At 39.7% G+C, this 233,088-nt stretch overlaps 25 protein-coding genes and 2 long non-coding RNA genes across 55 annotated transcripts in view; 13 read left to right on the top strand and 14 right to left on the bottom strand.

Annotated features, from left to right (window-relative positions):
* Positions 1–2,116: 2,116 nt before the first annotated feature.
* Positions 2,117–18,080, bottom strand: LOC148426560 (DNA repair and recombination protein RAD54B-like). The gene is made up of 16 exons (XM_088411267.1): positions 18,021–18,080; positions 16,569–16,726; positions 16,212–16,392; positions 10,282–10,476; positions 9,920–10,213; positions 9,677–9,839; positions 8,472–8,697; positions 8,141–8,227; positions 7,959–8,079; positions 7,740–7,879; positions 6,620–6,910; positions 6,365–6,528; positions 6,028–6,289; positions 5,886–5,952; positions 4,709–4,906; positions 2,117–3,729 (listed from the first exon to the last, which is right to left on the bottom strand). Exons 2-16 carry the CDS (start codon positions 16,713–16,715, stop codon positions 3,512–3,514), a joined length of 2,754 nt encoding a protein of 917 aa, XP_088267393.1. The 5' UTR covers positions 16,716–16,726; positions 18,021–18,080; the 3' UTR covers positions 2,117–3,511.
* Positions 10,655–15,030, bottom strand: LOC148426562 (fibrinogen silencer-binding protein-like). The gene is made up of 2 exons (XM_088411269.1): positions 13,923–15,030; positions 10,655–12,397 (listed from the first exon to the last, which is right to left on the bottom strand). Exons 1-2 carry the CDS (start codon positions 14,327–14,329, stop codon positions 11,830–11,832), a joined length of 975 nt encoding a protein of 324 aa, XP_088267395.1. The 5' UTR covers positions 14,330–15,030; the 3' UTR covers positions 10,655–11,829.
* Positions 12,021–17,791, top strand: LOC148426561 (uncharacterized). Its single transcript, XR_015865167.1, has 3 exons — positions 12,021–12,438; positions 13,885–13,969; positions 14,203–17,791. It is a non-coding gene; the product is annotated as an uncharacterized LOC148426561 (long non-coding RNA).
* Positions 18,081–19,389: 1,309 nt separating the features above from the next.
* Positions 19,390–23,697, top strand: LOC148426559 (uncharacterized). 2 transcript variants are annotated; one of them, XM_088410781.1, is made up of 8 exons: positions 19,390–19,488; positions 19,581–19,750; positions 19,894–20,100; positions 20,304–20,443; positions 20,698–20,724; positions 21,851–22,013; positions 22,082–22,202; positions 23,146–23,697. In XM_088410781.1, the coding sequence occupies exons 3-8, from the start codon at positions 19,895–19,897 to the stop codon at positions 23,539–23,541; spliced, it is 1,053 nt and encodes a 350-aa protein (XP_088266907.1). In that variant the 5' UTR covers positions 19,390–19,488; positions 19,581–19,750; position 19,894; the 3' UTR covers positions 23,542–23,697. The 2 variants fall into 2 exon arrangements, with proteins under 2 accessions (XP_088266907.1, XP_088266908.1); XM_088410782.1 differs by lacking the exon at positions 20,698–20,724.
* A 761-nt stretch (positions 23,698–24,458) lies between these two features.
* LOC148426558 (protein virilizer homolog) lies at positions 24,459–40,993 on the bottom strand. Of its 2 annotated transcripts, none has more exons than XM_088410779.1 (27): positions 40,898–40,993; positions 40,417–40,529; positions 38,980–39,066; positions 38,345–38,393; positions 38,038–38,200; positions 37,838–37,966; positions 37,422–37,649; positions 35,283–36,016; positions 34,583–34,720; positions 34,112–34,338; positions 33,511–34,038; positions 33,268–33,422; positions 33,088–33,170; positions 32,653–32,746; positions 31,652–32,040; positions 31,422–31,577; positions 29,717–29,952; positions 29,394–29,643; positions 28,738–28,955; positions 28,489–28,621; positions 27,562–27,702; positions 27,322–27,476; positions 27,111–27,207; positions 26,149–26,315; positions 25,716–26,065; positions 24,893–25,039; positions 24,459–24,820 (listed from the first exon to the last, which is right to left on the bottom strand). In XM_088410779.1, exons 1-27 carry the CDS (start codon positions 40,958–40,960, stop codon positions 24,609–24,611), a joined length of 5,442 nt encoding a protein of 1,813 aa, XP_088266905.1. In that variant the 5' UTR covers positions 40,961–40,993; the 3' UTR covers positions 24,459–24,608. The 2 variants fall into 2 exon arrangements, with proteins under 2 accessions (XP_088266905.1, XP_088266906.1); XM_088410780.1 differs by having other exon boundaries at positions 37,446–37,649.
* A 1,134-nt stretch (positions 40,994–42,127) lies between these two features.
* On the top strand, positions 42,128–59,516 carry LOC148426557 (epithelial splicing regulatory protein 1-like). Of its 4 annotated transcripts, none has more exons than XM_088411872.1 (15): positions 42,128–42,438; positions 43,808–43,966; positions 44,043–44,159; positions 45,967–46,075; positions 46,388–46,519; positions 47,178–47,232; positions 47,333–47,440; positions 47,524–47,656; positions 47,747–47,789; positions 48,833–49,152; positions 50,347–50,571; positions 52,180–52,432; positions 54,292–54,472; positions 55,706–55,838; positions 57,194–59,516. In XM_088411872.1, the coding sequence occupies exons 1-15, from the start codon at positions 42,307–42,309 to the stop codon at positions 57,326–57,328; spliced, it is 2,235 nt and encodes a 744-aa protein (XP_088267998.1). In that variant the 5' UTR covers positions 42,128–42,306; the 3' UTR covers positions 57,329–59,516. The 4 variants fall into 4 exon arrangements, with proteins under 4 accessions (XP_088267998.1, XP_088267999.1, XP_088267997.1 ...); XM_088411873.1 differs by having other exon boundaries at positions 47,330–47,440; positions 52,180–52,420; XM_088411871.1 differs by having other exon boundaries at positions 47,330–47,440.
* A 2,629-nt stretch (positions 59,517–62,145) lies between these two features.
* On the bottom strand, positions 62,146–89,840 carry LOC148426555 (band 4.1-like protein 4B). Of its 6 annotated transcripts, none has more exons than XM_088411254.1 (23): positions 89,062–89,840; positions 83,578–83,682; positions 83,463–83,505; positions 81,475–81,553; positions 81,222–81,266; positions 80,389–80,441; positions 78,753–78,873; positions 78,373–78,460; positions 77,301–77,389; positions 75,957–76,268; positions 74,906–75,015; positions 73,290–73,326; positions 71,272–71,293; positions 71,037–71,143; positions 68,639–68,778; positions 66,991–67,103; positions 66,764–66,883; positions 66,611–66,666; positions 65,852–66,004; positions 65,246–65,366; positions 65,011–65,144; positions 64,520–64,624; positions 62,146–64,119 (listed from the first exon to the last, which is right to left on the bottom strand). In XM_088411254.1, the coding sequence occupies exons 1-22, from the start codon at positions 89,314–89,316 to the stop codon at positions 64,561–64,563; spliced, it is 2,367 nt and encodes a 788-aa protein (XP_088267380.1). In that variant the 5' UTR covers positions 89,317–89,840; the 3' UTR covers positions 62,146–64,119; positions 64,520–64,560. The 6 variants fall into 6 exon arrangements, with proteins under 6 accessions (XP_088267380.1, XP_088267381.1, XP_088267382.1 ...); XM_088411255.1 differs by having other exon boundaries at positions 62,146–64,624; positions 75,957–76,126; positions 76,199–76,268; XM_088411256.1 differs by having other exon boundaries at positions 62,146–64,624; positions 75,957–76,093; positions 76,199–76,268.
* On the top strand, positions 86,166–89,657 carry LOC148426556 (uncharacterized). Its single transcript, XR_015865166.1, has 3 exons — positions 86,166–86,279; positions 88,353–88,402; positions 88,998–89,657. It is a non-coding gene; the product is annotated as an uncharacterized LOC148426556 (long non-coding RNA).
* A 1,559-nt stretch (positions 89,841–91,399) lies between the features above and the next one.
* On the bottom strand, positions 91,400–115,577 carry LOC148426554 (tyrosine-protein phosphatase non-receptor type 3-like). 2 transcript variants are annotated; one of them, XM_088411645.1, is made up of 26 exons: positions 115,560–115,577; positions 111,084–111,204; positions 108,668–108,802; positions 108,461–108,503; positions 108,247–108,328; positions 107,472–107,516; positions 107,327–107,379; positions 106,173–106,290; positions 105,992–106,079; positions 105,804–105,892; positions 105,654–105,717; positions 104,034–104,236; positions 103,819–103,944; positions 103,562–103,723; positions 101,957–102,029; positions 101,788–101,865; positions 101,653–101,709; positions 100,024–100,180; positions 99,771–99,946; positions 98,268–98,358; positions 98,068–98,129; positions 97,831–97,977; positions 96,489–96,617; positions 93,505–93,650; positions 93,289–93,424; positions 91,400–91,954 (listed from the first exon to the last, which is right to left on the bottom strand). In XM_088411645.1, exons 2-26 carry the CDS (start codon positions 111,150–111,152, stop codon positions 91,880–91,882), a joined length of 2,604 nt encoding a protein of 867 aa, XP_088267771.1. In that variant the 5' UTR covers positions 111,153–111,204; positions 115,560–115,577; the 3' UTR covers positions 91,400–91,879. The 2 variants fall into 2 exon arrangements, with proteins under 2 accessions (XP_088267771.1, XP_088267770.1); XM_088411644.1 differs by lacking the exon at positions 115,560–115,577 and adding an exon at positions 115,215–115,357.
* A 2,267-nt stretch (positions 115,578–117,844) lies between these two features.
* LOC148426553 (serine/threonine-protein kinase Sgk2-like) lies at positions 117,845–122,480 on the top strand. The gene is made up of 12 exons (XM_088411654.1): positions 117,845–118,496; positions 119,227–119,302; positions 119,379–119,448; positions 119,562–119,587; positions 119,957–120,014; positions 120,097–120,180; positions 120,379–120,510; positions 120,579–120,691; positions 120,908–121,127; positions 121,715–121,870; positions 121,951–122,040; positions 122,107–122,480. Exons 1-12 carry the CDS (start codon positions 118,430–118,432, stop codon positions 122,239–122,241), a joined length of 1,227 nt encoding a protein of 408 aa, XP_088267780.1. The 5' UTR covers positions 117,845–118,429; the 3' UTR covers positions 122,242–122,480.
* Positions 122,481–122,772: 292 nt separating this feature from the next.
* Positions 122,773–127,297, bottom strand: LOC148426552 (putative transmembrane protein 244). The gene is made up of 7 exons (XM_088411655.1): positions 127,182–127,297; positions 126,329–126,565; positions 124,781–124,866; positions 124,332–124,405; positions 124,113–124,238; positions 123,973–124,017; positions 122,773–123,893 (listed from the first exon to the last, which is right to left on the bottom strand). Exons 2-7 carry the CDS (start codon positions 126,359–126,361, stop codon positions 123,799–123,801), a joined length of 459 nt encoding a protein of 152 aa, XP_088267781.1. The 5' UTR covers positions 126,362–126,565; positions 127,182–127,297; the 3' UTR covers positions 122,773–123,798.
* LOC148426551 (lethal(3)malignant brain tumor-like protein 4) lies at positions 127,278–138,055 on the top strand. Of its 5 annotated transcripts, XM_088411650.1 has the most exons (23): positions 127,278–127,295; positions 127,388–127,447; positions 128,819–128,950; positions 129,077–129,272; positions 129,380–129,575; positions 130,107–130,236; positions 130,319–130,370; positions 131,205–131,299; positions 131,576–131,680; positions 131,767–131,902; positions 131,983–132,074; positions 132,157–132,308; positions 133,036–133,139; positions 133,915–134,000; positions 134,343–134,453; positions 134,512–134,626; positions 134,725–134,821; positions 134,911–135,105; positions 135,192–135,290; positions 135,358–135,422; positions 136,695–136,867; positions 136,990–137,052; positions 137,129–138,055. In XM_088411650.1, the coding sequence occupies exons 3-23, from the start codon at positions 128,840–128,842 to the stop codon at positions 137,255–137,257; spliced, it is 2,502 nt and encodes an 833-aa protein (XP_088267776.1). In that variant the 5' UTR covers positions 127,278–127,295; positions 127,388–127,447; positions 128,819–128,839; the 3' UTR covers positions 137,258–138,055. The 5 variants fall into 5 exon arrangements, with proteins under 5 accessions (XP_088267776.1, XP_088267779.1, XP_088267775.1 ...); XM_088411653.1 differs by having other exon boundaries at positions 127,294–127,447; positions 133,036–133,112; XM_088411649.1 differs by having other exon boundaries at positions 127,294–127,447.
* On the bottom strand, positions 132,862–146,704 carry LOC148426550 (uncharacterized). Of its 3 annotated transcripts, XM_088411647.1 has the most exons (16): positions 146,209–146,704; positions 146,069–146,112; positions 145,923–145,990; positions 145,069–145,166; positions 144,149–144,200; positions 143,918–144,068; positions 143,393–143,551; positions 142,623–143,125; positions 141,910–142,323; positions 141,165–141,645; positions 141,041–141,093; positions 140,186–140,329; positions 139,954–140,111; positions 139,785–139,875; positions 138,391–138,492; positions 132,862–133,109 (listed from the first exon to the last, which is right to left on the bottom strand). In XM_088411647.1, exons 1-15 carry the CDS (start codon positions 146,230–146,232, stop codon positions 138,410–138,412), a joined length of 2,523 nt encoding a protein of 840 aa, XP_088267773.1. In that variant the 5' UTR covers positions 146,233–146,704; the 3' UTR covers positions 132,862–133,109; positions 138,391–138,409. The 3 variants fall into 3 exon arrangements, with proteins under 3 accessions (XP_088267773.1, XP_088267772.1, XP_088267774.1); XM_088411646.1 differs by lacking the exon at positions 132,862–133,109 and having other exon boundaries at positions 138,264–138,492; XM_088411648.1 differs by lacking the exons at positions 132,862–133,109; positions 145,923–145,990; positions 146,069–146,112; positions 146,209–146,704 and having other exon boundaries at positions 138,264–138,492; positions 143,918–144,066; positions 145,069–145,159.
* A 2,031-nt stretch (positions 146,705–148,735) lies between these two features.
* Positions 148,736–154,256, top strand: LOC148426549 (uncharacterized). The gene is made up of 2 exons (XM_088410743.1): positions 148,736–149,014; positions 152,084–154,256. The coding sequence occupies exon 2, from the start codon at positions 152,098–152,100 to the stop codon at positions 152,854–152,856; it is 759 nt and encodes a 252-aa protein (XP_088266869.1). The 5' UTR covers positions 148,736–149,014; positions 152,084–152,097; the 3' UTR covers positions 152,857–154,256.
* A 2,662-nt stretch (positions 154,257–156,918) lies between these two features.
* Positions 156,919–163,173, top strand: LOC148426548 (uncharacterized). Its single transcript, XM_088411515.1, has 3 exons — positions 156,919–157,035; positions 158,961–159,128; positions 160,306–163,173. Exons 1-3 carry the CDS (start codon positions 156,981–156,983, stop codon positions 160,536–160,538), a joined length of 456 nt encoding a protein of 151 aa, XP_088267641.1. The 5' UTR covers positions 156,919–156,980; the 3' UTR covers positions 160,539–163,173.
* Positions 160,521–170,974, bottom strand: LOC148426547 (mutS protein homolog 5-like). Of its 7 annotated transcripts, none has more exons than XM_088411513.1 (25): positions 170,842–170,974; positions 170,533–170,638; positions 170,331–170,454; positions 170,040–170,120; positions 169,758–169,811; positions 169,345–169,466; positions 169,128–169,237; positions 169,017–169,052; positions 168,877–168,959; positions 168,739–168,784; positions 167,950–168,088; positions 167,798–167,860; positions 167,591–167,719; positions 167,439–167,511; positions 166,902–167,011; positions 166,683–166,763; positions 165,973–166,060; positions 165,832–165,899; positions 165,587–165,705; positions 165,383–165,509; positions 163,891–164,040; positions 163,622–163,696; positions 162,506–162,652; positions 162,119–162,330; positions 160,521–161,228 (listed from the first exon to the last, which is right to left on the bottom strand). In XM_088411513.1, the coding sequence occupies exons 2-25, from the start codon at positions 170,608–170,610 to the stop codon at positions 161,111–161,113; spliced, it is 2,433 nt and encodes an 810-aa protein (XP_088267639.1). In that variant the 5' UTR covers positions 170,611–170,638; positions 170,842–170,974; the 3' UTR covers positions 160,521–161,110. The 7 variants fall into 7 exon arrangements, with proteins under 7 accessions (XP_088267639.1, XP_088267633.1, XP_088267635.1 ...); XM_088411507.1 differs by having other exon boundaries at positions 166,878–167,011; positions 167,591–167,668; XM_088411509.1 differs by having other exon boundaries at positions 167,591–167,668.
* A 454-nt stretch (positions 170,975–171,428) lies between these two features.
* On the bottom strand, positions 171,429–174,066 carry LOC148426546 (SPRY domain-containing SOCS box protein 2-like). The gene is made up of 3 exons (XM_088409372.1): positions 173,598–174,066; positions 172,285–173,025; positions 171,429–172,201 (listed from the first exon to the last, which is right to left on the bottom strand). Exons 2-3 carry the CDS (start codon positions 173,009–173,011, stop codon positions 172,071–172,073), a joined length of 858 nt encoding a protein of 285 aa, XP_088265498.1. The 5' UTR covers positions 173,012–173,025; positions 173,598–174,066; the 3' UTR covers positions 171,429–172,070.
* A 192-nt stretch (positions 174,067–174,258) lies between these two features.
* Positions 174,259–176,676, bottom strand: LOC148426545 (H-2 class II histocompatibility antigen, A-U alpha chain-like). The gene is made up of 4 exons (XM_088409373.1): positions 176,509–176,676; positions 176,155–176,412; positions 174,846–175,127; positions 174,259–174,775 (listed from the first exon to the last, which is right to left on the bottom strand). The coding sequence occupies exons 1-4, from the start codon at positions 176,564–176,566 to the stop codon at positions 174,645–174,647; spliced, it is 729 nt and encodes a 242-aa protein (XP_088265499.1). The 5' UTR covers positions 176,567–176,676; the 3' UTR covers positions 174,259–174,644.
* Positions 176,677–177,171: 495 nt separating this feature from the next.
* Positions 177,172–180,688, bottom strand: LOC148426544 (rano class II histocompatibility antigen, A beta chain-like). Of its 2 annotated transcripts, XM_088410235.1 has the most exons (6): positions 180,464–180,688; positions 179,907–179,956; positions 179,300–179,563; positions 178,529–178,807; positions 178,065–178,175; positions 177,172–177,321 (listed from the first exon to the last, which is right to left on the bottom strand). In XM_088410235.1, exons 2-6 carry the CDS (start codon positions 179,953–179,955, stop codon positions 177,218–177,220), a joined length of 807 nt encoding a protein of 268 aa, XP_088266361.1. In that variant the 5' UTR covers position 179,956; positions 180,464–180,688; the 3' UTR covers positions 177,172–177,217. The 2 variants fall into 2 exon arrangements, with proteins under 2 accessions (XP_088266361.1, XP_088266360.1); XM_088410234.1 differs by lacking the exon at positions 180,464–180,688 and having other exon boundaries at positions 179,907–180,381.
* A 1,082-nt stretch (positions 180,689–181,770) lies between these two features.
* Positions 181,771–183,814, bottom strand: LOC148426543 (H-2 class II histocompatibility antigen, A-U alpha chain-like). The gene is made up of 4 exons (XM_088410103.1): positions 183,478–183,814; positions 183,118–183,378; positions 182,157–182,438; positions 181,771–182,065 (listed from the first exon to the last, which is right to left on the bottom strand). Exons 1-4 carry the CDS (start codon positions 183,551–183,553, stop codon positions 181,935–181,937), a joined length of 750 nt encoding a protein of 249 aa, XP_088266229.1. The 5' UTR covers positions 183,554–183,814; the 3' UTR covers positions 181,771–181,934.
* A 1,671-nt stretch (positions 183,815–185,485) lies between these two features.
* Positions 185,486–187,688, bottom strand: LOC148426542 (rano class II histocompatibility antigen, A beta chain-like). Its single transcript, XM_088410102.1, has 5 exons — positions 187,368–187,688; positions 186,811–187,065; positions 186,296–186,580; positions 185,724–185,834; positions 185,486–185,617 (listed from the first exon to the last, which is right to left on the bottom strand). The coding sequence occupies exons 1-5, from the start codon at positions 187,411–187,413 to the stop codon at positions 185,538–185,540; spliced, it is 777 nt and encodes a 258-aa protein (XP_088266228.1). The 5' UTR covers positions 187,414–187,688; the 3' UTR covers positions 185,486–185,537.
* Positions 187,689–188,469: 781 nt separating this feature from the next.
* Positions 188,470–208,825, top strand: LOC148426541 (protein FAM171A1-like). The gene is made up of 9 exons (XM_088410101.1): positions 188,470–188,874; positions 193,735–193,962; positions 194,540–194,632; positions 196,874–197,032; positions 198,398–198,571; positions 203,066–203,182; positions 204,789–204,903; positions 205,213–205,330; positions 205,669–208,825. The coding sequence occupies exons 1-9, from the start codon at positions 188,772–188,774 to the stop codon at positions 207,139–207,141; spliced, it is 2,580 nt and encodes an 859-aa protein (XP_088266227.1). The 5' UTR covers positions 188,470–188,771; the 3' UTR covers positions 207,142–208,825.
* Positions 208,826–209,676: 851 nt separating this feature from the next.
* On the top strand, positions 209,677–219,548 carry LOC148426540 (glycylpeptide N-tetradecanoyltransferase 2). Of its 2 annotated transcripts, none has more exons than XM_088411220.1 (12): positions 209,677–209,853; positions 210,243–210,360; positions 212,109–212,250; positions 212,705–212,823; positions 212,905–212,996; positions 213,377–213,493; positions 214,280–214,450; positions 214,577–214,685; positions 214,766–214,936; positions 216,439–216,606; positions 217,157–217,294; positions 217,372–219,548. In XM_088411220.1, the coding sequence occupies exons 1-12, from the start codon at positions 209,741–209,743 to the stop codon at positions 217,390–217,392; spliced, it is 1,479 nt and encodes a 492-aa protein (XP_088267346.1). In that variant the 5' UTR covers positions 209,677–209,740; the 3' UTR covers positions 217,393–219,548. The 2 variants fall into 2 exon arrangements, with proteins under 2 accessions (XP_088267346.1, XP_088267345.1); XM_088411219.1 differs by having other exon boundaries at positions 209,677–209,895.
* Positions 217,841–221,800, bottom strand: LOC148426539 (ribonuclease P protein subunit p38-like). Its single transcript, XM_088411221.1, has 2 exons — positions 221,679–221,800; positions 217,841–221,202 (listed from the first exon to the last, which is right to left on the bottom strand). The coding sequence occupies exon 2, from the start codon at positions 221,192–221,194 to the stop codon at positions 220,364–220,366; it is 831 nt and encodes a 276-aa protein (XP_088267347.1). The 5' UTR covers positions 221,195–221,202; positions 221,679–221,800; the 3' UTR covers positions 217,841–220,363.
* A 420-nt stretch (positions 221,801–222,220) lies between these two features.
* LOC148426538 (acyl-CoA-binding protein-like) lies at positions 222,221–224,055 on the top strand. The gene is made up of 4 exons (XM_088410754.1): positions 222,221–222,389; positions 223,324–223,441; positions 223,544–223,606; positions 223,685–224,055. The coding sequence occupies exons 1-4, from the start codon at positions 222,378–222,380 to the stop codon at positions 223,753–223,755; spliced, it is 264 nt and encodes an 87-aa protein (XP_088266880.1). The 5' UTR covers positions 222,221–222,377; the 3' UTR covers positions 223,756–224,055.
* Positions 224,056–224,670: 615 nt separating this feature from the next.
* Positions 224,671–230,849, top strand: LOC148426537 (peroxisomal carnitine O-octanoyltransferase-like). Of its 2 annotated transcripts, none has more exons than XM_088410752.1 (17): positions 224,671–224,800; positions 225,364–225,497; positions 226,637–226,761; positions 226,846–227,027; positions 227,107–227,231; positions 227,442–227,550; positions 227,632–227,725; positions 227,796–227,921; positions 228,003–228,104; positions 228,174–228,257; positions 228,345–228,452; positions 228,886–229,016; positions 229,482–229,605; positions 229,674–229,752; positions 229,817–229,910; positions 229,993–230,112; positions 230,296–230,849. In XM_088410752.1, exons 2-17 carry the CDS (start codon positions 225,383–225,385, stop codon positions 230,414–230,416), a joined length of 1,839 nt encoding a protein of 612 aa, XP_088266878.1. In that variant the 5' UTR covers positions 224,671–224,800; positions 225,364–225,382; the 3' UTR covers positions 230,417–230,849. The 2 variants fall into 2 exon arrangements, with proteins under 2 accessions (XP_088266878.1, XP_088266879.1); XM_088410753.1 differs by having other exon boundaries at positions 224,692–224,857.
* Positions 230,850–231,694: 845 nt separating this feature from the next.
* The window catches only part of LOC148426536 (uncharacterized), a 5,352-nt gene continuing 3,958 nt past the window's right edge, over positions 231,695–233,088 (top strand). Inside the window, exons 1-3 of one of the 3 annotated variants that reach the window (XM_088410750.1) lie at positions 231,695–231,840; positions 232,078–232,189; positions 232,498–232,613. The gene's annotated coding sequence lies outside the window, so the exon portion shown is untranslated. Of the gene's footprint in view, positions 231,841–232,077; positions 232,190–232,494; positions 232,614–233,088 lie in introns of all 3 variants that reach the window. The other 2 variants (XM_088410749.1, XM_088410751.1) reach the window with 2 other exon arrangements.

Below are 233,088 nucleotides of genomic sequence, written 5' to 3'. Positions count from 1 at the left end.
CACTTTAGTTCTTATGGAGAACTGTTGAAAAAACAAGAAAGAGAATTTTGTTTTTTAAAAAGTTAACTAAAAAACTAAATATTTGAAAAGTAAACCGGATCGGGATGTTGCTGACATTGTTCTGTAAATAAGGCGCATGATTGTTTAAAGGGCAGTCGAAAAAGTCACAAAAGAAAGTTGACAATATGTTCATTGAGCCTAAAAAAGGCATTCTGAATAATATTTAGTTTTGTAGGGTCATGGATTAAGCAGCAAAATCCACCCATCTTCAGCCTTCACAGGGGGCGGCCATTTTGCTGGTGATTGAAAATGGCATCATAGTTGCTTAGAGGCTAGAAAACAACAACCACACAGCTCACCTTTATTGCTGAATTTATTTGTAGGATGTTTGCAAGCTGAAGAGTGAGAAAATGGTTAGTTATGTTCTGTCAACAGCAAAAGCAAAATGACTGCCCACTAAAATAGACAAAAATGAGTGGAATGAAATCATAAACCACCGACACAATATGAATTTGAATTCTGTGTTTCAGCTAGTGGAATGCCTAGACAACACAACAGTAAAGAAAATGTTCTTGAGTTCTCCTTGAAGCCTTCGTAATTGAAGAGGGATGCAAATAAGATATGGGTTATAGTCTGAAGTTTGCAGTAAATATACAAGCCAACACCCTCATTACAATTCAAACATTTCCAGGTTCAAGCATTTAAGCCCAAATTGTTCCTCAACAATCAGATCAGACACAACTATCTTCATTTCACCCTTAGAAAGCTCAACAGCCATTGAAGAAGCTGTAAGTGTTGTCTGTACACCAAAAGGTCATAAATAGGGTGAAGGGCAAAGTCCGGGGTAGATGGGAGGAGCGCCACATAAATACCAGACAGCATGTTTGAGCCATGAAGGCCACTGCACTCCGAAGGCCGTGCGCCCAATTTGTTAGTCGATGAGATGCCCGCAAGCCTTCACGGTGCCATTGAAGCAGCAGGCGACAAAATATTTGGCGACCTGAGCGGTATGTGCAGCCTGGTGCACGTGGCTATAAGCTCATGCGGCTTATATGTCAATGATTCCATAAGAGATCATGAATGGAATATAAGACATACATGCAACCTCGGGGTGGGTTAATACCAGAGGCTTCATTGAGAGCTCCAGGGATCACAGGGAATGAAGATCCAATCTGTCATTTAGTTTCTCATCAAAACAACTGTGGCCTTCCACGCCAGCAGTGGAGTTATTCATTCAAATCTATACAGCAGGTCTTTGAGCTGGCAGGCTTAAAAAGGGGGCGGGGCGGGGGATTGGCAGAGGACGGCTAAGAGCTTTAGAACCAACTCCATCTCGTGCGCTCATCAGACACATGGCCCCCGGGGCATCTTTTGGATCAATCTGATGGGTCACACTTGTTTGTCTGACACGTGTTCAGAGACTACACCGACAAGATGAGCTCAAAAATCAAGCTACCGTCCAAAAAAATCCTCCCTCATGAGGGTAAACTAACCCGATCAGGTGCAACTGGGGGTTTAGTATCTTGCTCAAGGCCGCTGACAAAGGTTGAGGATTGAACACCCAAATTTTGTGACCATGTCGAGGATAGAAGAAGGTGGTGCCCACGGGCATCAGGTAGCACTCAAGGATCGCGAGTAGCCCGCGGGCTTGTTCTGCAAAAAGCTTACGATCGATCTGGTTACGAGTAAATCTGGCTCCTTGTTCTTGAGTTGGAAAACAGCTCCAACATAGCCTCAAGTGAACATTGATTGGCTGCCATTATGTTTGGCATAACCTGATAGGCTCCTGTTGTGGGTGGGAGGGTGGAAGCAAGACGTGAAAATGAAAGGGCATGTGAGAGTTGTCACTAAATGTAACTTTAAAAAGGCCCGAGGGCACCTTTGATAAAGGTATTGTGATATTACATTCTTGTAAAAAGGAGCTTGTGAATGCGAAGTCCCAGAAGCTAACCTATGGTGCAGTCGGTATTTGGGACAAGTCTAAAATACAGCAAAAATAGTTACAACTACATCTGTTAAAATAAATAAATTACTTTTATGTCATTAGATGTCAATCTTTTTATGTGCCACAATAAAACATCTTTTTTTTTTTTAAATTGAGGATTTTTCTCAGAAATGTGTAGGTGACATTAAAAAGAGATTTGATCAGTTAATGACAGATGTTAATCTCTTATTTTTTTATAAAAATAAATCCATTAATTTTTTAATTTTCCTATTCGCTGATGAGAGAATATATTCCATGCCACATGTACACTGCACAATCATGTATGTAGATTGTTCTGCACTCAAAAATGTCATATTTAAACAGAGAAACCATAAACTGTCATACTTTAAATACCTAATATATCAATAAACAAACCCCATATATCCATATAAGGGCCTGTCCTTAAACAAGGGTAAAGTTTGGACTGTACACTAGACACTCACATCTAACCTGATATGAATTAAAATACAAAAATATTTTTTGAAAGTACTTTCATACATTTTTTTTTTTTACTGTATGCAAGAAGGTAAGTGTAAAGACAACTTTTCTTCGTACAAAGTACTACCAAATATTACTTTTACAGGTAAGTATACTAAATCCTTTCAAGACCACAATACATTGCCCTGTGAGAGTTGCAATTCTCAGACTATCATTCTTTTTTGGGTCAAACATAATGAGGACACTTCAAAGCATTCAAGAAAATATGACCATCAACATCTTTTCTAATCAGACTGAAAGGAGTTGAATGAAATAGTCATCACAAGGGGATCAAGCATAATCATTCATAGTGAGTTACCGGCGCTCCTGTTGAGAGAAAATCTGAACATCCCCAAAACCTAGTTACAGTATTACACAATAAAATTGCCTAAAAGAAAATAGTCAAATAAACAGTAATTAGACCTTTTATGGAACGACACAGTTGAATAGAAGCCATACAGAGCGCACGCTTATTACACCCGCGCACACGTAACCCCACGCAGCACCGACAAATAAGGCCCACCTCGCTTAACTGCTGTGACTCACCGAATGGTCATATGGAAGGTCACAGCATGAGAAAGCGTCACCACGGGAAAGCTTATTGTTGGCTGAAAACGGCCAAGTCATGGCTGAAGACTTAGAACGCAGGAGCGTAAACTAGATGACTCCAAATTGAGGCTTTGATTACATTGTCACCACACGGCACCTAAACATGCCTCATCATTTGGATTAACCGCTGCTGTCAATAAAGTATTACCTTAGATGGTCGCAACGGGAACACTACATGAGCAGCATGCTTGAGCCCGCTTGAGCAACGACGGACAAAAAAAATAATGGTTGTCAAATCACTTTCATTCATAACACTTTCCATGTAATGGCCATTTAACTTACAACATTTGAGGGACCTGCGCAATCTGAGATTACAACTTATTCCATCCTGTTTCTTCCTTTCAATTTTATCGACCAAAATTGTGCACTCAAAGATGAATATTTCATACATCTTGTTTGCCTGACAAAAAACAAATGTAAATAACCTCAAGCAGTCTGTGGTTAATGGCCGACGTTAGAGATGGTGGTTTGAAAGGCAAAGGTGATGTGTTCTCGGGCGTGATCCAGGTAAGGGTCAGAGAAGGTGCGGGCGTCTCCGGAAAAATGTCTCCACTGCATGAGCTTGGACATGCTAAGGTTCTTCGGGGCCCAACTGTTGCGCTCACGACCAAGCTGGCACGGCCGAGTTTCGGAAGCTTCATCTCCTTCCTCTTTAATATCTGAGCAAGAAGTTAAAAAAGATGAGAGGGATGCAGCTATTTAATATTTTTCTATTCGGATATCCTCCAGAAAATTTGAATGGAGTACGATAAAAATAAAATATGTATTTTTTGCTGGGTGAAAAAAATAAATAAAACACTGAAGACCAACTCACAAATTTCCACTTAATTATGAATAACCAAGCTTTATAAAGCTTTGGGTCTTTTTTTTTTTTAACTTATAGACTGTGCTTAGTAACACTACTTCCCTCTCCTCCAAATCTCGCCCAGTAAATTTTGGTCTATGAGATCCATTTGTCAGGTAAAACAGAATGAATCAACATTGTTTGAGAAAAGGTAATCAATCAGTAGGAACAGCAATTGTGCCAAGCTATCACCAGTAAAAAGCAGAGTCATTTATGTTTATCACGCCAGCCTATATGGAGTACTTGAGTGCTGCTAGCTAGAGGCTAATTTGTGCTTGAGGCAGCTATGGTAGAGGCCGAGCCACCGGTAAACACTGGAAACAGGTGCCGTATATCAATGTAATTAAGTCGCTTGTTAGTGCCTTGGATTGGCGAATGTTCGTGATTTCATAACAGCAAAATGTTTTTCATATTGGGAGCCAAGAGCATCAATTGCAGTTGAAAAATTAGTCAAGCTGTTATGTCGTTAGCCGTTAGTGTTACTCTTAGTGTTAGGCACAACTTCAAAATAAAAGTTCACCAAGGCAATTGTATCCAGATATTTGGTTTGAGGTTGGTCTTCTCAACACGTTTCCGCCGTAATTTATTGTCATGCAAAGCATTAAAAGTTGTCCCTGCAAATTGCGTGACATAGTTTTGCATTTTCTTTTTGTGCTAATAACGTGGGTATCTGGGACAAGCAAAAATGCCTGAAACATTTCTTTAACTGAGAAACTCAAATTACTCGAGGACCTGTTTTACCACGAGTATATATATATATATTTTTTTTTCATCTGAATAAAAAGAGGCGGTACCGTTGACTGAGCCGTCCATGTCGCAGCTGCAGTTCAACAGGTCATGAGTTAGAGATGGCGTGTCGGTCAGGCTGAAGAGATCTCGTAGCTCGTTGGCGGAGAAGCTGGCGTGCTCTGAGCCTTTGCCGAGGTCCACCACTGTCCCAGAAAGCCCCTGTTTGGACACCTGCCGCTGAAAAATGCGCTCTTCGATTGTGCCTGAGGGAATCACATAGTGCATCTTTCATTGCATTTGTCCTTCTTCGGGTCAAGGATGAAATTGAGCTTCTCACAGCTGACTTTGGATCAAATTACCATGGAGTGAAACTTTTAATGAAAGTTTCCCATTAGTCAAAACATTTATCATAAATATTTTAGAATAATTCTAGTTATTTAGTTCTTGTGCTTTTGTTTTTGTTTCCCTTGTATGTCGTTTCAAGTCACGAGAACCATATGATACTAATACAGTGTGAAGATGGCTGTTTTACATCAATTTTGTATCATACTTGATTTGAAAGAGTGATTTCTGAACCAAAATTTTGTGTCAGGATGTGGGTATAGAATTATCTGCAAGTGGAAATACAGCTAACGAATAAATCATATTACTCATCTTTTTGAAAATTGACGATTTTAACTAACTAAATTGCAAAATTGTTCACAAGTCACAGCATGCTGAGTGGGTGCTTTACAAAACGTGTTTTTTTATTATTTACTAAAAACAAGACTTCACACCAATCTGATCAGCTTGATTGTGATTGGCTACTTTTTTATTTTATGCAACATCTATGATCAACTGTAATGAAGTTCAAGTTCAAATCCACCTCCCTCCGGACTTCCTGTGAGTTTGCATAATCTTCCCATGTCTGCGTGGGTTCTCCCCAGGGACTACGGCTTCCTCCCACATTCCAAAAACATGCATAGCAGGTGAATTGGACACTGTAAATTGTCCTTAAGTGTGATTGGGTGCGTGAATGGTTGTTTGTCCATATGTGCCCTGCAGTTGGCTGGCAACCAGTTCAGGGTGCCCTGCGCCTACTGCCCATAGAAAGCTGGGATAGGCCCCAGCAGGCCTGCCACCCTTGTGAGGATAAGCGGCTATAGAAAATGGATGGATGGATGATTTCTTGGCTATAATTGCTCAGCTCTAAATGCGAATTTCATATACACCCATGTTTACAGGATTACATTAGGATGATACCTGCTGTGAGGAGCCGATAGGTGTGCACAGTCTTTTTCTGTCCGTCTCGCCACACTCGTGCCATAGCCTGAACCAAACATGGAATGTTCACTTCAAATTGCAGGAAACAAATCATTATCCTGGAATGTTTTTGTAGTTTTACCTGAATATCCGTGGCCGGGTTCCAGTCGAGGTCATAGAGTACCAAGTGGGAAGCCCCCACAAGATTTAGCCCAACGCCGCCAGCTTTGGAGCTGAGCAGAAACAGGAAACTGGAAGAGTAAGGGCTGTTAAAGCCGTCAACCAGCCGCTGCCTCTGGTTGGTGGGCGTTTGCCCGTCGAGCCGGCAGAATGTGTAATTCATGAGCACGCAAAGCTTCTGGAGCATGTCCAACGTCTGAGTGTAGTTGGACACAATAACCACCCTGAAGGGAAAACGCATGTACTGTCATACCTGAAATTCAACAGAGACAAATGAAGTGACAATGGCAATGACCTACCTGTCAGATGGACTGAGCTGTCTGATGGTCTTTAGGAGGTCCAACACAACCAAAAGTTTTCCGGAGTCATCCGGGTTAAAACTATCTGAACAGTATGTTTCTGGGAAAAACTGTGAGAGGCCTTCATATAAGGAGCTCTCCTCTGAATCACACTTCATTTTGTCCTAAAAGCATATTGCCACACAGAAATTAGAACTTCCACAAGACCACTAATTTCACCGGATCGAATGTTAAATCCAAGCCGAGCAGTCTGACCATGAAGGTGGCGTGAAGCAGAGCCGGGTGGTTACACAGCTTTTTCAGGGCGGTGATGCAGGCCAGGTGGGTGTGTGTTTGCATGGAGCCCTGGAGGCAGGCTCGGAAGACTCTGTGGCTGAGGAGATGCCTGTAGACCTCTTGCTGCAGCGGGGACGGTCTGCAGAACAAAGTCCAGTCCAGGCGCGGTGGCAGGTAGCAGTTGATGATTTCCTGTGTCCTTCTCAGGATGAACATGCTGGTAAGTCGGGAGAGTTCAGATGCTCGCTCCTCTCCCAAAGATTTTTCTTCCTATGGGCACAATGGCATATCACTTATGTTTCTTGACTTACATGTCTAAGAAGGTTACAGGTCACCAATTGTAGAAATAGAAATTAGACATTTACTACACTGAAAAAAAGTATTTTGGATTTACTGTACATTTAAAAAAAAATATGGACACTGGTTGCATACATTAAAATCATGTTTCAGCAACATGAATATTACACAAAATAAAACTATAGTAATATTGGTGAAATGATTTTAATGTCTGCAATCAATGACCATCTTTTTTTTTTTTAATAACGGAACACTTTTTGTCCCAGTGTACAAACAGAAAAACAGTAAAATATGATATAATTTAGAACCAATACTAAAAAATAAAATGAAAAAATGGAGGGGGTTGGCATCTGCAAATATGCTGATCGCGAAATGCAAATATACATTGGGTATATGCACTGCCATTGTCCAATTTATTGAAATGCACCTGAATGTCAACAGACACCAATTTCAGTTTTTTTTCTTAATTGTGACACTGTATGTCTACTGAATTTGAGAACATACAATAATCATAAAGACGATAAGATAAACAAGTACAGTAATTAAAAATCTAATATTAAAGATTGTTTACTTTGTATTGACATTTCCATAGACTCATAGTTGAACAACATTTTTAAAAATCCAATTGTGTCCAAATCTTATAGTGTTGTAGGACTGCATATTTTTAAAACTATTATTATATTGCTATCATTGCATCTGTGGTATAAAGTTGTCTCACACTGAATTTTGTCTTTCAAATGTGCAACAGGCGTCTAGAGTGATTATGTACTCTATATGAAGATATGAATGAATGGACGGTTACCTCTGAGCAAGAAGGCTGCCTGGATCGAAGGATGGGCTCTTCAAACACTTTCCTGTACGCAGTGGTGGAGCCAAGTATGCCCGGATTAACAAACTCTATGATGGCATAGAATTCCTGCAAGTCATTCTGCACTGGAGTGCCTTCAAAAGATACAGAATAAATTTAGCGAGAGTTTTTCGCTTCCCTGCAGCAGTAAAGAAAATTGCAGCTGAAGCCCACCTGTTAGTATGACTCTGCGAGTGCAGCTCAGGCTGCTGAGGGCGGAGGAAGTTTTGATGCTGCTGTTCTTTAATCTGTGACCCTCGTCGCAAATGATAAGACCAAACTCCAATTTTTGCACCTGAAAAAAAGAGTGTTCAACAAATTCTGCGGGAAAACCTTTAGACCGTAGACGAACAAACCTTTTCGAGGCAACGCAGCAGCATCTCGTAACTGATCACAAGAACGTTGTGCAGAGGAGACAACACAAATTGCTCTATCCTGTGGTCCTTTATATGAAAACAAACAGGACAATAAGTCATTAACAGTCACTGGCCACAATATTAGGTATGCCTGCATAATTTCATCAGATTACAACTTGTAAAAATTTACACATATACTGTAACTACTATAAGAAATAAAAACATCATTAACTCGTTGCATGCACTTTTTGATAGTCAGGTGATTTGCATTGTCATATATGTGCTCTGGCTCAATTAACGTTTGTTTTAACTACAAGGTGTCTGTCCTCACTTGATCCACTGTGAAAACGTTGAGCCTCTCACGGCCCAGCCATTTCTTGAATTCCGCGCCCCAGTTCTGTACCAGGCTACCTGGAGTAACCACCAGCACACGCTTGGCCACCGCTTTGCCTCCGTACGGACCCTGCTTGAGCAAAGTCCAGCAGAGAGCCACACTCTGGAGGGTCTTCCCCAGGCCCATCTCATCAGCCAGGATAGCCCCGTAGCGTCCTGCGACTCTGATGAAACAAACACACCCAGATTATTGATAGGATTCTTCACACAAATAGCTCTTGCTCTTGACACATAATTGGATTTGATTTTCAGACAGACATATTTTAAAGTGTACATACTTTTATATTACGAACAAAAAATAAACCTAATAAAAGAAAAAAAAAAGACGAATTTGAAATATGCATTTGTGGGTTCGGCTATGGTTATTATGATCTAAACCCAGTGAGAATGTAATACAATGACAACAGTTTTGCAAGCGTTGGTTCAAAAAGGAATTGAACCAAGTTTTGGTTATTCATTTAAACGAACTTTATAATGCACAAAACGCCCCTCAAAAGTTGGTTTGTTTTGTTCAGATCTGTCAAAATCAGGGTTGCTATTTTATAAAACATCCAGTCCGACTAGGTTGTTCTGTTCAACACCCCCCCCCAACAGGTTTGTGTTACAGGTCATTCAACTAGGCGTCAACACCCATTTTTTAACAATGTTTTTTTGCAGCCATACTTATCTACACTGTCTAAACAAAATCCTTCTTGTTTTTGTTCATTTTAGGTGGTAGCCATTTTGCCACTTGGTGTTGACTGAAAACGACTTAGAGATTTGCTTAAAGCTGAGGTCACTGTGAATCCTGACTCAGCTTGTGAATGCCACAAGCTTAACCAAATTTAAAAAAAAACAGGTGCGCTGTGACTAGTTTTTAAGTCAACCCTCAGCAACTGTGACATCATTTTCAGTCGACCGCAAGTAGCTAAATGGCTGGCCATGACTAAAGCTGGGTTGATTTTACTGCTTATGTCATATTCAACCAATACAGTATCAATCAGAATAGTGTACTTTGATTGGTGGAGCTGGATAGAACATATTGTTGTAAAGAATTTTTTGGAAGTGATTTCCCCTTTAACAAATAACTAAAAAAAGATATATTGGTCCCTTTTTGATCCATGTTGGGTTAGTTGTGACCCAAGAGTTTTCTGAGCGTAATACCTCATGCCCATGACACATTCATAGAGAAAGAGCAGGCCATCTCTCTGGTGGGGGCGCAGGTGAGTCGTCAGGTACGGGTCAACCACAACGTCAACCACAGGAAGCCCTGACTTATTATGAGACCACTGGTGGCTGGGAGAGGGCCGAGGCATCACCAAAGCCCCTGAGAATAATACAAAGCAAAACGACATTTTTAAAACCCTTGGAACCGCGGATTGAGGACTTCAAATTGAGTGTGCACACCAGCTGCTTGTGGATCATGGCGAGGCCTGCAGATCTGTTCCTCCTTTGATTGTGATCCAAGATGCTCCGCTTTCCCAGACAGCGTAGGTGGGCAGAAAGGTTTCGAAGCAAGACGTTGTGAACAAGTGGGAGCAGTCTTTGGGAGGATGTCTTCTACCTGTGCTTCTTGGAAACAACGTCCCGTCGCAAAAGCTTCTGCAGAAATGACTCCCATTACCTCCACCTCCTTTGCTCCGATCATCAAGGTCTCTCCTTCAGCAAGGGAGGCCAGCACCGACATCTTGTAGCCACTACCTGTTAGGACGGGTGGTGCCATAACATTATTTCCATTTTTTTATACTAAATAACTTTCAGTATCTCACCTTGTCCAATATTCTTGCCCTCCATATCTTTCAGGGTGGCCGTGCGCCCCCGGGTCACAAGCACTGCGTCCCCTTCCCAGCGCTTGTGTTTCTTTTTGCTGGCCTTACACCACATCACGCTGAAGTATCGCGCTGTGTCCTGGCTGCATTCCGGAGTCCGGACTGGATTTGACACGGGACATGTTTGAGCGAGGCCTGTGGAGACAGACGCAACACACAGTAGTAGTACATACAATACTCCATTATGAAGCGGATCCTGGGTGCACACGCAGGCCTCATCAGCAGATGTCACTGTTGCACCAGTCATTTGAAAACTCCATGAAATTTTGAAATCTAAAACTGTTGAAGGTATGATTAAAAAAAAGTCTAAACCTCAATATAATAAATTTCCTTTTAATTAAAAAAAGGACAAAAACTAACACCCCCCACGACAGTCATTTCCCCAAATTACAACATTCCATTTCACTTGTACTAAGTAACAATTAAAATCACAACAAAAATACAAAAGCTGCCTTGTTTTGCTGGCAATCTATTACATTTTCAGGTCATTTTTAGCATCACACTGAACAGGATCTGACACGCCTGTCATCATGGTGACATCATGTGAGACAGTTGACAGAGCAGAAAATTTACCATTATAATTTTTCTTTATGTTTCTGTTACTGCTTTGATTTGTAAACATAAAAAAATAAGTGAAAATATTGATCAATTTTCTAAAGTAAAAGTAGATATATTTCAATGTCTTACTTTGCTTAAATTGTCTGCTTACATTGAGGACTAAAGAAATCCGAGAATATATAGTAGTGAGGGAGAAATGCTATCAAAATGAATAATTTTGTGTCTCTAAACAATGAATCTGTCAAATGAATTAATTTGATTTTTGATTACTTGTCATTTAATTGTTGTACCGCTATATTGTTTTGAAGCTCATTATGAGATGTTTCAGACACTTCAATAATGTAAAATGCTGCTTGTCTAAAAGTATGATCCCCCCCCCAATAATAAATCAATGGACATTGAATAATAGCCAACCAACACTGTTGGCTTTACAACAATAATAACATGAACAGAGACTAACAATAGGAAGAAGCTCAGTGTCTGTTAGAGGCACAATGTTTTGATCTCACAGGTTTTAAACGGATTCTAACCCACCATATGTTAGGAAAGTTTGATTTGAACGCATCACTGTATAATTCAAGACAATATACGACCCCTGAACTTGGGCGTGTGAGCGTTTCGTAATTGGCGTGACATCATAGCAGCGTGACACAGTGTAACCCCGTTGAAAGCAACATTAAGTCGAGGACGTCCAGAATTTTGTGTTTTTTCCCTCTAGATGCAGCATGAGTCTTTTCAGCTCATTCTATTGCCAGTGTAGCAAAAAAAGGAACTCATCCCTGAACTGCAGTCTGTCTATCTCAAACGTTTCAAAGTTGTACTACTGAGTGCTAAAACGTGGAATTTCCCAGGTTTTCAGTATCTTGGGCAAAGTCAATGCAAAAAGATTTCCTTTTCCAACTCGGCTTGGGCCCAGCAAGTTCCTAGATGCTAAAGAGGGATAGGAAGCCCATGTCGAAGTCGTGCCACCTTCAGCTTCTCTACTCTGATCTTGGCCCTCAAAAGTTCCTCCTCCAGTTGCTGTTTCCTCTTAAGCCCCTCCCTCTTCTCCTCGAGGTACATTGCCACCTTCCTGTGATTGGCCAGTACCAAATCGTGCTCCTCTTTAGCCAGGTGCAAAGAGCGGAAGCGCTCGGGCTCGTGAAGAGGGTAGACATTGTTGGGGTAGATGTTGTTGGGGTAAAAGTCATGGTGTAAAGACAACGGTGAGGCAGAGAGGGGGATGTTGACAGACGAAGAGGCGGGAGACAAGGATGCGTCATAAGCCCGAATGTTGCCCGCGTGATGCTCCCCCACCAGCTCCGGGCCCGCCTCCAGCACTGGCTCTGCGTGCGTGGACGGGAGTGGGAGGTCTGGAGGCGGCTTTACATCATCTTCGTCCAGATGGACCACCTCATGGGGAATGGTGGGGACGGCTGCCGTGTAGTCCTGAGGGCCGGCCAGAGACGAGCTGCTGCCAGGAGGCTCAATGGGAGATGGGTGCTTACTGTATAATAATCTGAGGATGGACACAAGAATTGACAACAGTAAGAATATGAGGTACGGGTGGTTCAAAAACACAATTTGAGGAAATTCACACCTTTGTTTCTCAAATATTTGCTAAGAAACTCACTGATCTGCATTTTTCAAACTCATTTACTTATTCTACAGTGGCTAAAAAATTACAAACGTTTTTTTTTTGTTTTTGTTTTTTTTAATTTACGCTGGATCAAGACTTCCAGTACCCTGTGATCACAAGATTAGTTTCAGCAGTTTCCTACTTGTCAGTGGAGACTTTGTTTACTTGTATAATCTTATTAATTGCTGTTTATTTTTTGTCTGATCTCACGTAGAGAATTTTGTTTAGAGCAATACCCGGTGTGAATAGGAATTAGTCTCAAAGAAGTACTTCGAAGTGATGAAACATATCTCAACTGAGAAATGTGCTGTATGTCGGAAAGGAGCTGGGTTTAGCTTGGATATTACTGAGTCTTTGCCCTGTGTGCATGTACATGGCAATTTAAGCACTTTTTTTGTCCAAATCAAATCAGCTATAAGGTCATGTAAGATAAGCCCATAAATCTGTTTCAAGATAATAGTTTCTGCTATATTTACAGTTAAAAACTAGGGGAGCAGAAATCAGTTATTGATATCGAATATCAATTCAATATCAATCATCTAGCATGCACACTTTCATTTTGAATATAACAGTATTACAGTTATATTGTAATTTGAAGAGTATCATTTAATCACGTCTCTTCTAACCGCACATGTTGAAAAATTAAAAAGAAGTATCCTTCTTTGTGATATCGTATCGAAAGTGGAAAAGTTGTATCATGACACACGTATTGAAGACGATTAACATAGGAAATTACAAACCATTTTTAGAGGGACATCAGTTGTGGGTTTTTGCAATTTGTTGTAGGGCTCGGTTGTACCTCAGGGATGGGCAAAGTATGGCCCACTGGCACAATATCGTTCACTCAAGTGTTTAATGAGGCCAACTAGGCTTATTGTGTGTGTGTAATTTTAGGACAAATTTACATGTACTGTTTCATTTGATAATTGGTTAATTCATAATAAAACAATTGACTGGTTGTTACGATTAGGCTTAACTACTATTTTATTCAAAAATACTATTACATGCACAGTTTATTTTACTTCATGGAGGAACAACAACCCATCTTTTGTCCACTCTAAAAATCTAATGTGATCTTGGCAGTGCAAATGTATGCCCACCCCTGCTCCAGCTAGTACATACTAAAGTTTAGAGTGTAACTGCTTCTTAAAGTATACAAATAAAAACTAGTATACAAATAGGTGCAAAAATATTTTTGGCTCTGTTCTCAAGCACGAAATTAAGAAAAATAGTTGTGCTGAGTGATTTTAATTATCACATTCAGTTACAAATCAAATAACTTCTAAAGTTTACTTGTTGTATATACTATAAATTGGGGGGTTTACGGTATTAAACAACTTCTGCTGAATTGTTTATTTTGCCTGTAGAACTTCTATGATGCTGGTTCCGGTGAGTCACCACATACCTGCGCAGAGCCAGGTCCTTTTCGTGGATAGGCACATGTTGAAACAGGTGAGGGATCATCTCCATGACTCTCCTGGTTGGCTCAGAGATGCTTGCTCTGTACTCCGGCTGGGCGTGCCTCCGTTGCATCACTTCCTGTTTGGCCGACTCCTTCAGCCTCTTGTAAAGGGTTCTGAGGCCCTGCGCTGTGCGGTGGGGCCTGTCTCCCCCCAGGGCGTTGTACTGCTCAGCCACAGTGTCCCAGCACTTGTTCTTGTCAACGATGACGGCGTGTTTGTTAGTGTGCTCCTCCAGGATGCGGACGTGAGGCCGGACAAGCTTCAACAGGTCCAGTTTCTCCGAAAGGGTGAAGTTGGAGGACCGGGCTTTCCCCACCATGCTGGAAAGGAACAACGAGCTGGATGCCATCTTAGAGCCCAAGTCTGGCCCTCAGCTGTCACCGCCCCCCACCTGTCTTTTCTCGTCCTGCCGCAAGATTCTTAGTCCACCGAGACATAAAGTTAACTCTTGATTTAACTGCTCCACGTCCCCTTTTCCTCCTCTTCTCATTCCAAATCAAACACTAGCCATGATCTGACACAAGCGTGGAAGCCCAACACTCCTTGGTTTTCTCCCCTCTGCTTCCTTGCACAACAAAAATGAGGCGTCTGTCGTGCACAATAAGAATCAGGCTTAACTAGGCCAGCCTCGCTTAGGCCCCCGCCTACCTCCCAGCGTTTTGCTTGAATTCCTCCCAGCTTAGACTGACGTAGCTAAGCCGCTTAAACTCAGCCCGACCTACTTTCAGCTCGGCCTCTCTAAACCCCAAACCGAGCACAGCGAGGCCACGTAGTCCTCGCACAGAAACAAAAGATGGTGACACACATAAATGGGGGATGGGAAATTCTGTGCATATCAGTTTATTCGGCATAGGGAGACCGTTCTGCTGGAAGGAGTGTGCAGCGCGGGTTTAACTAACTACACGCTGGGGGCAGTTCAGGGTGCAACGCGCATGCGCGAAAATCGTATTGACGCAACACAATAATAAAAGCCGCAACGAGTTATTTATTTACATGGCCGAATTATACCAACGCGCCCCCGGTGTGCTAAATGGAGACGCTGGTTATTCGTGCCAGGCTGGAAGCCCGCTTTTGTATGGCCGTCACGAGCCGAGCACAGAAGTAATTAGCCCCGCGGGTCTTGCTGTGTCGAGCAGCATCGGGTGTCTAAAGAATAATCCACCACTCGTCAACATAATACGAGCGATGCGCGTGGTTTGGATCGACTGTTAACGACCTCAAAGTAAAAATGGCTTCAGCTGTGTCGTTATTGATTTTATTTTAAAACAAACGTTAGTGTTTAGTGTCGTTGGTCTTGGCTGGTTAAACGTGCTCGCATAATTCCACCAGAGGGCGACAGTATGCCTAAAAACAAAGCAGAACCCTGACAGTACAGTACACCCCCCCGCGCCTATTTGCGGTTGCTCTCAACGAGATGTGCATTTTCTACCATTAATGATGGGATCGGCGGTTCTTTTGACTGTAAAAAAAAAATCACTCGCATCAGCTTCGTAAAAAGATTAGTACTGTTCAGTGAATTGTGCAGTGTTTCATTATACAGTTATGTATGTGATGTATACTTACAGTTGTAGGAAAAAAATAAGAGCACCCTCGTTTCCTCAGTTCAGTGTTTGTTTTAAATGCCTAATACAACTAAATATACGTTTGGACCAATAAACCAACCATTCACGCACCCAATCACACCTAAGGACAATTTAGTATGTCCAATACACCTGCCATGCGTATTTTTAGAGTGTGGGAGGAAGCCGGAGCGCCCGGAGAGAATCCACGTGGACTCGGGGAGAGCATGCAAACTCCACACAGGAAGGCCGGAGTCAGTTACATTTGAACTCTGAACCTGAACTGTGAGGCGGACATGCTAACCACTGCTCCACCGAGCCTGCATGAATATATCAATGATTGACTACTACTAGGGCTTACCAGACATTAAAAGAAGAAAAAGAAAACATGTTGGTCACGTTGTTTCCACAGATGTACGTATCCAGCTTAATGCAATGCAAAGACCATTAAGAATCTCAGTGTGATGTAGTGCAGGAGATTCCATTAGTAGAGGACAAAGTATGTTGTAATAGTGATTTTTAAATGAACAGCTATTGTCTATGCCTTGGGTTATTTAACTTTAGTACATTGTTAGAAATGGAAAGGAACATTGAAAATAAGAAAACGAAGTTTTGTTCTTAAAATACTTCTACTAGCTAAAAATCATTTAGTCAAGTCAGTGTTCTCATTACCTGCCCCTTTGTTGTCTTGCGGCGTTGTGAGCTCTTGTGAGGTAGCACCCGATTCGGTCACAGCAACATTTTCCTTGCTTTCAGTTGCACTGAGTACTCGGGCCAGAGCCTTGGACAATGCTGGTGCTGCCTGGACATATGCACTTTTGTTGGGAGGTGGAACTGCCAAACTTTTCTGGGCCTGACAGAAAAGTAGATGTGTGAGTGCAGTCAATTTGAATGGGAGGGAAAAGTAACTGTTTTAGTATGTATGATTTATTGGCATACTGCTCCGCATGAGAAGGTATGCATTTCTTTATAGAATTTGTACAGCAAATGGTGGATGCTATCTAAAGATAACTGCGAAAGACATTTTACCTTATTCAAGGCATAGTCCACACCAAATATAGGGGACTGAATCTTGGGTTCTGCGCCAGTACATGAAGAGGCAAATCCAGGAGGCACAAAACGGGGCTTTTTTGCAGCATTACCCTTGAGCTGGCTGGGAGCTGCTGAGCGCCTCATTTTATCACCACCTATCAGTTAAAAAAAAGGAACAGAAACATGATATATTAACATTGGAATTATGTACACATTGATTACCAAGGAATGTTTTTCGATACAAAGTTTTGTGGTACAGTGATTATCAGATGCCATGAGAAAACTTCCAATTTCACATGATTGGTTTAGAAGTTAACATGATTCATCAGTTATTTTTTATTCATTTATCTTACCATCAACTTAATGACAGGCCCAACCTCACAATAAATAAATCGAGTTGATGTAATCAATACTCAGTACTGTAAATTTTGAAGTTAAATCAAGTCGAATGTATTTATATAGTGTGGCAAGACGAAGAAACCACACGTTGCTGTGCTAGTGTACGTCTTTACTCTTTGCATTCCACCACAAAACTTGTACAACACTGTCCAAATCATCAAAAACAAAGCCAACAGGTTCAAAGCATCAAAGGTTTATTGCAACATGCCTACTGGGTGAGAGACATGGTCCTCGTGCCTGCCAAACAAGCCCTTAAAAGAGCCTCAAAGTGCTTCACAAGTGAAAGAGCCACAAAGAAGATCACAAATCCACAACAGCATCGTCGGAACCAACTCCTAGTAGGCCAAGTGAAAAGCTCAAAACCCCACCACCAAGAAAAACTTTAAGAAAAGGCTGCAGATGGGAGGGGACCCCCTTCCAGGCTCAACGAGCTGCAATAGATGCTGAGTGCTAAGATAAAAACAAAACAAAGTCCATCATGAAGATGAAACGTTCTTCAGAAAAAGGTCCTTGTTACAGCCCTGGTCGTCAGATAGTGAATGGTTTGAGTATACATAGAAATTAGTGTTGTCTTTATGGAAAGCATATTTGCAAGTCATTGGACTGTACAGGCTTTCCCTTCATATTTCAATTGATTTGTTCTAAATTTGAAAAAAAAAATAAAGACTGTCCTTGGCATGTCATTAAAAAGCTTCGAATTGTATTTGCTGATACCCTCAGAAACCCTGCCGAAAGCTTACGTAGTCTCTAAATTACTACACGCTTCATTCCCTCAACACGTTCACGTTTGTTTTATACCCCTTTCTCCCGAGGAACACGGACAGGGTGAATGTCACTTGTTACATTTTCTTTTGTTGGTGTGAAGTTAAGATATTTATTTTGTGAAAATATGCGCCCCGGCTAAAAAAGGAAGGAGACATAATCTTTGCACAACTATTGACATGTTAAAAAATGTCAACACATCTTGTGCCGTCCTTCGCTTGCAACAAAGTACGAGTGGGACAACAATCAACACTATATTAAATTAATGGCGGCGACGACAAAACTTACCGGTATTTGCTACAAGTTTGGGGAACCCACCGTTAATAAAGTGTCAATACTGGATTTCGCTTGTCTTTACGCCACAGTTGTTTTTTTTCCCGCTGATCGGGTTGTGAAATATGATTGGTTGTAATCCAGGAAGCAAGTAAAACTAAGGGATGCGTTAGGTTTGTTTCATCGCCGTGAATTGTGCACCAGTCAGAAATAGACAAAGTAAAAACATTCGAGGCATTTAGTTCTTCCCGTAACCTAAAAACGTTTAGTTTAGTAACGTTTAGCCAGTACCTGTGAAGTGTTGTCCCCCCTATTTTATGTTTACATTCAGTTAGAAGTCGACGAGATAAACGAACAAAAAATGTAAGGGGCGGGGTCTTATGAACTCACGTGATTGACACGGAACTAGAATGAATAACGTAATCGCCGATTTGATAAACAATATAGATTATTAAAACATATGAAATATATGCAAGCTAATTTTAGGAATATTTTTTTAAGGAGAAACGTCCCTCATCAGAAACTGTGATGGTGCGGTAAAGCGAAGAAACAACACGTTGCTGTGCTAGTGTAGAACTTTACACTTCACATGCCATCACAAAACTCATACAACAAGGTCCAAAACAGAAAATATCAAACCAACAGGATCAAAGCACCAAGGTCCATTGCAACATGCCTACTGGGTGAGAGACCAGGTCCTAATGCCCGCCTAATGTTTATAATCCAGGACAGTAGGTAAAACCAAGTGTAGAAAAGGTGCGTTGGTTTTGATGTAACGATGTGATTTGTGAAATTTAGACAGGAATCGCTCATTTCAACAATTTTAGACATTTAGAGATGTTCCAGTACTCTAAATAAACAAATATAATAAATAAATCAAGTGTTGCCAATACCTGTGAAGTGCTGTTTGTCATGGGGTGATTTAAAACCACGTGGTTGATACGGGATTAGCCTGAGAATAATTAATCCACCAATATGAATAAAACTATAGTTTATTAAAATTTATAAACATTTCACATGAAAGCTAATAATGTTAGTATATTTTTTTAAGAGTGAAACAGCACCCACCATAACCTGTTCTGTGATTGTGTTCCTTATGAAATCCTGTCACATGAAAACAGTACAGTACAGTATTTGGAATTTTGAAAGAAACCGGAATACTCGGAGAAAACCCTTCAAGCACAGAGAAAATATGAACGGAAACCAGTTTTGATGTCATACGGTTAAACATTTCAATGATTGTGATATGTATGATAAAATATATTAAAACATAGTAAATGGTTTGGATGACATGCATGTTGATTTTTTACGTCATCTGATGTTGTGCGCTGTCTAATCCAATCAAGAAAAGAGAGAGTTTAATCCAAGTTAATCCCACATCCAGAGATAGAGAGAAGCCTAAAGGGAAAGGCAGTGGTAATCTCTGACTGAAATACTGTTGAACAGCTCATCTTGTAAGGAAGGACATAACTGCAATCGCCATGTGAGTGTCAACTGATATTGTGTCTCACTTGTCTCACTGATGTGCTCCGTTTGACAACTGCCTTCTTGTGTCCTCAACCCTTTTGTTGGCAGGGATACCTCACCATGGAGATGCATCTCCCAGAGGCAGGGGCGGGATTTAGGAGCAAGGGGACCCTCGGCTTGATGGAGCTACAAGTAAACAAGCCAGGAAGACCATAGCTTGAGGATAAATCACCAGTGGAAGTCACCAAATATATCAAAAGAAGAAGTTGGACCATTAGGTGAGTACAAGTTGTAAACAGAAATAACAAGCCAAAATTGGTATAAATTCAGTGTTATTAGGGTGTTGATGCTTGTGATTTATTTTCTTTATTTTAGTTTGCTTTCTTCTCTGCATGTTCTATTCTAACTTTTGCTTTTTCAGGATGGGTTATGACCTGGAGAGATTTGTGGGATATGTCAACGAGGGCCTCCTGTGCTGCGTGTGTCGCGACGTGTTGCGGCGCCCTCTCCAGGCGCCCTGCGAGCATGCCTTCTGCAGCGCCTGCATCAGTAGCTGGCTGCTCCACCACCACACGTGTCCCGAGGACAGGCAGCCGTTGGATGTGGGCAGCCTCAAGCCTCTCTACAGGTTATTTGTGTGATCTGGTTGATTGCCAGGGGCGGGATTAAATGGTGGCCTTTGGTGGTCATGGCCACCCCACTGGTCACACCAACTTCCAGGGGGAAATATGTGATCTTTAAATATCTGCAGTATTCTTCAAGCCCTTGATGCACTGCCACAATTGATTTGTTTTAACTTTATCCTGTTATGTTTTGCACGTGTGTTGGTAGGTACATGCGTAACGATCTGAACCGCCTGCAGATCCGCTGCGTGAATGCGGGGCAGGGTTGTGAGGTGGTGTGCTCTCTGGAGAGTCTTCACACACATGAGGAGGAGTGCGACTTTGCCTTTGTATCCTGCTCTAACTCAGGTATTAAAACTTACTTTTCGCAACAGTAAATCATTCAGTATTAATATAGACTCATGTAAATGGAGATACATGTGTAGCGTAGAGGTAATCTGACACCTATGACAATCGATGCCCGAGTGCAACAGGTGGCTCCATTGTTGCCGTGGTGACCATATGAACTGCATCTCAACTTTCCATCATTCTTTAATGAGGTTTTTATACACAAACCATGCTCTTCTTTTCTCAACATGATGGCAACACCTTGTTGCTGACAGGATGCGACTACATATGTTACTGTTGTGGTAGGTCTGGCGAGCGTGAGTGTGTGCATGCAGAGTGGGATTGTTAGGTGCTGCACTTTTCTACTTTCAGCTGCCTGTGGTCATTGTGTGTTACTTATTTTTTTTCTTGAATTAGCACAATGGAAAGTAAGCAATTATTTTTATGAAACAATTGACATCAAAACTAGAACACAAATACCTTGAAGAGGAAATCGACCCAAGTTTTTCTTTACAATGCCACAAAAAATAAACAATGTCATTAATCTTGTATTTGTGGAGTATGACTCAAGCAGCAAAATCCTGCAGTTTTTGTCCATCTCATGGTGCGACCATTTTGCCGCTGGTTGTCGCCTAAAAATGACTTCGGCGTTGCTTGGTGCTCTGGTAACAACCAATCACATCTCCTATGTTTTGTAACACAGAAAAAATGTGTTAGGTCATGGGACATTCACAAGCTGAGCTGTGATCTAATGGAAACTACCATCAATCCAGTGCAACTTTTAACTTTGATGCCCCCCACCCCCCCAAAAAAACCAAAAAAACTGGTGGATTTCGCTGCATCTTCCACAAACACAGTATTAATCAGAATGCCATGTGAGCTGCAAAGAACATAATTATCTTAAAGATTTTGTTTAGGTTGACTTTCCCTTTTACTAGCGACATTATGCATGGATAAAGTAGCAAGTTTGCTTTATAGTATTTTGTTTAAACGGTGCAAAGGGCCTGCCAGGAGGGGGCCCCGTGAGGGAGATTTCCAAATCCCTATTTGTTATTTGCTATACATTTCATTTGTGACACTGATATGGATTAATATCTGTTGTATCTCAGAGTCCTCTCCTAGCCACCAGACAATAACAGCAAGAAATAAAGCCCTATGTGGGGTGTTTCTGACATCTTGTTTGTGAAGTTTCTACAGAAAAGTTGTTTTGTCAACGATATGGCCTTTTGGGGCTCCCTTCTGCTTGGTGCGTTTACCAACTGCCTGGGATGCCTGCCCTATTGCGACAACTCTTTCTTTAATTTGATTAATTACTCAACAATAGTACACTATCAATTTGACCATTATCATACCAAGCACTAATGTGTTTAAAAAAAAGATAGATCTAGATTTTTTGTATGAAAATAAATACAACTTGTGCATTGGCAGGGTGTCCCGCCCAAGTCGAGAGACGTGGTTTGGAGGCTCACCTGTCCGAGTGCAACTTTTGCAGCCGGGAATGTCCCAACGGCTGCGGCAGCACTCTCCTCTCCACCGAGCAGTCGCAGCACAACTGTGTGGCAGAGCTGCGCTCTGAAGTGGAACTACTGCGGTATGGAACCATGAGTGGCCCATCACCCGTCATCTGTCAGTATTCAAATCTTCATGTGCACTATGAAGGGTTGAGATGCTGTGCAAGGTGGAGGAGGTGAGACGGGAGATGGAATCTCGGTTGGATTCACAGAGGAGACATATGGTGCAGAAGGAGTCGCAACTGAAGAATGAAGTTGAGGAGGTGAAGGTAACAATCACAACTTGAGCTTTAAATCATTCTTCACGAGGCTTTTCCATACTGTGACAATAAGATGCTCTAAAGACATGGTTGAATGTGATTGGTTAATTCTCAAATGTCACATACCGAGATATGAACATTTGCACCCTTGTGCAATCAAATACTGTACAATGTATTTGGTTATTTAAAATGCGTCAAATATTTTATATTTTGAATTGAGCTTTTTAATTCAACAATTAGTGCATTCAGTTAGTTGATTCAATTAGTTCATTCACGCAGACACATTTATGAAATACTGGAGTTGCTTAATTAGATTATAAGAAAAAAACTAAACTGACAATTTTATAGATTGGCATTGTTACAGGGGTTAGGGTTAGTAAAATGTATATGTGTGTGTATGTGTATACATATGTATGTGTATTGAATGTATATATATATATATATATATATATATATATATATATACATATTTTTAAGTTAGTAGAGACAGAAGTGTTTTGAGAGAAAACATTCCATTTTTGCTATATATATGAGACATGAAACTTAACTATTGTAACTCAGCACAATAACTTACTTTCATCAGTAATAGATGTTTCCTTTTTAACTACCTCATATACATACTTTATATCGTGTTCAGTGTCAATTCCCAACTATGGTATCGATATTTACAGATATATTCAAAAATAAAGAGAGATAGTTTCCTGTCTTTCCTACGCAGACCCAATTAATTATATTACATACTAAGCGCAAAAAAAAAGAATGGATAACCAAAAATTGTATACATATTTTTAACATTTCCCCCTTTGTTCAAGCTACCTCATCTACCTATGTGCTTGTCCATTTTTAAAGTCAAACGCGGTCCAATTCTCAACTGGGGTATTGTTATTCACGAGTTTGAATGTTTTAAAAAGAGAGCGAGCAAGAACTTTCCTTTATTGTCTTTCGCGTGCAGGGCCAGTTGTCCCGCGTGATCTGTGATGTGCGCACCCTGCTCGGAGCAGAACGTCTACGGCGACAGGAGTTGGCGGAGATGGAGCTGGAGAAGAAAGAACTGCTGGAGCTTCTCAGGGACTTGCACCCCATCAGGAATCAGCATTCTGTCAACCAAGTGGGCCGTGAGAAGCTTCAGGAAGAGCGGCAAACACCCGAATGGGAACCCACCTCTGAGCAGCTGAGACCCCAATGGAGAGAGGCTTCATTAAATCAATGCAATCTCTCATCTCAGGCTTTAATTGGACCGGGTTATCCTACTTCACCTCAACTGAGCGAAGGCACACGTAAGAGCGGAACCCGGAGTATGACGATGGACTGCATCAAGAAGAAGAGTCGTGAGGTCACGGTTATCTGAGTCGACTATAACAAAGACTAGCCAATCAAGGATAGTTTGTTTTTGTTTTAAATAGGGCCAATTCAACATTGACTATGAGATGTGTATATATGTATACAAATTGCTTTAGTGTGTTTGATTTCAGGTTTGACCTTAAATAAATGGATCAATTTCTAATCCCCCTTCTATTCATCTTATTAAAAGGTAGTAGAACCTGAGTTTTCCTCCAATGTATTAATGAATTGTATGATAGTGATCTCATGAATGGTTGCTCGTCTTTGTGTGCCCTGCAATTGACTTGCAACCAGTTCAGGGTGTCCTACTGCCCGAAGCTTGCGACCCTTGTGAGGATAAGCTGCTCTAGAAAATGGATGGTGGATAATGATCTATCAAAATTAAAAGTCTGTGGTTAACTTTGACTAACGACAGGTGAATCAATTAGCTGCAATAAAAACAGTTTTTTTCTTGGAGAGGATAAAGAACATATGTCTGTCTATTCTTATATTGTCTATCTCCACGTGTTGCTGCATTGTGTTTAAATAAGCATTGTTTAAAACATAAGAACACTGCCACGTTATTTATTAACCCATTTTATGTTTTTTTTTACTAGCATTAATGTAGCAGACTTTAAGGCAATGTTATTTGTTTTAAATAGACAATATGTAATTCAGATTCACAGTCAACTAAATTAGCAGTGACATTAAAAAGCTTGAAACCTCTTTTTTTCAAATGTGTTATCTAAATTGCTAACTGCTTGTTGTGAAGTGAGTGAAGTTCATTGCCACTATACTCGTATGTTGGGTTACTCATACGTCAAGGCCCCAACATATTTAAGAACCTTGATCATGTAACTAGGTCAGAAAAAAATAGAGCAGCACATGAAAGGATAGGCTTTTTTTTCCTTCCATTAAACCAATGAAAGCCATGAAAATAAAAACTCAATTGCTATGAACTTTATTCTCTGGTTACAACTCATAACAAAACAACACAAAGATCTCCAGAGACACCTTCCCATGGAGATGGCGTAAAACAAACTGATTGGTCCGTTTGGAGCCGCGGTAGGCTATCAGTCAATGCCCAAGGTGAATTTACCTGGTGAATGAGCGGACGTGTCGGCCCCTCCCGCCTCCGCTCCCTCCCCCTCCGCTAAACTTGCTCACCTGGGAGCCCCTCCCTCCACCGCCACCTCCACCTCCAACGTTGCCAACTCCACCTCCTCCTCCTCCAGCGCTTAGCCAGGAAAGCCCAGTGCCACCCCGGCCTCGCGGCGCACGATCACGTGGAGCCAGGCGATACGCATCTGGGTTGTCAAGATGGAAGGAAATATTTTGACATGTATGCAACATGTTGGCAGTTTTGTGTAATTTCTTACTTGCAGGAAGTTGTCGTGAGGGCAGAGGTCCTCGCGTGAAGTTACTTTGGCCTCCTCGTGGTTCACTGTAGGTTGCTCTGTGGGTGACGGTGGGAACTTGTGCGCTCCACGATGAGCCTCGGCCTCCCTCTCTACGTGGGTAGTTGCCTGTGGAACCAAAAGGCTTTTATTGCCCCCTGTTGGACAACTTGGAACGCTACTTCATAGAAAGAGACAGCGGGCCATGTGTTTGCGTTACTATTTGTGGAGTGGGTGTCATTTAACGCGCATGCTTAATTTATGTTCCACTATGTATTTTATGACTTTTTTAAACAAATTGACTAGGTTGTGTGTAAAAGAAGTGACATCCTGCCTGGTCAATTTTTCTTGCACAACTTTCTTGCGTTGCTCATCAAATCTTTATGAGTAAAAATTAAGGTTTGCTTTGTTTTGAACGACAGGTCCACAGAATACACTCTGCAAAAGATTTCATACAAGGGATACAATATTATAATATAGATTCATGTGCAGTAAATAATGACAAAGTTGTTATTTGTATACAACTGCTGTAAATGTTTGGATTTTGAAGTATTGGACATTTGGCGGACTATTTTTGACTAATTTATGAAGGGTGACTTAATCGGCCAACCGATTAGCCAGTAGACCCGAGTTGTGACTTTTGGCTTTGTCCCATCTGGCCATGGACTGGTTGATATCTTACTGACAAAGACCCATGTGGCTAGGAATTGCGGTTGCCACTTAAGTCACTGGACTTAATTGTGTCCATTTTTTTGACACATGACATAATTCAAGCGCGTTCAAAAGACAAAGTGGGTATGCTTACCAGATAGTAGTACACTTTTAGGCTGTGGTGGAGTGAAAAAGCGAGTCTGATTGTGGAAGGTGGCCCTGCCTCTGTTGCCAGTAAAAAGTCCTCTGGTGGGCAGCTTGGGAGAGCTTTTCAGAGGCCGCTTAGGGGGCAAAAGTCCAATTGGGGTCGTAATGTCTTTAAATTCAGCTGCCACAAAGTCATCCACGTGCATGCTGGGAGGACGGGAAGTGTTCTGTTTTCGCTGGCGAAAGATGTCGTGGGGTCGGCAGAAGTTTTGTCCTAAGCCCCCTCGACCTCCTCGGCCGCGAGGGGCCGCCATGATGTGTGCTCTCTTGGCAGGTTCCACGTAATCCGATTTACCACTGCAAACACATGGGTGGTCATTCAGTTAATGGCTTAGAAGTATGCGAAACCTGTTCAGCTCTGACATGATAATATTTGCCACCTGGATGTAATGAAGGTCTCGTGCTTGTGCCTCCCCAGTCGGAAGCCTTTTTGAGCCTTGGCGTGACCTGGCGATGAAGGCTCGGACAAAAAGGAGCGTTCCAGCTCTGCCTTCAGGTCCAGTTCTGGACAACATTCCTGAGCCAAACCCACCAGATCCACTTTCACCTAAGACAAGGAAATATTCCAATGTTATTTATTATTAGACCGCGGCATAGTGGTTGGGGATCCCTGATCTAGATCAGTTGTTCTCAAATGGAGACATTTTAAAGGATACGTTAGATTTTAGCAGGGTTTCTGCATGTGTCAGAAAATCTTTTTTTTTCTTTTAAAACTTTGAGCAAATCAACTGGAACATGAACTTATTGTAAAATTGTGTTATGGTCACCCCTTTGCAAAATGTATAGTTTAAGTTTTAAGTGTTGTACAGATGCACACGGTCAATAGTGCAGTCTTTATCAAATAGTGAGGTGGGCCCCTTTTGATGTGCTAGTTTTTTTCTGTTTTAGTCTAACCTGTAACCTTTATGAATGCTATAAAAAGTAATTAACAGTTCAATCAATTAATACTGCTATTTTCTTTTTTTAATGTTAAAAACGGTACAGTTTTAGGTAGACTTCTACAATGCTTATAGATAATAATCTTATACATGGCACGGCGAGTGGGGGGCGTGAAAGGTAGGGCAGGCTTTACAAAATATAATTGAGAAGCTCTGTATAAGTGACACAATTTTCCAGCAGACAAGCCAGATATTAAATAGATAATGCCAGAATATATTTTCTTGAGTTGCTGAGTAAAATGCACCGTGAGATACCACTACAAACATAGTTCCAAAGGTTAACAAATCAGACATAAATGAGACAGCACTCTTTTAAGTCTTTTTTTTGGTGTGGTTAGGAGGTACTTGGCTGAAAAAATATTTCACAGGATGTATATCAGTTCTAGATAACCTGGAGTACTCACCATGTCAAGTTCAGTCTCTATATCATCCGTTTGGAAAGGTGAGAACCAAAGAGCCTTGAGCTGCTCATCAAGTGCTTCAGAAAGAATAAAAACTGTCCTACAAATAATAATAATAAAAAAAGGGGAAACAAAATGAGTTTGGTTAGGTTTAGTTCAATTGGAATGAGTACATGTGCCTTCATCCATTTTTGTGTAGTATCAGCAGCTGTACCTGTGATTAAATTGAGTTGCCAGGGTTTCAGGTGCTGGCAAAGTGGGCTCCATATCAACTGCAGGAGGCTCATCTGCAGCAGCCTCCAGCGTTTGCTTCAGGACCGTCACGCTCTCTAACAGGGTCTCCAGTGAATCATCCTCCTTACAAAGTTTCTGCAAGAAAAATGAAAAACACTTGAATATAAATAAACATTTGTTTTGTAGGAATCCTATATCAAAACCTTAATTATTTTTTTACCTTTATTTGTTTCTCAAAAGTCGAAAGTGGATGCGATTCTGACTGTTCCCACTGCAGGAGGGCCTTCATTTCGGATCCACTCAGCAATCGTGGAGGAACAAAGGCCGACTCCTCGACGGAGGCCTGGCCCTCTTCATTACACTAGAATAATACACAAACAAACAAACTTAAAATGACTCAGCAACAAGTTGTTTGTTTCTGGAAACAATTCAAAGGTAGCTGAAAATATATACACATTACTCACAAACCTTTTGTTGGCAGTGGGAAATGAAATGTACGGCTGTCACTATCGAATCGCATGTCTTTTTTTTTTTTAAATAAGCTATTAACGTTGAACATGAGTTGAAGTGAGTGGATAGAACTACTCATTATTTAATATCTTCTAAAAATATAAATTTTTAGACACTGTGAAATTGTGCCTACGCTTACCGGTTAGCAATCACAATTAGTTTTAGCACGCGCAATTACCATTTAAAGGTCAGCAAACACCATTTACCATTTAGTACACACATATGCATTACAACGTTATATGTATACGTATTACACATGTAATCGAGTCCTTACACCTTAAGTCACTTACGTATAATGCTAAACAATATTCTAGGAGTAAACCTAAGAGTGGGGCTATAAAAATGTCAATAGCTTCCTGTTGTTCTTCTTTCTGAAGTTTTGACTGCTGTCACTCTTTAGTTAATAGGAAATGATCCCAAACGTGTGATAGTCCCTGTTTTTTGGAAGATTTTTTCTCCCCTGCCAACATTGCAAGACTGCGTATATCTGCAAAAATGATCTAGGTAGAAAATGGGCACAAATATGGTTTCGGCGAAGCTTCAAGGCAGATATTTTAGTTAACCTATTTTTAGAATCAATTTAACGTGACTTGGTCGACTTTTTATCTCAGCCCTAATAAAAGTGAACAAAACCTACCGCTGGTTCTGTGTTGACAATCTGTCGGAGGAAGTCCAACAAAGATGAGATCAGGTCCGCAGAGTCTTTGTTGAAGGGAAATACTAATCTCTTCAATAGTGAGAATAAACCTGTACTGTGTTTCTTCAGAGCACTGAAAAAAATGAAACACATTTGACAGAGGTTTTAAAAATGTGGCCATAGTGCTGTAGGAAAAAACAGGTCTAAAAGGTAAGTAAAAGAGGGGGTTAAACCGATGGTGGGCTTTACATTTTGAGATGGTAAAGTCCGTAGTCGTGTTCTGTAAGGAATGTCATAGTCCTGATACAGGTAAGAAGAAGAGGTGCACTGCTGTCCCTATTTGACAAAACTTCCATCAAGGAATTGCAAATAGATGACAGCATCTCTCGGCCTGGGAGTGCATTGGCCAGCTGGTCCACTTCTGACACGCAGTTTTCACCCCCTTGAGAAATCACCAGAGAAATGTCCTGGAAAACATGGCATTAAATCTCAGACTTATTTTTTTCCCTGAAAATATAATATTAAAAAAATGATGATGGAAGGGACCTTGAAGTGCATACCAACTGTACATTCAAAACGTGAATTATTGTCAAACATTCTTTTTTTTTTATGATGCAGTGCATGGAGCCAATGATGAGGGGGAACTTCTGTGGCCATGTCAGGACTGTTTGTAGACTGACAAAAAGTGTTAAACCAAAGATAATTGTTCTTTTAAAAAAAAAAGTTTCATAAATCAAATTGTTTGTATGATCATAAACTTAGCTTCCACTGTATTTTATGAGTTGGTGGTTGACCATAATTCCTTGACACAATTACTACATTCCTAATATATAGAGTTAGGAGGAAAAAAGCGTAAAACCGAAACAAAGTGAGCTTACAAGAAAAACACAGTTGACCTTGCTTACCTGGTCACACAGTGACTGTAATATTGTTCCCATGAGTTCGCTGCATTGCTGCTGCTGTAATGAGTGGTTGGTGGGAGGCACCAGGAGAGGGAGCAGCAAAGGAAAGAGATCTGCCACTTGTTCGTCTCCAGACACTGAGCCAGAGAGTAGGTGTAGCGTGGCACATTTACAAGCTCTCTGTGACGCCAGCGCGTCAGTCAAAGAAAGTAGTCGTAAGACTTGGGCCCAGCACGGACCTTTGCCCTCCACCCTGTGGGAGGTAAATTTTCCCCTCAATCAATAGTCATGAAACGGAACCACAGCACACGGTAGTGTCCACTCACGGCTGTAACTCCTCCAACAGCAACTCCAGTAAGGTCTTCATGATGAGTATTGCGGTAGGAGACGATAGGTCCGCCAGCTGAAGACACACTCTCCTGAGAATGGCCAAAAGCGGAGGGCAGCTGGTGGCACACACACAGCGCAAAGCTTCAGAGAACACTTTCCACTGGGCCCGGACGTGCATGCTCCACAGCTTCCTCGTGTTTAAAGCCACTGCGACGTCTTGTACCGACAGAACCTGCAAAACCAACAACATACACGTCTAAATATCACAATCTGGATCATTATCTGCAGAAATTGGACTCAATATATTATTAATATATTAAAAAAAAAAGAGAAAAAATTAGGACTCAAACTACTACCCCACAATTCTGCGTGCTAAGTAAAATTGTATTTTACCTCTAGGTAGTTTACCTCTAGGTAGTAGTGTTTTATTTCATTTTATGATAAATCAACAGAATAGTTTTTAGTTTTAGCTTTCATCAATTTAATTGTTTTTATTTTGTTAAGGGTGTGTCTAACCTATAGACGGGTATGAAATATAAGAAAATATATTTTGAAATTGACCAGTGACGTGTGTTGACTTTAGAGCAGGGGTGTCAAACTCATTTTTGTCGGGGGCCATTTTGTAGCGAGAACTTCCTTCATTGGGCCGATATGTTGAGGAAACCAAGTCAATTTTAAATGATCTCATAGTATTATTACCGTACACAACAAATTAATGGCTCAGTTGTTTTGAAATCAGAAGTAAAGCATTCTAGTTTGTTCATTTATTGTTTATATTACAGAACAAAACAAAAAATCTCAACTTTATTTTTCATTATACACGACAAGCTAAAGTTTTGGAACTGAGTTTAGCAAGGGTCATGGAAACTTACATGATTTGCTTTCGCGGGCCGCATAAAATGACATGGCGGGCCGGATTTGGCCCCCGGGCCTTGAGTTTGACACCTGTGCTTTAGAGGGTTAATTTACTTATTTAGCAATTTTAAGTGGTAAAAAGGTTACCACCAGCTGTCGACTGTAAATGAATTTACATGAAGCTTGTGCATGTGATGTATTCTTCAGTGAGTGGGAATTGTACACAAAAAAATGTCTCATGAATTATAGACATAATACTTACGGTACATGAACTTTTGAAAAAGGCTCAACAAGTATCCTTTTAATTTTTAACAAATTAAACTTTTAATTTTATTTGACCGATAGTCTACACAAGCAAAAATGGCCTTTATTTGGCACACGTTTTTTTATTTTTAAGTCCTAAACCAGCAAGAATTTTCAGATTTTGAAACATTTAAGGGTTCGTTACAATTAAGCAATGGCTGTTACGGATGCTTTCATCTGTTTTACCTGTTTAGACTGAAAGTGGTCGCTATGCCCAGTAAAAGGTTAATACAATCTACTACTCTATGAATCTTACTTTTTTTATTCTTACATGTATGGCTAGGCTCTGTGGTTTAAAAGTGTGTCATGATATGAGTAATTAATATCAGTATCAATGTAAATTGATTTTTTTTTTTCGTTCATTGTTTTTTCTGAAGATGAATTTCAACTAGGTAAATTTAGGTCATTTTATTTTGAAATAATAATTATAATATTTGACCTTAAATGAAACACAAATGTCAACACAAGAATGAAAAGTCACATAAATTGGTCATTGGTCATGGAAGCGGCTACCATGCCCAGTAAAAGGTTAAGATGAAGTACCTGAGTGCTTTGCATTGGAAGAGGCAGTGGCAGGAGCTCAGACAACAGTGTAAGACCAGAGAAGAGCCCTTCAGGAGCCTTCAGTAACGATACTAAAACTTCTTTTAGCATCAGTGACCATGTGTTACTGGCCAGAGTCTCCTCTGTATGTGTCACCTGTAAAAAAAAATAAATACATGCGTTGACTCACATGCAATAAAGGAGGCAAGACGATCTCAAAGCTCACACACCTCTTCATTGACACCTTGGGTAAAAGTTAGGAGCACATCAACAATAAGCGCCTGCACTCTGCTCTCCTCCCCATCCAGTCGTCCCGATGCAGGGATTGAACAGACTATCATGTGGAGCATAACCAACACATTGGCTACACGAGTGTCTCTGAACTGGAAGGCGCCTCCGCGGAGCAGCTCAGTCAGCATGGTGCGCAGCAGGCGCAGTGTGCTGATGCAAACGTGAAGGATCATGCAGCGCTGCGGCGTGGGGCCCATGTTTCCGTGCAAGCGCCATGGCTGTAGTAGCACGCTGCAGAGCTTCTGAAGGACGCGCACGCATGTGTCTAGACCTTCGCCAGAAAACAGCTGAACACAAGCAAGACTCCATTTCAGATCCCTTTGCTGACCTGGAGAAACATGGGGGACAAGGTGAGAAGTTTATATGGAGCTGCTTTTTGCACCAAAACCTTAGCATTTCTACTTTTAAGTAGCCTGGGCCTTTTATTTAGACTAAGGAAAAGCATAAAAGATGAGATTCAGCGTTTTCAACTGATAGGTCAGGATTCAAAAGCACACTATAGATCATTTTACATTTATTTCGGGGCTTCTCAGTTTTAGCACTCAGTTTAGCGCTCTTTTTGATTGATATTATTTTATAAGGCTTATTTGTTAGGGTTTGATTTATTCATTATTTACTTTAAGTGCAGTATATTAGCTTGTGTCAGAAGTGGTAAACAAGTTAATGACTGTGAAGCTTTGAGGCAGAGATTTTGTTACGATTTTTTTTTAATCTAATTATGTGAGCGATATGAGAGATATTTGATGAATTGGTTCAGCCTACTGGTTATTCCTTTTTGCACATGCAGTTATGCACATTCTAAATCATCCTCAGTGTCTCAATAAGTGATCTGAAAGTTCACAATTTGAGCAAATACGGCACGGGAGCTTTGATAAAAAAAAAAAAAATATATATATATATATATATAAAAGTCCTGTTATATAAGTATTCCATTACTTACCTGCAACAAGTGGCAAGGGGCAGGCAATGTGACAAATCACCCTGAGAGCAGTGACAAGTCCAGTTCCCTCGGGAGTTAACACACTTTCCACATTCTGATGACATCAGAGAGTAGACATAAAAATTATATACTGCACTACTTCCTATAGGCAGCCTCAACTTTAACATGCAAGGGAGTGTATGTGTGAGAAGTCCAGACATGTCAGAGGTATTTTGTATACTAACACAACATACAGTATATTAGATTACTTTTTTTTTTAATTAGGTGAGATCACTTAGATTCACACACCAATAGCACCTAAGGACAATTTAGTATGTCCAATACACCTGTCATGCATGTTTTTGGAGTGTGGAAGGAAACCGGAGTGCGTCCGTCCGTTCATCCGTCAAGCTATTCGTTTTGATCGATTATAGTAATAACAGCAAAATCTTATACCTGTTTGACGTAGTCTAAAAGTGGTGAGATCCCGCCGATCTCGAAGCGCAGTTTTTCCAATGGCTCCAGCCATTTGCTCAACTCTGAAAGGCAATATTCAGCATTATTACTGTGAAGACGCACTACAACTATAGATTTCTCCACATATATTTATATAAAAATGTAAATTGTCATATTCACCCTGTAGCTTGGCGTTGGCGTCATCAGCCTTGGCTATAGACATCAGTGGAGCAGTATACTGTTCCATCATGCGCAGCTCATTAGAGCTTTGTACTACCAATAGGACGAGCATACACGCGTAGTTGTATGTCACTGCTTTGCGTGGCTTGGCATCACTTTAAAAAAAAAAAAAAAAAAGATTTTTATATTCAGACATGACTAAAAAGTTAGGCCAGGAAATGTGGAATAAGAAGAGGATCTCACCCTTGTCCTTCCTTGCTGTAGTGCTGCAAGAGGGTGACCAAACAGGACAAGTTGTTTTCCAAACTCAAAACGTGTGCCACGGCACTGCGACCAGTCACCGTGAATGTCATTAGGTAGAGAGAATGAAGCATGGCCAGGACCTCAGGATTGTCACCTTCATCCAAGCCCACCCCCCCATCTACTCCAGAGGTCACGTGACTCATGAGCTCCGAGACCCCCTGGAGAGCATGCAGGGCCTGAATGAGCCACAGGCCAAAGCCCTCTTCACCAAACACGGGCCCGGTGAGAGCTCCCTCTCCTCCAGTGAAGGCCGACTCCTCCCCGTCGTTCTCGGCAACGGATGCAAGAAGGCGCAGGAGTAAGTTTGTGGGTGCGGGTTGGGCGAGAAGGAAGAGCAGACCCGACTGCGTGAGTGATAGGAAGCGAAGGAGCTCTCTTACGGCTTGGGTGACGCCAAAGTGCCCGGCTGCCGCTGCTGCAGAAAGCGCCACTGATATGCTCTCCAGAAAATGGCATGCATGTAAGTACCTGGAGATGATCATTAAAGTCAACATTTGGTGCACAATTGAATTTTAAAATGCATTTTGAAACCTTGAGTCACCTATAAAGTGTTGGGTATGGACCATCCCTCTCCTGTGGTCCCGTTATTCTCACAGAAGTTGGAAATGCTTTCCCTGGGGGCTGCACCATGCAGTGAGGGGCGGTTTCCAGCAGGTGATACAGTTCCTCCAAAACGCCCACCAACCGATCGAGCTCCGCTTCACTCACAGTGGAGGAACTCAGGGCCGGCTCCTCGTCCATGGGCGTGTCAGTATCCTCCATCTCCTCCTGAAAAGAAAGCGTTTAAATTTTTTGTCACTAAAGTCATAGGGATTGTTCCTAAAATAGTCGTGAAAAATGCGGATGCCATGTCACAAATAGAATATTACAAAAAATTGCCCAGTTATTTGATTCCCATATTTCTAATATACTCTGTTGTTCAACTTTTTATTTCATGGTAACAAAAACAGTGCCAAATCAAATTAATAATTAATCATCAATATTTGCAATATTTGTGTGAGTCAGTGAGTACCTGCTGCGGCTCGCTCCAAGCTGCTGCTGTTCGCTGGAGGTCAAGCAGTACCTCAAACATATGGCTTTTCTGAAGAATGGCATTGCCAGCAGTTATGACCCTCACCGTTTCATCCCGCAGGAACAGTTGCACTAAACGCTGTTGAAGGATAGGACTTTAGAAATTGGGAAACCAAAAACTGAACATTAACATATGCTTTTTTTTTTTTTTTTTTGATTGATTGATTGATTAAAAATCAGGATGATTTGAGTTTTTCTTCTAGAATTTCAACGCCTTCTTACAATATACAAACAGCATGGTTACAAACTGTTTTTAGGAAAACATGGGGCAGTAAAAAGTTGAAATAAAATACCGCCGATATACAGAACCAAACAATGACTCATCCATAAACCAGCCATTCTGAAATGTACTCATGTTTTTTTTGTTTTTGAGTGAGGGAGGAAAAATAAAAATATTTCAAGCCGGCCTAGTTTTTGCTGAAGACAGTCCTTTTTGATCCTGGATTATATCCCTACAAAAAGTGACTGGTCCAAGTTTATTTCATATTAATAGTACATCTTTGGCATGATTATTGATATAAATATTGCGAGATGAGTTTGTTAGTTTGGATCAAACAGGTCTGCTATAAATTAAAAAAAAAAAAAACTATTGCGAAGCCCATGTTCAAAGATCTACTTAAAATGATAACGCTGATGCAAACCTGATAGCCAGTTTTCTCTGCCTCGCCAGCGTCAAGGAAAGCTTCTACCCCTACAGGAGAGCTAATCAGAGCATCAAGTGCCCTGAGAAGACTCAGTTTCAACGTGGAGGAGACATGGTCCCTATGAAGGAGATTCAACAACATGTCCAGAGCCCCATCACGCAGCAGTATCTTCAGGCCCTGTGGACAGTCTGCTAGGTACGACGCTAGCTTGGCACCAGCTTTTAGTTGTCTGAGGTTCAGAGCAATTGGTTGCGTGAGGGCAATGTCAATACTTAAAGCTTGAAGAGTCCACTGAGCTAAAAGATTGACATGCTCTTCCATGGCCACGCGCTCACCCTGTTTAATGAGGCACGCAAAGCCCTTGCCGAGAAGTCCTGACACTTCTTCCAGGGCAGTGACCCAGCGGACATCTCTTTCTTCGCCGATGCTTCCTAGCAGTTCTTTCAGTTGCGCTACAACATCAGTGTCCTCCCCACTAGCTGCTCCCTCAGGACTACTCAAGTCTTTGGGCTCATCTACGCTTGGCTTCTCAGGCTGGGTGTCAAAGATGGACTTGTACGGAGGAGTGAAGTAGACCAATGGTCGGAGTTCGCGTTCATAGGGGTCAAACTGGACCGGTGGAACAGATGCAAGATCCTCAGGCGTGTAGTCCATGTCAAAGGAGGGCAGCTTGAATGTGCCGTTATCCAGGTCATCCTCATCGCTGGATATCTGCTCATAACCGTCATCACCTAAACAAAATACAAGATTCATTTGACAGCTTTATTTACTGCACTGTGAATGAAGGCATTTTAAAATTATGAAATGCAAAAAGAATAACAGAGAGGAAGCCAGTGACTAATGGTATCCTTTTCTTGTTCATTGTATAGGCTGTGTTCAGAATCATTCTCTCAGGACCTTGAAAAGTAAACAAATTTGATGCTATTTTGACCTTGAAGGATTCTTGCACCCAACTATTGAATGCGACTATTATACAACCACAGTCTATATCACCTATTCAACAAAAAGATAATTTTTCCCTCAAATGGCTTCTAACTAGGGATAGACAAGCACCGATATTTGAACAGATATTCGGCATGAGGGCGAATATCTGAACTGTCCCTTTTTAAAAATCTGTTGACCGATAAATCAATGTAAAATTGTGCTAACTACAGATAACTATTTATTTAAGTTTTCAGTTAACTTGATCTGAGATTCTGCTGACCCTGGAAACAATCTTCTTCACCTTTTTGTTTTTGTCTGAAATTTGTTTGAAGACAAATAAAGTGAAATGTTAATATTTCTCTGGTTTCAAAATGTTCTAGAATGTATAAAAATAAAAGAACAACAATATGCAAATCTGAAAAGTTGTTAAACAAACATGTTTAAAGAGATTGAAACATTTTTTCAGTTGGAGATTCTTTTTTCTTTTACATACCAACATTTTGTTTTAATTTTACTGAAAACAAATACAATCACAAAATACCATATCTCGGCCTGCATCATTGCTAATAATAGGTAACAGTCTATCTTTACTTGTAACATATTGAAATGCTTAATATTTCACATTGTTGAATGGATCTTATGTGCAAACTAATATTTAACATCATATTGTTTAAAGCTGAGGGTGTTTTATAAAATGAATCCAAGCAAATCCTACCTCGTTAATCCGTGTTGCGATCTTGTTGACTATTTTAAACTGTATATCGTGAATTTTTATCTTGCTTGGAAAAAATATAATCAAAGGATACCCTCCAAATGTAATTTTATGTATATGTAACCATTATAAAGAAACACAATGCAGTGGGATAGGGAAAGATTCCGAACACAGCCATAGACAGAACTGATGACAGCTTCACTTCTAATCATGCAGGCCCAGTTGAACATGCAGGACACATTGACAGTTTTAGTAGGATCCACTTTTACTTTGTAACATAGTATAGTGGTTGATCATAAGCCTTGTTAGCTGAGAGTGTTGATGGAGGCAGCATGCCACAGCAAATCCCTTTTACTCAATCCCAAATGAACCCAGTTCATGTAACCTTCAAAGGTCCGATGAGCTGGTGAATGGTTGATGCTCTACTTCAAACAGGGTTTCGAGCCTTGCATTCATTTGAGATTGGAGACTGTACATCTCCCACCAAACAACTCCCCTACCTTCCTCCATCTCCTCGTCCTCACCCTCATCGTCCTCTTCTTCCTCATCTTCCGGAACGCTCCCCTCCGTCCGCACGTCTTCTTCCTCCTCCTGCTCTTCCTCTTCGTCCTCCCCCTCCTCTTGTTCGGCGTCGGAATAAGCCTCGTCGGCAGCCAGCGACCTTTCGGGCGACACTGCCTCCAGGTAGTCCTCGCGACCCTCGCGTGACTCATCTTTGGCCAAGCCCACTGTTGACATCACAGTCAAGATGACATTTATCCCCCAAAAAATAAAAAAATAAAGTCTAAATTCTGATAAAATTGCTGATGACCTTTGGAAACACAATAAACTGTGACTATGTGAAGGCATTACAGTCAGGATACCATAAAATACATTATGATTGCTTAAAAAAGTAATGGTACTGTATGCGACTCACTGCTTGCTCCTGGTACTTGGACTTGCTCCTCATCGTCATCATCAGGGGGTGGGGGCCCAGGTGGAGTGCGAGGTCCTCGAGGTGCTGGTCTGGGTGGACTGCCATTGTATTGGTCATCCTTTTCCCAGTCTATATAGTACGACATTAAGCACTGTAAGGCGTAATCTACTGAAATGATATTCACTTGGAATGTAACCCACCTTGTTTAATGAGTCTTTTGGGCCCGCATGGCTGTTGGGGCGGCGGGGGAGGCGGTGGCGGGGGTGAGCCTTGCTCATGTCCATGCGAACGCTCCGCTGTGCCGTACACAGCCAAGGTCAGGCTGGTGTACCAGCCACGCAGCACCAGGCCATCTGTGTTGATCTTCACACACGTACAAACGCCATGTTAAACTTTGACTCTTTTTTTTTTTTGAAGACACAATTTATCTGGGCTGGGACATTTTTCCACATGGTGATAGAACTTATTGACCAGTTAGTCGAAACTTCACCCTCCAATTTGGCTCACCTTTCCACTGGGTCTGAAGACGATCGACTTGTTCTCATCATATTCCAGACTGAAGAAAAAAGATCAAGGGAGCATTAACACAAAAATCTGTCCATAAACTATTGCGGTGTACAGACAATGCTGCCTTGCATTTCTTGTTAATCATGCTAGTTTATGGCACCAATAAGAAACCCTGAAAATAATTGTGGTAAAAACTCTCATTCTAACATCCCTGGCAACATAATACCTGGGATGTGTCATATCTATCCATTACAAAAACCCTAATTGAGATTCATTCAAACTCTGGGGCTACGCCATTTACAACTTTGTTATAATTTTGAGAAAAGCTCAGTCAATACTCAACCTGGGACCACTGGTGTATGCTGTGCCATTCTTAACTACAAACAAGGGTGTGGTTGAATTTCTGGTGAGACCAGTTAGCCAAAAAAAGGAACAAAGACGCTTGAATATGGGTGGGTACACACACAAACACCGTCCTCTAAGAACTGAGTCTGGATGCTGCTGTGACTGGTTCTACAGGTCAGACAGACATCTGCATCTTAGAGCACTTTGGAGATCTACCCGGGAACTAAAGACAATAAATCGGACAGGCTCAAAATTATACCAAAACAAAACAAGATGGTTGGTATCCTCACCTGCCAAGCCTGTTGAAGGTTGGGCTGTTGGGTTTAGGGACATTATTAAAGAACAGCTCCAGCTGGAAGGCATGAGGGGATGTCTCTCTAGAAAACCAAACACAGTCGATGAAACAAATGAATAGCTTTTGCCCCCTCAAAGTTGAGATTCGTACCCCATCAACACAGGCGTGTGGTACATAAAAACACAGGTAAGTAATTTGTTAGCCGCCAAGGAAGAAAAGCTGCTACAACAGCAACAAAAAAATATAAATTGTCTACACACACCTTTCTAAGTAAGACTATGATGAGTGGTTTCAAACATGTTTCTGATATTGTGACATATCAACAAACAGTCCAATTGAAAAAAAAAGGTTCTTTACAAGCTTGTAAAGCAGTATCCATGTGGTAATATTTGTGCATTTTCATGAATGGGAGAACATTACAGACATACAGTTATATGAGAGAAACTGGTGCATCCACAAAGGAAGCATAAATTGGAACGTTGTCATGATCGTAATTATTTAGCCAGTAAGATAATTCATTTGTGACACGTGTAAAAAAAAAAAAAAACACTATGACGTCAATTTAAAATCACTGTCTCCATGAAATAAGTAATGTACAGTGGTACCTCGGTCCTCGAACGCCTCTATACTCGACTGCTCGATGCTCGGTGCTCGACCAAAAAAATCAAGTAGGTAATGCATCGGACCTCGATCAGATTTTCGGTTCTCGACTAACCGAGCCTAGCCGAGCCGAGCCGAGCCGACCCGAACGCGCTCCTCGGCCCTTCTCGGCCAGCGGGTAAGCGCCAGTTCAACTCAGACCGCCAGCGGAGTAAGACGTTTGTTCGAGTATTTCTTCCCGGATTTAAACTTTTTCGTGTTGCTCTAGCCCTTAATAATGGGTCCAAAGAAAGACAGTGATAAGGGGAAGGCAAAGAGGAAAACAATGAGGACCACTATTGAACCGAAGAAGGAAATTATAGCAAAATATGAACGCGGTGTACCTCGCGTCGCAGTTAGCTAGCGTCATCATGGAAGGAGTAACTCCCTCCCGTCCTCTCCACATCCATTCCTGTATGCCATCAACCACTCTCCAAAACGTAAGTAAATTATACAAAATGGTTTATAATGCTTTATTTATCTTTATCTTTATCATGTACTGCTTGTGCACATTTACTTGTGCACACATACTTTCCATTATTTCTTATGGGAAAATTGCTTTCGGTGTTCGAACAAATCGGTGCTCGACCACCACCTCAGAACGGATTATGGTCGAGTACCGAGGTACCACTGTACTGTACATTGAAGAAGCGAATGCGAATGCATTATCTTTACACCAAAATAAAAAATCACCACTTGCTCTTCTACTATTGCCACAAACAGAAGTCAGAACTGCAAATAAAGAAATGACATTTAGCTGACTCAGTCTAAATGTTTACCATCTTGGTCTTACCCGCATGCTCTGCTGTCAGGTAAATTGCTATGTGCTTTGATTCCGGGAGGAATGACACGGACTTCTGTGATCAGCACCACACAAGGGAAGCGCACCACATCCACATTGGTAAACTGCGTGTAAACGGACAAATAAATGTCAACAAGTTCAACTCCACATGCACAACAAACACCCCAGTGCGAATAGCTTAGATCGCACGTAAACAAAGCCAACAATCAACAGAGAACATTTTTAATCTGATGGTAATTCTCATACAAAGAAAATTTATACATATACCGAATTAAAAAAAAACTGCATAACTGCGTGAATCAATCAGAAACGTTGTTGATTATCATGTTTACCGTGCAGACAATGCTAACATTAGCAAGCTAGCCCCACTGCACTTGCATTTGTCAATTTAGGAACAAGAAAAAATATACATGTAATGGATGCAAACTTGCAAACTGCTCTTCATTCTAAATAGAATACGCAATTTCCTTACCTCTGCGCTCTGGTGTTTAAAAGTATCTAGAAAAAGGAGCTCAGTTGTAGAATCCCCCGCCATTGCTTTCGGTTACCGCTGGCCGCAGGGTCAACTTCCGCCTGTGTCTATTACTTCCGGAGCACGGCCGTCAAGCGTCAATTGCAAACTTGACTTAACTTGAAAAAGTGCCCAAGTAAATTTCAAAACATTGTATGTTTTATGTTATTAATACACGTTGACGTTTTTACTATTTATTGAAATTGACTGAACGTTCATACATTGCACAGCGGCTTGATAAAATGAACAGAACAGGTTTACGTTTATTACGTTTATTTACACATGTAATTAAGTAGCTATAAGTGCTTATGATGTATAGCATGGAAAGAAAAAGCGAGAATATCTTATTGATTAACTAAACAGGAAGAATAAAAAATAGTCTAAAGACTATTAAAATACATTTGTAGTAAATTCTTGACTGATAACTAAATGAGTAATTTTCATATACCCTGTAGTTTGAATGGCTTTCGTTTAATCAACATCTGAAACTGCATTTCATATTATGAGAAAATGTTATAGAATAATTTAAGTATAATTACGCTAGGAATTTTAAAAATCAATTACAGCTTGTTGTGTTTTGCATTTAAGATAAACCAATTGCAATGCAATTCAAAGTATCAATCAAATAAAAATATACTTGCGTTTTAACGAGGAAAAGTTAACAATCTTCTAGTTAATTAATGAAATAAAATTACCAGTAAAATTTGTTAAATATAATCTATAGAAGTAAACTGTAACAAATTCCAAATGGTTTGCTGATTTATTATATTATTTACAGTAACTAATACATACAATAATTATCTATTAAACTACGGTTATATTAATTTGAAACAATACAAATACTGTATTACTTTTAATTAAATTTTACATGTTTACATACACGAATACCCCGACCTGGCCATTCAATAACGCTGCAAAAGATTAAACAACAACAACAACAACAACAACAACAACAACAATAACAATAATAATAATAATAATAATAATAATAATAATAATAATAATAATAATAATAATAATAATAATAATAATAATAATATATACTGTATATAAAACCTTATTTGTGTCATCGTCTGCCACGTCACTGGAGGAGGGAAGAGGCGGCAGGTAGATAAGTCACGTGACTCTCCCCAGGTAAACGCTTGAGTACAAAAACGACGCTCGGCCATTGCTCCGCGATGGTGGCTTCGGGAGGCTTCACGTAAAAAAAAAAAAAAAAAGGAAAAAGAAAAAAGAAAAAAATTGAAGTACGCCGACGAAATCCGAAGGATCCACGGATCTTACCTTTTGCGCTCAGGTGTCGAAAGTGTTCGTTTGGATCGAAGTGTGGAGTTGGCTGAAGTATTTCTTTCCTTTCGACGGTCTCTCGAATGACGGCGCAGGTAGACTACCTGGTGGTGCTGTCCGCCGCCACATCTGGCGCCAGCGGGGAGCTCCTGGGCTCGGACGAGAAGGAGCTTGAGAGGCTGGTGTGGCAGCAGGTGGATGTAAACAACAAAAAGGTAAACACCAAGTATTTATTCACATGGGTCCAAATGTCGTTTATTTTCGATAAATTAATTCGTACTGCTCATACTGTCGTGTTCATTTTTTTCATTTTGAGTCTGAACAGTATGAAGTATTCAATCTCCATATTAAATCGATACCATAATGTAAGTGGCACGCTGACATATTGTACACATTCCATGTGAACCTATCAAACCTGACATGTTTCCCTACTAGTGGTGACAGTAATATGACATTAGGTTATCAAACAAATGGTTTGAAGACTAATTGTAACTACCAAATGTAACTATACAGTTGTTTACCTTACCTGTGTCACTTTTTCTGTCCAATTATCCATTCAACCAGACATTACACACACATTACAACTTAATATAGATACATTTTAGCCAAGTGACTTCCATTTGTGTATTATGTGTAAAAAATGTATTTTTTCATACAAATTGCATGTCCCACATAATACTTTACATCAATATTATTTATGATTGCTGAAGTCAACTGAGGACTGCTAATTTTTTAAGTGAATCTTATACAGTATAAACATTTAAGCTAAACAAATTGTTGACGTAATTGTCATTACTCACTGACTTAAGTATGAGATCGTCATTTGCTGGGGGGCAGTAATTTAAATTGGAACATTATTCAGTGTCAATTATTTTAAGACCCCCCTTTACACCAAAATAAGAGAAAGAAGCCTGTAAATATTTACATGGGAGTGACTATGAAAGTGTGGACTATAAAATCATGTAAAAAAGACTTGGGAGTGAATGAATAAAAATTTGAATTGACCATTATGGCAACATTGTTAGTTAGCACAACAAAGCTAGGAAGGTGTTTTTGCCAGAACAGTTGGCTCATTTATTTCAAGTTGCTGAACACTACATGGCACAATTACTGTATTTTAGGACTACAAACCACTGTTTTCTCATGATTTGAGCCCTGAGGTTTATAGTCCTTATAGGCTTATCTACAGTGGGTTTTTTTTGGGCCACCAAAAAATATACATACATACATACGTTTATATATTATTAAATACATTACAAAACTTCTGTGTAAATATACCTATAGTCTATAGTCTGGTGCGGCTTATTTGTGACAATTTTTTTTTTTTTTTTTTTTTTGGCATGGTCAATTTTTGCTGCTGCGTCTTATATACCGGTGCAAGTTGTAGTCCGAAAATACGGTGCATGTGATTTCTTTGTTGAAATTATGGGAAGAAACTATTCACAAATAAAACCGTAGAATATTTTGTTGCATTGCCCAACATAAAGTTTTACCATTTTGTGAGCCTTGAATTCTTAGTTCAATGAACATTTTTGCCTTTTTTTTTTTAAATAGTGTAACTTTTTTTGTTTGTTTTTAATGAAGTTGGGCAAGGTGAATGAGCTCCTGATTAAGCCTGAAGTGTCAGACCTGACGGATGAAAAAAAGGAGGAAGATGTGGTGGAGGAACTCGTGGAAGAAGAAAATGCATCCGGGGCAGATTGCATCTTTACAGCAAAGAGCTTTGAGACTGCATTAAATACGGTAATACAGTGACAATCCATTTTGCAATGTAAAGTCATTTTCTTTAAAACGCTGCACTTGGTTTCTTTCTCTACAGTTTCATCTCCAACTGACGAATGAGGTGAACAGCGCAGGTGCAGGCACGTCAGTGTGTTTATGTACCGACGGGCAGCTCCACATCCGTCAAGTGATTCACCCCGAGGCCGCCAGCAAGGTAAGCAGGCTGGGTAGGTGAACGCCCCGCAGCAAGGGCGGATGTTCACTCGCTCACTCCTTTCTGCTGAAAACTTTTTTCGCATACACGCGGCTTCAAATGAATTGTTGTGTCGGCGCGCTGTTCCTTGTTGAAGTGGCTCAGCGGAGATGTTCTTAAGATGACTTGATGACTGCAACACACCCATACACATACCACATTTTAGCACAAAGTGTCACTGCCAACATTTTCCCACGTCTTATGACGAGCAGAAAACTGCTGACTTGCAAGACTCCAAATTTTTGTTATAAGGTTGACACTAAATATAAGTCAAGTTAACTTGAAAACATTATTGCTACAGATTGTGGAAAAAAAAAAAAACTGGAGGAGAAATGCGAGGCAATAATCTACATTAGCTGACCTGGGGTGGTCCTAGCCTGAATGGTCCCCCTTGGTCATCACAACAGCATTTCCTGGAATGACATATGTTATGTTATGATTTCAGATATTTTCCTTACTCGTTTGTCATTCATAATGTTAAGAATTTTTGATGTTTCAAATTTATTAGCAGTTACTTGTATGTTTTGCTCAATGGTTGGTTTTGTCTTGGTTGTGCTGTTGTTTTGTTGTGCTGTGGTTGTGGGAGGTGTTCTGTGTGGTGACACCCTGGCCATTTACCACAAGTAGCACACCTCTTGTGATTGCACATCTTTCTCCTACACAAGCTCAGAATTTAACTTCTAGGACTGCAACAGATACCATGACACTCCCAGTCACTCACTACTACAAAAAGCTGCCACTACAGAGATCTTCCAACACTTACGTCGATCTTTCTTGACACTGCTAAACTCTCACTTAGTTAGGGTGCGCACATTCCTTACGCAATTATTTTTGTTTCATTATTAAAAACAGGGACAGAGAATTTGTTGAAAATGAAATATATGCAATGAATTCTCACCAGGAAATATCTATGGCCAATTAAATCGATGGTCGATCTGGTGACCAGTTTGTTTTAGTTTATACTTCGCTAATACTATATGCTATCTATCTAGTTATGCAACAGGGTTATACTGTTCAACACACTCATCATGATCCAATCTATTGTGCTTGGTCGAGGTGTTGTGCCAGTTTGTATCCCTGCCCCTGCAACTTGTATTGACATGTGGCTGTTCGGATTTTGGTTTGTCAAATCAATATTGCAGGCAATCTGCTCACAGACTAGTCATTGCTGTTTGGTGCATTGAATGAGTATTTCTAAAAATGTGTGAGATGTCTTTCGGATTGTTTGGAAAACTGATAATCAGTTGACACTATAGACCTTGGGGTCCCACCTTGGAAACACACTGCCAGAAAGGCTAAGCAAAAGCTAGAATTCTTCAAGATTCAAGATTTAAGAGTTTTATTGTCACATGCATAGTAATACTTCACAATGAAATTCTTATTCTGTTCACTTCCCTGAGCAGACTACATTCCACAATCAAGCATATAATAAAGTAGGCAATAAAACAAAATAAAAGAATCAGTAAGAGTAATAAGAGCAGTTATAATGAACCACTAATAAATGAATATGCTTACATTCTGAGCATATTATGGTGTAGATGGAGTGGAAGAAACTGTTTACATATCAGCATGATAGTGCAAAATATCAAGTAGTGCAAAATATTATGTATTTAGCAGCTTTCCTGCACTGTGCCGGATTGGTAAGGTGTATGCATGTGTGGGGTAAAGTGACTGGTGATGAGGCAGATTAATGTGTGAGCGATTTGTTCAGAATCCGGATATAAAAAAAATGAATATATGTTATCAACTCATGTCTTTCGCCCTCTAGAACATCCTGGTGCCCGACTGTTTCTACTCCTTCTTTGACCTTCGTAAAGAGTTCAAGACGCACTTCCCCTCTGACCTCAGAAGCTTAGATGTAAACACCATGGCAGAGTGTATCCATTACAAAACAGTTTTCTTTTTTTTTTTCAGTTTCTTATGACATGAGCACAAATGCTACAACTGAGCCATGAGGTGCATGCATCATTAATTCACATTTTCAAATGCAAATAACCAGCACCTTGTTGAGTACCCGGTTAAAGTGTTTGTTTAACTAGCAGGGCAAGCCTTTCACACACCCTCTGGAACAGGAAACTATTAAATCCTGCAGCCTCTTTTTTTCTAACTCTGTCAGTTTTACTTTCTTCTGTCCTCACAACATTATCATTATGCTAATCATTTGCTTTCTTAACTGACGTCATGTTCAGCTTTAAGCATACCAATGGAAGCACCTGCTTTGGGTACACTGGATCCATCAGCCACATTGCCTCCGCAAGTAGCAGTGCAGCAAGTCCAGATAATGGCTAAAATTGTACTTAGCCTGCTTGCCGAGCCACTATGTGAGTGCTACACTAATGCACTAATTAATATAAAAGGTTCTATGATTCCATTTGTTTCAGTGGAACATAGCGCTTTTTAGCACTTCAGTAGACAAATGTCACACAAATGTTTTAGTCCGTTCATTTACAAGGTAGAGTGCAGTGTTTTTAAATACAAAATTAGTTTGTCAACATGTTGAATTATATTTAGCTCTGAGTGTATTTGTGCGTGATTAAACCAGAAGAAAATTGTAATGACACTGGTAGTCTGAGAAGGCACTTCAGGGGGGTACGTGACATCTTAACAGGGTTTGTGCAGGTATCAGCAAATTTAATTTAATGCTTTGTAATGTGATTGAAACAGGGCTTCTTTCTTGTAAAATTAAGAGCAAATTGATTGGACCATGCAAAAAAATATAGCTACATTATGTTATAGCCAAGTCATATTTATTTATATAGCCTTTAATCACAACAGAGCCTTTTAGGACTTCATACCTTCAGTGTCTTTACATTCTTTTGTAAAAGCTGATTTTTTTTTCCCCATTTTGTGGAGGTTCCACGTGATTGTATAGTTAACAAACAGCTTTGATTAGCCATAATTCTTTTTTAGGAAATTACCTATACGATCTTTCGATTCACTTTGGTCACTATGATTTGAAAAGGGACTTCTTAATTGCAGGCCACACTTTCTCAAACCCGGAAAGAGTTAATGAGAAGTTTGAGACGGGTACGTGGTAAGTAATCTTTACTTCAGTCTACGATTCCTTTTTAAGTCTCTACTAAAAGTCACTCATGAAACACAAGCATTTCACCTTGAATGTTTGTTTGCAGCAGTAAAACAGAGAAAGTGAGTGACAGCACAGTCATCAGAGCCAGGGGGTTGCCATGGCAGTCCTCTGATCAGGACATTGCCCGATTCTTCAGCGGACTAAATATTGCCAAGTGAGTGTGTTACCTGAAATGCAAGGAAAGCCTAAAGCACGTGTGAAAACACGTTTGACAGGATGTTACATGGTGTCACGCAGAGGAGGGGCTGCATTGTGCCTGAACGCTCAGGGAAGGAGGAACGGCGAGGCCCTCGTTCGTTTTGTCAGCGAAGAGCATCGAGACTTGGCGCTGCAAAGACATAAGCATCATATGGGCAACAGATACATCGAGGTAAATGTTTGACACACCTATATACCTTAAGCAAACCACTTCACGGACCACTTATGGTGTAATTCTATAATGGACTACTTTTTATTGCAGGTTTACAAGGCAACTGGAGAAGACTTCCTGAAGATAGCAGGAGGTAAGACCAACCGCCTCTTGTCATGATGGAAGCCTTTGCGTGAAATGCATAACTCATTCTTTATCATCAATGAATTCTGCTGGTGTCCTAATTCGAATTTTCAATAGTTTTTTTTTTTTTTGAATGAAACTTCACAAAAATACATTGACCACTATTTTCATCAACACAAATGAATGCCCACCTGACTCATTTGGAAGCCCCTCTAATTTGCGTGCTCATGCCCTCCTCGACTACTTCTTGGTTTATTTTACACTTTATGGGAGGGCAGACACTCCAGAGTTAAAAAACAAAAAACAAACAAACAAAAAAAAAACCCAATACGTTCTATGTCCGCTAGTTTGAAGATGGCATTCTTTAATATTGGGTTTGGTGGAATGTCACTTAAGCAGCAAAATCTATTCTTTTTTATCCGGCTCAGAAGGTGGCCATTTTGCCAATTACTGTTGACTGAAAATGGCATCACAGTTCCTCAGTGTTCAAGTAGTGACCAATCAAAGCTCAGCTTGCAAACAATACATGACCAGACCAACAAAATGTGTGAGCCGTGCTACAGTAACAATCAATCACAGCTCAGTTTGCAAACATCACATGACCAGACAGAGAAAACAGCTGAGCTGCGTTCAAGCAACAACCAGTGACAGCCCAGCTTTCACACGATGTGACAAAACTCAAAAAATAGGTGAACCATGCTCAAATAATGACCAATCAAAGCTCAGCTTGCGAACGTCACATAAACAGTCAGAAAACAGGTGAGTTGTGATTGGTTGTTTCCTGACTAAGCAACTATGTCATTTTCAGTCAACATTAAGTGGCAAAATGGCTGCGCCCGACTGCTCCACAGAACATATTATTGTAAGAAAATTGTTGACTTTACTTCACCTAACAATATATAAATTTTCTACAACGTGGCACCTTTAAATGTTCTAATCACTGAAAGTTTTGAGGTTCTACTAGTGTCATAATGAAGGCAATAGCATTCACGATTGTATCTTCTCGCAGTTTTTTTGTTTTTTTTTCAAACCTCTGCTCGATCTCTGTTCCAGGTACATCCAACGAAGTAGCCACTTTCTTATCCCGCGAGGACCAAATCATCGTCAGGATGCGAGGTCTTCCTTTCACGGCCACGCACGAGCAGGTGCTCGCCTTCTTCTCGCCAGAGGACGGACTCAAAGACACGTGTCCAGTCAGCGGAGGGAGGGACGGCATCCTGTTTGTGCGCTACCCGGATGGTCGACCCACTGGCGACGCTTTTGTGCTGTTTGCTTGCGATGAACATGCTCAGTGTGCGCTCAGGAAACACAAGGAGATACTTGGAAGAAGATATATTGAGTTATTCAGGAGCACAGCAGCAGAGGTCCAGCAGGTATTTTGAATGTACATTTTTTAGCTGCCACAAACTGATCTTTTTGCATGTCGGAGTGCGACTTTTCCCCCCTCTTTAATTATGTTCGAGAAGCACTAAAGTAGGACAAATAGGTGGGGTACTACATAGCAGCATGGACCATGTTTACCTTTACACAGTAACTGCAGTAAGTTCTCCTTTGCCCTCTTTTCATTCTGCCTCACATCCCTGCTAGATGAATACAAGCAGATTTCTCTGCCTGGACTGACAAACACACACATTATATGCACATGAGAACCATTTTATTGGTCATCTCGAGAAGTGCAAACATACTAAGATCCTGTTGGCTACAAGCCAGGTCCTTGCTTATTCGTCCCTTATACCCAGTATTTTAGTCAATCCTTTGATCTTTAGATCACAGGCATCAAAAGGAAAGCAATGCAGGAAGACACTAAGGAGCTGAAATTTCACTCAGATAGGGACATCAAGTCAAAGTTTGAAATGGCGTGACCAACTTAGGCATAGTCTACACATAGCCTTGGTTCTTGCAAACAACCGGTAAATGCCTCTGGTTTGCCCTATCTGCTATACGCACCAGGGCTTTTCTTTTTTTATTTTTTTTTCCTCCATCAATATCAAAGGTCTCAAAAACTCCGGCCAAAGTGGAGATTTGCCAAATCCTTCGGATCCATGTTTGTGTGTAGCAAGCATAAACTGGAGATTTACGTCATCACTCGACTCTATTTCCCGCCAAAGACGCAGATGCGTAAAGGTGGTGCAATAACGGTATTTATGACTTACATCATCCTCCATAGGAAGTGGCCAGGGCCCTCCACATGACTTTACGGCAAAATTTGTGTTCATTATAGACTTTACACGATCAGGATTTTTGGGGCCAATCACGATTGTTGATCTGTGTTTAAAAACTATATAAAAAATGTGATCACAAGATTTGGCAGTATGTCTATTTTCATCACTTTTCTGCACTTGTATGTTTATAGAGCATTGATAGTTATGTATATAAACAATGAAGAATTTTGCCATGGTTTAACATGAACGGTCAGACTCGTGCAAATAAAAGGTGTAATGTTGCCACCAAACTATAAACATATATATAAAGAATTCTGGGGAAATATCCTGATTCTATTGTATCACCCTTTGGCAGTTTAGGACCAATCGAAGCAAGTCTAGTAACTAGAGCAATTTGTGTTGTAGGTGTTAAACCGCTACTCATCTGCCCCGCTGATCCCCGTGGCCCCCGCCCCCTTGCTGTCAGTGTTGCCTGCCGTGTCTCTCCTACCCCCTCCCATCATCGTGAGGGACTGCCTGAGGCTGCGGGGCTTGCCCTATTCGGCCAGCATAGAGGACATCCTCAACTTCTTGGGCGAGTTCACCCACGATGTCCGACCACATGGCGTGCACATGGTCCTAAATCAGCAGGTACATGCAGGAACTCCCACAACGGAGGGCCTTCATATGTGAGACCGGTTTTGGCCAAATGAGACCTGTTTTGTTTATACTTGAATGGTAGGAAAGCAATAAAACACAGAAACTCGTTTTGGACACTCACATAGAAGCTGTTGTAGGCCACAGCTCACGGCCAGATACTCACAAAGCTCTCGCCAACGTCACGTCACCTTGCCAGACCCCAACTCTCCAAGGCAGATTTTATAAGACATATAAATTTAGTTCTTACGTTTTTGTGTGTGTTCAAATGTATCATAAATACATGTGAAAGGTGTGTTTTTATTATATGATGAAAATGAAAAGTTTAATTATGTTTGATGCTAGCGATGGGGTAAAACTATTTAACAACCAACATTTAAAGTCAATTTACTCTGTGCTTTAAAATTTGGACTATTGAGAACACCATGTATATTAATCTGCACACTCCACATTAACAGTAGAAACAGTAGAAAGTTAATATTTTGTCTGTAATCAATTTGATAACCCAATTTTTTTTCATGTATACAATTTTCTCTTTTGCTGCGAACTGAAAATTAAATCCCATGCTAAGGGCTTAGAGAGCAACCAATCACGGCTCACCTTGTGAATGTCACATCACCAATCACAGAAAACAGGTGAGCTGTAAGTGGTCATTACCTGAGACTTCAGCACATGTTATTTTCATTCAACAGCGTGTGACAAAAATGGGTCTTAAAGGTGGTTATTGCACATGTTTTTATCAACTTAATACTGTATTAATGTTTTATTGCTAAAAATGCTGTTTAGTATTTTTTTTGTAGCTTGTATTATTACCACTATTATTATTATTATTATTAATAAACACGTTTATATTATTTTTATGCAAAATTAGTACCTTTAAAACACATCGACCAATCACGGCTCACCTGTTTTCTGGGTCATGTGACGTTCACAAGCTGAGCTGTGATGTCATTTTCACTCGACTATACGAGACAAAAAATATTTTTAAAGGTAAATTGTACTTTTCTAGTACAATTTCTAGTATACGTAAATAAATCATAGACAAAACATCAACTTTTTACAGCTGAAAAGGCCTAAATAAGGAAAGTCTTACTTTTATTTTGTTTTTAGCCACACATTTTACACATATACTGTTATGTAAACCAGGGGTGTCAAACATACAGCAAATGAGTTTAATTCAGCCCACGGAATGGTTTTGGAAAGTATAAAAACGAGCTGAAATTTTTTCAATATATGAAAAATAGTAATGTTAAAGTTTTATGATTACTAATGATGTTGTGCTTGTACTATTTTAGGCAGGATTAAAAAAAAAAGAATAATAAATATGAATTTGTGTTTTAAAGTAATATAAATATATACCATGATTTTATCGGTCCGGCCCACTTGGGAATAGATTTTCCCACGTGCAAGCTAAAATGAGTTTGACACCCCTGAGTAAAAATAAAATCGCAAACCCAACCACAGGAAATAATTAGTAGCAGTACAGCACAGTAACAGCACAGACTAACACAGAAGTGAAAGCACTGCTGGAACGAGGAATAGTCACGATTTACAGTATAATCTGATTTATGCATTTTTTGTCATTTCCGCATATGTTTCTAGGGTCGTCCGTCAGGCGACTGCTTTATCCAAATGACGTCGGCAGAGCGAGCGCTTTCGGCCTCCCAGCAGCTCCACAAGCACGTGATGTCCTGCCAACACGGGCCCAACAGCCGCTACGTGGAGGTGTTCCCCTGCAGCGCAGAGGAGATGGGCCTGGTGCTGATGGGAGGCTCGCTCTCACACACGCACACACACACACACAGCCGCAACAGGAGTGGGACAGGGCTCAGCCCGCCGCCATGTAAGTCCAGACGTAAGTGCTGCTGGGAGCTGGGGGTGCTTTGGGCCTGCGGGGGTAGGTGGGCTCCTGCTGGGGGGGGGCATTGTTGCTGGGTTTTCTCCAATCTCTAAATGTGGACAGGACATACTGGTCTAACCAGGAGATTCACAACTGTGTGTGGTGCCTCTTCATGACTTAGTGTGATTAAATCCCAAGTCTGCATGCCAAATGTTTTAATCTTCAATTTGGACCCCACTCATTCTAATCTGAGTCTATCTCGTAGTTCACGCCAGAAGCATGTTGGTTACGCTCCCTTTCTCTTTTTTTTTCTACCAATGGTTATTAATGGTTGCACAAAAAAGGAGGGGTCAAAATGTGGCAAAGATCTTGCGTCTTAAGTCTCCAGTCGTACCAGTTAGTCTTGGTCGTACAGTATAGTGGCACACCTATTGTGCTTGCTTAATTAATTCAAGTAGGCGGGGCTTAGAATCAGACTTGACAGATGACAAAAATGAACTTGTTTTAGAAGTCTTTCACACCCGTTAATTATTGATGCGTTAATGATCACACAGGTGAACAGGATACGACGCAGAATGGAGGCCATGTTAGGACAAGTCTTAACTTTTATGACTGCCTATAAATGCCAAATAGTGTGATCCTATTCTATATAACTGAGGGTGACCAGATTTTCACAACTAAAAGCTGGGACACAGCAAGTTTGCTGAAAATGAAACACGCAACTAATTCTGATCTTTAAATACATTTAATCACGAGTCAATCTTGCGAGCAATAGTTGTGTTATTACTTTAGCAAGTCCTAAAGGCTATTTTGTATATGACAGATTAACTATGTTAAACTGGCCAATGCACCCACGATGAGCCAACCGTTTTAGATTGGTCCCGGTGTTGTGAAAGTGTAGTAAAATGTGCTTCCCATGCACCTCCAACTTGAGTTGACATGCAGCTTTTCTGATTTTGGTCTGCCAAATAAATAGTGAAATGTTTCCACAAAGACCTCACAATGTGCTTATGGCCTAGTTATTGCTGTTTGGTGCATTTATATTTGTATTTCTATCGACTTTGAGATGCGCTACAGTGTGAGGGGTCATTCAATGCGTCTCCACTCAAGTGTGTGAGCAAATAATTTTCTTTTGCTGTTCTGATGAGCTATTAATCATTAAATGTATGATGTGAAAGTAAGATTAAATGGATTTGTAATTAGTTTATCCTATACATTGCTATGAAAACCTTGTGATTGACATACGCCTCGTTCAACCTTTTGGCTTGCTGGCAAAAAAACTAAACCAAAGGGAAAAAAAAAACCAAAACCTGGACCTCGAGATGTGACCTACGTAAAACCGAGATGAAAAAGTTATCCGGAGTGTAAACAAGGCTGAAAATCGATTAAAACGACATGTCTGGTCACCCAATATAACCATATATTACGCGGGAAAGTTTAGATCAATAATAAACTGCAATAATGTTTGTATAACGTGTTTGCAACTGTAACACATTTTGCCAAGATGGTCACAGATCGTGAATGTTCCCCCTTTTAGACTCTGCCTGGTTTGGGAAAGTAGAGCCAAAGTAATTCTAAGTAGGCAAAAAAATTGCAAACCATGGCCACCCACTTCACCTTTAAACTAATTCGGAGCCTAAATAAGATTGAAAAAAGAACAAGCACTTTAGCTTTTGCCAACTTCATTAGGGGACACATTGTGTCTACACATACTGTACAACTTCCAGTCTGTGTCCAGTGAAGTGAACGTGGTCATTGTTTGCAAGCGTGCATGAGTGCCTCTCCTGAAGTGTGAACACATGGCACAATCATGTCCTTGTGTTGACACACTTCAAGCGGCATGACGTCTTTTGTTTCTGTTGTCTATGCGCCAGGTTTATCTCCGCCATCCTACTCGTTCACCCCCACCCAACCCGTCCTGCCTACCGAGGCCGCCGCCGCCCTCTACCCTCCGCTTGGTCAGGTGTTGCTAGGTCCTCGCCCCCTACCCCCGGGGCATGCCTACTATCCATCCTCGGCGCAGCTATATATGAGCTACACAACCTACTATCCCAGGTAAGCAGCTTAGTTTGACTAGTTTACTAGATATAGTCATTTGATGGCCTCCACAGTAATGGACGCAGAGGTTTTATATACTGCCACAAGTTTGCTTTTCAACCTGCCACGAAATAATAAGGTTACATGTCAATTGAGATTCATAGGTTTGGGAACATTTACTGTAACCAAGACAACGCAGATCTTAAATGGATCGCAGACCTAAAAATGGACTGACGCGTATATTCGTCCTTGGCAGTGAATGAGTTAATAGTTAATTCTGTCACATCGCACACTTTCATGGCTGTCTACTAATGAAAGCATTTGTGGCTAGGGCAGGATGCAACCTTAGTTGTAACAATTATTACAATTCTATGAACCAATCAACAACTAATACATAATCAAAATAATCAGTTATTATTGTCAGTGATTTCAGCCTCTCAGCGCTTCGTTTGATCAGATTTCTTCATTCCTTCATGAAACTGATAGATTATCACTGCGTTGAATCAAAATGAAACATTTACAAATATGCTTTTATTTTGGAAAACATCAGCTACATTTTTGTCTGTTTGCTGATGTTCTGGACCAAACAAGTCCCGGGATTTAGTCTGGACAATTGTAAATTTAATTGATGTTAATCAAAGTAATATACTTAAAAGCATTTTTGTAAAGGTTTGATGGACTTAAAAAATGTACTTGTAAAAATAATGTAGTGTATTTTTTATTTTTTTTTAAGAGTCCCTAGCTGGCTACATCTCACTTCAGCTATTGCGGCTTCACTCTTATCACGGATTTGTGACGAGATCTGTAAAATATTCTGGAAAACAAATAGTCTTTTGGCTTTCCTTATATTTTTATGAACCCCCCGATGTACGTGTCAAAAGTGCTCTACAAATTTACCGTGTACAAAGGACTTTGCATCAATCAGATGCTCACTACAGTTAAGTCAATAAACTCTGGCCATTTTTTTTATCGATGTCCAGCATTCCTCCAAAATTTACATTCCAATTTACGGCCTCACTCCACCTTGTCAAAGCAAGGCGTGCCGTTTGTCTTTTCTGCCGTGACCTTCTGGAGCAAAGGTCGTTAAAAAGTCAACGCAACGCCATTAGAAGCCGCGGGTGGGCTTTCTGCCGCTCGGAAAGAAGGTTAACGTTGTAATGTCGCCATCCCCTTTAGTGCTTTGCCGATAAATGCCCCGTCTTTCGATTACCTTTCATCTCCTTTTCCTTCCTCTTTTTTTAACCCCCGCAGCCCACCCGGCTCTCCAACCACTGTGGGTTTCTTCCCCTCGCCCTCGGCCCTCTCCTCCCCCGGGGGCCTGATGCGCATGCCGGGTCTGACCTACAACAGCAAAGACCTCATCAACGCGGTGCAGGGCTATCAGGTAAACCGAGCCGCGCCATCCACCCGACAGAACCCTAATCCGAATTTCCCTGCGCGGAGGCCGCGTGTCGTCACACTTTGCCGCGAGGCCGGTAAACGAGTTTATCCTGTCTCCGTGGCTCTCGCTCGCCCGCCCGCTCGCCGCCGCCGCTTGCTTCGACTTGTACTCGCAGAGCTCATGTCGGCGTAGAATGGAGAGAAGTAGAAATATGCTTCACAACTAAGAGCCGGCGTATTTATTTCGGGGTCCGCGCGGTCGACCCCCCGACCCCGCCCCCTCCCGGTCTTCCCGGCCCGCCTCAGGTGATGCTCCGGCTTGCTCTTGACCCCGGCTGGGACGTTGTAGCCTGAAGAGTGGGTGTGGGATTTTTTTTTTTTTTTTTTTTTTTTAGTAGTTGAAGGCTCGTGGCAGGGGGAATTTACAGGTCGTTATGTGGGAAATGTTTGCGTGCAACAGCAGTCAAAGTTAGGCTAGACGTACATATTTATGATATAAATATATAGAGGACTGAACTATTCTGAAAAGTAATCGAATCGCAAGATTTCTTCCTTTAATATTATGATGGACAATTTACTATGCACGACAAATCAAATTAAATTCCAATGGCTCACATATGACATGGATGTAATCTGAACCGTCATAATTAAGAAATGTATCAAATTCATCAACAACTATTTTAATAATTAAGTAATCATTTCGAGCTAATAGTGAAATGAATATGGTCTAATCTTGTGTTTTCACCCTCTGGGCAGTAATTGTTCTTTGATTTCTTTCGTCTTTCATGAGAGCAGACTGATTATCAACGACCGAATCGCTAAGTCAATCAGTTTCAAAACGATTGACAATATCAACCCCACTCATGTGACATTGCTTGATTGTTGTGTAGTCGATTATTTTTTTAATAAATGATCCTAAACACAGCGTAATTGGTTAATAAACAGTAATAGGGAAACATTGCTTTATATTTAGGTGCTAATTGAAATTTTAGCAGATTATTCGATTGATAACACTATCAATATATCGAGTGTGAAATGTTTGAGGAAGTGGAGAAGGCGGCCCGCTGAAAACATTTGACCTTTTGACATTTTTACTTGACACGTCACCCGTCGAAGGGAACGAAGGGGAAAAAAAAAAACAATAAAAAGCAAAACGTGTTTGGAAGGAATAGGTTCGAGGCGGGCTGAACCGCGGTCTCAGGTCAAGTCAAAAGCAATAGGATACTAAACGTAAACATCCGAAGCAAAGAAAAGCATTAGCAAACGCCGCATCAGCAATTCAGTCGCCGGCTTCATTCATTGACGGTGCGCCTAAACTCACCAGAGCGCTTCCTCATTGGTGTCGTCCCAAACGTCCAGACTGCCGTGGAGCCGGTCTCCGTCCTGAGCGGCAGCCTGATGGGCCAGCCGGGCGGAGGCGAGCCCCCCGTGGTGTCCCTCCCCAGCTTGATGAGCAAGCCGTCCGGCCACTACTTGGACATGAGTCTGCTCTAGGCCTCATCCTTAGCTTTTTCAACGTAGTCTTATTTATATCTTCCAAAACAGCCATGATTAGAACTCTTTTGTATACATTGTAGCCAGAGAAAGCAATTTGTCTTGTATTGCACAATGTTTATCTTTTAAGAACGCTTGTAGAGATTTTTTAATGCGTTATTTGTATAATCGCTATGATATATTTGCCAGGCCAAAGTAGTAAAGAGGAACTTTGCAGCAAGAGAGCTTCAATGTTTCACGCTTCTCTGTGAAGAGAGAAAATGTGTGTGAGTGTGTGTTGAATGAGAGGACTATGTGTTTTTACAAAGCAACGTTTGGGCCACGCTGAAAATGAAAAAAATATGCCGCTAAGGCCGTTCAATAGCCCCACTTTAACACCAATACCCGAATGAGTACTCAACTCTTGATACAGATGTATATATATACATATACACATTTTCTTTAGCTGCTTATCCTCGATCATGAACTTGTCAGTTTTGTCACCGTCAGACTTTTGTGAAAAGGAAAAAAATGGAAATTTGCCTTTTATATTAATATATTTATATATAAATAAAAAAGGTTTTATTTTTCTATTTTGGGAGAGTAGATATGAGAATAAAGGCGTAATGTGTTTTTGTCAATGCTATGAGATTAGATGTTTTTAATTCAAAGTTTACCACTAAAAAAAAAAATTGACACTTTGCAAAGAATATTGCACGAAAAAAATTGCAATTTTATGAGAGTAAGTTGCTATTAAAACGTCACATGAATAAAATCAAAATCATTAAAGAATAAGACCAGAAAAAAGTTGCTATTTACGAGAGTCATATGATATAAAAGAGCATTCAGATTTTTTTTTCTGAGGGTGTTTACTTTTAGGAATACAGCAATAGCCATATTTTTTTCTCTGAGAAAATGTATGAAATCTAATTGCCATTAGAACAGTTCAGTACAGTAAAATTTCCATTGAATTTGAATATTGTTGTAATTGCGACCATATTTCACAGATGAACCTGAATGTGACAATCTGAGACCAACCATACATTCATAGAATATCAATAAATCATTTAAAAAAAAACATTTTGTTAAACCGCACCACATCATTGTCAGCGTTTTTTTTTTTCTTTTCAGTTTGGCCCGCCCACTTGTTTTAATAGCTACTGTTTCTGTTCATACGCATGATATGTTTTTACCCAAGCTGATTGTATCGCAAGCTAAAGTGCATGAAGAAGTCAAACTTTCCGATGTTTACACAGGAGCCGATACCAATGCACTGCTGATCGATACTTTTTAACAGCATGGCCGAATGTTAGTAGGCTGGCTTTTTGTTACACTGTGAGTCAAGCATCACTTATGTTTAAGCTGTGGAAAACTACAGTGGGCTAACTCCATTTGGCTCCCAAATAAAGCAGAATGCAAATGCCATCAATTCATTTTAGTGGGGAAAAAAAAAGTCAAAAATGTGCAACATTTTTTTTAAATAAGAAAAACAGCACTGCAGTTTTGAACTTACACATTTAGTAAAAAAAAATAAAAAAAATAAAACATAGCTATACAGAGTCATAATTCCGTGAGCTCTGTTCTGCAGTAATCTGTGTTTTTTGCAGAGGATAAAAAATATATGCATATGAGTACTTATTCAGATAACTTGTTTAGATGTTTAAAACTACAGGACCAAAACATGGATGCTAGCATTTTTGCATTGTTCTCGTTGCAATCTTTGGTTAAATACACAACTTGTAATTCTCTTTATGCTGGCAAGCTTAAAAAAAAAAGCGCTGCCCCCTACGTGTCAAAACTGAACCGCAACCATACAGGCGTCGAAAAAGACATGCCCTTTCTCTGGTCGCGTCCGCACTTATCTGAAAATGATAAAAATGGAGTTAGCCCGCCCACTCTGGTTCGCCATGGCTCATTTGATTTTGAATGTGCCCTACATGATTTGTTGCCAATGGCGTGGTGCCTTTCATCGGCGAGTTGTTTTGTAACCGTGGCGCACGGTTACATTCTCCACGAGGACTTGTGTCAAGATCTCATCTTACGGAGCAAAGCTTGAAAATCAAGATCTTACTAGACATTTCTCCATCAAAGCCCGCCGAATAACCAAACCAGCTGCAGATTGAATACATTAAAAGTCACGTTTTGTGTACGTATTTACAAGGACTGGACGGTCCTGCCGAAAAATAAACGTCTTATGCCATTTGCACCACTCTGACTAGCATCATTGACGACGGGGTGACAACACGGTGGCCGGAGGCCAGAGTGGGAATTCCCTCGCATTATCCGCTCATTATTTCTAGTGGGTTTTTTTTTTACCCAGAAGAATGGCAAGAAAAGGAAAAGGGGGGAGAAGGACGGAAAGCAGACAAAAAAGCATGTCCCAGTGCCTCAGGGAAGATTCGCCATTGTTGTAATTTAATATCGGCGTGCACCCCACCCTGCCTGCTTGATCCCTTTAAACACTCATGCTGACGCATACTTAACACCGATGCGCGGATAATCAAAAGCATCTAAACACATCCACTTTCCCATCACCCTCAAAAGAAGTTATTTCCTTCTTTTTCTTTTAAATCCTCAAAATTATCACCGATAATTAATCTGGCAAATCATTGGTCTATCCCTGTTTTAAATTGTATAAAAAAAAAACCTTAGACTTTCAGCTTTTCAACAGGAACTATTCTCCAATGTCTATAGTGCTGCATGAAAGCAGACTGATTATGTTTGTTTTGAATCAAAATAAAACATTTGCTTTAAAATGCAATCATTAAAATTTGTGCTTTTTTTCCCCAAATCAGTAATTCCAATTTAATCCGATTCATCAATTAATAATATAATCATTTGTTTCAGCCCTACTCTGGACTTGAAGTCATAGAGGTGGGTTTGAGGCAGTGCTTCTCAATTTTATTTTGCAAAGCCCCCCTCACCGCACACACTAGAAATAAAATATATGAAAATTGTATACCTAAAACTATATCATTTTAACATTAACAAAAGAAAAAACTATAAATTTCAACAATTGTTATCTACTTTTGAGCAGCTTTTATACAAGTTACAGCTTAGTCTAAAACTGAAAAAAGCAAGTGCATCAAAGTGCCTGAACTAATAACAAACGAAAAAAAAAAATCCTCATTTTACTGCAATTTGCACGCACCACTATTTGAGAAAGGCTGGGTTAGAAGAATTAGAATGATTAAAATTCACATGATCCCAGTTTCAATTTGAGCTTTTGTACTAAAACAAAAAAAAAAAAAAGTCAAGATTTGTCATCATCATGAGCCATCTGTCACCATTGTGGTGAGCGGTTATTAAGGTACGTTTAACTCCCTGATCAGGAATGGCCTGTGGCATTCATTTGGGATTCCTGCGGTGAATCGAGTTAAAGGTTAGAGAACCAATACATTAAAAAAAAACAACACTTTTAATTCTTTTGCAGTGGGCGTGCTTTCCAAATAATAGCCTGCTATAGGTTGACTTTCACAACGCAGCCATCACAGTGTGACTCATTGGTCGCCATACCTGACAGACAGCTTAAATTTGTGATATTCTTCTTCCTAATGGCAGCATTCCCACACTGGGCGGGTAGACTACACACACACACACATGCACACACGCACACACACACACACACACCGACACAAGCACGCAGGGCGAGGCCGATCCGCATTCCCATGTCACACATGCTCTTTTCAAAGCGATTTCGTTTGGGTCACCTTGATGGGCTGACGTGATGTGAAGTGACAAACTACTCATTAAAATTGCATGCTCGTATCATTGATGGGGATGTTGACGAGAAAGAAGGCGTTGAAGGCGCTTATTCTGCGAAAAAGCAGATGGCAGTATAATGACTTGACCGCAAGCTCAATTAGACATTTAGATGCTATGGCAGCAAACAATAGGTAAATGTTTGACCGTGGGAAAAAAAAAAAGGACAGTGTTAGATAGACCTACAGTTAAATATTTATATTGTCTATTCCATGCAGTTCTCCAGTTCTCATGAAAAAATGAAATTAGCGGTTTTCTTTTTTTTTTTTTAATCGTAGTTTTAGTTCCTTTTTTAAGTTTAATTTCTTAAAAAATACATACAGAAAATCTGTTTTTTTTATTTGGTTTGATCCAACTTAGAAAGAAGAAAAATATCAAGAAAAACAGCAAGGTAAACCGGCAATAGATATGGTTATAAATTAAATTTGTGCAGTAAATGGTGATTTATTTTTTAATAAAATTTCTATTTTTAGAAAAAGTTATTGTCATAAATAAAAATCTGTGATAGCGTGAAGCGCAATGACCAAGTCGTGATGTAGCACTGTATTCATTTATTTCTTTATACTGTATATATTCACTTTTGTTAGGCTTCACGTAGTCTGAAACTATTAAACATAAACTGAAAAATATTGAAGTAATCCGCTTCAAAGAATTTTAAAATGTGCATTTGTTGTAAATTATGTTAGATCAAAGTACGCGGAAGGTTTTTTTTTTTTTTTTCACTTGAATCCAATCTTCAGAATTAAAACACAGTATACTGTTAATTGTGAAAGACCCGAGTGAAAAGCGCCTCGGAAAATTGATGGGTGGATGTTGCTTTTGCAAAAGTATTTCCGTACAATTCCGCGTTACGTCAGTTACTTTTGAACTGCGTAGCAAAAACGAGGACATTCGTGTTTTGTTTACTTATCCGTCAGCGCAGCAAGTTTGTCTCCCTCTAGTGGACATTTTACAACGACTTCTTAAAAAAATGGTGTACAGTACTGAATTGTATTCCTCTAAAACAATAAAATTTGATCAACAAATCAGTCATCGCAATAAAATAACAAAAACAATATCAATGATAACAACAATCGGCGTTTTTAGGATTTTTATTTTAAATCCCATCTTCCACGGTAATTTGAAGAATTACATTTTTTTTTAATAAGATCTTTTTTGAGTTAGGTTTCTCATATGAGTACATACACATTTTAACCTTGTTGGATTGTCTTGCAAAAAAAAAAAACGGACGTACTTCATATCTTATATTTTGTAAAAACAATAGTTTTAAATATTGATATACAAGAAATGATTGTAAAACATTCCAAGTTATTAATAATATGTACTTTAATAACTTAAGCTACTTCTTCGATTCTTAACACAAATACGTTCTTTACAATAATGTGTTCTATGCAGCCCCACAACTCAAAATTTTGCAATCACATGACCAAACTCAGAATACAGGCAACCTGTAACTGGCTGTGTTCTGAGCAACTGTGATGTAATTTTCAGTCAATAGCTAGTGGCAAATTGAATGCCTCCAAAAAAAAAAAAAAAAAAAAAAAAAAATAGTAGAATTTTTCTGCTTAATTCATATTCCACAAAATACAATATTAATCACAATGTTATAGTTAGACCTTGTGGGGTTGCATGGAACATATTATTGTAAACAAAATGTTTGAGTTGACCTCTCCTTTAATAAACAAAATGACAAATACATAATGTAATAGCTTTATGGATAATATAGTATTTCTCATTAAAACGTCTCAGAGAAAAAAAAACATGAAAAGGAATAAGGAATAAGTTAAAATTTTGTTGCTTAAAATAGCATGCAACACAATTTGTACAAAAAGGCCCGCACCAGTTTCTCACCCTATAAATAACCAATTGCAGTATTGGGGAAATACCCACAATCAAAAAAACACTTTGGATGATTTTAAAGCTGGAGCAAGTTTGGGCAAGTTCATTTCTGTTCTTGCGTGACTGCACCCAGTCCACAAAGTGGGGTCCATTAGAAAAAGGCATGCGTGCAATAATTTCAAGATGTCATTTTGGTATGAAGTAGAAGAGATATAGAAGTGTCCAAATACTTTTGTCCGTAGAGCTGAAGCAGTTGACGACGCTTGAGCATTTGTGTTCAATGGAACCTCACTCTCTTGCCTCAAACTAACTTGAGTATTTTTTTTTTTTTTTTAGAATGTGTGTGGTACATTCAAGTTGTTGAGTAACAATAAAATAAAAAAACAACAACTTTTGTCTCATGCAGGCAACACAAGTATCTTCTGGTGCCTTATGGTTTCCATCGAAAAGTTTATATACAGTCAGATGAGCTCTTAAAGGAACACTTTTTCAGCAAACATAACATAATGGCGTCTGTGCAATTACAGCGGATATAAAGAGTCAACACAGCCCTGTTTCAAATGGCAGGTTTTTGTGACAAAAAAAAAAATTAGACCAAGGTGAACCATTTAAAAAGGTTTCTCGCTGTTCATGTTACTGTACAACAAGAAGTAACTGAAATAATGTGAATGCAGAAGTATACACATTCTCTTCTCAAATCAATCAGGGGTATTATCTACTGACATATCCGCCTTATCTTGAAAAGAAAAACACCCAACACAGTACCAAAATCAGTCAAAGTCAGAACAACATTTTCATCTGATACTAGGAAAAAAACTGTAAGGGAAAGCCTACCTGTACAGTAGTGCTGGATAATCGAAGCATCATGAAGCACTTGTGATATTTTTGATCTCCTCTAGATGGCACTCTCCAGTCAAAAACGCAGTGGGAATTGAAAACATTTCCACTGCTGTAGCGAAGTAGTTCTTTTAACATGGCTTCGACGGAGCCTCGGACGATTTGTTGCCAAATCATGCATTGTGTTGGTTTTGTTCTTTGAACGAGGCCATGTCGTACGCAGCTCATTTTGTGCGCCAGCAGAAAAACAAATATTGAATTAAAAAAACGGTTATTTTTCACTCGGGAAGAATTTGGTGAATGTGCAGATGAAACTGGTGGGGTAAAGTACTGTACCTCCGACAAGGTGTTTATCTTTCAACCCAAAGCACCATCTGGAGGAGAGGAAAATATATCACAAGATGGGCATGAAGCTTCATTTAGCCCATCACGACTGAACCGCTGAAATTTGAGATTCAACGAAAGCTAGCGTGTATGTGCTGACTTCCATTTAACGTGACTTGGAATTAAATTGGTTAATTCGGCATCCCCTGTTGAGAGTATGTGTACACTTGTGCAAGCAGTATCTTTTTTTCTCTAATGAGTTGAACATATTTTAGATCACATTTATAGTCCAAAGAGTTTTGAAATGATTGCTCTTGCTCTCATTTTTTGAAAGCCCCAAACCTTAGCATTTGAATGAGTGAGTGCACGCTTTTGTATGTCCAATGTACAATAAATATTCACATGTTTTCATTATGAATGCAAAAAAAAAAAAGGTTAATAGCAGCCCACCCCTTTGGGTTTTCCACATCAGGGCGTCAGGCGACACATTCTCAGAGTTCTGTCATCAAAAGGGCTCTTAGGATCTTCTCTCTGTCCAGCCTCACTTCCTCTCCGCTACAAACATGCACACACATAAACATAAACTGTAAGAACAATGAAACAAAAGCTAAAGAATGAAACTGAGCGTCATGATATTTATCGGACTTGCGTCTGATGTGCATGAGTTGGCCACAAGAGGTCACTACAATTCTGACACCCAAGAATTTTGCAACTACTGTACTGTACTGGATATCAAGACTATTGAATAAATGGACAAAAAACTTGCGTCTGATGTGCACGAGTTGGCCACTAGATGTCACTATAATTCTGACAAGAATTCAGCAACCACTGTACTGGATTTCAAGAATATTGAATACATGGACAAAGTCTTTCTGCACACATCTGTGATGAACACAAAGATCATCGAAAGGAAAGTGGAAATGACAGGACAAAGGCGTTACCTGTCGTGATGGGCTGCAAGGTAAGGGGCCAAGTGAGGGAGGGGACTACAGTAGCACGAAGGGGAGAGGTGGGGAGAAGGCAAAGGGGGGACACGGCACGGACTAGCCACTTCCAGTGATGGCACACTGTCCACCTGGAATGCACATGGACATGCACACACAAATAAAAGTCTCATACGTTCTCCCCCATGAACGTTTTGGAAGGCTTGTTGATTTTAATTGCTTATGTGTCTACCTGTGGGTAAATGGAGGGCTGGACCTGTTTGTCCAGTGAACTAGTGGAGCCTGACTTGGCCGTGCTCTCGCAGGAGATGGCCGCGAGGGCTTCTGGAAGGTTGTCTTCATCTTCATGGTTACTGAGGACCAAGAAAAGGAAATCGGATGAAAAAATAGCACGTATTGCTAGCTTACTAACTGACTAAGTATTTTTTTTTAAAATTTAATATAACCCGATAAATTAAAAAAAAAAAAAACATTGTGCTGGGAGAAAAGTGTTGTTGCCCCCCCCCCCCCCCCCCCCCCCCAAAAAAAAAAAAAAAAACATCAAGAAAAGAATAAATTCAAATATGACTGATTTTTTTGTATTATGGTGGTGATAAGGCAAGTGAGCAGTAAATTAATGGAATCCTGAAGATATTTTTTCTAGGATTTCATGGACCCTTAAAAAGTTAAAAATGTTTTTTGGCTAGAATGAGTCAAAAAAATCATCCGTGTTACATTTTAACTATTTCTTCATTTTAATTCATATTTTGAAATCCTGTGCCAAACCCACTTACGTTAGAGTACTTCTGGAGTTCTTTTGTCCATTCAACAATTTCAAACGTGCGCGATGTCAACTCACAAGCTGAACTGTCTGACGAGACGTTTCCTGCGGTTGGTGCACGAGCCGGATTTAGGTTGGAGACTCTCGGAGGCAAAACGGGCATCCGGTCTCGGGGACATTTTGTCTGGGGGCAAACTGGAGGCCGATGAGTCTTGAGAGGAGTTCTGATACCTGTCGACAACATTTTAGGATCTCAGCCATTTTTGATAGCTCTTTCATTATGGTTGCGGGTAAATGAAATTGCGTCATTACATTCATTTTGTCATACACATTTAAATATACAGTTAATACAAAGGGTCTAAGAATACCCACATGTATGTAAAAATAGCAGAGAAATCTGATATATATGTCTTTTTTTTAGGTGTTGGTGTGGCCATAGTCACCCATCGTGTAGCTCCGCCCCTGGTAGAGGGTGAGCTGGAGCCTATCCCATTTTACTTACCACTCGCTGTCTATGGAAAATAATATCACAGTTTGCTCATGGCTAATGAAACCAACCTGTTTTCTGAGTGATGATGTTCGCATGCTGAGTCGTGATTGGTCATTAGCTGAGCCCTAGCAACTGTGATGTCATTTTCAGTCAACATCAAGTTATAAAATGCCCCTCCCCTGGATTCTACACAATCTATTGTTACGCCCTTGTCACGATGTTATCTGATCAGTACAGAAAAAAGTAGGTTCATTCAAAAGTGAGGTGAAAAAGTGATGCAAATGTATTTTGTAAAAGGGAACAAGCATAGAGAAAAGACTGAAGGAAAAAGTGTAAATAGAACTTGCCTGTCCTTGAGAGGCACATCAGCGTTCTTTCTCCTCGGACTCACTGAGCCGTCCTTCTATTTAGTGGAGAAAGCGCACAAGAAAAAGCATTCAAATAAGCAAATGAAGGCATTTTGAAGAGAATATTAGCCGGAGATGATGTATGGAACTCACCCTGAAAGCCGCCTCCATCTGCGCCTTAAGAATGTTACACTTCAGGTGGTCTGGGAGCAGGGCCGGGGAGGAGGCGCTGGAGGGGTGGAGAGATTTTTCCGAGAGCTGCTTCTCTTCTCCCTGCGGACGTCACGCGTTGGAGAGGACGAGGAGGAGAGTCAGGCCAGAGCGGAAACGTCTTACGGCGTCAGCCGAGAAGAATGTCAACGTGTGGAAATGTGTCTGACCTTGTTGTCCATGTTGATGCAGAGTGAGGGCCACGCAGGACACTCGCTATCTGACTTACGGAAAGACGGAGACATGTCCAACGCGTCTCCGAGACAGGGTGACGCTCGACACTCTAGCGGAAATAAAGAAAAACACCTTTGGTTGTCTGTACTCTAGGATCCCTCTACGAATATTTCAAAAATGATTCCTGTTAATTTCGAGGTCCTCTCATGTGTTTTTGTAACAATCAAAAGCAATAAATGAATCTGGTCCACGGTCGCAAAAGGTTGGAATACCCTCTGCGGGTCGTGGATGAGGTCCTGTCTCAAGCGGAGGAGTTTAAGTATCTTGCGGTCTCGTTCTCAGGTGAAGGTAGGATGGAAGGGGAGATGGACAGGCTGATCGGTGAAGTGTCTGCTGTGGAATCCGTACCGGTCGCTTGGGGTGAAGAGAGAGCTGAGCCAAAAGGCAAAGCCCTCTATTTACCTATCTATCTACCTTCCTGACCTCACCTATGAAGCTGTGGGTCGTGACCGAAAAAACGAGATCCCGGATACAAGCGACCTAAATGGGTTTTCTTTCGTAGGATGTCTGGGTTCTCCCTTAGAGATTAAGTGAGAAGATCAGTCATCCGTGAGGGACTCTGTGTCGAGCCGCTGCTCGAGGAGCCAGTTGAGGTAGCTCGGGGATCTGGTTAGGATGCCTCTCTGGGGAGGCGTTCCGGGCACGTCCCACCGGGAGGAGGCCCCGGGATCGACCCGGGACACGCTGGAGGGACTATGTTCTCGGCTGACCTGGGGATCCTCCTGGACAAGCTGGATGAGGTGGCTGGGGAGAGGGAAGTCTGGGCTGCTGCCCCCGCGACTCCACCCCGGATAAAATGGTACCAAATGGAAACATTTCTTTGACGAAAAATTTTATGCTGATTAAGCTAATTGATTACTTTAAGTCAGGGGTGTCCAAACTCGGTCCTCAAGGGCCGCTGTCCTGCATGTTTTCCGGCTTTCCTTCCCTCACACACCTGATTCAAATAATCAGGATCATTATCAGGCTTCTGCTGAGCGTGTTGATCATTTGAATCAGGTGATTCAGGGAAAGAAACCTGGAAAACATGCAGGACAGCGGCCCTTGAGGACCGGATCTGGACACCCCTGCTAAGTCATTACCTAATAAAGTAATTTATTACTTTGTATAATGAAAAACCAAAGTCATTTATTACAATAAACTATGGAGGTAATTGACTCCTTTAATTAGGTGGCGGCCGTTTTAGTATACTAAAAGTTTACATATAAAGCGCATTAACTGCAACATTTAAATGATTTCACACGAACCTGGTATTAGAACAAGGGTGTGTAGACTTTTTATATTTACGCTAGAGGCTGTGTGTACAAAAAGGCAAAGAGGAAATTCGATTAGTAACTGCTGTTGTACCTTGACATGCATGATTTCATTTACAAGGAACGTTGCGCCTGCATATAACCGTATAATGGAAATGAAATATCCAATGAAGCGGAAGACTTGTCTATCAAACACAGAAAACAAGGACCTTGTATTGACAATACTGTATACGTAAATGCCTAGAATCCCTTCAAGGAAATCAAGAAAACCGATAGGGCATAAACAGTGCATGCATAAGCAGTTACCCGGATTGGCCTTTTTGTTACTCACTGATTTTGTTGTGTGTGTGGCAGAGCGTGTCCTGGCTGTGCGTGTGGCGGCGGTGACGGCGATGGACCTTTCCGGAATATGACGTCTCGTTCTCCTCCACGCTGAGTTGATGGTCGGAGGCGGGGCCGCTTAGAGGGAAACTGAGGGCGACACGGCACATCAAACGCAATCTAGCCCGTCCACATAATGTTTTTTTTTTTTCCCACATCACATAATACAGCTCTTTTTTAATAACCTTTCGAATTCATTCTTAGCGATTGGTGTAAATGATCAATTGTTCCCATTGTAAATGTACAAGGAATGAAATGCCTTCATTTTACACAGTTATGTATAGAGAACATGAAAAATTATTCACATTCCTTTATTTTATAAGCAATATGGCAAAAAACTATTTATTAATTCACTAGGCCGCAATGTGATTCCAAAATCCACCCAATATCACAACAACAACAACAATTATAGTACAGTACATGTAAACAACTGCTTGATAACGATATTATCATTCATGATGTCACGGTGAACTATAAATTGCATGCAGCAGCAACAAACATGCAGCATCTCTAAAGCAGCAAACAATATATGCATGTTTGGACCCTTATAACCTTGGATAATTTACATTATTTAAGCGCTTTTGTCATTTAATTGCTTGCAGCAATCTCAACAAACAAAACAAAACAAAAAACAGGGGTGGGGAACCTTTTTTTTCCTCAGCAATTTCAGATCTCTGAAGATTATCCCAAGGCCAGTCTATGAATACACCGATCTGTTTTTTTTTTTTTTTTTTTTGTATTATAATATAGCCAGTCAAAGGAGAGTGTGTGCTGAGTATTCAACAAAAAAATACATCAGTGAAAAAAAAAATGAATATGGCACAATGATAATGTGCATGTTCATCATGTGTGAAATTGGTAGCCAAACCTGTAGCTGTTTGAATAACTTGTTAGAATTTTGATAAATAAATGCTTTGCTTTACAAATGAACATGAAACAAGTTGCTAGTTTTATTTCTCTATAAAGAGTGCTGATGTTGAAATTGCATAACATTTCAGTAGCTTGAAAAAATTACCGCCTACGCTTTTTAGATTGCAATATTTTGCGACCGGCAAGGAGTAAATGTTCTCCTGGGCTGTGTCTGGCCCACAAACCACAGGTTTCCCACCCCTCCTTTATAACATCACAAAACAGGATCTTTCTTAAATCCATAGCAGCAAAGATATTGAGATATAATCTAACCTTTCACAATCAAACTAAGCTACTATTATGACTCACGTCACATTCTCGAGGTGTATACCAGACAAACAATGTGGAGATGTGATGAATGAGGATGATGAAAGACTTCTCGCTTTTTTTCTTTTTTGGAGGTGGGGGATGTCTATGTAAGTCCAAGGTCAATTAGAGGTCAAAGTGTGGTCATGACCTTGTCCTTGTGAACGACATTGATGATGGGCCCGTAGTGCAAGCTGCTGGTTCGTTCCGGGACGACGGGGTGACTGTTCACGGGACCGGTGGAGCAGGAAGGGGCCCCGACGGAAGGTCTGACACACATTGCAAGTCCACACACACACACACACACACACACACACACACGCACGCACGTATGAGATGCATGACATGAAGTGAGATGGAAACACAGGTATGATGGCTTCTAAAAACAGAAACCTGCCCTGCAGGTTAGTTCTCCAAAAGCCGTTAAAACAGAGGTTGGCAAAATATGGCCAGCGGGCCTCTCAATTTTGTTTTTAATTTAGCCGACACCCAATTAGGACATAGTCTAGTTCAAATTTATTTATAATTTTTCATGAGTTTTTATTCATGCATGACAAAAAATGGTCCATTGATTTGCTGCAAATCAGATATAATTCATTAATGACATGCTTTTGTTTTTTACAAGTTTTAATGGCTGAATTCATTATATTCAAATGATTTTCCTGTCAAAAGAAAGTGTTTCACTTTTTTAACCTCATCTTGGAATGGCCTTGCCCATGTTTTCAAAATCAAATGCAACCAAAAAGGTTTCATTACTGATAACTGCCTTATCATACAATTTAAAAAAAAATGAAGAACTGTATTTCAAAGAATTGTATAATCGATTATAAAAATAACTGATTTATTTGATAGTCGATTAATAGATTAATCATTGCAGCAGTCCTATGTGTACTGAATATCCACAAAGGTAATTAATTTATTGTAAATAAATGTAACTGATGTAATACAAATTAAAATTTATATTTAACTATATGTAATGCAATATTTGTTAATTTATTATTACATTAATCTTCAAAATTCAATTCCATTTACCCATTTAAAATCAGTGAATTTGCTCATCCTTGTTCTAAAATTTTGTGCCGCCCTATAGTGGTTACGCCGTTGTCTCGTCGAGGTCCGTGTCCCCGTCCTACCTGTGCGGCGCCGTGGTTCCGGAGGGCTGCAGATAAACAGCGGGCGTGTAGGCAGGATGGGACGGGCGCCACGCCTCGTGACCCGCCACCGGGATATTGTGCTGGTACTAGAAAGGATTGAAGAGACGCCGAAAATTAAATGTTGTTGCACAGGCGAAGCACATGCTATGAGTGCCTGCGTATATGCGTGAAGCGCGCGTGCGGGTGGGTAAGTAGGTCATCTGAGGTCACTCACTGCATGTAGGCTGGGATCAGGGCTGGCAGGAAGGCACAGAAAGAATGACAACAATCAGCCGTCGCAGATTAACTTTAATACTTTAATTTCATGTGCAGTTAAGACCAATGTGATTCATAGGCTAGATCCTGGTCACTTCTAGCAGAATCTGCAGCAAACGTCCTCAATAGGCTGACTCCATAGAGCAAGAGAAGAACCACCAGAGCATTCGGATCAGTGCATGTGTCATTTAACTTGAATCGGGTAGGATTTATACTTAATCGTATTTCATCTTTGATCTTGAGGTGTGCAATGAACAGGAGAAAGCTCTCCAGTCTCATTGTACGGCGTACAATGACAATAAATGGCTGATTCTTATTTCACATTGAACAAGTCAGCTTTTCAGGTCATTAGCTCATTCGCTGCTGATCCAATTAAAATGGATATTAGGCGACTATAGCCGTTAATGGCGGTAAATGAGTTAATTAACATTTCATTGAGGACCTGTACTGAGAATCGATGTGAATACATTGGGACATGAAAGATTCCGTACAAAGATACAACAATGGAAAAGTATAAACTGCGCAGAACTCATAAAAAGTAGCCATCGTTCCATTCATATACATTCTATAAAAACCTGTGCCTTGAGTTTTTTTTTCCCACGCTGCTGTCATTACAATATTTAACAAACCCAAAAATAAAACAAAAAGCGGCCAGGCAATGACTCATTTTGGGTTTTCAACAAACAATGGTGTACATGTGATATTTTTAAATTAAAATCTATGTGAGAGTCTGCAGAATCATGACGAAAGAGTAGGCAAATGGTGTTGTACATGGAAAATGTGTAGTAGCATTTTCCACTGGGGAAAAAAAATAGGAAAAAAAAAAAACTATAAATAGTGCAATGATCATTTCTGATTAATTATAACTCCAAAACTTTAAAACAAGCCTAGGACATATTGATATCGAACAGTGGTTCTCTAATAGGGGTACGGGTATCCCTGGGGGTACTTGAAGGAACTCCAGGGGTAACTCTAGATTTTAAAAAATAACAAACAAGCATGCAAAAATCCTGTTAAAATAATTATTGAATGAGTTAAACATTTCAGGAAAATATAAGTTCATAAAACACATTTTATGTTCAGTAGGTTATTCAATGTCATTATTTTAAGAAGCCAGGGTCTCTCTCATACTAGAATGGTTCGACCCAACTTGTCACGTGCCACCTCTCGTTACCTGTCAATGATTTATATTTGTGAACAGATTTCTACTATGATCCCAAAAAGAGGACATTTTAAGTTGAAAATTCTGTGGCCAAATATGTATTTATAATTATTTCTTTTTGAGAACAAGTCTGACAATTTATGTTGATTATTTTATGTGGATAGATATTTATTAATAATTAAGTTATCGATTTATTTTGGGGAACATATCTGTATTGTAATCCCAAGAGAGGACGTTTTATGTTGATTATTTGTCGTGGACGAATAATTATTAATAATGAAATTATTTCTTTTTGATACCAGAGCTCTTTTGTGAGCCAAAACAGGCCACTTTATGTTGATAAAATTTTTGTGGATCACTTCAAATGAAATTTAATAAGTTCCAAAGATGAATTAATCACACTGATGGCATGTTTTAAATCTCTTTTTTTAATCCCCAAAATGCTTTGCACTTGTTAAGTTGTGCGTACTTGGATCAAAACAAATTTCACAGGGGGTACATCACTGAAAAAAGGTTAAGAACCACTGAACTAGAAGATAGATTATTAATGAAGCTCTTGTGGCCGGCATATGTGTACCCCATAGAAAATTGTAGCCAATTTTGCTCACAGGCGTTTTAAACTACAAAACAAGGGCTGATGGAACAGGACATGACATTCCTTTTCTGAAATCACAGCTCTGTATTAATAAGTATAATTACATATTGTATGGCCGTGACCATCCGGGGAGGCAGAATGCCCCTTATTGCAGTCAGCACTTCTATGAAGTGCATGTCCATACTGTATAATAGGATGTGTGTGGGTGTTTGGGTGTTACCTGATGCGTGGAGGCTTGGCTGGAGAAATGGCAGTGACTAAAAGGGCAACACACACATACACACAATGTTAGAGTTGAACATGTGTATGTAGTCTACGTCAGTGTGTTTTCTCACAGGCGTGTCAACATTGCGGTGGCTGGAGCAGGGGATTAAAGGAGAATGACAGCAGGTGCTTTCGACAGTAGTCGAAAGGCGCCACTCAAAGTGTTGGGAATGTGAGGTCCTTTCTTGAGGTGAATGATCAGCCTGACGTGATAAAGCGAGCGGTGTGTTCAAACGGATCTGCTAACCCAATTGTTCAAGACGCCAGCGCTTCCTCTTTGTACGAAACGCTTGTCTGGAATTATGGATATTCATCCACCAGACATTTTCTCACAGCCGCAGTATAATGAGATCTAACACAAGCGCTGTTTTGAAAGAGTGGAGAAGGAGATAAAATATTTGTTACCCAATAATGGCTACAATTAACTTAGTAAATACTGAATAGAAATAGGGAAATATGAAATGATGGAATTTGACTAAATGACTACAACAACAAGAGGTTAAAAGGTCAAAAATAAATACGAGGTCAAGAAAAATATTCGAAACATTCGTCAGTGTGAAGCAAGGTTATAGTACGAATAAAAGGCAACATTTGAAAAACATTTTAAAGTGAAGTTATGACTGCTATAAAAGAAGAAAATCGATAACAAAATTAAAAAATTAAAAAACTAATTACAGTGTTCCTAACTTAGGTACTAAAGTAATTGATTAATCAATTACAAGTGATAAATTAATCAATTTTTTTAGTACTTAAGTACTTTACCTTTGTACTTCAGTACTATATATACATATAAATTACTTCAAGTAATTGAGTACTGGAGTAATTAATTTAGTGTTTCAAACCTAAACTTTAGTAACCTAAAGGAATCAATTACTTAAAGAAATCAATTACCTTACTCCTTAGTTATGTAAGGTAAATAATTATGATGAATTACCTCAATTTAGTAATTAATTACCTTCAGTTATTGCTTACTTTAGAACTGAATTCATTTAGTACCAGCCATTTTTAGAACTTCCTTCCACTAAACATTTGAAAAAATATAAATATCTGGGATTGAATGAAAAAAAAAAAACTGAAATATGTCATTGGTATTGAATGACTTAATATCATACACAAGCTATTGGGATTTATTTTAAATCTATGTATTTTTGTATGACTGTACAGGCAAAGTCAAACATGTGAAGGAAATGGAGTTTATTTTAGTATACCAGATTAAATATTTTTAATTCATATTTAACACGCCAAAAACACTACATGTATAGTTACAAAACAAAGACTAATAAAAGCTCAAATTATCCAAACCCCGGTGTGATTCAGGGACATTTTACACCATTGCAAACTAGAACCGCATTAATAATCACAATTACATTAATAGCTCTCTAACAGTGTCAATCAAGCCTGAGCATTATTACTTTTGTAAAGATCTTATTGGTTTTCGTTGAATTGCACAAGAGCACATAATGTTGTGGTTGGTGAGTTAACTATGACTCAGAGAGGCGTGTAAAAAGTCTAGCAGGTTCTCGTGGTCCATGGGCTTGTATGTACATGATTGTGTGAGCAAATAAGACTTACCTTTGCCCAGCGAGTGCGTGCGGGAGGGGTATCGTTTGCTCGGCCGTCTCTCGAACGTGCTGGCTCTCCTCAGCCGGCTCCCATGAGTCGCTTGGTACTCCGTTTTACCACTGAGATTGACACGCACACAAGGAAATATATATATAGCTTTCCTTGTGCTCTAGCTCAAATATCAGACATTGGATATTCAATTAGCATGCAAACCGAATTCAAAGAGCTTGTCATTTAAGGTGATAGTATATCCTGATTAAAAACCTTCCTACTGAAGTGAAGTGGGCCAATTAGTTAATATGGCTAAATTAAACTGACTTGATGAATCACTGTCAATAAAGCTGACTTGTAAGAACACATCTGCTGACTAGGGTGAGCTATGCTAAGGTGCTCTTAAAAAGAACAGGAATTGCCTATAAAGTGACAGTATTTGCTTTGATAAAAAAAAAAAAAAAAAAAAAAACTGAGAAGGAAAACAATACGAAGGGCATATCTCGGTCGCCATAGGAACACCTCCACGTAACCATAGATACCAAGTAACCATAGACACAACGCACAGTTCATTTGGTTTGTTTGTTGCTGCTGGCTTATGTTAGTTATTCTGTTCTTATTATCTATATTTTTTTAATGTAATCTCATCTATTTTAGTCATTATAACACCCTCAAGGGCCAATTCAACTCAACCACTGCTTTATAAGATGTGTTTGACACTTCATGAAGAACCAGACCACACAGACACACAAGCATGTAAAAAGAGATTGACAGTGCCTTGCTCGAGGGCAGCTCATAGGCCGACAAGCAGACTAGCATTTCTAATAGCAACTTGCTGCTTTTTTTTTTACACTTTTGGAAATCAAACCCGGGGCTCAGGTAGGTTTCCATATAAAAAGTCATACATTGTAATAAGTGCATGTTTTTTTTTTTTTGTTTATATTAATCTGCTTTGATGATGTCAAATGGCTTCCCATTGGTAAACGAGCGTTGAACCTATTGCACATTTTTCTACTAAATTCTCACGACATCGCGCTGCTTCAGTAACAAGGCGACTGATGAGCGCTACCTGAATCTGAAGCGGGAGCCCAGTCGGGTGAAATCGCTGCGGCCTGGCTTGCCCGTGGTTGGCTGGCGTAAGCGAAAGAAGGCGTGGCTCTCCACGGCGCACTTCCACACGTGCTTGCAGCTCTTGGCGCTGGCCAGCTGGAACACAAACGTGTGTTCCTGCTCATGGCCCTTGAAAAAAAAAAAAAATTCTTGTACTTCTGCCAACACTGACCTCATTGTGATGCGCGTGTGTGCACAAACCTGATCGTCATCTTCCACCACCACCAGAGTGAGTCGACTCTTTTTGAAGTCTAGACGTGTGATTTTAGGCCTAAATATCAAATAAATTGCACAAATGTCGATTAAACCCATATTTAGGGAATGCGATTCAAATAACTGTATTGTTTTGAGCGAATGAGTGCCAAAAAGCAGGCACAGAAATGTAAAACTATAGCAATTTCTTTAAAAAATAAAAAAATAAATCTAAAAATGGGCTGAAATTAGTTCTACTGCTCTTGGACTGAAATTATTAAATCACAAACTAGCTACTACCGTTATACCTTTTTTGAAGCTAAGATTCAGGCGAAACAAAACCTGTCTTTGGGAAATCGGTTATACCGTATTTTCCACACTATATGGCACACCTGAAAGCCTTATTTTTTTTTTAAAAAGCTGATGTTGCACCTTATAATCAGGTGCGCCTTATATATGGTTCAATATTGAGATTGGGATTCGTGGATGGGGAATGAAGTGATAAAGTAAGCTTTACCTGTTTACAGTTGAACAAGGTTGGTCATATTGACATTTAGTTATGATGCGATTGAAAGTTTAGAGTTATTATTTGAGTTATCGTTATAACTTTGAGTATTACTATATTGTGATTGAAAAAGTTTTAAAACGTGATTAATGGAGGGTGCGCCTTATAATCCGGTGCGCCTTATATATCGAAAACGTTTGAAAATATGTCATTAATTGAGGGTGCGCCTTATAATCGGATGCACCTTATAGTGTGGAAAATACGGTAAATTGTATTCATGGGGATATTTGACCCTTCCCCCCTAAGACTTTAAATGTGACTATTTCCATAGCCTAATGATGGACAATATTTTTTTTTTGAGCCATGAAACGTGTTTGAAATTTATATAACTTCATTCAACACCCGTGACAATTAACTATGTAAAAATTCATCTTAAAATGTGGCCTCTACTGTCTTTATGCCTTCATCAAATGTCTTGATATTTAAATTGCTGTAACAAGTGAGCAGAAAAGGCAGCAGGGGACACCCCGCATAAATGCTTGACATTTTGCTTATGAATCACAACCACTTAGGGCGCACACAAGAAGATGGTTAAAAACGCCTTACCAAAAGAAGAGCCCGATTTTGTTGGAACCCTCAAACACCAGGATGCCAGTAGGAGTGAGACCGAGTGCGTAGTCACAACCGTCTCTCCCCTGATGACACCACATGCACATTCAGCAGTCAGGAATACACACTAATGTAAGAATCAATACCATAATTCCCCAAATATAAGACACACCTTTTTCCAAAAATGAAGGCCAAAAGTATGGGTGTGTCCAATAAACGGTAACTTAAAAGAATTCTTATTTATTCCACACCATTGATCTGTCATCCACATATGTCAAGTTTTAACGCACAGATGCACATTTCTATATCAGCCAGATTCTTACAATAATTACCATAACGGTACAAGCTAAAGGACGGATATCAATTGGCTGTTAGCAGCCAGTGCCTGTTGCAGTTGACAGCAGCTTGTGATAGCTGAGGCTGTTCAGGCATTATTTTCCATAAAAGAAGCGAGCAGACTGAACCAACGTCCGAGTCCAACCTTGTTCACGCACAGGATTATTACTAAAACAAAGAGGATCATGTAAAAGTTATGATTTCTTTAGCTGATTCAATTAAGAGTGGCAAGGCATGCAGCCGAGTGCGCCGGTTAGAGAGCATGGAAATGTTTTCCATTTGACTCGTTTAATAATCAGTCTTTTGGCACATACACCCAATCATAAACGTGGTGGAACACGGATGGTGCGCTGCTTCGGGTATTTATGGCTAAATGAACGCGAGCTGAGTTGCGAGGAAAAGAAAAAACAACTGCTTTGATGGCATTCAATGCTGCACTGGCGCTGCCTTTATGGACCACTCATAATGTGGGAAATCTGACATATTCTTAACTTAAGCCACAAGAAATGTATAACTTACGGATATGGACATAAGAAAACATGAAGAATTTACAAATACTGTATGATATTTATTGTGTTATTGTATGATTGTGTATTGCTACAGTTTCGCAAATTGGTGCATGCTGTACAGTGTAAACGGTAACAAACAGTACAGTCGAAAAAAACAGAATTTGGCCCTAAAATTAAGGGTGCGTCCTATTTTGGGGAAATTGCAGTAAATACACGAGGCACACCTTAACAAAGTGCATATCCACGCCATAAAGTTCCAGCCACTTGCACTTATTGAGGAAGGAGATCTCAGCTTGAGATGGACTCTTCCCCCTGAAAACGGCAACGTGGATTCAGACATCACGAAAAAAAGAAACACGCTGGTGATTGGTGTCCTCCGCAGTTTGTCCTTGTGCGGCCCAGCGGGTTCAGTGAAAGCACAGCATATGTAACCTAATCCGAGATGGGAGCGATCAGACCGCCGCTGCGTTAAATACTGCCCAGAATCAATCAAGACCCTCCTAGCATTAATCCTCCATAATCCTTCACACAGACCAGCGAGAGGGTGCCCGGCTTGCTGAAAGGCAGAGGAGGACGCGGCAACAAGCCGCCGCTTAAATCTCACCTGAGATCCAGCCACCTGCCGAAAATGTCCCGCTCCATGGCCTCGCTTTGCTTGGGAGTGAAACGGAACTCCGACACCAGCTCGGGAGAGTGATCCATGGGATCGCAGTCTCCCAGCTCGCCTGCGCGCACGCATAAAAAAAGCAACAATAGATGAGCTGTATCACTATAGACAGCTTTACCAAGCTACATATTTCATTAAAAGCGTCTCAGCACACCTCCAAACAAACAAGGGGGACATGCAACTTAACTGCACCTTCTCTCATCAAGTGGAAGACAACTGAACTGTTCTGCCTGTCACTATACATCACTGGCATATTGAAAATTGAAAACAATGACACGTTATTTGTAATAAACTAAAACAATCTTTTAACACCAGACTAAATTTACTTTAGGGGATACATTACTTATTTAGCAGCAGTAAAAAGGAAATATTTTGTCAATAATCAACTTGATAATTTAATTATTTTTCATGAACACTTGATACCTTGAAAAATGCATTTTGCTTCACATGTGCCAGCACTCAGGTAACAACCAATCACAACTCAGCTTGCGAATGACCAGACCCAGAAAATAGGTGAGCTGTGATTGGTCATTAACTGAGCTCTGAGCATTTGTGATGTCATTTTCAGTTGACAGCTAGTGACAAAAGTATGTTTTTATTTTAATGTGTGTTTAATACATTATAATATTAAAAATATAACAATAGCAGTAAGCTGAAAAGGAAAATTCTAAACGTATACAAAACTTAGATATTTTCAGCAGTAAAAAGTTAATATTTTTGGTCAAAGATTAATTTGATAAGTATTTGTCATGTATAATTAACACCATTAAAAACAGCTGAGCTCTGGGCAACTGCTGTCATTTTCTTTCGACAGTAAGGGGCGAAATTTAAAAGGAGAAATAAGTTATCAAATTAATCCTAGACAATATTTCATGAAAATGTATTGCTGAAAATGTCTATATAAGTGGCAAATATCAAAAACCTATGAAAGGTTATTTTTTCAGGTTTTACTTCCTCATCAAGTTTTGGGTTACAAGAAAATAAACATGTATCTCAAGAATTATCAACAACTCAGCAAACATAACATGCTTGTCTTCCATGTTTTGTTTTTAGAAATCAATTAACAATAGATTCTACACCAGCAAAAGTATTGAAAATATCCCATCCTGATAATATATTCTCCATTTTGTATTAACGTTGCAGAAGATTTATTAATTTGAATAAAATAGAACAGTGTTTTCATTTGACGCTGTGTCAGTTTAAACCATTTAATTTTGAGTTTTTCAATGAATGATGAATACCACGGCTGTTTGCACAATTTGGGGGAAAATTATAAATATTAAAATTGTATTGGATCCCTGTTTGTGCAAATGAATCTGACACGTCTCCAAAATCATGTTTCAGATATTTTTGTCTTTTAATTAAGTAAAGCAAATGTTGTGTATGGAATAACACTCATATTTGAGAATGATGCAACGTAAAACGCTATTAATGCAACGCCACTTTCAATTTTTTTTTCCTCAAATCATTATCTGGCATCAAGAATGGTATATTCCATTCTTTTCCAAAAAACAGCATTGCTTCAATGAAATCAGAGAAGACATAAGTCATATTGCTGGTTAAGTCTACTCACTTTGCAAACAATAGGCGGCCAGCTCTACTGAGACATCATATGGACATTTCAATCTGAAAGGGGGGCAAGAAAAAAGCGGGTAAGACCGTTAAGATGATCATCTTTCCGTAGTCCTGATCCACACACACACACACACACACACACCAAGTCAAATACAATCATCTATGTGTGCTTAAGTGTGTGCGTGTGTGTGGGTAAAGAAAGAGCAACCCTTTTCCCAAAATAATCACCTCTTCAGATCCTGATCTTGAGTGTTATAATAGAGCCGCACTCAGGGGATCTGTGGCCCAGTTAGAGCCGGAACATAGACACGGGCAAGACGTCTAAGTGTGCATGCGTGTGCATGTGTGTGTGTTTAAGAAGCCATGACTGTCCACAAGTCCTGCAAACACCCTCCGGGTTGCAAAGCCTCACAAATAAGGAGAACTAAATAAGAGAAATTGGAAAAAATGTCAACGCCTGAGGTGGTCTCCACCTGAAAATATTACTGTGGGAAACTAAAACATATTCAACGTTACAATGACACATATCCTAAACCAATGAGCGACCCGGAATGGTTTATGCTGACTTGGCATGTTTCAAACCATCGATATGTGGGTGTGGTGGTGCAAAACTGTGGCAATAACAGTATTGTAGAAAAGGGTCCCGGAAGGTTTCAATTGCATAAAATAACATACATAAAATGTACATTTAATGTAGTCAGGATGCTAAGCTAATTAGCTGCTCTTGGTGTTTACAACAGCACATTAAGAGTTATGACATGAACCTCTATACCATTGATTTACAGTTTATCATTAGTAACAATTTACTATAAGCGTGCATGAAAGACTTACTTGCCAGATAAAATGTCCTGTCGAAGCTGCAGCACAAACAGATACCTACAGCGACAGGGACGTAACAAAAATTTTACTAAGGTATTTCAATTCTTCTCTAACATGTTACAGAAGGCACACTATGCTCTAGAAAGTCTATTTTGATTATTTTTTTAATCCCAATTTGCCCATAGCAACAAAGTAATTAGCCTTGTGTCCCTTTTGGACCTCCTCATCGGGCTCGGGCCAAAATAGATTTTTTTTTTTTTCTTACCTTGTGAATTCCTCACGCAGGTTATTTGGCTCCGAGGAGTAAAATTTCACTCGAAAGAAGAGTCGGAATGGCGGACCATCTTAAAAACGGAAGGACAAAAGACACTTAAGATCTTGTTGGATTACATTTTCTTTTCCAAGCAGTATACCAATGTCAACACACGCAATACAATTAGGAAATCCTGCATACTCTAAGGCCTGTTCCAACAGACTTTGTGTGCACAACAAATGAAGGATAGTCCACCCTCCATTAGTTAGCAGTTTTTCATTAAGTACATTCCATTAAACATTGTTTAAATACAAAATGCACGGTGATAGACAAGACCAAGATTCTCATTTACACATAACGGGATAAAGTAAGATAACTGTAATGATCTCAATTCCGACTTGAGTTACATCCATAGACAATTTCATGCTTTGGATATAAGCGCTGTATGGTGGCAGTGAAATTCAACTGTGTATTTAAAAATATAAGTGGATTTAATGCAAAATGCCATAGATGGGCTAATGAATGGTATTGACGTTGTGAATGAACACAAATGATGCAGCGGCACATGCAATATGACAATAAACTCTATTAAGTTACCCTAATTAAAAAAATACAAAAAAATTACCAGTTGTCTTATTACACAATATTACAATTATACTTTTGTTTCGGGGTGGCTGAAACAGATTACTGGCATCTCAAATAACTTCAATAAGGAGAGATGTTTTAAGTTACAAGTGTGGTCAAGGAATGTATTAAACTCATACCTCAAGGCACCAATTTAAAATTTCAGTTTCGCTAGACATACATTTAGAGCTGTCAAAATGAAACATGGGCTGATAGCCAATATTAAAAAGCAAGGGTTTCAATAACCGCCAACAATTTCTACCTCTGGTAATGAGCGCTTTTCTTTTTTACTTAATCTAACAAAGGGACGTTTAAACAGGACAGAATATGATTGGCTGCTTCCAGAGTTGATTCAACAAGCCTCCTCTTTGAAAATAATTAGATAGCAATTGCTGTTTTTTTTTTTAAACGTCTTGGCATGAATGAAGGATAAGGAGGAGGCGTTTGTCTTATAAATAGTGACTGTGCACTGTGACTTGAAGAAGAAGAATGTCATTATATTTATTTGTACTAAAGATCGCGTTCAATGGAAAAAAAATCTGTCATTTTTGCCGTGGCTATTTTGCTTATGGTTATCACACCGTCGGAATCTAATATCAATCCATGCCTTGTGCAAATCTCCCAATTAATTGACAAGTAATCGAGTATTAATCAAAATCGGTTTTGATAAATGAGTAATCATTTCGAGTTATTGTTTAAGTTATCTTCTAATTTCAGCAATTCAGCAGTTATTATTCTCTGATTTCTGCCATGAAAGCAGACTGATAAACCAAAATAAGACATTAGCAAACATTTGATTTTATTTTTGAAAAAGAATGGTGGTGAGTAACATCAACCCTTCTTGGCATTGGTTAACTGTTAAATTGTTTTCTTCCACACTGGACAACACTAAATAAACAGTAATTGTTTAATAAACTGCATTTGGGGAAAACAGTCTTCGCAATTCACTTTGATGCAAGATGAAAGTTCAAGTGATTGGTCGATGAAATAATCCATTGCATAATCGATTCTAAAAATATGAGATAGCGAAAGCCCTACATAACTAATAATTATGGCAGTCCCTTTGTTTAGTACTGCAATATTACTGCCTCTCGCTGCCATCCGCAGGTGAGTAAATAATCCCCCTCGGCCGCTATTTGTGTCAATTCCACAAGCGCTTGTATTGGATCTCATTAGAATGCGCTGGCCGCAAACAGGTTGTGTACGTACTCTTTCCCTGGCGAATGTATCACTTTCCGCGTTGGCACAAAAGAGCAAATAAGGCTACGGCTCCTGATGCTAATTACCCTGTCAACATTTGATAACGTGCCACCCGCTCCCCTACGTGTGCAAGTGCATTTCAGGATTCTTCAACACAAAGGGAGAGATGGACTCACCTCGGATTTGTTTCTTGATTTGCTTGGACATATCCAGCCAGTGCTGAAGGAAAAGCAAACGAGAGTTAAGCGCCAAGCAAAAACAAGGTTGTTGACGTGCGTGTCAAGGACTCACCGAGACTTGGTCTGCGTCCATGTACTGCAGTCCAAAGTAATCCGCCTCCACCAGATCTATGTGATACATGATTTGGTCAAAAAGTTCCTGGCCTTTGCTTTTGCTCTACAACAGAAGAACAAAAAAAGGAATTGTTTGCTAAAGGGGCTTTGTTAGTGTTGAGTAACCTGATCTTTTCTGGGTAAAATGACTCTACACTATTTTTTGGCAGGTAATGTGACCTAAAACAGGCACATTACAACATTTCCACAGCAGAATGGGCTTGCTGTTAGTAGCTCTTCTGTTTTCAGCACTTTTTATTTTCTGTAGAGGCTTGGGTTTGCTGACCTAGCTCATTCACTGCCATTGACGGCTATCGACGTCAATTATCCATTTTTACTGGGCGAGGAGTGAAAAAGCTAGCTGACTTTAGCAATGATGAGGGGCACACACACAAAAAAAAAAAAAATCGAACTGGATTTTCGAACTGGATTTTTTTTTAAATGGAACCAAAATTTTACCACTCAATAGTGTGATTCATTATTTAATTAGGCATGAACAAAATTGGAAAAAATTGTGATATGTGATATGAGTTATGTATATTGAAGCATTGATAGTACTATACTGTATTTGTTTATGCTTGGTGATGTGTTCACCGCCTGCGCCACATGACTAGATCTGCACACTAAAAGAGTATATAAAATGTACCCGCAAGTAGAAATTCTTTTTTTGAACATTAGTAAATCAGGGAAATTACATTAGTTAATTCTTTCATTAAAGGCATCTATGATCAAAGCAGTCAGAGTCAATTGATTTGAAGCTGCTGATAGTGAGTCCTGATTTGATATTTTGTCAATGAAGGGTAGAAAAAAAAGTGCATCAAAAATCCCTTTTTAAAAAAACATTTTATTGATTAGAAAAAACAACAACAAAGTATAAAACCTTTGATATGTATAACACTCTTGATATGACTAGAGAAGCAGTGGTTTAAACTAAGTAGCCTGAAACATTTAAATGTTCCCCAATTGAATGTGTTTACTTCCACTCTTTCGAGTTATGCTGCGTATAGTGCACATATTTTCTTCTTTTGGTAAAATCTTCTTTAAGGCATAGCATATGTGCATTTTTCTAGCCCTTACAAATGAAAAATAAATAAATAAAATTAATCTTTCCTAACTCGTAATTGTCATCCTGAGTTTATTGAATAATATTTGTAAGCTTTTTTCCCACTTCTTTACTTCAAGTGTCTTAAATAATGTTTGTGCATGCTTTTTATTATTATTTTACTTAACTTTTAACTGTCTTTAATTATTTTGCTTGTAAATGCTTTTAAAAGGCATATCTGAAGGACACTGAGTTACCATGGGTACAAAACGTGCTATATGCTCTACGTAAATAAAGCTAGCTTGCGTTAGATAATGAAACAGTTGTGCACGCATTCCTTGTAAGGTTTACGATAAGACAACTAATAGATAATTATTTCTAATAAACAATTAAATTACTTGTTCAGCCAGCTTTTTAGAAATTGTACAAATACTCAGAATTTCAATTTCTCAATGAAAATATTCCACGATCTCTGTAGTACGTTATAAAAGTAAACCTATTATTTTTGTTTTGAATCAAAATATAACATTTGCTTTCACTTATAAAGCAGTGACTGAATTGCAAATATTTAAATTGTACATTTTCTACCAGTAAATTTGAAATAGTTGGGTTGGAAATTAAAATGCTTTTTAATCCAATTCACTAAAAAAAATAGTTACTTGCAGCCTTAGTGTTTTTGTGTGTGTGTTTTTTTTTTAATTGCATGGTGAGCAAGAGCAACCACTTCCAGTAATTTTTTCGGCACTCAGTTATTTTCCCCACCACATCCACAACAGGAAGTGTAACTTAACTTACAGCAGGAGGGCGTGTCTATGTGTGTAAAAACATGGCAGCATTGTACTTTGGATCCTGATAACCAATCTAAACTTCCTGGTAAATGTGTGAGTAAATCAGCGTTATTAAAGGATTGTGTGTATGAAGAGAGGATAGGCTCAATCAAGATTAGAAACAAAAAAAAAACAGGAGAAAGACCCTTGCTCATTCGGCACAGGGTGATTGAAGCTATGACACGGATCCTACTGAAGCAGAAAACCAGCGCGACATAATTTGCCTGGCGTATAGTAGTCCCAAACGGAGAAATAAATGTCCAATGGGCTTTTTTTGGCCGGGCTCACCTGCGCCGCAGCCTCCAGGGAAACACGAGGACATGAGCAAACTTGTTGCAACACATCTGTGACTAAGCCGCCGCTCTGATGAGCCATGTGTCACTTTGCATTATTTGTTGGAACCTACATGTTGTTGTTCTTGCGAGTCCCAGCTGGACACACAGACACACACACACACACACACACACACACACACACACACACACACACATACACGAGCAACGCAGCACGAGGTGACGCACACGCAACCTTCAAAATGAAACCATCTTACCAAAAGGCACTTACGCACGCATACCCACACACTGGCTCACCCACACACACTTGTACGTGTGTGACACCAAATCAGATCAGGGAGTCTGGGAATAGAGGAAGGACGGAGAAGGATGGACGGAGGAGGAGAGAAAGTGGTGATGAGCAAGAGGGCGTGTAAAAAAAGATTAAGAAGGCACAAGAAAGGAAGATGAGGGGAATTCTGAGGCGAGAGGGAGATGGAGTCAACGATAAAGCATAGGGGTAAGGAAGTTGCTTTCATTGTGGTTGTTTGGGTGAATTTCCCTAAAGTCAAAACAGGGAACCAAATGAGGCCAGACCTCCAAGTGCACAGGAATAGATAAACACCGATGGTTCTGTAATTATAGTCTTTCGCGGCCTTTTGATATAGTCTGGCACAATCTTGAATTATAGTTCAGGAATGGACAATTATTTTTCAAAGGGCCATGTGAAAAAACTGTCTTGTGTGACCAGCAAAATGTGTTGTGTTTAATATGAATTTAATGTCTTTTCACAAAGCACTACATTGTGATCAACTAATTGCATTAACTCTCATTTTTAAAGTAAATTTAAGTTTTCTGTATATCCTTTTTAATGCGTCGGGCTTCTTGTACTTGAGATGTCGGGGTTGGAAGACAAAGGACAATCACACCCTAAAGTGGACACTGATTGGCTGTGATCTTTGCCAGAAGGTGCTAGATTATTTTAGAAGCAACTCATGTTTAGTCTACCACATCAATACAAAGCACCCAGCTGTGACTGTAGCCACAGCTAATGATTGCAACAAAGATGCTAATCTAGTGAACCAAAACAAAACTCCAAATTATGCCAAACTAAACACTCGTAAACACAAGTCTACGACGGACAGAATGGATGATGCTTTATTTTACATACTTTTTTCTAATTTTTCGGTCACCAACAAAGGAAAACAGAAAATAAAGCGTTAGGGTTAGACAAACGGTTACAAAACTTGTTAAGTCTGTTGAAGAAAATAAAATACTGACGTCACAGTTTTTTTATGTTGTATATCACTTATGATGTGCCACAATAATGTATCAAATAAAAAACTGTGGTGGGGAAGAAGAAATTTCGAAGAATTTTTTTGGTGCGATTAAAAGGTGATTAATTATTTTAATTAATGAGATAATACAGTAAAAAATTGATAAGTCACATTCAAATGACATATCTACATGTTATTCAATCCCTATCCAACATTCACAAAAAATATGCCTACAATGTTCACGTTGTATATTGTTCTCTTTAGTTTTAAAGTCTCAGAGCTAATCCAATAAACCACTATTCAAAATAATGATATAAATGAGGAGGAAATTCAAAGTCCTTAGTAGATGTTTTTATCTCATTCAACCTGTCTTATTTTATTTATTTGGTTATTTTCTAGAACTGCCATCTATCATGGTCTTGCACACTCTCTGGTTATAGTCTCGTACACAAACTCAATCTCATTGTCATTTTATATGGTTTGCAAATGCTTGTCATAATTTTTAAAAAAGGAACTACCATAAAAATATTTTAAAAAGCAAATATAGGGGCATTTTTTCAAGGATTGATTATCAGTGTTCCAGAACAAAACATATTAAGGAAGAAGTGTAATTTCTTCGCACTCTTGCAAGCAAACACAGTCCGTAAATAAACACAGTGCAGCTCAGCTTCTGGCAGCATGTCAAACTCGTTGACTCATTTAAACAGCATCATTCAAGAGCAGCAGAATTCAAATGGAGCCAAAACAGGAACAGGTGTAATCCAAAGTACTCTTGGACATCTGCATCTTTTTTCTTAAAAAGAAAATATTGACCATTTTGTCCTTAGACTAATGTCAGCCAAACCAAGACTTTGAATCTAAAAACCAATTGTGATTGTTGGAGTATAGCGCAATGTGTAGGTAATGTAAGGTGTGATGTGCAAGAGTGGGTCAAATACGAAGACAATGCTTGGTTATAGCCATTTAAACTTGTTCGACGAGTGCCAGCATCGGGAATTCATGTCAACACAACAGTGGCACAATGTTATCTTACTTTCATTTTTGCCGCTTTTAATGCAGTTGAAGAAAGGCTGACTAGTCTGATCATTGTTGTACAACCAAAGTTATAGTCAATAGACTTGAAAAACACTTGGGACTAAAATTACCAAATTATGGGCTAATATTTGGGTCAATAAGTCTAGCTGTGGTGAGAGTGTTGTATTGCAAAATATAAACCAAGGTTGGGGAACATTTTTCAAATAAATGTTAATTCATATGAAATAAAGTCAATGTCGTGATTGAAGAAATGCTTATGATGACGTTGATTTTAATTTTAGGTTACATGTTGGCTTGGATGAAATACTCTTGGTTGGATGGAAATAAACAGGTGAGCTTACCCGATACCTGCTGACTTAAGGTGAACTGGTTGGTAGCTACGGCGCATATTGACAACTATTCAAACTCACTTTCACATTCTTCAAATAACCAAATGTTTTTGGAATGTGTGAAGAAGATGAGGAAAACAGACAACTAAAAGGACAACATGCAAAAGCCCCAAACCACAGAAGTGTAATGCAGACATGTAAGGCACACACTATCACATTGTGCTGAGTAAATAAACCACAACAGTATTTAAAATATCTCATGCATCTATTTATCCATCCTTTCATAGGCTTGTGTAGAACATTTTTGACGTTGTTAAAGCACCTCGAAAGTAAATCCAAGCACCCCCAAAATCTTAAATAGGTCTCAAAAAATTAATTTACTCGTGTCCCTTTGTCACGAGATGGAATTAATATTTTATCACCAGAACACTATCTATTGGTGGCCAAAAATATACGTAATTTAAAAGTTAACGTCACGTGTGGAAAAAGAGGACAGTTGTTGTTGTTTTTTTGTCAGTGAATATTTTATCAACACAAATATTATCTATCTGAGGCCGGAAATATAATTGAAAAGTTAACACCATGAATGAAATACAGAAAAGAAATCTTATGAGCGGGACCCCAGGGTGGAACTAGCCAACGCTCCAGCGGAGCCACTCACGGGCAAATCCACGCTGACATCCGAGCCGTCCAGCAGGAGAACCCGGCAGGTGATGGCGATCCTCGCGTTCCCGGCAGCCGGGATGTGGACAGCCGCTCCCCCGGTGACCACGGCGGGAGCGTGGACGACCTGCTGCTGGTGGGCCATGAGCAAGGGGTTCCCTCCCCCGGCCGTACCGTCCCGCTCGTCCCTATCTCTCGCCTGGAAGCGGCTCCTCGAGCGGCGGCTGAACGTCCGGCGCAAAAAGCCCATCATTTCTCCCTTCCGAGACAGGACGGAGTCCCGCGACGGCAGTGGGTCGGGGTGGTCCCGTCGGCTCCGAGTCCTCTCCCCGGGCCGAGGAGTCACTCGGTCGACAGGCGCAGGAGGAGACTCGGCGGCTCAGGCAGGACGAGGGGACTCGACACGCATGCTAATGACACAAGCCAACCAGTTGATTTCCTCTCCGCGGGGGCCGCCCTTCTCCGCCTCCTCCTGCTCCCCTCCCTCCCGACTTGCCCCGTACTCTCCCGGGTGCACCTGCCCGCCTGCTTCCTTGACGTTTGACCGCCGACACACCGGGTGGGGAGGGGAGGGGAGGGGGGTGAAAATCCCGCCGTGACTCTCTGCAGCGGGAACCCCTTAGTCACAAGCTCCGGGGAGGGGGGAGGAAAGTCTCGCGCATCTGGGTCCGTATGGGAGCACCCCCCGCGGATCGACGAGCTTCAAAAGCACTGCATGGGAACCGCAAACTCGGCTCTGAGCGCGTTGGTAAAAGTCAAACCAGCGAAACTGGACAAACAGCCTCATCTGCGCATGCGTATAAATACTTCAAACTTCTGCGACCTGTGCGCGCGCGCGTGCGTCTGCGCGTGTTTTGGTGTGCGCGCGCAAGCAGAACAGCGCCGTCTGGCGGACATTTGCCATTTGGGAAAAGGTCGATGGGGAAGGGGGGGGGGGGGGGGGGGGGGGGATTGATGGAACTATGGAGGACCAGAAGTGCCAAAATTCAAGACATAAACGTACCATCCAGTTTTAAATAAATGTCATTACTTAAAATGTTTCATTAATTAAAAGTTTCATTACTTAAATACATGTTTTCATTAATTCATTAAAGGTTTAATTAATCAAAGAAAACATTAAATTAATGTCATGTAATTAATTAAGGAAACATTTATTTAATTAATGACACATTTAATTAATGAAACATTTATTTAATTAATGACACTGCTGCGGCGTTTCATGCATTTATATGATCTGTCAACCTCGCTAGTCAAAGTTTGATGGGCAGGCTTTAACACCTGATTGGTTACCCTGCTCCACGGCATACATAAACGTTTTTTTTTCTACAAATAAAAAAAATGAACATTGACTTTAGTATACACATATTGATTCATGGCTTTAGCATTCATGAATTCCTTTGTGTGGATTTTTAGGGAATCTGCCTTTTATTGTTGAGCAATTTCTACTGTTTTCAGCGCCACCTCGTGGAATCTTGGCGCCAACGAACTATGTTGATGTGGGTTGTGAATAATAATTTAAAAGAATACCCTACTTTCTCTATTAAAATTTCATATTTTGTCAATACTAAAACTGTTTTTCATGTACAATTAATACCCTTAAAAACATACTTTGCCACTTGCGGTTGATTTAAAATGACATCACTCAGGATTCAGGAAAAATTAAATCACGGCTCACTTGTTGATGTCACATGACCAAACCAAGAAAAAAGGTGAGCCGTGATTAGTCGTTACCTGGGCCACATGTGATGTGATTCTCAGTCAACAGCGAGTGGCAAAATGGCATAAAAACAGATAGATTCTGCTTCTTTCTTAACTTCCCCTTTAGCAAAGATTGCATAGTTACCCATTAATACAGTATGTGATTAATATTGTGTGCATAATTAATTTTATAAAAGCCACTTGCTGTCAAATTACATGCTCAGGGCTTGGAAAACAAACAACCAATCATAGCTCTGCTTGTGAATGTCACATGACTGATATCATGAACCAGGTGAGCTGTGACTGGTCATTACCTGAGCTCTGAGCACATAGTGTCATGTTGAGTTGACAGCTAGTGGCAAAATGCATTTATTAAAGGTATTAATTTTACATTAAAAACAAAATCAAGTTATCAAATTAATTATAAAACAGTACATCACTCTTCACTGCTAAAAAATGGCTAAATAGGCACAAGAACTACATTGATGTGAATTAAAGTCATTTTTTATAGCATTCTTAATTAATTAAAAGCATGGAAAAATATTTCTTTTCTTCAATTAATTCTTAGAGGTAAAATCGTAATTTCTTTTCGATAATCTAGTTTGAGATCCAGATGTATGGATTACAATCAAACAAAGTTATACAAATCAGTATTTATTTCACTGTAAGAATAATTTAAGTGAAAAGTGGCAGCAACACCACAGTACCCCGCACAGCATCATCTTAGCATACAGACTTCTGGTCTTCTACGAAAAGGCGCCAACATAAACTATGCATCATAACAAGCAACTCTGCCTTCTTCCATCAGTCGACTTGCAGACGTATTTCTGAGCTGAGCAGCTTTCATTCGTTTTGCGTATCCCATTCAAGCTTGGTCAGCGCAACGGGCAGAACGTAAGGCAGACGAATGCACGATTCAAAATGGTCCTATTTGATCTTGGCTACAGCGCTGACATCCAGCTGTGCTCGGACGCTACATAATTCTCATCCAGACCGTGTAGCGAACCCGCAGGCACAACAGAGGTTAATCTCTTGTGGTGCTTGTCAGCCCCTCGGTGGGAGTCGCTCGAGTGGAAGTTATGAAGCTCAATTTCCTCTGATGCCGTTTCTGATTTGGGCTACGGGGCCGTAGATTGGCCTCGCTTCTCCTTGTAGACTCGCAGAATGGCCTCGCACACGAACTGGAACTGACACTGAAATAGAACAAATAAGAAGTTGGGGGGAGAAAAAAAATGTATGTGAGTGTCTCTTGTTGCTTGCTTAGTTTATTATGAAAAACAATGTAAATAGTATCCACACTAAGTCTTAGGTCCTGAAAATGTTGAAAAAGCGCAAAAATTAACAATTGGGTAAAACACTCTTCTCATTAGAAAGGCCCTGTCAATATGATTATTTTTGTAGACCGATGCAGATTCTTGAAAGACAAAAATACTTTTCTTTTTAGTTCACTGAATGCATTGTGATCATTTAGTTTTAACTCATGCAAAAATACATTTTTATGATTTTTAAGAGTCAAACCAGTCAATCCCTGTTACTTGATATTTTTTTCCAAGAAAATATGGCTAGTACAAAAGAACTAAAATAATCAATTATTTTAGGGGACTAATGTAATCAATTACGTTTGGTTATTAATTGCTAAAATAATCAATTACTTTAATAATTAGTACTTTAGTACCTCATCAATTTTGATTGATTATAAAAAGACCAAAGTAATTGCTTTCTTCAGATAATTCAGCGCTAAAGAAATCAATTTCTTTTGGTACTTACAACAAAAGTGATTGAATACTTTTAGTAATCAATTACTTTATTACTTCGAACTAGTCGGTTACTATAGGCACTACAGTAATCAATTAAATAAGTACAATAGTAATCAATTACATTAGTGCTTAATTACCTAACAATTGATTACTTTAGCTCTTAATTCATTCAACACCAGCCATTTTTTAAGACACTCTTTTTTGAATGAATATTTACCTGGGATAGAATGCCAGGACTCTTAAAAATGTAAAAATATGTCTTTGGGATTCAAGACATTAATGCTTGTCAATTGTATCTACTATGTTTTTAGTATTTGAATGGGTGTCATATGGCTTGTTGTGTTGGTTATTGAGAAAAAAAAATAAATGCATGCCATTATGGAATAACATTGTACAAAAATGAGAAAAAGTGAAACATTTCAGATATTTTCCAGGCGCACTGAAATGTTCCTTCATACATGCGAGTGCTCCAGGATTTTGGCAATTGTAGCCTTAAATCAACGAGAGAACGCGCTCTCTATTGAAAGCTGAGCTGAAATATTAAGGAATAAATTGAAACGTTGAATGGGAGGCTTGGTGAGAGATGAATTGAATCTGTCAAGTAGTGTTGGAGGAAGTAGATATGTATAATTTCTCCATATCAGGCAATGGCAAAAGAGCTCAGCGGACAAAAAAGGATTCACGATAGGCCCAGAAACATATTATCCGTTATTTCCTACGGGACATTTGAACAAATTTTCCTGGAACGGATTATGTTTGCTCCAGCGTACCGTGGTCTGAATCATCATGGCTCGCTGATCTCTCAGTGTTTTGACAATGTCCAGCGGGAACACTGGCAGCCCCCGGTCCAACAGCGTCAGAGCCGTCTCCATGGTGATCAGAACACCTGTTCGTCCAATCCCGGCGCTGGAGGAGAAAATATTTGACTGAAGTCATTGGCGTTGGGTGCACATCGGAAGGGCGTGTTTTCAAATTAAAAGCGTTACCTGCAGTGCACCACGAGAGGTTCGTCGGCTCGTCTCCTCTCCCTGGCCGAGCCGACGAACAGCAGGAAGTCGGAAGGGTCATCGGGTACACCGTGGTCGGGCCACGCAACGTACTGAAGGTGTGTGACAGCGCGCTCCTCCCCCAGCTGGGTAGACAGACAGAAAAAGAAGATCATTAGGAACTTCAAGGAGCGCATAACCCCTGCGCAAGTTTAAAATTTAATAATTGAGATGATCAGAGCCAAAAACACAAAAGAACTTGACATGCTGGCTATAAATAAGAATACTACCTGTAAAAATGGCAAAAGTATACCTTAATCTGTATCCTTTTTAACATTAACAAAAGAAAAAAAAAATACAATCTACTTTTAACAACTGTTCATTATTATATTACAACATTTATACAGGTTACAACTGAGTCTAAAACAGAAAAAAATAAAATGCATCAAGGTGCATGAAAGAAAAAAAAAAAGAAGCACCCCCCACTATTTGAGAAGCTCTGATGTAGCGGAACAAGATGGGTGTGCAAATTTTGCAATGTTATCTTGAATCCAGGAGAATGTGTTTTCACCCAAAAATCAAATAGTGGGTTTAAAAAAAACACATCAATGCAAACATACCTTGTAAATAGCCAACAAAGTGTAAATATATTGTCAAATTTGAAAATGTTGCTGTTTGCGTACTTTACCAAAATGACATTTGGCCATCAAAAACACATTTTCAGTGTTTTTGTTCAAAGAAGGAAAGAAATACGAGTCAGTCAGTCACTGTTGTGCAGAAAATACATCTTTTTGCAAAAGGTGCTTTATTTTGTCAAAACAGCTTGTTGTCACTCAAATTATTCATTTTCAGAGAATGACTATTAAAGAATGGAATAAGGTATAATCATACTTTCTTTTTCTAGTTAAGAATCTAATCCTTTCATATGGTATCACCCACAGTCAAATGCTCTATATTGTCTGGCACTCTAGGTGTTGCCTTTTTGAATAACGCTTGGCATAATAAGAGTTAATTGTAAGGCAAAATATCTTTTTGCAGCTGAAAAGGGTAATAAACAAACCAGACCTGACCTGACACTGGAGGCCCTACCACAATGACTTTGACCTGCGAGAAAAGTACACGGCGTTGTGGAAAAATGGTGTTTTGAACCCGAGATAAGATCAGGAAGTGCGGGTTGATGACACAACAATGGGATGAAAGCAGATAAACAGGTGGAAAAGATCGGCGACAGGAGCACAGAAAAGCTGAGCTGAGTGTTTTTTTTGTTTTTTTTATGTTTGTTTGAAACAGGCTTGCAGCCTGTGACTTCATGCAGGGATTAACGAGCACCGCCAGGGTAACAGATGGGTCAACACAGGAGTATTTGTGCATGCATGTGCGCACGTTCATACTTCATGCTTTCTTGAGCATTGTGAGGTTCGCTCGGGACGCTAATGAGGAAAATCCGATCAGATTAGATAACATTGTAGTGTGTGCATTGTGTAAACCCCCCTGCCAATGAACACGCCTCCCTTTGATTGTTTCACTTTATTACCTGTGTACAAACCAGCCCACCTACACGAAAATGACCATGAGTTGGCCACTGGTAACTTCCTGCCGGGATAGGACATATGGCACATGCTCCGCGCAGGCCGCAGAAAACTATCCATAATTTGCTCATGCAGAATGAAAGTCGGCGTTAAAGGGCCAGTGCATAGTATTTACCAGCGCCTGCCCCCTTCTGTTTTCTAGCAATAGAGCAAAATGTGCCATGGCCTTTAGGCATTTCATTTAACATGAGTCAGAGCCTGTACGGGCCCCAGATGGATTACATAAATCTCCTCGTCATGCTGTGATATGATGACTTCTATTCAACCTGTTTCAGGATAATATCATGGAAACCGAGAACAGAAAAGCCTCCCTTTCGTTTCTGATTGGCTACAGGGTCTACATTAAAAGTGTGCGTAGTCGCCAAAGTTCAGCCCAAGTTTAAAGTGAGTTAGAAATTCATCCGCCACCCAACCTGTATCCATGGCAACATTTTAAAGCACATAGCCCAAAGCTGTTTAGAGATATAGAAAACTGCAGCAATAGCTACTGGCTTAGAAGTATAAAGATATAAAGGGGACTACAAAATGGGAGTTAAGGAAGGGGCTGTGGAATGGACAAATGCCAAAAATGTGTAGAGGCACAACAGTCAAACGATTAATCGACAACTAATCAAAGAAATCAATAAATATGTCTGATAATCAGCTAATCCTTCATATAGCTTTTAACTTCTTGACAGTAAATGCTCTCTGATTTGTGTAGCACTCTATTGAAGCAGGCTGGTCAACTTTCTTTTGAATCAGAATAAAACATATACTTCTACTTCATAACAAAATGATTGGGTTTTATTTGGTTTTTGGTTTTTTTTTCCTGACCTAACGGACCAAACTAGTAAGTGATTTGTATGAATACAGAGTTTGAAATCAAAGGTATTTTTTGTTTTTACCAGATTTATCAAATTAATGGGCAAAATAAATGTTAGACTGCGTTTCGTAAATAATAACAAAAGTGTTACTTCTGTACAATCGCTCTAAATGCTATGAGTAAATCAAGGTAACAAGTTAAAGAGTTCTGCAAATATCATTCATTTGGCCCATTAATTTTGGTCGATGTTTGAAGGGCTATAACCGGCCGATATAATTAGACAGCCAATTAATCGGCTCGTGAACATCATATGACCAAACCCAGAAAACAGCACAGCCATGATTAGTCATGTGGTCATTTTCAAATGACAGCAATTGAGAAATAATAAATCTTGTTATACAAGAAAAATGATTTAGTTATCAAATGTATTAGACTATATATATCACCTTTGTGTGTTTAATAGAAGTGTTTGATATTCCTTTAATAGTATTTTTGATAATATACACTCAATGCCATGCTGGTCCATCATCTCTGATGTAGTCCATTTTCAAGGTAAAACATAACAAAGGGAAAACACAGAACTACTACTGTACCTGAGTGTGTGTGAGGGTAAAGTGCCGGGTCACGTAGGCCAGGTTACACTCCTCTGAGTGACACTTCACCCGCATGTGTCCATAATCCTTCACTTCCGGCGGATGCGGCCAGTACTGGTGGCACTTGGTCTGCAAATGCATCACAGCAAGCAGCAAATTATGTTACTTGGATGGGCTTGAGTCATCAGTCAGGATATAATTTCCTAGCTCTTGAAATCAAACCGGTGTATGTTTTCGGCGCAAGGAGGAATCGGGGATTCATCAGAAGCAGGATGTGAAGTGATTGTAAATAAGCGTACACTTGTGTGCGCGCAAATTTCAACAAAAGGAAAATGCCAAGGCACTTGACGAAGATCTGAAAAACGGACAATTAATGAGAGCTTAGTGTTACTAAGCAACAGGCAAGATGCGAGGAAGCTCACATCGTTTATCAAAGACCTTGATAATGACTCACTATACATTTACAGTTTATCAACCCAATAGAAAGCAAAATATTGCATGAACAATGTTCACAGCAGGTAAAATAAGTTATATGCGCCTTTAAATTCAGGGCAATTCATTCTGCTTTCAAGAGAGAAGTGGTCTAGATTTGTGTATCTTGAGAACATTTTAGGAATTGGTTATTCATGTTTTGTTGAGTTTATAGTTTTGTCATTTCACTGGATTTAGTTAGCTATGCAGTCCCAGATTTTGGGAATTCAGTGATTATTTCTCCAAATCAACTGCTATTTAAATTATATGTAAAAATAATATTTTTATACAGCTCAGTGCAGTGCTTCAACGTTTTTTTCCCAATTATGTCAGAAAATTGCCAGTAATGACCATGTGCAGTATATAAATGATCAATAATAAAGGCATACAACATTTTGCACAGGAGTCAGTAAAACTCATGTTCCAATTGATTTGCTCTTGATATGAAAAGAAAAATGTCTGGGGTAATCGTACCCCAATTTGAGAGCTAGTCATCTATAGTCGATATTTAAATGTTGCACACACAAATTCAGATTTAATTTTCTCACATTATGAAAGTACAGTTGCCTCAAAGGTTCATAAGGCAACACTCTATATTATAAAAGCAGAAAAATGTAATAGCATTGAGGACAGGTTACGAAACAGTGTAGGTGACAAAGTAGTAATGCCATAAAATTACCCACACAATCGTTTGGCCAGCCCAAGTTACTAATCCTGTCTTGGTAAAGTAGTGTAAAAACTATAATTACTATATATTGCTGTTTTGGCGAGTGTGATACTATTGTCATATTTAGAAACATTCAAAGAGCCAAAACAAAAGTAAGCCTTTAAATGATCCATGTACTTGTAGGAGGTGGAGTCATATGCATACCCTTCCTCGCTCGGTCAGAGTTGTAAGCATGATAATGGTGTGTGACTGCTGCTCCCAAACAGCCTGCCAAAAGTGAGTGCAGGTCTGTGGCAGTGGACCCTGAGCTGCAACATAACGTAAGACCTCCCCAGACACCGGCGGTGCCACCTAAGAAACAAACAGAGACAAATAAGGATTTACATTCATCCATTCGAGAGAAGTAAATTCATCTGTGCAAATCCATTCTTGTATATGCACCGCGATGTGGCTGGCATTGATGTAGTCTTCCTGACCCTGGAGGGTGACTCTGGTCGCGTCATCTGCATGTAGAGTGGGAAATGGCTATGTTAGCATATTCAACACCGCAACAAATTAAAGCTTGCATGGTACTGCAACAGCGAGTTGTGATTTAAAACCGACTGGGAGAAAGGATCAAGGGAGTGACAGAAAGCACTCACAGGGTAAAATGTCCCTATAGCGATTCTTGTCCATGTTCTTGGCAAGCCGAGCGCAGCTTAGCGACAAGCCAGGCTTCTTCCTGTACAAATTCTGGGAATGATAAGAATGCAAACTAGTGAACACACATACAAATACCAGAGTATGTTGGTCCAATGAGGATTAGGGCCAGCATCTGTCCTAAAAAAATAAAAAATACTTAAAAGGCTCATTATAAAACACTGCATAAACAAAAGGGGCACATTAAATCCTGCTTAGAATTACTATTAAACCCATTTTAGTACAGTACAGAAACGAAAGATAACATTTTGGGAGAATTTGTGCGTGAAGGCTAAATGGCTCAACAAGAACACATTAAAGATTGTGCAATGATGTGGAATGAAATTGAAGGATATGGACTGAACTTGAACAAAGTTAATGCATTAAAGTTGAAATGATTCGAATAGGTGCTTTTGGACAAAAATATCGATTTGTATATTTCTCCAAAAATACCCTCCTTAAGGTCTCTCGTTTAAGTTCCCATTTACCAAAAGGTTAAAATTGTAACTGGTGTATGAAAATAGGGAATTAGTAGATGATATGCAGCATTGCTAATGTGTTTCCATCCGACTAAGCTGGCAAATGAATCCCGTTAAAGATATAAACAAATATGCTGCTGATCCTCACCTCAAACTACATTTCTTTATATTAATACACATAGCAACTAATAAGAGTTGAAAATACACCATAATGTAAATGATCTGAACATGTTAGAAGTTGAACGGTCAATCCAGAAATGTTGAACGAGCAAGGGAAAAGGTAGACTATGTGTGTCCTATTGTAGGATTTTTTTGTTTTGTTTTGTTATGTGCACATGTTTGGAATATTAGAAACTTTTTCTAAGGGTAGGAATTTGCCCAAGAGTTTAAAGTTGAACGGTTTGAATTGGTCAAAAATGTAAACTTTGAATGAGGGGATATAGAAAAAATATTAACATTTTAGAACTTTCAATCGTGAAATTGTGAAATTTTTGGTAACTGGGATTCTTTGGCAACGGGATAGTAAAAAAAAAAAAAAAAAAAAAAAAAAAGTAGAAATTCCAAAAGTGCTAGGGTTTCCGAATATGGAATTCTTGGCATTATTAAGAATAAGGTCATCAGTTTGAAAATGTGATCAATTTGAATGAATTAATTAATGTAGAAATTACAAAAGTACCCACCCTCCAAAATCATGCCTTAAATGTTTTTTTTTAAAGGGAAAATGTCAATTATTGGTAAATGGGATTTTTTGGCGTCAGTAATGATAATTTGAACCGTGTAACAATGGAATGTTTTGAAATAATCAAAAACAATTGAAAATTTGTGTCTGTCAATGGTGACAGTTGAATTTTTGTTTATTTGTGATGTATTGTAATGTTGAAAATCCTTCCCAAGGTGAACTTAATAAAGTTGAAGGTGTAGTAAAAATTGTGTGCGAACCCTTCGTACAAATATGCTTTCACAAACGTCCATCCGCCTCTCAAATACCTCAAAATGGTAGCACAGAGTTCCTGACTGAATTCCTCTCTCCAACTGTTTCATCGATTCTTCCAGTGTCGTGACCCGCTCTGACTGGCCAGGAGACTGCACCCCGTCACTTTGGGATTGACTGGAGAGGGTGAGGGCAGGGGGCAGAAGCAAGAGTGATGCTGCTCGGGCAGGACCTGGAATACAGTAAAAGGAGAATCCGTTAGACAGCGCCTCCACACGTTTCCTGCCGTTTTTATGGCCGCGAGCAGACCTTTGCGTTTGATGAGGAGGGCCAACTCCCGGGAGTGCGACTCTCTGCTGGCCCGTATGAACATGACCACCTGGTCGTGTGTGTGTTCAGAAATGTCTCGACCATTGATGAGCACCACCTGGTCTCCTTCCAGCAGATTGGGCTCGCATCGACCGGCCTGGAGACGAGTCAGCGTCACGTAAAATTAAATGTTGCTACTCTACCCAGCCACATTCAAATCCACCTTGCGGAGACTCTCTTAGACTGTACACGAAATAGGGTCTGGCTCTAGGACTGAAAAGGGGCGAGAAGTTTAGTGTAGCAGTGGAGTTTTGGTTACATTTAAAGTTTTAACATTTCTAAAGGAAATTATAAAACTGATTTAATTCCCCATACTCAAAACTTCCTTAACTAAATGTCATCTTTGGGCTGAAATTTAGAACTGTGACTTTGATGCATCTGGGGGCAACAATAGCCCTGCGATAAACTTGCCATTGTATAAATTCATAACCCGTATATTTCTAGTTACCGTACCTTAAATTAGGGCTGGCCTATATATCAAATCCATCCAAATCATTTCATATTTGACAATCTGCTATTTGTGAAGTCAATATTTTTGTATAAGTGACAAAAAGCTTGATAGGTGGTTTACATGGTGTTTTTACAACAGTTATATTATAATAGTTATAATAATTACTAATTGGGGGATGCATGTAATTGTGGCATGCTATGCACAGGCTATGAATAAAAATTCTTTGCATGCAGTTATGAATGTTAAGTTTCAACTGATTTTAAAACTTTACATTATTGTTGTCTGAGCATTTGCACAGATTTTTTTTAATAAATGTTTGTTTGGTTTATAACTCTGAATGAACTAAAATTAAAAACAAGATTTTATTTTTGGCCATATCACCTGGCCCCAACTTATATTAAGTGCTCCAGCTAATTTGTGAAAAGTTTCCAATTCCCCAAAACTTTTGAACCTCAAGGGGTTCTTACAATGTTTTGAAGTTTACCACATTGCAGCTTGAAGCTGATAATATGCTTGAATCTGTTGTAGACTTATTTTTATGTACAATCAAAACACGGGGCCCACCAATATTGATTTCAAAATCATACATGGATTTTCACTTTTCACGGGCTGCCCTGAATAGCAGGTGTGAACAGTAGATAGTTTAAAATTATATATAGTTTCAGTTCACAGAATGCATTGCATGGTGTGATTAATGAAGTTATAAGGACAATAATTCTTGATGTGCTTGTGTTATTAGTTGAATGAATGTCATAGGTAACACATTGATGCTTAATTCATAACACTTTATGTATTTTATAATTTTCTTCAACAAACTGCAACTTTTGGCCAGAACCAAAAAGTAACTCCATTCATTGTTTTTTGTTCAGCCTTACTTGGTTGGCTAGACGAGCAAGAGGCAAGATATATCTCAGTGATGCAACTCACTTTGAGAATAACATTTTCAATTGATGATTTGAAAACTAGACTTTAAAACCATGAAGTAATAATAGGAATAACAATAGTATGATAATAGAAAAATGTAAAGTTTTTTTTTTTTTTACAAAAATTCTGGCAGATACAGTCCCTGTTGGCCAGAAAAATAATCGAAACTTGTTCTTGCGTGATTTGGGTCTTACCGGAGAGTCAGGTTTAACGTGGGATATGGCAAGAGGCATCTTCTGATCCACCCCTCCCTAAGAGGAAATTTAGCAGAAAGAATGAAGTGACAAACAAAAGAAGTACCAGAGGGTATGTCACAGTTTCACACTTACTTTAACGTTAAAACCAAACTTGCCCTCATGATCAGGAGTGATGCGAATCAGCAGCAGGTCACCATCATTGAGAGCCAACTGATTAATCAGACACTTATATAATTATAACACACACAAAATGTGAAACAAAATACGAAAGGGCGTGGCCAAATTACAGTAAATAAAGTACCTTGTTATTGTAGCTGCTGACTCCGTCCTCCTCTGCTATGCCGTCGTCAGCTTGCAACAAGATCTCATCCAACCTTTAATTATGGATTGTAATAAGAGTAAGGGAATTAATAATCTTATTTTGTTAAAAGCTGCTTAAAGAGAATTTTGCTGTGCAGTATGTATAAAAAAACAGCAATTATGTATCTTTACTTTGCCACATTGGCGATATAATTTCTTACGAAATATTCATTTTTTGGGTAGCGACATTTCTAACCAGTAAGTGGCACGTCTCGATGACTGAAACTGCGCCTCTCACTGTGTGACCACCGTGCCCTCTTCATGACGTCGTTCTAAAGCTGACTGAAGGCGACCGGCCACAATACAACAACGAAGACAAAAAAGCTAACATAACCTTGGGATATGCAACTGTGGTTTTATGTATAGAAACTCAAAAGCCGATGCAAAAAGTGCTTCACATTGAGAAACGTAAGAAGTAAGTAACAGAAGAAAAATGCCCCATCAAGAAGTGGTCTTTATACAGCATTAAGGTGGTAGTCATCAATGTACAGGTGTCGTTTCTATAAAGTGTACTTACAGCTATGGCCTCTCCATTGGGTGCAATTGTGGGGATCGCAACAAATTTCATTTGTAATTTTAATTTTATAAGGGGTAAGGGCAAAGGGTCACCATGAAGACCTCCTTTTAACAACAATCACAAACACCTTTTGGTTGTATGGCCACAGCGCCCCAAAACAAATTCCACTGATTTCTGATAGTTTCAGCTTTAGGAAGACCAAACAAGCTTAAAAAACTAAAAATTTGTCACTCTGACATTTTCTAAAGTAAAACTTTGCAACTAGTAAAGTTGGAAGAAGTTGTAGTTTGCTTGGCTGACTAAGTGCAAAATCTCTTCTCCCCAACTCCAGTGTGAAAGCTAAAGCAAATGAGAAATGGCTGCTTAGATAATGTGGGCATGTGTTTATCGGTCAATGAACGAAATTAACTTATTGGGGGCATTTAAGTGAGCGATCAACATTTTGAGATGGTTAAAAGCTCCAAAATGTTGTATATCCTTGATAGGGCCCTTTAAAGTAAGCACATTTACAGGGTTCATTCATGCTTTGTACTTTTCTATTTCATCACAGTGTCCAGTGCCGATTTAGAATGCCTACGTGAACCAAACGAGACTGTGCTGCTAAGTGGAAAACGTTGCTATGGTTAAAGTAATTTCAGCCCCCCTTAAAAGGCACCACCTGTTTTGTGTTTTTGCGTAAGAGGAAAAAATGGAGGAGTGTATTTGTGTAAGACGATGACGCACCCGGTGACACACTGAGACACGGTCTCTTACTGTAGACCAAAGGCAAGCGCTGAAAATGAATTTAATCTTTGCATATAGATTACATTTTGGATGTATGCATAGTCTAAATGCTACTTTATCGTACACAGTGTTTAATGATTTTCTACCAATACTATACCGGTTGACCGCAATCGACACATTGGACAGCCCTAGTTTAGGCTAATGGGGCCACACAGAGCATATTGTGAAGAATATTTTTGACTCGTCATTCTCTTCAACTTAAAAATCTGCATTTTAAATTGATAAGGAAAAAGATGAAATACACACTGGTGCATTGAAGTGTTTCCTTCACTGTCCTTGCTGCTGCTGACGGATGTCCGGTACGTGTAGAAGACATCTTCTCCCTCTGACATGTCTTTCAGCTCACTGCTTAGTTCCATGGATGACGGTCGGACTTTGCGGATGCCGTGTCGAACACGAGGACTTCGCCTGTGACAGAAATATGAATGAGGAAGACAATGATGGTGGTGTTTCTAAAATTATATCAGGTGAGACGTGGACTTTAGACTGAATGGTGGCTCTACCAGTTGGGTGTGCTGGGGGGTGATCGAGATGGTAGACTCTTTGTCTCCAAATATTCAGATGAAATGGACCGCTGCAGGACTGGGTTCCACACCATCCCACCCACTACACGTTGACAAACTGGACCACTTCAAGTTAAAAAATAAATAAATAAATAAATAAATTTAAAAAAATCCTGCAATATTTTAGTGTGACTAAACAATGGACAAAAAGTTACCTCTCGTTTTTACTGTTTGCCAGGCCCAGGTGGTGTGTTATCAACTTCCTGTAGGAATGAACAGTGCTGGTGTTGTGTTTGGGGCTCCTGGCGGTGCGGTTGCAGCTGAAGAAAGAGTGATGATCCACACAGGAACGCCACAGGTTCTTACAGGTCTTTGGGCATGGTAGAACTAGCGATACCACACAGTCCTGGGTCTCCCCCTGCAGAATACCATTTGGTTTAAGGTCACATCATCTCAACAAAATAACATATGAGAAATGTACCAGTAACAAATGAGTGTCAACACTGTACATCTTTTCGACGATATTACAGCACTGATAGCGCTTGAAATACACTTTTGAGCTAGGTGGAGTACTAGCCATGCCAATCATGTGGAGATACTTTAAGGTGACCACAGATGATGACAAAAACATTCTAGAGTACATACACCCAAATTAGTGCCAGCCCAGAGGGAATACTCAAACCCACAACCCATTCTGGGCTCTCCCTAATAGCAACCTCAATCTTTTTAAACAGATTCCACAGTAAATCAAAGTAAGCAATGGTGTGATGGTGTAATGTATAAGTCGTCATGCCAGTTTTCTTAGTACTAAAACACCTTGTGTTACAGACTATATTTAAATGAAAGACTGAAAAAGATTACAATGATATACATGTGGAAAAAAAGAGAAACATACAAAGAGGTATTTAATTTCCATTGATGACAAGTGATTACTCTAAAAGGTGTTCAAATTTATATCGCGTAAACTTATGTCTTGTTCAAGAAAGGTTTGTGTTTTTGAATAGTATTGGATTAAAATACATTTTTGCCACAGTTGCAAATCATAACAGCATTAGCGGTACTGTATTAAGTATCAATGAGTAATCAAATGATCAATTCTTGTACTCGTATTTGGCCTAAAAACAATATTATTCTGGAAGACCATATAAAACATGACAGCCCAGTCAAGCTGAAAATGTACTAATTATTATTCTATAATAAGGCTTATGTAGCAAACTCCTTGTAGTTAGGGCTCAAAATGCTGGTTTCATACAAACAATAAAAGAACATATCTACAGCAGTTGGTGACTAAAAAAATATTCCACAAGGCGTACATCTTTGAGAAGGTTGAGAACCACTGATCCACAATATACTGTAACCAAGAAAGTATCACATCTCCACTGAGCAACTTGGAATGGATATCATATTAAAATCAATAGACAATTTTTATCCTGAGACAGATAGCCTGAACATGCGCAGGAACAGAAAAAGAACATTTAACAACTCTACCACAGTAAACTTTGGTTCTTGCATTTGATAGCATCCAATGTCAATAAAGGCTGACACGATGACACAATAATATCCAATAGCTTTTGAAGACATCTTCTCCCTCAGAAATTAACAGCAACTTAGCATTAAGTTGGGGCTGTGGCTGCTTTTGATACAAAGAGAAAAAGGCAACAATATCACATTCTTAATCAACAAACATCATATTAATGAGAATATCATGTTAGATTAGTGGGGTCACATAAAACATATCACAAAGAACATTTGGGATTTGAGTTGTTCTTTGAAATGACAATGGTTGCCTTGGATTTTTAGATCACTTAAACTGTTCACAACAACGACATACTTACATGTTTTCGCTTGAGATGTATAAAGAATCGCTTCCTCTTAAATGAAATCTTGATAATGTTCGTCCTGCATGGGAGCAATGTTAATTGTTATGAACATTGGGATACCAGAAAAAGGCAAACAACAATCCGATTAGCATGGCCATCACTCACCAGGGGAAGAAACTAGAGCAAGTCATATCACAGAATACTGCAACACCACTTGAAACCAAGCCCACCATTAGCGGGGCATTGTTGGTGTCCTGAAAGCGAGTGGGAGAAGTGAGAGTGTCAAAGAAATGTCAGCCGTAAAAAGAAAGTGGAGCATGAAATAGCAGTTTTCATGCAGGAGGTCATGATACCAGGGCGGCGTGCAGCTCCACTCCATAAAGGTCCAACGTCCGTGCTGTATTGAGGAAACATAACTCTGCCTCACTTTTCTTCAGACCCCTACACGAAGACACACAGACACATGCAAGCCAAATCAATGAGCCGACTGTAAAGCACAGCAGGGGTCTGAATGGATGCAATGAATCACATTACTTGTGCTTTGGATGCAGGTCCTCCACTTTGGATACAAAGTTTTCATCCTGCTCAGGGATGAAGTGGCACTTTGACAAGTAACCACTTTGCTGGGTTGAAGAGTAATCACCCAGCTCAGCTATGGGTCAAACAGAAAAATCATGGTGAAGCAGGTTGGCCATATTGGTAAATGTCTTAGCACACACTAATTATTTATTAGATCAATTCACATGGCGGACTTGACGCTTTTGTTTCAAATTAGTCTCAATGCCACCTGTATTTTGCAGACAATATGATTATATGTTATAAAAAAATTAGTGGACATGTGTCAATTAAGCTAATTTGCATGATCTATGGAGTGGTACCACGAGAAATAAAACTAGTTAGGCTGGGACAAGATCCTGAGACACTTTTAAGCCACCACCTAACATTAAAAGAAAAAAATCCATATCCTAAAGTCTGACACCCCTGCTACCCCTGCTCAATGGTAACTAAGCAGGGCTGCATCACGTTTTGGTGGATGCACAAATTGTTGTTGGCGAACACAATACATGATTGCTTGAAGTTGTTGACATGGTGGCTGTGGGCGGCTATCAGTGTTTGGTAATGTGTCACATTTACAAAATGTAATTTATATGGGTCTTCTCCAAGAGAGAGAGAAAAAAATCCTCTTATATTTACAAACTTGATCTTTTAAGTATTCTGGGCTGTGCTCTCCTGCGAAGAAGCCTCTCTAGTCGTAAAGTTAAGGCCTTTCCCTGGTTTTTGTAGAAACAAAACCTGAACTCACGATTGGCCCAAATGTATACGGTATTTTGCATTTAGTTATAGAACAACTGAGAACCTAATATATCCTTTGCCATTGTGAGCATTAAAATACTTTGGACTGTATTGAAAAGTTGCTGTTGTCAGGTGCATAAAGCAAAACCTATAAATGCTCTATTAGTAAATGAACAACAATTTCCACAGACACCCTGGCCACCCACCCTCCCCAAAAAAGATTATAGAAAGTCTCACTAGAGTGGTGTGCCATTACTGCAAAAATCCAGATTGTTCCATTTATTCGCTTGTGTCCCAATACTTTTGCCACATTTTCAGGGAACCACAGAGAACATTGAGATTATTCACACAGTTGTTATTAAGTCATTAATCACGAGTTGCTCTGGAGGACTTACACTGCACAGCGTAAGAGGCTAACACTACAGCTGAACTCAGGGGGCACTGCAACCTGTAATCATCAAGACACAATGTAACAACTATAAAAGTTCACAAAAATGGGCAGGAGTGTGTTGTGTTCGCAGGTTTGTTTTGCGCACTAACCTGCCTTCTTTAATGTCGCTCCTAATCTGGAGGAAGTAAAGGTTCCTGTGGAAGAGAAAGTAAGATATTAGCCTGGGAAAATACTTTTTTTTGTGAAACATGAGTAAACGTAAATTAATATGAAGAAATATTGTAATTCTGTGAGATTACTCTTAATGTAGCAGATTTAACACATTCTGTCTGAAACACTAAGCCAGGGGTTCTCAAATGGGGGTTTGTGCAGGTATCAGTCTTCTATGTCTTCTATGAAAAGCATTTATAAAGATAACTCTAGTCCCAAGTGGGCCGGACCAATAAAATCATGGGATATATTTAAAAAAAAAAATCCAATAAAATCATGGCATGTACTATTTATATATCTCTATATATATCTTTTTTTAAATTGTCCAAAATAGTACAAGCATAACATCACTTTTAAAACATAACACAAAACATTAACATTACTATAAATAATAAAACATTTCAGGTTTTTCATTTATTGAAAAAAAACAGCTCATTTTGATACTTTACATTCCAAAATCATTGCAATTCAACCCTTTTACAGGCCATGTTGTGACACCCCCCCATAGTAAAAGAAATGAAAAATACTGCGACAACAACCATAATAAACAAGTTAAAATGATATAAAGCTGTAAATTGAGACTATAAAAAGACTTAAAAATACGTCTCCGGGGTTGACTGACTCAATATTTCTACTGCATGTCAAAAGATGTTGACAAAATATTTGCCTAGCAAATAGAAAAGAAAAGAAACTCAGGAAAATATATTACAGCACCTCGTCTGTTCATGTTGCAGAGAGTTGGGATCGGAAATGAAGAAGCGCACTCGGAAATTCAGATAAAAGGGACTTGCAAGACCTGCAGAGAAATGTCACTGTGTCAGTGTCGTCTTAAATCAAAAGCAACCCTAATCATCACACTGCTTCACTGAAAATGTCAAAATGTACTTTGGAATGGGAGAAAACTAGCAATAAATAGCCTGGTAAGCACCTTTGATCTGCTTCTTCAAGGGTTTCTCAGGCTCCAACCATCTCTAAGAAAAAGAAATTCATTAAACATAATGGCCTGGGGCGGATAAAAAAAACACACAATGCTAGCACACCCTGTGGTTAAACAGCAACGAGCAAGTGCAATGTGTTACAGTGGCTGGCTTCAAAAAAAAAAAAAAAAAAAAAGTGAAAGAGTGTGTGTGCTCACAGGCGAGTGTTTGTTGGCTGTGATTGAGGTAACGTCTGTGTTGGACTCTCTGATCTGAAGACTGAAGAGCTGCCTCTCGAGCAGGCCCAGGTGGTCAAACACTTGGTCCAACAGAACCACGCCTTCATCCTGCTTCTGAAACAAGGACACAACATACGACGTGAGATGTGGCCAACGTTAAGTGACCTTTACCGAACAAGCAAAGTGAATATACTGTTGGATATTAAACTCATCAGTTTTAGATTTGTGACAAAACTGTCCAGTCAATACTCCATACAGAATGATATACATTACATTTTAAAATGCAAACTGTGGGACAAAAATACTGTATATATTTTACAGTTCTGGAATTCAATTTGAATTCATCGACACCTTTAAACATAAGAAGCAGGGAGAAAGAATTCTATTGAGGATATTTTTTCCCTGACAATGCTGCAGAGAGCTACATGAGTCTTTAAGCAAGAATTTCTAACAATTGTATAAAAAAAAAAACCAACGTAAGTACTGTATACATTTTATTAGAGCTTTTGAGAAGTTCTGAGAACTTGAATCTTAGCTACTTCTGTGCGCGTTCTCCAAAAACTGCGGTACCCTGCCGAATTCCAATATTTACTTCAGTTGACTTTTTTGTCTTATGTATAGTTGGCAGAATGTATTATTTGTAAATATTCAATTCTGTTAGTGAAGTCTAAAAGCGCATTCATTTTAACACCAACTTAACATAGTTCAAAGTTATTTACACTCAAATTCTATGATTTAGACACATCGAAAATAGCACCAATAATATACAAAGCATACAACAAAATCCAACTTTGCAGCCGTATTCAGAAGCCGTTTGAAATGATAGGGTGGCTGTTAAGAAGCACGAGTGACTTTAAAAGAAATAAGATAGGACAAATAAAAGGAAATGTGCGTCTTTCTTAAATGGCAAATTCAAAATCACAACTTAAAAACAAAGAAAAAAATACCGGGAATTGCAAAAAAAAAAAAAAAGTAAAAACACATTGCAAAACAACTACCAATTAAAAATTGTAAATAAAAAATAAACAAAATACAAAACATAACCGCAAATCAAAAATTTTAATGTGTTTTTTGTCTGCTCTTCTTAGTTTCCGGTAGTGTTCTATACTGTGTTTTTGCCTTTTTGTTTGCGATTAAACTTTTTGTTTGTGATTTTTGTTATTTTAATTGTTTTTTTTTAATCTTTTGCAACGTGTTTTTATTTTCTTTGCAAGTAATTAGATTTTAATTTTTTAGATTTTTTTTTCCCGCTTTTTTTTTTGTTTAGTTGTTTGCTTTTGTGATTTGCACTTCAGGGTCACCTTACTTACCAACTCAAATGCCCTGCCTGATCTACAGGTGGTGTCTGTTGTTATCGTAACACATATTGTGGTACCAGTGATAGTTTTAAGGTAAATAAAGACGTGTAGTGGCAGACTTTTTTTTAAGTAGACAACTATATGAGATCTGAAATTATTTCACTCAAATGGATTCCAGCATACAGCAGTTAGTTGAGTGTGATTTAGTGGAGAACAAAAACTATTCCATACACAATGCATCACATCCAATACCACCACCTCATTTACATCATTAACCATGACTTCGGTAGAAAAAAAATCCTCCAGATGTGACTAATAGTTGTTCTCATTGCCAAAAAAAAGACTTATAATATGCTGCAGACAGATATTATTCCCCCAACGTCACTCTTGCACAGTCTCATCAGTGTGCAGTTCAGAAATGTACAATTCTCCAAACAGCTAATGCATGACATGGCTGAGAAATGCAATGGTTGCTCTATCCCCAACAAGAAGTCATTAGTAGCAGAATATGAAGCGTTTGCATTCAGGTGTTATTTGCAAGAAAACGAGAGGAAAAACTTGGCGTTGTCACTCCAATGTATTATGTGACGGAGGTGGGGGTTATACTGTATTGCATATTTAACTCATCCACTGTCGTTGATGGCTACAGACCTCAAAAGATCTATTTTGAGCGGGCTGGTAGTGATTATGTGAACATTCACTGCTATTGAAAAAAGTCAAAAATGAAATTTAATCGGGGTGGTAATGAATGTAATATTCAGACAAAGATGCGACACAGCTGCTGCTTCACAGCGTAACGTCGTGACTTCCTTGCAGTACGTAGGCGCATTTGCATCTATGTCGGCCCGCATGCTTCGTTTGGCACGATGTGCTGATAAGGCAAAAACCTCTCAAGTGTGACAACTGCGGGAGGTGAACGTGCCCTTGACACTAAGGTCTCGGTTGAATAGGAGATGCGAATCAATGGGAGGGATGAGGTAAAAAAGCATCGCGCTGCGACACGACGATCATTAGTAGAGCACGGTGACAGATAGCAGCAACATACGATCTCCTCATATTCACCGGCAGGAAACTGTGTGTCTTGGTGTGTGTCGTACATTTACTAGGAAAGTCTCGATGGTGCCGTCCAGCAGCTGAACTAAGCAGAGAAGGTCCTGTTTTGGCATGTCTGTCACGGCAGAAGCAACGTTGGGCCTGGTTGGTCTCAGAAAGGGGGACCTGGGAACACACAACAAAACAAACATGAGCCACATGTTTCCACACAGTTGTTTGATAGCACCGCCTTCAGTGACACTCCATGTTGAGTAATGGATGGAGCAGTGACTAATGCAGCATGAATGCAAAGGAGTGCTGTGAGTGCAGGGTAACGACAAACATGTGGCTCTTGGGCCATTCAGGGCCGGCGAGACGATGCAATCTGGCCCAGTGTGCATTTCTAAAAACAAATCAACTGTAACCGAAAATATACAATTCATTTTGTTCATATTCCCCACCCGCCCCAAAAAATTCAACTCCCCAGAGGAAAAGAAAAGTGATTTAAAATAAATAAATAAAATGTTCTCCTCTCTAGATGACGACTTGTCTTTTGGTTCGGCCCGGGCCTGCCTTCGCCTCTCGCAAAGGCAGCTGAATGACAAGAATGTTAAACATTATTTTGCAGCAAGACTACACACCCATTTTACAGTTGTAAGCTGAACACAAGAACTTACACACGTACAGCACTAAAGCATCCACTCACGCTCCACAAGGAGGCTGGAGGAATGTCCCTGCATGCATGCGAGTGTGTCCGATCCTGTCTTGGCTTCCAGGTAAACGATTAATGGATCGCACCAAGAAAAAAAACAAGGGCCTGCAGTGTTCCGAGTTAATGTTTGAACACGGCGACACACTTGGAATGTATTAAAACCAAGCTGAGCTCTACTTGATGGCTTGTTTTTCCACAGTAAGCCTCTCACAGCCTTGCTTACAAGTAAACACTTTATAACAGGGATAATCACGGGGATAATCAGCATGTCTATGCCGGCTTCTCTTAGCGGTTCACATCTATATTTGATATGTTGATATGGACAAATATAGATTAGCAACCAGAAAGCAGTTGCTCATTAGTGTGAGGGATCAACAGGTGGGTCGTGGGAAACTATTCAATTTTATTTAATTAGTCAGAGACTTATATACAATGAGAACTGAACAATACTGAAAACCACTCCAATTGTAACATTTTTATTAATTGTGATTGCTAATTGAAACGTAGCTATTTTTTTCAGGCATTTCCATTTATTAACCAACACAAAGAATAAAAAGTAAGGCAAAATACTGTACATATAATAATAATAATAGTAAGAATACTAATAATAATCATATATAATCATAATTAAAAAATGATTAATCAATAACATTTTTAGATCACTAACTCCCTTTTATAATCTTATTTTATTCAAATCTTCAGAATTTCAACTTCTCAAAAGTAGATATTATCATCATCCATAAATGCAAACTGATTATCTTTATGTTTAATCAAAATGAAACATTTGCTTTTGGGAAAAACACATTTTGCCTATTTGATAACATGAATCAAATAATTATTTTTATTGGACTTTCAACTTAAGATAGTGTATTATTTTAAATAAATGTTGGGAAATGTTTTCTTTACCCAAATGAACAAATATTCGATCAAATCATTGAACGGTTAATCAATGAATTAGTCACAATACCTGGCCTTATTTTAATGTATCAGTGTTCGCTTTGGCGGACGGTACAAGTGTCGCCCACTTTTTTGGAGCAGTTTTACGATGATGAACTAGAAACTACAAATTAGAAAAATATAAAATTGCCATTATTTCACAACCTTTTATGGAAAATTGCTATAATGGGATAGATTGTTTTTTCTTAAAAAGTATGTCGCTGTTTTTATGTCAAATATGTTATCTATCAAACGTATTAGTAGTATCAGCAGTTGGTATTGATATCGGTGACCACTCAAGAGTTGAGTACTTGCACTAGTAACGGTCAGACAAAAAATGGTATTGAACATCCTTGGTAATATAGAAATAAATCGAATGTATTATACAATACATCTTATTGTCTCAGCTTACACAAAAATGAAAGCTAGTGAACCCTGAATTAATACACAAAACAGTCTACTTCAATTAGAGCTAAATGCTTAAAGTCCTGTCAGTACTTGCAATGACAACAACAAAAAAAAAGTCTACCAATCGTGATGTACATACGTCAGTAAGTCATTAGGTTTGGGCATGGGAGTTTCTCAACAATTTTGTGGAATACTCAAGGCCCCTAAATTGAATACTCAAATCCCTAAACTTTCAGGGACTATTTGATACTTTCTTTTTCTTTGCGCATGTTTACTTTTAAAAACAAATTTACATTCTGGCGGCTTAAACCGGGAAATGTATAACATTTTTTGCCTTCTACCACTCAGTACCATACCAATACACTCTTATCATTTCCAATCCTCAGTGTTGCTGAATTTATGTCTGGGACATTTAGTGTCAGTTAGGCATTAGCTCATGCTTGTTACTAACAAGAAAACTCAGTCTGAACTGAGTCTGGTCCAAACCTCAGACTGTAGAATCACCCCCGAGTTAGAATACAACTTCTCTGAACTTAAAAATACACTACATTGCTACACTACATTGCTAAACACAGAAAATACACAAGCGCGCACACACCCACACACACACAGACGCACTTAAGAAGTAAAGCCCACATGCACACTACTTTGTCAAATAAAGTTTATTGTTTTTCTAAAATTGCAATCTACTACTTTTACAACATTGATTTGAATTCCATATACTGTTTAGCATTATATACTAAACACAACCGATACTATTTTTGGCTGCGCTACCAATTCTAATACCCGCCTGCGAAGCATTGGTCAATGTCAAGACTGTGCCGATAACACCCCATTTTTTTCTTTAACCCATTTCAACCAATCTGTCACAAAAGTGGTAAAGAAAATTCTATTTATGAGGCTCTATAAATGATTTTTCTATCTTTTTCCACAAAGTACTGAAATACAGGACTACAAAGTGTAGATGAAATTTTTGCAATGTCACATGTCACGTATGACCACAGCTGTTTACTTTGTGGTTGTACTTAGAAAGATGACAGCCTCAAAGCTCCCAAACAAAAGGTTAGTTAAGAATGTTAAAATAAACATAGAACAAAGATTTCTCGTACACATGATCTTTAAGGTGATACATGCATTTGCACTTACTCAAATTGGTTTGGTGTGTTTGCACAATGAGTAATTACATTGTTGTGACCTGTCATAAAATACACCAACTATTTCAATTTAAAAAAAAAAGGTTATTGATTATTTCAAAGGGTCACCAATGGCATATGATTTGGATGTTTTCATGTCCAGGAAAAAAATGGGCTTAAATGTGTTAATACGAAAAAAACTGCACACTCACTGTGGTCAGGTACTGTCTTAAAAATACTTCAAGAAACAGAGAAAAAAAAAATAGTGTCCAGTAGAAATTGTTTTTTGCTTACCTGTAGTGGATGACTGACAATAAAAGTATTCAAACCTTATAAACAAACCCGAGCATTTTAGTTTGGGGAAATGTCATCTGAACGTTATTTGTTAGCATTCACAAATACCAATACCACAATTTCAATGCCGTGTGAGACAATTCCCGATACCAGTATTGTATCATAAAAACACAACTAAAAATATTGTATCTTTGTTTGGCTAACTATGCTAGTGACATATAGTGACAGGCAGAATTAAAGGCTCGTCCGCTAGATGGCGGAAGGGAAACCATCAAACTGTGCGTCTACTTTTGTTGACATTTTTTAGCTTGATAGTGTGGAGTTTTTCTGATGTAAAATAACTGCCTTGTCTCAAAGGAGGTTGGTAAACAACGATTGGATACGTGCTAGTTAGTAAAACACCCAAAAGCAAAGTTGACAAAAACCCAGAGGGAGTTAAAACTGATAGATAAAGCAAAAGAAGCATTATCTAAAAAGTAATAAACGATGGTACGGCGTTGTCAACAGAAACGGCGGTGCTCTCTCCGTACTTTGAGCCCAACACGGAACCTGTTGACAGCCTCAGGTTGTGGGAGTTAGCTACACACCCTAAACACGAAGAAACGCGTTGCTAGTAAACTTTCCCTCAAGCCCGGAGCAACTCCGGCCGACATTGAACTTTTCTGGGGAGGAAGGGAGGGAGGCACAAAGAAGAGCAAAAAAGTCAAGTCTACCTGCGTCGTCCCGCTTTAGCGACGAACGGCAAACATTAGCGTGACCGCCGGGGCCGCCTCGAGACGGGCCGCGGCGTCAGAGAATCCAGGTAAAGGAAGGTAAATATCCGGGACACTCCTCATCTCCAGCTGCTCTGATTTGAGCGCCGCCCCGCCCCGCCCCTTCGCTGTGCGCGCTCCCTCAAAGGCTGCAACTCACGCTGTCGAGAGCGCGCACGTAAACAGCCAGTTAAAAAGTTTGTACACATTCTCTGATCCAGTAATAATAATAATACCAATACTAATATTAACACTACTACTACTACTACTAATAATAATAATAATAATAATAATTATAATAAGCACCTTGGTGGAGCTCGTCTGTCTATAGCCGCTTATCCTCCCAGGGGTCGAAGGCTTGCTGTTCCCTACACCAGCTGACTTCCGGCAGTAGGAGGGGTGCACCCTGAGCTGGTTGCCGGCCAATTGCAGGGCACACCAGGCACGCACCCAATCACACGTAAGGACAATTTAGTGGAGCTAATACACCTGTCATGTATGTTTTTGGAGTGTGGGAGGAAGCTGGAGTGCCCGGAGAAAACCCACGCAGGCTCAGGGAGAATATGCAAACTCCACACAGGAAGGCCGGAGCCAGCTGGAATTGAACTGTCCCTTAACTGGGGCAGACGTGCTAACCACTCATCCACCAAGTTGCCCTTAATTGAACTATTTGAATTTAAAACAGAAATAAAATTTTCCTTCCTAACACTGGTGAATAGAGTTAATTCATTTTTAAATGCGAATATGCTAACCACTCATCCACCAAGCTGGCCTTAATTGAACTATTTGAATTTAAAACAGAAATAAAATTTTCCTTCATAACACTGGTGAATAGAGTTAATTCATTTTTAAATGTGAATATGCGTTACTCCACATTCTGCTTTGTTTACTCCAAATTGCTCTTGCTTTGGTTCTTAAAGTGGAGATGGTTTCAGCTGGTGTGGCCCGGATTTATTACAGTGGGACAGTCCCACTCTATCCAGAAAAAAAAAAGAACTATTAGCTTTCACCTTTATTAGAAAGCTGTGACGCAGCAGTTGATGTTTTTTTTTTTAAAGAACTATAATATAAACAATTTATGTTGACTTAGGGGGCCTGTGACGAGAAAAAGGTTGTTGCTTTTGCCATCTTAGAAAATAATTTAATTGTTCTACCTGATTAAACCTACTAAGGTAAACATTTTACTGTACATGACATGTATAGATAATACGGACAAAAATGATAGAAAATGGTACACTATGCTACTCTCAAAAAAATCATCAGTGTTGGTGTTTTTTAGTGGAAGCCAACATCCTGCATTTCTTCTGGGTTGTTGTCGGCATCTACAGGACAGGCGAGGCACTACAGGAGTCACGCACACGCTGCTGGGTTTTCCCCAAATACAGTACAGCGCTCTAGTTTCCTCCCAAATTCCAAAAACTTGCATGTTTGATTCCTTGAAGTCCTAAAGAAGTCCTAAAATAATCCATGGTATTTATGAATTGCCTCTCACAGCTTACTGAACGATCCGGTACCTCTTGTTTTTCAAGCATGATGTGTGACATCTGACATCAGGACATTCTGAACTGAGCAAAGTATAGCACCTGCAACAAGATGGCTTTCATCACTTGTAAGGAATATTTCTTCCGGCTGAATACTGATCCGGTGTGAGGGTTGACATTCAGTGCCATCTGATGCATGCCTAAAACTAGACAGGAAAACTTTCAGTTGTCGTCATGGTGACCAGCGCAGACCAGTTTGCTCTTGTGGCGATCTAGTGAAGACAGGAACTGTCTGGAGATCAGTTTTCTGTACCAGTAACCTACATGACCGACCGATATCAACTCAGCACTCTCCTTCAGTTTAGACATATGGGTCACACGGGACTCAAAGATAAATTTGACCCACTCGCGTGATCTACAGTATAGCATCATCTGGATATCTGTAAAAAAAAACAAAAAACAAAAAAAAACAGAAAAAAAATTCACCCTAAATACAAATTCATATAAATTAGTTCATCATTTAGATCAAATTACAATTCTCATTTACCAAACCATCATCTAAGAAATATCTCTTTCCAGTATAGTTTCCACTGATAAAGTCAGACTTTATTTCGCTAGACTTTCATCCCTCACTGTGCAAAAACTCAAAATAGCACCTCTTGCTATTTTCATTCATCATATGATCACACACTGTCATAAAAGTGTGGTTATGCAATTAAGACCATAAAAGTGAAAGATTTAGGATGGTGATGGGGGGTGACATGCTTGAACCATTTGGAGTAAACAAGTACAAATGCTAAAAATGGTTTCAGTCATAAATCATAACATGGCCCAGTAATGATACAGACAGGTCCAGTGGATTCTATGGCATGCAACGGCTACATGAGACAAGAGAACTGATACAGAGTTGTCAAATACCGTCACACTGGGTCATGACCTATTAACTATATTTAGTCCGCAATGAAGCTTCTATTCTACTCTGTTGAATTTCAATTAAACAACTCAAATTTCAGCACAAGTATACTCTTTAATAGTGGAAATAAATGATCCTTTTATCCGGTCCGGAAATGCATCACAATTAAACAACATTAGGAAGTAGGGTAAAGTACACACTTAACAGAGGAGCTATCATTCTCAAACAGAAACAAGCTAAACCAGTGTGAGCAACATTTAGGTTGGAAAACAAATTGGACACCTTTACAGTGTCTCTATTTTGAAGTTATTTTTCAAGTGTTGAAGCTACATTGTATTTTTTAATATTTGAATTAACGCGATTTAGTAGAAAAGTAGCAACAGTTTTCATCCACCACTTCTCTTTTTCGTATTTACTACGATGAAAATCGTTACATACATTTCCGGTAACTTTTGACACTGGATACTGCATTTAAATCCCCAAACAATTGATGCAAAATGGCAAAAAGAACAGTTTTCTAAGAATATCAAACGCACGATTCGAGTTACATTTATAAAGTCCGTATTAATCAAAATCATTTGCACTCACCGAGCAAATGCAAAACGTGACCTTTTACCATGAAGTGCACACACTCCGAGGGTCATTGAACGCAGCATTGCCGTTCATTTGGGTAGAGGTCTGTCCAAAGATCTCAGAGTAGTTTGAAAGGAGCCGCGATTATTTCGCTTTGAGGTCCGTCCTCTACTAATTTGCTTCATTTAGCTGATCCTTGTTTCATTCGCATGACTTTGACTCAGGATCAGGGGATGACCTACGCCAAAATGAGGAGGCTTGTGTCATTTTTCTCAGGTACTGTACTTTTTTATTAGCAAGTCTGTAGTCATTTCAAACGCGAGAATGATAATCACGACATGCAGATTAGAACAATATTTATGGCACTTTAAAGGAAGTTGATTTTCAATTAATTCTGCTTCTCCCATATTAATTAAAGTGAATTGTTGAGACTTTGATGGGACGTAGAGATTGCTCTTTTGTAAATTATGCGCATAAGAATAGGTATATTGCTCTTTGTCTTATTTTGGTGGCATAAATAACCAGAGGTGAGCATCTGGTGACGGACCGACGTTTTGCTAACGGACCTTTGAATGATCACAACATTAAAAAAAAAAAAAAAAAAAAAAAAAAACTTGACTAAGACGGTTAGACCAATGAAACCAGATTTGGTCCGTCAGTTTACTCCAAGACCTCGGAACACTATATCTAGTCCGTCATTTTTATCCAGTTTTGTAATCATTGGTACCACCTGTGTCACCTTTCATTGTTGGTAATGGTTTGTCACAGCAGCCATTTAGCCTGTATCATAACATTTCTGAGAAATGTATAGAAAACCCTAACATTAGAAATTTTGCCAAAGCTAAATACATAACTTTGATCCAAACCAATACTGCTATTAGCCTTTCTAAAGGTAAAGTATTCCATAGATCTCCGATTCACTAATGTTTACAGACCAGGCAGAGGGCACGAGGCAACAAAGTGGCAAGTTGTTATATAACTATCCTTCCTCACTAATATCTTTCAGCTCTACTTAAGGGAAGAAAAATTCTCTTCAGGGATTTACTACATAAACTTGCCCCCTATCAACCACTTTGCCAGCAGTGAGTTGCCTTTAAACTATATACAGTATTGTAAAGCATCATGACACTTTCTAATTAACTGTACTTTCACTTCAAGGAAGGACAGCCAGAAGATCCCTCACCTATGGAGCAAAACCAGAGCGAAGAAAGAGGACAGAGACAACATGGTAAGACTGTATGGCACTTTTTTTTTTTTTTTTTTAAGAAAAGCCAGCAGTGTTGACAGGAAACGAAACTAGAACTGACCTCTTGACCTTTTGTGTATTTTCTATCTGATCAGGGCTCACTAGGATCTCAACCCTCCCAGTGAGTATACTCTTTAAGTCAAGAATAGATATAAAGCAGAACTTGGTTCATGAACACATGACTAAATACTGTAAATTACACCCACAAGATTAGAAAAAACAACTGTACAAGCTGCTCATACTGTATTACACATTCAAATTCAAAACAAAACAAAAATGAAGTGTCAAATGATAATTGTTGCTCAATTAGCAGCCACTTTATCCCTCCTACATGTTTGGCACATGATATGGTAAGCTTTGAATCACGATCCTTTTACATACATTATTTTGTACATTTTATTCATGTATTTTATATGTATTTATTTTCGATTGGAGTAGTACATGAAGACACAACTTATGCAAACACATGATCTTCCTTTGTGTCTTCCAGGATGAAACCATCTGACTTCGATTACCTCAAAGTTATTGGCAAAGGGAGTTTTGGAAAGGTACGGTAAATTATTGTTTTGTTTCTTTTTTTGTTGTGTGTGTTGTTTTTGTTTTGTGTCATCGCTGGATGCTTTGAGTCAGGTCCTGCTGGCCACTCACAGAAAACACGGAGGCTACTTCGCTGTGAAAGTATTGCACAAACAGACTGTTGTCATGAGGAAAGAGGTAAACTCCCTACCTGCAGTGAATATTAAAAGTCTACACACCCCTTTATTTGGAATGTGTCCTCACTTCTATTTAACATGAGTTAAATGTAAGATACCAAGAACTTGGCTGTTTAACAGGGGTGTGTAGACTTTTTGTATCCTCTCCCTTCTTATTTAGCTACCTATCTGTCTTACACTATCATTCCTGTATTTGTAGCAGCAGCATGTGATGGTTGAGAGGAGTGTTCTTCTTAAAGGACTGCAACATCCGTTCTTGGTTGGCCTCCACTATTCTTTCCAGACACCAAACATGCTCTACTTTGTTGTGGACTATGTTAATGGGGGCGAGGTAATCAACTGCAACAATGACATTTGTTTTTCGCAGTTACAAACATCCAATCATTCTTTTTTTTTCAGCTTTTTTATCACCTCCAGCGTGAGGGTTCGTTTTCTGAAAGCAGAGCTGCTTTTTACACTGCAGAGATGGCCATGGCGCTGGGTTACCTTCACTCTTTAGACATTGTCTACAGGTAAACTTAGGAACATGCTGCTTAGCTTACTAGCGCTAAATTACACAGTAATGTTTCATTGTGCTCTAAAGCGCATGTGACCTAATGCCCCCTGGTGGCTCACAATAAACACAAACACGTTGGACTGCCGCAAAAAAGCCTTCAGGTCTGAAAAGTAAATAACCAAACATTAATGGTAGACTCCCTCATCCCCGCCCTTGCACGTTTGTGTGTCAGAGACCTGAAACCGGAGAACATTTTGTTGGACAGCGAGGGACACGTGAAGCTAACTGATTTTGGACTCTGTAAAGAAGGCGTGGCCATCGGTGGCTTGATGCATACGTTCTGTGGGACTCCAGAATACCTCGCTCCAGAAGTGCTCCAGGGTCACATGTACAGTCCCGCAGTGGATTGGTGGGGACTCGGCAGCGTACTTTTCGAGATGCTATATGGGCTGGTGAGTGTTTTTTTTTTTTTTTTAAAGTGCCAATGCCTTCTTTGTAATAATGCAATTTCTTTTTTTTTTTTAATCACTACTGTATTTTTAGTCCATATCTAATTTTTTATAACTCCCCAAAACTTGCAGGCGAGAGGTTCTATGATCAAATGTGCTTATGTTAAGGGTTCTGGATTAGATTCTTTGGTGGTTTCATTTAATTTCTTTCTTATTGTGTTTTTTTTCAGTTTTTAGTTTTAATTCGATTTTAGAACAAATTCGTTTGGAATGAAATTGGGAGTGCTGCTCTGATCAATGCCTTTTATTATTGTGAACAATAAACAAAATAATATATAAGCACCTCCTCAAGAATGTGTGCGACAAAATCCAACCCAAAAGAGTTGGTAGCATTCGTGCTAACTAGTGCAAATGTTAGCGTAAAGCCTTATTTTGACTGATTTGAGGTACACGACTAAGTCCTAGTGTGCGCATTAACATCCTGGCCTTTCCCATGATGACTCGTGTTTAGTCTCAGAACGAAATACTAGACATATTTATTTTTCAAATATATTCACCCTCATTCAGCACTTTTCTATTGGGTGTGACAGCCTCCGTTTTACAGCAAGAGCAAAACAGAGATGTTTGAGAAGATACTCCACGGACCTCTTTGCCTGCGCAATGGAACATCTGAGGTGGCCTGTTCGCTGTTAAAGGGCTTACTGGAGAGGAATGTCTCCAAACGCTTGGGGGAGAGCCGCGACATTGTAAGAGCACATGCGAAAGACACCTCGGCATTATAAATACACATAACCACTAGGGAGAGTTTAACCTTTCATAAACCCAGGTGGAGCTCCAAGAACATCCATTCTTTGCATTCATCAACTGGGATGACCTACTGGCAAAGAAAGTCAAACCTCCATTCATCCCCAATGTGGTAATTTTATACCTAGATGTTTTCATAATATTGCTTTATGAGCTAAGGTGTCCTTTCTCTTTGCAGACAAGTCCTTGCGACATCAGCTACATCGACCCCGAGTTCACGCGACAGCCCGTTCCTGCCTGCTTGAATGATAGGCGCCCAGAGGGCGGAGCATGCGAGGCCTTTGAAGGATTCTCTTACATGAATACCACATGAGCTGCTTTCATCAACTGGATTGAACAGGGATTGTACAAAGTACTGTATTTATTTTTTCTATGTCATAAGTCTGAATTTATTTGTAACTTGTCACTGATGGTTCAGTGGTTCCTAAAATGGATGGTGTGCCTTTGAATAAATGTGGATGGTATTTCAAAGCTTTAAAGTGTACTCTTTATCATGTGTACTGATTTTGGGGAGTTTTGGTTACCGCCACGAGGTTTACGTCAAGAAGGAAATGGAAAGTGTGCATGGACTCCAAGCTTCAAGCTGTTATTGGCCTCCAAAGATTTCTTAGAGTAAAATTTGATGGTTATATGTACATTAGTATCATATGTCCAAATATTTACGAGACTGTACTTAACATAGCTGTAATGTCATGTTATTATGAATGTACAATTCAATCATATGAGAATTGCATTATTTAAATTTGATGGTGGTTGCGTGAAAGGGAAAAAAAAATCTCTTGTGTTTGTCCAAATACTTCGAAACTTAACTTATGTGATGGGAGTAGCATGAAATTACTAACAATTGAGTTATAATACATTTAATTATTTCAAAATTCATAATACGTCGATATTGCATCATTCCCATTCTTTTGTTACATTCACAGCTTTCTAAGGCATAGAGACAAGTACTGTACAATGTCCATCACAATCAAAACACAAATGTATCCCCTTATGTTACCACTATATTGCCCCTTTCAAATTAAGTAAATGTCCAAGCAGTGATAACAGCAGTCATTATGTCAAAATAAGGCAGAGAAAAGTAAAACACTTTGTTGTGGGGTGAACCACGAACCAAGAAAGTTTAGAAGAATGTATGGCGGTAATGCAATCATTCAATCCTTACAACCACTCAAGCACCATCCACATGTTTGACATGATGACCAAGAAATTAGCCTGTACACTAACACAATGGAATGTTTGCCATGGGTAAACACATTTCCTTACCAAAGTTTGCCTCAGTGGAGATCTGTGCTCTACTGAGTGATAATAGCGGTGGGATGATGAAATGACCATTGAATTGTTAACCACTTCACAGAACAAAATGCACATTTCTCACATTTAAGTCATCCTTTCCCAAAGACATATTTTTAGCTTTTTGTCCAGACATTCAATCCAGGTACTTATTTATACATATTTCTTTTCATTTTTTTCAAGTGTTTGGCTGCAGCATGGTTGGTACTAAAATACTAAAGCAATCCATTACTTTATGTAATTAGGTACAAAAGTAATCAATAACTCTATAATTAAAGAAATCACTATTGATTACTTTAATGCTTTAGAACCCACAATAATCAATTACTATTACCAAAATTAGTGCTTCTACTATTACCAAAAATAAACAATTACTTCAATAAGGTAATCGATTACTTTAGCGTCTAAAATGACCAATTGCATAAGTACTTTTAGTACCTAAACTAATCAATTACTTTAATACCAATGTACCTAGACTTCATCAAATACTCAGGACACATTTTGCACTTAGTAGTAATTAGTACCTGGTATTGAATGTCCAGACTCTTAAAAAAAAATGTCATTGGAAATAAATGAGTTAATAGACCGTGAACGTAACATAGCTTTGGTCATCATGGCAGGCGAAGTAAGCGATCAGCTGACCGTTGCAGATCATTAGAAACAAGCCGCTACCTGTGGAAGAACAAAGCAAAGAAAAATCTCATCTGTGCACATTGTACTTGTTCTGTAAAGGCTTGCTAGTTAGTCTCACCTAAGGCCAACCACCACTGCCATGCCAGGGGAAACTCCAGCATCACTGAAACATTTGAAATAAATAATCATAGGATCGGATAAAAAAAGCTAAAGGGCTCGTTTTCTTCACGGTAAATACATTAATACTACTCCACTCACCAAGGCTGGTGATGAAGACGTGCAGAAAAGTGACAGTGAGGGCATAGTCCCACACTCTCTTCTTCACCACAGCGGCAAACAGCAAGCCACTGGAGAAGTAGGTGATCTCCATGGACAGCAGGTTGACTGGCACAGAAGAACCAAAGACATTAGGAGAGAGAGAGAGAGACAATATAGTTGTTGGTTATCATGCAGGTTAGCTGCCTGCAATGCACTCACCTAAGTACTTGGAGACAGAGTCCTCCGGCTTGGTCTTGAAGTCAAAGGGGATTCGTCCATCAAAGTCATCCAACCTGTGTTGAGTTTGAAACTAGGTTAGATGTCACCATTATGAAAAAGAAATAGAAGGAATTCCAAGGGAAAATCAAGTCAAACATGTTTTTTTTACAATATGTTCTATAGGGCCCCAAGAGTTTAAAAACAGTAATCTGATGATTATTGTATTTGTCAAATGTAACTTAAACATCAAAAACCTATTTGTTTTTTATTCATGTAGGAAGGTGGCCATTTTGCCACTGAAAATGACATCACAGTTGCGCAGGGTTAAGGTAATGAATAAACTCAGAAAACAAGTGGAAAAAATACCCCACAAAATACACTTTAATAAAACGAGTGAGAGTTTTTTATTGTACTGCAAATGTGCATGTGTCTCAAGGTTGGTGTCTCACCTGAAGGCACCAAAACAAACACTGCCGATCATGTAAAACAGAGAGTAGAAGACTAGCAGGCAGAGCAGCAGGTTGAGGAATACGGTCTGGCGGCAGAAAGAGATGTTCATATAATACCACGGAATTGACATCAATCCCATGGTAGATAACACTAGGCGGAAGTAACTCGGAGGTTGACAAGTGAATGTTCAGCACTGAAGCTACAAAAATGTTGAAGAATCTTCATAGGCCACTACTCCATTACTTACAGTAAATAACATAAAGACAATAGTAAAAGTGCAATTTAGCTTCAGGTGAACAATGTCAAGTTTTATATTGTATCCCTAAATCATCATGCTAATACATTGCTGTGTTCATTTACAGCTGTGGTGCTGTAAAATCAGCAGTTCGAGTACCCCAGGAAAAATGTGTACGTCAGGGGGTATGAGAGATTTTAACAGCATTTCTGGGGTTATCAGCAAATTTAATTTCATGCGTTTTAATGCCAAGACTGGAACAGAAACAGTTTTCTTTTCAAATTCTGAGAAAATTGATTGGAACAGCAGAGTTTTGCTTAATTATGTTAACGTGAATCATTTTCATTATGTGTAGCCTAAGCCTTTGTTTTGTTAAGTTTTATACAGATGTGCATTTGACTGTCATTAGTGATGCAATTTTCTGCAAGATGAAATAAAACAGATGATGTTACATGATCAATATTCTGGAGTAGGCGAATAAGATATGCCTAGAGCTACCATGGCAAAAGTGGTTACAAAGTTTAATTTATGTGACAGTGATGGCATACTACTCAGTTATTTATTTTTATTTTTCTGACTAAACATTCTTTGCGCTTCTTAGGATGTTCTTAAAAAATATCATTTTTCACAGGGGGTACATCATTTGAAAAAAGTTCAGAACCACTGTGTAAATCAGTCTTTGTATACCAGAGGCCATTTGTGTTTCTCCATGTGATTCCCACCACCAAGTGGGTTTAGATTACACAATTTAAATGAAATGAACGGGAAATTAATCTATATTTACTGAGCTATCTATTCTGGTGACCTATAGTGACAGGCATAACACTGACATGCCATAACACTAGATGGCAGAAGCGACATTTTAACCTCTGTATCCAACTTGTTGACATCAAACAAGAACATAGTTGTGTTCAAAACAGACTCAGATTTTCTTTTGACTATTTTTATCGCTTTTTTTAAGTGAAATATACGCCTTGGCTGAATAAATGTTGGGAAACAACGCACTGCGAGTCTGTGATACCCTAAAATGCATGATATATTTTGTTCTCATTTCTGTTATGTAACAAAATAGGGCAAACTCAAATATGATATCTCTGGCTGATGCATTCTAATAATGACAGTCAATCATGCAAATCCTTATTATGCATCGGATCCTATGAGATTGCAGCCCAGGTGTGAGTACGTGCGGCTTCACTTCTGTCAAAATCTAACCACCATGTGTTTTTTACATTACAATACAACATAAGTGCCATTGTAAATGCATCTACCACGTTAAAATGTCAACATTTAGAATTGCACGAAGCTGCTTTACCTTCGAGTCGACCGCTTTGCTTTTGAAAGCCATCTCATGGTGATCTTCGCGTCAGCACAATAATGCGTGAGGTGAAACTGGCTGCGCATTTAAGCCGCCCCTCCTCATCATCATCCTGATCCTCTTCGTCATCCTCCATCCTTTCCACGGCGGTCCTCTGCCGCCATCTATGGGTCAGATTGTGACACGACCAAGCGTGCCCGCGTCTCCACTGCACTGAAATGAACTCACCTCACCCTAGAAAAAAAAAGCAGCACGGGCCTTTGTTCGCTAAAATCATCGTTTCAACCCCACAATGCACCGAATAAACACAACAACGGGTGTTTTTAAGTATGTAAACAAATCGCTGCAATGCTACGAGCTAAAGTGCGTGGTGGTGATCTCCGGCCATTATGTACGATCGTGTTGGTTAAATTGGAATACTTCGGATGATTGAAACATGCCCAACAAAACAAGCTAAAACAAACCATCGAGTTAATTAATCCCTGAATTCATCCCTTTTGATATACACGAGAACCCCCAAATGAGAGCTCGTAGCTGTTCTCTGGTTACGTTACGAGCCCGACGCGTTGCGTAAGATTTAGACGTTATGTGTCTTGTTCGACTTTTTCAATTTGGGTGTAAAAATAACAAGCGTTCCCTTCGCCTTTTTTACCCATGCATCAACACAACTGCACATGGGTTGTCCACGCGTAGCTAAAAAAAAAACACTTAAAACACGAAGAATATAGCAAGTGAACGTCAACAAAGTCGGATTCCAACGGCATTGCCGTGCAATAAGTATAAAATGAAGCTGACGTGGAGTAAAATGTGAGGGAATGTACGTATTTTTAATATATTATTAATCGCATACAATGTGAACATGCAAACGCGGCGAGCTCGCTCCCGTCGACCGGTTACTCGAGTGGAACACCGCCGGTCAAAGTGTGTCCTCACTGGGTTGTGTCACGCGCACACCAGTCAAAGCGTGAGTGCGTGAGTGCGCGCGCGTGTGTTGCATTGACCACTGATCGTAAAGTGAACTTTTTTTTTTTCCTCCTGCACAAACTTGCCAAGCAGCGCATCTCACGCGCATGCGCTGCCTCCTGAGCTCGAAATAAGAGTTAAAAGAGAAACGAGGTGAGTTCCACATTTTTGATAAAAAAACACAATAGGTTGACTCATTGTAATTTATTGTAAGTTATGGGTGTTTTGTTAAAATAAAATCCCGTGGCGTTTCAACACGCGGGCGTGTTTGCGTTATTTTCCTCCACTCCGGTTTGTGAAACGGTGAGAATAAATCGTTTTTCAAGTTTCTATTGAAGAATTTAATCACGCAACAATGTCGAATGTTGTGAGAGTGACGCGGTGTTTTTATCAGTCTAAATGCCGATCCGAGAAACTGCGGTAAGGTCTTTTTGCTATTGTTATTAACCAGGAAACTTATTTATTACGGCTTGCCCTTAGCAGGCTGCATCCAATCCCGATGCTAATGCTAGTCAGAGCGGAGCTAGCTGACAGTTAGCTTTGTGTCGGCGCTAAGCTAGCCGAGCTGGGGCTGACATTCCGTGACAACAAAGTGCAGAAAATAAGCGGGGCGATAGAAAACAAGTCGCCGGGAATTTACCCGGCAACGGTCGACCTTTGTTCGACGCCCCTACCCGGCTCGTGTGTGTTGTTTCGTGGCATAACTTGAGTAATTTACATAGTTTACAACGTGTTGGTTGGCCTCTTCCCACCCCCCCAAATGCTCCGCCATTTTGTACCAAGACGAATGCTAATCACGGGGCGCTCTCGCCTCCACTTTAATTTATGGCACGAATAAAAAAACGAGAGAAATGGTGTACTGAGTCAAACTTAATACACACGCATTGTCCCGGCCTCGTTAGTTACTTTTCCCCAGCTTGAGACCCTTAAACCGCACAAAAACACCATCTTATTCCCAGCGTTGACCCTGCGTCAGGACTAAAACGTTATATCGCAATACAAATAAGAATAAAACGAAAACAAGTTGAGCCAGTCTGCGTGGAAAGCGGCGTTCTTGTGGAAAGTGTTAAACAAATCGAGTCGTCGTTTGTTTAGGTGAAGGCAAAGCGACGTCTTTAAGAGATACTGCTAAAACGAGGAAAAGATAAACTTATGTGCTCATCTCTAAGTCTGGACTTGTTTTCTTGTGTTTACCATGAAACGGGGTGTAGGCTCGTCCTATTGGGCCGCTTTGTCAACACAATTCCCCGCTAGTTGGCTTGCAAAAAGAGTCTTATTAGTGAGTGTTTTCTGTGTGTGGAATCCAAGTGCATGGTGGATCCTGCGAGCCAATACATAGTCGCCATCTAGCGGTGATGTTGCAAATCGCTGTTTACGAAGTGCAGGTAGCGTTTGCGGAGGAAGCATTCAGACGACTTACTCGACGGTTTACAGAAGGCAACAGTAAAAGTCAGACCTATAAGTGATTACCTTTGTTTATTTATTTATTTATTTTTGCAGTATTTCTGATCGTCTCTTTTGCAGGATTTTTTTTAAGGATTTGAAATGGCTGAAACGCCACCCAGTGACGGCCCCTCTCAAGGTGCAGACTTTGACATGATGGGCGCTCTGGACTGGAAAGATGGGATTGCCACATTGCCAGGAAGTGACATCAGGGTACAACAAATTAGTTGAACTACTTTACATCGTGGACTGGTTGTTAGCACATCTGCCTGAAGAGATATGAGGTCCCTGCATGTGCTTACTTTCTGTGATAAATCTCATTTGTTTTGTGTTCTTCAGTTCCGCATGACAGAGTTTGGCACCCTTGAGATTGTGACAGACATAGAAGTTAAAGGGCAGCAGCCGATCCCTAAAAAGGACACATTGGACCCGGTGCCTTCTCACAGTCCCACCCCTCCACCCGAGGGCCAATCGCAGACCAAAACAGCCCCTGCACCGGCTAATAATATTCAGCTGGCATCATCTCAAGGAAAAGGTACCACGGTTTACCCTTTTTATCAATGCTAAGGTTTGTCTCTACTTGACATGTGATTGGTCAGTGACAAATCCAGGGTGTACTCCGGTTCCCATTTTTTTCCGCAGCCCCTGTTCCCGTTATCTTGTCTTTGGAGGAGACCCCCACGCTAGAAAGCCCCAAAGTGGAAGTTGGTCCAAGTGTGGAAGTTGGTCCAAATGCGGAGCTTACTCAATGCCGGACCTGTGGTGTTCACACTGCTCGGGATGCCCTCTTACAGGGAAAGTTCTGCAGCCCGAACTGTGCGCAGCCCACCAGCGGAAGGTACCAATCACAAAAGCCCCTATGTTTTTTTTTTTTACAGGTATAACGATTAACTGACAACTAATTGATGAGCAAATTAATTATAATTATTTTTGGTAATCTATTAATCATTAAGGCATATAAAATGCTTAGAATTTCAGTTAAGTTAAAATATTCTCTGATTTCTTTAGTCCAATAAAATCCCGTGGCGTTTCAACACGCGGGCGTGTTTGCGTTATTTTCCTCCACTCCGGTTTGTGAAACGGTGAGAATAAATTGAATAATATTGATTTGTATTGTGTTAAATCAGAATAAGTCATCTGCAAACATCTTTTTTTTTCATTTTGGAAAAATTTTGCCAATTTTCTGACATACTAAAGACAAAATAAGCAATCAAATCGATTTAAAAAAAATTAAAGCAAAAAAAACAAAATCAAAATTTTCATTAATCTTTTGACTAATCAATTATTAAAACAATTGTTAGTTGCAAGCCCTTTTTTTCCACTATGGATTGAACTTTTTCTAAAAACATATTTTTTTGGTTCGGTTCAGGTCATCTCCTGGAGAAGCTCGAGAGTGCCAGGCCACCGAAAGTGAGACTTTAGGTAAACGTGTACGTAAAAAGAGGAAAATCTATATGGATTCTGGCGATGAGGAGGAGGACAACCAAGAGGAACCAGAGGTAGGAAGCGTCCACATGCCAGTTAGGATAACCATATGTGACAACAATGTGGTCACCAATTTTCTACTTTTAATTTTGCCAGGAGAAAGCCAGGACTACCAAAGGCAGGAGAGGATCCAAAATTGCCAAACTTGGTATGTATGTTTTGCGATGACACCATATCCTCCAGAGATCCAGAGTATTCATTTGTGTCCACTAGGACTGTGCGATATTGCTTGAATAAAATCTTTTTTTTTTTGTTTTGTTTTTGTTTTAGTTTTTTTTCTGATTTTCTTGTTTTTATCCCCCTCCTATTTTAAGAAAATAAGTATTAAAAAAACTAAACAGAAATTCTCTTCTTAGAATTAAAGTTCCCAACAGTTACCTTGCATGAAATACTTCCGTAATCAAATGTAGGGTAATATATTGTATGAGATTAATACAGTGCAAACTTTTTTTCAGGATTGTTAAAGGTAAACATTGCGACTTTTCTCGATTAGGATACAAACAAAGTTATTCAGATAAGATGCTTTCCTGTGTAAGTGACTCCTTCACCTTAAGCTGCTTTTTAGCAAGAGTTCATAGATTGACGTAATCTAGTTCACCTCGTAATGCTTGACATATTCCTGTTTTACTTCCTGTAATAAGTTTGTCATGCTGCTACCTTTTGTTGCAACTGGCCTTAAAAAATATTGCGGCATGGTGTTACCGGCTCCACGTCTGTCGCCGCAAACCCAAACCACCGACGATACAACTCCTGCCTTAGGAACCAAACGTTGACATACTTCAGCTGTAGCCATTGAGCTATTCTTCTGTCTGCCATGAGTGTGAAGGAAACAAGAGGTTTCTAATTTAGTAGTAAAAACGTTCTGCATCTACCAAGCAAATTTTAATCTTGGGCTTATAGAACTAATGTTGAGCAAAACTCCAGTGTGGTCATCTATAATCACAACCGTTTGTTTCCATTTATTTCATTGCTCCGCCCCCAGCCACAGCCCCACTGAATAAGAAGCGGGCTTGGAGTTGGCCGGCCTACTTAGAAGAGGAGCGGGCCATTGCTGCTCCTGTCAAACTCTTCAAAGAGGTAAGCGTCCATCTGGTCAAGGAGCAAAATTTCTTTGCCTACTCAAAAGTAGTGATGGCGAAAATGAAGCTTCACGAAGCACTTGTGATATTTTTTGACTCCTCTAGATAGTGCTTTTGGTTGATAAACACTCGTGTCATGAAAATGTATTCAATTTCCACTGCATCTTTGAATGGAGAGTGCCATCTAGAGGAGTCCAAAAATAACAAGTGCTTTGTGAAGTGTGTCCATCACTACTTTTGAGTCCCCAACCAATCGTCTGCGCTCATCCCGCAGCATCAGTCATTTCCTCAAAGCCGGAACAGCTTTAAAGTGGGCATGAAGTTGGAGGGCCTGGATCCATGTCACCCGTCTCTTTTCTGTGTGCTCACCGTCGCAGAGGTAAGCCAACCTTTCCAAACTTTAATGAGCCAAGGCATACTTAAGAAAGATAGTGTTACTGGATGGAGCATGAACCATATTGACAGATCCAAGGCTATCGAGTGAGGCTTCACTTTGACGGCTACCCAGAGTGCTACGACTTCTGGGCCAATGCAGACTCGTGGGATTTAAAACCGGCAGGCTGGTGTGAGAAAAACGGACACAAATTATTATTGCCTAAAGGTATGCACCCAACACAAACTGTCCTAACATATACAAGCGTTGCTTTTTTTTTTTAAGTTGGCATCCAATTTGTCTTGTAGGTTGTAAGGATGGAGAGTTCAACTGGAGCATGTACGTGAAGAACTGCAGAGGCCAGCTGGCCCCCAAGCACCTCTTCAAAAGTCTCAACACGGTAAGTGTCACGCACCGTCAACATCCGAAGCTGTCCGGCGGCTCTTTTCATTCCCGCTCTGTGTCAATGTATCCCCTGTCAGTCCGTGACTCCCTCCGGATTTCGAGCGGGCATGAAGCTGGAGGCGGTCGACAGGAAGAACCCGTCGCTGATCTGCGTGGCAACCATCGCAGCTGTGGTGGACAACAGACTTCTCATTCACTTTGACAACTGGGACGACACGTATGATTACTGGTGAGCCTGACTGCCAGCGAGACGCCTTGACAGTAGAGCATGAATTGACACGTGTCCAATAATTATGCAATTAATAATACTTTATATATCCCATGATCAGCATAACTACATGCCCTAGGCAAATGAAATTATTATTATTAATTATCTATCAAAGTTCCCGCAAGATATTCAAACGGATCTAGATTTGTTAATCAATAACCATCCATCAACTATTGATAACCAATATTACAACTTGACATCCAGCATGTGGATCGGAGGGTTTGAGCTGCAGTGGCTGCTTCAAAGTGCCTCGTTGTTGCAGTGTTGAAAAGCCGCGTGAAGCCCAGCGAAACATACAACAGCTATATTTCCTTGTTGCCATTTGTTGGCCTAAGAAAGATGCTAAATGAAGAAAACAGTTCTTAAAGGGGAATTCATCCCAATTTTGAAAAAATGTGTTCTATAGAACCCCTCTAGTGTAATCACCGACTATTTTATGTATTATATGATTTGTAAAATACAAAAAGATACATCTTAAGATCTTTATTCCTATTCTACAAATGCAATACCAATCAAAATGTATGCCATGTAATGACTAGTGGGGGTGAATACAATTTAATTCCAACTAATTTTAATACACTCACAAAAGACTTTTGGGGTGTTTCTACAGTTTTCCTTATGAAGCCTTTTTATTGAAAACGTGACAATCCGTGATTCAAGTTGCGCCTGTCCTGTTTCCCGCGCGAAGGTGTGACGCTAGCAGTCCATACATCCACCCGGTAGGCTACTGCGAGGAGGCCGAACTCACTCTGACCACTCCAGCTGGTAAGACACAGACCAAGACACATGTGGGTCAGTATCAACTACTTTGCTGTTATGTAAGGCCGAACTAATATCACGTAGTAATTAATCATCATTGCCTGCTGCCTTGCTTTTAACATGCTGATTTTACGACCAAGTCTAGAATGATTCCTAATTTAGCCACGTTATGAACTACCTTTTTTTTTTCATCATTACTATTTCTTAAATGGGTATCATTTGGTTAGAATCAACACACAAAAGACTTCATTTATTAACATTAATATTTTTTTTATATATTTCTTCATTTATGATTTTGAATGATAGTCCCATTCCTGAGCTTGTTGATCCGTTTAATATTTTGGAACTAAAATATCTCAAAAATACCCATTTACCAAATAAAGCCTGACTCACTCACAAACTCAATCAAATCATTTCGGGCTGATGTTACATTCACTTGCATTTGGGACACAATCCAATACAAGAATGTATCAAAAATTCTGAGTTTACTACATAAACATGGTTATTACTTGATTGAAGTTTGCAATGGTTTAGAATGTAACTGCATCATAATGAGAAGCGTTTCTAATATTTAGCTGCAAAATATTAGAAAGCGCTTTGCTTCGATGCAGCCGAGAAGCCGACAACCTTTGATACAGTTCTTTGGATGGTTGGATTGTTCAGGTGTACCTAATTTTCTGGTGGTTGCCATTAGTTTCCTTTAACCTATTGCAAGTTGGAAAAGTTGGGAAGGCATGCTGCACTCACTGCCGGAACACTTTTGCACACACATCATTTAGCTTGATTTTTTTTAATGTGCCCTCACCAGAATATAAGCAACCAAAGAGTTTCTCCTGGGAGAAATATTTGGAAGAGACGAGCACACAGGCCGCTCCTGCTCGGGCTTTCAAACCGGTATGTTTCACACACGTGTCAATAAATGTAATGGATATAATGGAGATGATCCATTAGCCAGCTTATTGATATTTCCAAACCCTCCTGGGACTTTTTTGGAGTGACTATGTTTGTTGATTTTCTACGCAGTCAACTGGTGGGAAAATGAAGCTTCATGAAGCACTTGTCATATTTTTTTGACTCTTCTAAATCAGGGGTGCTGTCGATCATCGTATTCAATTTCCACTGCATCTTTGAACCAATAGTGCCACCTAGAGGAGTCCAAAAACATCACAAGAACTTCTTGACGCCTCGTTTGCCCATACAACTGTGAACTGTGTGTAACGGTAGCTTTTCTTGCAGAGACCTCCGCATGGCTTCCAGGTGGGGATGAAGGTGGAAGCGGTGGACAGGAGGAACCCCATGCTCATCCGTGTCGCCACCGTCGCAGACACGGAAGACCACCGGCTTAAGGTACAAAACGTCCGCCGGCTCAGGTGGCACTCACTAACCGCCGTTAACTGTCTTTTAGATCCATTTTGACGGCTGGAATCCAGAGTATGACTTCTGGGTGGAAACGGATTGCCCCGACTTGCACCCTGTAGGCTGGTGTCACAAAACCGGACATACTTTGCAGCACCCTAACAGTGAGATGTTTGGTTGTCTCCTGCATTCAACCTCTTTTAAAAAGTACTTTTTTTTTTTTTTTAACCTTCTCTACACTTGTTTTTATCTGTCCTCTCAGGTGTTAATGATGTGAGTCCTCCAGGACAAGGATGTCCCACCCCGGGGTGCAACGGAGTCGGCCACATTAAAGGACCTCGTTACGGAACACATTATACGTGAGTCCCGTTTCATTTTGTCCCCCTCATTTGAGATAATTTCAAATGAGCGAGGACATACCCATCATCAAGCGTGCTGTTCTGTGCAGTCAGGTGAGTTGCCCCTACTCAGAGACAAATCTGAACAAAGAGAGCTTGCTCCCAGACCGCCTCAGCGGCGAACGGCCATTCACGCTGGGCGGCGCCCTCCCCCGCGGGCGACGCCCCGATTCCAACGCAACCACCATCGCGCAGACGGCTTCCGCGCAAGACCGACTGGAGGCAGCAGACGACCCCCACCCCAGGTCCGCCCCGAGAGAGCTCCTTTCCATCTTTGACATGCAGCACAACGCTTAAACCCTACTTGAGAGTCAGTTGTCTCTGTTGCTAGGAAACCACCTGAGGTGGATGAGCTGTTGGGCCGCAGTAGCCACTCGGAGACACTAGGTGGTGCCAGTGAGCATAACCAGAATGGAACCAGAGTCAAACGGTAAAAGAAAGTGAACCCCACCAGGAATATGAAATTGATTCTAAGCTCTAAAATTGTTCTTTTCCAGGACTGCCACTGTTCCCAAATATCTGAAAATGCATTACGTGAAAGAGGAGTCTGGCGATGGTAAAGGTGTGTGCATTTTAATTGAGTGGAACTTCTTAAGTAGAATGAAATATTTGAAAAACAAAAAAAATGGAACGGAAATTGAAGTAATCCATTCCATATGGCAAACTGTTGCCATCATAAAACTCTTTTGAGCAATCTTTCAAGTAATTTGACTTAAGGGGTAGGGGTGGGATGAGACCTTGTACTCTGAGATCAAAACGCCACGAGATTTCTCATCTTAGCAATTAGCCGCTAGCTAGCAGCGCTCAAGTGCCCCCATGAGCGATTAAAGTACTTTTCAGTGGCAGTTTAAGAGACGTGAATCAATACTCTTCCTTGATTCTGACATCTCGACGCCGTCGCTGTTGCTACTGATCACTTTTGCAAACCAGGTTGAGACAAATGTGTTTTCTGTGGGTCTGACTTGTCTCATTGAAAAACAACTTCTGGGGGTGGACAGCGATCTGAAATCTCAGTTTAAAAGTTGGCTTTAAAAATTTGACCATTCATTATTTAGTGGGAATATGTTATTTGGGCCTCTATAATTGTTGTTTATTTTTTCCCTATTATCCAAATACCAAAATAGAATATAAAATAGAAGCAGCCCTACTTGAGAAATACAAAACGCCCTAATTACTTTATCGCCTTTGTGGCAATAATTTGGTCTTCTACTTGAAGAAATGAATAGTAGAATATTGATACATTAGACCAAGGGTGTCCAAAGTCGGTCCTCGAGGGCGGCTGTCCTGCATGTTTTCCAGGTTGCTTTCCCCGACACACCTGATTCAAATGATCAGGATCGTTATCAGGCTTCTGCTGAGCTGATCGTTTGAATCAGGTGCGTCGGGAAAAGAAACCTGGAAAACATGCAGGACAGCGGCCCTCGAGGACCGACTTGGGACACCCCTGACTGTGTGTAAACTCCATTTAAGCTCGATAACGCACCTGTAACACTCCTGTTAATGGTTACATTAGCGTGCTAGCTTGTTAATTTTCTTGCCATCTGCGCAACTAGAAGTTTGAAAAGTGGAAAAGCTATTCTGGGCAGTATTTTAATTGACTCATTCTGCCAAAATCTCAACCTCATGGATTTAATCTCGTAAGGCATCTGGTCTCATGGGATTTGTTTCTCGTCCTATCCCTAATAACAGATGATGTAATAATAGCAAGGCCAATGTTTGAAGTACTTTTTGAAACTAATGGACATATAGCAGGACTGCGGTTGCGTTCCACTATATTTAGTTCAAAACGGAAAACCCACTGTGGCACTAAACGGTCTCGTGTGCTTTGCCACAGCATCCCCAGACTCCATTTCCCTCCAGCAAGCCCTTCATGAATCTGTGTTTTCCCCGGGGGTCTCTGCTGCACCCCCCCACCGGGTGGCGCTGTGCTGGGACAAACACTGTCAGCTACTGCCTGAGGTTCTGGGCCTCACCGCCAAGAGGGTGGCGGGATGGAGCACGGAGGAGGTCTGAAGGATTATAGTTATCGTCTTAACATTGCATACAGTCATTTTCCCTCACAATATTACAAAGAATTGATTTGACAGGCAGTGTGAAAAGGACTTGTGATTTGGTTGTTTCCCCTCCAGGTGGCCAGTTTTGTGAAAGGACTCCCAGGTTGTAAAGAACATGCAGCTACATTTAAAACCGAGGTAACGTTCTCACCACCCTTGAATACGTCCCAGATTTTTGTTGTTTCGCGGTGAAACGTTTCCTTCTTTTCCCTAGCAAATCGACGGCGAGGCCTTTCTGCTGCTTACTCAATCAGACATCGTCAAGATCCTGTCCATAAAGTTAGGTCCCGCTCTGAAAATCTACAACTCCATCCTCATGTTTAAGAGTGCAGATGAAGAGTAGCTGAGGAGTCCAAGACACAACGGTCACATGAAAGCCATCAGTTTCAAGAAGTTGCTCCTTTCTCGTTGGACTTTGTAAAAAGGAGCGCGTTCCTTAAAACTTGTACGATTGTTTACTGAAATGTCTCCTAACTACAGACACTTTCAAAAATGTTCTTTACGTTGTTCGTGGACTTCAAAAAGAAAGAAGCTTTCAAAGCTGGTCCATCAAGCATCTTTGTCGCTGGAGCATTATATTTTTCTTCTCTTCCTCCACGAGAGAGCTGAAAACAGTATTAGTGACGAAGTTCTAATTTTTATTTTATTTTGCGAAGGGTAGGAAACCCCTTTCCCAACAGAGCCCCCCTCGGTTTTATGAAGTCCTCAGAGGGCTGTATACAATCTAAAACCAGTCAAAGAAATGCTTTTTGGTTTTGCACATATTTTGCGAATTCGAGGTTGTCTTTGTTATAAACTAAAATTCCTGGTTTATCATTTTCATTGTTTTGATGGCACATGAATGTTTAATTATTTTTTTTTTCCTTTTGCCATTGTAAGTGAAATGCAGCTTACATGAGGATTTCCTCCTGCTTGGTTCTGCAAAGATTGCAGGCAAAGAACAATAAAAAAAATGTGGCAACAAAATGTCATTTTGGGGCCTCTCAACATTTTGGAATGTGTACATCGGCGAGTGTTTATATGCAAACAGCTTTTTATTTATGTACTCTAATTTAAAGATTACTGGTAGGCTGTCTTGACTCTGAGGACTGTTTGGGAGCGGGAGTTTGTCTATGAAATAAATGAGGTAAACATTTCTTGACCTCGGTCATTTCATTCACACATACACTTAAGATACACGATGGGCGATTTTGCTCACAGACGGCGTTTACGCCATCAATGAACCCCAATGGAAGAATTGTGGCTAAGAAGATTACAAAGCAAATAGCTTTGTCTTGCTATCGTCTGCTAGCGTAAAACTTAACGAATCACGTGAAGCTCGATAGGACACTTGCGCGACAGTCCAGAAATGTCCTAAGTCAAAATTGTTTTATTTCTATTTTTTTTAAAAACAATTTAAGATTTGCATTAAATAGTCACATTTAAAACATGGATCTGGCCACAACCACCATTAGTCATAACAGGAAAGGAAATTACTGTCACGCAGGTCAACGCTTCAGTCGGGACTTTCGGCGAGCATCCTGTTATAGCACAGGAACGCGCGCTGCTCTGACAGATTCTGGATGCTGTAGGGGTGGCCTGTTTCAGCAAAACAAGAGAAAAGAACCATGAATGAATCGTAAAGAAATCATGTCGCTTTCAGTGGAAGAGCGGTTAGCGCGTCCGCCTCACAGTTGAGGGTCCCCGAGTTAAAATCCACCTGGCTTGGGACTTTCTGTGTGGAGTTTGCATGTTCTCCCCGAGCCCACGTGGGATATCTCGGGGTACTCCAGCTTGCTCCCGCAATTCCAAAAAATGTGTATGGCAGGTGAACTGGACGCTCTAAATCAAGGGGTGTCAAACCTTTTTTTTGTAGTTGTTGTAGTTATACTGTAGTTTATGTCAGAGGGCTGTAATAAATTTTAACTGTCACACACATGACCTAGTTTTGAAGTCACAGGCCGATAAAAACTGTTGAAGACAGATTGGGAACAATAAAAGTTGCTTTTTGAGGACAACTTACGAGTTCGGTATTTCAACCAGGAACTTCAAATCAAATTAGCTTTTTGCGGGCCACATATAATGTGGCGGGCCAGATTTGGCCCCCACGCCTTGGATCGAACACCGGTGATGTAATGCTTTACAAGAATTTAAAGCAGGAGGGCCAAACTCATTTTTATCGTGGGTCACATTGTAGTTATCGTTTCTGTCAGAGGGCCAGAATACATTTTCTTTCGAGTTTGGTATTTTAGTCAGAAAGTTTAAGTTAAATTAGCATTTCACGGGCCACATAAAATGCTGTGGCGGGCCAGTCTGGCCCCCGGGCCCTGAGTTTGACATCTGTGTCAGGGGTGTCAAACTCATTTTTCTGACGGGCCCACATTGCAGTTATTGTTTCGGGAATAAAGTGTGCTTGTCACACAGATATGCAGAAATTTGAAGTCAAATCAGTATTTTGCAGGCCACATAAAATGACGTAGCGGGCCAGATATGGCCCCCACGCCTTGGGTTTGACACCTGCTCTAAATTGTGCTTAGAAGTGACTGGGTGCATGAACTGCAGTTGGCTGGCAACCGGTTGAGGGTGTCCGTCCCTCACCTACTGCCCATAGACAGCTGGGACAGGCACCAGCAGGCCTGCGACGCTAATAAGGCTAAGCGGCTACAGAAAATGGATGGATGTCATTTTCACGCTGGAATTAAACCCACCATTGCTTTTTATTTTTCTTAAAAAAACAAAACAACAACAAAAAACAGGTGCTACAGGGCATACAAATGTTGGCAAAAGTGATTGTTTACATGACAGTATTTAAAAAAAACAAAACAAAACAAAACTATATATCTCAATTGGCCAGCACTAAATCAAAGTGTAAGAAAAATGACTGTTCTTACCACATGGCACCATGAAGTAACTGCCCGCATGCACGTAGGACTCTGTGTGGTCTATGATGACCTTGACAGAGCTTGTCAGCAGGAAAAAAACCTAGAGCAGAAAACAACAAACATTTTTTTAAGAACCCCCCACTGTCCCCCAGGAGAAACCCTCCCCCCCAACTCTGACCGTGGTAGCGCTATGGTCCACCCAAAGCGGTTTCTTCATAAAGGAGCCCAGTAGCATCTTTCCCGTGGAAAAGTTCATACAATGCAGGTCCTCCATGATGCCCATGGTTCCACTTTTGTGGAAGTACCAATTAAAATGGTCGGGGGAGACGGCCCCATCTGCACAAAAATGGTGGCTTAAACTGATTTGAAAAAAAAAAACATTGCCTTTATCATCTTCTTGTCAATTGTACCTGCGAGGGTGGTGGGGAACAGAAATAGAAGCCACTCGCTCAGGTCCGTCTTGTCCCTGGCCCGCAGGGTGCACGGCCTGAGGGGAGGAGCACACAGGTCGCTAACGGAAAGCTCAGCCTGGGGGTGCCTGCTTGACGGAAGGTCTGCAATAAAGACAGGTAGCCGCTTAGCTTAAAACAGTCCTTCTCATATAGTGGAGGCGGGGGGCAAAAATTAAAACGGTAGCCATGACTTGATTAGACCCACTAATCTTTTCAGACGCCTAATTATGCTGCTTGATGAATTTCTAAATTGTTGAATTAAAATGGAAATTTCTCATTCCTGTTCAAATGGGTAAAACACTGAGAAACCTACAGGCAGCATGGTGGAAGAAATGTGATCACATTTACCTCACATGGCTCCAGCGTGTGGAGTTTGCATGTTCTCCCCATGCCTGCGTTTTTATTTTATTTTTTTATGGGTACTCTGGTTTCTCCCCATCATTCCAAAAACATGCATGGCGGACATATCGGGCACTCTAAACTGCCCACAGATGCGCTGTAAATTTAAATGGCCGTTTGTCTCATTCGTGTGCTCTGGAGTTGGCTGGCAACATGCTCAGGGTGGAGCCCCCTACTGGCCGAAGACAGTTAGCTGGAATAGGCTCCAGCATAGCTGCGACCATTGTGAGGATGAGCGCTTGAGATGATGAATAGATGGAGAAAACTAAAGCCCTATCATGATGCTGGATGTTCTGGTGTTTATGACAAGTGTTGAAAAAGTTCAAAGTCCCCCCCCCCCACCCCTTTTGCCGAGATGCAATTTGAGACTGAATAAATCATTATTGAATTGATTTCAAAGTAACACAAACTTACCCGCATCGTCATGCGTTTCCAGATCAATCATGGACACCGGCCCACTTTGGAACCTGCCCGCCAACCCCAAAAAGATAAAAACATGAAAAATACTTTGAGTGGGTCTATGCTCGTTTTTCCTTACATGTCTCGTGAAGGACAGGTGTTGTCCTGTAGGATTTCCTGATTTCCATCCACAACGAAGGTTCCCTGGCGGTTGGGAGTGTAGTCTCGCACTATGTCTTGATGACTCCGAGCGGTGGCTGGGTTGACGGGTACGGTCCGGCTAGTGAAAAAGTCCAAAGCGGAATTTACACTTCCCCTCCGCTCTTTACCTTGGGTATTCGAACAGGGCAGAAAAATGGTAGCACGCCCGGCCGATTTTGGCGAAAGCTGCTTTTGTTTGACTTTTGTTTTCTTGCCAACTTTGGACTTCTTCTGAGTCCGATTTAAAAGCGGCAGAGGCTCAGTCCCCGCGTTCTCTGGCGTCGCGGCGGCCTTCCACCATTCGCCAGGTGATCGTCTCTGCCGTTTGTCGGAAAGCTGTTCTGGAGATCCGGAGGGACCGCATGGAATGGGCTTGCTGGAAACATTTCTCTCACCGGTGCGCTGGTACACTTGCGGCTCTATAACACAAACAAGTTAGCAGCGTTGATTGCAGATGCCTTTGGATATGCGCGGTACATTTATTCACTTAATTTCCCCATAAGCGTGAATGTGAGTGTGACAGTTATTTGCCCGGATAAATAGAAGCAATAGGTCTAGACTAGTGTATAAAGCTTCTCCCCCAAAGACTGGGATAGGATTTCACCCATACAAGAAATATATATAAATATTAAAAAAAAAATGGATGATGGATGGATGTAAAAGGCATTAGATGTGTATTGTACCTGAGTTGCAGTTTTGGTCTTGTTTGACAAATTCCAGGGGGCTGAAAACTGATGGAAGAGAATCCAGATCCTGGAATTCTGGTTGTTCTTGATCAAATGTTTTCCCTATGTCAATATTCTTCCCTTCACCCTTGGTCTTTTTTGCAGCCTTCTTGGTTTTGCTTTTAAGCACATTCTTGGCCTTGGCCGGTGACACTGACCCTGCCTTGGCAGATTTTTCCTGGTTGGCTATGGGCTTCTTGACGAGGGGTGTGGTGTCTCTCATGTCAGTCTGCTCTGCGTTCTCAGGGTAGACCATCCACCACTCTCCGGGCCGGTTTCGTTTCCTTTTCCCAGAAACCTGACACTCCTCAAGGAGAACCTTGTTTTGTTCCGCCGAACTCCATGCAGGGTCTGGTTTCCCCAAGTCAAAATCTGTGGAACCAAAATACCGGAGTCAACTTTTAAAACATGATGGTGCAAAGTGCTGTGCTCGTCGGGGCACAATGCTTAAGAGCAAACCCAAATCAATAATCGGTCATATGTAAAAGTTGTTACATCGAAGTGGGGCGGAATAACTGACATCGATACTAACCCACGCATGATATAAAAGGCTAAGCTGGCTGAAGCGCCAGAGCCACTTTTAGGTAACTGGCTGAAACACTGTGATGCAAAGACTCGCACATTTACCGGGACGCCAGCTACTGTGAAAGGTAACGAAAATAAGATCCTACCTGAAGAAAAATCCTGGCCAACAGCTTTCCACTCTTCTGTGCTGGGCTTCTGATGCCGTATTGTCCTCCTTTTTTCCTTTGCAGATAGCCTGCTGCTCTTGGGATTGTCTCGGCTGACTTTTGAGGACTTCTTCACCTCAGAAGAAGGATCAACTTTCTGGTCACTTGTCTGTCTGCCGGCCACCACTTTACATCGATCGTCCGCCTTCTTATTATTCTGTATGTGTGTATTGCGCCGCTTCGGCTTGTTCTTTTCTTCTATGTTGTCTGACGTTTGTTTGCGTGCTATCTGCTGTTTGAGTGATGTTCTGCTTGGCGGCGCCTCCTCCTGCCAACTGTCCTCAGAGCCTCTGTCCATCCTGGATTTGGACTCTTTGTTACGCTGCTTGCCAATCAATTTAGTGGGAATGGATAGGTAAGGAGGTGCGTCGTCACCCATGATCAAGAAATCGTCCTCCAACTCAGGTGGCGGCGTGGACGTTTTAACCGGTGTCGGGGCCTTCCTGAAATTTCAAAAGCAAGCATGAAAGGTTTCACAATTGAGTTTTTTATTCAATTTTGTAGCATTTGGTTTGGTGTGATGTACTCCGCCTGTCGCTGCTGGAATAAATTTGAGCTCTTAAATAAAACCTTGTTTACTTTCACACATCAGATGGGCAGGCAACAGCCTAAATACTGTACCCCTGCAATGCCGCGCAAAAGCAATATTTTAGTCAATGTAATGTGATTAATCACATTATTATCCTATGGAAAATGCAGGTTCAACTCACAGTTTGATTTTGGGGAGGCTGAAGTCTTGAAGATTCTGCAAGAACACCCAGACGTCTTTTTTCGCGGCTGGTGACAAGCTCTCCTCTGGGGATTTGCTTTGAGTGCCCTCATTGTCCTTCTCGGCAGTGGACACGCTGGTCTCTGGTTGTGCTGATTTTCTGAGAACAGAAAAAAACAAAAAAATACAAAACTCCAAAGAACGGTTTGTTGCTTGGGAGGCTTGAAGAGATTAATGAGATTTCAATACATTTGGATGATCAATGGACAAAACAAATTTCAATCTAATACTACTGTATGTAGAAGTTTAAAACATACGAAATTGAATTAAAAACAACAACAAAAAGTAGAACAGCAGAAGAAAATCTAGAATGTTTTTGACAAAATTTTCTAGACCAGGGCCAGCACCAGACTGCAAGATGTTCTAATAACTGGTAGAAGGTGTGACTCCAAGTCATCATGTCTACATCGTTAGTAATTTTGTTGGCAGAAGCCAAACAAAAACTCTCTTATCAACTAATTCTTACTTGTCAGAGGCTGGCCTAATTGTTGCCGTGTATTTTCCTTTTCCACCATCAGATAAGATCAGCAACGGCATTTTGCTTTTGTGAATAGTCTCTGTCTCTGCTGAGTTCCCATCCACGCTCTCCTCTAGTGGGCTGGATGTCTTCACAGGCTCTTGGAAAGGACAGTTTGAATGATCTGAGACCAAGTTCCGTGTTGAAACAAAATGCATATCAAGTGTGCAGGTCTCTTACCGATGCGTAGTCCAGGACTTGGCGAGTCTGTCGCCGGATGACGGGATGAAGACTAAAGATACAAAAGAAAGCTTGCTATTTAGTTTAGTGTAAATGCCCCCACCCCCAACCCGACACGCACATATGCACACAAACACACACAAAATTTGAACCGTTTTCAACTTTTGCTCATAGAAAATAACATATGATCAATTTTCTCCTGGTTATTGGTTATTATTGTTTTTTTCCAGTCACTAAATTTAATGACCCAATTGTTGCTGATGCTGACTGTTTTAGTTTCTATCTGATAGCAGCTGTTGTTCCTAGAAGCGGTGTACTTCAGAGGTCACACACTTTGAACAAGGGAGGCGGAAAAAAACAAAACAAAAACAAAACCAAAAAAACTACAGGGGAAAAAAATCTGCTCAATTAAAAGATGTCTTCATTGACAGGTGTACTCTTATTTAGAGACTCTGACAATAGAATAAAAGTGAACAAAATTATGGCAGCATCACAGTACTAAAATTTCAGCTCAAATGTGACACATTTTGTAACACATTAAAAACAATCAAATTATTTTATTTAAAAAAAATACTTAATACAGAAGAAATTTTAACCCAATTAAGTTCCCATAAAAAGGTAAATGTTATCTTTTCTTCAGTTTTCATTCTTCTTAGGAAGTCAAAATTGTAAATAGAGCAGATCTGTGGGCAACTCATGTTGTCCTTGGGACTAACTAATACGTGCTGGCAACATTTTTTGGACAATGCACATTAATCCAACAGATCCTCCTCCTACTCTAGTTTGACAATTTACATGTTCTTGTATCTGCAGCAGGACTCAAACATGTGACACGCCGATTCCAAAACTCGAGTCCTTCACAAACAAACTCCTACCATCCTAAAGTGACTTGCGTTCATTGTTTTAAGAGTGGGTTTTACCTTTAAATTCAGTGGAGATGCACATTCAGAAGCTTGGATTTCCTCATTATCAGACTCTGAGGGTCCAAGAGATGAATGAAGAAAATTACCTGGAGACTCTGTGCAGCAGAAAAAAGAATATTTAAAAAATATCAAAGCATTAAAACAACTTAAGAATTGGTCACAACCACACACACATACATACATACATACAATGCGTCAAACATGATCAAACAAAAATCTAATATTGGGTTTAAAAACAGACATGCATGCACACATACATTGACAACAGGCAAAAATTTGTAAATGTTGTCAAATGTGAAAATGTTGTCCTTTGCATTTATTACCAAATATGTGTTTTCATTGTTTTTGTTCACATTTTTTTAGAAGGGAGGACTCAGATGTTTCAGACGACTAAAACAAAAAAATATGAGGTTCAAAGTCACTGTTAAGAAAACACTTTTTCATAAAAAGCTAATTTTCCCCTCCTTTTGTCCAAAATAGTTTGGTGTCACTCAAATTATGACTATATTCAAATAATGATTACTAAAGAACAGGTAAAATCATACCTTTTTTAATTTATTTTTTTCGAAAATTAAAGAATGGAATACAATATTTCATGTGGTACCACACGTGTTTACAAAGACACAGCGCACAATATTAAAGCAGCCTTAAAAAATGAGTGAAAATGCTCGACATCCGCTGGTAGTTAGGTCGCCTTTTCGGGTAAATGCTTGGTACTGAAAGCGTTAATAAGTGGTCATCGTGTATGTTAATGTATGTATGTATGTATGTTAACAATTTATAATCGGTTTGTTTGACGCTTTTATATTAATAAAAAAATGCAAGAGTTAAACAAAAAAAAAAAAACTGACCCAAGTCATCAAACAGCCCGTCGACGTCTCCCATCGACAGCCTGTCTCGGCATTCTTTTACAGATGCGCTGGAAACATCAACAGACTTAGGGGTTACTTCTAAAAGCATGGAATAAAATGTATATATTAATCACAAACTAATTTACTTCTCTGTGTTGCTAGCAAAGCGGAGCATCCTCCTTGGTCTTCTCTGAAGACAGACAGGTTGGCATTTTGTGACTGTTGTACATTTGTCTCTAAAGCCTTAAGGCACCGATGATAATCAGAATAAGATGACTTAACTTACCACATATTGACGCATTGCCTCCATTTCGTGTAGTCTCTCTGTCGAAAACCGGTAACTAGCTAGCTACCAGCTCTCTCGCGTTGTAACCACAAGAATAGGCAGGGTAGACACACATCAGTTAAGACTTTACAACAACAATAATGGCGCCGTACGGTTCGAAACAAAACAGCGCAAGCGCGCAATCTGCGCTATTTGTACTCCCTCGTCGGGGCAGACGAGCCACGTTTAGCTCATTGCTGCCCCTTAGTGGTTAAATTGCGAATCCCTGGGTGGTAGCGGGCAGGCGAAGCAAAGGAAAACGCGCCTACGTGGAAGCCATCTTGGCAGGGGCAGTTTACAGACTATGACAGTCGCAACATATTATTCCCATGGTTTACATTTCGGCAGTTCTAAAACTGTGCAATAAATACAAAGCACAAAACAAACTCGAACTCTTACATGGTATCCCTTTGAGAAAGAAAACGACTTGATATTATCGCTTTAGTTCAAAAAACATTTTGCACCCTCACACTAAAACATTTGGTAAACATTAAGAAAACTGAAGTAAAATGATGGTGACACTGAAGTGCAAAACATAACCAACCAAATACCTAAACAAATCAGCAAAAAAGACAGCTCAAATGACAAATTTTTAATACTGATTAATCGCAAAATTTGCCATAATTTGTCACGGGGGCCCATGGCGGGTGTGACGGCCGGCGTAGTTGCGGAGGAGGACCCAAAAGCAGGAGGACGTAGAGATACAGGCTTGATGTAATTCATATTTATTAACTAAACGTACGGGAGCAAAAGCAGGAAAAAACAGGACAGCAAAAACATGAACTAAGGGCGCAGGCAGGCTGGCAGAACAGAAAACAAACACGACGGGCAGGCTAGCAGGAAAACATGGGGCTACGAAAATGCAACAGAGACCATGATAAGACAACACATGACAATGATCCGACATGGGCTGTAACGAAAACCAGGTTTAAATACATTCACAAACTAATCAGACAAACACGGCAGCTGGGAAGGGAGAAAAGGCAAAGGGAGCGGTAAGGAGGACACGAGGGGCAGGTAACGCGGACAGGTGGACTAAATCCAAACTAACGCAGGGAGACACGAGAGGAGCAGAAACAGGAACTATATACGTAAACAGAAAGGAACAGAACCCCTCAAAATAAACCCACAACCCAAAATCCAACAAACCATGACAATAATTAATCGTGATTGATTCCAATTTTCAACAAATATTTCCACCAGAGCTTTTAACAATTTACTTGAGTAAAATTGGAATTAACATAGAATTATCAAAGAAAAAAATAGTTTCAAAGACTGTTTAGCTTCCTCTGAACCTTTATTATATTTTTCCTCTGTAAAAAAAAAACCTAACAAAAAATAAAAACTCTTGTACAAAACTAGCTAACCTGACTCACTTTATTATATTTTTCCTCTGTAAAAAAAAACCTAACAAAAAATAAAAACTCTTGTACAAAACTAGCTAACCTGACTCATTACTACAGCCATTTTTTCCTTTTAGTCTTCTCAAGGAAGCAATTCTCAAAAGTACACATCATTATTTCCATCAAGCAACTTTTGAAGTAAAATTACAAAAGTAAAACCATGCACATGTCCATCTTTGTCTTTGTGCAGTGATTCTTTTCTACGTTTGGTTAGCACAGTTCAGCTGCCACAAAGTAAATAGAACAACATAGAGCTGAACATAACAGCACATTAAAATACAAAAACTGACAAACAAAAAGTAAAATAAATAGCTAATACCTCAACAAAACAAAAGATTGAAACAACAGAAAGTCGAAAACACAAAAACAAATGACCAAGCAAAAATGACAAAAGCTAATCACAAAAGAAAATAAAAAAAACACAAAAACAATTAACCAAATGAAGCATTAAAAAGCAGACCATAAAGTTCAAAACAAATAACCAAGTTAAATAACAAAAACGAACGATGAATGAAACAAAAATAAGACAAACATATTAGGAACTAAAGCTAAAACACACAGAAACTAAACACAGGACCAAAAAAAAAAAAAAAAAGCGCAAAATAATTGCCAAACAAAACAACAAAAGTTGACCACAGCAGAAAAAAACAAAAACACAAAATAAATCAAGAAACACAAAAGCTAAATACAACAGGAAATGAAAAAAAAAAAATCTGCCAGACAATCCCTCAATTTGTGTTCAAAGTACATTTGTGAATTAATGGAGAAGAGATGATCATAATTCAGGTATATGACGTTTTTGTTTGATGGTGCGCCTTGAGATTTTTCGAATGTAAAATACAGTATGTATATGCATTTGCTCAATAAAATGTAAGGAAGCACTGATGTAAGATCAATTATGCATCAATAAGTGGTTGCATGCGCATATCTTTGTCCTACAATCACACTCAAGCTTTGCTAAATTCTTTTTTTTGTTTAAGTCCATATTTTTACATCAGTGTGAATGTGTCAAGCACCAAGAATAACACGACTCACCGTGGGACTGCCCCTGATTCCCACGACCCCTCCTCCACACACACACACACACATGCACACACACAGACGCTCTTATAAGCACACAGGGCGAGGAGAGGCAGAGCAGCTTTGCACCACTTTTATAACAACAGTTACTTCCTTGAATAAAAAAAAAAGAGCGTCAGTTGAATAGCGGTGTGGAGCGCCGCAAGAAGCGAGGAACGGAAAGACGGCTAAAGTCTCCTTTTGAGAATGAAAAGCCAAAAAGAGGATGCTGAAGTGGAAAAGTGGAGGAGGCAACTGATGCTTGTTGAGTGAGGACCATGATTCGAACTGGAGAGCAAAACAAGGTAAGTAGGCAATTTTTCCTATTTTTTGGTGAACAACTGCAGTGCAGCCAGCAACAGTGCAACATTGCAAAGAGAGAGCACTTTGATGGCTACATCACGCACACACTTTGTGCCCTTGAAGAACACACACCAACCTCGCTACCCCCAACACTTTAAATGCTCTGCTGCTTGATGCTAAATGATGACTTAGGAATGACTGCGGTAAAGTGACTGCCACTGAAAAGGCTCAAAACATGTCCAGTGAGAAGGGGAAAATGGTCGTTGAACGACCAGGAAAAGGGATGTACTTTTGACAAATTCTGAAGAAAATCTATTTTGTGAACAAGAATGGGGAAAATCTGTTTGACTGTAAAACTGTGAACAGCGTCTGTTTTTGTAAAAAGTAGTGGATGCTCTGACAAAAACATGACAGGAGATGGAAATTAGTTGACCGATACTTTATTTCAACAAATAGTATCAAAGGGCTTTTTGTTTACTACAGATGATAGAGCAAGCGCCTATCAGTAGTTTCCCAATATTCATTGATCCAAGGCACATATTATACATTAGAAATGGTATGTCCCCAAATGTAAAAAAAAAAAGTGGATGCACATTTTAATTTCGTCCTTGTCAAATAGGGGCTTACAAAGATAAAGTGTAATTGCACATCCATTACAGTAGGTGGCAGTGGTGCTCTCATTGTGAGCATGTGCCCAAAGTGTCGGGTTTTATCATAAAACTAAACCAAAAAACAAAACAAAAAAAATTAAGGCGAAGAAGTAACAATTCAAAATCAGCAATTATATTCTACAAAAAAACCCAACAAACATTAGAAACAGGACTAGGGCAAACTGGTGGGGAAAAAAAAATGTGTCAGAGCCAAAAACAACAGACGTCAACACCGGAAACATTAAAAAAGAAACAAAATACACTAAAAACTGATGAGACAACAAGGAACACCTGGGCAAGACACAACTGGAGCAAGGAGCTGATTGGCAGACACAAGGTACGCAGGTTAATGAGGACAGGTGGATGCAATCACACTGAACAAGACACTGACACAAGGGGAACAAAAACACGGACTAAAAACAACATTAACTCAAAACCCAAGACAAAAGAGAAACTCAAATACCAACACAAACCCAAGACAGGAAATAAACAAAAAACACAAACAACCTCCAGAAACATAACACAAGGAGTATTAGCTTACAACAATTTGATAAACAAATGATACGTTGTCATGATGATGTCATGGGTGGGGATAAAATATTTTCTTCTTCCTGAGGGAAACATAGAAAAGAAACAATTGTGAAGCACTGCTTTAATTTATTACCTTCTCTCATCGAATGGCAGTCCATTGAATTGTTCTGCCTCTCATTGGTAGATGAACAAAGATGAATAATTCTTGAAGATTTGATTATGCTCGGTTTTAGTGGAGTTTTATGATTCAGCATAGGAATGGTGTGTGGGAAGAATACCAGGTCAGAGAGCATAAAAAGATAGTCTTTGTCATACCATACTTTAATGTACGTAATTATGACTTTTCTATTGTGGTAGTCTCGATTAGTGACAGACTGGCTTACTTTCATATTGAATTAAATTTAATGTCACATTCTTTGAAAAGGTAAGTGGTTGAATGGCTCTGTGGTTAACATTGCTAACTTTGGACAAAATGATTAGGGTTCAAATTCCGGTCAGGGTTGACAGCCAAAATGGATGTCGGAATGTCACCTGGTGTAACAACTGTGCCAAATGTCACATGTTGTGGTGGCTCCTGAAATGGGGGAGTTTCTTCCCAGTTATAAGAACAATACTGTAAAGCTCTTTTAAAAATGTTGATGATAAAATTAGTAACCGATTTCTTGGTAGTTTTAACTCGTCAATATGGATAGTTGGATCAGAATGTTGACCAAAAGCGGTGGGTCAAACCCGTCAACCCAATGCTTTGAGACTAAATAACCCAGCATTGGCTTGTTCCATTTACATCCGCTGGGTTAGCCAGTTCACTCAATTTAGGTGACAATGTGCTTTCTAATACAACACAAACACCCTTAACTGTGCATGTCACATTTTCAGCCAGGTATCTCAGTTTTTTTTTCTTGTTTTGTTTGTTTTTGCCTGTAAATGGCTATAAATGATCAAAGCACAGCACGTTTCAGAAAATAGGCCTGGAAAACTACACTCAGAAAACCAAACTTGGAAACTAGACTCTCACAACATGACTAGACTCTGATAACCAGACTCCAAAACTAGAATTGGAAAATAAGACTCAGAAAGAAACTGAGTCAAGTCAGTTTGACAGGACAGATTGAGAATTTGTCAACTTGACGTTATGACATATTACTATGAAGCTAGAGTTTGAATAATGTCAGACATCTATCCCAGATTACTTAAAGCAAACTAAAGAACCATGGCAACTTATACATCAAGGAACAAACCAATCACGACCAGTCACAACTGTGAATATAAGAACCTGTATGAGAAATTTGATACACACATATAAATGACAAAGCTGACAAATTCATGACCATTATACATGACAATGCTTCAAAATGATTCAATTCATGTTGCCAATAATGGAAAAAAAGGCGCGTTCGAGGGCATTAATCATTCACTGCCGGTCCAGTTCAAATGGTTCTTTGACGTCTATAGCCGTCAATGGTAGTGAATGAGTTAAAGGCATAACACACTACAATATATTCAGTGTTGCACACCGAAAACAAATCCAAATCTCCCAGATGGATGAGTTTCTCCACAACAATTTGTTACGATTTTGTTAGCAGCAAGACTTGTGCATTAACCAGAGTTTTCCAAAGCCCAACTTGTTGTATATGAACTATGGTCATAATGTTAAATGACAACCTCTCTGACTGTGCCAATCTGGATTTGCAATCTGTAGGATCTATTGAGGATTTCCCCTTGTCTACTTTTAATGTTCGAGTATGAGGTAAGGGATCCTGCAGCTACACAGAGGACAGGCGTCTCATTAAGTCCGCACATGTCCTATTAAAGCAGCTATTTCCTGTTGTGTCCTCTCCAAAACCCACATTGCCTCAACTTCTTCCAAAAGCTGCACACTTTGTCTTGCAGTTTGGATCAAGAGGATGACAGCCACCAGCAGTCCTGTAGGCAGCCCCTTCTCTTCCCATTCGTCACCGGCAGCCTGCCTTCCATCATGCCACCTGAGAAAAGGCGACGCCACCCGGACGCAACTCCACCTGCGCTCGGCCCCGGGCGCGTGGCTAATGGTGGGCGTGGTGGTGGTGCTGGCGGGGATGAGCGTGGCAGTGGCGGGGTACGTGTCCGCTGTGCCCAGACCCACTGGGGGCCGCGGGTCCAGCCACGTGGATAGGATGAAACTGGCCGGGCCTGTGGTCATGGGAGTGGGCCTGTTCATCTTCATCTGTGCAGCCACCTTGCTCTACGAGAACCGGGATCGGGAGGTCCACAGGTTGGAGATGTGCGATGACCTCGAAGACCTGAAGTGTGACCTCGGTTGGGAGGACTCGCAAGAGCGGGCTAGCTTTAGTAGTCAGGAACATTGGGAGATCCGAGACGGGGAGCAGGGGTGCTTTACCCTCCCTATCTCCAACCAGGACTGGAGCCTCTACCCTACTCCTCCTTCTTTGGCTTGCCAGAACACCGAGGACATCAACACATCCCCGCTGCGTCATCTGGATGCAGAGGATGAGGCTGAAAGTGAGGGCAAGTCAACACTTCTGGCTCAAGTTCTGCACCACCAGGAGCCAAGTCCTCACTCGTCCTCCCCCGACTCATCCGTTTCTCACTCCTCCGCATTTCCTGACAACTCCAGCGAGATGAACTTTCACACAAGGACCTGCCCTGCACTCAATGAGCCCTGAGCATTTTCACCGGGGTCCGAGGAATTGGACGCTCGAACAGATGTTTGTCTTCTACATGTTTCAGCGCCTCACAGGGGTGTAATTGCTATACAGCGTTCTAGATTGCTGGCAGATTGGATTAATCCCATATGGAACTCACATGGTTGATTTTTAGAGCTTCCCAGCTAAAACTAAACAAAAAACATGTCTGACGTCCTTTGTAAACATGTCTACTATTAACAGTATCCCAACAACAAACCATATCATTTGGACAGCCTTGTTTTTCCGTTCATGCCGTGAGCCTGGAACTATTTATCTTCAAACCACTCGCAGAACAGGTGGTGTGCCACCAATAAATACAGATAAATATGGTATACATCAGCTTTTAATTGGCCAATTGGTGCTTCCACTTTTGTGCGATGGTAAATTTCAACTTCCGCTGAGACTTCCACCGCAATGACCCAGAACATTTTTATGCACTTTTTCCTGTCCTAGTTGGGAATTTCTGACATTGCAATAGTATGAAACCCAGCAAAAATTATTTTACACTGAGGTCCTTCAAAAAATTAAGAATCATAGGTCTACTTTCTTAACGTTGTTTCAGTGATGTACCGCCTGTGGAGTATTTTTTTAGCCAAGTACCTCATAACTAGAAAAGCTTTTTTGAATGAAACAGTAAATAAAACAGTGTGGTGCCATTTATGTCTAACTTATGGACCAACATTTGTAGTTTCATTTCTCTGTGTAATTTATTCAGCAATTCTAAATAACAAATCATGCAACATCGTCTATTTAATTTCTGGCTCATTGACTATAAAACTGTGTTACTAATGACAATGCGCATTTAAATAAAAATTCACACAATGAGGCATACAACGCTTTGCGAACAACTTAGCAAAGCTCTTCTTCGTGTTCCAGTTAATTTGCTCTTCAATTGAAAATAAAACTGCACTGTTCCTGTCACTGCAGAAACCTTGTTAAAAACTCATGTACCCCCTGAGGTGCCTTCACGAACAGTACCCCCAGGGATACTAATATCCCCATTTGAAAACCACTACAATAGACAAAGCATTTTCCCAGTTGGGCTTTTAAAAAGAAGCCAATGGTGACAGGAATTATCACAACTATGTTTAGTGTCCCGTAGAGAACTAAACATGTGACATGTGTCCGTTCAAATACCATGGACAATTGCCTTCAATGCACCGATGGTCAAACTACATTCCCCCCATTTTGTGTTTGATGTTTATGTTTCAACAAAAAACACATTAAAATGTACGCTTTCACAGGCAATGGTTTTAGTTTTAGGAGCTACTCTACAATTCCCCAAAAAACAAACTGCTCGGCCCAGTTAATGACCTCTGTTCTACTTGACTGCCATTTTTTTACAGAGCATCAATGAAAAATTGCATTCTTTATAGGCACTAATGTGAAAGGGTGTTTTACTTTCTTGTTTTTTGCTCTTTGAGCAAGCCAAACACCATAAAACATCTTCCTTTCAGACCATTTTAGGACTTGGGCTTTGCTGAAATGTATTTCTTGTCAGAGGCTGCACACTTTTCACCATGTGCTTGGGCTTTGCTCAGTGAGGGTTCTATTTAAGAGGATCAGGAAGATTAGGTGCCAAATGAGTCTGTATCTTATCTCACACATACTATAATCTAGTCTTTATCTGAGGAAATGGTTTCTTGGTCCAAGCAAGAGATGGTACGTTAAGGGTACACCCTCTCACTCCACACCTACACCCAGGATATAAATACCAGCATTCTTGTTTAAATTCACAATGAACGTTGCTCAGCTTTCTCTTTTTCCCTCCAGTGTGGTCAGGCGAGGTGTTAAAGAATTTCAATTAGCTTGGATGGAAAAGAAGGATGGCATTTAAAGGGGGGGGAAATTTCCAATGAGGCTATTGAGTTTTCCCTGACGCAGCAGAAGTGAGGAGAGCTTGGCTCTCCCATCATTCTGACCTTTTCGTTTCTTTATCATCTTACTGCTATGATTTATTTAAAAATCCAGCAGGTGAATAGCTTTATACCTCCTCTGCTTGCTGCATGAGGGATGAGCTTAAATCGCCGCTTTAGGCTCGCTGAATGTTTTCTCACTGCTGAAGTGTACAAGTCATTTGCATCCCTCCATCCCGCTAGCACACAGTGGAGGCTTTTGTGTGGGCAGGCTGTGCTGAGATGCTATGATTCTGCGGCAGCGATAAGTTGGCGAAGGTGCGACTGCCTCTTGCCACAAGCTGTCAGCCTCCTTCACACGAGTTGCTCAGAAAGACGCCGCACACACAAACGTGTGTAGCACACACACAGACACAAACGCACATCACTTTCAGTAAAAGATGTGTGACACCAGAGGACCTCAGAGAATTCCCTTTGTAATCCACCAACTAGTCCAAAAAATTGTCTTTGTAATATTTTGTTGTCAACAGCCCCACTAGTCTACTCACTGATTAAAATTGTTAATATTGAATATGTGGAATATGACACAAGCAACAAAATGCAGTCCTTTTCATCAGTCTCAAGGGGCGGCCCTTTTGCTACATGCTGTCAACGCAAAATTACATCACAAATGCTGAGGGCTCAGGAAATGACCAATCACAGCTCATCTGTTTTCTGAGTTTTTTTCACGTGACGGTCCCAAACTGAGCAATGATTGGTCATTACTTAAGCCCCGAGCAACTGTGATGTTATTTTCAGTCAGCAGCATGTGGCAAAATGACTGCCCTCTCAGATGCATGAAAACAACTTTGTTTTTCTACTTCATTCATATTCCCAAAATACAAAATATTATAACCAGGATGTTATTTAGACTATTAGTGCAATAAAAGAAGGATGGCAGGGAGAATTCTAGCGAGAAACCCAATCAATGTCATTTTTTTTTTTTTCATGGGATTGGCAGTGCATAGGCTTGGGTAGGTGATGTGATCACAATCTTGGCAAATAAAAAAGAAACATTAACTATAGTCAGTCAGAATGCTCTGAATTGGCAGCCCAAAATATAAGGAATTACATTATTATGTTCAGAAATACCCTAATTTCAACAAACACATTGAACCCACTGCACAACATTTGATACACTTACAAAATCTGGCAATGACAAGGGCTGTGAAAAAAAACCCAAGTGTGATTGTGTTTGTAATATTTTGATTCTCCAATGTTGCCAGAAAAAAAGAAACACAAACATGCAAAGTACAGCTTGATAAAAAAATTTTGTTAGATGAATTCTTCTTGCTGGCTGCTATTTACAGAATCTGTGATGTTCTCTTTCCTGGATCTTATTAGATTCTAGTGCAAATGTAATGGTAGGGAAACAAAACAATCACTGCACATTACTTTTTGTATGGAGTGGAAAATGTGCCAGCAAATGTCTCCCAGCAGATTCTTTGTCTTAACATCTCCGTATAAACGCTTCATATAAAATTTAAAGGCAGTATAATAAAAATGAGTGAATGGTCTATTTCAGCATAGTTTACTGCCGCAATACTGACTCAGGTGAGCAAAAGAAATGCTCTGAAGTCTCCTACGTACATATGTGTGTCCGCCAGTTACATAAGCCCAGCATTGCAGTTTTCATGCTGCATTGTGAATACAACTGAATCAAAACCCCACCTTCTAGTGTGTGTGGCGGTGTGTGCGTATGTGTGCTGTAATGTGTATCTAAGCAGACGGACAGTGGGATGTAAGCCTCTTAACTGAGCGCTGACTCAGGACACATGCAGTTTTGCTGCTCTAAAACAGACACACAAACCGTGAAAAAAAAAAGAAAAAAGTGTGTGATGGCGAGAAGCAACCAGCCTGAAAATGTTCATTTAACTTTGGTTACAACAGAACAATTTGGTATAATGAGGAAGAAGCTTTGCCATTATCCTCCTACTCCTCACAGAGAGCTTGAATGTGCCATTTCTGCTGTCAAACATGTTGAAAGTACTAATAAACCAAATGGCAATTATGAAATTGAAATCAACACAACATCATCCCGTTGGTCAAGTAGTGAATTGTTGAGCCGGTTGTTGTTTTTCAGGTATACAGCGACTGATTAGTGCTGATAGGAAAGCAGAGGCATCAGTGACTAATCCAATTTGAAACCCTCCGGTCAACTTTTGCAGCCCTCGCGGTGGAAACAACAGGAAAAATATTCTGCTGACAATGAGAGGACTAATGTTTTGTATTTTGGCTGTCATGATGCTCATGTATGCTCAAGGTAAGACAACATCTGGAAATGAAACATCAGCAGGCCTCAGGCACTTTAGTTATGTATTCGTAGGATCCCACCCGCTGCGTATATTGTTAGTGAATTGGTATTTGTAGTAAATTCTAGCAGAGTGCAAGCCTCCATTAATTTGTGTTTACACTCATGTGACGCTCACTTTATACTGTAAGTATCCCATTTCGTTCACCACATAGTCAAATTAAAGCAGCATACAGAATAATATGCATTTCTAATTTAATTTTATGTTGAACTGAATGCCTAAGTGTAAAAAGAGAAACAAAAATCAAAAATCTGAAATAATCTGCCCAATTATAAATAATATTTCGATCACTGAAGTGACTAGATACATTGACAGTTGAAGTAAGATCAAGTTGAATTTGAAGATGTTTAGAAATGCTGGCGAAAGAATGCCTTATTGTTTCCACTGAGAGAGGGTCAGAGCTTGCTCCGGCTAATGAGATGAGGACAGATGAGGAGTTTACGGCAATCATCCCATGAGCTCAAGCAGCAACTAAATGGCCTCTAAGACTCTAACCTTATCTCACACATAAATCACTGATCAAGCGGTATTAAAATTTTCCCTTTTCAATGTTATTTTAAGATTTAAAGTATGTGATAGTCATACTATAAAATAACAGTGCAACAATGAATTTCAAAAAGGAGAATAAATCTGTCACTGTGATGGCAAACCTGAATCAGGAACTTTAGTGGTCTTCAAGGGGTCTTCAGGGGTTTGCAACACACAGCTCCAGAGTCCCATCTGGCTCCTCCATTCGTCAATCTGAGTGACTCTGAAAAATAATGTTTTTCAAAATATGATTGAAAGCACCTTCAAATTCAATGTTTTTATTTTTCCCCCGGCATTTAAAATTAACCCTAATTTTAAGAGTCAAAGTAAGCAATTCTTTACCAGGAAGACAGTATTGCAGAGCTTAGTATTTTCTCAGCTAGCTTAATGATGTGAATTTTTCTTTATGACCTGCAACGGCTTTTCAGATCCCAGCAGTGCATTTTCAAGGATGTTTTGACCTCTTAGTAGGTTTGAGACCACTTTGAAGGTGTTTCCATACATTAGACCGGTACCGTAAATATCAATTTAATATACAGTACATATACCATTCCCTCTGAGTTGGGGATATTGTGAGAGCCTCTGCGGATGTCATACATACAGTATTTGTTTCAATTTAGAGATTTGGGGGACAGGGAGGCAATTGTATTAGGCCCTAATGGAATTGCCTCCCTCTCTCTAATAATTAGAGTGATAGACACACCTCATTTTGTTTTCCAAGAAATGGTCTCACCATGTAGCGCACACACACTCATGCAAAAAACAATATCCCTAACTTATTCTGAGAGGTGTGTATATGCGGATACAAATTGAGATTTTAGGTATCTTGTTTTATTTCTGTGGGAGTCAATCCCTGAATTGTGGATCAACCAGAAGAACCGACGTTGGTCTTGTTTAGTGCATTTGTTCAAATAAAGGCTTCCTCAACAATCAATACACTTGAGAAAGAAACACACCACAATTGCTGGGAAAATCCCATATTGTTCCAAATCCTAACAGCTGTTTTGTCTCTTACCCTCAGAGCAAAAAATCACTAATTATAAGGGAAGAAGCCGGGACTTTTGGAGCAAATTCACGACAACAGATTAATTATTTTGTGCATTTTTGGAGAGGGTAAGGACTTGTTACATGATGCCATCCGTTTTGTTCTGTGCCAGCATCTGTCTAGTTATTAAAACAGGCTGCTGCCAAAACTCCAAAAGCTGAGCAACACAAATCACCTAAATACATTCCAGATAATAAAGACTAAACCAGTTCTCTCTGAGAGAATGCTGGACTAAAATGTACCTCACTACTTTGCCCACTGTATGTAAGAGTGAGTTGGTAAAAAGTACCTGTTTGGGCCCAGGTGAGGAAGAGGAGCAGGTAGAGCAGATGATGGAGGCAGCAGCATTTGAGGAAGAAGAGGAATTGCTGCAGTGTTTCCGTTGTGACTTGGGCTTCTGGGACGCATGTTACACCACAGAAACCAACTGTAGCCTAGGGGAGCGATGCTTCACGGGCCGCGGAAAAGCAGGTGCGTTGTGTACATGCATTGTATGGTAAGCCATTTGAGCATTTTTTTTTTTTATGTCCTTGACATCAATCTTAAGGGCCATGTAATACTATTTAGACAATTTAGCACATGGGTACAACAGTTTCATATTAGTAACTTTTTTTTCTGACTTTGATTATAATGTTTCGGTACTGATTAGGGACGCAGCGACAGGGTGGCCAGGGGTGGCCTTTTCGTCAGCCTGTGGCCCCCATAACGAGGGGAAAATTTTGAAATATTTTTCTGCCAATTTCACACAGATGCAGGATTCTTTTACCTTAATTACATATCTAAATAAGAAATGCAAACTTTAAACAATTTGTTTTGCTATGGATTGTACGGTAAAGGATAACGGATGCACACAAAGTTACCCCTCTCTTTGTTGATCTCTCTCTTTGTCACCCTGGCCACCCCACTGAAAATTGTCTGATTACGCCACTGACACTAATAAAGAGGCAAGCCCATGCGTTAGTTGCCAACTGCGTGCTCCTACTTGTGAAGTACAAGAATGTTAACTAGTGGCATATCACCAGTTGTATTAGTAGCACCCAAATGTCAACCAGTGCGCTGTTTTACCTCCTTATTGACATCATCTTGCTCTATTAGCAGGGGCGTAGCCAGAAATTTTTGTGTGGTGGCTCAGGGTTGCACGCACAGTCATGGTTTCATTGAATAAAATCGTTTTGATGATTTTATTATTGAAAGTTAAATATTCCGTTTGCATATAAAACTGGCAGGTATGACGGGGTCTAAGAATACTGCACACATGTTCAAAATGAAAGAAAATCACAAATATCAAAATTTACCCCTCAGTGTGGGAATGGCCAAAAGATTGACTGTGGCCCCCCTTGGCCACCATGTACCTCTGCCCCGGCCTACCAGTCTATACATTCCACTAGTGCTTTTCTTAATACTAGTGAGGATAACAAGGGTACGAGTACAGTTAATGGACCTTAAGCTGGATTAAGAGCATACTTACCATAAAGCAAACACAGGCAATTTGCGAGGGCTCTTAGATTTTCAAGGCCCCTTAAATGCTAAAATAAACTCATTAATTAAGGGGCTTCTGACTTAAAACAATGATTATTGCTTTAGTCTTCATTTTTAATTGTGTTGTATTACCAATTGATGGAATACTTTAAAGTCGTTTCCCCCTCAGTTGACGTCCTGGATGTAAAGACACTCGGCTGTGCAAAAGCAGAGGAGTGTAACGTGGAGACCACTGTGGAGCTCTTCTCCAACAACACCGTCTTCGTTATGACCAAACACTGCTGTGACACCCCCTTCTGCAATACTGGGTTGAAACCTACAGCAGACACACTTTTGTGTGTAGCTGTGACATTCTTAATATCGTGGCACATTATAGGAGCCTTGATGCCAACATTTATTTAATTGGTATTCTTCAGTTGTGAAAAAAAAGGATGAACTACAACCACATGGTGACGATAACAACAGCTATACCAGAGGTTTTTAAAAGGTTTGGTGCAAAACAAATTCAAAACAATTTTGCTGGATACATTTGTCTTAATTTAGTCTACAACTTGTCCCATCAGGCAATAGACAAAACATAGGGAAAAATACAATTGAGTAGTATTAAATGGTTTTTAGTATTCTGATGATGAGGATTATTATTGTATCACAAACATTTTTAGGTTTAATATTTTGGGGCCTTTTTTTCTAACAGTTACTCTCAGGTTTAACTTGGTTTTTTAATTAATTGCATGTCGGCCAGAATCAGATGCTCTAGTGGGACTAATATGTTCAAATGAATTTGTTCCCTCCTCCTTAACTAAATAATGACCAATAAAAATAACAACATTTACTCACTTAAGGAAATGTACTGGAAAATTGTGCTGCTAACCTCTAAACTTCATACCATGTAAAACAAACTGAACAGCAACTTCAAAAGCTTTAGAATTCCTTTTGAGTATTTGGAACCTTGTTTTGTGACACAGCAGGACAGTTCAGGTATTTGGCATCTCTCCAGCAAAGGGAAGAACTTCCTCTTTTATGAAGCGCTGCAAATCCAGATTCTCATCGTCCAAGTCCAAGCTCATGAATCTCTCCACCAGAGTTTTGTATCTATCAAAACACAAACATGGTTGGCTTATACACATTCTATTTTTTGTTGGAAGCCACGTAGATAATATTAAAATAAATGTCACAAGTTATAGCTATTATTTGTAAAATTGAGGATCTCCTGAACAACAAATAATTATACACAATCTATGCCTCGTTATTAATTCTATATATGATATATAGCATTGAATTTTGGGGCAATACATATAAAACAAATACTTATCCTATTTTTAAGGTTATAGAAAAAGAGCTATAAGAATCATTCATTGAGCTAAATACATCGAACTAACAAATCAAATTCGATACTTTGAAATGTTATGATTTAGTTTGATTGTATACACAAATAATGTCTAAAGGACATAATAACTGACTTTGTGAGAGTATCCAGAAGCTGTATGAAAATAAAGATACTAGTTACAATCAGAGGGGAACAGATGTCCCCAAAAAGCACAAGACAAGGGCTAACATAAAGCGAAGATGTGTCTTAAAGGGACACTGTGTAAGATTAGACAGTTCTTTTTTTTTTTTTTTTATGACGGACAGCACGAGGTGATGCATTTACCATTGTCTGTAGCTATAACAAACATGGCAGTCTCCGGAGAAGTGCCACCCCCCATGCAATATAATTTAATGATATTAATGAAAAATGGTCTAAATCTTACAGTGTCTCATTTAAGGAGTAAATGTGTGGAATTCTTTTGAAAATGATTTGAAAACATGAAGTTCAATTTGTTCTTTCAAAAGAATGTTTAAAATTATATATAATTGATTGTATATAATTGATTTTTTTTCCTTGGGCCAAAAAAAGTTCTGCATGTGTTTCTTTGATTGAACCTGATTAAATAAATGAAAAACAAGAAACATTATGTTGGCTAAACAAGAATCGGACAAACCTATTGGCTTGCTCATCTGACGATACACTGTCAACACGTTTGATGGCTCTTCCTGTCCTGTAGAGCTCAGACACTTCCACCCCTCTCTGTACAAGCTTGTCAGGCAGACCAGCCAACCTTGCCACATTGGCAGCGTAACTGGACTGGCAGATGCCTTCCTTCAGTTGGTAAAGAAACACTAACTCATCTCCATCTACTGCTGTCTCTAGTGTCTGAAACATAAACATCCACATCGTTATGAGCTGAAGCCAATTGTTTCGACTTACTCAATGGATGCTTCTGTGGTTTCCAAAGCTCTGCAGCACATTATTTAGCATAGAGCTTCCTACTGGATTCAAATGCTCCAGGCTGCTCTTTAAATATTGCAAGGAGAGCATCTGCCAGTACCATAGGAGACAGCAGGCTGGAAGTGGGTAAGATGCCCAGCTGTAGCAAACTGTGAAAGTTAGTGGCCAGCAGGATGTGAGGAACATCAACTGGAGCTTTCTTCAGCCAGTGAGATATGGTTGCAGCAAGCAGGGACAAACCATCCACCTATAGAGAAGTCAAAATGAAATAATCAGGCAAAGCCTTGAAAGCTTGACATGGCTCAGTCTAAACAATTCAAATGTGAGAATGCTCTTTGATTAAATTAGATTTTTGTTTAAAAGAAAACCTTTTATATTTATCCATAACTTTTTTAAAATACCTTAGTCATGCATAGTTTAACAACAGCAATATAAGTGCATGTAGATATAGCTAAAATGTCTAATAAAAAGTCTGCAGTTGTTTAGATCTGCAAGTATTCAGGTGCAAATGTTGCCTCCGAGACACGGAGCGCTTGCCAGTAATAAAGCGTTAAAGCTCCCATTTGTGTTGTCTCCGAGGCAGAACTCACTCTTTTGTACAAAAACAGCCTCCTGCGCATGTTAATGCAGATACACAGAGAAAGCAGTTCAACTAATGCTAGTAGAACAACTAATGTAAGCTCATGAAGATGTTGTAAATTTATATTGCATTGTGTGAAGTTTTATTTAAGGGGTTTCTTTAAATAAATGAATGATTGAAACCATAAATATTTGTTTCTTTTTTGTTTACTTAATTTCTTTATATTCAATGATTTAACTTATTTGCTAGATTCATTTAACAAATTCTGAAATGATAGTTAATTTGAAAAAGATCAGCACAGTTACAGTGTAATGTAATTAAAATACTGTATTCTGAGAAATTCTATGCGTATTAGTGGTACATAAAATGGATGGATGGATAAGTGGAAAATTATCCTGGCGTTCACTGAACTAAATATTGCCAACTGAAAACCTTATCAAAACTAAGTGTCGTTATCCTTGAAAGGTGAAATTATGGATACGGCGCTTGTGGATCTCATTAGGTTGTGCAAATGTTTGCAAATGGTCAGTGACACATCTTAGGAAGAATGAATAATACATGCCGGCTGGTTTCAAGAGTTTTGTGTTAATGAGGATGTGTCCCTGTGCATGTAGGCAAATGTGTTCCTCTTCTTACAGTGTTTGTCCCTTTTCCAAATTCATCGACGATAACTAATGAGGCGCCTGTGCTGCGGTTGAGTATCTGGGCCATCTGGAAAAATTGAAAAATAAAACTGTTCATCTGTTGTCGCATTGCATGGGTGTATTTGTGGGCTGTGAAAATATTTTGACAGTTGGAGAGTGGGTGCAGTAGAACTGGATGAGGGATGTAATGGAATTTAATTTGTTTCCACACATGCAGTACTTCACTACAGTGTAAATTAGTGCGTGTGTGTATATACCAACCTGGTTAAGATCAATCATAAAGGTACTGAGCCCCACAGACACAGACTCTCTGCCTGGCATACAGGTAAATATTGCGTTCACTGGGCCTATCTCCGCATTCTTGGCTGGCACATCGGAGCCAATGAGAGCCATGAACACAATCAAAGCGACCTAGTAAGAACATATCAACAAATGACATATGGGAAAAAAGTAATCTAAACATAACATTATGAGGTTGAGCAGGGGACGTCACAACATGAACACTGTTTGCAAATTTACAGATAAAACAGTGATATACTTGATGTGATTGGAGAAACTAGGCTATTGACAATCATGCTTTATCGTTTTTTGTGTTGTAATGAAGTTGTTGGAAGTGATGAATCCTAAATACAAGGCAGAGCAGGGAGCAACATTAACATGAGTGTTTCTGCTATGGCGCATATAATACAAGCTTCTAAAACTTAAATAGTGGAACAATGTATTACTTCACAATAATGTATCACACAATTTTTTACTGTATTTATGATATTAGTACTGTGTTGGTGTACAAATTTGGGTTATGTTGCTGCTGCAGGCAAAGAATTCCATCATAAACTCTGAGCTCCCTGCAAGACTTATTCATCTTTATATGGTGGCTTGGGGGATTGACTCTTTCTTGTATCTTTAACGAAATATGCTCATACCAACACTGATATATTACCACCTGCATATTATAATAACCAAAATGTAAAGTGACCAGATTGTTCATTAGATTATTTACTTATTTTTTTCATATCTGTAGTATGAATGTACAAAGTGTCATATATTAAAGACTTTCTATAATTGGCTGCCGTAAGAAGACTTAAAGATGATGTATTGTATGTCTATGATGTACACATTTTTCTTTTTTTAATTGTAAAAGATTACCGGTACTTGCAAAGAGCTCATTACATGGCTAAAATATATTATGTTTGGAGTTTTCTACATGCATTGTATATTTGTTGTATTTGCACCATACAATGGCAATATTATTTTAATTGTATGTTTAAAAGGAAAATTTAAAAAAAATGTTCATAATAATATGTTTTATATGACCCCACAAGAGTAAAACCAGCATTCTTGTTATTATTTCTTTTGTGGCGTATGAATGAAGTAGCAAAATTACGGTAACTAATTTTTCTTTATCTCAGCACATGTCCATTTTGCCACTTGGTGTCAAATGAATTGCTCAGGGCTCAGTTAACAACCAATCATGGTTCAGTTTGCAAACGTGACGTGATCAAACCCAGACAAAGGGAGCAGAATGTGACAAAATGACCGCCCCATGAGATGGATAAAAACGGTTACATTTTGCTACTTAATTTATAACCCACAAAACAATACCAAACTAAATACATGTATCATTTTTAAAACAGTGGGACTACATACATAGAACATAATATAGTACAAAATAAAAACCTTTTGGCTTGACCCCCCCCCCCCCCCCCTCCCCCTAAAGTAATTTGGTTCCTTTCTCTTAAAATAACTGTTTCACCTGCTTGAGAAAGATGCTCTTTCCAGACGAGTTGGGCCCAGTGATGACCTTGATTCTACCCTGTGACTCAAAGCTCTCGAACGAGTTGGCCACATACACAGGCGAACACATTTCCAACAGCGGGTGTCTGAAGGGTAAGGGTAATCAATACTCACTGGACTCGGCAATCATTCAAATATTTCGTTTTATGGGACAAGTGCCAACCTGCCCTGATTGATCAGTATTGCGTTGCGGTTTACTAGCTTGGGTGAGGTGTAGCCATACTCCTGGGAAGCTTTACTCAGTGCCATCAGACAGTCCAGTTCAGCAGCAAGGTCCAGAACCTTTACAATGTGAACAATCGGAGATGAGGAACTGTTGTCGTACTTAAAACATTGGACTAAGAATAAAATTCAGCTTCTGCAATAATGTATGCCCATTATTACATACATACAGAAAATCACAAAAACCTTATATAGGGTAGCACTTCTCTCCAGGATGGCAGTCTGCAGCTGAGACATAACAGTGGTCTCCATGTCTGAGGAAAGAGGTGCTTCACCATCAGTAAAGCATCTTATCCAATGTTTTGTGTTTGTGAGAACGTAAACAACCTTTAATGTCACAGTGCAAATCCCCTAGGAGGTCGTCAAGTTCTTTGGTTCTCTGGGTTCGGTAGTGGAGGCGATCCTCTGACAGAAACTAACACACAACACACATGCGTGACCACAAGCTGTACAAATGTGAGCGAAAACACATTCAAAATTAAAGTGATCAGGTGTTTCAGCTAGTGCCTCAATATATATCATCTGAAAAATCAATGTGGTAACTTAAGCTGTTAGATATTGACATTTTTTGGCAAAAATTATGATATTTGTCTCCTTTTAGTTCTTAGTAAGATGCTACACCCAACAAATTACAATTGGACAGTATCTGAGAATGTCCTTGGAGCAATTCCAACCTATTAGAGACGGCCATAAAAAGTGATGAGTTCGCGTTAAGACTTCTTTCGATTTTGTGGAAAAGACTGTTGATGAATAGTGCCTTGAAGCAATTGAGGCCGACAGTTTCACTATAGTTGTTTGCTGCCAAAAGATGTACAAAAACGATTTCAGCTAGGAAAGCTGAGCGACATTCTGGCATACTTCCACTACCCAACATTGCCTCCAGGTGCAATTATTTTATCAATATGATATTGAAGGATACCTTCATTCTTAAAAAAAAAAATAAATAAAACATGGAATCTATTGCGTTAATTCTTATTTGGGTTGTGGGTGAGTTCAAGCCTTTGCCAGCTGAAAAATGGCTCTGGTATTAAGCTCACCATGAACTCGAGCCCCTCCAACTGGAAGTCCTCCTGGTCCACCATGTTAGGCAGCCGCGGTATAGAGAGCAGGAACCCGATCTGGAGGGAGAGGCATGTATGAGTTGCAATATGCCTGCATATTCAGCCTTTCATAATGCATATGCTGGGTCATCCTCAGTAGCCAAATCAAAATATCAGTTGTGGGGGAAATACTGTTAATGAGCAAGTAAGGAGGACCAGAGGGATGTAAATGACGCAGCAGGAAGGGATTCTGGTATCCAGGTGCTCCAGCTCTCTTCTTGCAACATCCGTCAGGAAATCAGATAAACCCGCCATCTGCCTTTTCTCTGATGCAGAAAAACGGAAGAAAAAGTCAATGCTCCTTCAAACATAAGAATAATCTCCTTATGTTTCACATTTTACACAAAATAATACGAGGAAATATCATCCCCATTGCAGTATATCACTGGCGTTAGGCAGAATTCTCGGATCATTTTCAGGAGAGCAAAATGACATTTATTTAGTCATTAGCATTGCTTTGTCAAAGAGAGCAAGCCATTTTCAACACTTTTGATGGTCAATGTGTATAAAATAACAAACTCATGTGGGGAATGACTCATAGTATCTATTTGTGAAATAAAAAACTGAAATTGACCGAATCTGGACATAGGAGGTTTCTCTCCAACGGGGATATTATACAGGTATATAGAATAGGGTTAGATTTCACATTTGAAATTATGTGCTTTGGCTTAATAACGTTTGAAAACAACTCACTTTCATCAATTGCTGGATGTACATTTGGTTTGATAGTGAAGCGATTCTCAGCTACGCTGGTTTCAAAGTCCACCTGTGTGTCAGAAACAGGAAGGATTAGGCCCGTAAAATGTTTAAGCGCAACCTTAATGATGAAAGAGCTCTTCTGGCACCACACGACTGATGAGAGAGGCGATGTGATTGAGGTCATCAGAGAGGCCTTCGCAGATGTCCCGGAACAGTTGAATGGACTGTGGAAGATGACGTACTGTGTCTCTTATATATACTACACTGTACACGGTCTGAAAATTACACAAAAGTCACCTACACACAGTAGAATTATTTTTTTCTCATCAATGATCCATATAATTTGGTTATACCTTGTAGAGACTCTGCCAGTCTGTCACTTTGTTGTGTGAGAGAGACATCCTGCGCAGAAGAGTCTGCAACACACCAACAAGCTTTATAAAATACAGTAAGTAAATGAAAACAGATGTAGCAAAAAAAAAAAGACGCTCTTGTATACAAGTACCGGGATGTTTCTGATGTTACGTAGTGATGTCCGCAAAGTGTTTAGGGCGTCTGAATTCCGAGGTGACGTGAAGAAGCGGATCACTTCCTGTCTTCTGTGCAAGACAGCCAGGTCCACCGTTGGCCGCATGAACCACTGACTGGGGTAAAAGAGGACATCACAGTACTTACTTTTCAGTTTAAAGAGCTCCACAAACTGTATAGTGTTTAATACCTATAATCGAGAATTTGTTGAGCATTAAATTTATTGTATTCTTTTTCCATAAAAAGTTATTATAATAATGATTAAAGGATTTTTGTGTTTGCACTGTAGTACTACGTTTTAAAAGTTTATATGGGAAGGTAGGAACTTTATTGAAGCCATTGAAAATTGTAGAAGTTAAAGACAAGATAAATATAGAGGACATGAACAGGTATATAATTCATATTACAGTTTCTTGTTGTGGGTACAACTAGTGCGAGATTTGTTTTTTGAGTATTGCTAGTTTTGATGTAGTGGTCCTTAACTAGTTTTAGTTGTACAATAATAGTAATAATACAGTACAGCAGCAGTTACACAATTTCAAACATTTAGCTGATTTGAATGACTTTTGATTGTTGAGTTGGACAGGTACTTTTCCGATCAGTGGCAAAAATGGTTTTGAAAGATTAATATTGGTCTTGTTTTTTTTTTTTACATCACAAAAACCTAGCATTTGAAAAGGGGTGTGTAGACAGGTACTTTCAAACATACTCCAAAGGTCTAATATATTCAGAAACAAATATCTAAATTGTGATTGGCGATTCCCACCGTAGAAGTCTGGATCCAAACTTGCAACTGCAACAGTTCAGTATTCCTGCAAAGTACAATAAAGACAAGCTGATATGCTGTGACATTGTCAGTATTACTGTAACATGCTGGGCCAAAGAAGGGACTAATTTATGGCACCATAAAGACTGAATCCTTCTTTTTCACCCGAATGAAGCTTATACACTGATGGGTGAAGCTCTGATTTGAAGATCTGCAGAACACTGACACAAATATAATAGATCAGTCAATGAGATAGGGTTATATCGTGGATCACTTACCTGTATGATTCCTTGTCAATATACACCACACCTTTACTATATTGAGGAATAAATTGAAAAATTGACATAAAAAAATGACTTTCGGTGTGCGTGTTTTTAGATGGGCCTTACAGTGTGTAGGCACTGAAGTGCATGATAGGAACGGCAACACTGCTGTCTTCCAGCTCAACTCCCACTCTCCTCCTGTCCAGACATTTTAGAAGAGCACCAACTGCCCTCAGCTGTCCCACCACCCAATAAGCACATTTAGAGACACAGGGACGAGCACATAAATGCTATAAAACTGGCACTTAACAAAATGCTGTGTAGCATTAGAGGGCTGGTTCACCATGAGGGGAGAGTCAAAGGAGATACAGGAGGAGATATAGGCCAACTTGTCTCTCTCTGAGATGGAGGCGGGTAGAAAAGGTAGATGAGCTGAAAGCAGCCTTGTCTTACCGAGTTCCAGACCTGGCATATTAAAATCCAAAAAAAACTAGAATAAATCGCATTTTCTGGCCAATTGCTTACCCGGACCTCCAAGTTATAAGTGAGTAGAATATTGAAGCCATGTTTAGTTGGCATGTTATTTGTGAATAGAATATATTATTTCATGCATGGGTTATTGGTACCTCATGGCCAAAATTTGTGTTTTGTGAGCACATTATCATGGCCAAAATTCAACGACACAATTATCCTATCCGGGTCTCCACACGTGGGTGCGCGAACATACTCACAAAACACTCAGGAACGCATTCTCACCAAAGTCAACATACGGAAAAAGGACCACCTCTGGTTTGTAGTCAGGATTTGACCCTGAAAAGGATTGAACAAAAAAACATTGTGGAAGGCCTTACAAGTCAGTGTACAACTATCCCTTATCCTTTATCATTCTTGCAGGCGGCCAATGCCGAGCTCCACTGATCCACATATCGTTCCCTTGACCCAAATACTGCTTGCCTGATACACCAAGACAACATGACGACAAGTCTTCTAACAGATTCGCTGTTTCTTTGCCAAAACACTTTATTCCCACGGACTCACCAAGTTGTGTCAAGAAGCGGGTCATGCAGCGCTCCTGCTTTGCGCTGGTGATAATCACTTGAGGAGAAATCTCCTGGATAACTGAATGGTTGAAAAAACGGTGATAGGAAAAAGGGAAAATTTACGCACAGATAACTGAGAAATAAATATGGATTCTTACAATCTGTTCAACTTTTTTTTTTTTTTTAGGTTAGATTTAACTGGATCACTTTGACATTGGCTTAGTAAAGCTACACATGAGAAGAAAAGTTAAAATCATGTGGATCATCACAGAAGTCATATAGTATGTACCTCTGGTCAGCAGCTGCAACTCGTGGTTATCTGGCGTATCCACCATGTAGTGTATCGACGAGTCTTTGCTGTCATAGAAGCAGAGACCCATTTGGCCTTGTTGAGCCAAAACACTCAATAAAATCTAGGATGAATGTGAAATGGAGTGAGATTACGCTCTACTAGATTTTCATTTGGGGGTATTTGAACGTTAGGACTGAACCTCAGCTGAGTTTTCCTCTTCCTCTGTTGAGTCAAAAATGGGACCTCTTGCTCTTTCCGGCTCTTCCATTGCCGCCATAGGTCAGAATAATGTTACTGAAAGTAGTCTGGAAAAATGTGAAATTATAAAGAACAATTTGGCTCGCAGTCTAGATACGTTAGCCACTAATTAGCAAAGGACACAAAATAGCCTTCTTGGGAATGAATTTCAGGTCAAAATACACTTGTGAAACATTTGGCAAGGCTAGCCTTCAGTTAAGTATCAACATGAAGCTTGTCAAGTTGTACAAAACGTGAAAAAAATACTCACTGAGTGGATGTGTCGCTAACTATGAACTGATATTCAGTTATGTCGCAGGTAAGAGCTAATATGACACTTCCCACCGTTGTCATGGCAACACAGGCACCTGACCCATAAATCCTTCATGTAGGTGGAAATCGATTTATCAGGCTTTGAAAATGTTTTTAAATGTTAACAAAAGGGGGAAAATACGTATTGTGCTACTTTGTTGCTAAGCTAAGAGGTGACAGTTAGCGTAATTGTGTTACAGGTAGGGTCTACTCACATTTCCAACAATTTTCATAACACTGCCCCCCCCCGGCGCTTGAATCAACCATATATGTAATTGAAATGTTAAAGTTATCAGTTTCGTTTTGTTTTAACCACACCGAAATTATAAAAATGAAGGTAGAAGCTCACTGTTTTATAAAATAAACTAAAAATATACTTCACATAAGGTGGGTGGAGTAGCCCAAAATTTTACTCATGCTGTTACTTCAGTGTTATATGGCTAAAGTAAAAACTAGTCCTCCAGATGGTATTAGATTAGCAATAAATACCAATCAGTTTGAAAGAATAAGTATTTTGTGGTGAAGAAAATACTAATAAAACGGAGAAACTGATGAAAATCTTATTTATTCATAATCAAAACATGAATATCAGACAAAAATATAAAATAGCAATGTGCAAATTCGAATATCATCAAGGAATATCACTTTGGCAAAATCCATACAATTCAGAAACGACAACATGGACCCCAAAAGAACATATACTGTAAAAATTTAAACAGCCTGTTTTTTTGTGGTTAACAAATACAGTAAAGCAAAGATTTAATTTGTCAGAACAGTGTGTTATACAGTTCTGGACACTTTTAGCCGACAGATGGCAGTGCACAACTGCATTTATCTCTGGAAAAGTGAAAGAGAAGAAGAGAAGTTTCAACATCCGTGTCATATTGGCTGAAGGTATTGGAAAGAGCTTTTTGAATGTCTGTATTTTACCATCCTGTGTTTAACTCCTAAAGAAAGTTAATTTTTGAAATGTACATATTTGGTCATGATTATTTATATACATATATTGTGAAATAAGGTAAGTACAGTACTTTTATTATAAAGTTGGTTTGAAGTCAGCAAAAAATAAGTGTCATAGAAAATGCCGACAGAGTATTTAAATAGGGTATTTGTATGTAGCAGATTTCACTTATTTCCAGAACATAACTACCATGATGGAGTGTTTACTGTAATTGTGGACATGGTAAACTAGTGACTGGAAAGAAGGTAGCATTGGAGAACAGGTGGAAGAGGAAGCTTGTCCACTTGATTTTGCTTTTGTACTCCTAACTGGTGGCGAATGCGGAGTCCACACAAAGCCATCAGGGACGGGGGATCGCCTGAGAAGAAGAAAGAGAGTACATTCATAATCATCTCAAGTAATTTTCTAGCTTAAGCACAGAACCATAAATAAAAAACTCACGAGTTGCGCCGTTCAGATATCTGAGTTGTATGCAGGCTCCTCCTCTCACACTGCTGACGGCTGGGAAAAGCTCCATCCCGCGGGGGAGATTTTTGAATGCAACACCGAGGAAGTGTCCGTCGACGACAAATCCAAGTGTCCCAGCATCTGCATCCAAGACCATGAGGATGCGTTCAGGGATGGGAAAAGGTGCAACTGGCACCTCCTGACCTAATGGAAAAACCTCTGCAGCTTTAGTGCAACACATTCTCCTCTTTTCTGGGTACGCTCCCCGACTTTGTCTGTCATGCCAGAGTTGATTGCTTTGGAGTTCCCAGCCCCAGGACTGACAGTCTGCTCCCACCAGTACATTATAACCTGAGGCTTGCAGAGGGCAGCTCTTCCTGGAGATGCCTAAGACGGCGTGGCTTCCTCTGTGGCTGGGTTTCCACATCACCTCCCACACATGAAGCCCGTCCTTCACACCTTTTTCAGCCCTCACCGCGTCGCTGCTAAACTCAATGGGTAATCGCGTTGCTTCTTCCTGGCTGGCAGACAGCAGGAAGTGAGGAGAGCAATGGAGAGAGCTCCAGCGTGAGTGACTGTGTCCTGGAGGAGCTGAAGAGGAGTTCAAAACGACTTCCAGTCGAGATGACTTTGAGACGGCCAGAGAACAGAAAACAGAAGCATAGGAAGGAGAATGCTTCCTTGTCCTGCTATGCAGCCATGTTGAAAATGAAAGACCCATTGGGATGAATGGATCTGTTGAGTATTACCGCAGAAGAAGAAAGTCTTTATTATTGAACATAAGGTGGGACATTTTTTTCATGTTTCACTGTATTTTTGTCACCCCTCACCGATTTTATAATGGGAAACATTTGCAACGGGTGAAAAAATACATTGAGAGTCTATAAGAACGGTGATTAATCAACAACTAATTAACTCAAATTAATCAATAAATATATGTGGTAATATAAAATTGTACAGATAGTCAGACTTTTAGCCTCTTGACAGTAATTAGTCACAGATCTCTAGTGTTCATCATAAAAGCAAATTGATAAATAAAACTAAAATAAATCTTTTGCAACCACTTGCTTTTATTTTGAAAATAAAATCAAACTAACTTGGAACTGAATGTTTTTGTGCATTTTCTGCACTGTCAATTTCAGAACACACATCGTGCAACATACATCGTAGCATGGGGATTTCCCTGCAGGGTCCCAGGACCCAGAGGTCGTTCCATAAATCAATAGCATCCAGTTTTGCATTTAGCAGGATAAGCGGCTGTAGAAAATGAATGGATGGACAAGTCAGTAATAACAGTAAAGTCTTACTTGTTGTGATGGTGCCTTCCGTGCGTCCGAGGGCTGTCTGCCTCGTACGTTTGTGCTCGTGTCCATTTAATCACATACTCTTATCGGATTTATAGTGCGTATCCACACGGCCGTAACGTAAGCGCCGCCTGTGTTGTCGAATTGTTTTGACGACCTCCGTGACAGGCACGGCGCTGTCCATCACCCCGGACTCGTCTGACGCCAAATCACGCACTGCCCCAGCGGCGAGGACAAGACAGCCCAGACTGGCGGACGGCGGGTTTTTTTTTTTTTCGTTTTCCTTTTTTATGGACAGTAAAATACACTATACGGCTTCTAACAACGTTCTCAACACCGATATGGAAATTAGGATTGTCACGCTAACGTGTTCTATAATGGACGTAGACGAAAATGGCGAAACACAGAAATAGGAGCAGACTTGGGCTTTTAACTAACAAGACGACAAAAATGAAATAGAATCCAAACCGACTCATTTTGTTCCCCACAGATGCGCATGCGCAAACGTTTTTCTCCCTCTATATTTCCTTACATGCAGGATAGCGATAAGTAAAATATGAATGATTTGTTTATAACATATAATTATATCAATTAGTTAAATAAACTTTGCTCTTTTTCCAGTTTTGACTTTTTATTTCCTAAATGCAACAAAATATACGCGCAAGAATAACCGTGACCATCAGAAAAAAGGCATGTAAAAATAACAAACAAATACAGGTAAATGTATAATTGTTGTATCAAACCTCTACCAAATGCTACTAACTACTACACTACTCATGCAACCTTTAAAGACATCAGGTGTCAAAGTTATGTCCTCGAGGGCCGGTATTTTTGTCTCCCAAACACATCTGATTCAAATTATTAGGATTTTTTTGAAAATCCTGCAGAGCTGATTAGCTATTCATTTGAGTCAGGTGTTTTGGGGAGATATGTCTGGAAAACGCTGACTCCGGCCCCCTAGGACCAGAGCTGAACATGTGCTTAAGAGAGAACCACCGTTAGGAAATCTCTGACTTAAAAAAGATATGCATTTTAATCATCAATATGGAATCACAAACCAGTCGCCACATAGCGTCCTCTGACTCCCCAAAACACTCCAGAAGCAACTCCAAATAATGCCACAGTCAGGCCTATGGCACAAAAAACATCTGGTCCAAAACTGGGATGGTTGAACTCTATTTCTGGAATGTTAAAGGACACAGTTAACATTGTAATTGCTCTGATGTGTGCAATTTTTATAATAATATTTACCCAAGAACTTTGTTTTCGGTCTGTCCAAAGCTGAGTGCTCCACAGTGCAGCCGTACCTGTCCCCTTCCTTTGGCATAAATGTCAGTGTCGACAACTGGTGAAATGTGACATCCTCGTTGAAGTAATATCGACTGTGGGATACCCCCTCTGAAACCTCAATGCTGTTTTTGGTCCAATGAATTTGGATTTCGGGTGGGTAGAAATGATCCACAAAGCAGATCAAAGTGTTTTCTTGACCCATCTGAAGCTCCTCTGCAAGGTAGATAATGCTCTCTGGTGGGTCTGGAGGGGGCATAGCGGAAAAGTCAATTGGCACAATTTAATGTAGGGTTATTATAGTTCAAGAAACACTAGTGCTCATAAACCTTTCAAGTCAACAATACAATAATTTCATAACTCTTCTAGTTGAATGGAACTTTTGTCATGGTGTGAGGAGGTCTGTTATCACATTTATTGGCATTAAGCTATCAGAAAATTGCAAGGTATTAGATTAGCAATAAATAGCAATCAGTCTGATAGTTCGCAGAACCACAGCGACACAACCAACCATGTAACCATCTCAAAATTATGATGTGCTTAAATATTTACAATATTCTTCACAAAGTCCTTGGAAAGTGAAACGTAATTCAGTCCAAATTCAGGCAAACGGAGCTCAGGCTTTCACGTCTTCTGAGTAGTCTTTGATTACTCAAATCATTGTGGCTTTTATCAATACGGTGTCGCCATTTCCAACAAAACTTCATATTTCTTAAGTGTTGAATTAATCAAAAGGGAAGATAGAATGAAAATCAAAACGGCTTCTAAATGCCAAACTGCATCACTTTTTTAAATCAAAGGTATTGGAAAAAGAAATAACCACGTAACGGTTCACAAAAATATTACTTTTATACGTCTACATTTAAGGCACCTGCAATACTTTGTTTGTGTGGGTTTTCTCTGGGTATGCCAGTTTACAGTATGTTGGAACAACCGAAAATTACCTAAATGCCCAAAAGTGTGAATGAAAGAATGCTTGTTTATGCTCCAACCAAATCCGATGTGAAGCCAGCATAACTTGATTTTTACTTAGTGAAGAAAAAACTGAAGGTAGAAAGAGCCACACCAAGTGGCAAACCAAGGTTCCAACATGGAATTCATGCAAACATTGACAGCACAAATACTTTGAAGTCCTCAATTGAACTGTTCGAGGTGTAAAGTCTAAAAACTCTTCTCTTCAACCACATGAGGTTGTTTCTTTATAATGGCAAAATCTCTGCCACGATTCAACAATTAAACTTAACTCAATGTAGAAGTTTAAAAAATGCTTTACCTTTTATGTCCTCTAGATGTTTGACATCTCTTTCTGCAAACATCAACATCCTCTGGCACAATACGACATTTCTGGTTGCTCTTTTGTATGTAATTAAATGTGGCAACAAACTTAGATCCAAACCAATAAATTTGGGAACAGTGTATGCGATTTCTTGCTGGATAAAATCAGCATATGCCATCTCATTCGCGTTATCTGTCCACACTTGAAAATCCGTGTTGGCAGAACAGGACAGGGAGATCCCTGTTTTGAGAACATCTGAAACATAGTAAATGCTGTGTCAAATCTTTTCAGAAGAACATTCTATCATTCAAACTAAGATATCACATGAAAATGTGTCAATGTAATACTTACACTGTGAGCACGCGTCGAGGCAGTTGAGTATTAGGATTATGAAAGTGGAGAGCTTCATATTTTAACTGCAAATTACCTTCAACTCATGATGAATAGAAACATGAAAGTCAATAAAACTTCACAGCAAATGTACAGTAAGCATGATTACTTCCATGTTGTTAAGCTTGAAAATCAGGTTTCTTAGCCAACTTTCGTTTCCATAAGAGGAACAGATTTAATGAATGTATGAATTTAAAATGCAACTTTAACGCCTAAATCTATTTGGTAAAAATTTTACTTATTATTTTAATTGAAGGATCCAGTCAAGTGTACAACAATTAACGTTTGAACAGTGTAAATTATTATGTGTTAAACACATCAGTGACTTTTGCTATTGCTTTGGTTTTAGTTGAATGATCAGAATCACTATCAGGCTCCTTGCATTGCTGGTTAATGTCCTCCCCATGTCTTTAATTCACAGGTGGCACTGAAAAATGAATGTAAAACTGTATGAAAAAAATTATATATATATATATATATATATATATATATATATATATATATATATATATATATATATATATATATATATATATATATATATATGTAGAGAGAGCGAGAGAGATAGATAGATGTAGATATTTATAGATATAGATATATACATGACATAGAAAAGACCAGAGGGAAAATTGAAATTAGTTTTATTTACTTTAGTTAAATTTGGTCATATTTATTTTTCATTTGACTTTTCATGGTGCAGATGAGTCTCTGTCTCCTCTAATTCCCCTGACTGCTCGTCCCTGCTGTCCCCTGTTGTTGACATGCTCTCTTGCACTGGAAATAAAAAATAAATAAATTATCACACACATACACTCAGCTGGTATACCATATCATCTAATACAATGGTTCTCAAACATAACTAGTCAAGTTTTACAAAGCACAAAGTAATTTTTGATGAAAAAAAAACAAACAAACCTCAAAACAGTGTTTTTACCATCCGTGTCTGATATATTAAACTTTGGAACTACATTTGTGGTAGTAGGCGTATTTTATTCAGCAATTCCAGATACAGTAGATCGTAGATAAAACATAATCTGTTTTATTTCTTTGGGCTCGTCTGCTGCAGTATTGTGTCACTAACGTCTCACGACAATCTGCATAAACTTAAGAAAATAAAGGCATACAATGGTTTGCAGAGGAGTCAAAAAAAAATTAAGTTCTAAATTGATTCATTTTTCAATAGGAATTGTTCTTAATTTGAAAAAAAGTAATGTAATGTCACACTGCATTTCAAAATAATCAAATTAGACTTGATAATAAGTGCCATTATGTACTCTTAGTAGCACATGTACTCCCATTTTAGAACCATTGAAATTATTTGCTGTTAAAAAAATGTGAATTCATTGATATAGCTACTCTAAATTTCCTGTAAAATGTACCTTATACAGCAAACAAGTTTGAAACATCAGTTTCCAGGAAGTCCAAAAGAAGAAAAAAATGTATGTAGTGACAACAAATAAGAACTGGAATCAAATGAAGTACCATTTTTTTCATCCTAATCTGCATGAATCTCTTACCAGGCGCATTCCTTTTGTAGGAAATCAGACCAACAGATAAAGAAACCAGACCCACTATCAGCCCCATCGTTCCCAAAATGATCTTATTTCTCACGGACTCCGACATGGGCTCTGAAAATACAAGTACAGTACTGGCATAACACGTTGACTTAAAAACTAGGGTTATTTGTTGAAGGTGAAGCATTCAGGTTGATCCTATTGAGGTCAACTGTGTTTTCTATGTCATGTAATGAGGTGTAAAATAATGTTGTCACACATTGTCATTTAGGTTGCATTCTCAGTTTAAAAATCTTGAATGTGTTGACAAATGCATTCAATGTGTGTGTGTGTATATGTTTGTTTGTGTCGCATGTCGAGCATCACAACATTATACAAAGCATTTTCATTATGAATTCATAATTTTCAGTTTTCAAAACACAAAACATTTTATTATCATAATTAATACAAGAGTTACATGTACATACCCCAGTCATAAATCCTTGGCTTCTGAAAGGCGGCATGCTCCACAATACAGCTGATTTTGTCCCCATATGTTGGTATGTACTGCAAGTGTGAGTGCCTCTGATAAAGCCAGTTGCCATTGGGTAGTGACTCAGTGGTCTTAACACCAAATGTAATCTTTTTGCCATTCTTAAACCAGGTCACCAAAATATCCTTTGGATAAAAGTTGTACGCACTGCAGATAAGGGAAGCTGGATGCTTGCTGTCCGCTGCTGCTAATTGCAGTCGGACTTTTGGCTCAACTGTGAATTAGCAAAGAACATCACAAGTGACAATGAAAGTATGTTTAAATATAAAACAGTGTCATAGTTAAATAACGTTGAAATATAGAACTCTGCCATATTGCATGGAAACATGTTATTATACATCTCGTTATTATACATCTTCTCCCATGAAGACCAAAAAACATGAGTGTGACCGCAGAAGTTACCAGATTCTAAGAAAGGGCTTTGTTATCATGTGAAAATTTAAAAAAACATGGCTGAGAAGTCATTATTTAACCTCCCATCCACAGTCATAGTTTCATAAAATTAAATCCATTCATACAATTATCAAGACCCTTGCTTAACACTTTCATAATGCAATGTGTAAAATTCAGATTTTTGCATCATTACTCATTCATTTGAATAAGCGATAATCAACTGCAAGATACAAAAGTGTCGGTGGCAAGTGATCAATCACTCTGCTTGTCACGTCGCAATTACTTTTATTTAATGTCAGATATAATATATCACCTTTCTTTGCTAAGGCATCATATGCATGTCTGATCCATGACTTGCATTCTTGTAAACTTTCCTTTATGCCATGTGAATAAAAGCCTGTGTTAAGAATGTCCGCAAATTTCCCTGCTTGTTTTGTGTAGCCAATAACCTTTCCCAAGGTGCTGTTGAATTGAAGGTAAAGCATCTTTTTAAAGTAGGATTTATCCACAACAACTGCATCATGACCATCTTTTGCAGTTCCCTCGCAGTGAACCTGATTATGCATATACTGGGCATCTGTAACAAAAAAAAAAAAAAGATTTTGTCTTTTAAAAAAAAATCACCAATACAATGAAGATGCCAATCTTCATCAATTAATTAGTTGGAAAAAAAAACATCTGTAATTTGTCAAGACAAACATTGTGATGATATGAAATACAATATGTGCAATTAATTTACCAATGTTTTTTGACTTAAAAGACATAACATCTTTAGTATTGGCTTTGGATTTCAAGTTAGATATGTCATTGTTAATTTTTAGAGTTAATGATTAAAAAAACAAATTCTCAGTGTTTTACCAATGTTGTGGTCCCTTTATTTCTAAACACAAAAATATATAGTGTATTAAAAATGCACTCACCTGCATTGAAAATTACCAGACAAACACACAGTGATGAGAAAATATGCATGCTGCCAACGGAAAGAAAAGTGAAAGTGAAGTCCCAAGAGTCTAAAGTTGACAGTTTAAGGCGTGGTAATTCAGCAAACTGATTCATGCTGACGTTTCTCGTGATGTTGACCCTATTTGTGGAAAAGACCAATTTTCTACACAAGTGAAAAAAAACTCACACCAAACCAGTTGCACTAGCTTTCATATAGTAGTATGCTTTTTTTTCCGCCGTGAAGACTACAGCTATACTTGTTAGCTGTGTAACCAAAACGAATACCAGAGTGCCAATAGAACAGGCTTGCCCAAACTTTTGGCCCGAGATCTACTTTTCCAACAGCCCAGCTCCTGCCATCTACCGGAGTGGTGTGTGTGTGTGTGTGTGTGTGTGTGTCTGTGTGTTTGTGATTACCACTGATGCAAATATGTAAAAATACATGAATTAATATCTCCATTTTTGGCAGTTATATCACCAAACAATGTTTAGTAATATTACAGGTTCATAAAACACTATGAATGAAAATACACACCTGGGCTGTGTCACTCACATGTTCAGATTTGTCCAACTGCAGTCAGAGACAGAGTCTGACTCGCTGAGCTTATTTACGATTGACGTACTCATTGCTTCACCTTTCAGGCAGGGAAGATGTCATGCGATCGACTATCAATAGCCAGGCGGGCCACTGGTCGATTGCGATCGACACAATGGTCACCCATGCAACAGAACTAATATCTAAATACTGACTGGTGTAAGAAGCAGAAAACAAACAGCACTATTAAGTATTAAAGTGGGGAAACTATGCAAACATTTATGAGAAGAGGTCTAATACTTCCCCAAAGCAGTGAATAGCAAATGTAGTGCTAGGGGAACCTGTTCAAATGAGACATTATTCTGCATGGTGAGAGGGAAATAGGGTGAGAGGGATGCATTTTCCTTCCTCCACGCCAATCATGGGACTACACATGCATGCTGCACGCACGGCTGGTAACATTAATCAGGTTATTAGCGAATTTTCAGAGTATAATGATGCCAGTGGATCTGATCCTTTGCATTCCTGGATCTGATCCTTTGGATTTGACTTGAATACGAAAATCAAGATGACATCGCGCCAAGCGATTATGCAGAGTCACTCGATCTGTCAGTCATCTGCTCCCCCTATAGTCATGCAATCATACGTTGTTTTGACAATTCAGTACATCAAAAACTGATCGTTTGCAACGTGATTGTCCAATTTAGTCATAAATTATTTTATGAAATTTGACTCACAGGCTTACGGCCGTAACTTGAAATCTAATGACCTGCAACTCCAAATCCCACATATTGTCTGAAAATCATTATATTAATTATCAATTGGTTTGTCACGATGCTTTATGAGAGATTAACTGCCACGTAACCACAACAATAGATAATCAAACAATAAATAATATAAAAATCGTATTTGTAGTTAATCGTTATTTCATAACAGATATGGGGATCTGGATGGGTCGGCAGTGTTCGCTTGTGCATCATCTGGTCAATCAGGAGGTCGAACCTCAGATACAAGAAGAGCTGTGTGGTTTTCGCCCCGGCCGTGGAAGTGTGGACCATTTCTACACCCTGGGCAGGATGCTCAAGGGTTCAAGAAGTTGGCCCATCCAGTATTCATTTTTATGGACTTGGAGAAGGCGTTCAACTGTGTCCCTTGGGGAGTTTTGTTGCTTCGGGAGTACAGGGTACTAAACCCCTTGACACTGGCCGTTCGGTCCCTGTAGCACCTATGTCAGAGTTTGGTCCGGATTCTCAGCAGTAAGTCGTATCCGTTTCCATTGGGGGTTGGACTGTGATTAAACCATTCCATACCTTTCATGTTGTTTTTATTTAAGGCATACAGAAAATACTCTTATGGTTGAAAATGGAAACATGTAAATATCATACCAAACCTCTGTTACATCTCATGCAACCCTGAGTGGACACCACTAGTGGAGAATCTCTGCTTTTATTTATCAATATGGAAGCTATAATTACAAAACAGGGGTCACATGGCGCCCTTTGACTGCCCAAAAAACTCCAGATGCAACTCCAAAGAAGGCCACAGTCAGGCCAATGCCACAGAAAACATCTGGTCCAATGCCTGGGTGACTGAACTCCACTTCTGTTACATTGAAAGAGGCAACAATTTTTTTTTTATTGCACAAGCATTTGTTGTTTTCATATTAACAACTAAAACAAATGAAAATATTTACCCCAAAAGTTTGTTTGTGGCCTGTCCAAGGCTGAGTGCTCCACAATGCATCCATAAATATCCCCTTCCTTTGGTGTGAATGTCAGTGTTGACAAATGGTGATGTGTGGCATCCTCATTTTGATGATATCGACCAAGAGTCACCCCTTCGAATATCTCAACTCCGTTTTTAGTCCAGTGAACTTGGATCTTGGGTGGAAAAAAATGATCAACAAAGCAGATCAAGGTGTTTTCCTGATTTATCTGAAGCTCGTCTGCAAGGTAGATAGCGCATTCTGGAGGATCTGGATGGGGCAGAGTGGAAAAGGCATAATCACTGGGTACACATTATATGTAGTACTCCATAAGGTTATTAGTTAATGCAACAGGAATGAACATGTCAACTATAAATTATTTTCATAACTTTCCCGATGAAAAAAATCGATCTGAAGAGGGCAGAGAATCTGAGACTTACAATAATGCTATAAGCGTCTAAAAGGCTTCTCTTCAAATACCGTAAGTCTCTTTGTTTCTTTTACTGCAATTTGGGTGAATTCTACAAAAATGCGATTTTAGGTCTACCCCTGATTTTAGTGGTTACATAAATTATAGCTTTGCAATTAAAACACACTTCTTTTAGGCATTTCTACATCATATATCGAGTAACATACTGTTGCGGTTTGAAGGGGAGCAATGCAAATTGATGCTAATACTGAAAATGATGTTGCAATAATAAAATGATTTGAAGTTTCTATCCCTAATTTTTTGGACACAGCTGAATATTAAGTTGTCTTAATGTCATCATTTCAATGTATGGGTATAAATGGCAGACGTACTTTTCTTCGTCCTCGTCATTTGTTCAAACATTCTCATTACTTGTGTTTCATTTCAAATGAACTGTAGTGCTCTTAATGTCTAATGTGTAAATTGTTTTAAAGATAACTGTAGGAATATACTGTAGATGTTGAAAAAAAAGTAGTTTACCTTGTATGAAGGTTGGAATTTCAACATCATTTTTAATGACATTTAAAAGCCTCTGGCAGTTTTTGATGTTCACCTTTGCCCCCTTGTATGAAACTAGGTTGTCTGCCACAACGCGTGGATCATACATGATAAAGTTGGGAATCGTGTAAACAATCTCCTGCCGAGAAAAATCCACATATGCAATCTCATTGCCATTGTCTGCCATAACTTCAGAATAAGTGTCGGCAGAACAGGACAGGGACAACCAGGTTTTCAGAGGAACTGTAATACAACAAGAGCTAGAGTCAAATCACTTCTTAAAAGAACATGCCACCATTCTTGTATGGATGTCACATGAAAACGTATTAATTTAATTCTTACCTTGTGAATAAATGCAGAGACATTTCATTATCAGAAAGATGCAAGTGAAAATCTTCATATTTAAGCTGCAGATCATCAACTCATTGATCGGTCATGACTGAAATGAAAATGAAAGACTTCACTGTGAGCATGGCTTCTTCCGTGTAATGACTGTAACCTTGCAAAACAGGTTTTAATCTATCTGCAGACATTACCTCAGATTTAATGGCTGAATGAATTTAAACTGGAACTTAAAGACCTTAAATATACATACATTCTTCAAAGTGAAACGTTTGTACTTTGTCTTGTTTGAACGAGTGAGTTCTTAATGTTATAAAAAAAAAAATCATTCACCATAAATGTTTGTTGCTTTGGTTATACCTGGAAAGCCCGTGTTATTCTTTATAGATGTCTCTGGAAGATGTGCTTGTGTGACCGTACATACTGTACATACTGTACATACTGTATATACCTGTATTTTCATGCTTCAATTGTACTCACAAAGACATGATGCTCTTTCAAATGAGTTAACAAGTTTGTCTCTAGCTATAACATCCCCTTTCTCAAAACTGGCCAAATGCACCTACTATTCTAGACTTTTTTTTTTCATTTTTTTGTCCATAATAGGACATATATAAATGATATAATAGATTTTATGTTAAATATCAGTTGACTGTACTGCCTGAAGCCCGCAGGCACCAGCAAGCCTGCGACCCTTGTGAGAATAAGAGGCTTCAGAAAATGGATGGATGGATGGATCCGTTGATTGTTTGCATGGTATTATTTGAAACATGCATACGGGTTAGAAATGTAGGATGCTTTGATTACAGAATTCGGTGCTGACTCCCACCATGCTAACTACTATTTTATCTAGCCTCGAGGCTGATGTTAGACAAAGGTAGGCAACCATTCTGTCAACCATTCTGTGTCATTAATGAAACGGTATTGGTTTGATTTCCACTTGTCTTCACTCAGTGAGAGATTAATAGAATTTGTAGAGATCGGAGCGTTATCTTAGCACATCTGAGGAGATTCATAACATAGTAGATGTTATCGGAGTACTGTTGTATCGAAAAAGAACCTAATGTCACGGGGGTGCACGGCGGGTGTGAACGCCGGCGTGGTTGCGGAGGACCCAAAAGCAGGGGAGCGTCGGGACAGGGGGTTGATGAAATCCATGTTTATTAATACAACGAACGGGAACAAAAAGCGGGAAAAACAGGACGGCAAAAACTAAGGGCGCAGGCAAGCTGGAAAAACGGAAAACAAACACTACGGGCAGGCTGGCAGGAATACACGAAACTGATGGGCGAGACGAGACGGGACTACAAGACGACAATGACCTGACACGACAGAGACAATGATCCGACACGGGCTGTAACAGACACTAGGCTTAAATACATTCACAAACTAATCAAACTAACACATGGCAGCTGGGCAGGGACAACAGGCAAAGGGAGCAGATTGGAGGACACGAGGCGCAGGTAACAGACAGGTGGACTAAATCAAAACTAACGCAGGCAGACGCGACAGGGGCAGAAACCGGAACTATAAACGTAAACAGAAACAGAACCCCTCAAAATAAACCCACAACCCAACAAACCATGACACCTAAATGATTAAACAAGAAGTGGTCTACTTGCAATTCAATTTCAAGCTAAGCTTGTCTTCCCGATACGGACCTTGACAAGGGAGACAGTCAAATCCTGATCACTTGATTGAAAACTACACGTATCTTCATATGCAAGCCTTCTCAAGTAGGTAAGCTGTCATTTTAAGATGTCTTCTTAGCTCATTTCTGAGTCCAGTTTTTGAGTCTACCGTTCCATGTCTCATTTCTTACTCACTGAGATTACTTTGATTTTTTGTGTACAATGTCTTTCTACTTTTCCACTCCGGTGTCCTAACTGCTTCTTTGTCCAAACCTTTGCTCACATGATGGCAACAAATCCAACAGTTTTGACTGAATGAATGAATTCATACCTATAAATTCAAATAGAATATCATTACAAAACAAAGCCCACACAACTAATATTGAATAACATTTTATTTAACCACTTTTATTTTTGTCTCTTTCTTTTTTACTCTTCATGTTGGAGGTGAGTCGCTGTCTCCCTGCCATCCCCTGACTGCATTGCAATCGTTGAGGCTCTCTCTAGGCCTGGCAAGATGAAACACACAACATCGTTCAATGACTCAGATGGCTGCACACTGTACAGTATGATGTAATAGTTTTCTGTAGAAAATCTGAAAAACTTGGCACCTACCTGACATATTTCTTCTGTAGCAAATCAAGCCAGCAGATAAAGAAACCACACCCACGATGAGCCCCATTGATCCCAATATGATTTTATTCCTCACAGACTCCTGCATGGGCTCTGAAATGATCATCTTAGCACATTATTGACATAAATGACGAAGTAGGTTATATATTGAAACTGAACCACTAACGTTGATTCAATTGTGGTCAAAGTGGCTAAAATAATATATGATTTAACAAAAAAAAAATTGCTTTGATTTCAAAATCGCCAGGGCATCAAATCAAAAGCATTTTTTTTTTTTTACAATTTTCCACTTGTGGCAATCAGCCTGTCTTTATCTAAGGTCTTTCAGTCAAACTTTGCCATCAAATAAATTCCATTTGCAAGCATTTAGGAATTCACACGAGGTGCCGTTTTGAACCTCTGCCTGTTTTGACAATTTACATTAATTTATAACCACTTGTGTTTTTTATGCTTTTTGTTGGATGTTTCTATATCATTGGCAGTAATCAGGTCAAAATTGACACAGAGCGGCTAGTCAATAGTTGCACTTGGAGGAACGTCACCTGTCTACGTACCCCAGTCATAAATCCTCGGCCTCTCGAAGCTGGCATGCTCCACCATACAACTGATTGTGTCCCTGTGCGTCGGCGTGTACTGCAAGTGTGAGTGCCTCTGATACAGCCAATTGCCATCGGGTAGTGACTCAGTGGTTGTCACATCAGACGTAATGTGTTTGCCGTTCTTGAGCCACGTCACCAAGATATCCTTTGGATAGAAGTTGTACGCACTGCAGACGAGGGTAGCTTGAGAGTTACTGTCCGCCGCCGTCTTGGCTAATTGCAGCCGGACTTTTGGCTCAACTGCAATTTTGCGAAAAACACGACACGTGACAAAGAAATCTTATTGAACTGAGATGTATCAGGACATGTGGAGAGAAGGAAGTCAAAATAAGATAGTCTTCCCTTTGCAAAAAGCACAAAGCAAAAAAACCCAACAACATTTAGAGGGGAAATAATGCATCTAGTTCAACCCTTGATTGATTACGATTGATTTTGTATGCCCCAAAGCTTTCTAAAGGTTAAAACATCACCTTTCTGTGACAAGGCATCATATGCACTTGTGATCCATTTCTTGCATCGGCGTAGTATTTTTTTTGCTTCTTCTGAATGCATATTTTTCACAATTTCCGCTAATTCCCTTGCTCTGTGTGTGTAGCCAATAATGTCTTCTGAAGTACTGTTGAATTGGAGATAAAGCATCTTGTTTAAGTACACTTTCTCCACAGTAACCGCATCATCATTGGAGGTCCCCTTGCATTCAACCTGCCCATAGGCATATTGAGCATCTGTAACATTGAAAGTAATAAATCAGCGCCGTGAAAGAAAAATACATACATACTCTATTTGGAAATTACCGATATGTTATTATATAATAAAACATTTTGAACATTAAATATTTGATCTTTTAAGTAATATCCCAATGTTTTGAAATTGGGAACATAAAAATGTTAATATTCCCCATTGTTTTCCACTTAGATCTGAACCTCTTTTTTAAAGTTTGTAATTAGATTCACTAGTGTTGTAACAATAATGTGGCCCTTTAGTTCTGAACACACATAATTCCATAGTCTATTTAAAATGCACTCACCTGCATGAAAAAACAACGACGAGAGAATGATGATGAGAGTACGCATCGCGACAACCGTAAAAAACAAACCAACAGTTAGGATGAAGTTTATACTGATACTCCCATGCTCTGTTGGACGTCACTAAAAAAAAAGCCCACTGAACCAGTTTTGCTTGCTTAAACAATTCTCTTACAGTAGCCACACTCCTCCTCCAAAAATAATATCACCGACCCTAAATTCTTAACTTTTGCTGGTATTTGTAAAACAGTTATGTCAATAATAAATGTAAAACAAAACGTTCCTAAATTAAAGCCTCTGAAACTAACTTCAATCTTGCAGAAGAATGCCTCTCTTGTGAATGTTTCCCTGTGCCATGAGGAAGTAGTTACCGTCTTCCCATTTTTCTTTTTGGCGTAATTACTCCAGTTGATTTTTTTTTTATTTTTTTAATATGGCTGCTCACACTTTTTCAGCATAAGAGCTACACATAAAAGGACAGTCCAAACAATCTGCCCACTATTTTTTTTGTGTGTTGTTTTAATTTTGGGGCGGTATGGCTCGGTGGTAGAGTGGTCAATTCCCAGCTGAAAGGCTGTGGGTTCGATCCCCGCCCAGCAAGACCATGTCAAAGTGTCCTTGGGCAAGACACTGAACCCCCAATTCCTCCTGATGCTGTGTCATCACTAGGTAAATGACTAGTTAGTGTAAAGTGCTTAGCGTACCTAAGGTAGAAAAGCGCCGTGAAAGTCCATTTACCATTTTAATGTTTTTGTTGTTGTTGCATGAGAGCTGGCTAACCCTTGAGGCCAGTGGTCCCCAATCACTTTTGTGTTTTTCAAACATTCATTGGCATTAGCATTAGTGACTAACCCAGCCCTTCTCAAATAATGTGGCGGGCCCTTTTGGAGGTGGTGGCCCAAATTGCTTAACTTTTGCTGATATTTGTAAACATATGTAGATAACTAGCAAGCTAGATCTAGCTATATACCGTATCTAAACTAGCTCTTGCTTCGCTTTTGAAAGACGCAACTAAAAATGATTATTATGTAATACGGCGTTCTACCAGCAAGGGGCGACAGAGTTTCATAAATGTCAGCGAAGCCTCGCATGGATATAGTCGCCTGTTGGTGCTGTTTTTTGGACATGTGGCTCTCGGAGGCTCAGGGCTGCCTCCCTCTCTGACCCTGGCTCGTCGATGAAAAAGAAAGCAAGGAAAGAAGGGCTGTGGATGCGCTACGGAAGACGAGAAACAGCTTTAATTTAGCAGTGCTGATGTTGCTAAACATGGAGACTCGCCGCCTTCACGGACTAATTAGAGGAAACGCCAATTTGGGCGTTTGTTGAGTTTGTCAAACCCGAAAAGATTCGGCGGCTACTTTCCTTTTTATTCTTTCTTTATTTAGCCGTTGATACTCCCATCTGCAATGATGCGGGCTGTGGAAGCAAAAAGGAGTCGGACCGCCGTGCTTGTACTCTTCGTTATCGGACTTATTGTTTCAGAAGGCTCCAGCAAAACGTCGGAGGAAGGTAAAGACTTATTCCGAACATTTTGGCCCACTTGGACCTGTTTCGAGAAATGAAAGTGGTTCGTAGTATTTAGAAGCTAATGGCACCGCTAGCCTAGCGGGATGCTGATGGGACCCAAACTTAGCTAGCTTATAATGTTAGCCAGGCTAGCTGGAGGCTGACAAAACTTGTGCATAGTTTATGTTTTATGTCCAGCTTTGTGTACGCCCTTGTAGTCCGTTCTCTAACCGAGCTCATCCTTTACACAGGCCTGTTTTGATTTATCCGTTGTATCTGATAGGCGCCAATCTCGTTGGGCAGACCAAGAAGGGAGGGATAAATATAAGTCATATTTGCACTCAAACCTTCACAGTCACCAAATAGAAACTTAAAGGTGAACTCCCGTTGAAAGCCCATGGCTAGCTTGTAATACATTTTATTGCATGTGCAATTTAAAGGTCACATTTCATCACAGAACATTAGCCAAACGTTGCATTATTGGTAGCAACAGTGTAAATGCAAATACATTTTTCTCTTTTTACAACTCAATTTGTAGATTATGTGAAGCAACATTGTTTAGTAACGGAAATCACTACAGATTTATACTTATGAGGTTCTGAGTTTCAATTGACTTTGAATCAAACTTTTGTGCTCAAGGGACAATTCAGCATAACTATGCTGAGCACCCCTAATGGCATGAATCCTAAATATTCATTACATGTTGAATGTAAACAAACAAAACTCAGTTTCAGTGTTAACAATTAATTTCGATATACAGTATGTCCACCGCTAGACTTTTCTGACCACTCAGAACTGACTATTGCTGGTAAAATTAACAATTGTTTTTACGTTGTATAATTCTGCAATATTCTAGAAAATCAATCAATAGATTCTGTTGCAGATTGTGCATGTCAGGCAGTGACTGAATGAAGCAAGACTTACTGTAATGCTCACTGTCTAATTGTAGTAGTAGTGCCAATCATTGCCACACGTGTCTGGTCAACTCTTGTGTTACAGTTTGTATCTCCCTAGATTTGGTTGTGCAAACTGTACAAGTAGTTAGTACAAACTAGGTCAGGCTGCTAATTGATTTTGTACCTGAGTGGACTGGCAGCTACTTGGACCAAAAGATAGATTTGCTGTCTTGATTGCCACTAAATCTCCTGGCCTGATTATGTAACCTCACCACCCTATCCCCTGCTGAGTTAATTGGATCAATCCTAGTTCCCCATCCTTTCTTTTAATCCAGATGAGGGGAAAATAGCAGCATCAGCCCCTGCCGTGCTATTTGTCCCTTCCTATAGCTTATACAGATACAATTGTTGTAAGAAACTACATTGTTGAAATCCAAACATATTTAGTTTTTGGGACACTTGTATAGTAATTTCGTCAACAATGCCTTGATTGAATAATCCTGAGCACTACTGTCCAAGGTGATGCGCAAGGATGAGGCAGCTAGCAATTCCATGTATTGAAATTAAGTTGACTTTTTTTTTTCCTAAAAAGTGGAAATTGGAAAATGGATTTTACCTTGTCACCAGGATAAATTCCTTCACTGATCTTTTATTTGACAAGTATGAAAAGAGCACATGAATGTAATGCAATTTATGGCAAGCAAACAAGCTAATTGAGAAGCAATAATTAGTGACCCTCTTGCTAGATGGCGAGACAAACTGGAAGAACAATGCAAACTCTACATAATTGTCTCTTTCATGAATCTAAGCACACTCGTCCTATGTCTTCCTATCCAACGAATATTTGTTTGTTTACTGAAGCGGCTTGGACTGCCTCCCTGGTCTGCGTCTCATGAAGGAGATCATTGACTTTGTCACTATACTGTACAGTTGACAGATAATTTACCTCTGACTTCCTTGAACTAATTAAACTTGCTCCCGAACGAACCATGCAAACCATAACTGATGTAGTCATAATACCTTTCGAAGACATAGGCTGTCTGTGTACACACACAGACGGTGCTACTAATGTGGGAGTGACACTGAGCACTGAAGAAAGTTTTTAATGAAATAAAGGGTGCATACTAAGTACTATGTCTTGTTATTCATGTGAACACACGGAAAAAAAAATATGTTCACCCATGCTTGTAAGCCTTTTTTTTAAATTGCTATATCTTAAATGATGGAAGAAATAGCAAGATATTTCCTTTGCTTCATCTTGTATGATCCTAGCAAGGTCTGTGAGAGTAAAGGGCAATTTTGAGCAGGGTAGGCTGATTTGTTTGTGTTGGATATTGTTGTGTTTTGTAGTGTTGCAGATTTAGTGTTGTTATGTTTTGTTTTTTGCTGGATGTATTGAAACAAGCTCGGGGAACCAATTTGTTGTGACAACGTGCGCACATCCATACTTGTCAGTTGTGACATGGTAGCATTTCCTTCCATTGTCCTTCGTTCCATGTGCGGCATTTACTTGGATCATATTTGGACAAATCTGAGTCTGTCTTGCTATTTTCCAGTCAGTACTGATGAAAGGACCTTCAAGTCATCAGTATTTTTCCTACTCAGCATTGCAGGTAAACATTACTGCTTTTTAATAGTGTGATAGGAACAGTACAAGGTTTTCTTCTCAAGTTAAGAGCAAATTAATTGGAACATAAAGCAATGTATTGCTAAATTGCGTTGTAAGTGACACCTTTGTAACATTTGACATGCCTTTATTTTGTAAGCATAAGTCATCAGTGATGCAATTTTCTAGCTGATGAGCCAGAAATAATAAAAATGATAATAAATGAGAGAACCTGTGAAGTTGATGACTAAAATATGCCATAGAGATACCACTTCAAATGTAGTTCCAAAGTTTAATAAATCAGACATGGATGGTACAGCACTCTTGTTTTTTTTGTTTGTTTGTATTTTTAACTCGTAAGCAAACATAGATTGCCATCCTGCAGTTTTTGTTGCATTTGAAAATTGGACAGGCTTTTTATGCTGTTATTCTCCATATGGTGCTCAAATCCATGTTGATATGGAGTGGCTAAGGAGTTATGATCTGAAGTTCCTTTTCATGCTTCCTTTCTCTCCCATGACAGAGCGCAAAGGAGATGCTTAGCTTGTTTAACAATGATGTCACCCTACTGCTGATTTATTGAATGAGAGCCGGGAGGGGTCTCTTGCATTTGTGAGTTCTTGCCTGTCATTCCGGCCTCTCCCAGGGGAGTGTTTTTTAAAGTGAGTGCAGCTGGTACCCCTAACAACAGATCCCTGGGAGTAGAACAGGAAGTGAGGTCGTGACATGCACCAAGTCAAAATGCAGTTTAGAGTTTGTAGCGCTCTCTTGGTGCTCTTCCAAGACTCTGCCTTGCTTGTGTGAATGTAATAAAAGGAAGAATGCAGTGAAAGGTCAAAAAGTGGACACGCCACACCCCTGTAAAAATTGTCATGCTTTTAGTTTGCGCAAGCTCAAATTATGACGCGCCATAATAAGGATCTCTACCAATGTATGATTTGGTGCAGCTCTGTTTTTAGGGACAGATTGTACTTGGATTGACCTCACATAAACATTGTCAGAGGTCGTCCGTGGGATCTTGAAATGGGGGAGGGTTTGCATGCATGTTGCTAAAGGTGAGCTCACAAAACACAGGCAAAATTCAGATGTTTTCATATGGGGGAGGTGGGCATGATTAGGGTCAGGGAGTGGAAAAACCTTTCAGGCTAATTGAAAGGTTACCATGGGTCAATCAGCAGTCAATGATCAAACAAGTGCCTCAGAGCAAAGCAGAGGTGTGTACCTGTCTGTTTTTCACTTTGGCAATATACCTTTAGGCAATGACTAAACTGGTAGTACAGAAAATGAATACAGTATTACAAAATAAAACCTATGACACTAGATCAGGGGTTGCCAACCTTATTGAAACTGAGAGCTACTTCTTTGGTACTGAGTAATATGAAGGGCTACCAGTTTATGTGAAGACCCTGATCATGTTATTGATTTCTCACAATAATTAAGAAACAGCTGTAGTAATGTGTAATATCAAGATGTAATATGTATGTCATATATGCATAATTGTTCGTAGAATTCCTAGAAAATCACAATGTTATATCACTTGGAAGCTATTTGCTCTTGGTTTGAAGTAAAATGAAGGGAGCAGGAAGAGTGAGGAGAGTGAGAATTAGAGGAAAAAAACAGAAGAGCAAACAAGAGGCAGAGAAAGAGGAGGATAAGAAAGTGAAGTAAGAAGGAGAGCATGAAATTCAATTACTGATGACACAAGAGCTGTGGTGTGGTGGCCATCGGTATCTTCGGCAAATTGTTTATGACCTCGAGTTGAAATAGCCTATCTTATGCCTAAAGAAAACAAAAGCCAGCTGTGTGTGGGTTTTTTTTTGTGTTCTTCCTGTTAGTGTGTACCTGCCACATTGAGTGCTCATTAATATAATGGCTTTCTTTGATTATTGCATATAACAAGTTTTAAAGGTTTGAAGAGTTAAGATAAACGTATTTGCTCTTGCAAGAGAAGTATGACGTTTTGTTATTCTCGTCGATGGCTTCCTTAGTAGTGTCAAGGGTTTGGCAACATTACTCAATAGTTACAAAAATATACTTAAGTCACTGACAATCTGAGACATAATGTGTTGCTCAGATTTGATTTGATGCTTTAACTGCTGTTTATTAGAGATGTTTTTGTTTTTGTATGCCCCAGCCTATGTTGGATGAAGGGAAATGGGCCATTGTTTTTGAGGGGAAGTTGCATTGGTAGGAATCCAGGAAGTTGTCACCAGGTTGAGATGTGGAATTCATTCTCTGAAGGCTGGAGCCAAAGGGCAGAACAACTAACCAAACGTCTGTCTAAGAGGTTATTTTCACGGGCTCATTATGTATTACAGCGAAGGCATAAAATCTTATTAGCCTTCTGTCTTGTGTTCACAGACGTGACTCTGAAGGTCCACCTGAGCGATGCCAGCACTCACCAGCCTTTGGCAGGAGCATCCATACAGCTTTTTGCCAACCACACTTTGGTAACCACGGAAACCTCACAAGCTGACGGCAACGCCTTCCTCCGCTTCCCATACCGTCTAGGGACCCGGCTGGTCATCACCGCAACCAAACCCGGATATGTGCCAAATTCTGTGCCGTGGACACCCTCCCGGCTACCTGGTATGTGTCAAATGAAGTGGACCAGTCTATTGCACACCCCTTCATGCGCTGCCATTTGAATGTGTGAAATGTATGGGTTCATGCCAGGTGTGTGAGCTAATGAGTGGCCAGCTCCATTACTAATTTATTACACTCCCTGCCAAATAGCTAGCGTGGAGGCCTGCTTAAGCCCCCTTTAACAAACGCACATGCTCATCTCTCAAAGGGGCCGCTGAACGACAGTGTGTGCAAGTTACATTCATTGCTTTGTGATGGAGAAGAGAGGTTGGGGGGGGTTATTATAAGCCAACGGGAACGCCAGCCAATTGGATTATCACGCTTACCAGTTCGGAACAATGGAGAAGTGAAAGGAAGGAAGGGAGAGTAACGAAAGAAGTGCAGTCTGCCCGGTTAGGCATGTGTCCTGTGCTGCCGACAGGAAGCAGGCATTATTAAAAATGTATAAAGATGGTTCAATGACTTGTTAATGTCTGATAGTAATCAGTGTGTTATAGTCAGGTAGAAGCAGGATTGTCTGCATTGGAGAATTTAATTTGCTCTGTTAATGCACTGTGTATACTTGCTGTCTGTCTTGCAGTATTTTCCTCCATTAGCCTGAATCTTCTACCAGAGAGAGCTGCTACACTGACTGTCTTTGAGGATGTGGTGGAGATCGTGTCAGATTTCCAAGGTAAATGCAGTGTCTTATTTTTTGTTTTGTTTTGTTTTCCAACCAACTTATTATAGTGGCTCCAGGGTGTTTGCATGAGTAAATGCTGCCAACTTTAAGCAACATATACAGTGACGTAGGGCTAGTGACAATATGGCCCCAAAATAAAATGTTTAATAATTTTTTCACTCATGCTGGACAGTTAAATTTTGATCAAATTAATAAATTAATAAATACAACAACCCTTTTTTAAAGTTTAAATAAAAAATAAATCATTTGCAAAATTATCAGACAACAATAATACTGTAAAACTAAAACGTAAAAAGAATGACATGTTAAATCACATAGCTTCACCTTAGCAAATTTTTCTTAATGCAAACAATGCAACCTCTATCGACAGGCTTACAAAAATCATTTATGTGGTAGTTTTATGCTTCAAGCAGGGTATATTTGGGCATGAAAGGCCAGATCAACGCATGTGGATGGATTATATTGTATAACAATAGCAAGAGAGTATATTCTTTATCCTCTGTGAAAAATGACTACAAATTAGATTTTTTTCTATGCTTTTCTAGCTGCATGACTATCCTTCATTCCTTCTAGTGGCCAAGTTAAACACACCAGGGGCTGTATCGATGACATTTAAAAAAAAAAAAAAAAAAAAAAAAAGGGAGTTGGTCTTTTTGGGGGAGCATACAAAAGATTAATAGACTTTAATTTGTATCAAAAACCAGATTCAAGATATGGGTGTTTTGATTTACCAGCATAGTCATGGAGTGAATTTAATCTGTATTTCAAGGAAAGACTTTATTTTGTGATGTACAAAATGCCCATAAAGTATTTTAAGAAAACAAATGGATCTGTTTCTAAAAAATAATGTAAAAAAATAAATAAATAATGTAGATGCATCACTTAACAGCACTTTATTTGGATATTAATAATCTCAAATAGAAGTTCTAATGACAAGTTACACCTTAGTGGTCACATTAAGTGAATGATTAAACCGAACAGTTAGAAGCTGCATGCTTCTAAATCCATCCATCCATCCATCAATCCATACATTTTATCGCGTAGTACATTTTTACATTTTGTCAAGCCGTAGTTCATGCATATTTGATTTTTATTAACATGCCATCTGTCATCTTTAAAAGAAATATTGCCCATGTATTACTGGGACTCTAGTCAAGACGGGTCTCGAGTGTTCAGTATTTTATATAAGTCCTACCCTGGTCTGCAAACACAAACACAAATAATGTCATTTGCCAGGCTCTTTGAACATGTGCGCGATTGTATTCGAAGGAGCTTTTTCAATCAGGCAAAATTAAATTAGTTGTCTTTTTGTGTGCTGACCCTTTTGTGTTTTTGGACTGACAAGGGAGTCATTTAAAGCATACACTTCACCGACAGACAATAAATATACAGACGCCATTAACATGTAAACTGTTGCTGCGGGGTAGTTTATGTCCCGTCTGACACACTTCTAAATGTTTGTCTCGACGAGGCGAGCCCTGGGGAGAGATAAACCTTGGCGTGTGGCACGAGGGGAAAAAAAGAATGAAATGGAGGGGGGGCGTGAGGGGGAAGATGATCCAATCTGTGCTGAAAAATGGGGAGATGGGTGGAGCATTTTGAGAAAAGGGGGGATGGGTAAAAGTGTCCAACAGAAGGAGGAACATGAGGTGAGACATGAGTTGAGTGGGGGGAAAAGCGTGAAGAGTTTAGGAAGGGGATGCACAATGAACAGAAACAGGGTTGTTTCCTTTTAAACAAACCAGGTCATAGATTAAAATCTCAGCTCTTACACCCAAATTTCAAGCCATCATTTCATTAGTTCGCTACAGAATGATCACCCAAAGCAAAACAAAAATGACAAAACACTCATACACAGCTGGATGTGTGTGCTCACCACCCAGGAATGTTGTGCCGGACCACAATGATATCATTTTGCCAAGCCAGAAAAGTGGTGTACTATTTCTCCTATTTATGGAACCTTATTGATATTCTCTAGATGCCAGGAGACAGGATAAATAATAGATTTATTGTTGGAATTCTCAATGGCCTAATGCAAAGAAAAAAAAACATTAACAATTGAAGTTAAAAGAAAGAAAACAGTCCACAGGCTGCGAGTGACCATAAAAATGGGCACTGTAAACTCAACACACTCTGTTCAGTGTGTAAATGAGCCAACAAAAATGCAGTTATGCTCATGCGATTTGTCCCCCAAACAAGTGTATGACTGTAGTTTTTCTGCCCCCTTGCAAGGTTTTAAACGCCAGCCCAGTGTTCATTTCCAGCGCCGAGCTTTGACACTACCTGCAAACGCGTCCTACGCCAATCTGACCGCACTACTCACTGTGGCTGACTCCACCTCACACATCCAGCATTTTCCCCACCTACAGGTCTCTGTTGGCAATGGCACAGGTAGGTGCAACAGACAGAGAAGACCAAAAAGAGGATCATGACTCCTGTATGTGGAGTGATGCTGAGTGGGGGGGTTGAGTTGGGGATTAGAGAGGAGATACGAGATAACAGCACATCAGAAAGGCAGGCCTCTCTCTAGTCTATATGACCCTCTGAAACACAATAACCCCTGTGTGCATGCCCTGCTTTATCATAAGCCTCCTACCCGGATATCATGTCGTGTTTCATTCATCTTTCCGTTTTTAATTGGCATTTAATCAAAAAGAATACTGTATATAGCTTATTCATACAGAGGGGAACCTAAATGTGCTTTGCACAATCAAAAGCACCACATCGTTTGCCTTAGCAAACAGAACAAATGAAGACGTTTGCGGAGCAATCAGAGCAAAAGTACTATGTCAAAATACCATTAATAATAATAATAGTAGAAGAGCAAATATTAACAATATTTAAGCAAATTTTCAACCAAAACACTGAGACATTTTTAGGCAACATATAAACAAGAAGTAGCTGTCTGAAATTACTAAAAGACTGTAGTGTGACAATGATTTGAAAAAATACTTAAAATAATATTTTCATTTTAAATAACATTTAATTGTGGTTGTGTTTTCATCAACCTGGAATTTGGCAAACAAAGGCATCCAAAACTTATTCAAATATTGTCTGCAGTAAAATGTTAATATTTTGCCTATAATTAATTTGATAGTAATTTTTTAAATGTATATTGTGCAATTGATAACCATAAAAAAGTTTTGCTACTTGTTGACTGAAAATGACATCACATGTACTCAGGGCTCCCGTAATGGCTATTCACATCTCACCTGTTTTATGGGTTTGGTCATGTGACATTCACAAGCTCAGCCCTGACTAGCTGTCACCTAAGCATTAAGTACATGAGATGTCGACAGCAAATCACCAAAAGTTTTTTTTTTTTTTAAGTTATCAATTCTCCATGAAAAATAATTTACTTATCAGATTAATTATAGACTTAAATTAACTTTTTACTGCCGAATATTGCAAAATAAGTCAATTATCCCTTCTGTCATCCAGGTCATGGTCATCTGCTAAGTTTAAATTGAAGCAAGTGGGCTTTCCTCCTTTTCTGGAAAGAAAAAAAAAAAGTAAAACGTGTGTGAGGGCTTTTTGCTCCTTCAGCTTGAATAGCCCTCAAAAGACTTCACTCCCCGCCGGCAGACACATTTACGTTTTGTGACACTTCAACCTCCCATTTTTTCCACTCTTCGCTTTCTTTCCTGCCCTTCCCTTGTTTTCTTTCCTGTCTATCTTACCCCTCCTGACATTTCTCCTTTATCTATGTTACTTTATGTTTCTAAACCCCCACCTTTTGCTCTCCCTCCTAAAAAGGAGCAGACAAGCCTGTGGAGCTGACTCCTGTCTTGGCCGTCTCCGTCCACCTATTGGCTAGCGATGGGCTGGAGCTGCAGGTGAATGAGCCAATCACAGTGTCTATCCCACTGCCCTCAGACAGTGTCCTGAAGGAAAACGATGTCCCTGCTTGGAGATTTGACCCACGTTTGGGTACGTACTGACAGAAACACACACATAGGCGCTTACTGCTCTTCCAAGCACGAGGTCGGATGTCTAGTATGGATTTTTCTGAAATACATATCCACATCATCGCTGCAATCACTGCAATGTTGTCATATTCATTTTAATTACTGTAAGGATGATTTCAATAGATAATTGGAAAAGCAGCATGAATGCAAATCACAAGTTTATGGTAAACAGCTGCAAGTAAATAAATGTAGCTTTGAGGTGGAGCCGTGAATGAAGGTCAGAACCTACCTACTGCAAATCTGACATCTGATGCCATTTAAATTCTGCTTACATTCACTGCCGGGCATATTTGCATGATGTCTGGGGATTGCAGTGACATGAGATGCAGTAACAATTGACTTTTAAGTGCTTAAAAGGCCATACTATAACTTACAATTATTGCTCAATCACTGCTTTTACTGTCATCGTGCACTTTGATAGTCTTGCAAAATTTTTTTGAACGTTTTAAGGAAAGAAAAGTAATTGCTTATTTTAGCATGATTTTGAGTGATCGGCTTTTAACAATAACAAAAACCATTTCAAACCACAGTGGAAAAAAACAATCAAGTAACGATTTGTTGAAAATGAGTCTTGCCCAATTTGTATATAAAGAATGTGTAAGTTATTTGGTTTTCATTCAAAGTTAATTTGTTTTCATTTTTTTAAATCAACTTTGTTACTGTAATAATTAGTTTAAGACAAACAATAAAATCATATGCCACTGTATGATAAAACTAAAATAAGATAAACTCTCTTTATCATGAGTGACTGATGCATTAATTCATTTCCAAGCAAGTATTTTTATGGCTTAAAAATCTCGACATTCAATCCCAAGGACCTGTTTTTGTATCCTTGATTTTTTTTTTTATTTATTTATTTATTTATTTTTTTTTTTTTTTGTCCTGTGGGAGAGAAAAAAAGGGGCCTGAAATCAGCTAACATTGAGAAAATGGAAAGGGAGGCTTGCTGAATGGACTTGCAGGGCATCTGGTGTAAAAGTATAACATCCTTGCATATCCAATTGCACAATAATGAAAAGCGGGTCTAATGACTATTTCCACCTGGCCATCAGACTATTAAACAGCTCCCACTCACCCACTCCATCTGTTTATTCAACTATTTTATTATATAATTAATTATATAATTATACTGCTGCTTATTAAATTTTAAAATGAGTCTGGTCTCTTCACTTCAGTTACCGTTGGGTTCATGTTAAGTTACGTACATTTTGTTCTTCCCAACAATTTCATAATTGTGTCGCTTTAGTTGTAGTGTACTGAGCAGTCTTATCTCAAATATAACAAGACTAGTTTACGCAGACCCAGCCCAAGCCTTCCCTGTTGGCCCCACACAATGGTTGCAACAGTCCCCGCAGTGTGACACACCTGCAAATGCCAGTCAGAGTCAATGATGACATCATCTTTTGAATCAGACATGTCTGCAGTGCTCAACCTAAACCTGAAAACTTTGCAGCTCTCACAGCTGGTGATGCAAAACATTGTAATATACAAAGCATGCTGCTTACACTATGGATTTATGAACTGTATGCATAGCGCGCACAGCAAAGTGGATTTGCTGGGGCATTTATTTGCTCAACTGCAGATGGAGAGGGGGAGTCATCTGTTCAGGGGCAAGCCTTTTGTTGAGACTGATGGTGACCGGTTGGGTCATTGATGTTTTCTTTTCTCCTATTTGGTACTTTATTTTTATCACATAAGGTTAGGTGCGGTATGGTGCTTTTCAGTTTGAGTAGCTCAGTGACACACTGTCGGAACTTCAAGCTCACAAGCTGTCATGTCAATCTTTCTTCCTATTTTATTTTTATATGGTTTTCTAATTGTAGTTTTACGAGTCTAGTTTCCCAGGTCTAGTTTTCTTTGCTGGCTGGGGTTTGCATCAGATTTTTGTATATAAGGTCTATTCCACTTCCATGTCCTGTCTGCTTCTTGGTCCAGAGTCTGCTCCCCTTGTGACACCTTTATTTGTACAATAAATATCAACTGAACCATCAGAGAATACAAAACAAAATGGGCATTTGGAGAAAAATTCAGCAAAACCGCAATAGCTCAAGCAGACTGGGTGGAACAAATTAGTCATGTGGCTACCCCGAACACAAACCTGGATACACTCGATAATAATGTAATCACCTAACATCACATGTCACTAGAAAAAAATTAAACAGTCATTTAATTCAGCATAGGCAGGACATTTGATCAAATTAACTAACTTACATTCAGCTGAAAGTCTGTTTACAAGTTTCATGTTGCTGTTTTGTTCAGCAAAAGCATTCAAAAGCATTCAATAGACACGTCATCAATTACTTCATGTTCATATGTTAATCAATAGCATCTCGCAAAAGGGAAAATTGCAGTTACCTGACTTTTCCCCAAAAGGAAAAAGGAAGTATCTGTATCTCAAATTTTTGCTTGCAAGTCAAAGCATAAAAACGGCATAATTAGGGCTTGTCTGCTTACTCATATCTCAAGGAATCATTGTGTGATTATTATGAGAATCTTTTGGCGTTTCAATGGTCCAGTGCTTCAAAAGAGGCTTTGTTAGAATGGCAGGGAACACATGCACATTTGTAGCCTACGCACATGCTGCAGTATTTCCACAACAGAAGCCATCCCAAGACCCCTCTGCGGGCTACATCCCTGGTTCCCCAGCAACCGCACCAAATAAATAACAAAACAAGAGTCACTTGACACCTGATTGGGTTTCTCCGAGCAACTATGCGCCTGTTTGTAGTAATGCATTGGTTGAAAGGAGGACATAAATGAGAGGCAAACGTTTTAGACATTTGGAGGAATACATGAGCATGGTAAAAGGTTTGCAGGATGTGCACACAAACACACACACACACACACTCATGCACAGTCACTTGAAAACCTGTTTATCTTGTGCTGCAGACAAGCCTGTGTTTATTAATAGATCAGGCAAGCATGCACTTAGCTGGCCATGTGTTGAAAGAAAACATGGCAACATCAATTTTTGATATTAACCAAGTGAGACATGCAGGGAAGCCTCCTCCTCAGACAGAACTGTGGTAAGTGCGGGCAGGGCTGGTCACATGACTCAGTGATTGGTGTGTGTTGCTTGAGGTGCTGAGTCACACAGTAGCTCCCTTTGCTTCTCGCTATTATCTCCACTTCCATTTGTACTGTTTTTTCCTGTTAGCAGTGGGTTTTTCCTACGTTTACCATGTTGTTTATAGTCATCTATCCTATTTGGTTTCCTGTCCCCTTAAAGATCAGTGAGTATTTGAGGTTGCTAATGTGCCAGCAAACACAGAAGAAGGGTCAAGCTCCATCGTGTTGTCCTTGACATCCATGGGAAGTTGCATGTGAACGTTTCCTCTGTTCTGAAGAGCCTGTCAGTCAATCTGTTTGTGCGGTTTGGTCGTGGCACTGCCAAGATTGCAGCTAGTTTTTCATCAGGTTCATCCTGTCTTTCAAGTGGCTTGGTACAATATTATGAAGGTCAGGGCTACACTGGAAGGGGGGAAACTTTTACCAAAGTGGAATTTTGCAAAATCCTCCCCAGAAGTGCTTATTATAATGGTATATGTACTGTTTGCTTTTGTAAAATTCTGCAGCAACTTTTAAACCAAGTTTATCTTTTCATTTTTTTTTTCCTCGTAATGTGCAATCATGTTTTTCTCTTTATTGCAAGTCCGGATTTTTTGTGGTACAATCTACAGCAGTGGTGCCTTCACTTTTTAAGCATGCAAGCTACTTTTATTATGACCAAGTCCAAATGATCCAACTGCTGTACTTACATTCTGTATTTAACTATTTATTTTTCAATATAATTGGAATTATTTATATCCAAAAAAAACATGTATAGAAATAATAATGCAAAATGTAGACTTTTGAGCCTCCTTGGCCCTGCTCTTAAGAAATGAGTAATGATGAAACGTTTTTTATAGGGTGGAACTCAGGTGTTGTTCTGAGACCTATCACCTTTTGTTAGAGGTGACATTTGAAATTATTTTCTGATTAATAGTGCGAATTAATAAAAGAACAAGGCCCAGCACCACCCGAGTTCCCTGCTCTCTTTTTGAGTGAAGGTGAATTTTAGTAGAATGCTGCCACCGTGTGGACAAGTACTGCTAACGTAATCCCTTAAGAAACGTTTTAACAAGCACTTCTTGTACTTACTCTATTGCGTAGGTGTGGAATGCCGGTCCTCGCCGACATCCCGCATGATTTACGGTTTTCTCTCGCCAACACACCTGATTCAAATTATTATCTTTTCAGCAAGCTTTGCAGGAGCTTGAAAATGTTTATAATCATTTGAATCAGGTGTGTTTGAGAGAGAAGGTTAAAAAATATGCAGGATACCGGCCCTCGAGGACTGGAGTTCGACACCTGTGCTTCTTGTCATCTAATCCATGTTATAGTCCTGAAGATTATTACAGTGCATAGAAACTGATGATAAAATACTTTCTGTGATCATAATCGTGTGTTTGTACAGGTTCCTGGATAAAGAGCAGTTGGGGTCACGTTCGAAGAGTAGACAACCAACTCATCCTCACCTACATTGCTCCTCAGCTGGGGTACTGGGTGGCCGCCATGTCGCCACCCCAGTCAAGTAAGATTCATTGTGGTTTGACTCGCATTGCGCCTTAAATGGCAATCTACAACCCTAATTCAAATATGAAGTTTGGGTGTTGTGTAAAATTGAAATAAAAACAGAGTACCATACAATAATTTGCAAATGATCTTCAACCTATATTCAACTGAATAGATTATAATAACAAGATATTTAATGTTTCAAATTATGAACCTATTTGTGCATATATTTGCAAGCTTGAAAATGGATGCCTGCTACAGGTTTCAAAAAAAGCTGGGACGGGGCAACAAAAGACGAGGAAAGTTGATGAATGCTCAAAGAACATGGAACATTCCACTGGCGAAGAGGTTAATTGGAAACAGGTGAATGTCATGATAGAGTATAAAAGGAGGTCCACACAAAGAGTCACTTTTTCACAGGATTCACAAGATGGGGTGAGGATTACCACTTTGTGAGCACATGCATGAAAAAATAGTCAAACAGTTTAATAACAATGTTCCTGAATGTTTATTTATGAGGAATTTAGGGATTCCATCATCTGCATTCCATAGTATCATCAAAATATTTCGAGAATATTCTATGGCTGCGCGCCAAGGTTGAAAACTATTATCGAATGCCCGTGACCTTTGATCCATCAGGTGGCACGACATTAAAAACAGACATAACCGTGCAAAGGATATTACTGCTGACTCAGGAACACTTCACAAAACCATTGTCAGTTAACGCAGTTTGTTGCTACATCTACAAGTGTAAGTTACAACTCTACCATGCAAAGTGAAAGCCATAAAGCAACAACATTCTGAAACACCGGCCCCTTTTCTGGGCTCCAACTCATTTGAAAGATGCAAAGTGGAAAAGTGTGATGTGGTCCCATGAGTCCACATTTAAAATTATGTTTGTGAATCATGGACATTGTGTACTCAGGGCAAAAGAGGAAAAAGACCATCAGGATTGTTGTCAGGGCAAAGTTCAAAATTTTCTGATGCGGGTGTGGTAGTGCCCATTGTATGGGCAACTCGTACATCTGTGATGACATCATCAATGCTGAAAGGTACAGTATATGGAGGTTTTGGAGCAACGCATGCTGCCATCCAAGCAAAATCTTATGCCTTCAGTCCAAATCTGTCTCCCATTGAGAATACGTTGCGCATTATGAAGCCCAAAATCTGACAACGGAGACCCCGAACTTATGAACAACTGAAATAGTACATCAAGCAGGAATTGGAAAGAGTTACACCTACAAAGCAAAACAATTGGTGTTTATTGAGTGTTGTCAGATGAAAAGGTGATGTAACACAGGAGTGAACATGCCCAATCCCAAATTCTGTGGAATGTGTTGCAGGAATCAAATTCGAATATTTGCAAAAAAAATAATTACATAAATAATGTTTATCATTTTAAACATTAAATACCTTGTCTTTGTGCTTATCCAATTGAATATTGGTGGAATCGTTTTTGAAAATATTTTTTTCTGTGTTTATTAATATTTTACACAATGTCCCAACTGCATTGGAAGTGGATTTGTACCTTCACATTTTATTTAGATTCTATATAGTTTTTTGTCCTTAAGCAAATGATTTTGTAATTTTGGTTCTTTCATTTGTGCCCCTTGTCCTTCCAACAGGTCTGCTGGTTATGAAAGACATCGGCATGTACCATACCATGTTTCTATTGGCTATTCTTGGAGGCATGGCACTCATTTTGCTGTGCTTGCTCTGTGTCCTCCTGTACTACTGCAGGTGTGTCACCTGAACCCGTGCTGTATTTCATTACAATTAAGACGTATCTGCCTCTCTGATAGGCATTTTGCTTTGTTTTGTTACTGAGTATGTAACCCTCATACAAAAACCTCTCGTTTACTTTCAGAGAAAAAAAAATGTTAATTTAATATGCCATATTTCACAAACTGTAAATTAATCGCTTTGAAAACTATTGTGTGCTGTCATGTGACTGCCTAGCTGCATTTTATTGGTAAAATGTCACTAAATAGATCCACCAAGTAATAATCATCAGACATGATCCAGTTTCTGTCTTTCTGTGTTGAGCAGGCGTCGTTGTCTGAAGCCCCGGGGCTCTCACCGTAAGCTCACACTGTCCTCTGGTCTGGACAGCAGCAAGAGGGACCAAGCGACGTCCATGTCCCACCTCAATCTCATCAGCAATGAGGTTGGTATATCACGGTTTGCTTGTCAGACAGAAAAAAAAAAAGATCACAAATTGAATGAAAATGAAAATGGCACCAGGTGCCCCAGGCTCAGGTAACAACCAATCAAGGCTCACCTGTTTTTGAAGTTTGGTCATATGACATTGACAAGCTAAGCTGTGATCAGCTGAGTTAAAACGATCCACTTGAAGTGCAAACTGTGCTTTTTTGTTGTCCAACCAAAAGATTTAAAAAATAATAAAAAAGGGGACAAAATAATACTTTACAAGTTCAGTTTTGGAATTTAATCAACTTCCAATCTGCATGATGAATAATTATGTATTCATTTCTTTTTGCTCAGGTGCATTTGGAGCTTGTTTCTACTGCGACAGAGCCCGACATGACCACACCGATGCTGAAGCAAACCGCTTACGAGTGCGGTGAGGATCCCCGCGCGCACAGCCTGATCCAGCACAGCAAACACAGCCGCTCTTCGCTGGGCAACAGCCACCACGGCTCGTCCCTCGGCAATCTGACCCCTCGCAGCAGAGATTACCGGCAGTCTGCCGAGACGATGCAGCTAAAGTCGGCCATGTCGTGCGGAACCGACCGAGGCTACCGTCAGTCATACGTCTCCGTGTGCTCGTCAGGCAATCACATATCAGACGGACTATCACCAGCCAAGCATGGCCCGTTGTCAGAACATCAGTTGAGCGGTGTGGTCATCTCCCCTTCCTCCCCACCTCACTCCCCTTCCAGAGGGGAGAGCGGTGCGTGCAGAGCCCCTGACTATCTCCTCTCCCGCTCCGTTGACCATCTTGAACGGCCCCCTTCACTCGCCCGACCGGGCCAGCTGCTTTGCTGCGCATCAGTAGACCTGCTGAGTGGCGGAGAAACCTACCCAAGGGTGCGGCCCACCCTGGTCATCCCTGCTCACTACATGCGGCTACCCGGGGAGCACCCCCTGTCGGGTCAAGCCCTCTTGCTGCAGACGGATGAGCAGAGTGACCTGGAGACCATCCAGGCCGAACTCAACGCCTCGCAGTCCTCGGGACAAACCCCCAAAAACTGTGAGCCGTGTCCCAACGAGCAGGATGAAGGAGAGAAGCTGGTTTCCATTCCAGGAGCAATCAGAGAAACTGGTCTAGTGGAAATCAACAGCGAAGACACCCTGTTGGCGGAAAAGACTTTAATGGAGCTGAGAGGAGGCAAGCCTCTGCCACACCCACGTGCCTGGTTTGTTTCGCTGGACGGCCGATCCAATGCTCACATCCGCCATTCCTACATCGACCTCCAGCGGGCCGGTTGCCACGGCAATACCACAAGCGCAGGGGCCCCGCAAGGCAGTGGGCGGAGGCACGGCAGCGCCAATGACGCCAGCTTGGACTCGGGTGTGGACCTGAACGAGCCCAGAACGGGTCGGCGAGGACGGGACGTAGAGCATGAGGAGCCAGAGATGGAGAAGGAGTTGTCCAAGAGCGCAACGCCAACCACGACTTTCCCCCCGCTGGTGTACGTGGACGATCTGGACGGAGCAGGCAGCAAGGAGACCCTCAAGTACAGCTCCCAGGACAGCAACTTGGGGTCTGTCCAGTCTGTCAAGGAACAAGCAGCGAGCATTCAAATAAATGCGGAACCCCCATCCGTTTCCTCTTCCTCACCCGCTTCTCCTCCTCCCCTTCTGACGTCGTCCGATGGCATGACTCTCAGGAAGGATGGCACGCTGCTGTCCGCCTCCCCCGAGGATGACGCGCCACCCGAGGATGGAGAAGAGAAGAAGAGCCCCTGGCAGAGGAGGGAAGAGCGACCCCTGCTGGCCTTCAATATGAAGTAAATTCTCAGGTGACGACATGAGGAGAGGCCCATTGAAATTTTATATAGCACTGACATATCCTCCACTCTCAAAATGTGGGATGTTGGCTCGCAGATATTTCAGAATGAACCTAAACGGCATCCTAACATTTTTAGTTGAACCTAATTCCACCTCAAAACTCTTGAATGCACAAGTTTGTAAGTTGCTGTGATGCATATTTGGTTCATCTTTAAAAGTACAACGCCCACCCCAAACTTTTTGTGAGTGGTGTTCTTCAGCACTGGGATCCATCAAGCAAAGGGACAACTTGGATTCTTTATAAACTTTTGTGTCCTTTTCATATGAAACAACCACTGTCATCCTCTTTTCACACCCTCGCCCTCATCTGTGTAAACGCGCCACTAACAGGCAGAATGTACCTTGCCTGAAGAACTCTTGAGGGTGGTTTTTTTTCATGCACAAGAGAAATATGCCTTTTCTGGATGATTTCCACTTACTAAGGACGTTAGGAACTTTTTTCCTTAAGCCATATTGGCCTTGGACCACTGACAGTACAAGCACTCTATTCCTTTACTTCCTGTTTCTTTTTTTGCAGTGCTTTTGGGTGCACAAGAATAACGAGTCACTCCTACACCGTTAATCTTTTGCGAGAGGTTTGTTAAAAGACCAGTTTATCAGGTCACAAGAGAGTGTTTTACGTTAACTACACATGAAACAAAACCACTATCTGCACTGTCGTGTAATCAGACAATGTAACACAACACCCAGTTGGAGGCCAAAGATGTGATACCACTACGAGTTATACCTCCAGTAATGATACTGTCGAATACTATGAAGGGTTTTTGTACGAGTTGAATCACTGACTGGCATATGTTGCTCTAAATGCTATGCATCGCGTTTATATGCCTGCTTGAGATGCCTTTGTTTGTTTTAGCACTCTTATTTTGATTACCTACGTCAAGTATTTTAACTTCCTCTCCCTATATGTTAAGGGCTTTTCTTCTTCGCCAGCCTTATTTTTTGTTGTTATTTTTATATTATGTATCTTTGTTTTAACTGAAACCAAACTTACCAATTGCAGTATTTCACCCCTTTGGTTTCCAACGTTCCAAGTGCCTTTTTATTAAGATGCAGATTTTGTGAGAAGATTGCTGTTTAGTTGTCACCTTCTTTTGCCTTCATCCTGCCTTTTCTCCTCTACCTCAGCCGTCGTTCTCGTTCCCGCTTGTGACCAAAAGTATGCGGAAAATGTTCCTTTACAAAATTGCGCACAGCTCACATTATTCCACATGCCCACTGAGAGGCACTAAGATAATTTGCAGTGCAGCAGGGAATGGATAAAACAAATGTAGGCCAAGGTAACAGGTTACTTTTGCGCATTTGAAGGGTGAGCATTTGATTCAAATTTGTTTTTCTGAGTGATGCATGTTTTTTTTTTGTTTTTTTGTTTTTTAAATAACCGATTATACCCAGATGAGAGTGCTGGGAAATAATCAAATCCACTCTGGATCAATAGGCATAGGCATAACAATCATATTAGATCATTTTGTTTGTCTCTTTCTTCCTTCTGCCAGGTTAAAAAAAAAATGCAAGTTTGTGTTCTGGGTATCCTTAAAACGTTTCAGCAGAGCTGCAGTACAACTTGTGTGTGCATTGATCATTTTCATTATATATTTGAAGTTATTCTGAATAAACGACCCGACTGGAATAATGTGTTTTTGACCTTTTGTGTTTTTTGGATATTCACTTGACTGTGAGAACAGTTGTTTTCACTCAGGAAACAACCAATCCTGGCACTTATATTTTCTGAATCAGGTCATGTGATATGTCAGCTGAGCTGTGATTGGTTGTTACCTGAGCTCTCATTAGCGTGATATAATGTTCTTGTTAACAGCAATATGCAAAATGGGTGGATTTTTGTGTTACATCAATATATTCATCAGAATACTGTTTAGACTAGAGGGGCCTCAATACAACATATTGTACAGAAACATTTGAGGTTGACATCCCTTTTTAAATGATAGACTCATGTTTTTTTCTTCTTCTGTTGTTTTGTCTTATAATCAATTTTAGGGATCCATCGGTGAAACCAATAAATTAGAATGAGTTTGTGTGTATAGATGTAAGCAGCCCAGTTCCTACAGAGCCGCATACCTGCATGCTTTTGATGGCTCCCACATCACACCTGATTCAAATTATGCCGATGGGCTGATTATTTGAATCAGGTGTGTTATAGAAGGGAGGCATCGAATACAGTACATGCAGGTTAGCGGCTCTCTTTGACTGTAGTTGCCTACCCCTCAATAGAATAGAATGCCTCCAGTGGTATAATAAAAAAATAATCATAAATAATAAACAAATAAAAAATATATATTATTGGATAAAAACATAGTTTCACAGTGCCTTGTTGTGTCTTGTACGTAAAATTGATGTCACGATTGTTTTTTTTTTGTTTTTTGTTTTTTTGGTATTACAGCCATTTGGCCTCAGGGTGGTGGTGTTTCCCCGCTCTTCGCATTTCTTTTGTTTTTCCGGTGAGTTGCCACTAGCTTCGATCAGTATCAGACGGCTCTCGGGCAGTCCCCCCCCTCCCCTTTTTTTTCTTTTTTTTAACGTCTTAATGATGGCGGAGGACAGCGAATCCGCCGCCAGCCAGCAGAGCTTGGAGCTGGACGACCAGGACACTTGCGGCATAGACGGGGACAACGAGGAGGAAAACGAAATCGCGCAAGGGTGCGGACGGCCTGTCGCACATCACAGTTTATGCGCGTGGATGTATGTATGTTTGTGTGTGTGCTCGGTGGCTAATGCAGTTAGCCAATACAAACACAACCACACAACCCTCTGTCGGGACTGTTCTTTTAAACAAGCAAACTCGCTCAACGTTGTGGCTCAAAGCTGTCACCACGCCGTTTACTCAAACATAACATAACACACACTACCTAAGCCGTGTCTTGACTTTAGAGGAATGATGTCAGGCAAACCGTTAGCGAGCTAGCGCTGCTGTCATTCGTTGCTATGGCAGCTAACGTTAGCCTGCTGCCTCACTGCCTGCCTCACTCTATGACCATCTCGAGTCCGTATCGCCTTTTAACGTGACTTTGCCCTCCTCGTGTTTGCAGGAGTCCCGGTGGGGATTTGGGGGCCAAGAAGAAAAAGAAGAAACAGAAAAGGAAGAAAGAAAAACCAACCTCTGGAGGAGCCAAGTCAGACTCAGCTTCTGACTCTCAGGAGATCAAGGTGAGCACCCCATCTATTCAGGACCATTTCAAATGATCTCGAATGGCTTTACTTCATTATCATGTCATGTGTCGACAAAAATAACTTATCTTACAGGTAGAGCGCGAGAATCGATATGGTGTTTTAATACCGCAGTGTCGGGCTCTTCGTTTTTGATCGTTTTGGTCTTCAAATTGAGACTTACTTAGCTTCTTCATCCACCTGTTAGTAGGCTTCGTTCCAATGGTTATCAACCATCTTTTAATTATGAAGCCCCAGTGAAATTGTTTTTTTTTCCAGCCAATTCCTCCTTTAACAGTGCAAGGCTTGTTTGAATGGGGGGGGAAAAAAACAACAACAACCAAATAAGCCAACTTTAAACAGTTAGAAGAGTGGTGTGCCATCCATGTCTGATTTATTAAACTTTGAAACTTCATTTGTCGAGGTATTTGTTTCAGTATTTTATGTAAGAAACTCAGAAGATAGAATGTTTTATGTTTTCATGTGTTGTCATATGTTTTTATGTTTTATGTTTAATGTTTTCTGACTCATCTGCTGGAAAATAACGTAATTATTGCCAATGTACATCAATGTGAAACCTAACATAATCAATGTATACAACATTTTGCATATATGGCACATTTTGGTAGTAAGTTGCTTCATGCATGAATTTTTTTGCTCTTAATGAAAAGAAAAAACTACTGTTCCTTTCGCGGCATCAAATAGTATTAATTTAAATTTGCTGATTGTTGCTGGAACCCTGTTAAAATCTAATGTATCCTCTGAATTCCTTGACGTACCCCAGAGGTACTTTTGCCCTCATTTTAGAGCCACTATCTTTACATTATCAGGAATTAAGGATGGATGGATTGATTGATTGATTGGTGATTGGTTGATGATGCTTTAGGGAGCATGTAGGCACAATGACACTGTGTTGTTATTGTGTTGATGCTGTGTTACTGAATACTGACACCTGCAGAACGGACACCGATTTAATGACTTATTGAATACAATAATATCATCAGTCTTTGTATTCATAAAGTATTTTCGTATCTATAAAATTAATATATGTATTGATTAGGTGTTTCAAATTAATTGTTTGCTTTGACCATGTTCATCTATGTTTTATGAACTTTTTCCTTTCCGTATGCTGATTAGATCCGTTTTTATGCATCGGGCTTTGTACGCTTATTGGGAGTTGAAAAAAAGATCAATCACATCCTGAAGTGAAAACCATTGTGTTTATTGTAACCTGATAAGGATTCTGTTGTGGGTTGGAGCCTAAGTTCGGAGCAGAAGGAAGATGTGAAAATGTAAGAGCACATGGGAGTTGTTGGCACTTAGCAGTCAGCATTTGGGACTCGTCTCAAATCCAGCACATAGTAAAGGGTTATAACGGCGGATGTTAAAGAAAATAAATGAAGGACCCCATTTTTCTTGTTGTTGTAGCTCAAACTTTTAAACTGTCACAATAACATAATACATCCGCAAAAAACGACAGTGAAGGGCTTGTTTTTCAGAACTTTTCAGGTGAAAAAAGATTCATTAAATGAAATCATTGCAGCTCTTAATGACTTTTTTAAATTTCTTGACTGCACTAGTTTTGAGGAGAGGTCCAAAAAATGTTTTGAGTTGATATCGCTCGGACACGTGAGTCACGTTTCGATTTGTTTGAACCCCAAATATTACCAGCCTTGAGGCATTGTCCTCTCTTTTTCCCTTTTTTTTATCTCTCATCCTTAAAGCTCTCCATATTTGTAACTCTACAGAATCCTGGTTTACCCATCCAGAAATTGCAGGACATCCAAAGAGCTATGGAGCTACTGTCCTGTCAAGGCCCAGCTAAGAGCATTGATGAGGCAGCCAAGCACAAGTACCAGTTCTGGGACACCCAGCCGGTGCCCAAGTTGAGTAAGTTCACATTCACCTCAGTACATTAATGACGTGCAGACTGAATAGGAAGCAACAGCAGTAAATAGTTGTTATTTGGAAAATCCAGTGAAACCTCCAAGGTCATACACCCAATAATTTCCAAATATAAATAAACAGAGCTCAAACTGGCACCATATGTCAAAAAAGTTTGGTTCTTTATTTCAGCCTGTCAAGCATCATTGCATCATTTGCATCATTTTGCTGTTTTTGCTCCTTAGCGTCATCTAATGGTTTTAGCATGACATACTCTTGCTCTGTGTCACAGCAAATGCAATAATTATAAGGCATACCTTGCAGCATCAGAGTAATCTAGTTTCCATGGAAACTCGACATATGGTTTTACTATATTAATATATATTTATTATATTTAGTTACTATATAACTAAACTTGTCAATAGTAGGCAAATGCTGAGTTAGTGTGCTGTGTGCGTAGACGAGGTGGTGACGTGTCACGGTCCGATTGAGGCTGACAAAGAAAATATCAGGCAAGAGCCGTATTCTTTACCTCAAGGCTTCATGTGGGACACTCTGGATCTCAGCAATGCTGATGTAGTGAGTACAACTAACGTCTCAAATGTGAAAGTGGCCCGATTGACGGCTCCTTAACGTCATGAGCGGGCACTTTGTTTTCAGCTGAAGGAGCTGTACACGTTGTTAAATGAGAACTACGTGGAGGACGACGATAACATGTTCAGATTTGATTATTCGCCAAGCTTCCTCAAATGGTAAGTACTCATTTCTGCATTTTTTTTCATGTTGTGTGTCACAATTTGCTTTTTTTTTTTGAGCGGGAGGAGGTATTTCATTATGGTGATCATGATATTACTCATCTGCTCATTTTGCTCCCATCAAACTTTTTGCAACCCCAAAAATTGCGGCTGTCTAACTGTTCCCTTTCTCTCATTCCGGGCCGGAGTTAGAACCTCATTTCAGCAGTCATTTACACTGTGCTATCTTGTTTTTTTTTCCAAATAAGACTAGAAAACAAGATATTGTACCACACTGTCCACACACCTTCATTTACATTCGCATGCAAATACATGAGTGAACGTTTTATGTTTAGCAAGTAACGTCTCTTGCCATTGAATATGTGCTTCCTCCTCAGGGCGTTACGGCCGCCTGGTTGGTTACCACAGTGGCACTGCGGAGTGAGAGTGACCTCAAATAAGAAGCTTGTCGGCTTCATCAGTGCCATCCCCGCAGATATCCGTATTTATGAAACGTGGGTATTCATAAATGGTCACACATAACCAGGGATATGCTATGTTTAACAAAACATGTTTTCAGACTCAAATTAGGGAGTTTCCATTGCGACAGTTCCTTGAAAAAAGTATGTAAGCCAGTAACACAAAAATAGACAAACACAGTCTGCTTAAACTAATACTACAAAGCCAGTTATATGTTTTAATTGGACCTGAGTAAATTTTTAAAAGGGTACTAAACTTATTTAACCATTTTTAGTCAAAGGTTTTACTATGTTTTGTTATGTTGATAACAAATAAGACGTGTCATTTGATCGTTGCTTTTCAAGGCATAAATCTTTAACAAAAAAGTATGCATTGTGAATTTTTGTAAAGAAAAAATGTGACTTGAATGAAGTTTGTATCATATTTCTGTATTCAACAAGTTGATTAAAAAAAATAAACTTATTTTTAAATGTGTTAATTTGTACACGAAAAACAATCTAGTTATCAAATTACTTATAGACAATATTAACTTTTTACTTGTGCAAAGGACTAAAACAAGTAAAGTGTCCCTTTAGGGCCTTTTCACACTGCGCTTAGCAGCCAACCAGAAAGCAGCTTGGATTATTTTCTCCCTGGTTGGTCTTTTGCTCTTAGCACTTTGAAATCTCTCCACCAACTCCCCCCTATTGTAGGTTTGATTCGCGCTTGCTAATGACTTGTTCAAGAACTAATCGGTGTCAGGGGTCAGTCAACCTAGAGTCCAATAATCAATCAGTCCAATGAGGTCTTCAATGCTCAAACCTGCATTTCTGCTGCTCTAGGTTGAAGAGGATGGTGGAAATCAACTTTCTGTGTGTCCATAAGAAGCTCCGTTCAAAGCGTGTGGCGCCGGTGCTCATCAGAGAGATCACACGGCGGGTCAACCTGGAGGGAATATTTCAAGCGGTGTACACAGCAGGCGTCGTGCTGCCAAAACCGGTGTCCACGTGCAGGTAAACATTCATGCCCTCGGATGACTCCTTTTAAAATGAGACAAAATATGTAAAAGGTCAGTCTGATTTGTTGTATGACACAGGAACTGCAAAAGCCAGTGAAATACTATACCGACTATTCTGCAGGTATTGGCATCGTTCTCTGAATCCCAGAAAGCTTGTGGAAGTTAAATTTTCCCACCTGAGCAGAAACATGACCCTGCAAAGAACCATGAAACTCTACAGACTACCAGATGTAAAGCCTCCCATTCATCCGAGCTTCTCTCATTACAAAGAGTATTATTCACTTGATGTAATTGCTCATTGTCCCCGCAGAGCACCAAGACAGCGGGGCTGCGGCCGATGGAACGGCGCGACATCCGGCAGGTGACAGAATTGCTACAGAAGTACCTAAGACGCTTCCAGCTGGCGCCTTCCATGAGCGACGACGAGGTGGCTCACTGGCTGCTACCGCAGGAAAACATCATAGACACATATGTCGTGGAGGTAGCTGCAATGCTCTCACTTAAGAAAAAAAAAACCTTGGGCTTTTCCCCTGTTCAAATGCTGCTAGAACAGCTCAACTTTATTAAGGTTTTATCAAAGAATTTTTGAAATGTGGCAGATGTCCGCTGACTCGATTAACGAGCAAAGTAAGGGTTTATTCTCTACACATGCGTCCCTAGTTGGAAGAGGTTGCGCAGATATGTGCAACCACGTTACCATTTGATTATTTGTACTTCCTCCTGTCCACGAAGACAGTGGTTCGCAAATAGGAAGGAACACGTGACATTTTAATATGCTTTCTTCCGTTATCAGCAAATGAAATTTTTATACTTTTTGAAACTGACAGGAGCAACACATTTCCTTTTCTAATTAAGATCAAATTTATTGAAACAACTTATTGCTAAATTGTACTATAGTATCTCCTTTGCAAGACGTTGTATGTCCTTATTTTGTTAGGTTTTAAGTGGACGTGCATCATTATTAGTGATGTCATATAACAGCAGGCAAACCAGAAAGAAAACAGATTGTTACACAATTTATTTTCTAGAGTTGCTTTAAGGGGCAATGTGTAAGATTTAGACAGTTTTTCAATCAAAAGGCACACATTAAATGATTATAAATTTCAAAAACTTATATTAAATATAAAATTAAGTATAAATTTGTTCTTAACAATCAACGGTATGTTTTAAATATAATCATACGTCTAGTATCATTAAATGATATTACATGGTGGGAGACACTCCTGCGGAGGCTGCCATGTCTGTTATAGCTACGAACACCACCCCTTCTGTCAGTAATGAAACACGGTCAAATTCTTACACAATGTCCCATTTAATAAAATTCGTCTAGAAGAGACCACGACAAATGTTGTTCCAAACTGTTATTGGTTTGTTTATTTCCCCCCAATTTCTGAAATGTTTTGTGCTAGTTAGGTAGTACTTGCATGAATTTTTTTTTTTACATGTGATACATCATTGAAAAAAGGTAGCGAACCAATGCATTAAGCCAAAGGCACCGTTTTGCCTATTAAAATGCAAGTAGTAGTTCGTACTAGTTGTGCCTAAAGTTTCCCTACTCGTGAGGACAAAGGACGTACTTGTACATAATCTGGATATCAAGGATATCGTATGAATGCTGAGACAGCTTACAATAAAGCCGTTTGAGCATTTTTTTTTACAGTGCTTTTCATTCATAATTCAAAACTGTTTGCCATTAAGTTGTGTGAAGATTTAGGCAATAACCTAGTAGTGCGCTGAATTATCCTGATATGAGGACAAAGATTATACTATTTAAGTGGTTGTGTTGTCAACTTTTTTTGATGGTCTTACGTCATCCAAGTTCCCCCTAACTAGCGCAAAACATGGAATAAACTCGTTTTGCCAGTACCTGTAGAAACCCGGTTACAATCTCCTCTCAATGATGGTGAATACATGCTCAAATGACCTTCTACAGTCATGGCCGTGGCATGTCCACCATCTTGACGCTGCTCTTGTGTCCTGCAGGGTGCTGGTGGCGTCTTGACCGACTTTGCTAGTTTCTACACTCTCCCCTCCACGGTGATGCATCACCCCTTACATAGGAGCTTGAAGGCTGCATATTCCTTTTACAATGTTCACACGCAAACGCCGCTACTGGATTTAATGAATGATGCCCTTATCCTCGCCAAACTGGTAATTGAGTCATTTATATTTGTCATTTGCCATTTGAAGTGTAACTGCAATAGAATAAGGATTGGCATTTGTTTCCAAGCACATTGATATCAGCATTTAGTATTTTTTTTTCTGTTTCAGACTAATCTCTAACCTGTATACATGCTTTTAAAAAATGGTTAACAGTTGTTGAAAGTGGATTTTGGTCATTTTAAAAAGGATATGGTTTCAGGTATACTTTTACATTTTTTAATGGATAATAATCTTACAGTTATCGTGGTAACTTTTTCAGTTTTAGACTAACCTGTAACAAATAAAAAAAGTAGTTAACAGTTGGTGAAAGTTTTTTATATTGTTTTTTTATTGTATTAATTTTTAAAAGGATACAGTATTACATATAATTGTAATTTTTTTATAGATAATAATCTTATAGTTGGCCTGTCGAGTGGGGAGGGGCTGAAAGCTTGGGTGGGCTTTGCAAAATATAACTGAGAAGCACTGATTTAATGACAGCTCATCTAATACTACATAATTTGAGTGACAATTTAGATTTTTTTTTCCCCCTTAACAGAAAGGCTTTGATGTGTTCAATGCCTTGGATTTAATGGAGAATAAAGTTTTTCTGGAAAAGCTCAAGTTCGGTATAGGAGATGGAAATCTGCAGTATTACCTCTACAACTGGAAATGTCCCTCTATGGATGCTGATAAGGTCAGTGAACAGGGTTTGATTATTTTCAAACTTTTGAACAAAAAATGTATTTAAAAACAAATGCAATTCTGTTTCAGGTTGGCCTGGTCCTTCAGTAGCCTCATGCCGTGTTTACGGCCGCTATACACACACATACACCCAATGAGGACACGAAGCCTGGAAAATATGTACTTGCACACACAGGTCAACCCGAGCCAGGCTGCCGTGAAAAAAAAAAACAAAACAAAAACCTTTATTCCAGGAATATTTTGTCCCCCACTCCCGGCGCATTTTTTTCAGCTCACTTGGGGGTGTTAAAAAAAACAAAACTGTTAGAATCCACAACATTTTGAATGTGAACGTTATGTTATGCCTGACACGTACGCTCATGTTTGAAACAAGCCAGTGTGGCATGCACGGAGATCAGCGGCATGCCGTCATCATCCAAAACAGTATGTAAACGCAACAACTATTCTTATTTTTGCCCCTCAGTACTACTGCCCCTCACCAACAGAGGGCTGTTCATTGCAGTATATATCATTCTTCTGCTGGGTACTTTATTTTGTTTGAGGTACATACAGACGTGGACACTGTATACATTCATTAAAAAAAAAAAAAAAACAACTAGTGCATTGACTTTTTTTTTTTAATAAAATACCGAGCTTCATATACAGCATGATGACATTCACTCATTTTTAGGACTTTTTTTTTTTTTTTTTAATGAAGAATGTACTACAGTCGTCAAGCACAATTTTTCAGTTTCAAAAAGTTCCTCAAGGTGGCCAACGTTTGAAAACTTTGGTACTTCTAAGTGTGAAGGTGAGCTGCCGCCAATGTTACAACGCTGTGGCGATTAATAGCCTTTAATAAAAAGTACATTCTCAAAACAGGTTACTCACAAAACATTAGGGATGCTGTATTACAATTTGAGTTTGAAATCGCCCTGTTTGAGTACTTTTTGTGTCGCTTGTCTTGCTGAGTGGTCAGATTCACAACAGGTTTGATTCGTGTACCAATTTTCTGGTTCAATCAAAATAAAAAAAGCTGTGAGTTTCGCCATTCAGATCCATCTTGTGCAAAAGTACTCAATGAATAGTCACGTCCAGTTCACAGGTCAAACGAGGTTCACCTTGTAAAGGTTACAGTGCATTTTAGCTTCATTCTAACTTTTTGTGCATCGTGTAAAATAATAATTTCATGCATTTATAATGGCCCTCAGAGAACTTTCTTGAAAACTCCACTTGATCTTTGTCGAGGGAAGACCAATCGTCAACAAAACAGCAAATTCTCGTCTTCCTGTTGTGCTTGGGACAATAGAGTCTTGTGGAGAAAAGACCGTTTAGTTATTCAGTCAGACGATAAGCTGCTCGAAAGCTTTTTTTTGTGTGTCATTTCATATGTAAAAATGTGCTTGTTAATCGCAATCCCTGTTCAATGATTCATTCCAGAGAGAGTTATTTAGATTGCCTGGGATAAAGAAGCTACATATATTTGATATTTTGGGGCTTTTCTTTGTTTTTGATGTCTTTTCATCCTTGTCCATACTCATACTGTCTGAAACAGATCTACTGTATTTTTTTCCTAAAGTTGTGGTGCAGCTAAATGCATGGGTAAAGTTTGGTTTCTAATCAGACTCATGAGTTTTCCCTCCCTATAGAAGTCTAAACGGGGCAACCAGAGAACTGTGATATGACTTGGTTGATGTTAACACGAACCTGCTGTTGTTCTGTTCTCATAATAGAGATGTTCTATGTTGTCTTCTTTTTTGCGTGCTTTGCCCTTTCTCCCTTTACAACTGATGAAGAAAGCACAGACTGCTTGAGTCAGAGCTCTTTTTTTTTTGTATAATTGAAACCTTGAGTGGATTGCATTCACCATGATGGCTGAACTTTTTATGTATAATACAGATAGATGCCGGGTGTGTCTCCCAAATGTGTGAATGTTGCGCATGCTGCTGCAGTGATTGTAATATTGTTACTAGCCACACCCTTTAGTGACAATTCCGGCCCCAAGGACCTGCCTTATTTGGATGTTAAGTTTTGTTTTTCTCTCCCCCCCCCCAGGAGTTTTGACATTACGGGGTAAACAAACACATACAGCTTTATGAATCTGAAGAACAATATTTCAAATCGAATCCATTATAAGCTGTGAAAAAGGCTGACAGAACTTGTACCAGCATTATTGTAGACCACATGACTCCATGCAATTAACAATCGTTCAACAAATGCCGCTTATACCAGCATGGATATTTGAATAAATTCACATGACAAGAATACACCCATCCCTCCCCATGGTTTTTTTTGTTTGTTTTTTTTGTTAATGCTTTGTTGTTACTTGACCACAGATGTCATGCAAACGGGAAAATTCAGGTCAAACTATTTTGTCTTATTTTAGAAATAGTTTCTAAAATCAAATCACAGGTTCAGGGTGATATTTGCCTCGCTGAGGTTTTTTTTTTCTTTTAGATTAAAATTACATAAGACAAGAATGATGTTCAACACACACACAAAACTAAACCTAGTAACAATTGTTTTTTTTTCCTCATGGCATTAAATACTTAAAAAAAAAAAAAAAGGTTCTCCCTGAAATTCATATCATTATTGTAATGTTAGTGAACCAAAAAACATGTTATTGTTTTCGGTATATGTACTGAACATTCTTTTAGTTTATCAGTTATCTGAATTTTACTCTCCTACATATTGGAATCAGCATCTAGAAATCCATATAAGGCGAGCACCAGCCATTCCCTTCACTCCTTCCAAAACGAAATATACTTGAACTTGAAATCACAGATTTTTATTTCACCCTCGCAAAAAAAAAAAAAATCATTGAGTTAGTTTTTCATTTTCTCTTCGTTTTATTGATGCCAAAATATGGATAACTGACCACTTGTAATTGAACAAGAAAACGTATTTGCTTGATTCATGTTTGCCATTCGATACCTTTTGAGGTTTTGCATTATTAGAGGTTTTGCATGATTATCAGTCTGCGTCCAATATGTATTCTACATTTTTGTGAGCAGTATAAATGAACATGGGTCAAGCACAACTTAAAAGTGTTCAAATCATAGAGGGTTAAGGGAAATCCATTTCACTCGGTTTCCTTCCATTTCCGCTTTGTCTTGTCTGGGTTTGCAACTATTCTTTTCACTTTGAGAGGGTTCATCTTGGAGCGTTTAGTTACAGTATCGTTTGTCTCTAGTTTCCTTTTCTGACCCGGTCCTTGTTCGTCCTCGCCCTCTTTAAAGTCAACATCGAGTTGTTTATCATCACCATCATCAGATGCTCCGCCTTGTAGCCAAGCAACATCCAGCCCGGGCACCCTGGGTATGATGGCTTCCACGGTGTCGGCGAACGCATCCGCCTCACTGTTGCCGTTGCCTTGGCAACCGCTGTTCCTGAACCCCAAAGCCAGGATGCTGCGGAGGCCCAGCATCTCAGCCACCGTGGCGCTCAACTGTGGAACCTGGCAGGCGGGGACACTTCTGCTGGCACTCAGTGCTATCAGATGTTGGGTCATGTACTGGGGCTTGGCCGACTTGCACACTAGAACTAGCTTGAGTTGGTTCCGCTCAAGAGCTTTGGTGACCTCGTTGATGCCCAGGGCAAGTTGTCGCCTTAGGGCCACATTCGTCCAACAGCCTTTGGGTGAATCCTTCACCTTATTTGTGCTTGTATCCATAGATGAGGGATCTGGACATCTTTCTTTCCTCCACGCCCAGAACGCTTTCCCTTCCTTTTTCTCAAGGCCAACGGACATGAATTTGTCTTTCAACATTTTCAAGATGAAAATCCTGTCTTCATGTGGAATTGGGCTCCAGTTCAGCACAAAGGGGGATGTGAAACACGTCTTAACCTGGGTGGGCTTTTTACCGGCTTTTTTGCCAGCCTTTTTGCCACCACCTTTCCCTGGGGTGTCCATTTGTTCTTCTGGAAGAAAAACGATCATGAAGAGAAGAATAAGGTACATATCAACAGGGTAGTAAAGACGACTGCAAAATATGCAAACTGAGCAACCCAGGAAATGGAGTAACATACAGGATGAGCCAAAAAATATTAAGAAAATGTTAAAAACCGGTACTTTGAATACAGTCAAATAAGTCAAGAACAAACTGAGGGGACTCTTCAAAAAATGTTTAAGCACAGGATTAATGCAAAACAAGTGGGTCGGGTGTAGGGGAGAAAAGAATTAAAGTAGGATGGCAAGAGTTAAGAATGTAAGGCTGCATAAATAAATGAAAAAGGGGTGTAATGGAAAGAAAATTCTTGACAAATATTCCAGGAAACATTTTTAATCGTACCGCTAAATATATTTTTTGACCCACCATATACATCGCGTTCTGTTGAATCGTCCTACAAAACAACGAAAAGCACATCTGTCAAAAATATCACCAAAAGGACCTTACCTGTATGTCACCACAAATATGCGTAGAATTTCTTTTTTTCATATATTTTTAAGTTCAATGATTGTGAAATACATTTTATTCACAAACACGCACTAGCTGCAGGACGCCGCCATGTTGTTTAAAAAGGCCACATCTTTATTTAAACGGAAGTAGGCAACAAGCGTTCATGCTTAAAGCAACAGTACAATACACGGGATGAACAAAAGATGTTTTCAAATGAATACGATAAATTACAAATAGTTTTTGAAGCATTTTCAAAGCATGTTTTTTTCTTTGTTTTATTTGCGGCAGAGAATTTAATTTTGATAAACTACGTACATATTTAGTTAACTTTGGAAACATTTTGGAGAGTGTGTTGTCTCAATCCATCCTCTATATTGACCGCTCAGATTTTATCATTTCAAACTTTTTTTCCTGTTATAAAAAAAGAAAAAAAAATATTTGACTCCAGGATGACGTGTGTTCGGAGTGGACTCTTGCCTCAGCCATGACGTGCAAGTGAACCGTTCGTTAGTGTACGCATGCGCACACATGATGCCACCAACCAGCTTCTCCGCAGCAGCCTGGTCCCGCCCCCTCCTTCAGGCCCTTGTCGGAGCGACATTCTGCCATCGAACCGTTGTTTCTGCAATAACGCCCAGCTGCACCCAGGCGACCATTAAAGAAGCATATCCGAGACGCGGCAATATCTTCATCAAAATGACTTCTGTGGTAATCTCTCATTGCTTCTACTTGTTCTTTCATCAATCGTTTTAATCATCGACGTTGACTTTGAAAAAACGATCACGCGCTGTCCATCTTCACTGACCCTGTACTACACATTTCCTCACGTTTTAAGAGCATAATGGATTCTACACAAAATCTACAAATATCGCTCTATTCCTCCGCTCTACCAGATGTCTACGGTGCGAGGTTGGACAAATGTTTAATTTGCCGAAATTAAAAGAAGGGCTTCCCAAACTGGAGTTCGGGGCTCAAAGGTTTTTTGAAGCATGTACAATTTGCTGTTTTATAAGTTTTATAGAAAGCAGTTTTGGTTCAGTTTGAAGGGAGATTGAAATGGAATTTTAACTAAAGGATGCAAAATATTCAGCAGGCATAAAGTGAGGATGGAATGACGCAAGACAAAAACGATGATGTGAAGCGAGAAAAAAAGTTAAAACTAGGTTCGAAGTGGAGGGAAGTAGGGAATGCCGAAAAAAAGAAAAAAACAGGTCTAAGGTGGAAGAAAGTAAGTAACAAAGATGCAGAGAGGACTAAAGAAGGTCAATTTGGCAAAAACAAAGTTCGGGCACTCCAGGGGGAAAATAAGACTGAAGGAGAGAAGGAAGAAAAATGTAATCAAATGAAAACATTGTCTTTATACCCTCTTTGGGCCCATCATGTCACAAATTTGGAACTGCAAAAGTTTGGGAAACCTTGTTTAGATATTTTTATTTGTCTGTCTTAAACTGTCCTAGTTCCTTTGTGGAGTAGAAGTAGGAACAAAAGCTGCAGTCTTGCATATAAAGCCTATTGTTTAGCCCCTTGTGCTGTTCTAATAGGTTACCAAGTTCACGTACGGTATACTATCTGTGCCCAGTACTTTACTACGGTTGTTACTGGTTAATAATAAATAGTGGTGTCTCTCTGTAATCACCTTCAGGCAGAGTTTGAGAAGGCGGCGGAAGACGTGAAGAACTTGAAGACGAGGCCCTCTGACAAGGAGTTGCTTGATCTCTACGGCCTGTACAAACAAGCAACTGTAGGAGACATCAACACGGGTATGACAAGTAACGTTATGCTACTCTGGGCACCCCAAAGAAAAGGCTCTAGCAATGTCCCTGCATTTCTGAATTAACAAGGAGCAATTTTATGTTTTCCAGAAAGGCCGGGGATGTTGGACCTGAAGGGCAAAGCCAAGTGGGATGCGTGGAGCTCTAGGAAAGGTAGCAATCAAAGTGTTTCATGCTGAAATTTCATAACCTTGTGCTTTTTAACCTGTTCGTATTTCTGTCTTTTGTCAGGAACGTCCAAGGAAGACGCCATGTCCGCTTACGTCAATCTTGCAAAGGAGCTCATCAGCAAACTGAGTTAATGGAAGGGAATGCAAACAAACTGTACTAATTAAAGTACTAAAGTGAGGCTGCTATCATGAAGAATAAAATGTCATAATGATGCAAAAATGTAAACTTTTTTTTTTTGCATAATTTTTCTTTATTCAAAATTCCTCAATGTGAATATATAGCATATGCAAATTAGTACTCCATGTTTTGTGCAGTAATGTCAACGGTTCATTTCAAGAAACTTTTAATCCTTATTAGAGCAGGAAGACTGAAATACTAATGGTGACATTAACATTTTTGCTTTCAAAATAAAACATGCACTGTCTTACGCATTGGATTTGTCCATCTTTTTTTTTTTTTGCAGAACTTGTTTTATGCATGATTTTAAAACGTGCTTTATATGATGGAATTAGCTTTTAGTTTAGCTCTACTAAGATGACATCATGGCACATGATGTGGTATACTTTGTATGCGAAGATCAGGAGTACATTTTAAACAAAATGCAAAATGTAGATCTGAAATATCACAGAATGAAGAAAACGTAACATTAATATTAGTCTGTGCATACTGAAATACTTGTAGTACCATAAACATTTACATTTAGTCAAATCTTGTTTGAACTATGCTCTTTAGATCTGTTCTGTTACACACTTTGGAGCAGATAACGTAATTGATCTGATTGTACGCAGATAATATTTGTAACAAGCGCTGTGCTTCGAAAAATTAACTTTACGATTAAATTAAAAACAACCCAATAATTTTGACCATATCTACAATCTTACTTTTAATACGCGGCTTGCAAAAGATGAATTGCTACGTATTTGTTTGAAATTAATCATTGTGGAAGCCACAGCATTAGCCCCGTGTCACCTGCACCCTGGAATCACAATCCGCTGCTTTGAGAAATGTAGGGCAAATGCCACAGGGTTGCGCATGCGCAGCGATATCTTCCGGGCTGTTCTGGGGGCATTCGGTTAAAGGTGACCAGCGGGAATATGAAACACTAACCCAAACTAAACGCACTCCAAAAGCATAAATCTTGTTCGGCGAGGAGCCCGTCGACACATATCCCTGGAGGTGAGTTGACCTTCACATTTTGCATACGAAGCACCGCGGGAGACCTATGCAAAGCAGGTAAACAACTTCAGACGAGGCCAAACAGTCAGCTAAACTAGACGAGTTAGACTTCACTCTAAATTTAATGGCAATGCACAATTAACACCCGCGTTAATGTGTTTTAAGCTGAGGAGTGATTTAAAAATTGCTTGTGTTGTTTTCATAAATACTGTATTTAAACGGAGTACGGTGGCTTACACATGACTCCATGATCGACTATCTATCTATCTATCTATCTATCTATCTATCTATCTATCTATCTATCTATCTATCTATCTATCTATCTATCTATCTATCTATCTATCTATCTCTGTCTCTCTCTCTCTCTCTCTCTCTCTCTCTCTCTCTCTCTCGTTTCTCCCTGGATCTGTCCATCGATCCCCATATCCCTCCATCATAACCATCTAGTGTCCACCAATCTATGTCTTTTAGTTTGTCCATCCATTTTTCTATTTATTAGTGGATTGTGTATCGTGACTCTGACCCAAGGGTTAATGTGTGTGTATTTTTTATTTTTTTTGCAGGTAATATTATTATAATAAAATGACTGATCAGTTGCTGGAGCGGCAGCATGAGAGGACCTTCCAGTACCAAAGCAGCCTGCCTTCTTTACCTGTCCCCACACTCGAAGGCAGCCTCAGCAAGTACCTGGATGCAGGTGATGCACTGCTAGATATCAAGGACAGAGAAATGACGTTCTATCTAGTGTGCTGCTTTTGTATTGGTGTTCCCCTCCACCCCCCCACTTCATCTTTACAAGGCAATAGTTAATTAAAGGCAACAATCTGCATTTGTGGGCCATGGGGCAAAAAAAGTTTACGTTTTTGAGTTCCCTGACCATTTTTGGAGTTGTGGCAGAAAATTTGCACGATACTGCCTAAAAACCTTCTAAAGAAATTTTTTTCACACGTGCAACTGTTGCACATTTGTGAGTATCATTCATGTAACCTGTGCAACTTTACTTTGGTTTTATTGTCTTTATTTGTTGGATTTTTCGTGACTTTTCTTCCTCGTCTCCTAAGAAACAATCAAGACATTTATAATTTCTTCATATATATATATATATATATATATATATATATATATATATATATATATATATATATATATATATATATATATATATATATATATATATATATATATATATATATATATATATATATAATGTGTGTGTATGTGCGTGTGTGTGTGTTTTACATATACTGTATATACTTTGGATTAAGTTAGTCCGAATTTATCTTTTTTTTTCTTTTACTCGGTTAGAAAGGTTGTTTGTTGTCGAAATTATCCCATTTTCCACCTGTTTGCGCCATACGCTAGGATGGTTTCAATAAAAAAATAATGTACGGCATCTTTGTTCATTGTTATAACCACATGAAGTGACTTAAATATACCGCTAGACGGCAGCATAAGCCTACGAACAACTACACAGTGCCGTGGCACCCAGCAAATTTTAATGCTATTTCCAAACAAAATTAAAGACATATACTGTAGTACAATACTTAATTTCTCGGCGTGACCAGCAAACTTTGATGATAAAAACTACCGTGCGAATTGAAACACCTAATTTGACTTGCCATAATAGCACATGATAAACTTAAATGATGTAGTAATTGATGTGTGAGGAGATGTGTGAGTCCTCCTATTTTGTGTTTTAGTACATGTTTAAGTGTTCATACCATAGGTAGGAGTGGATGTAGTTAACATCATTATTATCAATCAATGTAAACTTGAAGTCAGATCTGCATGCACTTTCTTGAATCCCTCTCTGAATCTTCCATTGTTTTCTATCAGTCCGTCCATTCGCGTCTGACCAGGAGTTTAAAGCTACAGTGGATATTGTGCAGACATTTCAAGAGGGTATCGGCAAAGAGTTGCACAACAAACTACTCCAAAGAGCCAAGACGAAGAGGAACTGGGTTTGTTGCAGATCCATCTATGATGTAATCGAGCTATGAAACACAGTTTAGTGGTGAACCTTGAACGATTTGTATCCCTCTTAGCTTGAAGAGTGGTGGCTTGACACTGCGTATCTGGAGGTGCGCATCCCATCTCAGCTTAATGTGAACTTCGGTGGCCCAGCTCCCTATTTGGAGCACTGCTGGCCCCCCGCCGAAGGAACTCAACTGGAAAGGGCCAGCATTAATGTTTGGCATACACTACAGTATTGGAACCTCATTTACAAGTAGGCAAATGGTTTATGTACAATGGTATACAGTTCACAAGATTATTCCAAATGTTTTTGGCGATTTGTGTGATTTTAGGGAGAAGATGCCCCCTCAGAAAGCTGGGAAGATGGTGTTGGATATGGACCAGTTCAGAATGCTCTTCTGTACCTGCAAAGTACCTGGAGTTAAGAAGGACACCATCCACAACTATTTCAAGACAGGTACAGCATGTCTCTCGATTCAGGGCTTCTAGCTTCCTCCCACATTTTAAAACCATGTTAGTTTTTTTTCTTACTTTTTTCCTTTTGTCTTTGCGATTGGCCGGTGACCAGTTCAGATTTTACTCTACTCCTTGCCCAAATTCAGCCCGGGTTATGTACAGAAATGGGTTGCTGGAAATTGTCAGGTTTATGTGTTATGTTTTGTCACAGAGCGTGAAGGACAATGCCCGTCCCACCTGGTCGTGATGTGTCGAGGACGAATTTTCACATTTAATGCCCTTTGTGATGGTGAAATCCTCACACCACCAGAACTTCTCAGGTGAAGCTACTTCCATCAAAAGTTTTACGCTAGCAGCCGCTAACTTTAAATGTTGAAATGCTTGTCGCTTCACTCGGGCAGGCAGCTGAGCTACGTGAAAGAGTGCTGTGAGGGACGACCGGATGGCGACGGTGTTGCTGCTCTCACTTCAGATGAAAGGACTCGATGGGCAAAGGTTTGGAGACTCGCGCTTCACAACATTAGCTATATCCACGTCATATCCTGGGGAGAGTTTTTTTGTGCAGACCAGAGAGCATCTCATCAGTATTGATCCTCACAACGAAAGCATCCTAGAGACCATCCAGAGCAGTCTCTTCTTAATATCTCTAGATGACGCCAAGCCATACTCCTCTGCAGAGAACTACACAAATGTAAAGATACATGATTTCAAAAAATTCCTCACGTTTTATTTCACGAGTTCATTACTTTTAAAAAAGAACTTTTGAATGCAGGTCGCGCTGGAAGCGCTTACAGGAGACCCCACCATTCGCTGGGGAGACAAATCTTACAACTCTCTTGCGTTTGCCGATGGCACTTTTGGATCCAACTGTGATGTGAGTATTTTAATAAGGCAATAAAAGCAAATAATTAACATCTTGTAAACAGTTGATTTTCTTATGCAGCATTCACCATATGATGCAATGGTCCTGGTGTCTATGTGTTGGTATGTTGACCAACAACTTAAAGCTACAGAGGGCAAGTGGAAGGTAGACATACATTCAAATGCACCAAAATTGCTTTTATTTCTGAAGATAACATTTCTCTCTCCTTTTTAAACACATGAACACGTTTAGGGCTCAGACAAAATCCGACCCGTGCCTTTACCTGAGGAGCTTGTTTTTACCGTGGATCAAAAAGTCCTGAGTGACATTAGCCACGCCAAGCGCCAATATCGAGAAGCGGTGAGTCAGTGTTTGATGTCGATAATGCAGAGATGGCAATTAGAGGTGTGAATTAGAGAGTCATAATACAGGATGATAACCATGTTGCCAAAGAGTGGGACTTTCCTTTTATTAGAAAGTGTACAATGTCATTCTCTGCACTGTTTCAGCCTCATGTTAATTTAGTCGTTTAACATATTTACTGCAAGCAACAGTCATTGACTCAGCCTGACATCAGAAACTTAAGCAAAGGAGCTAATAAATTGAGCTGGGTTTTCCAAACTTCTACAGTACATTTCAAGACTCCAATTAGAACTTTTCAAACATGAAAAAGTCATTATAAGTGAAACTTTGAAGTCAGGTCAGATGTCGATTATCCGTTTTGTGATTTCATAATGGTTATTTTGTTCCACCTCGCATGGTAAAATTTGCTTGTTTCGAATGTGTTGTGCAGGCGCAAGACCTCCAGATTGTGTGTTACGCCTTCACCGGTTTTGGAAAATTGGCAATCAAGAAGAAGAATCTACACCCTGATACCTTTGTTCAACTGGCCATGCAACTGAGCTACTACCGCATGCACAAAATGTACTTATTAGCTAAAAATACATTATGGATATATCAGGGGTGGGGAAAGTAAGGGATTTTTTAAACTAATAAAGGAGAATAAACTACATTTATCAAAGAATTGGTTGTATATAATTACATTTATAAAGACAGTTTAAAACAGTTCAATCTTTTTAATCGAAAATATGAGCAATAATTATTGTGTTATTTAGTAAAGTTTTAACAGTTTCTGCGGGTATCAGCAACTCGTTTATTTTTTGTTGCGATGGGATCAGGAGTTTTCTTTTCAAATTAAAAGCAAATTAATTGAACCAAGAAGAAAGAGTACTTTACCCTCCTTTTTTTTATCTCTACTGACCCATCTAACGATTAATAAAAAAAACAAATGTGGCCCTTGCACACACAACTTTGCCCACCCCTTGCCTATGCATACACACTTACACATACATACATACACACTTCTAAAGATGTGCTCTTCCCTTTCAGAGCAGGGAGTTGCTACGAAACAGCAATGACCCGCAGATTCTACCATGGCAGGACAGAGACGATGCGGCCATGTACCAGCGAGGCGCTCAGCTGGTGTAAAGCCATGACGGACCCCGCGTGCGAGGTGACGCCGCGTCACAGAAGCATCTTGATCAGCCTATTTGACTCGTTAAATCGATATTATCTCATCAGATTCACGACAAGAGGAAAGCCATGTTGCAAGCCTTCGATAAACACAATAAACTGATGGCAGAAAGTCAAGAGGGCAAAGGTCAGTGTCTGAACCCGTTGGCTTCAACTGGACTGAGTAAGCACAATTCCTATGTTGTCATCAGGTTTTGACAGACATCTTCTTGGACTTTACCTCATCGCCAAAGAGGCGGGACATCCCACTCCTGCCCTCTATACTGATCCCCTTTATGCAAAGAGGTAAAGTTAAAGATGATACAGCTATTTATTAGAATTGGACATATTGGAAAGAATACGTGATTTGTTGTGGTTGTTCTTGCAGTGGAGGTGGCGGGAACTTTGTGCTGTCATCCAGCCTGGTGGGCTACACTTCCGTCCTGGGGGCTGTTGCTCCGATGGTTCATCATGGCTACGGCTTCTTCTATCGGATCAATAATGACAGGTGTCGTCTCTGTTTTTTGCGTTTGTGTTTTTTCACACCACCACACAACACTAGCAATGTAGAAGAGGACATTGTCATCGTAGGAATATGAAAATTAGTTCACAAAAAAGTAGACCTTACATGATTGCCTATTTTAAAAATAGTCTCTTAGTGACCCACTTTTGTTTTCTACCCTCTTTACAGAATTGTGATCTCCATCTCGGCATGGAAATCTTGCCATCACACGGATGCAGCAACGTTGTTCAACATCTTCTCCAACTCCATGCATGACATGTTTCACCTGGCGACCACGTCTAACCTTTAAGTATTTGCACGCATAAAAAGGAGGAACTTTCCATTAAGTGCTTCATCTGCTCTTCTTCCCCACTGTGAATATTCGAGCGTTTGCTCTCAGGACCGACCAGTGCAATTATGAAAGATTGTTGCTTTTAGTGTGAGTTGATGAACGTGTGTATTTCATAGGTGCAGTTTTTGTTATTTTCAGAGGTATTCTAAGCCCCGAAAGCATTTGATTTGATTTCCACATTGGCCTCAATCAATGGCTAGGATGATTAAGAACATTCCACTGACACCCCTAGAAATCCATCTTCGAGTAGAAGCCAGGACTAACTGTGCATTTAAAGGCATTTATTACAGAATAGGCCTGTATTAAAATGTACAAATGCATTTTTGTAACGTTTCATAGAACAATTTTATTTTACTGGTGTATTCTAATAAATGATCACTTTACGAATGTATTTGTGCAAATTGATCTGTATGAATGAAGATTTAAAACATTCTGACTGTTGCGGTAAAACTTACATCGACACATTGTGGTATAATATGTGACACACATCCACCTGGTACCGCTTGTGTTATTTTCTACTTAAGCAGAAGGAAAGTAAAAGTTTTTTTTGAAGTGTGATGGGAAGTCATTTGATGTGAAGTCATTATTTGAGAAAGATGGGTAAATTTGCTTTTAACTTATCCACACAGGTAACTTTCTTAAAATAAACATCAGATAAGACTCTGTCAATTGTCATCATTGGACCCATTTCAGGAGCCTGCGGTCCTCATCCCGGATTCATCTCTCGTTAACTTATTCTGTGCCATCCTGAATCACCTGTGAATGGCTATTTTTGTTATGTAAATTGAACAGAAGAGAAGTTGCACACCAACTTTATCATAATGGGGGAGCATCACACATGCAAATGTGGTCGTTACCTAGACATCCCGTATGGGGTTTCTGAGATGTGTTTTTCAGTGAGGGTGGAAGAGCTTGCACAGACCCATCTTTTGAACACTTCATTCAAGATGAGATAAAAATGTTGAAAAACATAGTTCAATACAATTACAGCCAAACACACCAGAAGTAAAATAACGCATGAGCAGAAAAACACAAAACAAAGAGTCAAAAAATGTGCATGGAGTGTTAGAATGTTAAGAAGTTTCTGATTATTAATGTTTTTGTGTTTCGAGTATCACTGTTATCATTACTATACAAATCTGGACATGTTATCCTCCTACGGTCATGTGATTTTCCCAGCGCCTAGCAACCAACCACAAGTTGTTTGTCATTCCTCCACCACCAATCAGGACTCAGTTTACACCGGCTTTGACTGTTTTGCTGACTGTTCAAGTCAGTCGGCAGGCGTCTTTGATCTCGAACAGTCGTTCTTTCCTCTTTTCCTTCGCAATTCTGTGGATTACTACATTTCTCTCAATATTCTTCCGCGCGTCCATGAGAATGTAAGTACATTTTAATTATGTTGTCCGTTCGTGGTTTGAGATACTTGTTTACGTTTGCACTGCGTCAACTTTGTCCTTTGATGTCTAAGTTGTTAGCTCATTTGAACTTGGTATGATTGCTAGAGGCAATTATACCGTCATTTGCAAATTTCACATGTAGTATCATTCACAAGTTAACGTTTTCATCCGCAAGATGTGCGCAAGCGTTTGAATCCGCGCTTGCCTTTTTATTCACAGTGACGTCAGCGCCACGCAAATCTCTTTGGTTCCCCCAACCCTTTCCTACCAAGCGCACATTTTGGGCAGTTTGGTTGTATTCATAATACAAAGTCTTTCCTATCATTGTACGGTATGTTTGCCTTTGTTGTTTATACTATTCTAATATAGAGTAATGTGAGCATATGATGTAACATATTGTATAATAGTAGTTTTGTTATTTATCAATGTTTATTAAGTGTTCTTTGATATCCTTTACAGAGACCACACACAAATAAATATAACAAAGAAGCGGGTGTCGCCTACTATGCATGGCTTACCTGGCCGAAAGCATTTGATTGGCTAGGCTTCTGGCAAAACACGTTGGTGTGGCTCCTCGTGTATTTAAACTCTGCAACTGAAAGCATTTGCTTCACTTTTTTCCTGCACTGCCAACAGAAGAAGTTCTAGCCGTGCGACGAGGGAATTGACCTGCTTTGCCACTGGAAGAGAGTCTTTTGGCCGGCTCTCCAAAGAAGGTTTTGCACGGACATATCTCCTGGAAGTGCTCTGAAGAGGTTAGCATTTCTGAAAAAATGAGCTATTTATTTGCAAGCCAAACCTCTGAGTCGGCTTTTTCAGCACTGATGGCAACCCCGCGATTTGAAATCTAGCCCAGGAAGAACAATTCAGGCTCAGCCCTCTGGTTGTAGTTTAAGGACAAAACTTGACTTTGGCTTTACTTTGACTAAAAAAGCTAACTTCCTCCACTAATGGACATTGAACACATGGAACCAAATGGATTGACTGTTCCACAATGGAACCAAGTTGATGGAACTTTTCCACAATGGTAAAAACCCTCAATTGAATTTTGATTAAATGCAAAACAAAAAATCTCAGCTGCACACGGCCAAAAACAAAGAAACGGGTGTGGCCCACTATGCAAGCATGGCTTACCTGACCGAAAGCATTTTTTTGGCTGCCATTACTGCAAAAAAGTGGGCGTGGCTCCACATGTATTTAAACTCTGCAACTGAAAGCAAATGATTCACT

This window comes from Hippichthys cyanospilos, chromosome 3 (assembly GCF_059441005.1).
Source record: "Hippichthys cyanospilos isolate Australia breed blue-spotted pipefish chromosome 3, RoL_Hcya_1.0, whole genome shotgun sequence".
Lineage (NCBI taxonomy): Eukaryota > Metazoa > Chordata > Actinopteri > Syngnathiformes > Syngnathidae > Hippichthys > Hippichthys cyanospilos.
The sequence above is the reverse complement of the archived record's forward strand: the minus strand, read 5'-3'. Positions and strand labels throughout refer to the sequence as shown.

Bases quoted from the DNA above. Each gene is read 5' to 3' on its own strand.
- LOC148426562 (XM_088411269.1), bottom strand. From the start codon at position 14,329: ATGGCATCCAGCTCGTTGTTCCTTTCCAGCATGGTGGGGAAAGCCCGG. The intron at 12,398-13,922 runs GTATGTGGTGAC...GTCCATCCTCAG, and splicing joins AAGGACCTGGCTCTGCGCAG to ATTATTATACAGTAAGCACC.
- LOC148426538 (XM_088410754.1), top strand. The intron at 223,442-223,543 runs GTATGACAAGTA...TATGTTTTCCAG, and splicing joins TGTAGGAGACATCAACACGG to AAAGGCCGGGGATGTTGGAC. The intron at 223,607-223,684 runs GTAGCAATCAAA...GTCTTTTGTCAG, and splicing joins TGCGTGGAGCTCTAGGAAAG to GAACGTCCAAGGAAGACGCC.
- LOC148426540 (XM_088411219.1), top strand. From the start codon at position 209,741: ATGATGGCGGAGGACAGCGAATCCGCCGCCAGCCAGCAGAGCTTGGAG. The intron at 212,824-212,904 runs GTGAGTACAACT...CTTTGTTTTCAG, and splicing joins ATCTCAGCAATGCTGATGTA to CTGAAGGAGCTGTACACGTT. The intron at 214,686-214,765 runs GTAAAGCCTCCC...TTGTCCCCGCAG, and splicing joins AACTCTACAGACTACCAGAT to AGCACCAAGACAGCGGGGCT.
- LOC148426560 (XM_088411267.1), bottom strand. From the start codon at position 16,715: ATGAGGCGCTCAGCAGCTCCCAGCCAGCTCAAGGGTAATGCTGCAAAA. The intron at 7,880-7,958 runs GTGGGCTTCAGC...TATCTTTTGAAG, and splicing joins TCGCAGAGTCATACTAACAG to GCACTCCAGTGCAGAATGAC. The intron at 6,290-6,364 runs GTAGGTCATTGC...TTTTCCCTTCAG, and splicing joins CAGCTCAGTCCATCTGACAG to GGTGGTTATTGTGTCCAACT.
- LOC148426537 (XM_088410752.1), top strand. From the start codon at position 225,383: ATGACTGATCAGTTGCTGGAGCGGCAGCATGAGAGGACCTTCCAGTAC. The intron at 228,258-228,344 runs GTAGACATACAT...GAACACGTTTAG, and splicing joins CTACAGAGGGCAAGTGGAAG to GGCTCAGACAAAATCCGACC. The intron at 229,017-229,481 runs GTACTTATTAGC...CTTCCCTTTCAG, and splicing joins TACTACCGCATGCACAAAAT to AGCAGGGAGTTGCTACGAAA.
- LOC148426551 (XM_088411650.1), top strand. From the start codon at position 128,840: ATGGCTGAAACGCCACCCAGTGACGGCCCCTCTCAAGGTGCAGACTTT. The intron at 129,576-130,106 runs GTACCAATCACA...GGTTCGGTTCAG, and splicing joins GCGCAGCCCACCAGCGGAAG to GTCATCTCCTGGAGAAGCTC. The intron at 134,822-134,910 runs GTGAGTCCCGTT...TGTTCTGTGCAG, and splicing joins CGTTACGGAACACATTATAC to TCAGGTGAGTTGCCCCTACT.
- LOC148426549 (XM_088410743.1), top strand. From the start codon at position 152,098: ATGACAGCCACCAGCAGTCCTGTAGGCAGCCCCTTCTCTTCCCATTCG.
- LOC148426554 (XM_088411645.1), bottom strand. From the start codon at position 111,152: ATGCCAAAACAGGACCTTCTCTGCTTAGTTCAGCTGCTGGACGGCACC. The intron at 102,030-103,561 runs GTGTGTATTTCA...CCATAATTAAAG, and splicing joins GGAAACACTTCAATGCACCA to GTTGGATGAGATCTTGTTGC. The intron at 91,955-93,288 runs GTACGCTGGAGC...GTTCTATTTCAG, and splicing joins CCATGATGATTCAGACCACG to TGTCAGTTCCAGTTCGTGTG.
- LOC148426557 (XM_088411871.1), top strand. From the start codon at position 42,307: ATGACGGCGCAGGTAGACTACCTGGTGGTGCTGTCCGCCGCCACATCT. The intron at 46,520-47,177 runs GTGAGTGCTACA...TCTTAATTGCAG, and splicing joins CCTGCTTGCCGAGCCACTAT to GCCACACTTTCTCAAACCCG. The intron at 52,433-54,291 runs GTAAGTGCTGCT...TCTATGCGCCAG, and splicing joins GCCGCCATGTAAGTCCAGAC to GTTTATCTCCGCCATCCTAC.
- LOC148426559 (XM_088410781.1), top strand. From the start codon at position 19,895: ATGGGTTATGACCTGGAGAGATTTGTGGGATATGTCAACGAGGGCCTC. The intron at 20,101-20,303 runs GTTATTTGTGTG...GTGTGTTGGTAG, and splicing joins AGCCTCAAGCCTCTCTACAG to GTACATGCGTAACGATCTGA. The intron at 20,444-20,697 runs GTATTAAAACTT...TGTTGCTGACAG, and splicing joins TGTATCCTGCTCTAACTCAG to GATGCGACTACATATGTTAC.
- LOC148426545 (XM_088409373.1), bottom strand. From the start codon at position 176,566: ATGAAGCTCTCCACTTTCATAATCCTAATACTCAACTGCCTCGACGCG. The intron at 176,413-176,508 runs GTAAGTATTACA...ACTATGTTTCAG, and splicing joins CCTCGACGCGTGCTCACAGT to ATGTTCTCAAAACAGGGATC. The intron at 174,776-174,845 runs GTAAATATTATT...TTAACATTCCAG, and splicing joins ACCGAAAACAAAGTTCTTGG to AAATAGAGTTCAACCATCCC.
- LOC148426546 (XM_088409372.1), bottom strand. From the start codon at position 173,011: ATGGGTCTTTCATTTTCAACATGGCTGCATAGCAGGACAAGGAAGCAT. The intron at 172,202-172,284 runs GTGAGTTTTTTA...TCTTCTTCTCAG, and splicing joins ATATCTGAACGGCGCAACTC to GCGATCCCCCGTCCCTGATG.
- LOC148426541 (XM_088410101.1), top strand. From the start codon at position 188,772: ATGATGCGGGCTGTGGAAGCAAAAAGGAGTCGGACCGCCGTGCTTGTA. The intron at 188,875-193,734 runs GTAAAGACTTAT...TTGTGTTCACAG, and splicing joins CAGCAAAACGTCGGAGGAAG to ACGTGACTCTGAAGGTCCAC. The intron at 194,633-196,873 runs GTAAATGCAGTG...CCCCCTTGCAAG, and splicing joins GATCGTGTCAGATTTCCAAG to GTTTTAAACGCCAGCCCAGT.
- LOC148426539 (XM_088411221.1), bottom strand. From the start codon at position 221,194: ATGGACACCCCAGGGAAAGGTGGTGGCAAAAAGGCTGGCAAAAAAGCC.
- LOC148426550 (XM_088411647.1), bottom strand. From the start codon at position 146,232: ATGGAGGCAATGCGTCAATATGTG. The intron at 144,069-144,148 runs GTAAGAGACCTG...GTCCTTTCCAAG, and splicing joins AAGTCCTGGACTACGCATCG to AGCCTGTGAAGACATCCAGC. The intron at 139,876-139,953 runs GTCAGAGTTGGG...TTTCTGCTCTAG, and splicing joins TGGACCATAGCGCTACCACG to GTTTTTTTCCTGCTGACAAG.
- LOC148426542 (XM_088410102.1), bottom strand. From the start codon at position 187,413: ATGCGTACTCTCATCATCATTCTCTCGTCGTTGTTTTTTCATGCAG. The intron at 186,581-186,810 runs GTGATGTTTTAA...GCAAAATTGCAG, and splicing joins TGATGCCTTGTCACAGAAAG to TTGAGCCAAAAGTCCGGCTG. The intron at 185,835-186,295 runs GTACGTAGACAG...TGATCATTTCAG, and splicing joins GCCGAGGATTTATGACTGGG to AGCCCATGCAGGAGTCTGTG.
- LOC148426548 (XM_088411515.1), top strand. From the start codon at position 156,981: ATGAGAGGACTAATGTTTTGTATTTTGGCTGTCATGATGCTCATGTAT. The intron at 157,036-158,960 runs GTAAGACAACAT...GTTTGGGCCCAG, and splicing joins GATGCTCATGTATGCTCAAG to GTGAGGAAGAGGAGCAGGTA. The intron at 159,129-160,305 runs GTGCGTTGTGTA...TTTCCCCCTCAG, and splicing joins CACGGGCCGCGGAAAAGCAG to TTGACGTCCTGGATGTAAAG.
- LOC148426543 (XM_088410103.1), bottom strand. From the start codon at position 183,553: ATGATCTGCAGCTTAAATATGAAGATTTTCACTTGCATCTTTCTGATA. The intron at 182,439-183,117 runs GTAAACTACTTT...TGCCCCATCCAG, and splicing joins AATTCCAACCTTCATACAAG to ATCCTCCAGAATGCGCTATC. The intron at 182,066-182,156 runs GTAAATATTTTC...TCAATGTAACAG, and splicing joins GCCACAAACAAACTTTTGGG to AAGTGGAGTTCAGTCACCCA.
- LOC148426547 (XM_088411513.1), bottom strand. From the start codon at position 170,610: ATGGCGGCAATGGAAGAGCCGGAAAGAGCAAGAGGTCCCATTTTTGAC. The intron at 169,053-169,127 runs GTAAGGCCCATC...TCCTCAATATAG, and splicing joins CACTTCAGTGCCTACACACT to TAAAGGTGTGGTGTATATTG. The intron at 162,331-162,505 runs GTACTGGCAGAT...TTTATGTTTCAG, and splicing joins CCAGCCTGCTGTCTCCTATG to ACACTAGAGACAGCAGTAGA.
- LOC148426552 (XM_088411655.1), bottom strand. From the start codon at position 126,361: ATGGCTTTCAAAAGCAAAGCGGTCGACTCGAAG. The intron at 124,867-126,328 runs GTAAAGCAGCTT...TTCTGCCGCCAG, and splicing joins GCAAAGCGGTCGACTCGAAG to ACCGTATTCCTCAACCTGCT. The intron at 124,406-124,780 runs GTGAGACACCAA...AACTCAACACAG, and splicing joins GTTTGTTTTGGTGCCTTCAG to GTTGGATGACTTTGATGGAC.
- LOC148426553 (XM_088411654.1), top strand. From the start codon at position 118,430: ATGACTTTGACTCAGGATCAGGGGATGACCTACGCCAAAATGAGGAGG. The intron at 120,511-120,578 runs GTAATCAACTGC...TTTTTTTTTCAG, and splicing joins ACTATGTTAATGGGGGCGAG to CTTTTTTATCACCTCCAGCG. The intron at 121,871-121,950 runs GTAAGAGCACAT...TCATAAACCCAG, and splicing joins TGGGGGAGAGCCGCGACATT to GTGGAGCTCCAAGAACATCC.
- LOC148426558 (XM_088410779.1), bottom strand. From the start codon at position 40,960: ATGGCGGGGGATTCTACAACTGAGCTCCTTTTTCTAGATACTTTTAAA. The intron at 32,747-33,087 runs GTATAAGATTTT...TGATGTCATCAG, and splicing joins TTTTAGACTACGTCAAACAG to AATGTGGAAAGTGTGTTAAC. The intron at 26,316-27,110 runs GTGAGTACTCCA...TCCTTGTCTTAG, and splicing joins TAGAGACTGAACTTGACATG to GTGAAAGTGGATCTGGTGGG.
- LOC148426555 (XM_088411253.1), bottom strand. From the start codon at position 89,316: ATGATGGGCTTTTTGCGCCGGACGTTCAGCCGCCGCTCGAGGAGCCGC. The intron at 78,874-80,388 runs GTGAGTAGACTT...GCGTGCGCGCAG, and splicing joins GGCCGCCTATTGTTTGCAAA to GCGAGCTGGGAGACTGCGAT. The intron at 65,367-65,851 runs GTGAGTTGACAT...CTTGGTCCTCAG, and splicing joins CTCGTCAGACAGTTCAGCTT to TAACCATGAAGATGAAGACA.
- LOC148426544 (XM_088410234.1), bottom strand. From the start codon at position 180,042: ATGAATCAGTTTGCTGAATTACCACGCCTTAAACTGTCAACTTTAGAC. The intron at 179,564-179,906 runs GTGAGTGCATTT...TTTTTGTTACAG, and splicing joins TCTGGTAATTTTCAATGCAG to ATGCCCAGTATATGCATAAT. The intron at 178,176-178,528 runs GTATGTACATGT...TTGTATTTTCAG, and splicing joins GCCAAGGATTTATGACTGGG to AGCCCATGTCGGAGTCCGTG.